The 288358-nt window shown below is 43.1% G+C and overlaps 1 protein-coding gene across 2 annotated transcripts; it reads left to right on the top strand.

Moving 5' to 3' along the window:
• Nucleotides 1-66124: 66124 nt before the first annotated feature.
• BNC1 (basonuclin 1) lies at nt 66125-287510 on the top strand. 2 transcript variants are annotated; one of them, XM_030189620.1, is made up of 5 exons: nt 66125-66268; nt 272723-272825; nt 272925-273160; nt 274272-276190; nt 286467-287510. In XM_030189620.1, the coding sequence occupies exons 1-5, from the start codon at nt 66263-66265 to the stop codon at nt 287137-287139; spliced, it is 2937 nt and encodes a 978-aa protein (XP_030045480.1). In that variant the 5' UTR covers nt 66125-66262; the 3' UTR covers nt 287140-287510. The 2 variants fall into 2 exon arrangements, with proteins under 2 accessions (XP_030045480.1, XP_030045479.1); XM_030189619.1 differs by lacking the exon at nt 66125-66268 and adding an exon at nt 229399-229679.
• Nucleotides 287511-288358: the final 848 nt, after the last annotated feature.

Genomic DNA, 288358 nt, shown 5'->3' with positions numbered 1-288358 from the left:
AATACACTTTGATTTCCTTGTGGAAATTAAGGCACGATATATAGAATCTGGCAGCTAATGTGCGAGCACAAAAACGTTAAAGCGTTTTGTGGAATTTTCCCTGTTTACATGTGCTAAACCATGTGGTATATAATTTTTAGGAATGCTTCTGTGAGGGGATATGGCATGGGTGGAGAATAGGTGTAGAAGTGTTCGTGTTATACCATGTCCTAACTGACTAATGCACTGACTGCAAGCAGTGCAGCCGCACAGGGCCCTTTTACTAAGTGGCATTAAGCCCAACACGGACATACTTGTCGCTATTCCGGAACTACTGCTGGGCTATTGCAGAAGCCCGATGGTAGTTCCCACCCCCTGTGAGTGCCATTTCCAGCGCTACAAAAATATGGTAATCAGCATTGCCTGCTTACTTGCCGGGTTAGCATGGGAGCCCTTAGCGCCACCTCGATGGGTGGCGTTAAGAGCTTCCCTCCCCTCCCCTGAAACGGCCAAGCCATTTCTTTTCAACAAAAAAAGACAACCTTTTATGTGCTGTGGTAAAAGGGGACCTCAGCACGTACCAAAAACACACGCTGATGCTAACGCAGACCCCCTTTTACCGCAGCTTAGTAAAAGGACCTCTTAATGCATCACTGCCCCCAAAAGGTGCCATGCTAAATTTGGGCTTAGCACGTGTGTGAGGGAGTCTATAAGGCACTACTGTTCCCCTTGAATGTAGTCCTTCACAGTTGCGGAACCACCTTAAATCTCACAGGGGGGAGGTAGCACAGGGAAGGTGGAGCTGGGAGGGTCTATTACTAAAGATTAGCTTGAGTTATCTGCAAAAGGGTCCATTTTATTCCTATGGGCCCTGCTGCAGATAACTCGAGCTAATCTTTAGTAAAAGACCCCCTTAGAGTACAGCTAGGCCTAAGAAGCCCTACCGCCTATACCTCCACCTCCTATGTGCGACTTCCAGATGTTTACAGGTGCTATTTCTAGGCAGGCCAAGTTTGTCTTGGCACTTTGCAGAACTGTGCATGAAAACATGACCAGTGGCCAGCTGGTGATTGGCACCTGATGAGAGACAGAATATCTCTGGGTCCCAGGGCCCGAGACAAGCTGAATATACTGATTTTTGAGAGACAGTAGTGCACACCATGGCCCTGTTCACAGGAGGACACTTCATGAGTTTAAGAACTGGGTGTTAGTGTTTATTTTCTTCCTACCTGTGAAGTGAACAGGATTCTCCCCAACCCCCCGGCACGTTAATAAATTAATTTATGTTCATCTCCAATGACCTATTACTGGCTAAATCCAGAGGTCAATATTCCATCCTCATTTTTCTTGATCTTTCCGCTGCTTTTGACACTGTCAATCACAGCATACTTCTCGATACCCTGTCCTCACTTGGATTCCAGGGCTCTGTCCTTTCCTGGTTCTCTTCCTACCTCTCCCTCCGCACCTTTAGTGTTCACTCTGGTGGATCCTCTTCTACTTCTATCCCTCTGCCTGTCGGCGTACCTCAGGGTTCTGTTCTTGGTCCCCTCCTCTTTTCTATCTAGACTTCTTCCCTTGGTTCATTAATCTCATCCCATGGCTTTTCCTACCGTCTCTATTCTGATGACTCCCAAATCTACCTTTCTACCCCTGATATCTCACCTTGCATCCAAACCAAAGTTTCAGCGTGCTTGTCTGACATTGCTGTCTGGATGTCTCAACGCCACCTGAAATTAAATATGACCAAAACCGAGCTTCTCATTTTCCCCCCCAAACCCACCTCCCCGCTCCCCCCGTTTTCTATTTCTGTTGATGGCTCTCATTCTCCCTGTCTCCTCAGCTCGAAACCTTGGGGTCATCTTTGACTCTTCTCTCTCCTCCTCTGCTCATATCCAGCAGATTGCAAAGACCTGTTGTTTCTTTCTTTACAACATCCGTAAAATACGCCCCTTTCTTTCCGAGCACTCTACCAAAACCCTCATCCACACCCTTGTCACCTCTCGTTTAGACTACTGCAATCTGCTTCTTGCTGGCCTCCCACTTAGTCACCTCTCCCCTCTCCAGTCGGTTCAAAACTCTGCTGCCCGTCTCATCTTCCGCCAGGGTCGCTTTACTCATACTACCCCTCTCCTCAAGACCCTTCACTGGCTCCCTATCCGTTTTCGCATCCTGTTCAAACTTCTTCTACTAACCTATAAATGTACTCACTCTGCTGCTCCCCAGTATCTCTCCACACTCGTCCTTCCCTACACCCCTTCCCCTCCGCTCCATGGATAAATCCTTCTTATCTGTTCCCTTCTCCACTACTGCCAACTCCAGACTTCGCGCCTTCTGTCTCGCTGCACCCTACGCCTGGAATAAACTTCCTGAGCCCCTACGTCTTGCCCCATCCTTGGCCACCTTTAAATCTAGACTGAAAGCCCACCTCTTTAACATTGCTTTTGACTCGTAACCACTCGCCTCCACCTACCCTCCTCTCTTCCTTCCCATTCACATTAATTGATTTGATTTGCTTACTTTATTTTTTGTCTATTAGATTGTAAGCTCTTTGAGCAGGGACTGTCTTTCTTCTATGTTTGTGCAGCGCTGCGTATGCCTTGTAGCGCTATAGAAATGCTAAATAGTAGTAGTAGTAACCTGCTGTCCATGTTCCCCTAGCGCAGTAAAATCCTGCGTTAAAATGCCTTAAGCCCAGATTCTAGTAAAAGGGCTTCATGGCCTCATTGTTTAAGAAAGACCTGTGCTAAAGTGGTATGAGTTGTTGTAAAAAAAAATCCGTTTTGTGGTAGCTCATGTTGATAATTTCCCCCCTCTAAGTGCTGATTTATGTATGTCAAAAACCGCTCTAAAATAAGCACCATAGTATTTTTGAAGATTTATATTTTACTCTTTGGTTTAGTGTTATTTTATGGTGGGGTTAGCTTTTCGATTAGCACGGATTATTTTTAGCATCATTGGGATCATTTTACATTGTTGTTTGTAACAACATTTTTAAGGCTATTGGAAGGGTGTTTTCGGATTTGTAATTTGATGTTATATTTACTGTATTTTTTTTCTGTCACCTATGTTTAGAACGGTAGGCTATATTTATAAACAAGTAAATAAATGAATTCCAATTTCATTTTTCCCATCATATAAAGTTTCTCTTACAGGCTAATGACTACACTGAAAGGAATTGAATTTGGCTGAAATGTGAGGTATGAACTTAGGGAAGAAACACACGGGAGCTTCAAAGTGCCATATTTTTTCCATTATTATAGAGCACTGTATTTAAAGAAGTATGTTCTGCTGGAATAGCGTGTGTATGTGTGTGAAATAGGTAGGGATAAAGAAGAGAGAGACGGAATTGTTCCAAGATAATTCTGTACAAAGTGTATAAAACTAACGTTCTGATTTTGCAGTGGTCATATTAATCCAGAAATAAGCTGTATTTAGAACAAAATTAATTTGAATGTCACCCTTAGAACTTTAACTTTAGTGGATCCTGCTGTGAAATTGTAAGATCCAGATGTACTGAGCCCAGTATGGATATGAAATCACTGAAATACAAGACTATGCATTCATTATTTGATTATTAATGAATGGAATCACAATTACTTAATGTTCCCATATCTTTGATAGGTACGAAGTAAAATGATTCCATTGGAGACTACCTATTCATCATCAAAAATGTATGGGACAAAATTAGGTTTCGTGGAGGGGCATAATCAAACGCTAACGCCTATGTCCATGGGCGTCTATGTCTGAAAACGGGTACATGAAGAGGCGGGACAGACCGTATTTTTGAAAAAATTGACGTTTTTCAGCTGGGCGTTTGTTTTTTTTAGCGATAATGGAAACTAAAAACACCCAGCTCAAAAACATCCTAATCCGAGCCATTTGGTCATGGGAGGGGCCAGGATTCATAGTACCCTGGCCCCCCCTGATATGCCAGGACACCAACTGGGCACCCTAGAGGTCAGTATGGTGGACTTCAGAAACAGCTCCCACATGCATAGCTCCCTTACCACGGGTGCTGAGCACCCAACCCCCCTCCCCCAAAACCCACTACCCACAAATGTACAACACTACCATAGCTCTTAGAGGTGAAGGGGGCACCTACATGTGGGTACAGTGGGTTTTGGAGGCCTCCCATTTACCAGCACAAATGTTACAGGTGTGGGGGGGGGGTGGGCCTGGGTCCACCTGGCTGAAGTGCACTGTGGTACCCACTAAAAGTGCTCCAGGGACCTGCATACACGCAGGCCTCTAGGACTTGTTGCTGCTATATAACATTGGCACACCAGTTGACACCTGAAGACAATCTCTCCGAAAACGTCCTTTATTGGAATAAGCATGCTTACTCACAGTTAACTGCAGATCAGAAGTTGTGCCCCACTGGCAAAGAGTCTCCCTGGTACTGAGATGAGCAGTAGGTCAGAGCTGGCAGAATGCTGTACAATGCCCACTTTCAGCCACATTCAAGGTAAGAACTAAGTTCTGTAACGTGGCTAACACGTGAAAGGGAGCTAAAACTGGCTTACAAAAATGGCCACTACCTCATGGACTACCGGAAACAAAACAGGGCACACTCTGACCCAGTAGGCAGAGGGAAAAGCACCATGGGTGTAGAGCCTACCAACTACCAACATCGTGAGCATTTCACACAAGCTAGTGGAATCACGGAGCCCAATACCCTACACCCACAACACTGCATTGCTGATGTGACTCTGCAGTGCACATAACAGAAAAGGTGTCACACTCACCCGAGAGCCACATCAGAACCAGGGAAAGGCTGTTACAGGATAGAACACATTCTGCTGTCATGGAGGTGGATACGGCATTTGAGGCTGGCATACAGGCTGGGAAAAAAGTTTTTAAAGTGGGGTTTTTTTTGGTGGGAGGGGGTTAGTGACCACTGGGGGAGTCCAGGGAGGTCATCCCCAATTCCCTCCAGTGGTCATCTGGGCAGTTGGGGCACTTTTTTGGGACTTGATCGTGAAAAAAAAGGGTCCAAAAAAAGTGACCCAAAATCGCGGTAAAACGCCTTTTTTTTTCGATTATCAGCTAAAGACACCCATCTCTCCTTGGCCGATAACCACGCCCCAGTTCCGCCTTCACCACGCCTCCGACACGCCCCCATCAACTTTACCCATTTCCGTGAAGGATTGCAGTTGGAAACGCCCAAAATCGACTTTCAATTATACCGATTTGGGCGCCCACGGGAGAAAGACGCCCATCTCCCGATTTGGGTTGGAATATAGGCATTTTTCTCTTTCGATTATAAGCAGGATAGTATTCAAACCCACTTTACATCTGGTCTCTCACAGACTCAAAATTCTTTTTCTGTGCCAGTTTTATACTGAATTTTATACACATTTACCTTTTTTCTATTGATGAATGAATGATGCTCTGTTATGGACATTTCGTTCAACTGACTTAAAGAAAAAGCTGGCCTAGGCCCATCCTCTGCTCCCTGGATTCCAGTGCTGTGCACAGAATAGACAGGAAATCAGAAGTAGGGAATGACTGTGGGGACACTTTTACTAAGCCATGTAAGGCTCTACGTGCACCCAACGCACGCCAAAATGGAGTTACCTCCTGGCTACTGCGTGGGTCTTGCTGTAATTTCATTTTTGGTGCACATCCGATATGTGCAGCCGCAAAATAATTTTGATTTTTGGACCCGTGTATTGGCCACGCGCCAAGTGGCATTTGGCGCATGTAGGTCATTACCGCCCGGTTACCACATGAGAATTTACCACTAGGTCAATGGCTGGCAGTAAGGTCGCAGACCCAAAATGGATGCGTGGCAATTTTGATTTTGCCACACGTCCATTTTCAGCAAAAATTTAAAAAGGGCTTTTTTTTACAGGCGCGCAGAAAAATGGATTGTCGTGCGCCCAAAACCCACGCCTACAGTACCGCAAGCCATTTTCCAGTGCACCTTAGTAAAAGGACCCCTGAGCCTTTTATTATTGCCGATTCAGAAGAGAAGGCACTTTCAGCACTGGGAAAGTCAGTGCAGGGATGAAAGGGAAGCTTTCTTAATCTAAAAAGAAAAACTGTGAACCTTAAGGAGTTTTCTAACCAAAGCAATTTAACGTAAATCTGACTCTCTTGGGCATTCTATCCTTGGAATCTCTGGTTTGTATCAAAGGCAATAGAGAGTAAAAATGATTTGCCCAGTTTCCCTGGTTGTCAGCCTACTGCTGTTGAGCAGCCAAGTTACACAGCTCCAGGAGGCAGATTTTTTGGCCAGTTCTGTTTTTGAACTTATATCACGTCAGTGTTCTATTTGTAGTCTCTGATACCACCAATTGAAATCAGCACCTCGGGTCCCATAATGAACCAGGATAGGGTTGCAGAAAATTCAGGACTGGCTCAGAATTTCCCTCCTGGAATTGGGTAACTTGGCAGCTCTCCATTCTGTACCCATTCCGCCCCTCCGTTCAAAACATGTGCATGCATACGCCCCATGCTTACCACTATCATATCCACAGCTAGGCTCTGCACTTTTCTCTGCTACTTCTGGTGAAATGATGGCGGGGATGGGGCCCCTGGTTAGGGGAGGGGGCCACAAATATATGTTTGCCCAGGGCCCAATATAGTGTTAATCCGGCCCTGAGGATTAGCACGTGAGCCCTTAGGTGGAAATAATTGCTCATGTGCTAGTATTTTTTAATGGTCGTGTGCTAATGGCAAAATTAATACATGGCCATTTATTCAAAAAAATAAAATATCGGTCATTTTCTGGATGCAGTAAAAATGGCCTTAGGACGCAAGAAAGACCCATGTAAGGGTGCATTAAGACTGCTTTTTCTCCTCAGTAAAAGGACTACCAAGAGTTCTACAAAGATTCCAGTTTCCTGTGAGGTCAAACAGCTACTGGAACTTTCGCTAACCCCTTTTAGCCAAATATTAACTTTTATTCTTTAAAATCCGATGGTGCTGGGTCTGAGTAGTCATACGGTTGTATCCCCTGGCTTGTCATTACACAAAAGAATTCTATTTTTTTTTCCAAATAGAGGGAAGGGGATGTGCTGCTGTTTCAGAATGACAGGGCGATAACTAGGGTTTTATTTGAGGTCATTTCCTATCTGACTCCAAAAAAATCAATAAAATGTCATTTCTTTTTGTTTCTGTTGTAGACGGTACTAAAGCACGTGTTGAAATGATTTAAATATGGAGGAAGATTACTTCAGGGGGGAAAAAAGCCATTGCGATTATCAGCCTATTTAGGAAATTCTATTAAAGCACGGAGGGGCCCTTTTACTAAGCCGCGTAAGAGTCTACGTGCGCCCAACACGCGCCAAAATGGAGTTACCGCCCGGCTACCACGTGACTCTTGCGGTAATTTCATTTTTGGCATGCTTCCAAAAATTAATTTTTATTTTTGGACGTGTGTAATGGATGCATGCCAAGTGGCATTTGATGCGCGTAGGTCATTACCGCCCGGTTACCGTGTGAGACTTTACCGCTAGGTCAACGGCTGGCGGTAAGGTCTCAGACCCAAAATGGACTTGCGGCAATTTTCATTTTGCCGAACGTCAATTTTCGTCAAAATTTTTAAAAAGGCATTTTTTTGCAGGTGCCCTGAAAAATGATTCTGTGTGCACCCAAAACACTACCGCAGGCCATTTTTCAGTGCACCTTAGTTAAAGGACCTCCAAGTTCTGCCCACCATTGCTACATTTAGGGAGTTGGTAGTTCATTTCAAACCAAAACTATATTAGGTTATAGAAGCAGTTATGTAAGATACAGTATTCCTGATCCGTAGCTGAATAGATCCAGTTCCTGATGCACTTTACTCAAGAGGAAATCCTGCTGATCTCCTCTCTTACCAGTACATGGGAAGACTGAACATTCCTGTGCTATGTAAAGTTCCATCTGCTTTTTCAACTCCTCTTTCTTGAAGAGCAATTCCCTCTCCTCTACTACTACGACTAATCATTTCTATAGCACTACTAGCTGTACACATTATATGCAGGTACTTTCTCTGTCCCTGGAGGGTTCACAATCTAAGTTTTTGTAGGGCAATGGAGGGTTAAGTGACTTGCCCAAGGTTACGAGGCTGCAGTGGGAACTGAACCCAGGTTGCCACGATCAAAGCCCACTGTACTATTAGGCTACTCCTCCAGACTACTCCTCCACTACTTAAGGCTTAATTTCTCTTCTGAACCAGGGGGAAAGAGGGTAGGACTCTATTTGTTCTTGTGATCTCAAACTCTGACCTCTATTACTGTAGAAGAACTTTTTCTTTTCCAAGAAAGATATAGTGGAATTGGAAAAGGTGCAGCGAAGGGCGACTAAAATGATAGCGGGGATGGGACGACTTCCCTATGAAGAAAGACTAAGGAGGCTAGGACTTTTCAGCTTGGAGAAGAGACGGCTGAGGGGAGACATGATAGAGGTATATAAAATAATGAGTGGAGTGGAACAGGTGGATGTGAAGCGTCTGTTCACGCTTTCCAAAAATACTAGGACTAGGGGGCATGCGATGAAACTACAGTGTAGTAAATTTAAAACAAATTGGAGAAAATATTTCTTCACCCAACACGTAATTAAACTCTGGAATTCATTGCCAGAGAACGTGGTGAAGGCGGTTAGCTTGGCAGAGTTTAAAAAGGGGTTAGACGGTTTCCTAAAGGACAAGTCCATAAACCGCTACTAAATGGACTTGGGAAAAATCCACAATTCCAGGAATAACATGTATAGAATGTTTGTACGTTTGGGAAGCTTGCCAGGTGCCCTTGGCCTGGATTGGCTGCTGTCGTGGACAGGATGCTGGGCTCGATGGACCCTTGGTCTCTTCCCAGAGTGGCATTACTTATGTACTTATGTACTTCCTCTGCATGGGTTGTCACCCTTCTGTTCTCACTCAGAGAAAGAGCAGAACCCTTTTCCTGGATCTGTTCGAGCCCAACGTTTGATGTAAGTTAACCGGCTGGGAATAGCTAGTTAACTCGCGTCTCAGTGGCTAACCAATCATTTTCACTGGCATTTAACTGGTTATCGCTGCTGAAAATGCCTGGTTAGTGCGGAAAATAAAATCGGCGATATTGGGGGGGGCATTCCAGGGGCGTGATCGGTTAAGTCCTAATATTCCAATCTTAACCGGCCAGGCTTAGTGGTCAAATAAGGCCACATAAAAAGCAGGCCTATCTTTGCCTGCTAAGCCATGGCTGGTTAAGTCTGAATATCGACTTAACTGGTCATGAGCTAGCCTACATTGAAAAACCCAGATATTTAATGTCGGTCACCGGAAATGGCCCGGCATTGAATATCTGGGTTGAATGCTCAAAAATGGCACCCCCAAAAAATTGATGTTCAATGTTGTTCTATAACGGGCACTCAAGAATAAGAGCCCATTACAGAATTAGCTTTGAGCGCCGATTTTGGCGTCTAAATTTGGTCACCAGGACTTACGCCCGTTGAAACCAAGTGTAATTCCCGGTGGCCAATTTGGGCGCCCATCCTTGGTAGTTATAACACTGCGTGCAAATTGTAGGAATGCCCCTGACCCACCCGTGCACCTCCCATGACCACGCCCATTTTGAGTTGCACGCTATGGGATTTGCATGCGTAGCAAGATGTACACGCAAATTCAAATTGGCGCCAATTAGCACCCAATTATTGGCCGGACAAACTTCTACAGTTTCTCCTATGCTCTCCTGCTCAGAGCCACTTATAAGTGCACTGTGGGTCATTCAGGAGATTCAGGATATGGGCTTCATGTGCTCAGCACTAGCAGTGCACTTGCCTGTATGTGCATCAGGTGACTTTTCTGCCTCTTCGAAGTCACCACGGTAAGTTTTACATTGTACGGTAATATCAAGTGACAATCTGATAAAGCATTTTTTACAGTCTGTAGACAGAGTGATGAATCTACCTTGAGAGTATAGAGACATTTTTTGGCTTACTTTAAACTGGTTCTATGTTACAGCTGCTAAATGTGCCCCTTACCCAAGGGATATATTAATGCAGTGTGCCAGTGACAGCCACATCTTGTCACCACTGAGCTGTAACATTATGTTAGGTTTACACCCTGTCCAAGGGAAATGACAGGTAGACAGGACTCTAATCTTACCTGGTGCTCTGTAATGCTGATTCACGCTAGCCAAACATGCACACAAGACCTATTCTTTGTGTTTGCTTCAACACTCTAGCATCAAAATGTATCTTTTTCTTCTATAAAGCCTCCCAGCATCGTCGTGACATGTGAAACAAGCTAGTTATACAGCAGTTTGTGCTTCAGATATTTCTGGGCTATTGAGCCACACATGCAAAAAGGAAAATACCAAATAGGCAAGGATCCCCAAGCCCCACCAGCCGAAAACTCCCAACAACTGTTACTCCTGCATACCTTGTAAATAGCAGATCTTCGCCTGCAGTGAGTAGCGACTGATACATACTGCTCAAACCAGCCCCACAGCCTTCCCTCTGATATACTTCCACCTATGCAGAAACAGGAAGTTGCATCAGACGGAAGGCTGTGGGGTCAACTTGAGCAGTGTGTATTAGTTGCTGCTCGCTGCCGGTGAAAAACTGCTATTTAAAAGGTATGCAGGGGATGGGGGGATGTTTGAGAGACCATATGGCATGCAGGCGAGTGAGGGAGAGATCACTTGTGGGACAAGGCGGAGTTCTTCTGCCCACCCATCTTGGGCCCAGGCCCACCCAAAATTGGGTGTCTGGCTACGCCCCTGGTTCTAATCATTAGGCCACTCCTTTACACCATTTTTTTTGTTTCTTTTGCTTCTGTTGTCCTTTTATTTTTATTCAAATAGAATAACACGGCAACCACTTTATTCAATAGAAATGAGACGTTAGTAAAATGGCTGTCAGGACCTATTGTTTTGCTTTGACTGCAGCCTGCTTATTACTACCCCCAAGAAGTTGCTGCCTTAGACAATTTCCTAGTCTTGCCTAATGGATGGGCTGGCTATTACTATATGCACCTATTAAGCCATTGGGGAAGGGAAACGGCATGAGTGCCTTTGATTTTCAAATGCCCATGTACCTCTCTCAGGGGTCCTTTTACTAAAATGCACCGAAAAATGGCCTGCGCTGTTGTAGGCACGTGTATTGGATGCGTGCAGGTCCATTTTTCAGCACGCATGCAAAAAAGGCCTTTTTATTTTTTGTAAAAAAATGGATGTGTGGCGAAATAAAAATTGGCGCACCTCCATTTTGGGCCACAGACCTTACCGCCACCCATTGACATAGCGGTAAGGTCTCACACGTTAACTGGGCAGTAATCATCCAATTACCGCCCGGTTAGCACCATACGGAAGAAAATAAAAAATATTTTCGGACGTGCGTAAAAAATGGATTTACTGCCCAAGGTTTGTGCTAGCCAGGTGGTAGTTCCAAATTGACGCATGTAGGTGCCTACTTGCCTTAGTAAAAGGGCCCTTCAGTTACCTGCACACCTATGAGATTCATTGTACCCGGGTACTTTTTGTGCAGGCAAGTACTTTGAAAATTGCTTGCAGTCTACATGGAGGGGCATAATCGAAAGGGGCCGCCCATCTCTAAGGGCGCCCATTTCCAGGAATGGCTACGAGAAGGGGCGGTCCCAACCGTATTATCGAAAAAGATGGGCGGCCATCTTTTCTTTTGATAATATGGTTGTGGCCGGCCAAATGCCTAGGATTTGGGCGGATTTGAGATGGCCGGGCTCGGTTTTCGGTGATAATGGAAACCGAAGGCGGCCATCTCAAAAATAAACACATCCAAGGCATTTGGTCGTGGGAGGGGCCAGGATTCGTAGTGCACTGGTCCCCCTCACATGCCAGAACACCAACCTGGCACCCTAGGGGGCACTTTTAAAAATAAAAACAAAACATTAAAATACCTCCCAGGTGCATAGCTCCCTTACCTTGGGTGCTGAGCCCCCCAAATCATCCCCAAAACCCACTCCCCACAACTCTACACCATTACCATAGCACTTATGGGTGAAGGGGGGCACCTAGATGTGGGTACAGTGGGTTTTGGGGGGATTTGAAGGGCTCCCATTTACCACCACAAGTGTAACAGGTGGGGGGGGGGGGTTGGGCCTGGGTCCACCTGCCTGAAGTGCACTGCACCCACTAAAAACTGCTCCAGGGACCTGCATACTGCTGTGATAGAGCTGGGTATGACATTTGAGGCTGGCATACAGGCTGGCAAAAAAGTTTTAAAGTTGTTTTTTTTTTGGTGGGAGGGGGTTGGTGACCACTGGGGGAGTCAGGGGAGGTCATCCCCGATTCCCTCTGGTGGTTATCTGGGCAGTTCGGGCACTTTTTTGGGACTTGGTCATGAAAAAAAAGGGTCCAAAAAAAGCGGACCAAATTTTCGCTATGGCCGCCCTTCTTTTTTCGATTATCGGCCAAGGGCAGCCATCTCTTAAGCACGCCCCGGCATGCCCCTGTCCTGCCTTCGCTACCCTTCTGACACGCCCCAGGGGAACTTTGTTCATCTCCGCGTGACGGACTGCAGTTGGGGGCGCCCAAAATCGGCTTTCGATTATACTGATTTGGGCGCCCACGGGAGAAGGGCGGCCATCTCCCGATTTGGGTCGGAATATGGCTGCCCTTCTCTTTTGAAAATAAGCCTGATGGTCTCACAGTGCCTGCTTTCTGCAATAAGTTTTTTTTTTTTGGTACATCACTCTATCTTTCCACCCCCCCCCCCCCCAAGCATTTTCTGCGGTATCAGTGAGCATGATGCGTAAGAATCCCATGGGTCCTGCAAATAATTTGATGCCCTAAAAAAAAAAAAAAAAGCTCTTAACCTACAGCACAATTTTTATTTCTGACTTTTACTAGAACACAATAAAATGTGCTATCAGACCTAACATTCTGTTTATGTAAAACTTGCCTTAAGAAACTTCTACCTAAGGTAATATAGACAGTTCTCTATGTGCTCACATATCATATAACGATAAAGCTCAATATAAACAGCTGAAGTGAGTCAAATTTGTCTTTTGGTTAGACAGATAGTGGTGCAGTCTGGAAGATACTGTACAGCTAGGAGACCACGATGACAGCATCATGTCTGTTTAGGTACAGAAAAAGGATCAAGTATCCTGCTGTGTAAAATGAACCAAGCTCCACAGACTGCAAAAGAAAAGATTTAATAACCTCTCCAGGCATGAGTAATTACTGGTGATGCATCTTTGGGTCTTATTTTGGCCACGCAGCTTCTTCCTGCTCCTTTGGGTTTCCCGGGGATTGCCTCCCAGTTCATTAGCCTGAAATTTCTCCTTGTCTAGCTCTGTTATTGCAGCAACACTCCTTGGCCAGGGGCTACATTGTGGGAGTAATTGTATATATAAGGCACTGGAGAGAAGAAGAAAACCAAAAGGAATCCCACGTAGAACGTAGTAAAAGAAACAACAGTGGGAAGGTGGAGATGGCTTGAGGAAAAACCAGGTACCCAGGATGATCTTTAACTGCTAAAACGCTTTATTTCTACGTAGGGCCGCTGAGAGAGGAGGCAGGGTGGCAAAATTCCCAGGGCCCGAGCCTCCAAGGGGGGCCCAGGGCCGGGATTTTTCTCTCCTGCCCCTGAAAGGATCTGCGTGATCGCGTCCCAACAGGAGTAGGAGAAAAAACTCCGGCGCCGGCCCCTCCCCTGGAAGCTGGGGAGGACCCGGAGGAGCAGACACTGCAGATCTTCCTCCAGCGCTGCTCTTCGCTCTACTAAGCAGCTGCTTTTCCTCTGAGGTGCGCATGCTCAGTTTTGAAACCGAGCATGCCCTGAGAGAAAAAGCAGCCACAGGGGCAGGCAATCTGCAGAGCGAAGAGTCAGCGCTTGAGGAAGACTTCTTCTGCTGGTGGGGCCTGGGGATCCCTGCTAGCCAAGGTAGTTGAATTGCAGCAGCGGCGATGATCTTGGTGGTGGTGGTGGTGGGGGGGGGGGGGGCAGCAGTGGACAACGATTGTGGGGGGGGGGCAGTGACAACAAGCATGGGGGGGGGGCAACCCTGCCCCAGGCCCAGTTCAGTCTCTCCACAGCCTTGTTTCTGTGATAACATGCAACACCCGACACCACATGTTTCAGCATGGAGTGCCTGCCTCAGGGGTCATAAAATCTTTAGAAAGACCTTTGTGACAGCGATGTGTCATCACAAAGGTCTTTCTAAAGACTGATTACACTTTCATTGAAGCGATATCGTATTGCTATACATAAGCATTGTTCTGGACACATCGATACCTTATGACCCCTGAGGCAGGCACTTGGTGCCGAAACACAATGCTGTCTTGGGTGTTGCATGTTATTGCAGAAATAAAGTATTTTAGCAGTTAAAGATCATCCTGTGTACCTGGTTTTTCTTAAGCCATCTCCACCTTCCCACTGTCATTTTTTTAAATATATATAAGGCGCACATTAATGATTAGAATTCCAATATATGTGCACATATGTGTATGAATGCTGAAAATCCTCTTAAGCGCTATCCTGTGCAAATACACATATCATATATAGTGCATATTTGACAGGTGGAGATGCGCATGGATGGGATTCGCAATTTTGCATATAAGGCTAGATTCTATATACAGCGCCTGAAAAATCTGTGTGGTAAAATATATGCCTAGGCATATTCTCTAAAGTACGCCTAAATTTTATAGAATAGGCTTACATTTCTGCATGGTATATAGACTACGCTGAGCACCTCTCCATGCAATTAAATTTGGTCACTTTCATTTAGGCTCTGTTTTACTTGGCGTAAATCCTGATACCTATATTAGGCGCAGAGCGGGTGTGTTCTATAATAATGCGCATAGATTTTAGAAATGTCCATTCCATGGCCATAACCATGCCCCCTTTTCAACTGTGCGACTTGGAATTTACACACACCACATTACAGAATATGTTTAGTGAGTTGTTCATGTAAATCGTAATTAATGCCAATTAGTGCTGATAATTGCTTCTTAGCATCCAATTGACAGTGCTGATTAGCTAGTTAACCAGTTAAGTTACGTGCATTGTTATAGAATACACTTCGATTTCCGCACATAAATTAAGGCATGATATATAAAATTTGGGGGATAACTTATAGAGTACCTACCTTACGGGAAAATTCTATAAATCATGCTCAAAAATGAGCATGCCCTTTATAGAATAGCGCTTAGCATCGATTTCCACTCCCAGACTTTTGGGCCCTTTTACTAAAGGTTTGGTGCGTGGCTACAGGCTTGTCGTGTGCCAATCTGAAACTACCACCGGGCTACAGCAGTTTCCACCCCCAGCGTGCACCATTTCTGGTGCTACAAAAATATTTTCTATTTTTGTGATGTGGGTGCTTGCCCAGAGGTAATCGGTTACCGTCAGGTTAGTACGGGAGCCCTTACCGCCACCTCAGTGGGTGGCGGTAAGTGCTCCTCTCCGAAATAGCCGTGCGGTAAGTGGTACACTTACTGCGCTGCCAGTTCAGGGGAAAAAAAGACAGCCTTTTACCCACTATGGTAAAAGGAGGCCTCAGCATGCATCGAAAAGCATACATTGATATACTAGTGCAGGCTCCCTTTTACTGCAGCGTAGTAAAAGGACCCCTGTGGGCACCAGACTTATGCCTGCTGAAACCTGGTATAAATGCTGGTGACCAAGTTGGGCGTGCTGACCCCATATTCTGTAAGTATGCATGCAACTTTTTGGAATGCCACTGACACACCTATACCCCTCCCATGACCGCGCCTCCTCTTCAGGTACACACTATAGGAGTTTGGTGACCTGCCTTATCGAATAACATGCAGACAAATGCATGTGCAAATTATAATGGGTGCCAATTAACTTCAATAATTAGCACCCAATTATTGATGGTTCAGAGTTCATTACTCAATTAATTTGCACGTGGAACTTGGGAGCGTGCTCAAATGTGGGTATGCAAATCTGGGTGCAATATAAGGAATCAGGGGGTATATTCATATCTCTGGTGTTTATTTTATTATTTACTAGTAAAAAAAGCCCCGTTTCTGATTCAAATGAAACGGGGGCTAGCAAGGTTTTCTTCAGAGTGTGCATGTGGGATTGTGTGTGTTCCTGCCCCTCTGCCCTTTCTCCCTTCCCCTGTGCTGTCTGTCCCCTCTGCTCTCTGTCCCCTCCCCCCTCTGAGTCCTTCAGTGTTAAGTTTCCTGCTGTTTGTTTGTGTTACAGAGAGAGTGAGGGGCATCTGCCCTCTCTCCCCTCCCTCCTCCGAGTCCTTCACTATTACAGAAAGCGCGATTTCATGCTATGCTGTGTTTTCCTTTACTGTTTGTGTTACAGAGAGAGCGAGGGCGGGGCAGACACTCATGGGGAAACCGGATATCTCTACCGCTTCACACTTCCGGCTGGAGGCTTCATTTAGAATATTGGTGGTGCCTTTTATATATAGAGATGTTTATTTTAAAACTTTATAGTCCGCTTATTTATTTATTTATTGCATTTGTATCCCACATTCCCCCACCTATTTGCAGGCTCAATGTGGCTTACATAGATTTGTTGACATTGTCATAACAGGATATCAGATCATTATATCCTTCCTCCCCTACTCAGATCTATCCACTTGTATGCTGTTCCTAAGTTAACATCCTTTACACAGTAAGAAATGCTTGGACAAAACATATGTGTCTTTAACAACAGTGGAAGAACACAGTCACAGAACTGCAAGTAATGAATTCCATAATGGACCTGCCACAGAGGAAGCAGCACCCCTGGTTTCAGCATAATGAACATCAATGAACTACTGTATAGATAAGCGCATGGCAGTTTCTGAACACAAACATTGATGTGGTTGATAAAGATACATAGAGAGGCATAATCGAACGGAAACGCCTATCTTCATGGGCGTTTATCTCTGAGAACGGGTCCGTGAAGGGGCGGGCCGAACCGTATTTTCGAAAAAATGGACGTTTTTGAGCTGGGCGTTTGTTTTTTTTTAGCGATAATGGAAACTAAAAACGTCCAGCTCAAAAACGTCCTAATCCGAGCCATTTGGTCGTGGGAGGGGCCAGGATTGGTAGCACACTGGCCCCCCTGGTATGCCAGGACACCAACTGGGCACCCTAGAGATCAGTGCGGTGGACTTCAGAAAAAGCTCCCACATGCATAACTCCCTTACCATGGGTGCTGAGCTCCCAACCCCCCTCCCCCAAAACCCACAAATGTACAACACTACCATAGCTCTTAGGGGTGAAGGGGGCACTTACATGTGGGTACACTGGGTTTTGGAGGCCTCCCATTTACCAGCACAAGTGTTACAGGTGGGGGGGGGGATGGGCCTGGGGCCACCTGGCTGAAGTGCACTGCGGTACCCACTAAAAGTGCTCCAGGGACCTGCATTCACGCAGGCCTCTAGGACTTGTTACTGCTGTATAACATTGGCACACCAGTTGACACCTGAAGACTAATCTCCCCGAAAACGTCCTTTATTGGAATAACCGCGTTTACTCACAGTTAACTGCAGATCAGAGGTTCTGCCCCACCACTGGCAACGAGTCTCCCTGGTAGTGAGATTAGCAGGTCAGAGCTGGCAGAATGCTGTACAATGCCCTCTTTCAGCCACATTCAAGGTAAAAACTAAGTTCTCTAACGTGGCTAACACATGGAAGGGATCTAAAACTGGCTTACAAAAATGGCCACTACCTCATGGACTACCGGAAACACAACAGGGCACACTCTGACCCAGTAGGCAGGGGGAAAAGCACCATGGGAGAAGAGCCTACCAACTACCAACATCGTGAGACTGTAACACAAGCTAATGAAATCACGGAGCCCAATACCCTACACCCACCACAATGCAATGCTGATGTGACCCTATAGTGCACTCGAGAGCCACATCTGACCCAGGGAAATGCTGTGAGAGGATCAAACATATTCTGCTGTCATGGAGGTGGGTACGGAATTTGAGGCTGGCATAGAGGCTGGGAAAAAAGTTTTTAAAGTGTTTTTTTTTTTGTGGGAGGGGGTTAGTGACCACTGGGGGAGTCCGGGGAGGTCATCCTCGATTCCCTCCAGTGGTCATCTGGTCAGTTGGGGCACTTTTTTGGGACTTGTTCGTGAAAAAATTGGGTCCAAAAAAAGTGACCCAAAATCACAGTAAAAACACCTTTTTTTTCCGACTATCAACTAAAGACGCCCATCTCTCCTCAGCTGCTAACCACGCCCCAGTCCTGCCTCCGACACGCCCCCGTCAACTTTATTCGTTTCCGCGACGGAGTGCAGTTGGAAACGCCCAAAATCGGCTTTCGATTATACCGATTTGGGCGCCTTTGCCAGAAAAATGCCCATCTCCCGATTTGGGTCGAAATATAGGCGTTTTTCTCTTTCGATTATAAGCAGGACATTCTACCTGTTACACTAGTATTCTATAGGCTCCTACTTTTCTTTTATAGAATAGGCACCAAACAGGCATCTCAATACAGGCACAGTATTATAGAATTGCCCTCTTTGTGACTCATCCAGGTATCCCATATATGGGCAATCAATCTCAGCCTGGCTAGTAGGTGTCACCGTTGAGTCACAGTTGGTATCCCTTTTCCTGGGAAATCTAAAAGCTTCCTCTGCATTCGCAATTTCTTCCTGCCCATGCTGGCCTGAGGAGTAAGAGCTGTGAAATGTTGTTTTAACTTTTTTATTTATGTGGTTTATTATAATTTACAACATTCTTCTTGTTCAAGGAAATACAGAAAGAAAAAAGGAAAAATTTTAAAACTGAAAAATTTTCAACTTTCCTTAGACCACAACAAAAGAAAAAGGGGTGGGGGTGGGGGGAGAGCCAAAGCAAAATAGGAGCTCCACAGAAGAAATAACAATAAAGGAAAGGCTTCACAGGTATATCCTTGTGTCATAATTACATGCAAAACCTAAGATTGAACAATGTTCTTTAGATCGAGGAAGACTCACAATTGTTCAGGTGCACAAAAAATAGTCAGGGTTTTTTTTTATTAAGCTGCGGCAAAAGGGGGCCTACGCTGACGTTGGCACATGTTTTTGATGTGCGCCAAGGCCCTCTTTTACCACAGTGGGTAAAAGGCAAGTCTTTGTTTTTTTCAAGAAATGGCTGTGTGGCAAGTGAAGCATTTGCCGAGTGGCCATTTTTTTTTAATTTTTAGAAGTCTTTATTTAATGGAAACGGACAATATAAATGTTAAAAATTTACAGATTCAATACAATACTCGAGTAGCAAGTAAACCCAAGTCCCAACAAAATCCGCCCACCCACTACCTCACAATTCCATCAATACTTCAATACTTTTTGAAAATATTTTATTATATACACCCCCCTTTTCCCCCTAATACCTCCAAGACAGCTTAAGAAAAGAACCCCCCCATGCCCCTCAACCAAAATCAAGCCCTTTCCACTACCACCCTCCTCAACATGAACAGTGAAAAACAAAAGGCTCCCATATTGCCTCCATTTAGCCAGAGTTTTGTGCCGTAATGCCCACAGCCTCTCCATCTCATAGATATACCACAACTTGTTCACCCATTTTATCAAAGAAGGAACATGAGAGGACTTCCAATTTGCGGCCAACGTAACCCTGGCAGCTGACATTGCGTGACAAACAAGGCCAGGAGGACTCCTAGGAAAAAGAAAAAATTCAGGGGCCCACTTAAGGGGCCGACCAATCCATCATTGAAGATGATGTTGAATCGCCTTCTAAAATGGCCGGACTTTAACACAGGACCATCAAATGTGCCCCACAGTACCCTTCTGCCCACAGTTCCTCCAACACAAGGGGGATGTCGTAGGAAACGTGATTCAAGCGAACTGGTGTCAAATACCATCTATATAAAACTTTTACTGCATTTTCCTTGAAAGGAATGGAAATTGAAACCCTCGCTAAGGCTTTTTCCATAGATGTCCACTCCTCATCAAGCAAACTCAAACCCAAGTCCCTACTCCATCTAACTCTATGCTCCACCGATCCCCTCGCCAGCCTGCATTGATACGAATATAGACAAGTGATAAGACCCTTCATACCCTTAGAATCCTCACACAAATCCTCCAAAAGGGAGTCTTCTCGAACCACCTTGGACCGTATTCCAACCGAAGTCAGAAAATGCCTCACTTGAATATACGCAAAAAGGTCCTTAGGAGAAACAGCATAGGTCTCTACAAGAGTGTTAAAGGAAAGGAATGCACCTTCATCAAAAAATTGTCCCCACATCTCCAGTCCAGCACTAAACCAAGACCTAAATGTCCCCGATTGAAGACCAGGCGAGAAAAGGGGATTATAAATCACCAGAGTAAATTTAGAGAGAACTATGTCAGGCTTGGCACATATACTATCCCAATAGTGGATTGTAGTCTGAATCGACGGACACACCTCCCGTCCCAATGAGCGATATCGCCTAGGAAGCATTTATAGCCTCCCATTGATGAGGCAGTGCAGTAAGGACTCGCCTGCTAACACAGTGGTAACCAGGCAGCACGTGGCACTGCTCAATTACTTCTGGGTAAACACCAACGCTATAAAAATTGAAATATTTTTGCAGCATCGAAAATGGTGCATGCTAGGGGAGGGAACTAGCAATTTGGACATTTTTGTGAAAAAAGTCCATCTGCCACTTTCTGCTGTTTTTTTCTGTTTTGAAAATGAGCCCCTTTCAGGGGCATTTTCGAAAGAGAAGGGCGCCCATCTTCCGACACAAATCGAGAGATGGGCATCCTCTCAGGGTCGCCCAAATCGGCATAATCGAAAGCCGATTTTGGGTGTCAACTGCAGTCCGTTGCGGGGATGACCAAAGTTCATGGGGGCGTGTCAGAGGCGCAGCAAAGGCGGGACTGGGGCGTGCTTAAGAGATGGGAGTCCTTGGCCGATAATGGAAAAAAGAAGGGCGTCCCTGACGAGCATTTGGTTGACTTTACTTGGTCCATTTCTTTTCACGACCAAGTCTCAAAATGATGCCCAAACTGACCAGGTGACCACCAGAGGGAATCGGGGATGACCTCCCCTTACTCCCCCAGTGGTCACCAACCCCCTCCCACCCTAAAAAAAAACTTAACATTTTTTTTGCCAGCCTCTAATGTCATACCCAGCTCCATGACAACAGTATGCAGGTCCCTGGAGCAGTTTTAGTAGGTACTGCAGTGCACTTCAGGCATGCGGACCCAGGCCCACCCCCCCCCCCCACCTGTTACACTTGTGCTGGTAAATGTGAGCCCTTCAAAACCCACCCGAAACCCACTGTACCCACATGTAGGTGCCCCCCCTTTACCCCTTAGGGCTATGGTAGTGGTGTACAGTTGTGGGGAGTGGGGGTTTTTTTTGGGGGGGGGGTTGGGGGGCTCAGCACCGAAGGTAAGGGAGCTATGCACCTGGGAGCAATTTCTGAAGTTCACTACAGTGCCCCCTAGGGTGCCTGGTTGGTGTCCTGGCATGTAAGGGGGACCAGTGCACTACGAATGCTGGCTCCTCCCACGACCAAATGCCTTGGATTTGGTCATTTTTGAGATGGGCGTCCTCGGTTTCCATTATGGCCGAAAACCGGGGACGACCATCTCTAAGGTCGACCACCTCAACATTTAGGTCAACCATCTCTAAGGTCGACCTAAATGTTGAGATTTGGGCGTCCCCGTCCATATTATCGTAACAAAAAATGGACGCCCATCTTGTTTCGATAATACGGATTTCCTCGCCCCTTCACCAGGACATCCTTAGAGATAGGCGGCCTTAGAGATGGTCATCCCTGTTCGATTATGCCCTTCCATGTGTCCTAAATGACTATGAACACCAGTTGAGCTGATTATTGCATTTCAATACACAGAACGGAAATATTTGCTCTGCATGCGTTACCTGTTGCAGCATATAGTACATTATGAGGCCGATATTCAGACTGTGGTAGTTAGTCCAGCTATCTCCTGTGATCATCTCTAAATCTGGATAGTCAACGTCAGGCCATTTCGGGTGACTGGCATTGAATATCCAGTTTATTTTTGGGTGGTTAGTAGATAAATGGCTATATTGATATTCAGACTTAGCTGGTTGTTTTCTAACTAACCAAAGATATCCCACATATTCATGAGGCCAAATATTAGAGTGGGGCTGAAAATCGACGGATAGTCGGTTATGGGGCATTTTACCGGCCAGTTGCCGATCCTGGCCAAATAAATGCTTTTGAATATCAGGGGTATGCCTTTGGAAGCCAAGGGGGTTCTTTTACTAAGCTGCAGTAAGTACTAGTATGCGCTTACCGCAACTTAAAAGGGCTTACCTGTGATAATTCCATGATCTGTATGTGCAAACTGTACGCTAAAAAATATTTTTTACTTTATCACGTCAGGGGCATGTCTGGGGCAATGAGTGGGTGTTTCTGCACTATTCAGTGCAGCTACATTCCTGCACACTAAGGGGCCCTTTTACTAATCCGCGTAGGCACGTACGCGTGTCCTATGCATGTCAATTCTGAACTAACACCTGCTACTGCATGCCCCGGGTGGTGATTTCATTTTTTATGCGCGTCCACTAAGCGTGCCGGAAATTTCCTGGTGTGCGGCGCTAACCGGGCAGTAAATGGCATTGTACGCGTGTAGACCATTACCGCCTGGTTAACACATGAGACTTTACCACTAGGTCAATGGGTGGCGGTAAGGTCTCAGACCCAAAATGGATGTGTGCCAATTTTTATTTTGCCGCACATCCATTTTCGGCCAAAAAAAAATACTTTTTGCAGCTGCGGTGAAAAATAGACATGCGCACGTCCATTACATACATCTACACCAGCACAGGCCATTTTTTGGCGCACCTTAGTAAAAAGACCCCTAACTGATTAGCCGAGGATTAGTACGTCAGCCCTTACCACCTACAAAATAGGTGTTGGTAAATGCTCATGTGCTAATATTTTTTAATGGCCATTAATAGGAGAACTAGAAAATCAGCCATTTTACTGCTGTGGTAAAAATAACCTTAGCATGTGGGGAAAACCCTTGTAAGTGTGCACTAAGGTCACCTTTTATCACAGCTTATTAAAAGGACACCAAACTGTTTTCTTAAAATTCTCTTCCTATATCTCTGTCAGAAGCTGATATTCAAAGTCTCACCTGCTGCTTAAATCACCTTTCACCGCCCAACTGCCGCTATTCGATGGCACTAAAGTGGGCAGCACCACTATTGCCTCTGACTGACCTCAAAGAAAGTGGGCCAGTCAGGGGCGGGGCAAGAGGCGGCACTGGGGAGGAGCCAGTGCTTAAGCTGGCATCCATTTTCAAAAAATTGCCACCCTGCTGGACACCCAGGAAGGTCAGGTAGGCCACAGGGGAGGTTCCTATCCTAACCAGGTAGAGGGTGTGGGATGGGGCTGCTGCCAGGGAGGGATGTTGTTGGGGGGCTCAGGAGTGGAAATGTAAAGCTTTTTTAATGTGGGTCCTGGCCCGATATTCAGCTGAGGCCCGCATAACTTTCTTATGCAGGCTTGGCTGAACATAGGCTGGGTCTGCATAAGCCCCAGCAGCCTGCCCGCTGTGCATAGGAGCCAGCTTTTCAAAATTATTGGGGGTGCTAAGCCCAATGGAAATGACCCCTCCCTGGACACATACAAGGAATTCTCTCAATATTGGGGGTGCTCAAGCACCTACAGCACCCACAGAGTAGGCTCCAATGCGCTGTGGGGTATTTTCCTGCTATCTCACCTTTGCTGGGTTTGGGGCCTATACAAGCCTGAACCATTCTTTTATAACCAATATGGATTCTACAGCCTGTGCCCGGAATACATCTGAAACCATCAGAAACCAGCTTGTCACAAAGGAAAAAGTATGACTTCATCCAAGGACTCGTTGTTTACTGCAAACTAGCCTCCAGTTATCTCCTGGGAAGAGCGTAGGAGCATACCTCACAGGGACAGATGGCACCAGGAGTAAATGAGAATTAAGAGAGAGGTTTGCTGCTGTCTGATAAGAGTTTCTTTGCTAATAATAATGTGAGTGGAGGAGTGGCCTAGTGGTTAGGGTGGTGGACTTTGGTCCTGGGGAACTGTGGAACTGAGTTTGATTCCCACTTCAGGCACAGGCAGCTCCTTGTGACTCTGGGCAAGTCACTTAACCCTCCATTGCCCCATGAAAGCCGCATTGAGCCTGCCATGAGTGAGAAAGCGCGGGGTACAAATGTAACAAAAATAAAAAATAAATAACAAAGCCTCTCTTCATGACCAGGAATTCTGCTGGACAGAATTGCACCATTTGTAATTGGTCCATAGTACCATCTGACCCAGAAAGATGCCATTGTTGGACTGAAGGAAGAAGAGAAAAGAGAAGAACTGAAGACCTGTTGGTGGATAGATGGCTCTGAGAGACACAGAGAGAGAGAGAGAGAGACTGATTCCTAAACACCAGTGAACTGAATTCCTTGTAATAAGCTAACAAAGTCAGTTCCGCAGCAACATCAAGGCCTTATCGAAAGACTGTGAGTAGTATACAGAGTCAAGACCTTGGACTTTATTCCTGGACTGAAAAAAGACTTTCAGGGAAACTCTGCTAGAGTCTCAATGGTGGAATCTGATTCTTCATTCACCGAAAGTCTGCAATACGGTCTGCAGGGTAAGATAACAGGATTTTCTACCTACAGTCAGGTTTACTTAGTCTAGGTTTTTATCTGTAAAAGACTGGTCCATCTCTGGATTTGTGGTCCGTAGTGAATTATTAGCCGCTAAGTGTCTATTTTGCACAATATATGTATATATTTGTTGTAATTTCTCATGCAGAGTTATTTAATCTAGTTTTGGTAGTACAAGCTTATTTTTGTAATTTGCTTTGCATTTGCCATATTATTTTTATACCTAATAAATAGTTTATTTCATCTGTGGCATTGTTCCTTTCATTGGTACAGCTAGCTAGTCAGAATCTAGGGTCAATTAGGTACTGTCATATCCCTGAGCAAACGAGTCCAGAATAATTGCTTTTGTGTGTTATTATCTGACATAAAAGTACCTACACCACCCCAAATTATCTCCCCACTATTCAGTGCCAGTGCCCAGACATGGCCCTGCATTGAATATTGGGGGATAATTTAGCCAACAAAGGTCAAAACGCTGACATCTGCTGGCTGAATATTGGGGGGTTAGGATATCTGTGTCTTTATAATTAACTAAGGGGCCCTTTTACTAAGCTGCACTATGACTAGTGTGTGGGTTTTCCCGCATGTAGAGGTCAGCTTTAGCGCATCTGTAAAGTGGCCATTTTCATTCCCTCAATGGCCACGTGCTAATTTCACAATTACCACATGGCCATTAGTGTGTTAGCCCTTACTGACACCTATGTAGTAGGTGGAAAGGGCTCATGCGCTAACCATGCACTAATCAGTAGGCACGTGGCAATGTAGCTGCCTTAACTGATTAGCACTGGGCATACCTACTCCCCCCCCCCCCCCCCACAAACATGCCCCCAGCACCGGGGAAGCCTGCGCAGGTGCCAGAACTACTGCAGGATGCCTGAGCGGTAGTGCATTTTAGCGCATGGGAAGTACGCGTTAGTGCTTACTGCCACTTAGTAAAAGAACTCCTTAGATTGCTAATTGGTTAAGTACAAATAAGTTGAAGACAAATGTCTCAAAAATGGTTGCAGTATTTTTTCCTCTGGTTGGTTCTCCTTCTCTCCCGTGTCCTCCTTTGCTTGCAGGTTTGCCTATCCCACAAAAAGATACTGTTAAGTTCCTTGAGGTTATAACTGATAATCATATTATGTCTGTTGTACGAGTCATTTTTTAAATTATGAGACAAATTCCCTGGGATTCTATATACCGTGCCTTAATTTCTACATAGACATTACAATGCGCGTAACTTAATTGGTGAACTAGCTAATCAGTGCTGTTAATTGGATGTTAATAAGCACTTACCAGCAGTAATGGTATTAAGCTTTACACACACAACTCGCTAAGCGTATTCTGTAACATGGTGTGTGTAAATTATAAGTTGCATAGTTGAAAAGGAGGAATGGCCATGGGCGGGGTGTGGGTGTTTCTAAAATCTATGAATGTTGTTATAGGATATACCCACTCTGCGCCTAATTTACACGTCAAGATTTATACCAAGTAAAGCATGGCGTTAATTTCCACAACTAAATTTGGTTGCGTGGAGATTGCATCATTGGTGGTCATGGGTCTAAATTCATACCAAATCTAAAAAAAAAAAAAAATCTGAAATTGCAATTGCTTTATAAACATATAGCTGAATGGGAGAAAAAGACCTCAGAAGCCATAGCAGAGATTAGCATTGTCTTTCATTGGTCATAAAACACTGCCAGAGCCATCTTTCATGTGCTTTAATTCCTGCAGGACAAGACGAAGAGTGGGAACTGGATCAGGCTCTTCAAAACAGACCCAAGACGCTCAATATGAATTATAAACTTTATTGAGGATGACTCAACACGGTACCATGTTTCTCCTTCAGGAGTCTTGATGAATGTATAAAACAACTGTTACTGTTTTGTCTTCAATGATGAATCTTTAGAGTATGAATAGTTGTGGTCTTTAAAAAGACTGTTGGTAAGTATTGCGAGTAGTATTGCTACTGGACGCTCTAATTCCTGCACACACACAGCTCCAGATTCTATATAGGGGCACCCAACATTGGCTGTTGATATTTGGGCACTGGTCCAAGATGTGCACCCAACTAAATTGGCTAACGAGCCAATTAGTGCCAACAATTGGGTGCTAATTCGCACCAATTTTGATTTGCACAAATATCTTGCTCCACTACTTTATAACAATGTGCACCCAAATTCCATCGCACGCAACCCAAAAGGAGGCAGGGCCATGGGAGGTGCATGGGTGGGTCAGGGGAGTTCACCAACAGCATTGTTACTTATTTGTGTGGGATAGTAACATTCTTTTGGGACTGTTCTTTATTTACTATCATTACACAGATAAGTACTTTAACAATATTATTGGTGAACTGGTATTGCTCACAGTTTTTTAAGTATTTCTGAACACAGTAGATGACGGCAGAAAAAGACCTGCACGGTCCATCCAGTCTGCCCAAGAAGATAAATTCATATGTGCTACTTTTTTTATTTGTACTGTCCTCTTCAGTGCACAGACCGTATAAGTCTGGCCAGCCCTATCCCCGCCTCCCAACCACCAGCTCTGGCACAGACCATATAAGTCTGCCCAGCACTATCCCTGCCACCCACCACCGGCTCTGGCACAGACCGTATAAGTCTGCCCAGCACTATCCCTGCCACCCACCACTGGCTCTGGCACAGACCGTATAAGTCTGCCCAGCACTATCCCCGCCTCCCAACCACCAACCCCGCCTCCCAACCACCAGCTCTGGCACAGACCGTATAAGTCTGCCCATCACTATCCCTGCCACCCACCACTGGCTCTGGCACAGACCGTATAAGTCTGCCCAGCACTATCCCCTGAAAGAATAGGTTTCAGTTATTTTTTATGATTTTGTGCAATGATTACATTGAAACAGTTGGCTACCATAACCTCAATGTTTGAGCTGGTGCCACTGGATGATATTTATTTGTTACATTTGTACCCCACATTTTCCCACCTATTTGCAGGCTCAATGTGGCTTACATAGGACCGTTATGGCGTTCGCCAGTTCCGGTATGAACAAGTACAAGGTGTTAGTATGATAGAATAAGGTTCAAGTATGAACACAACATAATTTTTGTAAAAAAAGTTTTGACTATGTACCAGTGTCAACTGATTCAGAATATTGCAGCACGACTGATAGAAGGTTATAAGTGATGTGATTATATCACACAATTTCTGCAAAATCTGCAATGGTTACCAGGCCCTTAAAGATAATGAGCCAGAGTTATTGAAGAAAAGCTCACCCTCCAAGGTCCTACCAAGGAATACTCTTAACCACACCCTCTCCAATGGGATATCCATATGAGGTGGCATCTGCCAGTGGGCATTATCTGGAGTAACCCTCGCATTCTGGAATGCACTCCCAGAAAGGCATCGCTGAATGCAAGACAATCTCTATTTCAGGAAGCAGATGAAAGCTTGGCTCCTCATCCAAGCCTTCTGTACAGTTGGCCCAGATGCAAAAAGGTCCCCGTTAAAGAATCTGTCTGTATTTCCAAATTGGTAAAAATTACTGATTTGGAAATACAGAGGGATTACCAATGAGAATCGCATGCAAATGAGCTGCTTGTTGCTTTTGCGACCCAGCTCATTTGCATGCAATATGGAGGAAGCCAGTTGGCGAGCTGAACATGCGCAGAACAGCCAATCGCTAAGTGTGGCTGTTCCGTGCATGCTACAGACGGCTCTCATACACGCAGACAAGCCGGGGGGGGGGGGGGGGGCCGCAGGCCACTGATGCTGGGAGCCTGCACTCTCCTGCCTGGGTGGAAGGGGGGCAGCAGATCCCAAAACTCCACAGAGCAAACAAAGAAAACTTTTGTTTCTCTCAAAACTGGAGCCCCCCACCCCTGGGTTCTCGCTCATGTTCCAGGGTTCTCTTCTCTCCTCTGCTGCCCCTGCTTCCCTGCCAGAGGGCAGGACAGGGCAGCGGCAGCACAAGAACTCCTCCTGCAGCTCTCCCTTCCTCTGGAATTCATATTACTGCTAGAGCTGCTGGCGAGGGGAACCTCAGTCCAGCTACTAGAGAGCATTGCCTAAGCAGGAGCTCTGCAGCAGGTCCTTCTCCTCTTGCAGGAGTGGCAGAGGAGGTGGCTGTGGAGTATCTGCTATGAAGAACTATCAAGACCGACAGCTCCAGACCTCCCATTAAAATTTCCATAGTAAAGGTAGGGGCTGCTTGTGTGTATCGTTCGGAAAACGGCTGTGCATTGCTTTGAACGCACATTTGCACGGCAATTCTCTTATTATAATACTTTTGCATTCTGTTTTTGTTAGCTGCTACCATGACAAGAAAAGAACTCTGAGAACCCTTTTGTGCATGTCTGGCTGTACACCTTGCTTGCTAAACCAGCTAGAACCAGTTTAAAAACCATGTTGCTGGCTCATTAGGTTTTGTGCATCTGGGCCTAAGTGCCAATTCTATAACGGGATGTTAGCACCAAAAATATAACACTCCATCAGTTACGCCTGCCATAGGCATGATGTAACTGTTGGCAAATAAGTGTGGCAACGGCATGCGTAACTTACAGGATTCCATAAGGTGCGTGTGTCAATTGATGCCCCTGCCCGTGCTCCACCTATTAACATCCCCCCTAGCATTTATGCACCAAACCAGTGTTACACATCTTTACAGAATGGCGCTTAGCACACTTACGTGCATAACTGCCAATTTTCTGGACAGTGACATGTGTAAGTGGCTCGTAAATGTAAGCAAAACCAAAGGAAAGTAGGGTAGGACCAATAGACTTCATAAAAGGAGATCAAGCCAGATGTTGTAGAAGGTGAATATCAAATTTATTATCTAATAAAATTGTCAGATAGCACCAATTTATAGCATTGCATTGGCTCCTTAATGTCTTTTGTGTTGACATTGTAACTAGCATGCTATGCCATACTATGTAGTTATTAGATTATTTTCACTGCTGTAATTGCCTATTGCCTTTTCTTTGCTGTATACCCCACCTTGAGTGACTTTCTTCCAAAAGGTAGTAAATAAGTCTTAATAAATAAAGGGCTCTTTTTTCTAAAGTGCAGTAAGCAGTTAATGTGTGAAATAGCACATGTTAACCATTAATGTGAGGTTGTCATTCTTAGCGCATGCTAATTCTCACATTGATTGGTTAATGCAGAATGGGATGGGAACCAGGTGTGCCAGGGGTGGGTTGGAGAAATGGCCAGCTGTGACAGCTAAAGTGTAGGTAATTACGGTGTGCTCGCTCTCATGACTGCCAATAGAATGGCTGTACTTACCACCACCTCAAGAGGAGGCGGAAAGTGCAGGTGTGCTACCAGCAGTCCAGTAGTGCAGCCAGGTCCTCGCTCCCTCCTTGACACCCCTGATCACATCTCCTGAACACCTGGTAATATTCCCTAATCCCATAACACCTCCAATCACATCTCCTGAACCCCCTGACACACACAATGTCATCCCCCCTCTCCTGACACCCCAATGTAATCCTATAAACCCCTGAATATGAAGTCATCCCCTGAATGCCCTGCCATCTCTGATCATATATTCTGAACCCACTGGATCTCATAGAGTGACAGATAGGCCCCTTTCACAATCCCGGACCCCTCTCCCCCCCCCCCCCCCCCCCCCCCCCCCAATGAAATTGTCCAGAGGTTCTCCCTAATGGTGTAGTGGGCTGGAACATGAACAGTCACCCTCTAGTCTCACTCCCAATAAGAAAGAAAACACAAAAGTTTTCCTTCATCTTGTTTCTTTTTATTCCATGCCCTTATATTTGATGCAGGCAGAGGGCTACTCCAGGTCAAAGTCATATTCTTAGCTTTTCTTGGCTCCACTGCCGTAGACACTAGACAGGTATGCACATGAGCTTTTGAAGTATGGCACGAAAAGAACACGAAGGTACTGAGTTTATGCCATGTGAGATATATCAACATGCAGAGGCATTGTCCAATGTCACCAAAGTAGCATTTTGTGCCTTTGCTATTGACTCACATCCCTTTAGGACAGAATACAAGCAGTAACAGCACACTAAACCAATGCTTCTCAACCCAGTCCTCGGGGCATACCCAGCTAGTCAGGTTTTCTGGATATCCACAATGAATATGCATTGAATAGATCTGCATAGCAAGGAGGCAGTGCATGCCAATCTATCTCTTGCACATGCATTGTAGATATCCTGAAAACCCAACTGGCTGTGTGTGCCCTAAGGAATGGATTGGAAAGCAGTGCTCTAAGCAATGTTTGCTTGGTATCTTCTTCCCTGTATTCTGAAGTACCAAAATGTCCAATGCTCTAGCACAAAGACAAATGGATTAGCAAAGCTGGTGTTAGGGTGGCAAGTAGAGTAATTTTCCAGGCCTCATTGTCAAGAAGGCGGCCCCAAAAATCTGAGTCATGTCATATATTTATGTAACCGTTAACCTGTGGCTGATAGGGGACAGGATCAAGCTAACAGGTAAGGAAGCAATGGTATACTTGCTCCATAATCTGATATAGTCTGTGGCCACTGTTTGAGATTGGATGGGATCAGACATGGTCAGGGAAACGCATAAGGGTGGTGTCACAAAATGCCTAGCCGTCCACCTGGGGTTACCCCGTGGCCACTTAGAGGGTCTATTCCCAGCACAGCACAGGTCCGCCTGCACTAGATGCTTGTGCTCTATACTAGCACCCTCCTCCCACCGACTGGGTCACAACCGCATCTGGGCGAGTCTCCCGCTCCCAAATTATCCCCAGTGATTTTTAGGTTACTGGAGCCACACTCCCAATGGTTCCACAGTTCCCAGAAAGCACTCACAGACCCAACACACAATCCACCAGGATTCTTTATCAGTTCAGACAAACAGAGCGAACAAACAATTGTGTTCATTCTCAGAACTTGGAACAGTGGAAAAAAATTTGTGCAAATAGCAAACAATAACAGGTAACTAAAATATGATTCAATTAGAAAATTAACTAAAACATTTGCATACTGTCTAAACAGTACCTGGGAAGATCAGGACATATAACTGCTCACAAAGCAAAAACATCTTTCTTCTTCCAGGCTAAGACTGAAGCAACAGCCAGCACTTCTGGGTAATTTTTCAAACTCCAGGCAAATCAGTCAACAAGTTTTAAACATAAACAGCTATTTACTTCCTGCTTGTGTTAAAGAAAAAGAACACTCAGTTCCCTATAACAACTTTAAGCATAAACATGCACCATCTGCTGGCCAAATAGGAGAAATACACTTCAGACATAATTAAAACGGAAATACCCCATACACTTTACAGACTTAAAAACACCTGTTTTTTTTCACACCTTCCCCCTTAAGAGAGAGGCCCCGGACTGTAGCCTCCATAGGCTGCTGATCGGGTCTCGATAGTCCAGTGTCAGGGCAGTTCTGGCTTTTCCTTCCTGGAGAGGCCATCAGCTTTCCCATTTTCCTTGCCCTTCTGGTGCTTATAACAGACGTTTTTACCACACTCAGTACATGTTAACAGTTTTAATCCTGTATGCTTCAATTTGTGAATAGTGATTATCAGAGAAAGATGATGCAGGTTCGACAGCTACAGTCTTCCAACCAGCAGAGAATGACTGGAGAAGGGGGGGGAGGGGTCTAGGAAAAAGGAGATGAAATGGAGACCCACTCCTTTGGTTCTGCGATAAGAGTCTGGTGTATCTAAGGGCAGCCATGTGGCCCTAGTTACTTTCAGGAAAGCTGTCATAGTCAGCAAGCATAAGTAGCAATGAAATTCCCTTTGCTTTGGGTTCCTTTTACCAAGCTGTGGTAAAAAGAGCCCAGCACTAGCGGCGGGTGCCATTTTTGCCATGTGCTGTGGCCCTTTTCTACCACAGTGGGTAAAAAAGGCTGAAAATAGCCATGGCCATGTAGTAATATTGCTCATACCACGTGGTCATTGGGGTGGCAATAAGGGCTTCTATGCAATTACAGCTAGGTTAGTGCTGCACTAAAAATTACAGCCCTATTTTCCCTAGCATGGGAAACGGTGCATGCTGGGACTGGAACTACTGCCGGCACCCGCATTGGGCTGGCAGTAGATCCAGATAAGTGTGAGGTAAGCCTGAGTTAGGCTTACCACCGCTTTGTAAAAGGGTCCCTGTGTGCCCTAAAAAAAATGCATAACTACTCTAGGCACTAAACTTTTCTCACCTTTTAAGCTTTTGGGTCAGAGACTCCATGCGTGGTTTGACAGTGTACAGTGTTTGCCACTGAATCATCAGGCCAACCCAAGCAATACTCTAATAACAAGCTGGGTACAAAACAAAAACATCAAGAGCTATAAGTTGGACATTTTGGTCTAGAGCTGTTTCTTTCATGAATACGCCACAAAAAAGTGCCCTAAATGATCAGAGGACCACTGGAGGGAATTGGGGAATAATCTCTCATTACTCCTCCAGTGGTCACTAACCCCCTCCCACATTTCTTATGCCAGCCTCAGATGTTATACTCAGGTCCATTAGTGGTGGGTGCAGTGCACTTCAGACAGGTGGACCCAGGCCCATACCTCCTCCTACCCGTTACACTTGTGGTGGAAACTGTGAGCCCTACAAAACTCACCAGAAACCCACTGCACCCGCATATAGGTGCCCCCTTCACCCATAAGGGCTATTGTAGTGGTGTATAGTTGGGGGTAGTGGGTTTTGGGGGGCTCAGCAGACAAGAAAAGTGAGCAGCAGTGAGATGTGTACCTAGATGCATTTATTTGAAGTCCACTGCAGTGCCCTAGGGTGCCCCATTGCTGTCCTGGGATGGCTGCGTGAGCCCCCATCGTAATAGAAATACCCTTTTAAAACTCCCATACTTGGGGCCCTATGTGGATCAGAATGTACAGGAAAACCAACAGAGGAGGAACCAGCAGGTAAGAAGCATCACTTACTGATGCGTCAGGATGACTGAAGGACAATGCACAGGTAGATTGATGCAGAAATCTACCATGAGTCTACCTGTGCAGTTACCATGTTATCCAGCTTATTTTCGAAAGAGAAAGACGCCCATATTTCGACCCAAATTGGGAGATGGGCATCTTTCTCCCGTGGGCGTCCTCGGCCGATAATCGAAAAAAGAAAGGCGTTTTTAGCGCGAATTTGGGTCACTTTTTTTGGACCCTTTTTTTTCACAAACAAGTCCCAAAAAAGTGCCCTAAATGACCAGATGACCACCAGAGGGAATCAGGGATGACCACCCCTGACTCCCCCCGTGGTCACTAACCCCCTCCCACCCAAAAAAAACTTTAAAAACTTTTTTTTTCCAGCCTGTATGCCAGCCTCAAATGTCATACCCAGCTCCATCACAGCAGTATGCAGGTCCCTGGTGTAGTTGTTAGTGGGTGCAGTGGACTTCAGCCAGGTGGACCCAGGCCCATCCCCCCTACCTGTCACACTTGTGGTGGTAAATGGGAGCGCTCCAAACCGCCCCCAAAACCCACTGTACCCACATCTAGGTGCCCCCCTTCAGCCATAAGTGCTATGGTAATGGTGTAGAGTTGTGAGGAGTGGGTTTTGTGGGAATTGGGGGGCTCAGCACCCAAGGGAAGGGAGCTATGGACTTCTGAGGTAGTTTGCTTTGGTTTTTTAATTGTTACAAGTGACCCCTAGGGTGCCCGGTTGGTGTCCTGGCATGTCAGGGGGACCAGTGCACTAGGAATCCTGGCCCCTCCCACAACCCAATGCCTTGGATTTGGTCGTTTTTCAGCTGGGCGCCTTTGGTTTCCATTATTGCTGAAAAACTAAACCGCCCAGCTCAAATCCGCACAAATCCGATGCATTTGGCTGGCACAAACCGTATTATCGGAAAAAAGATGGACGCCCATTTTTTTCGAAAATACGGTTTGTCCCGCCCCTTCACATACCCGTTCTCGGAGATAGACGCCCATGGAGATGGGCGTTCGCGTTCGATTATGCCCCTCCACGTGTGCACGTTACTGGCTGGGCAATGCAGAGAGAGGTTGAGCATGGTTGTTAATTTGCATGGAAGACATGGCCGCACATTGCATTAAAATGTATGGGAAGGAGGCCATTAAGCATTCCTGGAAAAGGCACAGAAGGAAACATTAGCTTTTGATGTGCACATAATGCAAGACGTTTATCGACAGGTCCAGGGCAGCGTAGAAGGGTTGCTCAACAGGATCTCATACCCTTTTTGCAATATAAATGCCTTGTTTCTTTTTTTTTTTAACAGCCATATCAGCAGCCCCAACTTTAAAACACATGCAGGAGGTAAGAGCAAAAGTATGTGCATGTCCACACCATCTGTGGTTGCTATTTGTGCATAAATATCAGCCCTTTAAAAAATGTACATGAAAGAAATGTGTGCAAGGCTAATATTTATGTGCATAACAACAGCCGCAGATGTACACTAGAAACTTTTCTTTAGACATGTACACAAGAAGTCATGCTTACACTGAACCTCTGAACTTGTGCATTAAGCAGGCACCCCGATTACCACTCAGATTCTGCGCATAGAAAATTTGCATTTACGGTTTTCAGCTTGTGGTAAAACTGCACACTCAGTCATCTGTGTGCGGTTCTACCACAATCCTTTCTGCATGGACCTCAGGGTATGGGGAGAATAGACAGAGATCAGTGAGCAGATGGTGACTCTGGTCCCCCTCCCCTTCTTTCCGCCAAGGGCTAACTTAGCAGGGCAAAGCTCTGCATTAAGAGTCATTGAATCGGCACCCTGAAAGGGCCCCTCATAAATATTGCAGCCCTAAGCATGTGCCTAGTTTGCCTATGCCTTAATCCTGCCCTGCTTTTTTCATTGAACATTTTTAAGGACCTGGTTACACTGCAGCAATATTTGCACCTTCCTTTCAACAAGTGCAAATGGGGGAGCTCAAAATGGAATCTCACTGTCCCCAGACTGATCCCTTTTAACTATATGTACAGGAAGAGAACCTTTTTCAAATGAAGGAGAGCTCTGGAATGAGGGGGCATATGACAAAGTTAAGAGGGAATAGGCTTAGGAGTAACCTAAGGAAGTACTATTTCACAGAAAGGGTGGTGGAGGCGTGGAATGGCCTCCTGGTGGAGGTGGTGGAGTCTAGGACTGTTCCAGAATTTTAAAAGGCATGGGATAAGCATGTGGGATCGCTTAGGAACAGGAAGAATTAGGGGTTACAGAGGATGGGCAGACTGAATGGGTCATTTGGCCTTTATCTGCCGTCATGTTTCTATGTTTCTATATGTGAAAATACCTGTTTGAGGTGGAGGTATGTTTACCTGCAAAGGGAGAGGGCAATTTTCAGCAGCCCCTTTTTCCATGAAGCAGATGTTATTTTAGCTATAATTGCCTCCTTCGTCTCACCTTTAAACTATATCGGCTGTTGTTTGGCCTTCTCTCCACTTTTTTTTTTTTTAATATGTGGAATACATATGGTCTGGGCTTCCAAAGATGGAATTTTTAAACAGACCATGTCTAATTAAAAAAAAAATGTCTCTTAACCTTTGCAGCTGCTTTTTTTAGGGCTTAATCTGGTCCGCATTCGAACCACCCAAAATGAGCACAGTAAAGGCACTACTGACTACATGATGAAAAGCCCACCAGAATGGTTTATCGAATGCATCACCAAACATATCACATACATTTTTGCAGAAGGACAATGCCAAAGGCAAAATCATTCTCGCTCCAATCCCCAAGAACACAACCAACAAGATCAGCGATCTCACAAATTACAAACCAGTGGCCTCAATACCACTATTGACCAAAATGATGGAGGGATTGGTAACACAACAACTAATGGAATACTTAACAAAATTCTCAATCCTACACAAATCCCAATCAGGTTTTAGACCACAACACAGCACTGATACAGTCCTAACCACTCTGATAACAAAGTTCAGAAGCTTAATAAGCCAAGGTCAGAATATTCTATTAATGCAATTTGGCATGTCCAGTGCGTTCGATCTAGTAGATCACACAACACTGATTACCCTGCTAGATTACATTGGAGTCAGCGGTACAGTGGCTGCATGGTTCAATGGCTTCATAAAGACCAGATCCTACATTGTAAAGATGTCCAACCAGCTATCAATATCTTGGATCTCTGAGTGTGGGGTACCACAGGGCTCACCAATATTGCCAACACTATTCAACGTAGTCCACTCGGAAAAAAACCTGGAGATAATGGGCTTTAACTACTATTACTACTTATCATTTCTATAGTGCTACTAGACGTATGCAGCACTGTACACTGGAGTGCGCATTCATTACGCAGATGATGTCACCATTTACGTACCTTTCAACAAAAATATCACAGAAATAACGGACAAAGTTAAAACAGGTCTGGACCTTATGGAAAACTGGGCAAAAACTTTCAAACTCAAATTAAATAGAGACAAAACCAAATTCCTGGTACTGTCAAGTACATAAGTACATAAGTATTGCCATACAGGGAAAGACCAAAGGTCCATTGAGCCCAGCATCCTGTTTCCAACAATGGCCAATCCAGGTCACAAATACCCGGCAAGATCCCAAAAATGTACAAAACATTTTATACCGCTTATCCCAGAAATAGTGGATTTTCCCCAAGTCCATTTAATAACGGTCTATGGACTTTAGGAAGCCGCCCAAACCTTTTTTAAACGCCACTAAGCTAACCGCCTTTACCACATTCTCTGGCAACGAATTCCAGAGTTTAATTACATGTTGAGTGAAGAAAAACTTTCTCCAATTCGTTTTAAATTTACTACATTGTAGCTTCATCGCATGCCCCCTAGTCCTAGTATTTTTGGAAAGTGTGAACAGACGCTTCACATCTACCTGTTCAACTCCACTCATTATTTTATAGACCTCTATCATATCTCCCCTCAGCCGCCTTTTCTCCAAGCTGAAGAGCCCTAGCTGCTTTAGCCTTTCTTCAAGCCCACACAACCCCACAGCCCACCAAAATTTCACAATCAATCACCAAACATACCCAATTGAAACACAGTTAAAAATACTGGGAATCATCCTTGACAAACACCTAACACTAGATAGTCAAATATCAGCAATAACAACAAAATGCTTCAGAACACTAGGGAAACCGAGAAGGATTAGAGACTGTTTTCCTAGACAATCATTCCGGATAATAGTACAATCGATGATACTATCACAACTAGATTACTGCAATGCAGCATACGTTGGCTGCAAGGAAAGCGCACTGAAATCGCTACAAACCATCCAAAACACAGCAGCAAGGCTAAATTTCAAGAAGTTGAAATATGAAAGAGCTACTCCACTACTCGAAACAAAGGCAAGACTGATCTTCAAAGCAAGCACCATCCTCTACAAAATATTATTTGGTTTGTCTCCAGAATACATGCTAGACTTGGTAAAACTATCCCCAAGAAATGCAAGCCTGGAAACCAGAAGCTATATAAGAACATAACATAAGAGTAATCATACTAGGTCAGACAAATGGTCCAGGTCCATCTAGCCCAGTATCCTGTTTTCCAAACAGTGGCCAGGTCACAAGTACCTGGCAGAAACAAATCGTGACAACACTCTATACTACAAATCCCAGGGCAAGCAGTTGCTTCCAATGTCTGTCTCAACAGCAGACTATGGACTTTTCCTCCAGGAATTTGTCCAAACCTTTTTTAAACCCAGATAAGCTAACCACTGTTACCACATCCTCTGGCAAAGAGCTCCAGAGCTTAACTATTCGTTGAGTGAAAAAATATTTCCTCCTGTTTGTTTTAAAAGTATTTCCATGTAACTTCCTTGAGTGTCCCCTAGTCATTGTACTTTTGGAACGAGTAAAAATTCGATTTACTTCTACTTATTCTACACCACTCAGGATTTTGTAGACCTCAATCATATCTCCCCTCATCCATCACTTTTCCAGGCTGAAGAGCCCTAACCTCTTTAACCTTTCCTCATACGAGAGGTGTTCCATCCCCTTAATCATTTTGGTCGCTCTTCTTTGAACCTTTTCTAATTCTGCTATATCTTTGTTGAGATATTGTGACCAGAATTACACACACTACTCTAGGTGAAGGCACACCATGGAGCGATACAAAAGCATTATAATATTCTTGGTCATATTTATTACCATCCATTCTTTAATAATTCCTAGCATCCTGTTTGCTTTTTTGGCTGCCACCACACACTGGACAGAAGATTTCAGTATGTTATCTACAATGACACCTAGATCTTTTTCTTGGGTTCTGATCCCCAAGGTGGGGGATAGCTATGATTTGGATTGTTCTTCCCAATGTGCATCACTTTACATTTGCCCACATTATATTTCATCTGCCATTTGGATACCCAGGCTTCCATTTTCTTAAGGTCAGCTTGCAATTTTTCACAGTCCTCATGTGTTTTAACAACCTTGAATAGTTTTCTGTCATCTGCAAATTCAATCACCTCACTTGTTGTTCTGATTTCAAGATTATTTATAAATATGTTAAATAGCACCAGTCCCGGTACTGATCCCTGTAGCAGTCCACTATTCACCCTCCTCCATTGAGAGAAATGGCCATTTAACCCTACCCTCTGTTTTATTTCCAATAACCAATTCCTAATCCACAGCAGAACATTGCCTCCTATCCCATGATTTTTTTAAATTTTCTAAGGAGTGTCTCATGAGGAACTTGTCAAAAGCTTTCTGAAAATCTAAATACACAAGTGTCAACCAGCTCACCTTTATCGACATGTTTATTCACGCCTTCAAAGAAATGAAGCAAATTGGTGAGACAAGACTTTCCTTGGCTGAAACTATGCTGACTCTGACCCATTAAACCATGTTTCATCTATGTGTTCTGAAATGTTATTCTTTATAATAGTTTCCACTATTTTACCTGGCACTGATGTCAGATTTACTGGTCTGTAATTTCTCAGATCACCTCTGGAACCCTTTTTAAAAATCAGCATTACATTGGACACCCTCCAATCTATAGGTACTATAGCCAATTTTAAGGACATTTTACAGATTTCTAACAGCAGAGCAACAATTTCATGTTTGAGTTTTTCAGTATCCTTGGATGCATGCCACCTGGTCCAGGTGATTTACTACTCTTTAATTTGTCGATTTGGCTCAGGTTTACCAAGATTTAAAGTATTGAAAAGGGCAGGTTAGGATACAGAAAGAGAGTGGTAATAGTAGTGCAGCTCAGTTAACTGAAAACTGTGGTGAATGACAGAGAACAAAGGATGATCCTAGAATAGTTAAATACATTCACACGGGTAGTAAGCCATGAATCCATTCACAGGCAGCAGAATGTGGTGGGCAGTATTTTGCCCAACACAGCATCAGTACAAGACAGTTTTGAGATGAGGCTAGAGAATGGTTTATTTGGCCCCTCCAATTAAAAAATGTTCCACTGCTCTTGAATCCATTTTCCCTATTCAGGCTTAGGGTGATGATGCCTTTGACTTACCTTACAAAGTCAGAAACTGACTTAGGTGTGAGGTTCATGGAAAAGAGACAGCTGAGGGGGGATATGATTGAGGTCTACAAAATCATGAGTGGTGTGGAGCAGGTGGAAGTGAATTAATTTTTCACTCATTCAAAAAGTACAAAGATCAGGGGACACTCAATGAAATTACATGGAAATACTTTTAAAACAAAAAGGAGGAAATATTTTTTCACTCAAAGAATAGTTAAGCTCTGGAACTCATTGCGGTTAGCATATCTGGGTTTAAAAAAAGGTTTGGACAAGTTCCTGGAGGAAAAGTCCATAGTTATTGAGATGGACATGGGGGAAGCCACTGCTTGCCCTGGGATTGGTAGCATGGAATGTTGCTACTATTTGGGTTTCCGCTAGGTACTCGTGACCTGGATTGGCCACTGCTGTAAGCAAGATACTGGGCTAGTTGGACCATTGGTCTGACCCAGTATGGCTATTCTTATGTTTTTTATATTCTTATGAGAGATTTCCCCCAGAAACTTTCTGTGCTTTAGCGAACCTTACTCTAGTCTCAAGAGAAAATGGGATAAAGCCCATTCAAAATAAATGAGCTTTGTCGGCATTGCCACACCGGGAATTGCTAGCACGGTTTGGTAAAAGAGGTTAACCGGCTATAGGTTACCACATAAAGATAGGATCAAATATCAGCACTTAACCAGCCAAGTGTCGATTCTTCCCCCAACATCCCCAGTATAGCTGGTTTTGAGTTTGGCACTAATCGGTTAAATTAGTGGTTAGCCCCATTCAGGAGATTTTACTAGCCAGGAGCCATTTCTAGCTGGTTAAATTGCTTTGAATATTGACCTTCATGTTTTTAAGATGGATAGGTTCTACTCTGGGGGTCTTTCATTACGGTGCGCTAGCATTTTTAGCTCATGCTAAAAATCAGCTGGCGCCAACTGCTGAGATGCCGAAAGGAATATAATCGGCATCTCAGATTTTAGCGCCAGCTGATTTTTAATGTGAGCTAAAAACGTTAGTGCACCTTAGTAAAAGACCCCCTTTGTTTTTAAGATGATGTCTGAGTAAAATTGGACTTCAGTCAATCAGATTTAGTCAACTTATATATAATCAGTTGGACTTAGCCACACTATTAGATATAAATGAAATTTCAATTTAAACAAATGGCTGTCTATTACGTGGCTGTTATAACGTGCGTTTGTGGAGGAAAAAGCCTCTGAGTTCCCGGTTCAGAATATATAGATCTGAATACACGGGGCGGAATCTTCATCGGCTAAAAAACCTCCCTAATCCCATTGAAGGTGTAACTTGTTGTTCTGTGTGTAGGTATTCAAAGCAGACTCAATTCAACACTTATCTTAAAGTTGTAAATTTGCAGTTAGGGCTCCCTCTGTTGTGCTCCGACGGGGTCCTGTTTCACTGTCTTCGGCTTTCTCAAGGAAAAATCGACCTTCAAAGGGATTAGGGAGGTTTTTTAGCTGATGAAGATTCCGCCCTGTGTATTCAGATCTATATATTCTGAACCGGGAACTCAGAGGCTTTTTCCTCCACAAACACACGTTATAACAGCCACGTAATAGACAGCCATTTGTTTAAATCAGATTTAGTCAGCATTTTGCTCTCAGTGTTTGCAACCAGACAACAGCTTGAACTTAGTTCTTTATATAAATAAATTGAGACTCAGCATATCCCTAAGTTATGACACTAACAAAATTACTTTTACAAAAGCATAATTTTTGTTCCGGAATATTTATAAGTACAAAACTTATAGTTCTCTTCAAAATTAATTTGTAGCTATAGGGAGGAGGCAGGTTAGGTGAAAAATAAATAAATAAAACTATACTCATTTCTAAGTATTTATTTGTTTACACTTTTAAAGTTTCTCCCCAAACATGTTCATGCTTTTCTTTATTACCAGAAAACCACCAGTTTCGAATAAATGGCTGTAGGAAATTTCCCTAAGCCAACTCTCTATTTTCTGTCATTCTAGATAATGTGACAGGGCTCCAATAAAATATCTAATTAAGTCAAAACACAGACCATAGTAGCCAGCTCTGTGGATGCTTGAGCACCCCCAATATTGAGAAAATTCCTTGTATGTATCAGGGGAGGGTTTATTTCCATTGGGCTTAGCACCCCCCATCATTTTAAATAGTTGGCTCCTATGACACAGACCACCCTATATTATACTAGAAATCAAATTCAGATCTTCAAAACATGGGCCCCTCAAGCAGGGGCTTCACACTCATCAGAACACTACTTTTCAAGAGAAAAGTATTTGAAAAAGAGAGAGTCTGTGAGAATAGCTCACTACTCCAATGGAAGCTTACAGGAACTTTTTTAACACGTCAACTCCATTTCAATCTAAGACCTCAGTGTCTGAAATGGTCAGTCAGTTTTATTTTTGGAAGACTTCCTTTTTCTGTGAGCTGGGAGTATGAGGGCAACTGTGCAATCTGATGATGTTGGTCATCCTACATAGTCACTTTCTCAGTGGCAGCAGGGTTAAAGAGTGGCAATGTTTGGAGGCCTATTGTGAGAACTACAGAAACGTCATTTGACTTCAACTGAGCTCAGGATGATTAGGAAGGTGGTAATAAAATATAAGTGGAAAGGTCTTGAGGAATTCTTTTTAATCATATCAACTGATGGCCAACACACAGTTTGTTTTGAATAATGATGCAAGAACATCATAAAATGTTATCAGAGGTCAGACAAGACACAGTGCTGTATCCTTTAACCTCGGCTGTTGCCAATCCAAGCTGCTCCTTTGAAATATTAATTGTATGGGAGTAGGGCAGGATTAATCCTTTGGTGGGCCCTAGGCAAACAATTAATTTGGGTCATCCTTTGTAATATATGTAACTTTTTAAAACTCCCATAAACGTGGACCTTCATGGTACCGATTGTTGAGTAAAAACAAGAAAGGAGAAAGCAGTACGTAAGAATCACTGCTGAGGACGCTTGTCACTTGAGGACAATAAGCATGGGGTGGGGAAAAGAGTCAGTCTTCTTCTGGCAACTACTTCTTGCTCTTCTTTCAGTGAGTAGCTGCCTTTAGAGCCAGTGAATTAATACATCAGAGGATACCTCTCAAACATTGTCATGTATCTAGTTTGCCTATGTCTTAATCCTGCCCTGTGTGGGAGTCAAGTGTTGTAGCACAAATCCAAGTAGGTAGTATAGCTGTGAAAGTGGGTGTGGCTACAGATATGGGCGTTCCTAGCGGGGTGTGTTTTAAAAATATTTGATTGTTAACCACCGTGATCTGAAGAAGCCAGGCGGTATATAAAATTTTAATAAACATAAATGTCTGAGAGAGCACCTACACTTTTCAATTTGTGACTTCTGGGTCTATTCTAGCTTCTTTTGGGCCATCACCAAGACTTGTGATCTGTCTCATGGTGACTCCCATTTTCCCTGGGCAAGTCTGCCATCAACAAGTTTGTCACTTTCTCCAGTTCCATGATGCTTTTGAATCCCTGCCTTTCAAATGTCACTACCATTATCATAGTATTCTCTCCCGGGATGTTAGCCTCTGTCTTCTGCCTCTGTTTCTCCGTTTGTGGGCCCAGTCAACAGAGCATGGCTGGTTTAGGTGGAGCTCAATCTCTCTTGTCTGAGCTTTACACTGGGGAAGTCCTTTTCCTCCTCTGTTTTTTCATGGTGCATCTTTCTTCTCTGGTTCCTGTCTTTTTCTTTCAGGCATTATGGAAGCATCTCTTCCCATTTATATAGACACTTTAGTACATTTACTTCACAATTGTGCTTGATGTCATACACAGGATGGTGACTAAGCCAAACAGAAATGATCAGTGAATATTAACTCATTCCCTCCCCCTTTGTCTTTTCATCTCTTAGACACTGTTTCTCTGTGTAGTCGTTTGAAGCCCAGGTGGCTCTGATCAGGCAGGCCATGAACTTGTCATGGAAGCAGGCTGGGAAAACGTTCTGTCTGATCTCAACCAGTGTTGTGCAGTGCCGTAACCTCTTGAGAGAGCTGAGGAAACAATTGTGGTTATTATCACATCGGAGAAAATGAGCTGAATTAAGGAAGAAACATCTCAGAACAGAGTCAGAGGGCAGAAGCCCTGGATTATAATCCACTTGAAGGAAAAGTGAAGTGGATGTATTTTTTTGAGGGAAGGCAAATTAACCATACAACTTAGAAACAACTGCTCCTCATTATCCCCCTGATTAAAAGCAAACTAATTTCCTAATCTGAAACATCCACCTACTAGAACAGCTGGAATAATTCCAGTATGATTTTAGCTAAATTACTGCCAAATGTTTTGAGCTATATCATGTCATTCCTTTTCTAAACAAACACTCAATTTACATCTTGTCCATGTTTGATTATTTTGAGAGCAATAATTTACGCTTGGGGGCAAGACACAGTTTGAAAGAGCATGTCTCTGGTGCATGCTCTGTAGAATGGCTTTAGAATTATTTCTACGATCCTAAACTGACCACCATGCCGCTCAAATCCTGAGAGCACTTAGGAGCACTTTTCCAAATTATGACTCGTTATGCTGACTAAGCCGCCTCTTCATGCAACTCCGTTTAGCAGTCCATGTGCTCTTTGGTTTGCTTGTCACCTGAAATTTAAGCCGCTTACTGAACAACGTTTGATATACTTTTTAAAAAATGAAACAAATCTTTAATTAGAAAGATGAGAATTCCAGTGTGTGCCAATGTTGGAAGGCAAGAAAAGGCATGAAACAAGTGTGGCAATCCTAAATCTTGTACACATTAAAAATAAATACTCAACTACAGTCTTCACTGAAGCAACCCTCAATCTTTAATAGAAACAGAATCCATATAGAAACCTGCTCTTGTGTTGCTTGCTGCCGCCTGCGGGTCAGCTTTCTCTTTGGGAGCCTCCTCCAGTGGTTCCAGCAACACCAGGTTAGGCCCAGGACAGTGCTGACTCTGCCCCTCAAATTTGAGGGAAGTATATAGAGTTCTGGGTAGAGTGAGAATGAGTCCTGCTATTGATGGGGAAGGGGAGATATGGGTCATTAAGAACAATACCAGGTTGTAGAAGGTTGAGCCCAGGGGTTACAGCTGATTTGAAACATGTGCCAATTGTTAAAGGAAATGTGTTGAAAAAGGAATGTTAATGATAGGGTTGGTGAATTCTAGATCGGAGAAAAATAAGATGGCACTGATCTTTGATATTATATAAGAGGAGGGTTATGATATTTTATGTGTAACAGAATCCTGGTTGTTGAAGTCAGACTTAGAGGTGGAGAAGCAATGTTGTCCAATAGGTTTTAAATGGGAATGGGCATGTAGGAAATACAAAAGGCAAGGTGGGTTAGTGATTTCTTTTTTTTTTTTTTTAGAGAAGGGTTGGAATTTAAGATGATATGTTCAGAGGTCAGGGAGTTTGGAGAGGTAGTAACACTATGCTATCTGTATGGGTCCCGCGCAGCACCAACTAAACTAAAATTGCTCTGGTTCGAATCCCCCTATTACTATTGTTTTAATTTGGACGTCCCTGACTGCACTTGCATGGTTTATTTTTTTTTGGACGTCCCTGACTGCACTTGCATGTTTTTTTTTCTTCCAATTTTTGCTCTCTGCATGGGTCCCGTGCAGCACCAACTAAACTAAAATTGCTCGGGGGACCTGCATACTACTGTCATGGAGCTAGGTATGGTATTTGAGGCTGACATAGAGGCTGGAAAAAATATTTAAACAGTTTGTTTTTTAGGGTGGGAGGGGGTTAGTGACCACTGGGGGAGACAGGGGAGATCATCCCCGATTCCCTCCGGTGGTCATCTGGTCAGTTTGGGCACTTTTTGGAAGCTTGGTCGTGAAAAATACAGGACCAACTTTGTGTGGACTAAATACTCGTCGGGGACGTCTTGCTTCTTTCCATTATCAGGCGCGGAGGTCCATCTGTTAACCACGCCCCGGAACGCCCCTGTCCCGCCTTCGCTACCGTTCGGCCACACCCCCGAGAATTTCGCCCGTCCCCGTGATGGACAGCAGTTGGGGCCGTCCAAATTCAGCTTTCGATTATACCTGTTTTTGAGACGGACGCCCATCTCCCGATTTGTGTCGGAAGATGGGCGTCCGTCTCTTTCTAAAATAAACTGGATAGTATTGAGGGAAAGCTATAAGCCATGCCCTTGGAGAACACCACCAATTATTCAATTAAGAACAGAATTTCAGAAATGTGAGAGAATATGGAGGAAATCTAGAGATAGTGATGACCATGATAGTTATAAAATTAAATTGTGGATCTGTAATGAGGAGAGAAATACCAGTACTTCAACAATAGGATATGGCTTGCAAACCAAGAGAGTTATTTCACACAGTGAAATTCTTGGCGCAGGGGCATGAGCTTGAGAAGGAAAAAGTAGGGCCAAATATCATGGACTATGCTAACTTTTTTAACAGAGAAGATGGAGAAGTTGGATTGATTATTTGATCAAACTGTGAGGTGGAGTGAGATTGAGGTGAGGTGAGGTGTGAAAGTGAGACTGGATGATCTGAAATTTGCATGGTTAAGAAGGAAGTGAAATCTATAGTTTACTCACTAACTCCAACAAAATCGTTACTAGACCCATGTTCTTCTATCATTGTGAAACAGTTGGCAGAGGAGGTTGCCCCTGCGTTGACAGCAATTGTCAATAAATCTATGAGTTTAGAGGAGGTGCCTGAGAAATGTAAAATAGCAACAGTAAAGCCTATTTTGAAACAGCATACGTTAGATCCAGAAAGTTTAGGGAATTATAGACCCATTTCAGTGATGCCAACAATAGCGAAGGTAATTGAGAGAGCAGTGCTGAAATAATTAGTGGAATCTGTAGATTGAGTTGGGTGCTTAGATGATTACCAGTACGGATTTCGAGTAGCCCATGTGGTAGGGTCCTTCTTATTGTCACTTATGGATGTTATCCGTAAGGGGGTAGATGAAGGTCAAACCTTTTGTTTAGTCTCTTTAGATGTCTCTTTGGCATTTGATACTGTGGATATGGATGTGTTGTTACTTCAATTGCATGAGTATGGTATGAGTGGCACTGGTTGGCATCATTATTAAAAGTTCATAGTATGCAAGTTCATAACAGGGCAGAAAAAAAGCTGTCCTAAGTTACTCAGATTCATATCCAGGTAATGACGCTGAATATCACCATGATCCAGATATTTGCAACAGTTGGCATCATACCTGGATATGGAGTACTGATACTTGGATATTGTCTGGCATTGAATTTCTGGGTATTACTGTAAATGCCACGGTTGGCATTTAAAAGAAATGCCAACTGCAGAGTTTGAATATTGTCCTCAGAATTTAGGGTTCTTTGAGGGTACTGCAAAATTGGTGTTTGCATTGGCTGCCAGTTGAAATATGGGTTAAATTCAAACTATGTTGTTGTTGTATGACAGCTTAGAGTGACCACTTGGGACAAGATGTTCTCTTTAATTAGTTTTGCCTCTGTTTAATTTCTCTTTCTTGAATCGTTTCCTCAATAGTATTGTGGACGATAGAAATGAAACCTTAGATCTGAATTTATCTTTTATTCTTTATTGTATTACCTATTTGTGTAAACACTCATAAGAGTTTATTATGATTGTTAAAAATTTAATAAAGAGAAATATTAAAAAAAAAATTCAAACTATGTTGTTTAGTATTTAAAATGATATGTGGTGATATTCCTGATAATTTTCCTTCTTTGGTTAGGTGGGCAATCCACAACCCGTAGTTATGAGAATTTGATGTTAGATATAAAAACATTTAGTTAGGGTCTTACTATTATTCTGTGGTCGAGTTTTGGAACTTATTACCCTTCTATATTCGTCAAAGTTCATCAAATAGTATTTTTAGGAAGAGACTGAAAACATGGTTTTTTTTAACGCACTTTTGATTAGGTTATACTATGTATTATGAAGAACTCTGTGGGCCATGTTTACTAAAGCACATTGGCGCTTTCAACGTGCCAACAATTAGCATGTGCGCTGTGTAGGCGCCTATAGGGATATTGTAGGCGCATACATGGTTAACGTGCATTAAAAACGCTAACACACCTATAATGCGACTTAGTAAACTGGGCCCTGTTAGGTTTTCTGATGTATTTAGTGTCTGATGTTACCTGCTCTGAACTTGTAATTTCTAGGAATTTTGCGGGATATAAGACCCTAATAGCATAGCATCAGTATTTATACAGAGCAGGTGCTTCTGCTGAGTATCTGTTCTCACTGAGTCAAATACATTCTTTTGTGGAACTGAAGAGGGGATGGTATGTAAAAGGCACAAAAACAGAAGGGAGGAGCCAAAGTACAAAAGTGGAAGGGTGAGAAAGTACTGGGCAAATGGTGCTTTTCCAGTATTTAGCCACTAGGGGCACTGGTTATGGCATTTTTTTTTTTATAAAGAAAAGTTAGGGTCCCTTTCACTAAGCTGCATAGGGCCTACGTGCACTCAACGTGCGCCAAATTGGAGTTACCGCCCGGTTACCATGTGGCCCTCGCAGTAATTTCAATTTTGGCACGCATCCAAAAAATATTTTTTAATTTCTGGTGTGTGTCAGCTATGCGCGTGAAGTGTCTGTTCTGCGTGTAAAAGAAGCAAATTGCCTCGTCGGGCCTTCCCTCATTGTGTCCCGCCCTCCTCTGATGTAACTTCCTATTTCTGCCTGAACCTCACATAGGGCCCCTTTTACCAAACTGCGGTAAAAGGGGCCCTACGGTAGTGTCGGCGCATGGATTTGCTGTGTGCCGAGGCCCCTATTACCATTGCGGGTAAAAGGCAAAAAATAAAGGAAATTGTTGTTCAGCAAGCAGTGCATTTTTTTCTAGCAAAAAAGGTGCCAGTACTTAAATGCTAGGCCACCCTTCAGGAGTGGGGTGGTGTCAGGCCTGTGCCCCGTTACGTGAGCCTCTGTGCCAAACAACGCCTGGCAGCCAGACAGTTCTGATCTTACCTGAAGAGTCAGGATAGGAGAAATCAAAGAGGAGCAGAGCGGACCCCAGCTAGCAAGCAGACAGATGGCCAAAGACCAGGTCCTGGTCCTCCCAAAGGGACGCAGCCAGAAGTCTCAAAGTCCAGGTCCAACCCAAGGTTCAGGACAGGCAGAAGACAAATGCAAAGTCCAGGTACAATCCAAGGTTCAGGACAGGCAGAAGGCAAATGCAAAGTCCAGGTACAATCCAAGGTTCAGGGCAGGCGGAAGGCAAATGCAAAGTCCAGGTACAATCCAAGGTTCAGGGCTGGCGGAAGGCAAATGCAAAGTCCAGGTACAAACCAAGGTTCAGGGCAGGCAGAAGGCAAAAGCAAAGTCCAGGTACAATCCAAGGTTCAGGGCAGGCGGAAGGCAAATGCAAAGTCCAGGTACAAACCAAGGTTCAGGGCAGGCAGAAGACAAAAGCAAAGTCCAGGTACAATCCAAGGTTCAGGGCAGGCGGAAGGCAAATGCAAAGTCCAGGTACAAACCAAGGTTCAAAGCGGGAAATCCAAAAATACAGAACTCAGGAAACCACATAAGCAGAAGCCGAAGCAACGAGTTCAGCCAGTGTTATCCTTAAATAGCCCCCTACATCAGGAAACTACCATCAGCTGTCCGGGAGGTGGAGCCTCCAACCGAACCCCAGAGCTCCGGATAGGCTGGTCGCCGAGAGAGGGCGGAGTCCAGCCGCGACCAGCCAATCCGGACCCAGAGGGGGCGTTCTCCATGCTCCTGGGCCCCGCGCCCGGAAGAGACTCTCCAGCTTGCGAGCGCCGGCCATCTTGGCAGCACCGGCGCTCTCCAACCGCCACCGCGCAAAAGCGGCGAACCGGCCCCGTCCAGCAGGCAGACAAGCCTTTCAGAACATGCCGCCTGTGGCCCGCGATACCCCGCTCTCCCTTGCTCGTGGAGCGAGGCATCACCGCGGGCAAGGCGGCACAGGTAAGAGGCTTGACAGGTGGGTGGAGTGATCACTGAGGGACCCACCCCACAATAGCCAGGCCCCCTGCAACCAGTCACAGAATCTACGACAAGGCAGAATTGGTGTGTAGAGCCTGAGCTCTTTCATTAAAACTTGGGGACCATGGGTCAATTTTAGCAGACAATGGAAAAGGTGCCAGTACTCAGTACCCCCAAGTACCCCCTCAAAAAAAGCCCTGGCAGTAAGTGCACACTTGCCTTGTGGCCATTTCCAAGCAGAACCCTTACTGCCACCTATTTAGGGAATCATTAAGGGCTCTCACGCTAATCCGGCAGGAACCGGGCAGCGATTACCACCAGGAAAGCCCCCGGAGCTAATAATTTTCGTGGCACCGGAAATGGTACGTGCTGGGGGCAGCACTACTGTCAGCCCCCATGGTGGGCTGGTGGTGGTGCCAGATTGGTGTGTGCCAACACTGTGGTAGCTCTACTGTGACGTTGCAAAAGGGCCCCTTAGAAACCATCACAGTATCTCACGGAGTTTGCCTAAAATGATCTAGTTTGGGCCATGGCTAATTAGAAAAGTCAAGAAAGATTTTACTATCTGGTCAGGGGAAAGAAATTATGGATGCAAGTGGTTCTCAAGTGTGAGGATTCTGTGCTGCCTTAGCTGGAATTGCAAGATGGGATGAGTGGAATTGCCCTCTATTTGCTCCCAAAAGCAATCCTCACATTTCATGGGACAATCTTAGCTAGTTCACAGATGAGTCATTACCACCTTCTTGCTGTGCTGTGGGTATACTAATTTGTTTTTTTGTTTTTCTTTAAGAAATTGCCCTTGCATTAGACTACAAAAAATTTAGGTGAGCTTGGTTGGAAAAAATGAAGACATCAGTTCAATTGAGCCTACAAATAGGTGGGAAAATGTGGGATACAAATACAACAAATAAATAAATAAATAAATTTGTTCAGTCACTCACTCATTTGCTAAATTTATGCGATTACCAGTCATTTTTAACTTAAAAATGTGAAATATTGTTTGGGATAGGCAGCTATCTGCAGTGAAATAGATAACTTATGATACAAGGGCCAAAGCGATCAGGCTTTTCATACATTTATATCAGCTCTCCATACAGGTTATAAAAGAAAGTGGAAAATACATGCAAAAATCACTTTTTGCCAGTCTCATATATACATTACAGAATTCTTTCTGTATATAGTGCCAAGACTGCAATGAGGGGCATTTTCAATATGACGTCTAAGTCCAACTTTGCACATTTTGCTAAAAATGTCCAAAATTCAAATGGGGAATATAGCCATTTTCAAAACAGAAAAATGTCTTTTTTTCCCCAAAAATGGCTACTTTATAGATGCTTTTGTGCTCTGTGTATTTATCTTTTTGGTCCATTTTCGAAAAAAAAAAAAAAAAAAGTCCAAGTGAAAAACGCACAAAATCAAGCCATTGGGATATAGGAGGAGCCAGCATTCTTAGTAGACTGGACACGCAGATCAGGGCCGGTCTTAGGCAGAGGCGACCAAGGCGGCCGCATAGGGCCCCGCGCCTAAGGGGGCCCCGCTCAGTGTGCCTCAACTCTGCCTCGTGCCTCCGCTCCGACCCGGACTGGGACCGCATCGAGTCACTCAACCTCTCTCCAGCCATAGGCAGATAAAGCATTCCTGGCATACCTTGTACACTGTAGCACTGTGCTGGATCTTTTCTTAATATTTTTCCTTATTTTCTCCTTTGTTATGAGAATTGGAACTACTAATTGTAGTGGACTTGAACTGAATAATTTCTGGGGAGGGGAGGTTTCATGATGATAGCATTGTGCTTATTATTTCAATCAGTTTTTTTGTACAAGTTTAGCTTCATTTGTCTTTATTTGAAATTTTATAAATAAAAAAAATTTCTAAAAATGGAATAATCTTATCAATGGGGTGGAGCTAGGGTGGGGCGGAGCTAGGGTGGGGGCGGGGCTAGGATGGGACCCCATCAAATTGGTCTGCACAGGGCCCCGCACTTGCTAAGACCGGCCCTGACGCAGATATCCCAGGAGAGCAATAGGGCACCCTTGGGGGCATTGCAGTGAACTTCAAATAAATGCTCTCAGGTAAACATTTCACTGTTGCTTCCTTATTTTGTCTGCTGAGCCCCCCAATACCTACCCAGAACCCACTACCCCCTACTATATACCACTACAATAGCTCTTATGGGTGAGGGGGGCACATATATATATGGGTACAGTGGGTTTCTGGTGAGTTTTGTAGGGCTCTCAGTTTCCACCACAAGTTTAACACGTAGGGGTAGGTATAGGTCTGGGTCCACCTGTCTGCAGTGCACTGCACCCATCATTAAACTACTCCAGGGACCTGCATGTTGCTCTAATAGACCTGCGTATAACAACTGAGGCTGGCCTGGTAAGTGATGTTTTTAATCACATTTTTGCAGAAGGGGAGGGGGTTGGTGACCACAGAGGGAGTAATTGGAGGTCATCAGGTCATTTAGGTTACTTTTTTGTGGCTTATTCATTAATAAAACAGGTCTAGACCAAAACGTCCAACTTATAGCCCTGGATGTTCTTGTTTTGTTCCATTATAGCAGAAAAACGTCCAAGTGTTAGGAATGCCCAGATTCCACCCTTAATACAGCCGTGACACACCTCCTTGTGATTTGAATGCACTTCTGGCAGACTTCATAGAAAAACATCTAAAAATTGGTTTCAAAATTACCAATTTGAACGTTTTTGTGAGATAAACATCTAAATGCAGATTTATATCACTTTTGGGCACTTTTCTCTTTTGAAAATGAGCCCCTAAGGCATACAGAGGGGTGCTATTTGGGAAAGGGAAGGGGAAAAAAAAAAGAGATTTTAGTAGATGAGAAACTTGAGGAGGTAGGCTGAAGACACTGAGAGAAAGACACTGGTTTGAACACCATTTAAAGGGAAGTTCCAAAACAGGGTGCTTACAGCTACACAAACATAAATGTACAGAAAACCAGCACTTATGCATCAGGCAGCATATCGATTGAGTATTATTCTGTAATAGCTCATATAAATGGCATTAGACTAGATTCTAAATATCATGCCTAAAAAAACAGCACTGAAATGAAATACGGTCACGGTCAGTTACGCCAGTAAAACTTGGTGTAAATGCAGACGCTTAAATTACGCGTGGATCAGGTGTATTCTATAATAATGCACATAGATTATAGAAACACCCACAACGCACCCATGGCCATGCCCCCTTTTCAGCTATGTGACTTAGAATGTATGCATAGACAGTGGAATTAGAAAAGGTGCAGAGAAGGGCGATGAAAATGGTAAAGGGGATGGGACGACTTCCCTATGAGGAAAGGCTAAAGCGGCTAGGGCTCTTCAGCTTGGAGAAAAGGCAGCTGAGGGGAGATATGATACAGGTCTATAAAATAATGAGTGGAGTTGAACGGGTAGATGTGAAGCGTATGTTCACGCTTTCCAAAAATACTAGGACTAGGGGGCATGCGATGAAGCTACAATGTAGTAAATTTAAAACGAATCGGAGAAAGTTTTTTTTCACTCAACGTGTAATTAAACTCTGGAATTCGTTGCCAGAGAATGTGGTAAAGGCGGTTAGCTTAGCAGAGTTTTAAAAAGGTTTGGATGGTTTCCTAAAGGAAAAGTCCATAGACCGTTATTAAATGGACTTGGGGAAAATCCACTATTTCTGGGATAAGCAGTATAAAATGTTTTGTACATTTTTGGGATCTTGCTGGGTATATTGTGACCTGGATTGGCCACTGTTGGAAACAGGATGCTGGGCTCGATGGACCTTTGGTCTTTCCTAGTATGGCAATACTTATGTACTTATGTAATGCCAATTTGTGTCAATAATTGCTTGGTGACAATTATCGGTACTGATGTCTTGTTAAGTAATTAAGTTGCTTGCGGAAATCCAGAATAAGAGTGGATTTGCATGCAGAACTTAAGTCACCCTATATAGAACCCGGGGATAGTGCCTAAATGCAAGGAGGCATTCATATGGGCAGAGCATGGGAGAGGCTTGGGTAGGGCTGCTGCTTGAGTGTGCAACTTACAGAATACAGTAAGCTACTAATGCCCTTGCTGGATTTAGGTGCCTGCAGTTACAACAGCTCTATGTCTGGGGTAACTGTGGGTATGTAAATATAAGGCATGCCGATACCAGGTTATACTAGTATTTCATAACAGAATCTGGGTGCCCAGATGCCACTGCACAGCACCTAAAAGGAGGCTCCCAATAATAGAATTGGCCCTTTGTGGATTTTTGTATTCTAGAGGCTCAGTTTGTGCATTCTTTTACTCTGGAGGGCCAGTACTTTGTTCCTGGTCCTTTAGACTTCTAGCTTAATCTGAACAAACGCTTGGATCTGACTTTATGAGCCTTTAGAAGGAGTAGCCTAACGGTTAGCACAGTGGCCTGAGAACCAGGGCAACTGGATTCAACTTCCACTGCAGCTCCTTGTGAGTCTGGGCAAGTCACTTAATCCTCCATTTCCCCAGGTACAAAATAAGTACTTGTATATATAATGTAAACCACTATGATTGTAACCACAGAAAAAGCAGTATATCAAGTCCCATCCCTTTTCCCTTTCCCACTATGCAGAAATGCCCAGGGGATTGTTCCCTAGTAAAACCAGTGCTGGGCAGACTTCTACGGTCTGTGCCCTGATCATGACTGAATAGATATGGCTGGGCTAGAGTGTAAATTTTAAGGGGCTTCGATGTTAACTTCAGAAATCTTAGTACGAATTTTAGTACAAGAACGGTGCTGAGCAGACTTCTACAGTCTGAGCACTGAAAATGGCAAGAACAAATGAAACTACACCCCAAAATCCTATATAATACTGGATTAACTGAAGTGAAAATGTAGCTTAATGCATTACAAGTTCTACATATATTGTACTCGTGGAGGAAAAATCCTCAACAGACTCCCCCCTATAGTAGGTTCACAAGTCCATAAATTCACAGAGTACTTGCTGTCATCATCGGCTCAAAAGACCTCCACCAATTGTAAAACTTTTTTTGATTTTTCTAAAGTTTTAAAGTTCACCAAACAAAAAACTTATCTTTTGTAAGTGCACAGCATCTTCACTCCAGTGGCGTAGCCACAGGTGGGCCTGGGTGGGCCAAGGCCCATCCACTTAGGGCGCAGGCCCACCCAACAGCAGCACATATCTAGTGCTAGCTAGTGGGGATCCCAAGCTCCGCCAGCTGAAGACCTCCTCCTGATGGTGCTGAAAACACTGCTCTCCACTTCAGCAGTCTAAGCTTCCTAATCTGCTGATACTGGCCTCATCACATTGGGGGGGGGGGGGGGGAGGGAAGAACACTTGGTGCCCACCCACTTCTTGACTAGGCCCACCCAAAACCTGCTGTCTGGCTACGCCCCTGCTTCACTCTCTCCACGGATGACAATGGACAAAGTTTCATCCACTACATCAGGGTCTGTGCAACTGTCAATCAAAAGATACATTATAACTTCCCGTGAACATATCTCATTATCACCACACCAAAAACACAAATCCAATTTAAACACTTCACTTCCGAGGCTTGCCTCTGCATACGGTACTACACCAAGATGGCACTCAAAAATATAGGGTGACTTTAGATGCCACTAGTTACTACTACTACTACTATTTAGCATTTCTATAGCGCTACAAGGCGCAGCGCTGCACAAACATAGAAAAAAGACAGTCCCTGCTCAAAGAGCTTACAATCTAATAGACAAAAAATAAATAAAGTAAGCAAATCAAATCAATTAATGTGAACGGGAAGGAAGAGAGGAGGGTAGGTGGAGGCGAGTGGTTACAAGTGGTTATGAGTCAAAAGCAATGTTAAAGAGGTGGGCTTTCAGTCTAGATTTAAAGGTGGCCAAGGATGGGGCAAGACATAGGGGCTCAGGAAGTTTATTCCAGGCATAGGGTGCAGCGAGACAGAAGGCGCGAAGTCTGGAGTTGGCAGTAGTGGAGAAGGGAACAGATAAGAAGGATTTATCCATGGAGCAGAGTGCACGGGAAGGGGTGTAGGGAAGGACGAGTGTGGAGAGATACTGGGGAGCAGCAGAGTGAGTACATGTATAGGTTAGTAGAAGAAGTTTGAACAGGATGCGAAAACTAGTTGGACTGTCCAATCAATATTGAGTGGAAAATTAAAGCGCCCAAGTGGCACCACTCTATTTTACAGTTTAAACCCATAGGTTATAACGTCTGTAGATGAAATATCTACTTTTGTTCTTGTTGTAAAAGTACGTGCCTTTTATCACCACCCCTGATCTTAAAATCCACTTGTTGCAAAATAACACATCTTAGAGACAAAAGACAAAGAACAAATCAAACTCAGGTATACATATAAACTATTACATGCCATATATAATGAGTTTATCTTGTTGGGCAGACTGGACTGTACAGGTCTTTATCTGCCGTCAAGGTCTTTATCTGCCGTCATAGACTATGTTACTAACCAGCTCATTTTCGAAAGAGAAGGGCGCCCATCTTTCGACGCAAAACGGGAGATGGGCCTACTTCTATCAGGGGCGCCCAAATCGGCATAATCGAAAGCCGAGTTTGGGCGTCCCCAACTGCTTTCCGTCGCTGGGACGGCCAGAGTTCCCGGGGGCATGTCTGAAGGGTAGCGAAGGCGGGAAAGGGGCGTGCTTAAGAGATGGGCGCCCTCGGCCGATAATAGAAAAAAAAGGGCGTCCCTGGCGAGAATTTGGTCCACTTTATTTGGTCCCTTTTTTTCAGGTCCAAGTCCCAAAAAAGTGCCTGAACTGACCAGATGACCACCGGAGGGAATCGGGAATCACCTCCCCTGACTCCCCCCCAGTGGTCACTAACCCCCTCCCACCCTCAAACAACTTTAAAAACTTTTTATGCCAGCCTCAAATGTCATACTCAGGTCCATTGCAGCAGTATACAGGTTCCTGGAGCGGTTTTAGTGGGTGCAGTGGACTTCAGGCAGACAGACCCAGGCCCATCCCCCCCCTACCTGTTACACTTGTGGTGGAAAATGGGAGCCCTTCAAAACCCAACCGAAACCCACTGTACCCACATGTAGGTGCCCCCCTTCACCCCTTAGGGCTATGGTAGTGGTATATAGTTGTGGGGAGTGGGTTTCGGGGGGCTCAGCACCCAAGATAAGAGAGCTATGCACCTCGGACCAATTTGCGAAGTCCACTGTAGTGCCCCCTAGGGTGCCCGGTTGGTGCCCTGGCATGTGAGGGGGACCAGTGCACTACGAATCCTGGCCCCTCCCACGACCAAATGCCTTGGATTTGTTCGTTTTTGAGATGGGCGCCATTGGTTTCCATTATCGGTGAAAACCGAGGGCGCCCATCTCTAAATCCGGTGATCTCAGCATTTAGGTCGACCATCTTTGGTGTTTGGTAACACTGTATCTATTGATGGATGTAATAATGTACAGTTTTGAGAAGCAACAGACTCTGCTCTTTCAAGGGTCCTTTTACTAAGGTGCGCTGAAAAATGGCCTGCGGTAGTGTAGATGTGTGTTTTGGGCACGCGCAGAATTATTTTTCAGCGCACCTACAAAAAATGCCTTTTTAAAAATCTCTGTCTGGGACCTTACCAGCAGCCATTGACTTAGCGGTAAGGTCTCAAGCGGTAACCGGGCGGTAATGATCTACACGCATGAAAGGCCACTTAAAAATATTTTTTCGGACGTGCATAGCGGAAGCGCCCCAAAATTGAAATTACCGCGAAGGCCACGCGGTAACTGGGCAGTAACTCCAATTTGGCACGCGTAGGCACCTACGCGGCTTAAAAGGGCCCCTGAGAACTTTTGCCTTAGACCACTTCTTAGTCTTCTTTTCCACTGGCTTTTGAATTGATGGAGTTCTTTTCTGTTTCACTTGGATTGTAAACCACTTTGTTCACTGAAAGACGGTATATAAATAATGCAATAAACACATAGATAAACAAACACATAGACTGAAACATGTTTGGTAACAGTATAACACAGTAGCATACCAGATGACAGTAAAACATGAGCAACAAAATGATATTATTAAAGTACAGTGCTTTTCAACCCTCTCTTGGAGGCAGGCATACCTAGCTAGTGGGGTTTTCAGGATTACCACAATGAATAGGCATAAAATAGATTTGCATACAATTGTTCCCCAATACTTGCACTTAGGCATATTCATTGAGGCAATCCTGAAAAACTGACTAGCAAGTATTCCTCCAGGAATATGTGCCTGTCTGATCTCAAAACTTCAAGGATTATATTCTATTTTATTGATCCTTTTAAGAGATAAAGGCTTCTGTTTCTTAACAAACCCATCAATGTTGAAAATTCTACTAATGGAACTAATGCACTGATAAAGAATTTAAATTTTTTTTTGGGGGGGGGGTGGAAGGGGAAAGCCTCAGAAATCTGTGGCTGTTACTCAGGCTTTGTTCTCACAGCCACCAGACGACAGATTAATCATTGGCCAAAACCCCTCTATGATTCATACAAATTTCCCAAGTGCAAAAAATGTACATGTTCTTGATAACAAACAATACTTAATTGGAAATCAAAAGTACTTAACTTAAAGCATTGTTTCCAAATACATTAATCACCATGATCCCAACTGGGACTTGTTTATTACCAGTCATATCTATTTTACAATGCAGCAGATTTGAATGAAGATGAGTGCACTATTTAACTCTGTAATGTGAGATCAACTAATCTGGCAATTAGGGCGGCCCAAGACAATCTGCTGCCTGAGGCGAGGAATGAGCTGCCGCCCCAGCTCCTCCTCCAAAACCCCTGCCACCATCTGACATCTTCCTCCTTTCTTCCCCAACCCCCTTCCCCGACTTTACCTTTTCTTTTCTTGTTTTTCAAAAGGCGGAGGCAGTGGCAGCGATTCCCATAAGCTGCCCTGCCACTGGTCCCAGCCCTTTCTCTCTACTATGGCCCGCCTTCAAGGAAACAGGAAGTTATGTCAGAGAGGCGGGCTGCAGTAGTGAGAAGGGGCCGGGACCGGTGGCAGGGCAGCCTATGGGAATCGCTGCTGCCACTGTCACCACCACCTTCTAAAAAACAAGAAAAGAAAAGGTAAGTTCGAGAAAGGGGGTTGGGGAATAAAGGGCAGGGAGTGATGCTGCCTCAGAAGAGTGTTGCCAGAGGCCCCCCACTTCAGGTGGCCTAATGGTAGGGCTGCCACAGCTTGCAACTATTTAATCATGCAATAAGAGAGAGACCTAACGATTGCTATGAGCAGCTGCAATCTTAAACCTCACAGGTGGGAGGCGGGGATAGTGCTGGGCAGACTTGCATGGTCTGTGCCCTGAAAAAGACAGGTACAAATAAAAAAAGTGGCACAGTGGGAGGCGGGGCTGGTGGTTGGGAGGCGGGGATAGTGCTGGGCAGACTTGTACGGTCTGTGCCCTAAAAAAGACAGGTACAAATCAAGGTAAGGTATACACAAAAAAGTGGCATTTTCTTGGGCAGACTGGATGGACCGTGTAGGACTTTTTCTGCCGTCATCTACTATGTTACTAAGAGGCATATTTTCAAAGCACTTTGGGAGGCTAAGTTCCATAGGTTTCTATGGAACTTTGGGAGGCTAAGTGCTTTGAAAATGAGCCTGTATGTATGTTACTATGCTATTGTATCAAGATTGTGCCCGTTCTATAAATTACTGTGTCTAAATCTAGGCACTCTTTATAGAATTGACCTTTAACGACCTAATTTTACATGTCACCTAAAAAATCGGTGCTGAAGCAAAACACATTTAGGTGTTTTATGTAAACCACACCTAAATTTAGGCAGTTTACAGAATACACCTAAATCTGTCCACATGACTAGAATTTAAGTGCAGCCGTTTACGACAATGAAAACCTGGAGTAAATACCCACGCCAAACTTTAGGCATGGAGTGGGTTATTCTGCAACACTGCATGTACATTTTTGGAATGCCCATGACCCACTCATGCTCCTCCTATAGGCACACCCACTTTTGGGATCCACACAATAGAATTTACATGGACTTCGCTATAGAATACGCTTACTGAGTAGTACGTGTAAATTCTAATTATTTCCAATTAGTGCTGATATTTGCTTGTTAGCATCCAATTATCAGCGCTGATTGGCTCATTATCAAATTAAGTTATGGACGCAAACCAAAGTACCATATATACAATCCGGGGGTAAGTGGATATCTGAGGTAATGGAAAATGGAGTGGCATTTTAGGAAGGGCACATAAGACAGAACTGAGACATCCAGTTTGGGACATCTCAAGTTCCGTTAGTATTTCAGAGCAAAATCTGCCAACTTGTTCTAAAATACAAGGAGAAATGGATGCAAGTGTACCAGCTACGTGCAACAGGAATATCCACTTTAAAGAAAAAAAAAAGTAAAAAATATGAATAGGGGGAAAAGATATATAAACATAAATGTCCGTATTGTTAAATAGCAACATAGATGTTCATATGCCTATAAATAAACATTGTCAGTCATTATAGACATAAATGTTCATCTTGGCCTAAGCTGTCACGGAACCTGGTGTGACTGTGAGGGTTGTTATCATGGACTAGCTGTCACAACAGCCCATAGCACTGCTGCACTTACTGCCACCACAAGAGGATACAGTAGGTACACGGCAGCACAAGCTCAATCCCCTCTCCTAACTCCCCCCCAAGAGGTGTTATTCCCCTTCCTGACCACCCCAAAATACAAAAGCTATGCCCCCTGCCATAGCCTTCCTTCTCCCCCCAATCCTCCCTGGGACCTTCCTGGGGTCTGCATTGGAGGGGTCCCCCTCCATTGCTGCTCAGGATGGCACTAGGATCAAATATGGTACCTCTACTTCCTAGCAGTAGTACTGTAAGACTACCACTAGGGGGCAGAGCAGCATCATTTTAGATCCTGGTGCCATTCCAGGCAGCAGCAGAGGGGAACCTGCCACCTGAGAACACTGAACTACCGATGCAGACCCTGAGTAGTTCCTGGGGGGGGGGGGGGAGGGTTCTAGGGGGGCTGTGACCTTTGTATCTGGAGGGTGAGATTTTGTGTTGTGGGGGTTCAGAACTCTTGGAAGTGTTGGGAGGACAGGAACCCTTGGAGGTGTTTTGGAGGGGAAACTGGGCCTGTTGGGGGGGGGTCTGGAGGGGGAATGTGTTTGGGGGTACATCACCATGGCTTTTTAATTTATTTATTCTCTGGGTGGGCTGAGTGCGGTAATTACCCTCTGCAGTACACGCAGGGCAAATGCTGGGCATGCTCCATTTACTGCCCAGGCTTTCCACTTACCCTGTGTTATGTTTTGCAGTTAACATAGCATAAGTACAAACAGGACTGCCGAGAGACAAGAGCTGTGTTTGAGCTGTAAGAAAACGTGTCAGAAAACACATCAAATAAAAAAAATTAATAAAGGATCGGGAGGGGGCAAGGGCGCTCATCAGGAGCGTCCTGTATGGACGGCCATGTCCCCCCCCCCCCCCGCTGCTCCCCACTGTCCGCCACTTCCCCCCCTCCCACACGAGAAAGTGAACTTCTAGCAGCCCCGGTCCCCCTCCCTTCCTGTTCTTCTGTTTTGCAAACGCTAACTCCACCTCCTGTCATTCTTCCGCCCCGTGCCCCGCCCCCGCTGCCCCCCCTGAGGTTGACTACACCGCTCCTCCCCTCCACCGAGACCCCCCTCCCTATTACTGACCCGAGCAGCGCCTCTCACCTCTTTCTGAAGCGCTGCACGGGCAGGAAGATCTGTTGTGTTGGTCGCAAAGTCTCCATGACGTCTCTTCTTCCCTGGCCTAGGCCCGCCTCCTTCTGACGTAGGTTACTTAGGAGGCGGGGCCTAGGCCAGGGAAGAAGAGACGTCATGGAGACTCTGCGACCAACACAACAGATCTTCCTGCCCGTGCAGCGCTTCAGAAAGAGGTGAGAGGCGCTGCTCGGGTCGGTAATAGGGAGGGGGTCTCGGTGGAGGGGGGAGCAGCGTAGTCAACCTCAGGGGGGGCAGCGGGGGCGGGGCACGGGGAAGAATGACGGGAGGCGGAGTTAGCTTTTGCAAAACAGAAGAACAGGAAGGGAGGGGGACTGGGGCTGCTAGAATTTTGCTTTTTCGTGGGGGGGGGGGGGAAGCGGCGGAAAGTGGGGAGCAGCGGGGGGGGGGGGGGGGGGCAAGGCCGTCCATACAGGATGCTCCGGACGAGCGCCCTTGCCCCCTCCTGATCCTTTATTTTTGTATTTTGCTGACCGGGTAGCCACGTGTATGTGTTGTGGTTTTTTTGTTTGTTTGTTTTGACGTTTGCAGCATGCGCAGAGCAGCCAGCAAAACGCTTGGCTGCTCTGCGCATGATTTAGGGGCCGATTACCGACGTGTATTGTGATTCTTTGATACATTGTACGTTTCAATACCGATCTGAGCATGTGTGACTTTTTTTTTTGGTGCATTCTTCGTTTTTTAAAAATCGTTAGGGACTTTAACGATTTAGATTTTTTAACGTTTGGTTGATGCATCTGCCTCAAAGCCAGAACCGAGGCAAACAATCTTAAGAGACAACCCCCCCCCCCCCAACCACCCCACATCATGATGACCCGGTCCCTACCTACCTCAGTGTCTGCAGACTACTAGTGCTCCCCAGTCCTCCTTGGAGCCGGACCGGTTGTGTCTGTCTCCTGCTATGTGCCGGTCGTGACCGGGTTATCCATCGCATTAACACGTTAACCATGGCCTGAGACTTCTCTCTTCCACCGCAGTGCACAGATCCACAGGAAGTAGTCACAGAGTCAGGAGGAGCCAGAGGTGGGATGAGAACAAGGCAGGAAGAAGGACAAGGACCTGCAGTGGCATGCAGAGAAGATGATGCATTACGCATTAACTCGATAACCCTGAGACCAATGAATTGCAGCCTTCCTTCTGCCTGCTCCTTAGTGCCTTGCGACCAGCCCTGAAGAAGACATTTTGAATGGGATATTTATTTATTTACTTATTTGTTACATTTGTATCCCACATTTTCCCACCTATTTGCAGGCTCAATGTGGCTTACATAGTACCGGAGAGGTGTTCGCCGACTCCGGTATGAACAAATACAAAGTGATGTTGTGGTAAAATAAGGTTGATGTGGAACAGACACATTAGAGAATCGTAGAGCGGAAGGGTTATGTTATGTCCATTACGTGCTTCGGTTTCGTTGTGTTGCAGAGTTCAGACATTTAAGTTGGATCAGTAGGGTATGCCTTTTTAAACAGGTTAGTTTTTAGAGATTTCTGGAAGTTTAGGTGGTCATACGTTGTTTTTGCGGCTTTTGGTAGTGCGTTCCACAGTTGTGTGCTTATGTAGGAAAAACTGGATGCATATGTTGATTTATATTAAGTTCTTTGCAGCTTGGGCAGTGGAGATTTAGATATGTTCGTGTTGATCCGGATATGTTTCTTGTTGGTAGGTATGTAAGCATTACAGCACTGGCAGCTGCTAGCGCAGCATTGTACGAGGGAGGGGGGGTGAAGTTACATGGTTAGGCTCATTTTCAAAGCACATAGACTTGCAAAGCTACATGGGTGACTGGGTGCCTCTTTTACTAAACACTGCTGATTCCCAAATTGTCATGTGGGAATCACTAGCCCGGTTTGGTAAAAGAGGTCCTATGCAACTTTGTAAGTCTATGTGCTTTGAAAATGTAATTTAGTTTGACATTTAAAACGTGCTTCACCGCCAAGTTCTAAATGGTATACAACAAACATAATTACACTAAAGTAGAACTAGCTAACATTGTTAAAATGAGCCCCTTAGCCTCATATCTTCTTTTGTACAATCTCTTTATTTATTTTGATGTATTACCTGCTTTGATGACGAGATTCACAGCAGGAGGTGTACAGCAGGTACAGTTTAACATAAAATTTACAGTTTTAACAGCACAACAATAGTAAAAATGACCAAATATGAACATAAATACAATCAATGAGGTAAACTTGGAAATGCATTGGACAAACATGAAACAGCATCAGAAATATACACATTTAACAGCTCTGCAGAACAATCACATAACAGAAATATGACAAATAACATAGATATAATAGGATGTCAGCATGATATTAATGAAACACCTAATAAGCACACATTGAATATTTGATTAACATAGATATAATGCTAATGCTCTTCCTGAGACATCTTACTGAATAGCCAAGGGGCCACGTGCAGATATACAGATGGGGGACACGACGAGTAGCACAGAGCCATTTGGGAGAAATAGATGGGTTGCAAAACTCAAGGCAAGTTGCACGTACAGTTAAACAAAATACGAGGAACTGGGCTAAGTTGTGCCGCAAAGTAATCCATTCCCACTACTGAAGGAGGCAAGCGAAGCGAATGCAGAGCAGCCGGACATAACATGGCGGCTGCCGCATGCTTACCCCCTGCTTCCGGCTTCCCCGCCATCCCAGGTGACGTAGCGGGTGACCCGCTGCGTCATTGGCGGAGAGGCCGGAAGGGGGCGGGGGTCACAGCGGGTGGGCTCCAGACACAGGAGAAAAGACTGCCGAGCTGGTCTGAGCGGTCTTTTTGAAGCGGGCGGTACACGAGTTTCCCTCCACACCCTCCCCATGCATGTTTTGTAGTCAAGACGGGCAGAGGGGGGCCACTAGGAGAATTTTACTGTTATGTTAGAATAAGCAATGTGAGGTGGGAATAGTAGTGTGTTATGTTATACCAATAGGGTACGGATTGTTAGCGAGTTGTACCATGTTAGGTTTGGGTTTTCATTGTGAATATGATTTGTCACTTATATGCATTAATACATGTACCCATGTTACACATTACGACTGTCCTGACCAGTTAGGTGGTAATAAACAATGCGGGGTGGGAACGGTTAGTTTGTTATGTTATAGCAATAGGATATGGATTGTTAACAAGTTTACCATGTTAAGTTTCAGTGTCCATTGTGAAGATGATTTGTCAATTACCGTATTTTTCGGACTATAAGACGCACTTTTTTCTCCCCAAATTTGGGAGGAAAATGGGGGGTGCGTCTTATAGTCCGAAGGTAGCGATTTCCCTCCCTTCCGCCCTCCCCCCGAGTTCGGGATCGCCCGCCTCCCCCCGAGTTCGGGATCGCCCTCCCACCACTTCTCCCTACTCACGTCACGCGATCTTCCCTGGTGGTCTAGTGACGTCGGGGCAGGAAAGAGCCCCCTCTTTCCTGCCCAGCGCGCTGCTCTCCGTCCTCCTGTATGCAGCCTGACGGTCTCGGCGAGATTCAAAATGGCCGCCGAGACTTCAATTCTCGGTGGCCATTTTGAATCTCGCCGAGACTGTCAGGCAGCATACAGGAGGATGGAGAGCAGCGCGCTGGGCAGTAAAGAGGGGGCTCTTTCTTGTCCCAACGTCACTAGACCACCAGGGAAGATCGCATGACGTGAGTAGGGAGAAGTGGTGACAGGGCCGGGCGGAGGGCGATCCCGAACTCGGACAAGACGCACCGGAGCACCTAGGTTTTAGAGGAGGGAAAAAGGAAAAAAATTTTTTCCTATTTCCCTCCTCTAAAACCTAGGTGCGTCTTACGGTCCGGTGCGTCTTATAGTCTGAAAAATACGGTATATGCCTTAATACACTTACCTTTGTTACCCATTATGAATGGCTTTGCCAATTATGTATGTTGTCACAGCAGCGGAGGCACCCGAGCCTGGGAATACTGGGAGGTGCCTGAACAACGGACAGAAGGAAGATCGGAGCTTCTAGCAAGAGACTGGGGCACTCACCGCTGGCAGACTATTCACCTCGCTGGTTTACATGGCAGTGGAACACTGGTCTGGAGCACCGTGCCAAAATCCGATGAAGGTGCGGCCACGCTGGAGGCGGAGACATGGCTGGCCGCAATGCTGAATGGAGACATGGGCCCTCTAGCTGGAGAGCATGGCGGAGGGCCGGAGCATCTACAGCATCATGCCTAAGGCTCGGGTGCTTCCTAGAAGTGTTGTTGTTAATGTGTTTGCAATAAAGCTGTGGCCAAATTTTCCCAAAGATAAAACCTATCTCATGCATCGTCTGTGGGGCGAGGGGATAATGATGAGGGAGGGGGGCTGCCCGCCCATGTTATAAAACTACCTGAAATTGATAGTCAGGCATATGTCAATGGTCTGCCTCTTGCTTTCTTGCAATACTAGTACCAAAACTTGCAGAGCATTGCATATACACCAGTGTTTCTCGGAACAATGCACGTTGCAGTCGTTACTTTTGAGTAGAAACCTCACACACATAGACGTTCCCCTCTTGGAGGCCCTGCACAGCCCGAGTCATTTCATCTGTCCGTCCAGTATCCAGGGCTGTGCGGCGCTGGTGTCCTGTGTGAGCCACGGAGTTACCCGGTCGCTGCTGAAAAACAACTCCCAAGCCCAGGTGTTCGGGGATTTTCCTCGCCGGAGGGCGGAGTTCTGCAGTTCAGCCGGAATGAAGGGAAGCAGGGGGGAGGGGGGGGGGCCAAAGAGGTGACAATCAGCTCGGCACGTCACACACCTAGTCGCTTTGCTTCACTGCTTAGCCCCCTCCACAGCTACGAGGCTTGGAAACATGAGCCCCACGCAGCTGTGACTGTTCTGCTCGTTGGGAAGAAGCCGCTCCTACCGTTAACAAGAGATGTCGGTAAGCACTGAGATGATTCCTCTATCTATATGCACTAAATAAATATCCCCCCCCCCCCCCCCGCAGGGACTCCTGTCGCAGCCTTGGCACGCGCTGCAGAAAACTTCTAGTGGAAAGGGAGTTACTTTCGCAAGTGTTAGTTCGGGACGGGTCATTTCCACAGCGGAGCCGCTGCTGTAAGGCGCAGAGAAGCCTAACGCGCGCTAACTTGGGAAGAGAGAGAGACCGGTTTTGTGCTGTCGCGCTGCCTGTGAACGCTCACCTGGCTGTACCGGCCCCGCAGAGGCGGGAACCACGAATTCCCTCCTCCCCATCCTCGCACGCGCGATCCGGGCCGCCTGAATTCACACATCAAGGGCTCTTAAAAACCCCAGAGATATTACACACTGTTTAGAGAAACTCGGTTGTACAATTCACTCACATCAATTCTTTCCCTATGTATATTCTTTTTTTTTTTTTTTTACTCTTAATATTTGTATTGGGATTTTGTAATAAAGAGAGAGCATTAATAACAATTGTACTACAATATCATATTTAAATGGAGTTAAAATAAAAAAAAGACACCTTAAATATGTAAGCAGTATAAAGTTAATGCATGTGACACAGATGGAAATAATATACATGAAGAAAAAAAGATGGCTATACTTTTATCATATGTGTTATAGATTGAATTTATGATAAAACGTTCGCGATGATCTAATGGGACAGGTACAGCGCTGCGTAACCCTAGTAGCGCTTTAGAAATGTCAAGTAGTAGTAATCGTGTCTAGTACACTCATTTAAGTTTGGCGGTCTGACGATGCCGCCTGCTGCTTTGCTGCTCTCGCAATTGGTAGTGGGACGTCCGCGAGCCATTCCCGCGCGACGACGAGGGAGAATAAGAGGTTAGAGAGAGCTGCGACTTAACCCAGCAAACTTCTCTCCTGACTCCTCCTCCTGCTCCAACGTGGGTTATTCTGGAATATGCTTGACGTGGGTGAGATGCGAGTAATAACTCGTCCTCTCTCGGTGGTTTATCTTTACTTTTGTGAAAAGTGAATGTGTGAAATCCGGTGCTTTTCCCCGAAATGCGTTTAAAGGAAAGAGAAAACAACATAACGTGCATTAGATTCTGGGGAGAGATGTTTCCATTTTAGGCAGAGAAAGCTTAGAAATCTTTTCCCGATCTGGGGAAAACAAGTATTTTTTTTTTAATCCACAGGGAGGAAGTTGGCTGTTGTTGGGAGTAGAATAACTGGGTGTCTGTGACAATGACCTACAATGACAAACAAATCAAAATGGAACCTTGGAATTACAACACATAATAGGTGATGCCTAGTACCCCATAGGATTCAGTGCAATTTCTCATTCACAAACTGTTTATTGTAACTTAAAATTGGAAATATTGTACACTAGTGTTTCAATGGCAGTGTCTGCAGAGGGCAAACATTATTGAAGGAATGACCCGAGTTGTGTCATGATGTGTCTCAAGGGTAATTATAACACTCCAACACTCCACCCTTATTCGGAAAGTCTTCTTTCTTTCTACAACTGTTGCTTAGTTCTTTATGTCAGACTTAATCTTTTTTGTAACACCAAGGAGCCAACTTTTCAAAATTATTGGTGGTGCTAAACCCAATGAAAATAATCCCTCCCTGGACACATACAAGGAACTTTCTTAATATTGGGGGTGCTCAAGCACCCACAGAGTCGGCTCCTATCTGTTACCCTGGAATGGCATTGCCATAACAGGTCTTTGTAAGCCACATTGAGCCTGCAAATAGGTGGGAAAATGTGGGATACAAGTGCAATAAATAAATTTAAAAAAAAATAAGAAATTCCCGTATAAGTCATTTTCATCCACAGTGAGAAATCAGTTCAGGACAAACTGATGATGTCGAGGATTGGTGTACAATGGAGGTCAGTAGTAATGTCCTACAAGGATAAATAAAGTTATAAATCTGGAGTCACGTCCAGGCCCTGGATGTGACATAGGCAGCTACCTAGGTCAACGATTCCCAAACCTGTCCTGGGGGAACCCCAGCCAGGCAGGTTTTCAGGATATCCACAATGAACATGCATGAGAGAGGTTTACATACACTGCCTCCTTGGCATGTAAATGTATCTCATGCATGTTCATTGTGGATATCCTGAAAACCTACCTGGCTGGGATTCCCCCAGGACAGGTTTGGGAATCGCTGACCTAGGGTATAGCATTTTGGAGGTGCCAAATATCTGGGCAAAAGAGGAGCCTACTCTCACTTACTTTGGGGTCATATGCCTATGCTGCTTCAGAGAGGTGCTTCTGTGGAACTAGGGCTGCCTTCTCCTCTTCTGCTTCTCCATTGTTTGGTATCCCTAACCCCTGAAGTCTGATCTTGCATATAGGTGTCTGAGTGCTAAATCTCGGTCAAACGGGCCCTTTTAATAAGCTGCAGTAAAAGGGGCCCTGTGCTAGCGGCAGTGCGTGTTTTTGCCATGCGCTGAGCAGGGGCATAGCCAGACTTCGGCGGGAGGGGGGTCCAGACCCTGAGGTGAGGGGGCACATTTTAGCCCCCCCCCCCTAGAGCTACCGACCCCCCCCCCCCGCCACTTTTAACTGCACGCCAACCCTTTAGTAAAAGGGCCCCAAAATGTGCAGGGAGATTTGTGAAGCCCTCAATAGGACTCAATACAACTTCCATCTGAGGGAGTACTACTACTACTATTTATCATTTCTATAGCGCTACAAGGCATACGCAGCGCTGTACACCATACACAAAAAGACAGTCCCTGCTCAAAGAGCTTACAATCTAGATAATGTCCAAAAATAAAACCAGAGAAGAGTAAAGTGGAAACAAAATATAGATAGAAGGTTGACCCCACACTAGATTTGAGGGAGCTAATTTTGGGATTAATTTTTGTTTAACTGGTTTACAATCTAGATAAGACAGGTAAACAGACAGAACGATTAAGGGTAAGGGAATAAATAGGTGAGGATAAAGGACAGGACAAGTGAGTAGTGGTTAGGAGTCAAAAGCAGTGGTAAAGAGGTGGGCTTTAAGTTTGGACTTGAAAACGGCTAAGGACGGGGCTAGACGCACATGCCATACACATCCAGAAAGAAGCTAAACCTGAGCTAAATATCATTATGGAGTAGACATTACTGGCATAGGTAAAGGTGATTAGAATCAACTACAAAATAATCCAAAATGATGTGGAGTCAATCAATTCAAAACACTACACACAGCAAGACATACAGTGAATTTATTTTGAACACTGGAAAGGTTTTTTAGCCAGTGATGAGGAACAGATCATTGTGATCGCCTTTAGCTCTATAGATCTATGGATCTGGAGCTCTTTGGGGCTTTTTCCTTCCTTTGTACACATCTTGTCTATTCACACTTATTTTTGTTATTTCAGTGGGTCATTTTTGTTTTTTTGTTTATAGGTAAAGGTGAAGCAGAAGATGTAGCAGTTAAGTCCAATGTAAACATACTTAGTGGAATTTAACTTAAGTACACAATTACATAGACATTTCAACCAAAATAACCAGTGGATATGATTCCTCTGGTACTTTTAATATTTCAGAGGGGTAACATTTGAATGTAGCACGTTGAGAAAGTTAATAAGTCACAAATCACAAAGTATTTTCGCCTTAAGGCATTTTCCAAATTTTCAATTTTTGTATTCTGTAAATCATTCCCTTTTAGTCAAATTTGATAATGCAGTTTTTCATTCATAGACAGAAAACTACATATTATGATTGACTGACTGAAATTTGACAATATTGTACATTAGGGTGTCAGTAATTTTTGAAAAGGACAACATTACAGAACAACTTTGGGAGATTTTGCATGAAATATGCAACAGGGTATAAATTTGTCTGCTCTAGGATAACTTATCACAATAGCTTTTTGACTACCAACTGGTTGTTACTGGCCGAATATTTGAAAAATTCTGTATGGGGTTACCTGTGAAAATGTTATATCAAAACTTTAGAAAGTAGGGTAATTAATTGCTCCCAAGGTTTTATATAAGTGTAAATATTTTATTCCACCTTTATCAGAGACCAGCTCCTTAAAAAAATGTTTTATTTATCGATACTTTCAACATTTTACAAGAGAACTCTTGCAATAGGAAATCGGTCTTCATACAAAACATCCATAATGAATAAACAAAGAAAAATAAAAAGGAAATAAAGAAAATTGTTGCATAGAGTCCAAAGCCCACTATAAAAGGGGGCAGAAACTGGGAAACTTCAGGGAGTTTATCAAAACAAAAAAGAAAACTTTATAATGTCACTCATGAGACTGTAAACAGGACATTAATTTACAAATCAAAAATAGCTCAGAGGTATAGCTCCTGGTCCCCCATTTCCAAATTCTCTTAGGGGCCCTTGTACTAAGGTGCAGTAGGCCTAACGTGGGCCTACCACACGGTAAAAGGGCACTACCGAGGGATGCGCTGAGGTGTCCCACGGTAATTAGGGCAGCAGCTGCATTCATTACTCCGTAGAATGTGTTGTCTAGTGTTCTGCGCTAATCGGGTAACACGGGCATATTACTGTGTGCTAACCAATTAGTGCAGGAGTAGCATGGAAGTACATAAGTATTGCCACACTGGGACAGACCAAAGACCCATCAGGCCCTGCATCCTGTTTCCAACAGTGGCCAATCCAAGTCACAAATACCTGGCAAGATCCTGAAAAAGTTCAATACATTTTATTTATTTATTGCATTTGTATCCCACATTTTCCCACCTATTTGCAGGCTCAATGTGGCTTACATAGTACCGAGATGGCGATCGCCAATTCCGGTATGGCAGATACAGAGTGGCAGTGTGTTAAAGTTCACGAGTGGAAGACATTAGGTAATCAAGGAAGAAGAGAGAAGTTTTGTCCAGTTCTAGTATTAGTTTCATTATGTAGCAGGGCGTTTAGGTTGGATCATTAGGGTATGGAGAAATAAGCAGTGGATTTAATAATGGCGGTAAGGGCTCCCAATGGTAATGGCCATGCGCTAATGGGGAAATTAGCATGTAGCCCAGCGCTTCCCAAACTGTGTGCCGCGGCACCCTGGTGTACCGCAGCAAACTCTCAGGGGGTGCTGCGGAAAATCTTGACCTCCCGTCGACCACAATCCAGCATCGCTCCCTAGTTTCTCTTCCTGCAGGTTTGGAGTTTGCCGCTTCTTACTTCTTCCCCTGCTGCAGTGTTTGCAGCTTACATTTTCGGACCGTCCGGTTCACACAGCCCTCTGCCGCATCAGGCAGAGGGGGTCAGACATGGCAGACTGGGAAGGCCCTGGAGTGCTTGCCTGTGTGAATCGTGGACAGCCCAAAAATGTAAGCTGCAAGCATTGTAGCAGCAGCGGGGAAAGGAGAAGGAAACGGCAGTGATCCTGGACCTGCAGGAAAGAAGGAAGGTAGCGAGCGATACTGGATTTGGGGAGGGTAAGGCAGAGGTGTGCTGGATTTATGGGAGGAGAGAGGCTGCAGGGAATGGTTGTGCTGGACTTTGGGGAAAAAAGAGGCTGCAGGGAAAGGGGAGACCCATGTGGCTGGAGGGGGGGTGGGGGTTGTGCTGCGAAAAATTGCTCAGATACTAAGGGTGCCACGAACCAAAAAAGTTTTGGAACCTCTTAACAACCATTAAAAAAAAAAAAAATTTCAGCTGTGCTATAAAGTGGCTGGAGTGTGTGGAAAATCCATGCAGTAATCGCAGTGCCAGCCACTTTCTATCATTCCTTAGTAAAAGGACCCTCTAATATCTAAGAGACCTAAATTGTGGGTGAGCAAAAATCACACATTTTTCATTAGCAAATATCACTATACATTTACAGGACAATTGCAAATGAACTATAGCACCATGCATAACCACCTCTTGGTGTATCTCAACAAAATAACTACTTCCTCTCCTGAGTGGACCTAGAAAGATCAGGAAAAATCCAAATGTTTTGTCCTTCAAAATCTTAATAGTCTTGTGAAAGTGAAGTCTCGTCAAAGAGTTCTAATCCTGTTCAAACACCAGAGAAATCAAAAGGGTAGGCTTGTTCCACCACTGCGGTAGCAGATCTTAATACACCAGAAGGATCCAAATTATCAAAGGAGCATGTAGAGGTATTGTTCCCTTCCTGGGTAGGTTTCCTTTTGCAGAACGTATGCTCTACTAGTTGGATGTATAGCCTCAGCTAACTCCAGAAGATAACTTTTGCATGTTTCAAGAGACAATATTCCTTCAGTCCTAGGGAAATTCAGTACCCATAAATTCAAATGCCTAGTGTAATTCTCCAAACACGCCATCCTCCTATTGAGGGCCTCTTTATTTTTAATTAAAGCAGTTTGAACGTCTTTAAATTTATTGGTCTCTCTTTTCAACATCTCTATCTGTTCTTTAAACTCTTTTTCATATTTCCCTCATGTCAGGGGCGTAGCCAGACACCCAAGTTTGGGTGGGCCTGGACCCAAGGAGGGTGGGCAGAACTCCACCTTGTCCTACAAGTGATTTGGTTTCTCTCTCTCTTGCCTGCATGCCATATAGTCTTTCAAACATCCCCTCTCCCCCCCGTATATCTTTTAAATAGCAGATTTTCACCGGCAGCAAACAGTTGTTGGGAGTTTTTGGCTGGTGGGGCTTGGGGTCCCTGCCAGCCACATTATAGGTGTGCTGCTACTAGGTGGGCCTGAACCTACAGTGGGTGGGCCTGGGCCCACCCCAGCCCACCCTTGGCTACGCCACTGCCTCATGTGTTTTGAGCTATGGTATGAACTTGACTGTACAAGGGAAGAAAGTTCAGTCGAACAAGTCTGAATAGAAGTTTCTAAACAAACCAACACTTTTCTCTCAAAACATGCAGAGGGAGGCACTGATGGAACTGATAAAATAGTCAGCTTCTTACTGGTTCTTACTGGGTACAGCAACCAAAACCTGGATGAAACAATATCATCTTCAGCCACACAGGAGGAGGTTTTCTCAACTCCCGGGATAACTTCGCCTGTTACCTTTGTTTATTTATTTGCTGCATTTGTACCCCACATTTTCCCACCTATTTGCAGGCTCAATGTTGCAAAAGGTATAATCATAAACAGAGTAAGAGGTATGGTCTAATTTAACATATTACTGTGTAAGAAATTAGGTACATAGGTCAGTAGATTTATTTACATAACACAAAATAAAACAGGTAAGATATAATGACCAATAGTGATAATGTGATTAACGTAATCAAATTAGAAGGGATCAGTATTAGTTGGATTAGATATAGAATGCAATCAAGTCATTAAGGAGGATTTTTTATTGTAAGTCTCTTCGAACAGGTGCGTCTTCAATAACTTCCGGAAGGTTGTCAAGTCATGCGTTTTTATAGCATTCGGTAGTTTATTCCATGATTTTGTGCAGAGGTATGTGAAGGTAGATGCATGTAGTGATTTGTATTTGAGTCCTCTACAATTGGGGTAGTGGAGGTTTAAGAAGGTACGTGATGAACTTTTGATGATTCGTGCAGGTTAGTCAATTAGGTCTGACATGTATGATGGAGCTTCTTGTTGCATTTCCAGCTGCTGAATTTGGGTCCTTAGTGTCTCACTCAACAGCAATGGGGACTGCCCCACACCTCCTGTTTTGTGACAGCAGTCAGGATGGGGTGCAGTCTGTCAGCGCCAGTGCCTTCAGTGGGTGGAGCTCGTTTAGAGCCGCATATTGGTGCCAGCAGTCGGAGCAGGTTGGAGGCTGTCTGGAGCTTGTGTCACAACACTGCCTTGTAAGTGGCCTGAGCATTGGTCTGTGTAACCAGCACTGACCATCCTGGAGCATATTGCAGGAGAGGCTGACCGAATTTCAGTTTTTCATCAAAACCAGCCCGAAATCCGGGTTCACGTTTTGTTGAAACCACAACTCCCCCACTCTCTACTTCTGCAGCTGCTGCCACTGCTACACACATCCTCTGTTCCCCCTAACATCATGTCACTGCCACACACAGCCTTCCCCTTCCCTTGGGTATAACTTGGGCACCCTGGTGGTCTAGTGGCCTAACCGTGGCAAGAGCCATTCAGTCACTCGCTCTGTGTGTTTTAGCCTGGCAGCTGCCCTTTGCTTGAATAAGCTATCATCCTTTTCAACCTTAATTTGTGGCCACCTATAATTTTTGTTTATATTTTCAGTTTCTCACTTTTGGCTTTGCCATTTTTAGTGAATATTTTCCAACTGAAAGCCATGGATCATGACTTTTCTAGAACCTGGTATATATGTCCTAAATATTTCTGGCATTTCTCTCTCTTTTTTTTGGGGGGGGGGGGGGGGTTATGAATATTGCCTGTTTTGCATCCTGAATATCTGCAGACTTGAGGAGCAGGAACTGAACACTGGACCTTTGGGTCAACCCAGTCTTGGTGATAACACCTATGGGTTTTTTCTTTTCAAACATTTAGAAGGTGATTGAAAGACACGTATATTCGGCTCAAAGTGACACTTGATTGCAGACAGCTAAGGTGCAGACCCCTCTATTTGGGCTTTCAGCAGGCATCGTTTATTCCTTAATAGCACTGGCAGAGAGATTATGTGCTACTGCCAGTGGTGTGCTGGAGCAGGCTCTCACAGGCTCTCGAGAGCCGTTTGTTAAGTTTTTAAGAATTTTGGGAGCCGGTTCTCCATGGCTACTTTAACAAATGGATCCCAAAATGTGGGCTTGGGCCCCTCCTGAATTCTCTTTTACTTTGCTGGCGAGAGAGAGCTCCCTGTTAACAATTTACCAGCACACCCCTGGCTACTGCCGTGGGAATTCTTCAGTTCCTGGTGCAGGCCTAGATTTAGACATAAGACAACTGCCTAGGGTGCCAAGTATCCAGGCTATAAAAGAGCCTTCTCCTATTTACTTGAGGGCTGTCTATCACTGTACACTCTGACCCAATACCACTCCTGCTTTCCAGTATCCAGCTCCCCCCCCCCCCTTTGCATTTTTGAGCTATGGGTTTTGATATTTTAAATCTAGCCCTGTCGGTGAATCGACTTTGTGGAATATGGAAGTAAAATCAATTTTACCTCAAGGGGATAATGAGCTACAAAGCAAGCATTTGTGGGTTTGGGGAGGGGGGCAATTATGCACTTTCAGCACAACAAATGCAAATATCAACTTTTACTGTGTGATTATGGCCTTGTAGGGAAGTGTACCGCTTCGCATCCTGGGGTCTGTAGGAATGCAGCAGTTTAGTGGTGTTTTACATTGTTTTATATTTTCTGCTACTTCTATTAGATTGTAACCTTTTTTTTTTCCCCATTTAATATTATTGTATGCAATCCGCTTTGATGGTCTGACGTGAAGTGGACAATCAAACGTACCCTTGAAACTACCAACTTGTTTAAAGCCCTGTTGTCATTTAGGACCCCTTTTGCCAAGCTGCGGTAAAAGGGGCCCTCCAGTAGCATCAGTGCATGAATTTGCCACGTGCCGAGGCCCCTTTTACCACAGCGAATAAAAGACACACAAAAAAAGGAAATGGCTGTGTGGTAAGTGCACACATGCCACGTGGCCATTTCTTGGGGGTAGCCCTTAACCGCCACCTATTTAGGAGGCGGTAAGGGCTCCCATGCTAACCCGGTGGTAACCAGGTAGCGCTTACCGCTGTGTAAACCCCGGTGCAAAAAAATAATTTGTCACGCTGGAAATGGTACATGGCAGGGGTTGCACTGCCGCTGGCTTCATGGTGGGCTGGCAGTAGTGCCAGATTGGCACACACGCCCAACGCCACAGTAGCTCTACCGAGCATTGTAAAAGGGCCCCTTAGATAGTATCTGGACAAATTTTAGCCTTTTAATCTACTGTACAAAACAAATGAGTGGGGAGAAATTTTAGAAGTCTGAAGGTGAAACGGAATATCCATAAATTTGAGAAACTGTTTTCTGAGTCACAGGTAAAGAACGGCATAGCTCAGAAAGCAAGAAGACAGTTTGCTTTCTTTCTGCTTGGACGCTGGGGATGAGTCAAGCAAAGCAGACTAGCAAAGGAACCTGCTTACCATTGCAGGCCTCCTTTATGCAGTAACCTCAGAGGGACATTTCTGTTTCTCTGATTCCAGCTACAGCATCCTTCTGCAGGTGTAGCCTGACTCGTGTTTTATGTGGATTCCAGTTTTTTCCATATTTTGGTGTACGTGTGGTAAAACTTGACAAAAATCTGGCAAATTTATAGAGAGTATTGCCTTACTATGTCCATTGAAACTGGCAGTGGTGGGAAAGGAGGCACAGAATTACACTTTTAGCCTTGTAGTTTTGTTCTGAATTCTGTTAATCTTTGCAGTTTAGTTCTAACAAACTGCCTTAATGGATCCTTCTAAATATGTAAATTTAGTTCAGAAGTGTTAACAGTGAACAACTTCTGAATTCATACCAGACTATCTGAACCCCCCCCCCCCCACCCCCCGTGTCTGGAATCTTGGAAACATTAATATTAGAATTTTTCTCTTATCTTTTTTCATCTGGATATTTATATAATGGTACTTCTTGGCCATTCCCGTAGTCATATTACACAGTAAGAAGAAAATACCTAAGCTTAAACTGAATCCAGGGATAGAAAGGACAAAATGTAAGCCTAGATGTCTTAGGATTCATCAGTTCCTTGACTTGGAAAGTGTATATATGTGGGTTGTTGTTGTTTTTTTTTTTTGTGATGATATTCCTTTATAAAAGGTATTATGCCATTCTACCCATTCATAATTTGTTGTGATCCACTCTGGCTGGATATTATTGAAAAGTCAAAGTAAGAAATCTTTTATTGTAGTTTTAAAGTATTTTTTAAGTAATTGTTAGCTATTGAGATAATCAGGAAACATACACTGAGTAATCTTTATGGAGAGAAGTTCTGTGTTTGAAGGGAAAGAGCATATTGGTGAGGGTATACTACACCAAACTATGGACTGGGTAAATGTCATGTCAGGACACAATAGGGAAACCACATTCCTAGATGAAATACGTGATTGCTTCATGGAGCAACCGATTCAAGAACTAATGAGGGGGAGCTATTTTAATTCTCGTTCTTAGTAGAATGTGAGAAGTAATGATATTACTACTACTACTTAACATTTCTAGAGCGCTACTAGGGTTACGCAGCGCTGTACAATTTAACAAAGAGAGACAGTCCCTGCTCAAAGAGCTTACAATCTAATAGACAAGTGAACGGTCGGTCCGATAGGGGCAGTCAAATTGGGGCATTCTGGATTCACTGAACGGTAAGGGTTAGGTGCCGAACGCAGCATTGAAGAGGTGGGCTTTAAGCAAAGACTTGAAGACGGGCAGGGAGGGGGCTTGGCGTAAGGGTTCAGGAAGGTTGTTCCAAGCATAGGGTGAGGCGAGGCAGAATGAGCGGAGCCTGGAGTTGGCGGTGGTGGAGAAGGGTACTGAGAGGAGGGATTTATCCTGTGAACGGAGGTTACGGGCGGGAACGTAAGGGGAGATGAGGGTAGAGAGGTAGTGAGGGGCAGCAGACTGAGTGCATTTGTAGGTAAGAAGGAGAAGCTTGAATTGAATGCGGTATCTGATCGGAAGCCAGTGAAGTGACCTGAGGAGAGGGGTGATATGAGTATATCGGTTCTGGCGGAATATGAGACGTGCAGCAGAGTTCTGAACAGACTGAAGGGGGGATAGATGGCTAAGTGGGAGGCCGGTGAGGAGTAAGTTGCAGTAGTCTAGGCGAGAGGTAATGAGAGCGTGGACGAGAGTTCGGGTGGTGTGTTCAGAGAGGAAAGGGCGAATTTTGCTGATGTTAAAGAGGAAGAAGCGACAGGTCTTGGCTATCTGCTGGATATGCGCAGAGAAGGAGAGAGAGGAGTCAAAGATGACTCCGAGGTTGCGGGCAGATGAGACGGGGAGGATGAGGGTGTTATCAATATTGGGGCCAGTTGATAATAGTATATGTCGGCACATATGGTTAAGGCGCATTGTTGAGCACTCCTGTGCTGATCTTGCTCTCCCAGTTACCGTGCTGCAAATGTGGTGTTTCAGGCTCTGCGCCCGTAAAGCAGCATCAGTATTGTAACATTTATACCCCGCGCTTTCCCACTTATTAGCAGGCTCAATGTGGCTTACATAATATATAATAGGTTTACAAGAAAATGCAAAAAGGATAAAACAGCTAAATATAGTAAATAGGTGAACAATAAAAGTGGGTAAGTAAGATGGGTAAGAGAGGAAGGTGGTAGAGGAGGAAGTGGGAAGAGTGTACTCCTTCCAGTCCTTGTCTTCCGTTCGCTCTTCCTGATGCTATGTTGCCTCCTGATGTGATTTCGGTGCGTTGGGGCCACATGCCAGCTTCTTCTCTTACAAGTCCTGTACCTCTCTCCTTCCCGGTAAGGCAACTGATATTAATTCCTTCGCTTACCACCACTTCTGTCTCAACGCTTCGACAGACGGCTCTGGATTCTCTTTCTATAGGCCTCAGTTAGGGGCAAAAAAACATCCGATACAGGACCTTTTACTTGACTTAAAATTTGACATGTTATGCTTGACTGAAACCTGACTAACTGACCTTGAGATTTCTTACTTGCAACACCTCCTACTTGCAACAGTCTACTCTTACAGGATTTTCATTCTTTTATAACAACCGCTCCCATAAAAAAAGGGGCACCTTGGCTGTACTCTGAACGTAAGAGTAGCCATACTGGGTGAGACCAATGGTTCATCTAGCCCAGTATCCTGTTTCCAAACAGTGGCCAGGTCACAAGTACCTGGCAGAAATCCAATTAGTAGCAACATTCCATACTACCAATCCTGGGGAAAGCAGTTGCTTCCCCATATCTGTCTCAATAGCAAACTGCCAGTTTCTATATATCGCACATAGCTTTCTGCGCTGAAATCCTAAGTGTATTCTATAACGTTTATAACTTAATTGGCTTAACAAGCCAATCAGCATTTGTAACAGCCAAGCAATAATGAGCAATTGGCAATAGTTAGAATTTACGCGCATAAGTCGCTAAGCGTGTTCTGTATGAACTGTGCCTAAGTTCTAAAGCATGCAGTTCAAAAGGGGCATGGCCATGGGTGTGGAAGTGGGTGTTTCATTGGCATTCCTAAATTTACACCCATTGTTATAGAATATGGCCCAGTCCATGTAAATCTACGTTCAGGGATTTATGCCACATTTTCATTGTTGTAAACGGAGGTGCGTAGTTTTAGCCGTTGGATTATCAACTATGCGTATTCTGTATACCATGCCTAAATCTTATAGAATACACTTAGGCATAAATGTTTACTGCGTGGATTTTTTAAGCGCCATATATCTGACCCTATATTCCTATGACTGTTTTGTCATTTAGTTCTCGCAAATGGTTAGCTCCTTTCTATATTTTATTTTGTACATCGCGGTGACCTTTTACTGAGCCAAGCGGAGGTAGCAAGTTTCCTATTGTAAGACAGTTTTCCTTTGCTGCACCCTCTCACTCTGGAATAATCTTCCTCCAGATCTAAGGTCCATCTCTTCTCAGCCTAAATTTAAAACTGCCCTGAAGACGTGGCTTTTTAGGCAGGCATTGGAATGCTTTATTACTTGAAGTTAAATGTGTTTTAATTTTTTTTCACCCTTGCCCATATGTGTTCAGCTACTTGTTTCACCTACAATTATAGAAACAAATATAATGTACAAACAAATCTTTTCCAGAGAAGGGAAAACAGTAAAACTAGAGGACAAGAATTGAGGTTGTGAGGTGGTAGAGTTAGGAGTAAGATCAGGAAATTCTTTTTCGAGGAGAGGGTGGTTGATGCCTGAAATGCCCTCCCGAGGGAGGTGGTGAAGACAAAAACGATGGCAGAATTTAAAAAATGTGTGGGATAAACACAGAGGATCTCTAATTAGAAAATGAATGGTATTAAAAAATAAAACTTAAATGGCTGCATGTATATTGATGTGTTGAATGGTGCTTAGATGGTGACTGGCTGTGAAGAACTAAAGCTTTTGCAGGGCAGATTTGTGTGGTCTGTGTCCTGTATATGGCAATCCAGTTTAAGATGGGCTTGGGAGGTCTTCAGTGGCAACCCTAGTCATTGGACCATGAGGACAGTGCCAGGCAGACTTTGACAGTCTGTGTCCTGCAAATGACAAGATGGATTCAGATAGGCTGGAGTGGGCTTTGACGGCAGCTCCTATAGTTGGAACCTAAGGAAAGTGCCGGGTGGACTTCTACGGGGTCTATATCTCAGAAATGCCAAAGAAAAACAGTTATCAAGTAATATCACGTTCATTGTTGGTTTAATCATGAATTGATGAGTATGACTATTGGGCAAACTGGATGGACCGTTCAGGTCGATATCAGCCATCATTTACTATGTTACTATTGGACTGATTTTCGAAAGAGAAGGATGTCCATCTTTCCACATAAATCGGAAGATGGATGTCCTTCTCCCAGAGACGTCCAAGTTGGTATAATCGAAACCTGATTTTGGACGTCTCCAACTGCAGTCCGTTGCAAGTACGTCCAAAGTTCAAGGGGAGGCGTAGCGAAGGCGGGACTTGGGTGTGCCGAACACTTGGACATTTTCACCCGGACGTGTTTTGTTAATGAATAAGGCACAAAAAGGTGCCAGAAATGACCAGATGACCACCAGAGAGAATCGGGGATGACCTCCCGTTACTCCCCCAGTGGTCACTAACATGTTTAAAAATATGTCGTGCCATCCTCAGATGTCGTACTCAGGTCCATGACAGTGCATGCAGGTCCCAGGAGCAGTTTTAGTGGGTACTGCAGTGCATTTCAGACAGGTGGACCCAGGCCCATACCCCCCCCCCCACCTGTTACATTTGTGGAGGAAACAGTGAACTCTCCAAAACCCACCACAAACCCACTGTACCCACATATAGGTGCCCCCCTTCACCCGTAAGGGCTATGGTAATGGTGTACGGTTGGGGGTAGTGGGTTTTTGGGGGCTGAGCACACAAGGTAAGGGAGCTATGTTCCTGGGAGCATTTTATGAAGTCCACTGCAATGCCCCCTAGGGTGCCTGGTTGGTGTCCTGACGTGTCAGGGGGACCAGTGCACTACAAATATTGGCTCCTTCCACGCCCAAATGGCTTGCATTTGAACGTTTTTGACATGGACGTCTTTGGTTTCGAAAATCGCCGAAAGAAACTTCCATGTCTACAGACGTCCAAATTTAAGGATTTGGACATCTTTGACGGTATTTTCGAAACGAAAGATGGATGTCCATCTTATTTCAAAAATACAGGTTTCCCCGCCCCTGGATATTGCCGTTTTGCAAGTACGTCCAAATCGCAACTTGGACGTTTCGAAAATGCCACCCTATGTGTTATATCACAGAGATCAGCATGTGTAACTGTATAATTCAACATGTGTAACTGTATAGTCTTAAAACTTTAAGACTGTCTTATAATGTGTTATAATGTCTTTCTGCTGTAACGCCCTCATCTATCTTACTACCAAGTAACACAAAACCCTCTGTAAACCAAATGTATATTCAATGCTATTTCCAGTATCCATGATGAAATGTAAGCCACATTGAGCCTGCAAAGAGGTGGGATAATGTGGGATACAAATGCCATAAAATAAATAAATAAATAAACTATTTTATGGGCCTTCGGTCTGTCCCATTATGGCAATACTTATGTATTTATTCTCTTATGATGCCTTTTTTGACACACAAACAACCTCCTTTCTACATCTTTATGTACTAGTGTGACTTATTGGCTGATGTCCCTGTACTGCCATTCACTGGCTAACAATTTTCCATTGTCAACTAGACTGGAATATCTTTGACTCCTGATGCAGGCATTTGCTGTGCCGAAGTGCAGGACTTCATTGAGTCCATTCAGTCTTCTTGATATTTAGGATTTTAGCCTTCATATCTTACATATTTTTAGTTTTATCAAATTGTTTGTGCTCATCCACTATTGTGACTGCTACTAGTTTAGAGTGAGAATTTGTTTTTTTTCACGAATTGCCTTTAGATGTCCTAACTACTATGAGTAAATGGAGGTAGATGTTGAGTTTTGAATTATTATTAAGGAGCTAAAAAAGTAATTTAAGGCTGAAAACTCATGCTTTATTAAACATTCTGAGGGTCTGTTTTATTACTTTTGTGTTAACAGCCAATGTGGTGTCTGTAGTTGGTGTATGCTAATTTTACTGGGGTGGAGAATGGATGCGGCAGTGGCGTAGCAAGGGCGGGGCAGTGGGGGCGGTCTGCCCCGGGTGTCAACAGGTGGGGGGGTGCTCCGTCCATCCCCCCCCGGCGCAGCGCCTCTCACTCCCCCCGACAGTCCCCACCTGCCTACCAGCTGAGCTGCGGCCGGCACCTCCAATCTGCAGCGCTGCTGACTTTAAATGAAGAAAACCATCTCGTCGTTGGCCCTTCACTCACTGAGTCCCGCCCTCTGATATAACTTCCTATTTCCTCGAGGGCGGGACTCAGTGAGTGAAGGGCCAACAACGAGACGGTTTTCTTCATTTAAAGTCAGCAGCGCTGCAGATTGGAGGTGCCGGCCAGAGCTCAGCTGGTAGGCAGGTGGGGACTGTCGGGGGAGTGAGAGGCGCTGCGCCGGGGGGTTAGGGTCCACACCAGGGGGGGTGCCGACGCCAGGGGGGGTGCTGTGTTGCACTGCACCTGGGGGGTGCGCGCAGCGGCGATCCGCCCTGGGTGTCAGCCAAGCACAGAACGCCACTGGGATGCAGACTTGGCAGATGGAAGGTATAGACTGTGTCTTGCAGTTTATATTGAAGTAGTTCCTGTGTGGTCACTGCCACTCCTTATTTACATTCTTAGCCCTCGATCTCTGGAACACTGTACCGCTGTATTTAAGGCAGGAGTATTCCTTGCTGAGCGTTTAAAAGGGGTTAACCATATTCTTCAGTCAGGTCTTCCCTAACTTTACTGGAGTGTGAGCTGCGGATTTCTCTGCAGATTGAGCACTAAGGGGTCCTTTTACAAAAGCACACAGAAAAATGGCCTGCGGTAGTGTAGACGTGTGTTTTGGGTGCACGCAGAATCATATTTCAGCGCACCTCTAAAAAAAGGCCTTTTTAAAATTTTTACCGAAAATGGACGTGCGGCAAAATGAAAATTGCTGTGCATCCATTTTGGGTCTGAGACCTTACGGCCAGCCATTGACCTAGTGGTAAAGACTCGCACGGTAACTGGGCGGTAATGACCTACGTGCGTCAAATGCCTCTTGGCGCGCGTCCGAAATAATTTTCCGGACGCACATCAAAAATGAAATTACCGCAAGAGCCAAGTGGTAGCCGGGCAGTAACTCCATTTCGGTGCATGTTGGGCACACGTAGACGCTTAACGCAGCTTAGTAAAAGGGCCCCTGAGGCATTTGCTGCTTCTATGTTAACATGATTTAACAGTTCAACACTTATATTTTATGTTCTTCTGTTACTCTGATTTATGTATGATTGTTGTCTGAGCTAGCATTATTAGAATTGCTAACTTCATTATTTACTGAAAGGCAATCAAGCAAATCCTAATAGGTGACTAAAATAAATTAAAATAGATGTAGCAGAGAGGGTCCCTTTTATTAAAGGTTGACATGCAGCAAAAGGCTTGTTGTGCACCAGTCTGGAACTTGCAGGAGCCTGGTGGTAGTTCCTACCCCCAGGGCGTGCCATTTCCGACGCTACAGAAATATTTTCTATTTTTTTAGCACCGGTGCTTACCCGGCAGTAATTGGGCACCGCCGTGCACTGCTCGGCTACTACCAGGTTAGCATGGGGAGCCCTTACCAGCACCTCAGTGGGTAGTGGTAAGTGCTCCCCCCCAAAATGACCATGCGACCAGTGGTTCACTTGCCGCACGGCCACTTGTTTTTGAGAAAAAAGGACGGCCTTTTTACCTGCTGCGGTAAAAGGGGGCCAAAGCGCACATCAAAAACACGCACTGACGCTACCGCAGGCTCCCTTTTACCGCAGCTTAGTAAAAGGACCCCATAATGCGATGCCGTTAGCTACACTTCTGGAAGTGACTAACTGAATCATGTTATCTGCAATGTAGTGAGTTAATGTGTGGCAAGGAAATTCCATGGGAAGATGCTGGGAATGCCCCCAGCAGCTGACACAGAGGCTTAGCAAATCCTTACTGTACTTCAGGGAATTAAGCCCTTTATTGCTTAGGAAAAACTATTAGTGTTGGTCAGTCATAAAATGCATTTAACTCCAAGTCAAAAGGTTGGTAGTTTTTAAACTCACTGTTTGATTATATTTAGTGTGTTAAAGTGTCTCAGCATAATAACATGACTGATGAATTCGGAATTTAAAAAAAAATGGAAACCTTTCCAGAAATTCCATTTACAAACATTTATAATCCTTCGTGAAGGGGTTAATACCAGCAACCTCATAAAGACATCTGGCAGACGCTGTGGGTGTTGGCTGTGGCAGATCCCAGGTCCGTACCAGTCTCTACAAGGGAGCTGTCATGCTTGTTGATTTATCATTCCCTAATGTCATAGGATATGGGATGTTGAAACTGTGGCTAGAATGTGAAATACCAAAAACATGAAGATTATGATTTAGTGTCTGGGGAGGATCATTTTTGGCCCCTGTTCATAACTAGCAAAACTTGGAGCATTGCAAACAATTCTGGGTGATTTGCAAAATCTGCTTTATGTTGTAGCTCACACGTCCTGCAGTATTTTTGGCATTTGGAGTGTGCCGCATTGAAAGCTGGTAGCAGTTTAATCAAAGCAGATCATAATGTATGGATTTAAGTGATTTGTACCTGGCAGACACAATTCATTGTGGTCAGTGGCATCAAAAATAGAATGAGAGCCATTATACTGTTTAATTGTGTTTCAGAAACTTGCTCAACCTCCTTAAAAACTGAGGGGCCCTTTTACTCAGCTGCATAAGCATCTACACGCACCAAATTGGAGTTGCCACATGGCTACTGCGTGGCTCTTGTGGTAATTTCATTTTTGCTGTGCGTCTGATTTTCGGCCATGCGTATCAGACGCGCGCCAAGTAGCATTTAGCGCGCATAGGTCATTACCGCCCAGTTACCGTGTGAGAATTTACCACTAGGTCAATGGCTGGCGGTAAGGTCTCAGACCCAAAATGGACATGTGGCAATTTTCATTTTGCCGCACATCCATTTTCGGCAAACGTTTTAAAAAGGCTGCGCTGAAAAATGATTCTGCGTGCATGGGCCCAAAACCCGCACCTACACTACCACAGGCCATTGTTCTGCGCACCTTGGTAAAAGGACCCCTTATATACTAAACTGCAACTTTTTTGGCAGATGGGGGATCTACACATGTCAAACTGCACATTACATCACTATTTCTGTCTTGTTTTGCACATAAGGCCTGTGTGCAAAAATGTCACCAAAGAAATAAGGCCGCTCACAAATAAGTACTTGCATGTAGTTGCTAAGCATGAAAGTTTACTAAAATTCTTGGTTAATGAGCCATTATGTCATATTAATGCAAAATATCTCAATTCAGAATTTGGCAAAAAGTGGCACACAAAGATAAAATTTTTTCTTACAAAAGCTAACCTGCAAAAAATGTATGCCTCTAAGGGTTTTCTTTTTTTTTTTTCAGTAGGTCCCTGTTCAGATTTTCTCACAAAACTTTGCTATGGTGGCTCAGTTTCCTTCCATTGCAAACTTTCACATAAGTACATAAGTATTGCCATACTAGGACAGACTGAAGGGCCATCATGCCCAGCATCCTGTTTCCAACAGTGCCCATTCCAGGTTACAAGTACAGTACCTGGCAAGATCCCAAAACAGTACAATACATTGTATGCTCCTTATGCTAGAAATAAGCAGTGGAGTTTCCCCAAGTTTATTTTAATAATGGCTTATAGACTTTTGAATGTATTTTATTTTACATTTATATATTTACATAAATGTTTAAGCAATATCACAACTTAATTAACAAGAAAAAAACCAATAAATTGCAATAATAATTATTTCCACTTTGTCCACAATTTTAGATCCAAGTACTAAGAAATAAAGAAATACAAAAAAATTATTATATCAATAGAGCAGTAGAGAGCCAAATGTTCGCAGCCGATATACAGCGAGTTCAATTATTAGATGCAACTAAGGTATCTATAACTCCCTCCTTAGAATTAATATACTCCAGCAGTTTTTTGGATTAAAAAAAACATAATTGAGTTAAACAAAATTAAACACCTGCAAGGGAATTTTACAATAAATGTACCACCTAAATTAAGAACTCTAGGTTTTAAAACCAAGAATCCTGTCCTTCTTTTTTGTGTTTCCCTGGCTAGGTCAGGAAAAATTTTAATTTTTGCTCCCAAAAACTCTGCATTCATATGGCGAAAATAAATTTGAAAAATATTTTTGTCTGGTTCTAATGCAAATGTCACTAGAAGGGTAGTTCATTCTGTTATCACTTCCAAAGAAGTTTCTAGAAATTCGGTCAAGTTCATATCAGATTGAAGTCCTATAATAGGTCTGGAAGTGCCCGTAATGTATTGGGCTCTATGGGTGGACAACCCTCAGTTGGTATTCCCAATACCTCCCCAAAATATTTCTTTAGCAAATGAAGCGCTGAGATGAGTGGTGACAGGGAAATTTAAGAACCTCAAATTGTTTTTCCTTCCTTGGTTCTCCAAGTACTCCAACTTACGAGCTTGTGCATCTCTGTCCGTAATAGCCAATGAGGAAAAACTTTGTAGACGGGCTACCTCCCCTTCTAATGATACAGTTCTCTGAGAGTAGTTATCAACATTATCAGACAAAGTTTGAAAAGATTGTTTCATTTCCACAATTTCTCATTTAAAGGTGTTAGATACCTGAAGGAGAGAAGAATTTAGTCCCTGGATTGCATCCCATAAAAGTTCTAATGTTACCACAGCTGGTCTCTTCACTTCTCCGTTGCTTCTGGGAGGGGAAGCAAGTTGAAACGCCTGGTTCTCCTCTGAAGTATCTGCTCTCAGGGTTTGCGCAGCCACAGGTCCTCCTCTATCAGTGGCGGAAGCCGAACCCCTGATGGACACCCCTGCACACTGTGTCCCTGTCAGCATAGGTCCACTACTTGGCATTGGAGGTGCTGTGCAAGAGGGAGGACTAAGGGAAACTCCATCGACGCTGCGGTCCACTTCCGAAGTTGCGGATTCCGTTGAAGCAGACACCGGCTCTCCTAGCCTCCAAATTCCCAAATTTTCCAGGGTAGTTTGATGGATGGTTGGGGTCTCCACAGGGCTCGAGGAGGTTAGTATCCTTGGTTTCCCTTTCCTTTTCCCCATGTTAACACCGGGAAAATTCCAATCAAACCACTAAGGTATTCAGGATAGACTTTTCTTTAAGGAAGATAGCCAAACCTTTTTTTAAACCCCGCTAAGCTAACTGCTTTTACTACATTCTCTGGCAACGAACTCCGGAGTTTAATTACATGTTGAGTGAAGAAATATTTTCTCTGATTTATTTTAAATTTACTACTTTGTAGCTTCATTGCGTGCCTCCCTAGTCCTAATATTTAAACAAGCGATTCACGTCTACCCATTTCACTCCACTCATTATTTTATAGACCTCTATCATATCTCCTCTCAGCCGTCTTTTCTCCAAGCTGAAAAGCCCTAGTTGCTTTAGTCTTTCCTCATAGGGAAGTCAACCCATCCCCTTAATCATTTTTGTCACCCTTCTCTGTACCTTTTCTAATTCCACTATATCTTTTTTGAGATGCGGTGACCAGAATTGCACACAATAATTGAGATGTGATCACAGTGGTAACTAAAAGAAGTTGCTGCAGAGGGTTCTTCATCTGTTCTTTCAACTCCACAAACTCTTGTAATTTCTTAGGTTCAACAAATAAGTAATTATTAAAATTCAAAGAAATAGAACACTTACAAAGGAATCGCACTAGGAAGGTCCCACTTAAGGCAATGAGCTTTGGCTTAAAAGCCAAGAGTTCACACCTCCTAGTCTGCGATTCCCCTGATAAGTCAGGAAATATATTTATCTTTGAACCCAAAAAACTATCAACCATGTGTCGGAAATACAATTTCAAAACATCATTCCTATCTAAATCAAAGACGGAAGTCACTAGTAATATAGCTTTTCCAAAATATCAGTTAAGTTCCCATCTCTTTTCTCTGATAAAGAAGATTATTTAGGGGAAATATAAATCGCTTTAGACACTGGAGGGTGGCTATCAGAAAATGTTTGCAAATTATCAGAGAAATATTTCTTCAACAGTTCAATAAAAGAAAAAATTCCATAGTCAAAGTCTCTATTTTTATATCTTGGACTTCCACTTTGTTAGATAAGTATTGATATAAATTCTTTAATTCACATGTTTATTCCTGAAAATTTTTAAACATCTGAAGAAGAAAGTTATTCACACTCTGCAGCGCTTCTCATAATGCGTCCATTGTGACATTTTTTGGCTTCACCAAGTCCAATTTCTCCACAGAAACTGCTCCAGATATCTTCGGGGAGGAGAACTCACCCTCCAATCCTCCAGTTGGTTTATTATCCGGAGTTGATGCTGCGCCAGGACCTCCTCGGGTCGCGTGAAAATCCTGACCCACTTCGTGCGTTTCCACTGTCAACCTCCATAGCGAAGCGTTACTGTTTCCGGGTCTTGGAGGGGTCGTGCCAACAGGGGGACTCAAAGTCACTCCCTCTCCACTGAGATTCGGCAATAAAGCCTTGCTGTTCCCCGAAGCAGGAACCGATATCCCCGACGTTATGACCCCGAATCTCTCCAAAGTAGGCTGAGAAGTGGTGGGAACCCTAGCCGTGTTCGAGGAGGACAACACCACGGCTTTACCTTTTTCTCTTCCCCATTCTCTGGGGAGCACGCCTACTTTTTCAGGTATTCTGGCGTAAAACGGGAACTCAACTAACGTACGTCCTTCCTCAACGCCATCTTGGATCCTCCAGTTTGGGACACTCTTTGTCTGGTTTCTCCTCAGAGGCCTGTCTGATATGGGTAACCCTACAGCATAGCCCTCTGAGTCATTGAAACACTGAAGCCCTTCCACCACGACACGGTGGTGTCCCTTCGGAGGGGACCACACTTGATTTTAAAGATAAATTACATATTACTAACAGTAGTTCTGCAAGTTCATTTTTCAATTCTATCAGTACTCTGGGATTAATACTATCCAGTCCTGGCGATTTGCTATTCTTCCATTTGTCAAATTGCACCATTACATTCTCCAGGTTTAGAGATTTCATTCAGCTTCTCTAATTCATGAAAACCGAAGCAAAGAATTCACTTAATCTCTCTGCTATGGCTTTGTCATCCCTGAGTGCCCCTTTTACCCCTTGGTCATCTAGTGGTCCAACCGATTCTTTTGCTGGCTTCTTGCTTTTAATATACTTTAAACAATTTTTACTATGTGTTTTTGCCTCCAATGCAATCAGTCTCTCTTTGCCTTCCTTATCAGCGCTTTGCTTTGACTTGCCATTCCTTATGCTGTTTCTTATTATTTTCAGTTGGATCCATCTTTCATTTTCTGAAGGATTTTCTTTTAACTGTAATAGCTTCCTTCACCTCACTTTTTAACTATGCCAACTGTTGTTTGGTCTTCCTTCCTCTTTTTTTTAATACACGGAATATATTTGGCCTGGGCCTCCAGGATAGTATTTTTGAACAGCATTCAAGCCTGATGTAAATTTTTGACCTTTGCAGCTTCTCCTCTAGGTTTTTTTTTTTCATCATTCTTATTTTATCTTAGTCTCCTTTTTGAAAGTTAAATGCTAATGTATTGGATTTCCCATGTATACTTACTGCAAAGTCAATATCAAATCTGATCATATTATGATCACTTATCAAGCGGCCTCGGCACCATTACCTCCTGCACCAGATCATACGCTCCACTAAGGACTAGGTCTAGAATTTTTCCTCCTCTTGTTGGGTACTGTACCAGCTGCTTCATAAAGCAGTCCTTGATTTCGTCAAGGAATTTTACCTCCCTAGCATGCCCTGAATTTATATTTACCATGTCAGTATCTGGGTAATTGAAATCACCCTTTATTCTTGTTCTGCCCAGTTTTGTTAGCTTCCCTAATTTCTGATAACATTTCTACATCTGTCTGTTAATTCTGGCCAGGTGGACGGTAGTACAGTCCTATCACTATCCATTTTTCCCTTTACACATGGAATTTCAATCCATAGTGATTCCAAGCTGTGTTTTGTTTCCTGCAGAATTTTTAATCTGTTTGATTCAAGGCCCTCCTTAACACACAATGCTACCCCTCCACCAATTCGATCCGCCCTATCACTATGATATAATTTGTACCCCAGTATGACAGGGCCCCACTGATTATCCTCTTTCCACCAGGTCTCAGAGATGCCTGTTATATCTAATATTTCGTTTAGTGCAATATATTCTATCTCTCCCATCTTATTTCTTAAGCTTCTGGCATTCACATGTAGACCTTTCAAACTATGTATGTTTCTATTTACATCTTGCTTAGCAATTGACAGTGTTAATTTGCAATCTTTTGTCTGATTTTTATTTAAAGACACCTGATCTACTACAGCCTCTATTGCAACCTCACTATCGAGATACCCTATCTTCCCTATTTTGCTGATATCTTTGAAAGATACCTTGTTCCGAACCATGTGTTTTTGAACGACTGTCGGCCTTCCCCCAGTTTCTAGTTTAAAAGCTGCTCTATTTCCTTTCTAAATGCCAGCAGCCTTGTCCCACCCTGGTTAAGGCTCCCCCTTCTCCAGAATGTTGCCCCAGTTCCTTACAAATCTAAAACCCTCCTCCCTGTACCATCGTCTCATCCACACATTGAGACTCCGGAGCTCTGCCTGTCTCTTGGGCCCTGCGCATGGAGTGGGGAGCACTTCAGAAGATGCTACCCTAGAGGTTCTGGATTTGAGCTTTCTACCTAAAAGCCTAAATTTGTTTTTGGAACATCGCACATTTTTCTATGTCATTGGTATCCACATGTACCAACACAGCTGGCTCCTTCCCGGTACTATCTAAAGTCCTATCTAGTTGATGCATCAGGCAGGCAAGTGACCAGGCAATCCTCACATCCACCAGCAACCCAGCTATATATATGCCTAATAATCTAATCACCTACTACAACAGCTATCCTAACCCTTCCCTCCTGGGCAGTAGCCCCTGGAGACACATCCTCGGTGCGAGAGGATTTTGCATCCACTGGTGTGCTGGTCCTGGCTACAGGATTACTTCCAGCTGCAGCAGGGTGATGCTCTCCTTTTAGAAGACCTCCCTCGTCCAAGGCAGCACAGGTGCTGCCAGACTGGAGGGAGATTTCTTTACAACGTCCCTATAGGTCTCCTTTATGTACCTCTCTGTCTCCCTCAGCTCCTCCAAGTCCGCTACTCTGGCCTCAAGAGAATGGACTCTTTCTCTGAGAGCTAGGAGTTCTTTGCATTGAGAGCACACATATGACCTCTCACCAACTGGGAGATAATCATACATATGACACTCAGTGCAAAAGACTGGATAGCATCCCTCTTGCTGCTCAACTGCTGTCTGCATCTTAGTATTATAGAGTTGTTTAATTAAAATTTCTTAAGGTACTAGAGATATCAGATGAATATAAGGAGCCTTAAGATTATATGATGTAAAATGTAATTTATTTAGTGTTTGCTTATCAGAAACTAATTAAATATAATTAGAACTCTAATAAAAACTCTCTTCTTGATTAGAATAATTGACTCTAAATGAAGAGTTGAGCTAGGGGTGGGTGGGAGTTGGGAAGGGTGGGTGGGAATGATTACTGAACTAGGCCCTACTGTGCCTTCTAGAGACTATCTATGTTAATGCTGTGGCAGAAAATTCATTTTAAAACTACAGAGAAAGGGTATGGAGACTAGCTAATAACGTTTGCTGCTTTTTTTTTTAATTCTGTGTTTATCAATATCCTACAATTCCTGTTTTAAACCCTATCTTTAAGTTACCAAGCACAGAGCAAAATAATGTCACTTACCAGAGAAATGCCCTCTTCTCTCAGAACATCTTAGAAAGAAAGTTAAGTGGGACCTTTCCTCTCTCTATAGTTTGGATTCTAAGGAGACTGATCCAAACAAACCATTTGAAGCTAGCCCAGTAATCAGATTGCCCTTAGTAACCTTTTACAAATATTCTACTTCCTCACACCTTAATTAACACCTAATTCAGGTCAGTAGCAGTGCTACCTCTCCTGCAGGAAAAGAACAGAAAGTAACTCTTTTAGGACAGTTTGAGCCTTCCTACTAGCCTTTTTAATACTCTTGACTGTTTTCTAACTGTAGAGAAAGTTTGTTTTAAACTATGGGGAAAAGGATTGTACACTATGGAAACTAGTTAATAGTGCTTGCTTCTCTCTCTTTGGGAAATCCCATGCATTAGAGATCATTCACGGTTTGTAAAATAATTAGTCAATTTTGTAACATCTTAGTTGACATTTTTCTGTTTAGTTAAAATGACTTGTTTTAAACTGAACTTCTTTGAATAAAATGTATTGTTCCATTGTTTCGATAGTCCAGATTTGCTTTTTAGCACACCACATAAATAATTCCATTATAATGAGATAATTTTAACCACATGAAATGTGGGTTACAATTCAGTCTGGCCACAACTAAACTGTTGTGGATTTATCTAGGCTGATAAGACTCATTATAGCATGCCAAAGCAATCACACACACAGAGGCATTTTTGAAAAGACATCCAAGTCAGACTTGAGACATCCTCATAACGTCCAAAAAAATGTCCATCTCATTTTCGAACAAGAAATGCATCGGGATCTCTTGTTCAATAATAATATGTTGGAAGGTCCAAAATGAATAGCCATTTTATAAATTGAAACATCCAAATTATGAATGCCAAAAATCTAGGGACAAGTAAGTCTTTCTGGCAGCATTTTTACAGAGATGGCTACACAAATTTCCTTGCAGAGCATATGGGGCAGCCTAGTGGTCAATGCAGTGGACTGTAAACCAGGGCACCCAAGATCATATCCCCTTACCAGGGCCGTGCCAACCCGGTAAGTGGGATAAGCCCTGCAGGAGGGCGCCTGCCTTCAAGGGCGCCGCGCCATCCGGTCCAGTTGTATTAAAAAAAAAAAAGTACCGTGTCAGCGCATCGGCGCTTATGTGCATGTGCTGCTGCTGTCTTCCCGCGCGCAGCGGTCGGCTCTTTGGCCCCACCCAGCTCTCCTCATGCGCTCGCGGCCCTGTGTACGTGACACGCACACGTCTGTCCGAGTTATTTGGACCGCCGGTGTTGCCATTCCGTTGGAGTGCTGAGAGGCAGTGAGAGAGCCGCTGCTTGGATCCTCTGGGGAGGTCAGCTGCCTGCGGGTGTAGCGACGGAGGGGTGAGTCACACCATTTTTTTATATCTATGTTTCCCTTCAAAAAAGCACACTAGTCATGTATTTCTTCCCTTTTTGCAAGGATAAGGCCAGGGTCCGCAGTCTTTTTCAGGCTTGCATGAAGAATATGGGTTTAAAAAAAAAAGACAGAGCTGAGGGGAGTATGCTGAACAAAGAGTACAGTGCTGGATTGTTGGCTGATGGATACTGGCCACTGGTCAGATTGCATTCATATACAACCATGTGTATGCTGGAATGCCATTCTGTGTACAATTATTGGTATTTTATGCACAGAACATCACTCCTTCATGTTTGTGCAAGACATTGTTACCACTTGGGTAGACCCATGTGTGCATGCATCTGGTGTGTTATCCCATGTTAGCCCACTTTTCTTTTGCACTCCTTTTATTTGCATGTTATTTGCTCATATTATTGGGGAGCTTTTTGCATTATGTGTGTATTAGGAAACCGTCCACTGAGTTTTAGCACATAGCTCTAACACAAGATAACCACATCAGCCCCTCAGTTTATACCTGTGGCAATGGATGGTTAAGTGACTTGCCACGGTGACAAGCAGTGGTAGTGGGATTTGCACCAGACTTTGCTACTCACTGATCTAACTTTATATCATATTTATTTATTTATTGCATTTGTATCCCACATTTTCCCACCTATTTGCGGGCTCAGTGTGGCTTACAATACATTGTGAATGATGGAAATACAATTTGTTACAATTCGATTATGGGTTACATTGTGAGGGTTATGGGAAGACAAAGTCAAAATATCATTAGGGGAATAGAACAATGGAATGTAACAATGGGAAAATGATAGGGCGATAGAACAATAGTAAGAAACATTCGGGTATAACAATTTTATCTGTGGGTAGTGTTTTAAATGTGGTGAGAGTACGGGGGAAGAGAATTCAGAAGAGAGTGTATTGATGCATTTCTATTAGTGTGCATGGACTTCATGTGTTTTGATCCTTGCTATAAGTTTTATCAAAGAGATGAGTCTTCAATAGTTTGCAGAAGTCGGTTAATTCGTAGGTCGTTTTCAGGTTGCGTGGTAGTGTATTCCAGAATTGCGTGCTCATATAAGAGAAGGTTGATGCGTGCAGTACTTTGTATTTTATGCCTTTGCACTTCGGGAAGTGGAGATTGAGGAGAGTTCAGGATGATCTTTTAGCGTTTCTGGGTGGCAGGTCTATTAAATCAGACATGTATGCAGAGGCTTCCCCGTGAATGATTTTATGAACTAGGGTGCATACTTTAAAAGTGATACGTTCCTTGAGTGGGAGCCAGTGTAGTTTCTCACGTAAGGGTTTTGCACTTTCGTATTTTGGTTTTGCGAAGATGAGTCTGGCTGCTGTGTTCTGGGCTGTTTGAAGTTTCCTCAGTATTTGCTCTTTGCAGCCTGCGTATAGTGAGTTACAGTAGTCCAGATGACTGAGTACGAGTGATTGCACTAGGCTGCAGAAGACAGATCTTGGAAAGAATGGTCTTATTCTTTTCAGTTTCCACATGGAGTAGAACATCTTTTTGGTTGTGTTGTTCGCGTGAGTCTCAAGTGTTAGGTGGCGGTCAATAGTGACTCTCAGGATTTTTAAAGTTTCTGAGATCGGCAGATTTAGTTTAGGTGTGTTAATAGCGATAAATTTTTTCGTGTTGTAACAGGAGGTAAGTATGAGGCATTGAGTTTTTTCTGCGTTTAGTTTCAATCGAAATGCATCTGCCCAAGTGTTCATGATGTGTAGACTTTGGTTGATTTCATTGGAGATTTCTTTAATGTCTTGTTTGAAAGGAATATATATCGTTACATCATCGGTGTATATGTATGGGTTAAGGTTATGGTTTGATAGAAGTTTTGCCAAGGGGATCATCATTAGGTTGAAAATAGTTGGTGAGAGGGGGGATCCTTGCGGTACTCCACATTCAGGTGGCCATGCAGCAGACGTAGTTGAATTTGATGTGACCTGATATGAGCGTAAGGTTAGGAACCCCTTGAACCAGTTTAGTGTTGGATTATTTATAGTAAATAATTAGCAGATCTTAGTACACACAGCTTCAGCTTTAGAAATGTTAATTTCTTTCTTCATCTCTCTCTCATTCACCCCTGAATAATTCACTGCTGAGTCACTTTAAAGTTGAAGTAACAAAACATCTGTTTACTCACAGTTTGCAGTTAGATTATAATCAGACAGGCTTATATATACATATTACTATACATTTGTATTATCAGCTCCTTCCATGTGCTTAGATGGTAATGGATGCTCACACCACCATAGATCCTCTCAGGTTAGGAGAGATCACGAGCTCCATGTGCTGCATGTGCTGTGTCTAACTGTGTCTGACCCCACAGGAAGTTGCATAGCACTGTGACCTCTCTAAGTAATTCACATCAGAGGTCACAGAGTAATCACAGAGAAATAATAGGTGACAGGCAATGCATGTAAAATACAATTACATTCCAACAAACCCCTTCTCATGCATAACTGTCATGCAATTATTTATTCATACAAAGTCCAAGCTTTATACGCAGATTCACAAAATGTTCTCTGGGTAACGGTTTGGTCATGATGTCAGCTGTCATCTCACTGGTGTGACAATAGTGTAGACTGATGACCCCTTCTTTTGCCAACTCTCGCACGTTGTGGTATTTCGTTGCGATGTGCTTGGTGCGTGACTGAACCTTGTCATTCTGTGACAGTCGGATGCAGCTCTGATTATCTTCCATTATCTGGATTGGTCTCTTTTCAGCTATTCCAAAATCCAGCAAAAGTTTTTCAATCCACATCAGTTCTCTGCACGCTTCCGATACGGCCACGTATTCAGCTTCTGTAGAAGACAAACTCACAATACTTTGTTTATGACTGGCCCATGAAATGTGTACATTTCCATACATAAACACATATCCACTTGTGGATTTATAATCAGAATGATCCCCTGCCCAATCTGAATCACAGTAACATATTAGTTTTGGATTACTATTGGCTGAAATCTTTAATTTACAATCAATGGTACCCTTTAAATACCTTACCATCCTTTTAACTGCAGTCCAATCTGATTTGGTAGGTGAGCTGACCCTTCTGCTCAAAATTCCTACTGCATTTGCTATATCAGCCCTGTATGTGGTAGCTAGATATAAAAGCTTACCTATGGCTGATCTATATTGGATGTTATCTGGTAAAGGTTCTCTTACTGTTTCATCCTTCAGAAAATCAGTGATCATGGGAGTGCTTACAACTTGGGCATCTTGCATACCTAAACTTTCAATAAGCTCATTTATTTTCTGCTTCTGGCTTAGAAGATAAGAACCATCATTTTGTTTCTCAATTTCTATACCAAGATAGTATGACACATTACCAAGTTCTTTTATCTCAACATTCTGGTTTAAACACTTTACAATGTCCTTGTACTCTTGCTCACTTTTGCTTGCAATGAGCAGATCATCAACAAAAGCTAAAATGTATGCATATTGTCCATTTGTGCACCTAGTGTACAAGCATTTATCTGCTTCACCTTGCTTAAATCCTAAATTTGTCAATATTTCATGCAATTTTTCATTCCAACATTTTGCACTTTGCTTTAATCCATAAAGACCTTTGTTTAATTTACACACTAGCTGTCTTTGTTTTGTATTTATGAAACCTGTTGGCTGTTCCATGTACAAGTCTTCAGTTATATCTCCGTGAAGAAATGCTGTTTTCACATCAATGTGTTTGACTTGCATGCCTTTTGAGACTGCAATGCTCAGAAGTGTTCTGATTGTCGTGTGTTTCACTACAGGTGCAAACACTTCATCAAAATCTTCTCCATATTTTTGAAGATATCCCTTTGCGACTAATCTGGCTTTATACCTTTCCACTTTTCCTTGTGCATTCCTTTTTAACTTGAATACCCATTTGCATCCTATAGCTTTCTTGCCAGGAGGTAATTTTGTAAGAATCCAAGTATTATTTTTATCCAATGCATCAATTTCTTCTTGTGCAGCTTTATGCCATTCAGCAGCTTCTTCTGCTGGCATTTTCTCAATCTCATCCCATGTTAAGGGCTCTTGAGCTTCTGCTGACTTTGTTAGGTAAGACAGTCTTGGGGGTGGAACACCTTTGTTTTCCCTGGATGAGCGTCTGACAACAGGTTGGTCTGACCTTTCCGCATCCTCTATATCTGAGAGTCCTTCTCCAATTGATTCCCCTTCTCCAACTGTACTGTCTTCTTCAATGATCCTTTCTGTGTCTGCTTCCTCTGCCTGTTCCTCGTTAGATACAGATGAGTTGCTTTCAGACATCTGCCTTGGTATGGCATTTATAAACACTGGCATGTCTATTATGGTTCTAGTTTCATATTCTGGATGATAAGGCTCATCTGGGATGATCCAGCCTTTATCAACCCTTTTGTTTTCATCAAAATATGTAACATGTCTTATGCCAACAATGCCAGTTTTCAGATTCAAAATTCTATATCCTTTGTGTCCTGGAGCATAGCCAACTAAAATGCCCCTTTCTGTTGTGGAATCCAGCTTATGCCTTCTTTGCTTTGGTACATGAGCATATGCTGTACTTCCAAATGTTCTTATGTGTGACAGGTTTGGCTTCCTACCATGCCATGTCTCATGTGGTGTGCGCTCAGCGCCTTTAGTTGGCATTCTGTTTTGTAGGTACACTGCTGTGAGAATGGCTTCCCCCCATAGTCTTTTAGGGAGATTGCTATCTGACAGCATACATCTGGTCATTTCCACAATTGACCTAAATTTTCTCTCTGCAACAGAATTTTGCTCTGGTGTATAAGCTACTGTTGTGATATGTTGAATGCCTTCTTGTTCTAGAAATGTGCGCATGCTTTGTGAAATGAACTCACCACCATTGTCGGTCTGAAGAACCTTTGGTTTTCTTTCAAATTTATTGCTCACCATGGCTACGTATTTCTTCAGCATGTCTGTGACTTGACTTTTTTCTTTCAGCAAATAGGCCACACAATATCTAGAGAAATCATCCAAGAATATCAGCACAAATCTGTTATTTCCCAATGATGGGATATTAAACGGTCCACATAAGTCACTGTGTATTAAGTCCAGCACTTTATTACTCCTATTTCCTGTGTATGCAGGAAATGAGGGTCTCACACCTTTTTGAGTAACACAGTCTATGCATTTCTCCATTTTACCAGCATCTGCACTTATCTGAATGCCGGTGGCCAGTTGCTTACTGTAAAGATCCTGGATCACCTTAGAATCACGATGTCCCAGGCGGCGGTGCCAGATTTCCAGACTACATTTACCATCATTCTTCCTTACTTGCGCCATATGTGAGGCTTCACCTGAAATGTTCAGCTTATAAACATCATTATGCATAAAAGCTTCAGCATACACTTCATCATTTTTAGAGATTGTGCACTTACTGTTTTCAAAATGAATCACAAATCCCTTCTTATCTAATGTAGATACACTAAGCATATTGCAAACTGCTTGGGGAATATACAAGACATCACTTACAGGAATTTCTTTAACTTCATTAGACACTTTGCATTTTAAGAATCCAATACCTTTTGCTTGGATCTTAGCAGTCCCTGCGTTTGCAGTTTTAAGAATACCTTCCTCTGGACACATTTCCTGAAAGAAATTCTTACAATTGGTTAAATGGCATGTGCTCCCTGAATCCAAAATCCAAGTACTTTCATTTGAATTATTATTTACCATAGTCAAAGATTTTTCTGCCATTAGAAAGCCCTTGTGTTTATCTTTGTCCTTCATACATTTCCTGGTTTGAAAATTCTTTAGTTCCATTGGCTTAGGTGAGCTAGAGGGAGTGTTTTGTGTTTCCTTACACCATTTAGATACATGTCCCTCCTTTCCACATGAGTAGCAAATCAGCTTGCCCTTGGGTGGAGTTTTCCCATAGCTCCGCCTTCCTCTGTTCTTTGCCAAGAAATTTGTTTCATTTCTCTCTGACTTGCTTTGAGAACACATCTCCTCAGAATCATTTATTATGCATTCCTGCCTTAGTTTTGATGTTGCCTGTTCAAAGATTGCCCTTCAATGGCCTCATTTACAGACCTAAAAACATCAAACTTCTTGATAGTGAGGTAAAAAGAAATGCTCTTTTCAATGCATCACACATGGGAATTCCAGAAAGTTCTAGCTTTTGAAATGAAGACATAAGATGCATAATGTGATCATTACATTTACTTTTATCCCTTAATTTGGTTTCATTCAACTCTGCCAACCAAATTGGTTGCTGCTTTGCATATGTAGTTGCATACATAGTTCTCAGTTTATATAAAATGTCCTTTGGTGTATCTTTTCCCTCCACTAATATGGCTTGTTTCTCTGAGAGAGCTTCCAAAAGCATGCACTTCACATAATAGTTTGCATTGTCCCATTCAGCCATATTTTCAGCTGTTCTGTCTTGGTCTAAGCATATATCTAATCTTTTTGCTCGAAGGAGACATATGAATCTTAATTCCCACTGCTGATAATTAAACTCAGTTAATTTAGGCACCTTGAGAGAATAGAACAATGGTGAATTTCTTCCCTCAGCCATTTTCTTAGCCTTCTGTCTGCTGTGTGGGGGGAGAGAGAGACAGACTGAATCTTTCCTTTAAAACTTAAGAGAAAAATGTGGCTTTTTTTTTACTGCCTGGTAATATTTCTCTTCTTTTTCAATTCCTGGACCCTGGGCCCATAACCCTTTTGTTGGATTATTTATAGTAAATAATTAGCAGATCTTAGTACACACAGCTTCAGCTTTAGAAATGTTAATTTCTTTCTTCATCTCTCTCTCATTCACCCCTGAATAATTCACTGCTGAGTCACTTTAAAGTTGAAGTAACAAAACATCTGTTTACTCACAGTTTGCAGTTAGATTATAATCAGACAGGCTTATATATACATATTACTATACATTTGTATTATCAGCTCCTTCCATGTGCTTAGATGGTAATGGATGCTCACACCACCATAGATCCTCTCAGGTTAGGAGAGATCACGAGCTCCATGTGCTTCATGTGCTGCATGTGCTGTGTCTAACTGTGTCTGACCCCACAGGAAGTTGCATAGCACTGTGACCTCTCTAAGTAATTCACATCAGAGGTCACAGAGTAATCACAGAGAAATAATAGGTGACAGGCAATGCATGTAAAATACAATTACATTCCAACATTTAGGACATTGCCTCCGATGCCGAAATATTCAAGTATGTGTAATAGGATTCCGTGGTCAACCATATCAAAGGCACTTGACATGTCAAATTGTAAGAGGAGTATATTGGTGCCGGTTGCAATCATTTGTTTAAATTTGGTCATTAGGGTAATTAATACTGTTTCTGTGCTGTGATTTGACCGGAATCCTGATTGGGCATCATGCAGTATTGAGAATTTGTCGAGATAGTTTGTGAGTTGTTTGGTTACCATCCCTTCAGCTATTTTGGTTATTAGTGGTATAGATGCTACTGATCTGTAGTTAGTTATTTCGCTTGCGCTTTTCTTTGTGTCTTTGGGTATAGGGGTGAGTAAAATTTTTCCTTTTTCCTTTGGGAAAAGTCCGTTTTGTAGCATGAAGTTCACGTGGTTCGTTAGGTCTATTATGAATTGTTGAGGAGCTGATTTCATGACCCACCCAGAGCATATACTTAGTGGGCAGACTATAAATTCACTAAGCAAGAATAAATATGCAAAACAAATAGCCTTTTGGAGGAAGCCCAAGAACGTGAAATATATAAATATAGATATAGTTATAGATATATCTATCTAAGCTATCTTTATTTCTATTTGTTTATACAGTGGGGGAAATAAGTATTTGATCCCTTGCTGATTTTGTAAGTTTGCCCACTGACAAAGACATGAGCAGCCCATAATTGAAGGGTAGGTTATTGGTAACAGTGAGAGATAGCACATCACAAATTAAATCCGGAAAATCACATTGTGGAAAGTATATGAATTTATTTGCATTCTGCAGAGGGAAATAAGTATTTAATCCCTCTGGCAAACAAGACCTAATACTTGGTGGCAAAACCCTTGTTGGCAAGCACAGCGGTCAGACGTCTTCTGTAGTTGATGATGAGGTTTGCACACATGTCAGGAGGAATTTTGGTCCACTCCTCTTTGCAGATCATCTCTAAATCATTAAGAGTTCTGGGCTGTCGCTTGGCAACTCGCAGCTTCAGCTCCCTCCATAAGTTTTCAATGGGATTAAGGTCTGGTGACTGGCTAGGCCACTCCATGACCCTAATGTGCTTCTTCCTGAGCCACTCCTTTGTTGCCTTGGCTGTATGTTTTGGGTCATTGTCGTGCTGGAAGACCCAGCCACGACCCATTTTTAAGGCCCTGGCGGAGGGAAGGAGGTTGTCACTCAGAATTGTACGGTACATGGCCCCATCCATTCTCCCATTGATGCGGTGAAGTAGTCCTGTGCCCTTAGCAGAGAAACACCCCCAAAACATAACATTTCCACCTCCATGCTTGACAGAGGGGACGGTGTTCTTTGGGTCATAGGCAGCATTTCTCTTCCTCCAAACACGGCGAGTTGAGTTCATGCCAAAGAGCTCAATTTTTGTCTCATCTGACCACAGCACCTTCTCCCAATCACTCTCGGCATCATCCAGGTGTTGACTGGCAAACTTCAGACGGGCCGTCACATGTGCCTTCCGGAGCAGGGGGACCTTGCGGGCACTGCAGGATTGCAATCCGTTATGTCGTAATGTGTTACCAATGGTTTTCGTGGTGACAGTGGTCCCAGCTGCCTTGAGATCATTGACAAGTTCCCCCCTTGTAGTTGTAGGCTGATTTCTAACCTTCCTCATGATCAAGGATACCCCACGAGGTGAGATTTTGCGTGGAGCCCCAGATCTTTGTCGATTGACAGTCATTTTGTACTTCTTCCATTTTCTTACTATGGCACCAACAGTTGTCTCCTTCTCGCCCAGCGTCTTACTGATGGTTTTGTAGCCCATTCCAGCCTTGTGCAGGTGTATGATCTTGTCCCTGACATCCTTAGACAGCTCCTTGCTCTTGGCCATTTTGTAGAGGTTAGAGTCTGACTGATTCACTGAGTCTGTGGACAGGTGTCTTTCATACAGGTGACCATTGCCGACAGCTGTCTGTCATGCAGGTAACGAGTTGATTTGGAGCATCTACCTGGTCTGTAGGGGCCAGATCTCTTACTGGTTGGTGGGGGATCAAATACTTATTTCCCTCTGCAGAATGCAAATAAATTCATATACTTTCCACAATGTGATTTTCCGGATTTAATTTGTGATGTGCTATCTCTCACTGTTACCAATAACCTACCCTTCAATTATGGGCTGCTCATGTCTTTGTCAGTGGGCAAACTTACAAAATCAGCAAGGGATCAAATACTTATTTCCCCCACTGTATATCTAATAGAAGATGAGATTTAATGTTGGCAAGTGCAAAGTGATACACATTGGGAAGACTGCCAATCCCACCAACAGCTCCTATTTCCTTTGCATCTTATGCCACGGGGGGGGGGGGGGGGGGGCGCCAACTGATAGTCTGCAGGGGGGCACCAGAGACCCTAGGCATGGCCCTGCCCCTTACAACTCTTTTATTTTAAATGCTGAGCCCTCCAGGAACAGGAAAATACCTACTGTACCAGACTATAGAATATCTCAATAGCTTCAGGCTTGCAGGCATCATAAATATTTAGGTATGTCCACTACACTGACTACTAGGCTACTCCTCAGACCTGCTTTCTTCATTGTTCAGAATGTCCATAATAGCTGATGCTGTCATAGAGCCTGATACTCCTTTTCGGTTTCACAGGAGAGGGAGGAGGGGGAAGGTGGGGAAATGGAATGTGACTTGATACACTGCCCACATATCTTCTGGGTCTTCCTCCATGGACCGTCATGGCATTAACTGGACAATGTACATAAAGAATATGTGTAAATTTTTACTAAAGAAAGTAGACTAGAGGGAGCTGTACTCTGCAAACAAATCTCTCTTATTCGTTTCTTTCTCCTCTACCGCTAATTCAAGACTCCATTCCTTTTATCTTGCTGCACCTCACGCCTGGAATAGACTTCCCGACTCTGTACGTCTAGCCCCGTCTTTAGCCATTTTCAAGTCCAAACTCAAAACCCACCTCTTTACCACTGCTTTTGACTCCTAACTCACTTACCTTGTCCTTTATCCTCACCTCTTTATTCCCTCACCCTTAATTGTTCTGTCTGTTTACCTGACTTATCTAGATTGTAAGCTCTTTGAGCAGGGACTGTCTTCTGTGCATGGTGAGTAGAGAATCCACGAATGTGGAGAACTCAACGAAGACCCACGGATAATCACAATACAACAAGGCAGTGGGTAAAAAACCAGGAGTCCCAGAGTGGAGATGAACTCGACACATTATGAGATGACTCGACACATTATGTATATTCATATACATAATGTGAATGTATTTTGCTGTTTTAGTGACCATTATAATGTGAATGTATTTGCTGTTTTGGTCTTCATTTTACATTCTAAACTATATATGTATTTTTTGTTCTGTTTTATTTTTAAGTATTATTTTTTCATATACATTATGATTACATTATGTTCACATATTGTTTTTATTTTTAGACTCCTGATGTAGGCCTTTTGGCCGAAACACAACGTTGTGTTGAGTCAATATATTAATAAAATTTTGTTCATCTCCACTCTGGGACTCCTGGTTTTTTACCCACTGCCTTGTTGTTCTGTGTATGGTGTACAGCGCTGCGTATGCCTTTTAGCGCTATAGAAATAAGTAGATAGATAAAGGCTAAAATTGAAAATAGACCTCAAATCTCATTTGCAAAGTACAGCTCCCTCTAGTCTGCTTTATTTAGCAAACATCTATTTATATTTTTTGTGTACATTTGGATATTTTTGCTACCTTGTTGTTGTTGGTTTTTTTTTTCTTAATACTAATTGGGTAACTTCAAACTCCAAGCTTAAAACACATTGTTCTGTCACTCCTCCCTCCTCAAGAGAGAGACCCAGGACTGCGGCCTCTACAGGCCGCTGATCGGGTCTTGATAGTCCAGTGTCAGGGTGGCTTTGGCTTTTCCTTCCTGGAGAGGCCATCAGCTTTGCCGTGTTCATTGCCCTTCCTGTGCTTAAAACAGAAGTTTTTTTTACCACACTTAGTACATGCTAACAATTTTAATCCTGTATGCTTCATTTTGTGAATAGTGAGTATCCTCTGACAGAAGCTTTTACCACACTCAGCACATGTGTATGGTTTTACTCGTTTGTGGATTCTTTGGTGCTTTGTTAGCTGTGATTTATGAATAAAGCTTTTTCTACATTCAGTGCATGTAAACAGTTTCTTCCCTGAATGGAATCTATGCTGCTTTGCAATAATTAACGGCAACTGAAACTTCTCTTATACTCCATACTTGAAACTGGTCTCGCGGATGAAATTTTGCATTTCTTGTGAAGCTTTCTTCTTTCGATTATCAGTGTTTTTCTGATATTCTGTAATGTTTGCTTTATTGATACAGCTTTTCCCATATTCTATGCTTGTACATATTCCAGTTTCTTTATTATTTTTCAGGTGCTGTGTTAGCTCCTTTTTCATACTGAAATCTTTCTCAGAGTATGTAAAATGTGTCTCTTTTATATATGTTTCCTGTTCTTCTAGTTCCCCCTTTTGACTGAAAGTTTTTTTTTTTCACTGTACATTTAGATGGTCTCTCTTCAGTGTCAGATCCCTCTGCTAATGTTTCTGCTAGGAGCTCAGGTATGGGCTCACTATCCTGACTCTCTTCTGGTAGGCTGCACACAGCTAGTACCATGACTGTGCGATTTGCATAGGACTTTAGCATATTTACCTGAAAGGTACGCTGCTTTCTGTCTTGAGAGTCCATAGATATAACATAGTTTGTATTATTCAGTCTCCTTATGATCTTGTAAGGTCCCGCCGAATTAGCTTGAAGTTTATTCTGACGAACTGGGACTAAAACAGGTACCTGCTGGCCCACATAAAACTCTCTGTTTTGGACCTTATGATCATACCAGGTCTTTTACATAGTTTGGGCTGCTTGCAAGTTATCTCTGACAAAGCCCACATGTTCTTCTAATCTCTGCCGCATGCTAACTACATATTCAATTACAGGGGTGTCAGAGGTATCAACTTCCCCTCCCAATGTTCTCTTATTAGGTCAAGGGGCCCTCTCACCCAGTGACGATCCTAGGTCGGCTGCCACCCGGGGCGGATCGCCAATGCACCCCCCCCCCCCGGGTGCATCTTTAGCTGCGGGGAGCAGCCGCGCGGCTCTCGGCTCCGCTGGCTCCCTGCTCCGGAAGTAACCTGTTCCGGGGCAGAGGGAGCAGGGAACCAGCGGAGCCGACAGGTGCGTGGCACTCCCCCCCCCCCCCCAGTAGTGTGCACCCGGGGCGGACCGCCCCCACCGCCCCACCCTTGGTACGCCGCTGCTCTCACCCTCCGGCCATAAAGCAACTCAAATGGGGAGAACCCTGTAGACTCCTGAGGTACTTCTCTGTATGCAAACAGTAGATAGGGGTAAGTATTTTTCCAGTCATGGTCTCCTGTTTCTATGAAAGTCTTTAACACGTGCTTTAATGTACCAGCATTAAAGTGATTTTACTGCAGCTGGATAATGCACATGCATCACCGGTGGCATTAAATACACACATGTGCTTACAGCAGTAATCACTACATTGGTTGTCGGTAGAGGTGTAGTCGGTAGAGGCCTGAAGTTTATTACTCTGCCAGACTTTAAAATTGTTTTGTAGAAATTGGATCCTCAGTAAGAGAATCAAGTATATTGGACAACCTAATATTATTTCGACTTGCTCAATACATTTAAGTTTGATACTTCTATTAATGCTGTATTCACCAAAGGCAGTACTCCTTTTGCTGAACACTGTACTAATGCATGTTTTAAATGTGCTCTATAGAAAGTAATGGGAGCTGTGTGACTACAGTACTTCAGCCTGAAGCAGCAGTAAATATTTTTGGTTCTGAGGGCTATCAAGAGAATGAAAGGGATAAATAGGTATTGACTTGTTTTGTGGGTGAAGTGGAGTGTATATTTCGGTACATCTGCTGTAGCTGCTTATTCTCATAAAGACCATAACAAATAATTTCTGTTTTCTTGCCAAGATCCCCTAATGATCAATTTTTAATTGCTGTCAACTTTATTCAGTTTTTTATCTGGATAGTGGTTTGAATATTGCCGCTATCTGGATAGTGCTACTGCTTACTATTCTAGCCACACATTCATTGCCAGCTGCGATCTGGATACTGGCACTGAATTTTTTTTTTTTTTTTTGACAGTTGTAGCCAATGTTAAAAAAAAAATGCAGACCACAGCAGCTGAATATGGACCTGATAGATTTGTAATATCATCCCAAAGCACTTAATTAGCTTAAAAATAAACACCTACATTTACAATATGTAAATCTCTAGAATAAGATGCCTTATGTATAAGGTAGGAGGTGTATGCAAATGACTTCCCCATTTGGAAGGCCATGGGGGAAAGAAAGTGATAGAGGCTACAGGAACCCAAGTTTAGCAGGGAAAATGTTGGGGTTTTTTGCCTTCTCTCTAGCAGATGTTCAGTAGGGCTCCTGAGACCTGGGTACTTGCCTAGTCCCTAGACAAAGGGAAAAGAGTTGGCGTTCTGTCATCCTAAAACAGAGACATCAGAGAATCCAGAGCTTCAGGCTTTCAGGGATTGAACTCTTGCTGATTTCTTACACTTTAAGTTCATGCTGACCTCCTTCCAATCTGCTCTTTTACGTGCCAAACAGGATTATTATAACCAACTGACCAACTCTCTTGGCTCTAATCCTCGACTTCTCTTCACCACATTGAACTCTCTCCTCAAGGTGCCCCCTCCCCCAACTCCCCCTTCATTATCTCCTCAGACCCTTGCTGAATTCTTTCACAACAAGGTTCAAAAGATAAACCTTGCTTTCTCTACCTCACCAGCTCTCCCTCCACTAGTCCGTTCCCCTCTCTCTCCTTCCCCTCATTCCCTTTCCTCCTTTCCTGAAGTTACTGTTGAGGAAACTACACTTCTCCTTTCTTCCTCAAAATGTACCACCTGTTCCTCTGATCCCATTCCCACCCACCTTCTTAATGCCATCTCTCCTACTCTTATTCCTTTTATCTGTCACATTCTCAACCTCTCACTTTCCACTGCGACTGTCCCTGCTGCCTTTAAACATGCTGTGGTCACACCCTCTCCTTAAGAAGCCTTCACTTGTCCCTACTTGTCCCTCTAATTACCGACCCATCTCCCTCCTTCCTTTTCTCTCCAAATTACTTGAGCGTGCTGTTCACCGCTGCTGCCTTGATTTTCTCTCCTCACATGCTATTCTTGACCCATTACAATCTGGTTTTCGCCCTCTCCACTCAACCGAAACTGCGCTTACTAAAGTCTCCAATGACCTATTACTGGCTAAATCCAGAGGTCAATATTCCATCCTCATTCTTCTTGATCTTTCCGCTGCTTTTGACACTGTCGATCACAACATACTTCTCGATACCCTGTCCTCACTTGGATTCCAGGGCTCTGTCCTTTCCTGGTTCTCTTCCTACCTCTCCTCCGCACCTTTAGTGTTCACTCTGGTGGATCCTCTTCTACTTCTATCCCTCTGCCTGTCGGCGTACCTCAGGGTTCTGTTCTTGGTCCCCTCCTCTTTTCTATCTACACTTCTTCCCTTGGTTCATTAATCTCATCCCATGGCTTTTCCTACCATCTCTATGCTGATGACTCCCAAATCTACCTTTCTACCCCTGATATCTCACCTTGCATCCAAACCAAAGTTTCAACGTGCTTGTCTGACATTGCTGCCTGGATGTCTCAACGCCACCTGAAATTAAATATGAGCAAAACCGAGCTTCTCATTTTCCCCCCCAAACCCACCTCCCCGCTCCCCCCGTTTTCTATTTCTGTTGATGGCTCTCTCATTCTCCCTGTCTCCTCAGCTCGAAACCTTGGGGTCATCTTTGACTCTTCTCTCTCCTTCTCTGCTCATATCCAGCAGACCGCCAAGACCTGTCGTTTCTTTCTTTACAACATCCGTAAAATCCGCCCCTTTCTTTCCGAGCACTCTACCAAAACCCTCATCCACACCCTTGTCACATCTCGTTTAGACTACTGCAATCTGCTTCTTGCTGGCCTCCCACTTAGTCACCTCTCCCCTCTCCAGTCGGTTCAAAACTCTGCTGCCCGTCTCATCTTCCGCCAGGGTCGCTTTACTCATACTACCCCTCTCCTCAAGACCCTTCACTGGCTCCCTATCCGTTTTCGCATCCTGTTCAAACTTCTTCTACTAACCTATAAATGTATTCACTCTGCTGCTCCCCAGTATCTCTCCACACTCGTCCTTCCCTACACCCCTTCCCGTGCACTCCGCTCCATGGATAAATCCTTCTTATCTGTTCCCTTCTCCACTACTGCCAACTCCAGACTTCGCGCCTTCTGTCTCGCTGCACCCTACGCCTGGAATAAACTTCCTGAGCCCCCACGTCTTGCCCCATCCTTGGCCACCTTTAAATCTAGACTGAAAACCCACCTCTTTAACATTGCTTTTGACTCGTAACCACTTGTAACCACTCGCCTCCACCTACCCTCCTCTCTTCCTTCCCGTTCACATTAATTGATTTGATTTGCTTACTTTATTTATTTTTTGTCTATTAGATTGTAAGCTCTTTGAGCAGGGACTGTCTTTCTTCTATGTTTGTGCAGCGCTGCGTATGCCTTGTAGCGCTATAGAAATGCTAAATAGTAGTAGTAGTAGTAGTAGTTGGGGTAGAGGAGAAGATTCCTTCATTTGTGGTGGTGAGACTCCAAAGAGAGAATCCCCAGTTCCTTGTCATCAAGCAGATGAAGCCATTACGTATGGGTTATGTCCATCAACCAGCAGGGGAGATAGAGAGCACTCAAACTCTCACAGTGCCCTCTTGGCCAGCTAGCTCCACTGCCTCTTCAGTATTCTCTATCTCCCCTAGCAGGGTGGCTGCAGCTTGTTCGAGCTCCAGAAAAATCTGCCGGGAGGTGGTTCCTGGCTTGCCAGTTGTTAACCGGGGTGTTGGAGGCTATAGCAGCCTCACTTTAAAGGCACATAGGTTAGCCCTTTCCCTGCCTTACCCATACCTCTGTGGATGTGGACATATTGCCTTGCTTTCCCTGTCCTTACCCACCAACAGTGGATGCAGGCATATAGGTTCGCCCTTTCCCTGCCTTTCCCACTCATCTGAGCCTCCGGAGTCTTCAATACCTCTGCTTTCCTCACAGCTTAAAAAAAAAAAAAAGTCGCGTCGCGTTTTTAAACGCAGAGACGCTGGAACAGAGGTTTTTTGACCTGATTTTCAGTAGGATCGTAGTTGTACACTAGATCCTTTGAGGTAAGAGTGTTTTCCAACTCCTCCGGGGTGGGCCCGCGATCGGGGCGATTTTGGCGCGAAATCGCCATCTTGGATTTTACCGCCATTTTTCGGCGATGGCTGCGGACAATGTTAAGCGCTGTTCCACTTGTGGCAAGCACAAATCAGCAGCAGGGCTCTGTAAATCGTGCTGTACTGGCGTAGGAGCCGGCCCGAGCATGGCGAGCGATGTTTCTTCCCGCTCTGAGCTGGCAGCGGGCGCCATTTTGCTTACACCACATGGCGCGGCCTCCGTGGACACGGAGAGACCTGAGCCGGGTGGGGCACCTCGAGATGAGGTTATTTCAGGAGTGGCTAGCACCGGAGGATTTGGGTGCCCAGGTTGAGATTTTCTCCCCGGATTTTGTGCTTTTGCTGCATAAAGCATACATGATGAAAAGAGCCCTTCCTCAAGGGTCGCCTGAGGCTCCTCTGATTGCCCCCCCCCCCCCCCCCCCCCCCCCCCGATGGATTCTGGCCTGGGACTGCCCAGTGAGAGTTTTTTCCCGGATGCTTGGCCTAAAGATAAGCGCAGAAGGGTTAATTCCCCTTCAGATTGTGGTGCACCTTTTTTTTCCCCCCCGTGGTCGGGGTGTGAGGATTCGGAGAACTCTGACAGACGTTCTTGGTCTGAGGAACCAGAGTCAGGTGCGGATTTACCACAGGATCTGGATGATCCCTCCGCGGTGAGGATTTTCCACCGTGATGAGCTGCCAGCGCTTATTTCAGATACCCTGCAGGCCCTCTCGATTGAAGATCCTGACAGTGGCATGGCCTCCTCGGGTAATCCCAGGATGGCTAGTACCAAGAAAGCTGCTCGGGCCTTCCCTTTGCATGACTCCATCCTAGAGCTTGTTTCGGCTCAGTGGGCTGACCCCGAGGGACCTTTGAGAGTTTCCAGGGCTTTGGGGCAGTTATACCCTCTGCGTGAGGGACATATGACTCGTTTTCAAATGCCTACAGTGGATGCCCTAGTCACTGCGGTGACAAAGAGAACTACCCTCCCTGTTGAAGGAGGTGTTGCCCTGAAGGATGCTCAAGACCGTAGGCTGGAACAGCATTGAAACGGTCCTTTGAAATTGCAGGTCTCACTGTTCGGGCGTCTGCATGCAGCTGTTATGCTGTTAGAGCCTGCCTAGCTTGGCTGCAACAGGCAGTGGCTCAGCCCGGAGATGAGCGGAGCCCTTCTTGGATGTGGCTCCGCGGATGGCGGTGGCCTTGTCCCTTTCTGGCTGATGCCCTTTTATGACCTTGTCAGAGCTTCGGCTAAACAAATGGCAGTAGCAGTGGAGGCTCGCCGTCGTCTGTGGCTACGACACTGGGCACGCGGACATGGCCTCTAAGCAAAGGTTGGTGAAGTTGCCTTTTCAAGGACTTCTCCTATTTGGTGAGGAGTTGGAGAAAATTGTGAAAGGCCTGGGTGATCCAAACCCCCAGCGCTTGCCCGAAGATAGGCAGAGGCCTTCCTCTAAGGGCCAGGCGGTCCACTCCTCGTACAGACCTCGCTTCCGTGAAGCTAGAAGGTACCGCCCGGGGCGTTCTGCTGGGGTTCACTTCACGTGTCCGTGGTCAGCAGAGGAACTCCTTTCGCTCGGACAAGCGTTCCGCAGCCGTGGCTCAAGACCAGGAGTTCAGGGGCGACACCTCTCAATGATGGTGCGCCGGCCCTCTCCTCGATGCCCTGTCATCGGAGGACGGCTTTCCCTCTTTGTCGAGGAGTGGGTCCAAGATTTCCTCAGATCAGTGGGTTCTGGACCTGATCAGAGATGGATACAGAATTAGAATTCAACGCCCCAGTAAGAGACGTGTTTGTGGAGTCCCGATGCGGTTCTGCCATCAAACAGGCGGCGGTGTGGAGGAGACCTTTACAAGGTCTGATTCAGTTAGGGGCAGTGACCCCGGTGCCTCCCGCCGAGCAAGGCTGCGGCCGATACTCCATCTACTTTGTGGTGCCGCGAAAGGTGGGTCCTTTCGCCCTATTCTGGAACTTAAAAGAAGTGAACAAGTCCCTGAGAGTGCGGCATTTCCACATGGAATCCCTGCGCTCCGTCATTGCGGCGGTACAGCCAGGAGAGTTTCTCACGGCTCTAGACCTGAAAGAAGCATACTTGCACATACCGATTTGGCCCCCGCACCAGAAGTTTCTGAGATTTGACGGTGTTGGGAAAACATTTCCAGTCAGGGCCTTGCCTTGTGCCTCGCCACAGCTCCCCGAACCTTTGTGAAGGTAATGGTGTGTAGTAGCTGCTTTTCTCAGGCGAGAAGGTAATCGGGTTCACCCGTACCTAGACGACTGGCTCATCAGAGCAGACTCTGCAACAGAGAGCTTACAAGCTACAGCCAGAGTGGTCTCAGTACTGCAATCTCTAGGCTGGGTCGTCAATATGGCCAAAAGTCACCTGTCCCCTTCACAATCTCTAGAGTTTTTGGGGGCCAGGTTCGACACAGTCTCGGGCTATGTGTTCCTACCCGAGCTAAGGTGGTGCAAGCTTCAGAATCAGGTCCGTCTGCTCCTGAGGATGCCCCGCCCGCGAGCTTGGGACATTGTCCAGCTGCTGGGATCGATGACAGCCACGATGGAAGTGGTATCCTGGGCGAGAGTGCACCTGAGACCTCTACAGTATTCCCTACTCCGGAGATGGTCTCCTTTTTCTCAGGATTACCAATGCAGACTTACTTGGCTCCCTGCAGCCCGACTCAGCATGGAGTGGTGGCTCTCGGACAGCATGCTGCGGCGAGGAATGCCGCTGACGCTCCCCGTTTGGTGCCTGTGGTAACAGATGCCAGCCTGAAGGGCTGGGGCGCACACTGCCAGGGGAAGCATGCTCAGGTCTATGGACACCCGAGGAGTCGGAGTGGTCCATCAACCGCCTAGAGTTGAAAGCGGTGTTTCAGGCGCTTCTGGCCTTTCAAGTGACCCTGGAAGGATTGGCTGTCAGAGTGATGTCGGACAACACGACAACGGTGGCCTATATAAATCGACAAGGCGGAACAAGGTGCAGAGCACTAGCCGCGCAGGCCGAACTGATTTGCCACTGGGCCGAGCTGCATCTTCAGTGTCTGTCGGCAGCTCATATTGCAGGTCAGAGCAATGTGCAGGCCGATTATCTGAGCAGGCATCAGATCGATCCAGTAGAATGGAATCTGGCAGACGAAGTTTTCCTGCAGATCTGTGCCAAATGGGGCAAGCCCATGATGGATCGAATGGCGACAAGTGCCAATACCAAAGTCCCGTGCTTCTTCAGCAGACGGAGAGATCCTCGCTCAGGCGGGGGTTGGATGCCTTGGCTCAACCCTGGCCTCCGGGTATACTTTATGTGTTTCCCCCATGGCCCTTGATAGGGCGCCTGCTCTTGCGGATTCCGCTGCACCCAGGAGAAGTGGTCCTCATCGCCCCGGATTGGCCAAGGAGACCTTGGTATGCAGACCTCCGACAGATGCTCCTGGAGGTCCTCTGCCGTTACCTCTGGTACCGAAACCTGTTGTCTCAGGGACCGTCAACATGGAGGACGCCAGCCGCTTTGGTCTTACGGCATGGCTATTGAGAGGGCGCAATTGAGGGATAAAGGTTATTCAATAAAGTTATTTCCACTCTCCTGCAAGCCTGCAAGCGGTCCACTTCCGTGGCTTATGCCAGGATTTGGTGCCTGTTTGAGTCTTGGTGTGCTTCCAGAGCCATTGCTCCAATGCGGGCTCCTGTCTCGCCGATTCTGGACTTTTTGCAGGAAGGTGTGCAAAAAGGGCTTGGCCTATAATTCCCCTGCGGGTGCAGGTGGCAGCGTTGGGCCTCCCTTCGTGGTAAGGTGAAGGCGTGTCTTGGCTGCTCACCCAGATGTGGCACGGTTTCTTAGAGGGGTGCTTCGGTTCCGACCTCCAGTGCGAGCACCCTGTCCAGCTTGGAACCTGGGGCTAGTTTTGAAAAACCCTGCAGGCATCTCCTTTGAGCCGCTTCGGCGAGCCATCGAAGAAAGATTTGACACTGAAGGCCGTTTTTCTGGTGGACCATTACCTCGGCGAGACAGGTGTCAGAGCTCCAGGCGCTGTCCTGTAGAGACCCATTTCTGCAATTTTCAGAGTCGGAGTCACGGTTCGGACCGTGCCTTCCTTTATGCCTAAGGTGGTGTCAGCCTTTCACCTAAACCAGCCTATTTTCTTGCCCTCTTTTTCAGAGGAAGAGTTTCCAGAATCTTTTGGGCAGCTGCACCTTTTGGATGTGCGCAGGACTCTGCTGCAGTATCTGCGAGTTACTAACTCTTTCAGGACTTCTGATCATCTGTTTGTTTTGCTATCCGGTTCTCGCAGAGGGTCCTCCAGCGTCTAAAGCCACTATTGCCCGCTGGCTCAAAGAAACTATCCTTTCCAGCGTATCTGCTGGCCGGCAGGGTTCCGCCTGTAGCCTTTAAGGCACATTCTACTAGAGCGATTTCTTCCTCTTGGGCTGAAACTGGAGCACTCTCTCTTCAAGAGATATGCAGTGCAGCAACATGGGCTTCTAAGCTCTCCTTTGCCCGAATTACAGGCTGGATGTGGCTGCCAGGAGGATGCGCGTTTTGGTGCACAAGTGCTAGCGCGTGGTGTGGCTTGTTCCCACCCTATCTAGGGATTGCTTTGTTACATCCCATACGTAATGGCTTCATCTGCTTGATGACAAGGAAGGGAAAATTAGGTTCTTACCTTGGTAATTTTCTTTCCTTTAGTCATAGCAGATGAAGCCATGAGCCCTCCCTGTATGATTGTCTGTATGCTGTGAATCTGTTTTCAGGTTCTGTTCTAATTTCCTGAAGTTCCTTCCTTGGAGAAAGTTGGAAAACAATCTTCAGGATTCATGTTCAGTTTAAATTTAGGAGGATGTGTTCATTCCCTCCAGCATGTTTTTTTGGAGGATGTGTTGATTCTCTCCAGGAGGCGCGTGTGTTCCCCTCCAGTTCTATAAATAGGAGGATGAGTTCATTCCCTCCAGTGTGTTGGGAGGATGTGTGATTCCCTCCAGGAGGCGCGGGTGTTCCTCTCCACTTATACAATAAGGAGGATGAGTTTATTCCCTCCAGGAGGATGTGCATTCCCTCCTTTATGAGTTCATGCCCTTGTGATGGGCCATCGTTCGCTGTGAGGAAAGCTCTTGTGATTCCCATTGCGGTTTGCCATACTGCTTTGGAAGCTTCAAATACTGAAGAGGCAGTGGAGCTAGCTGGCCAAGAGGGCACTGTGAGAGTTTGAGTGCTCTCTATCTCCCCTGCTGGTTGATGGGCATAACCCATACGTAATGGCTTCATCTGCTATGACTAAAGGAAAGATAATTACCAAGGTAAGAACCTAATTTTTCCATTTCGAGAGGTGAGAATTCGTAGTTCTGAAAATTTTCCCAAAGTAATGCCTGCATTAAAGGTCAAAGGGGCTGGACTATGCAGCTCAGGGTCCTGCTAGATAAGGAAGCTAAAGGAAGAGACCCATAGGAGCTGCAGCCCTGTTACTGGAGGCTTGAGGAGCCACAGCCGTAAAAGGAGATGGCATGAGTGTGGTAGAGTGCCTATTCAGGTGTCTTCCTTTAGGTTCAAGGAACCCTGTGAGGAAGGTGTTTCACAGGCCAGCTGAATGAAGACTGAGTATGGAGAGTGCATTTGCCATCTGTCATGTAAAGTGTCCTCTCTATGATGGGCCTTGAAGTAAGTTTTCGCTCCTCCACCCTCATGACCCAGAAGGTAAGAAAGTGATCGTCTGCTTCATGCACAACTCTAGCCCTTGGATATGTCCAAAACAGGTGCCTGAGTGGTCCTTCTACATGTATTTTTATTAAAAATATTATTTATGAAGAGAATTGAGGATTCAGTGTAGGAATATAATTTGTATATTGATTTGGGGTAATGTTTGGACTGCACCTCTCTGCAGTTTTGGTCATTTTGGGATTTTTATGGGTTGCAATCCTCTCCCCTCACCTCATCACTCATAGTATATGTGTCACCCAACATAACATGCACATCTGGAAAACAGGTGAAGAGTTGCTACTGGATGTAATCCACTTGCTGTTACTAAGAAATGCATTTGTGAAGCCCAAATGTTTTTTCCATACCTATCCTTGTCTGATATGTCCATGGTACCCTCTCTTAAATGGTATCTCTTCTTTGTTTTTATACACTTCTCTCGCAAATGAAAGTAGAGAGAGCTTCTATATTATTACCAACCATACATTTTAAAAATTGATCCCAAAACACAAAGTATACAAAACTAACACCTCTTCCATCTGCCACACAAACTCAGGGCTCTATTTACAAAATGCATTTACCAGTTTATACATTAATGCATGTTAATTTGAGATATTTTATTTTTATTTTTTATTTTTGTTACATTTGTACCCCGCGCTTTCCCACTCATGGCAGGCTCAATGCGGCGGGCAATGGAGGATTAAGTGACTTGCCCAGAGTCACAAGGAGCTGCCTGTGCCGGGAATTGAACTCAGTTCCTCAGTTCCCCAGGACCAACGTCCACCACCAGGCCTCTCCTCCCACACCCAGCTATGGGCTGGATTCTATAAATTGTGCTCAAAAATGGGCGCCAGAAAAGATCAGTGCTAAGTGCGATTTTATAAAGGCCTTTTATAGAATCGTGCTTAGCACCAATTTTCATGCCCAAATTTTATGCAACGGATTATGCCTTCTGAAATTGGGTGCAAATGATGCTGGTGCCTAAGTTGGGTTCTCCGAGCCAGTATTCTATAACTATGTGTGCAACTTTTTGTAACGTCCCTAACACGCCCATGGCCATGCCTCCTTATGAGGGCACGCTCTATGGGATAGGCACACTGCCATATAGCGTGGCACACAGCCATATAGCATAGCGTACAGCCAGATGTGTGTGCAGATTCTAATGGGAACCAGTTTAACTTCAATAATTGGTTGTTAGCAGCTTATTAGCCAATTCATTTGCATGCACATCGCAGGTGCACAACCCTGGGCACCATGTATGCAATCTGGAGGTAAGTGCATGGTTAGTAAATAAGCTCCATTGAGAATAATGGGACTTGCATTATTTAACATGGGTTAAATCACAGTGTGCATTAGCACATTTTTGTAAAGAGGGTAAAGAGAGCTCAAAGCGCTGAAAATCAGTCTTTATGGGCCTCTTGATTTTCATTGGACTGTGGTCTTTAATTTGGCACAACTAGTGCAGATCTCCTTTCTGCCCTTTTATGGGGGGTAATTTCTAAAGACTAGAAACACTGAAGTCAAACCTGCAACTCTGGAAGAAATTGAATGGAAATTTTGGGATAATTTTCAAAAGAGAAAAACATTCAAAAAGTGTCATAAAGCAGCACTTGGACAAATTTCTGCTCAAAAAGTCCAAATTGTTATTTTGCAGATTTTATTTATGCAAGTCATCTGCAGTGCGTCCAAATCACAAGGAGGTGTGTGGGATGTTTTGGGGGCAGGATTAGGGTGGGCTTAGGGCGTTCCTAACACTTGGATGTTTTACAGCCATAATGGAACACAACAAAAAAAAAAAGGCTAGGGCTGAAACTTCAATGTTTTGTTCTAGACCTGTTTTTAAAATGAACAATAAATCAATTAGCAGGGACCAATCAACCTTCAAACATGCAGGGACAATTTATATAACCAATATACACTGACAGTGAGTGTCAGGCACAAGATATTTTTCAAAAAAGTAGAACAACAGCAAAGGCAAACTTCTGGTGAATAAGAGTGATGCTCTTCTATTAAATATTGTTAAGCTTTTTTTTTTTTCTAGAACATAAACTCTGTTGTTAAGGCTACTGGGATTAACAGAATTTAATACAACAGTGCTGCTTGTTGAACTTCATTAGGCAGCAAAGTGTAATTCCTCATGTATCCACAGTGTTTTGTTTTTTTAAATATATATTAAATTCCTTGTGTTAAGTTTTTTTTTCTTTTTTTTTGTTATTTAAGTGGGAAAGTCACAAAAAAGTTTGTTTCTTCAATGCACTACCTTCAAATGCAAACTGTTCGTTAGAGCATAATTGTTTCAAATCCTTATATAAATGCTTTAGCGTAATATCACTTAACTGGCAAGCAGGAATGCTGAAAGAAGAGCCCTTGGGAGGCAGGCCTGGCGAACCAGGACGTGGGTGACCCTGAAAGAGCCCTTGGTGGGCCAGACCTGGTGAACCAAGACCTGGGTAGAGCCAGAGGTAGGACACAGAGCTGATCTGGGCTGGAGACAAGAAACTGAGCAGGACTGGAGCCACATGTTGCGAAGGCCTGGCAAAGAGGGCCCAACCTCCTTAAATGCACCTGACTAGGTGTTGTCATCATGGGGTGCCCGGGACTACCTTCGGATGCTAATCCTTAAAAAGTTCTCTTCGGCGCATGCACCTAGAAAGGCCGGCTTTCGCCATCACATCAGACTGGACCTGACGCCAAGCTGAGAGAGTGCCCTGAGTGTTGACAACGATCATGTAAGTAGCCCCCCAGAATGAGGAGGCCACTGAGGGGCTGGCATTGGTCCCACAGAGGGGCAAGGTGAGTCAGGGGAGGGTCTGAGTACAGCCATGGCTGTGACAGAAGATAAGTACTTTTTTAATGTCTTTGAATGGATTTATAGGCTTGAATAGTTACATGAAAATAATTTAGTGGAGTTTTTCTGGGACCAAGGGTGTCCCCTTTCCCCAGTCTTTCTAAGGGAATTTTGTGTATTCACTGAGGTCCCCTTTCATCAGTGAGTATTGTTGGTTGAAAGGGGATAGCAGTGTTTCTCATCTTTAATAAACTTAATTATTACTCTGTGATTTTGGTCTGGTAGTTTTCTAGACATTGTTGCATGTATATGCCTGTTTATAAAAATGAAGAGTGGCTGAGAAGGCTAGGGCTTTTTAGCTAGGGCTTTTTAGCTTGGAGAAGAGACGGCTGAGGGGAGATATGATAGAAGTGTATAAAATAATGAGTGGAATGGATCGGGTGGATGTGAAGCGACTGTTCACGCTATCCAAAAATACTAGGACTAGAGGGCATGAGTTGAAGCTACAGTGTGGTAAATTTAAAACGAATCGGAGAAAATTTTTCTTCACCCAACGTGTAATTAGACTCTGGAATTCGTTGCCGGAGAACGTGGTACGGGCGGTTAGCTTGACGGAGTTTAAAAGGGGTTAGATAGATTCCTAAGGACAAGTCCATAGACCGCTATTAAATGGACTTGTGAAAAATTCCGCATTTTTAGGTATAACTTGTCTGGAATGTTTTTACGTTTGGGGAGCGTGCCAGGTGGCCCTTGACCTGGATTGGCCACTGTCGGTGACAGGATGCTGGGCTAGATGGACCTTTGGTCTTTCCCAGTATGGCACTACTTATGTACTTATGTAGTGGCAAGAATGCATGTACTTTGTATGTGCATTTGGTGTAGGGGTGCTCTGGGGTAGAGTTTGGGCAGAGTCCGTGGTCGCCATGCTACTTCAGCAATAGTGTATATTGTATGTGCATACATTTACAAATGCGCTTAATCTGGTGTAAACATACACAGATTCATTTTACTTGCAATTTCTGCACTATTTCTGCTAATATTTTTATAAAGACATAGACCTGCTTATAATCGAACGAGAAAAACGCCCAGGGAGATGGACGTTTATCTCACAAAAACGAATAAAGCGGTATAATCGAAAGCCGATTTTTGGACGTTTCAACTGCACTCCGTCGTGGATGCGGACAAAGTTGATGGGGGCGTGTCAGAGGTTGTGGCGAAGGCGGAACTGGGGCGTGGTTATCTGCCGAACAAAGATGGGCGCATTTCACTGATAATGGGAAAAAAGTATGCGTTTTTAGCTAGAATTTAGGACACTTTTCCTGGACCCTGTTTTTTTCACGAATAAGGCCCCAAAAAGTGCCCTAAATGACCAGTATGACCACTGGAGGGATCGGGGATGACCTCCCCTGACTCCCCCAGTGGTCACTAACCCCCTCCCACCACAAAAAAATGATGTTTCACAAATATTTATTTTCACCCTCAAATGGCATACCCAGCTCCCTGGCAGCAGTATGCAGGTCACTGGAGGAGTTGTTAGGGGGTGCAGTGGACTTCAGGCAGGTGGACCCAGGCCCATCCCCCCTACCTGTTACAATTGTGCTGCTTAATGCTTATAGTCGTTCCAACCCCCCCAAACCCACTGTACCCACATGTAGGTGCCCCCCTTCACCCCTTAGGGCTATAGTAATGGTGTGTAGACTTGTGGGCAGTGGGTTTTGAGGGGAATTTGGGGGGCTCAACACACAAGGGAAGGGTGCTATGCACCTGGGAGCTCTTTACCTTTTTGTTTGGTTTTGTAAAAGTGCCCCCTAGGGTGCCGGTTGAGTCCTGGCATGTGAGGGGGACCAGTGCACTACGAATCCTGGCCCCTCCCACGAACAAATGCCTTGGATTTATTCGTTTTTTGAGCCGGGCGCTTTCATTTCCATTATCGCTGAAAAACAAAACGCCCAGCTCACACATTGTTGAATAAAACATGGGCGTCTATTTTTTCCCCAAATACGGTTCGGTCCGCCCCTTCACGGACCCGTTCTCGGAGATAAACGCCCATGGAGATAGGCGTTTTCGTTCAATTATGCCCCTCATAGGCACCTATGTGCATTTATAAAACAGACTTGCCAATAGGTGCCTTTTTACCCTCTTAATCTGGGCAACCAGTTGTAAATTACCCCTTCTAAGTCTGGGCTCTGTCTCTTCTCAAAAAGCAAAAAAAAGAAAGAACAAATTCACCGGGGATTGGAGGTAGGAAAGATGCAGCAGAGATGACCAAAGAATAAATGAACAAGGAGACCTGGTTCCAAGTAGAAACCTTTATTCTGTATCCAACAGACCAGTTCATCCCTGCTGCATCTTCTCTACATTCACCCCCCCCCACCCCCCCCCAGCTTGATCCTCGGTTTTTGCATTCTTCATTGATGTTTCTTTTTTTTTAAAAAAATTTAACGTTTGTTTTTATTTATATAATGTTAAATGTTACAACATTCAAGCATTGCACTTGTAAAGAAAATATAGTGCAATATGCAATACCATAAAACAAAAATAGGAAATATTGATTATAGATATTAGGTAATTTAAGAGAGAATATCACACTAAAACTCCTCAAGCAGGAGACAGAATAGCTATAGGAGAAATTCAGAAAAATACCAAGTGTAGGGTTCTTTACAAAGAATCAGTAAAAGGACCCTGTGGTGGTGTCGGTGCACCCGGTGAAGGGAATTCTGGGTGTAGCACAGAAGTGGCCATTCAGTATCTCAAGAAAGATATAGTAGAATGGAAAAGCAGCAAAGGGCGACTAAAATGATAATGGGGATGACTTCCCTATGAAGAAAGACTAAGGAGGCTACGGATTTTCAGCTTGGAGAAGAGATGGCTGAGGGGAGACATGATAGAGGTATATAAAATAATGAGTGGAGTGGAACAGGTGGATGTGAAGCGTCTGTTCACGCTTTCCAAAAATACTAGGACTAGGGGGCATGCGATGAAACTACAGTGTAAAAATTTTAAAACAAATCGGAGAAAATGTTTCTTCACCCAACGCATAATTAAACTCTGGAATTCGTTGCCGGAGAACGTGGTGAAGGCGGTTAGCTTGGCAGAGTTTAAAAAGGGGTTAGACGGTTTCCTAAAGGACAAGTCCATAAACCACTACTAAATGGACTTGGGAAAAATCCACAATTCCAGGAATAACATGTATAGAATGTTTGTACATTTGGAAAGCTTGCCAGGTGCCCTTGGCCTGGATTGGCCGCTATCGTGGACAGGATGCTGGGCTCGATGGACCTTTGGTCTTTTCCCAGTGTGGCATTACTTATGTACTTATGTAGGTGAAACACTTGCTGTCCAGCCATTTCCTGGTGGAGCCCGGCACTAGCGCTGGAATTGGCACATGGCAGGAGTCAGAACTACTGCCCTTTTGTAAACGGGCCAATAATGCCTATACTAGAAAAATAAAAAGATAACAAGAATGGAACTGCTGAACCATTTCTCCCACCAATCTATACGCATAACTTTATGGCAATGGTCTTTTGAGTTCAGGGCCTGGACACCATTATATATTTGTCTTACTATAGCATATAACACTTTTAATAAATCCTAATAAATAAATACAATAAAATTTAAGATGGAATTTGCACCCTAATCTGGTGAACCTTTAGCCTAAGCAGTCAGAACTGATGACATCAGACCTACCTGGCCACATCAGGAAAAACCCAAATGTTTAAATTTTAGCACAGCTTATGTCTAGCCTTGAAAAATCTTTTCAAAATCATATCTTTATCAGAAAGTTCAGAAAAAAGTACAGTTAGGGTGGCAGGTGTTATCTTTCCCCTTTGATAGCCCAAAACGGTATTAGGGCTTTTAAAACTGGTCACAGACACAGATAAGTCTGCAGTAAATGGAACATAATACACTCGAAGTACTTTTTGGAAGAATAGAAAGTTCCAGAATTTCTCTCATATAATTATTATGCATATTCTTCTGGAAATTTATAAATCTCAAATTCTTTGATCTAGTTGTATTTTCTACTAATCCGCAAACAAACCTTTTCCGGAGATACGAAGGCGGTAGAACGAGAGGACATGAAATGAGATTGAAGGGGGGCAGACTCAAGAAAAATATCAGGAAGTATTTCTTCACAGAGAGAGTGGTGGATGCTTGCAATGCCCTCCCACGGGAGGTGGTGGAGAGGAAAACGGTAACGGAATTCAAACATGCGTGGGATAAACATAAAGGAATCCTGTTCAGAAGGAAAGGATCCTCAGGAGCTTAACCGAGATTGGATAGCAGAGCCGGTAGTGGGAGGCGGGGCTGGAGGTTGGGAGGCAGGGATAGCGCTGGGTAGACTTATACGGTCTGTGCCAGAGCCGGTGGTTGGGAGGCGGGGCTGGTGGTTGGGAGGCGGGGCTACTGCTGGGCAGACTTACACGGTCTGTGCCCTGAAGAGCACAGGTACAAATCAAGTAGGGTATACACAAAAGTAGCACACATAAGTTGTCTTGTTGGCAGACTGGATGGACCGTGCAGGTCTTTTTCTGCCGTTATCTACTATGTTACTAGCTCTACCTGGCCACGCGTTGCTGTGGCTCAGTCTGGTTAAATGGAAAAGAAAGAAAGAGGAAGCGCACATTTCTATATGTTTAATTTCACTATGCTTGTGGGTATACAATATTTTTTGTTGTTCCATTATGTAGCAAAGATAGAGATTGTCTGGTTTGCCGACTGTAGAACACGCAACATATAATTGTCGATGTGAGAAGCAATCCGTGTGTAGATGTAAACAGGTGAATTCTAAAGATTGGCCCTGAGCTTTGTTGATGGTGATTGCAAACACCAATCGAATTGGGAATTGCAATCTGTTAAATTGAAATGGCATATCTGTTGGAATAATAGGAATGCGAGGAATGAGGACATGTTCACCTTTGAAAGGTCCTGTCAAGATTGTTGCTTGTACGACATTGCTCATTAATTTTTTTTTTACTGCAAGCTGTGTGCGGTTTGCAAAGCTTTGGCGGTTGAGATTTCGCACATGATAATTGGCACGCCAATTTTCAATTGCAGTACGTGCAGTGGCATCCCTGGCAGATCGAGTTAATTGATAAAGTCTGTTGGATAATTAAGCTCTTTATCTGCTTCCAGAACAGTGTTGACGGACTTGTATGTGAGTGGCTTGCTTTGAATGTTAGACTGAATAATATTGTTCAGTTCGTAGACGTCTTTGTTCTTGGCCGCAAGAATAGCTTGTTCACTCAGCGAATCGTGATTCTTATAATTGGTTTGAATATTGGGAAATACTTTTTCAACCAATTGTTCTTTTGAGGTCACTAAATTGCAGAAGTTATGAGGCAATGAAATTGTCCTGAGGTCAGATCAACAGGCACCTTTCCGGTCCCAATTTTCAGCAATTGATGTGAGAATATCTGAGCTGATTGATCGTTTTGCAGCTGGACACGCATATTTGTAGTTAAGTTTAACGTCTTTACGTGTTGCCACAAAGTAGAGTATTTTAGGCAAGCATTTATTTTGTCCGCTGGTGTCGATCGAGGAACTACAGGTAATGTTTGCCTGAAATCTCCTGCAAGCAATATTAATGTGTTCCCAAATGGTCTGATGTTTCCACGCAAATCTTGCAATGATCGATCAAGAGCCTCGAGCGATGTTTTTCGCTGTGCTGTTTCCCCCGGCACGTATTGAGCCATTCTTTGTCTGTTTCGTTCGTTCACTGATGCCTGTTCTTCCTCAGTTTGATTTGGCAATTGTAGGTATATAAAAACCGCGCGTATTCGAATGCAACATTGTGTCGAAATTTCAAAGCAATCGGTTGAAGAACTTTCTGAGATTTAAGCCACCTCTCAGCCTGTTGCGTTGATTCTGTTGGGAACAAAGCAGATCTGAAGCTGCAGAATGCGATCGCCGTGCTCGCAAACCGTGCATCGTCAAGTCTGGCTGCACGTCGCTATGCTGCTTCCTCGGCACGTATTTGAGCCATTCTTTGTTGTGTTTTCGCTCATTCGCTGATGGCCGTTCTTCCTCAGTTGATTTGCAATTACTCGTCGCACTGCTTCCGGTCCGCGAGTACGACAGCTGTGACATCTATATAAAAGTAGGTATATAAAAACATGCACGTATTCAAATGCAACGTTGTTTCCAAATTTGAAAGCAATCGGTGAAGAACTTTCGGAGATTTAAGATTTTGAACAAACGAACATTTACATTTTTATTTATATAGATTATTTCCAATTTCCTGTGAATGATTGTATTATCTTTCATTATTGCTGTATTAGTCATTTCTAGTTTAGAAAGTTTTTAAAACCAGTTCTTCTACTGTCTTTTCATGTATCTCAATTTTGTCTATGTGCATTTAACTGAGCAGAATGAGGTTTAAATTATAGTCAGAACTCTTTTCAAATAATCTATAGCAAACCAGACTCCAATGTTTTCCAGGGAGCGAAGCAAGCTGTAAAGAGATATCTTGTAGATGCAAAAATCTTTGAGTTGCTCCATCTGCCGCCACTGCCCAAAAGTTAATGGCGTCTCTGGTCACCACCATGCCCAGACCGTCTCTCACTGTAGAAGCTTGGGCACTGCTCCTAGATAATGCCATCTGTTTCATCCCTTGGTCTCTCCGTCATACAACATCCAAGGGGCAAGGGGGAGCTCTGCACTTCTGTGGGCTGGATGACTCTTTCTAGGTTAAGAGAATCAATAAAACTCAAACAAAATTAAAACATGGAAAAGAAAATAAGATGATTGCTTATTTCTGATCTGACGAAGAAGGGCAACTTTCAAAAGCTAATCAAGAAATGTACTAAGTTATGTCCAATAAAAAAGGTATCATCTTATTTTCTTTTCCATGTTTTAATTTTGTTTGATTTCTATTGATTACCTTTAAGAGTGGACTAACACGGCTACCACACCTCTCTACTTAGGTCAAGAGAGAATCCAACTCCTCCACTTTCAGAAAGAGCTCTCAGCGGATTAACAGTTGGAGTTTGCAGTGGAGTGAAGCTTCCGATGACAAAATTGTCAATTAGTCCAGATATGTGAACCAGCCTGGGAACCTCAACAGTCCCTCTATGTTGTCTGTCTGTCTCTCTCTTTCTCCATCTTACAAAGGTAAGAAATTACCAGCAGGTTAGCAGCTCCGCCATCTTACTTTTGCTTCACTTCTCATCTCATCATTGGTGTCTAGTACTGTTTTAGTTTTTCTCTTCTATCCTAGTTCTCTGTCTCTCAACCATCCCTTTTCCTATGATCAAAGCTGTTCAGTGATGTGTGCAGATTTAGTGGGATCGCTAGGACTTTTAAAGTGGGTCATGCCCTTGGTTTTCTAGGTCCCATTTTCCGTGGGGCAGTCACAAGGAAGCAGAGGGGTTACTTTCAATATATGTTCTTTTCCTAAATGTTAAAAAGGTTGAAAAGAGCAGGTAGTTTCTGTATTCTACAGTGTTCTCATAAATTGTTTTTAGTTCTCAAATAACAGTTCATCATCCATTCTGAATGACTTCAACTCTTTATACCTTTTCATTATAAAACAGCACAGAAAATTAACAGCATCTACAACTATTAACACACATGTTTCAGGTTAACATTAGCTAATGCATCCATCCCCCTCCCTGAAGCACGGCACACCATATTGCTTTTATTGAACCCCCAACTTCCCATTCATCCTGTTTCCCCACTGTCTCCTGGTATGATTCAAACAAAAATATACCTCGTTGATATAACCAATACAAGGCTTGTACTATTTTACAGTACACAATTTGTTGCTGGCTTTTTATGACATGAGCAGTATTCTGCTGTCCTTTTTATTTCACATCTTTTTAGGTATGTGTTGGGTGCTAAGTATAAACATATGTTTATTCAGCCCGTGGAGATAAAAAGAACTAGCCCTGGGTATTTGAACTTGCATCATTTTGTAGCAGTGGTGAATTCTATTGCTGTAATTCTCTGTCTAGCTTATGGTCATCATTGTGCAGTAGAATGTGTAATCTGCTGTTAGCACGCTGTCCATCACCAGTGTTTACTTTACAATGACAGCCAACACATCTGGACTACATATAGCGTTTGATCTGAAATAACAGATGCAGGCCACTAGTATCGATGAGAAACCATGCTCAGGGTGAGGAGTTCAAAGCACCAAGTCTGGAAAAAATTCTGGTGCCTATGAATTTTTTTTTTTTTTTTTTGTGGGAGTGGAATGGAAGAAGGAAAAGGGGAGACAAGTGTGTGTGTGTGGGGGGGGGGGGGGGGATAACGAGGAACAAGGAGACTTTTGTTAGTAAAATATGGAATTCCAGATCTGTATGGCTGTAGACTGACGAGTATGATGATCTTCTGTTCATGGTCATCTAGGTTTGTATATTTAGGGTTTCTGTTCTCCAGGGTTTATATGTTGCAAATTGAGATATTTATTTGCATCACAGGTACTATGGCTGGGTATCTTTTCTGGTGGAATCAAATATGTACATTTGTGTCTTTTAAAAGTTGTTACACAGAAGAGGCACAAAAACTGAGTGTAGGATACAAAACAAGTCAGGGAAGGGATGAGAGGGTACTGGGAGAAGAGGAGTTTCAGGTGTTTAATTTTTTTTACATTGGGGATATTTATTGGCATTCTATCAGTGAAATTTAATACATTGGGAAAAATAGCCCAAATTATAGCTACACAATGCTAGGTTCCACATTAGGACAAGAAGTTGAAATCTGCCTAGTGTGTAGCAGTGGCCATAAAAGCAGTGTATTTGGAATTATTTGGAAAGGAATAGAGAATAAGTTAAAGAATATCATAATGCATGAATTGAGGTTGCGGTGTGGTAGGATTAGGAGTAATGACAGGAAATCCTTTTTCACGGAGATGGTGGTTGATTCCTGGAGTACCCGCCTGAAGTAGGTAGTAGAGACAAAAATGGTGACGGAATTCAAAATGGTGTGGGATAAACGTAGAGGATCTCTAATTAGAAAATGAATGATTAAAAAAAATAATTAAATGGCTGCATGTGTGTTGACGTGTTGAGTGGTGTTTAGGTGATGACTCATGAAGAACTGGGGCCGGTGCAAGCAGACTAGTATGGTCTGTGTCCCGTATATGGAAATCCGGTTTAGGATGGGCTGGAGAGGGCTTTGACGGCAACTCCAGTAACAGGAATATCAGGACAGTGCCGGGCAAACTTTGACGGTCTGTGTCCTGCAAATGACGAGATGGATTCGGATAGGCTGGAGTAGGCTTCGACAGCAACTCCAGTAGTTGGAACTTAAAGACAGTGCTGGACAGACTCAGAAATGCCAAAGAAAGACCATGATCAAGTATTTTATATCGCATTCATTGTTTGACTTAATCATGAATTGATAATGAGTGCGACTGTTGAGCAGACTGGATAGACTGTTCAGGTCTTATCTGCCGTCACTATGTTACTATGTAATTATGTCTTAGGTCTGATGTGCTGTGCATACCTTCCATATTGTTTTCATCAATCTTTGTCCTATATATTTGTGATTTTTATGGCCTATCTATTGTACACTTCGATATCTCAGGATCAGTTGGCAGTATAACAGAATAACTAAAACAAAAATGCCTCAGTTTCGTTACATGGTGAGATTGCATATCGGGTATTGTTACCATATCTCAAAAAAGATAAAGCACAATTAAAAAGGTACAAAGAAGGAAAATAGAAATGATAAGGGGATGGAACTCCTCTTATTTGAGGAAAAGCTAAATAAGTTAGAGCTCGGCAACTTGGAGAAGAAATTGCTGAGGGAAAATTATAATACAGTTCTATAAAATCCTGAATGGAGTGGAATGGGTACATGGGAATTCTTTATTTACTCTTTCAAAAATGATCACGCTATGAAATTATATAGTAGCACATTTAAAACAAATAGGAGTAAATATATATAAATTTTTTTCTCAACCTATAGTTAAGTGGTAGAACTCCATTGCTAAAGTATGTGGTAAAAGTAATTAATGTAGCTCTATTAGAAAAGGTCAGGACAAATTCCTGGAGGTGACGTCCATAAACCATTGTAAAGGACTGGGGAAAGCCACTGCGTATCCCTGGGGAGGTAGCATGGAATCTTGCTACTCTTTAGGTTTATGCCAGGTACTTGTAGCCTGGATTGGCTACTGTTTAAAACAGGATACTGGGCATACTTTTTCAACCTAGTATGACAACTCTTATGCTTTTTCCATGTGTAAAGGTTGTTCTGTTGCAGTGGACATACTTACAAGAAGGTGAACCGACAAGATGGCGTGTACTAATGTTCATCGTGTGTAGGCAGTGGGGTGGAGTTGCAGTGTACCTGAATATTTTATAAAATATGTAAGTACACACATGGTGGTACATAAGGGGAAACTATATTTATTTATTTATTTGCTGCATTTGTATCCCACATTTTCCCACCTCTTTGCAGGCTCAATGTGGCTTACATTATGCCGCAATGGCAATCACCATTAACGGAATGAGGAGAACAGAGTATTATTACAAATAAGGTGCATAAGATATCAAGAAAATTGGAAGTAAAGAAATAATTAATACATATTAGATATGTAAAATGTAGGATAAAGTATAACATTAAATAATAATAGTGAAATTAAAGTAGGCAAATTAAGGAGTTCGATGTTGATTAGTTCTAATACAGATTTGATGGTAATTCTTTTATGAAGGATTCTTTTTATAAGTCTCGTTAAATAAGTTAGTTTTCAGCGACTTCCAGAAAGTTGTCAGATCATATGTTAATTTTAAGGCAATCGGTAGTGCATTCCAACGTTGCATGCAAATGTATGAGAAGCTGGATGCATATAGTGATTTGTATTTTAGTCTCTTACAGTTGGAGTAATGGAGGTTCAAGAAAGTGCGTGAAGAACTTTTTGTATTTCTTGCTGGTAGGTCTATAAGGTCTGTATATCGGGGCCTCTCCGTGGATGATTTTATGAGCCAGGGTGCAGATTTTGAATATATAAAAAGCTAGTGTTCATTAAGAATGCATGTAATTGTTGATAAGTGGGCACTTTATAAAATAGTGTGCCTGTAAGTCTCATGGAATGTACGTTCACTGTAGGCATGCACAGGGGCGGAGTTTGGGAGGAGTCTGCACTTATGTGCATAGAATCCTTTTTTTTTTTTTTCTTAATTTTTTTATTTATAGTGTTTTCATAACTATCAACATTAAACAATTATACTTCCACAGAGTAAATAACTTTTGAAATGATTGCTTTTTACAATGCTTTGTCACTTCCGCTTTTAACATCATTAAACTAATCCCCAATTCCCATCCTCCCCTCCCCTCCCCTCTTTTCCCCCCCCTTCCCTTATTAGCAGTCTTTATGTCCTTGTATGTTCACTGATGATGCTGACCAAGTGAGATATGCTTCCCAAATCTTTTGGTGTTGGGCCATTCGTCCTTTATTCATAGCTGTGAGCTTAGACATCAATTGTATATATTTCAGTTTTTCCTGTACCCTTGAAATGTCAGGCAAGCTAGGTTTTTTCCATGCCGCCGCCAGTACTAGCTTACCTGCCACAAACACTTGCGTGGCAAACTGATGCACATGTGACTGGATTGCTGGTGGTTTAAAATGAAGTAGGCAATATTCTGCCTTTAGCTGAAAGTGTGTGGCAGTCACTAGATTTATATAGTCCACAATTGTCTTCCAGTATCTCTGTGCGTGTACACATGACCACCATACATGATACATATCACCCTCACTTCCACATTCCCGCCAGCATTGGGAGGAGCCCGACCCAAACATCTTAACTAAGCGACTCGGGGTATGGTACCAACCATACAAAATTTTATGCCCATTCTCTACCATGGTGCTAGAGATTGATACTCTAAGTAAGGATTTAAGCGCCCTTTTCCATTGTGCTGGCTCAAATATAGTACCTATTGCCATCTCCCACTTATGTGTATATCGTTCTACCGGGTTTTCTCGGGCCATAAGTGCCTTATATATTCTAGATATACCTCCCTTATTTCCCCCGCTTGTCATTCCTTTTTCAAGTTGTGTCTCAGTCAACTCAAGTTCTTCTCTCGCTTTACATTTAATAAAGTTCTGCACCTGATGATAATGAAAGGCCTGTATGGGAGAAAGTCCATGTTCCTGGCATAAGTGCGAATAGGAGGGGATCTCCCCCTCCTCGCACATCTGTCCTAATGCATACAATCCCATATCTTCCCAATCTTTATATACACTGTTTGCAGTTCCTGGGCCAAATTGGGGTGCATATCTGAGATATGTATGTTTGAAGTATTTGCGTTCGGGGAAAAATTGTTCTCTAACCTTATACCAGATTTTCAAGGGCCCCTGCAAAAGAGGGGGACTTCTCTTAATCAGGCCTCGCAAAGTATGTTTTGGTAACCATGGTATAGCTTTAAGTGGGTACGGCTCTAGCCAGCTTTGTTCTATATCTGTCCAGATTTTCCCTGTGTTCTGGGACCAAATTGCTAGGATTCGTAAGTGGGCTGCCATATGGTAGTCTTGAAAAGATGGAACCCCCATGCCCCCCCCTGTCTCGAAATTGGTACATCATTTCACGCCTTACCCGGGGTGGTCTTTTTTTCCAAATAAACGAGAATATTCTACCTTGCAAGCCCCGGAAAAAGGCGTCCGGTATCTCGACTGGGAGGGCCGTGAATAAGTATAACAATTTCGGGAGTATTATCATCTTTATTGCATTCACTCTGCCCACCCAAGATATAGTCAGCCCCTCCCATCGTTCTAATTCCCGGAATAGTTCCCGCACCTTACTCGGAAAGTTATATTCAAATATTTCTTCCACCTGACGTAGTATGTTGACCCCAAGGTATCTAATATACTTAGCTGCCCATCTATATGGAAATTGTTTTCTTAATATGTCTAAAGAAGTTTTAGGTAGATTTATATCAAGCGCCTCAGACTTTTCGAAATTAATCTTAAAGCCCGATAGCGCTCCATATGTCTGAATTTCATCTTCTAGCGCTGGGAAAGCAGTCAGGGGATCCCTCAAAAGAAGTAAAATGTCGTCTGCAAAGAGTAGTATCTTTGTTTCAATGCCCCCTCCCACAAGGCCCCGTATTCCTTGGTGTGCTCGTATCCTAATTGCCAATGGCTCCATTACTAGAGCAAATAGCAGGGGCGACAATGCGCACCCCTGTCTAGTGCCTCTATATAGAGGAAAAGGGCTGGTCAATGTGCCATTAACCCGCACTGCTGCACTGGGGGTCTTATATATTAGATGTAGCCATTCCGCAAAGCGTCCTCCCACCCCTGCCTCTTTTAATACTGCAAAAAGAAATGGCCAACTGACCCGGTCAAAGGCCTTCTCCGCATCTAAAGATAATATACATAGAGGTGATTGGAGTGTTCGGGCCCCCTGGATGACCTGCAGGGTCCTTCTAATATTATCAAATGTTTGTCGTTCTTGCACAAAACCTGCCTGGTCTTCATGTATAAGTTGTGGGAGATATCTTTGCAGCCTAATGGCCATAATTTTGGAGAATATTTTATAATCTACTCCAAGCAATGAGATGGGTCTGTAGGAGCTGCACTGCTGTGGGTCTTTGCCTTGTTTATGAAGAACCGTGATCGTAGCCAGGTTCCATGTCGGTGGGAGGCCTGTATTCTCATCCAATGAGTTAAACACCCGCACCAATAGAGGGGCCAAATATTTTCCAAACGTTTTATAAAATTTATTTGTGAACCCATCTGGCCCCGGAGCTTTATGAATGGATAGCCCCTTGATCGTTAGTTCTACCTCTTCTTGTGTTATGGGTTCCCCTAATATTTGATTTGCCGCTTCTGGGAGTCGTGGGAGGTCTACACTCGTTAGGTAGGCCCTAATTTCTTCTGTTTCGCTGCTCCCCTCAGCGCTGTATAAGTGCTGGTAATATCTGCTAAAAGCTGTTTCTATAAATTCTGATTCAGTGTGTATCCTTCCCTCTGCATCTCTAAGGCCACTTATCATATTTCTGCTAGTGTGTTGGGCTAGTTTATGAGCCAGTAATCTGCTGGGTTTATTCCCAAATTCAAAATATAATTGACGCACCCGTTGCAATTTTTCTGCCACATCTGCTAGCTCTAGGTCCTGTATCTGTGTGCGGATGTTATGTGCCTGTCCCCTGAGTTCCAGTTGGTTCTGCTCTTTCCCCTCTTGAATTAACTGCTCAGTCTGAGTAAGTAATTGGCGTAATTCAGTTTCTCTAGCACATCTTTCCTTCCATCTCTTTGACCGTAGGGCTATCAAATGTCCTCTTATTACCGCTTTAAATCCCTCCCAGAGCACTATTGGGGAGACCTCCCCATTATCATTAAACTGGATATATTCCTGAATTTTCGTTTCTATCTGGGATATGTTAGATGGATCCGCCAGTAGGGCGTCATCAAGGCGCCACTGCCGTTTCTTCTTACTAGGGACTGGGTCCTTGATTGTTAGCGTCACCGGTGAGTGATCCGACCAGGTATGTGGAAATATAGATTGCTCACCTATTGAGCCCAGCAAGGAGGCATCCCCCAGCCACATATCTATTCTAGAAGACGATTGATGTACTATAGAGTTGTATGTGTATGCTCGCTGAGCAGGGTTATCTTTTCGCCAGTAATCTATAAGCTGCCAACGTGTTATGAACTCATGTAGTTTTCGCCTATCTTGTTTGGCATAACTCGCCTTGCTTGCTGTATTGTCTAACAAAGGGTTTAAAGTAAGATTAAAGTCACCTCCCACCAGTAAAGATCCCTCAACATGCCTGGCTAGAATCTGGTCCACCTTTTGGAGAAAGTCCCCCTGATTTGTGTTGGGACAGTATATATTCACTAGTGTATATGTTCTCTCCCCCAGTGCAAATACTATCAACAGGTATCTCCCCTCTTTATCTTTTATGACCTTTTTTATTTCCCAGGGCTTACCACTGCGAAATGCCACCAGTACCCCTTTGCTTTTTGTATTGTCTGTACTCGAGGCAAAATGGATGATAGGATATTTCTTATTGGTGCATAAGTATTCGTATCTAGGTTTAAAATGAGTCTCTTGTACCAATCCTATGTCTACCCCAAGTCGCTTTAGTTCACGAAACAGTAGTTGTCGTTTTCTGGGTATATTCAGCCCCCTGACATTTAGCAGCATACACTTAATATCCCCCATTAATACTTATCATGTAATCTTACGCTCTTCCACCATGTTTTTAATTTGGCCAGCAGCATCTTCCATACCCATTACTTGCGCCACACATAGTCTGCTTTTGTTCCCTTCTATCCCCCCCACAACCTCCCCTCTCCCCCCTCCCAGCCTCCCCCCGTGCATTCTAGGCATCACTTTACAACCTACTCGTGTGCCTACTCAGAGGAAGGAACAGCTGGCGCTTCCTCGGGGCCTCACCGCAACAACATTTTTGAAACTACCTCATGTCCAACGCTGGAGTGGTATTTCACATAGTCAACTTCAACTTCAACAACAACTTTAGAGTTATTAGCATTCCCTGTAGCATGCCCTTTTCCTCCTTATGTGATCTGCGATGCGGAGTGCTGGCCTTGTAGTCTTTTTGGGCCCTTCCCTACTCTCTGCCATTTCGGCGGGAGAGTTCGAGTATTGGATCTTACTCCCGGGCCTGCCTCTCGCCTCTCCTCCAACTCAGCCGTTTCCGGGCAGATTACTCTAGCTTCTGCGATTGACAGGATTTGGTGCATTTTTCCATCTTTGTAAAATACCAGGGCAAAGGGGTGCCTCCATCTGTATTGTATTTTAAGTTCTCTAAGGTGTCTCGTGAAGGGTCTCAAATCTCCTCTCCGTCGCAGCGTCGCCGCTGCCAGGTCTTGGTATATTTCAATGTTGTAAGAGTCCCATTTAAAATCCTGAGTTTGTCGCGCCAGTTTTAGTATTTGTTCTTTTAGTTTGTAGCTTGTGAAGCAGGCTATAATATCTTTGGGTTTATTGCCTCTTATCGGTCCCAACGCCCGGTGTGCTCTTTCCAGCTGCACTGTCACATTTTCCTTCGTAGCTCCGCTCTTAGTGAACAATTCTTGCACAATTTGTTGAACTACTTGCTCACTATCTTGATAAAGTGGTGTTTCAGGCAAGCCTCGAAACCTCAGATTGCTACGGCGGCCTCGATTCTCCAAGTCCTCTATTTTGTCTAATAACAGTTGTTGATCGCCCCGCAGTTCAGCGATGTTCTGATCCAGCGAGCTCAGGGCCTCGCTGTGGACCTCTATTTGCGTCTCCGTTTCCTCCAGCCGTACTCCCAGCTCTCTAATCTCGCTTCTTAGATCAGTGCCCAGCTTTGCCACCTCTGTGCGCAGCGCTTTAAGTTCTGCGCTAATGTTTTGCAGCCATACTTGCAAGCCAGGTTGCTCTTCCTCTGCGGGGTCTGTCATCACTTGTTGTTCCACTTGCAGCTCCTGTATTTTGAGCTTTTCTGTGTTCGCCGAATCTCTCACTTTTCGTGCGTCCGCCATTTTGTTTTTCGGCGTTGTCGCGCTTCCCGCGAATGCGAATCGTGAAAGATCAGCTGTTGTCCGACAGTAAGTCATATGCTATCGAAGCACCGTTACACCGGGTAGTGCTGCTGGTATTTTTAACACTCCAGCGTTGTCTTAAATTGCAATTATAGTCGTTTTCGCCGTGAGGCCACCGGAGCTATCAATTCAAGCGTCCATGCTGTTTGGTGACGTCACTTCCTCCCTGCATAGAATCCTTTGACTTAATCACATATGTGTTTGAATGTACCTTGAGTTGATGTATTTGCAAATGCCAACATATGCATGTGTGTTCTATTGTTCCTGTGCTAGTATTTTATAAAGTCTAAGCGCATACTTGACTTAATTAAATAGGTGCATGAAAGCATGTTTATTGTTTGCTTATTAAGAACTTACTGTACAGCATATTCCAAGCAAGTGTTGGTTCACAGCTTAAAATGCAACAAAATAATAGAAAGGAACGCCATTATAGATAGGATAGGTAGACAAACAGCCAAACAGACTTATTGAAAGCAATTCATTAAATTAAGTTGAAGCCAACTGGGGGCGTCCCAGGACGACTTCAGACATGTGACTCACTGAAAGCTATTTTGAAAAGCCAGCGAGAAGTAGTGTGCTTTGAGAACTGACTTAAAGAGAGAAAAAGACGGTTCTGAGCGAATATGCACAGGAAGAGAATTCCGGGGGGGGGGGGTGGGGGCCTGGAACTTCATAAAATTACCTTCATAGAGTGCATACACACATTTACAGCTGCTTTGGAACAGGTACTAAGGTGCGTTGAAAAATGGCTTGCAGTAGTGTAGACCCGTGTTTTGGGCGCACACAGAATTATTTTTCAGTGCACCTACAAAAAATGCCTTTTTTTGACAAAAATGGATGTGTGGCAAAATGAAAATTGCCGCACATCCATTTTGGGTCTGAGACCTTACTGCCAGCCATTGACCTAGCAGTAAACAATCCAGGCGGTAATGACCTATGCACACCAGATGCCACTTGGCACACGTCCGTTTTGTGTGCACAAAAATAAAAAATATTTTTCAGACACGCTTATCGGACACGCTCCAAAAATGAAATTACCGCAAAAGCCATGTGGTAGTCGTGCGGTAACTCCATTTTGGCGCGCGTAGCCGCTTACACGTCTTAGTAAAAGGGCCCCTAAGTGACTTTAGTTGTGCTATATAGAATCTGGGGGAATATCCATAACTTCTAGTGGTGGGGTTGTGGAGGTGGTTGCATTTATGCATGTACATGTCTGTCTACATTTTATACTTAACCAAGGCAATTTGTGTATATTGAGGACCTGGGTAAATATATGCACATAAATCCATTGGAGTAATTTTTATAATGGAAGGATACTCATACTTGGATTTTGAAGATTCACTGGCACCCACAAAGGGAATACTATGTGGGTACTATTTACACATGTATTTGGCCATTAACCCCTTTCTGCCCCTTGTGTCCCTTAGGTTATTGGTTGAGAAGAGATGCAAGATAAATTATCCATTGATCCAGATAGTTTTAAAAAGGTGCATTTTTATTTAATGCATGATGAAAATTTTGTGTGTTGAGGCTTTTTGGCAGAGGTGGAACAGGTGTGCATCTGCCACAGAATGTAGCGCAGTCGAAGTTATATTGTAGCATTTTGAGGCATTCCCTTGTGATCTTGGGCAAGTCACTTAACTCTCCATTGTCTCAGGTACCAACTTAGATTGTGAGCCCTCCAGGGACAGGGAAATACCCAGTGTCTGTAAGGACAGTCTGTTCAAACTGTTATAGACCCAATATTCAGCAATGGGCTAGCTCTATGCTTTTAAATGGATCCTTTTAAAGTTGTGTATTCACTCACTGTAAACTTATCCATTTAACGTTATACCTGCTATTTTGCTGCTTAGATGTATATTATATGGAGAGTGGCTGAATTTTGCTGTGCTACATATAACTTTAAATCTAACTTCTGGCCTGCCTCACCTTGTCTTAACTGACATGCTTGAATTCTGGCCATGTAGCAACTTGCAACAGCCAGAATTTGTGTTCCTTGGTCTTATAAATTAAAATAAAAAGATAGTACTTATGATGTTGGCAGTGGATTCTGACCACATAAGTGATTTTAAATATAAGCCCCTACATATTTTATAGCATTTCTGAAGCTGAGATTAAATATTGCAGCCATAAAGCGGAGTTCCAGCATTTCAGTTCATGAAATATGGTCCTAAATGTTTCTTAAAAGGAAAAGCAACAATGAAGTCTTCAGGCACTGCTAGGTGAGGCAATTCATGCCAATAAGTCTGTTGCTGTCATCTTTGGATTTTATTCACATCATACACAAAGTGGGTGAGAGCGCCATCAGATCAAGAAATTATTAAGGAATCGTCAAGATTGGAATCCATTTATTTCTTCAGGACATCTGACACAAGTCCTATAGTAACATAGTAAATGACGGCACCTGTATGGTCCATCCAGTCTGCCCAACAAGATAAACTCATTTTACATGGTATGTGATACTTTTTATGTATACCCGAGTTTGATTTGTCTTTGCCTTTCTCAGGGCACAGAACATAGAAGTCTGCCCAGCACTATTCTTGTACTAAATTCTGAAGCTAACATCGAAGCCCCTTAAAATTTACACTCCAGCCCATCCCTATCTATTCAGTCACGATCAGGGCGTAGACTGTAGAAGTCCGCCCAGCTCCCGTTTTGTTTCCCAATTGCCGCCGGCGTCGCCAACCAATATCCGCTAAGATTCCGAGGAACCATTCCTATACTAAGATAAGTTGAAGATATAGTACTTTCTACATAAATATTGAGATCATTTTGAGTAATTATATTATATATGGACTTGTGCAATGATGGGATGGATGGTGGCTTTATTTCACACATGGTGATTTGAGCACTGAGTCTGAGCACAAATATATTATTTTTAAAAAAATTAAGAGCACATTACAACTTGTAATAAAAAAATAGGATAATTTCTGACATCGGTATTTACTATCGGATTAATGCCAGGATGGTCTGGGGGCAGAGTCGGGGCGGAGCTGGGACTTACCTAGGGTGGTGGGTATGTGGAATGCCCTCCTGCGGGAGGTGGTGGAGATGAAAACGGTAATGGAATTCAAACATGCGTGGGATAAACACAAAGGAATCCTGTTTAGAAGGAGTGGTTCTGTGGAATCTTACTGGAGATTGGGTGGTGACGCCAGTAATTGGGAAACAAAATGGGAGCTGGGCAGACTTCTGTGGTCTACGCCCTGATCGTGACTGAATAGCTAGGGATGGGCTGGAGTGTAAATTTTAAGGGGCTTCGATGTTGGCTTCAGAACTTAATACAAGAACAGTACTGGGCAGACTTCTACGGTCTGTGCCCTAAGAAAGGCAAGGACAAATCAAACTCGGGTATACTTATAAAGTATCACATACCATGTAAAATGAGTTTATCTTGTTGGGCAGACTGGATGGACCGTACAGGTCTTTATCTGCAGTTATTTACTATGTTAGTATCCAGCTTATTTTCGAAGGAGAAGGGCGCCCATCTTCCAACACAAATCTGGAGATGGGCGCCCTTCTCCTAAGGCCGCCAAATCGGCATATTCGAAAGCCGATTTTGGCTGCCCTCAACTGCTTTCCATCGCAGGGATGGCCAAAGTTCAAGGGGGCATGTCGGTAGTGTACCAAAGGTGGGACAGGGGCATGGTTAAGAGATGGCCGTCCTCGGCCGATAATGGAAAAAAGAAGGGCGTCCCTGACGAGCATTTGGCCGACTTGGTCCCTTTTTGTTCACGACCAAGCCTTTAAACGGTGCCTGAACTGACCAGATGACCACCGGAGAGGGAATCAGGGATGACCTCCCCTTACTCCTCCAGTGGTCACCAACCACCTCCCACCCCCCCCAAAATTTTTAAACAATTCTTTGTCAGCCTCAAATGTCATACCCAGCTCCATCACAGCACTATGCAGGTCCCTGGAGCAGTTTTTAGTGGGTACTGCAGTGCACTTCAGGCAGGCGGACAAAGGTCCATCCCCCCACCTGTTACACTTGTGGTGGTAAATGGGAGCCCTCCAAAACCCACCCGAAACTCACTGTACCCACATCTAGGTGCCCCCCGTTACCCTTTAAGGGCTATGGTAGTGTTGTATAGTTGTGGGTCGTGGGTTTTGGGGGGGATTTGGGGGGGCTCAGCACCCAAGGTAAGGGAGCTATGCACCTGGGAGCAATTTGTGAAGTCCACTGCAGTGCCCCCTAGGGTGCCCGGTTGGTGTTCTGGCATGTGAGTGGGACCAGTGCACTAGAAATGCTGGCTCCTCCTATGACCAAATGGCTTGGATTTGGCCGGTTTTGAGATGGCTGTCCTTAGTTTCTATTATTGGCGAAAACCAATGGCGGCCATCTCTAAGGTCGACCCAAATGTTGAGATTTGGCCGTCCCCGACCGTGTTATCGAAACGAAAAATGCTGCCCATCTTGTTTCGATAATACGGTCGGGGACACCGCTTTACAGGGGTGTCCTTAGAGATGGGCGCCCCCGTTCGATTATGCTCCTCCACATTACCTGGTTTGCGCCGATTTTCAGTCCACTAACCAAGGAAGTCCCTGGATAAAGTTAAGCCAGCACTTTTGCTTTCCTAACTTTATCCAGGGTACCTGGGTACCATCTGAATATTGGTTGGCACCCGGACAATTTCCAGTGGCCACCAAAGTCTAGGATATACAATGCTGGTGCTCAGCATTGAATATCTGGGTCTTATTCTGTCAGCTGTGGTCAGCTGTAAAAATTGGTTACAGCTGTGGGCCTAATATCATGCTCATTGACTACTATGTATATTTCACTGGCTATTTGTGTGCAGTGCTACTAAACAGCAAATACCATAGTTTGATCCAAGTGGCTATACAGGTGTGGCCCTGTCTACAGTGGTTAGGGGCTTCTTCCTGTTTTCCAACAGAAAATGTCCGTGAGAGTCATAAGGTGCTGCAGGAGCTCAGGAGAATGTACCAGAAGTACAGTCTACATTCCCCCTAACTCTATAACTGGCTACTCGCATTCATGTACTGCTTGAGTACATAGGTATTCAGAATACTGTCACTTTTGTGGATAAGTGTACACTTACATAGCAACATAGTCAGTGATGGCAGATAAATGCCTAAATCCAGTGTGCCCAACCGTCACTTTCATTCTCAATTCTAGATTAAATCAACAGTGAATGTGATATTATATACTTCATCATGGTCTTTCCATGTTGTTTCTGGGACATAGACCATAGAACCCCGTTTGTCCTTATGTTCCAACTACTGGAATTGTCATCAGAGCCTATCCGAATCTGTCATGTCATTTGCAGGACACAGAGTGTAAAAGTCTGCCTGGCACTGTCCTCGTGTTCCAGATTACTGGAGTTTTCGTCGAACCTCTGGACATATGCGAAACTCAGACCGTACAAGCTAGCCCAGCACTGGCCTTAGTTGATATTGCCAGAGTTGCCATCTAAGCACCACTTGACATGCAAACACACATATTCAACCCTTTAAGTTTTGTTTTTTTTATATCATTCATTTTCTAATTAGAGAACCTCCATGTTCATCCCATGCCATTTTCAATTCTGCCACTTACTTGCATAATTAGCAGCAAAACACATAAGTGCTGCTTTGTAATGGTGCATGTAAGTGATATAGGGAGTAAAAGCAGTACGGACGTGAGCATGGGTGGAGCATGGGCAGGGCTGCCACTTACTACTTCTACTACTACTAATATCTATAACGCTAATAGACATACACAGAGCTGTACACACTATCCCCCAGATCCTATAAAGGTCACCAAAATTTATGCATGCAAATTTAGGCATGTTCCTGATGTGTGTGTGTCTCAAGGTTTTCAAAGAGCTGCAGTGGGAATCAAACCCAATTGTCCTGGATCAAAGCCTGCTGCACTAACCATTAGGCTACTCCTCCTCTCCATGCAACTTATATAATACAGTAATATTACATGCACTCAGATCCAGCTAGACTCAGTATTTTGGATGGGCCCAGAGGTAAATTGGATGGGCCCTTCCACGTGCACGTGCTGCCACCCCCCACACCATACCACACCACAAATATCTTCCCAGAGATATTTTTTAAGAACATAGATCTTTTTATTTTTTTCACCTACCCCACTTCTCATCCCTCTCCTCCATGGCATTCTGGCATCTGCGCTCCTATCTCTGAACCCTGTCCCTCCCTGATGTACCGTACAGACATCCTCAGCACCTGCAACAATTCATTCGCACTGCTTGCACCGGATCCACAGGCTTCCATCTGCCACTTGGGACCCAGAGGAGGTGAAGCAAACAGGAGCTGTACCCCAGGGCCCCAGATGAGGAAATTGTCAGAACTGGTTTATCAAAAGAATACCATTTCGTGTCTAAGGCTTGAATGAGAGATTTTTTTTATTGTTGTTCGGATTCTGAGTGAATTTTGCTCTTGATTTCTTCTTGTTTTTGCTCAGTTTTGTCCTGTTCAGAGATATTTTTGGGGATCATCCAACAAAAGTGCTTTATCTAAAGATACCTTTGGTATTCACATGTGTTTTCACAGTGTTGAGTAATTATTTTATATATGTACATTACTCCAGCTTAGGGCAGCCATTAAGATGTGTTATTTTACTGTGACCTCAGTTATTAGTAACTAGTCTCATTGCATAAATGGGAGAATTCTATACATAGTGCTTAACATTAGATTGCACTACTTGTGCACGGAAAAGCATTCTAATGGATGGCAGATCTGTGCAAGAACACACGCACCAATTTATAGAATAGCTCCTGTTTCCACATGGATCTGCAAAGGGGGTGTAACGATGGGAGGGACATGGGTCATAAGTACATAAGTGTTGCCATACTGGGACAAACTGAATGTCCATCAAGCCCAGTATCCTGTTTCCAACAGTGGCCAAACCAGATTACAAGTACCTGGCAAGATCCAAAAACAGTACAATACATTTCAGTGGCGTACCACGGTGGGGGCGGTCCGCCCCGGGTGCACACCGCTGGGGGGATGCCGAGCGCCTGTTGGCTCCGAGTCTGCTCGTTCCCTCCCTGTTGTTCCCTGTGCGCGGAACAGGTTACTTCCTGTTCTGGGGCAGAAGGAGCAGCAGGGAGGGAACGAGCGGACTCTGAGCTAACAGGTGCGCGGCACCCCCCCAGCAGGTAAAAATGCACCCGGAGGGGGGTCGCGCTGCACCCGGGGGGGGGGAGGCGCATCGGCGATCCGCCCCAGGTGTCAGCCAGGCAAGGAACACCACTGATACATTTAATGCTGCTTATCCCAGAAATAAGCAGTGGATTTTCCCAAGTCCGTTTTAATAATGGCTTATGGACTTTTCTTTTAGGAAGTGTTCTAAGCCTTTTTTTTTTTTTTTTAAACCTAAGCTAACTGCTTTTACTACATTCTAGGCAATGAATTAATTACACGTCGAGTGAAGAAATATTTTCTCCAATTTGTTTTAAATTTACTACTTTGTAGTTTCATTGCATGCCCCCTAGTCAGGGGTGTAGAATAGTGTGGATCCATATCCATCTTGTACACCAGGACTTACACCTCGTTTCATTTGGTGTAAATCTTCACACCCATAGTTAGACATCCTGGCACTACACGTTATTGTATAAAGCATGCCCATCCTGGAGAATCCCTTGTAGATCACCGTTCAGTGCCGAATTTTGAGTGCCATTTACTAAATCCAGCCCAAAGTAGGACATGTGCTAAAATAGCATGAATTAGTAGTAAAATAATGCTTCTTAGTTGCAGGGCCACCGAGAAGGAAGGGGAGGGGGGCAAGATTTCCCAGGCCCGGCCTCCAAAGGGGCCCAGAGCCAGAGTCTCTCTCTCTCTCTCTCTCTCAGGCCAGGTAACCATAGATGGGCCCAGGCCCATCTGTTTTGGCTCAGGCCCACCCGCAGTCGGTGCTCTGTAGGCGTGGCTAGCAGGGATCCACAAGCCCCACCAGCCAAAGATCTCCTTTCAGCAGAAAGAACACTTTTACACCCTGTCCAGCCAGCAGGCTGCCCTACCCCTCGCGCATGCGCAGAAGCTGGCCATGTCAGTGATTCCGGGACACTTGCATTACCATCAGCTGCGCAGGGTGTAAGGGTTCTTGCTGCCGGGAGGAGGTCTTTGGCAGGTGGGGCTTTCGGATCCCGACCAGCTCAGGTATTTCTTTTGGTTTCATTGGGGGTGGGGAGGAGGGAAGAGCAACGAAGGAGGTGAAGGAGAGCGGGGAGAGCACTGAAGGGGGGCTGAGGAAGGTGGGGAACAGATGAGTTTTAGGGTCAACCCTGTTTGGGCCCACCCGGTGGGTGGTGGCTGCCCAGCCTGAGTGGGAGGGGACAGCAGGGGCAGCTCTGTTGTGGGCCTGGCTCTGGCTGATGGAGGGCCTGCTTAATGGTAACTCATTGTTGACAGTTATACCCTTTAGGCCTTATGGTATTTGCCTCCCCTGTCCTACCTGGACCTGTGCATTTGTTGAAAGCACTGCCATTGGTTGTAAGTTTCCCCCCCCCCAACTTATTGTTAAGACCCAATGTTTTTTCTCTTTATTTTTTTTCCTTTTATGTAGTTTATCTGGACTCCCTTCCCCCCCCCCCCCCCCCCCCCCCCCCCTTTGAGAGTGAGGCAAGCTAGCTTAGTCTGGGAGTTTTGTACTTTTTTTTTGTTTTTTTGCAGTCTTATAAATGCAGCTAGTTTTGGAATCCAGTCTATGTAAAAGCTCACAGAGTGACAGCAGTATGGCTTTTATTGTAACGTTTGAATGTCTGGATTAGGTCACTTAGCTCCTTTAACCAGCCTCGGCTTGTACTGTGGTGACACACATCTGCTGACTCGATGGATAAGCGCATTAAGCTTCGGGCTGACTGGTGGGCCATGCTTGAAAGACTTTTGGCATGTGCTGGTGCCTGCATTTTTCACTCTTGACTGAAAGCATATGCTTCATACAATTGAGACAGTGTTAGCTTGTGGGTCCCAGGCAGCTTCCTACACATCGGGCAGAGCCTGGCCCTTCCAGGTGATTCATCTCTCCTGGGAGGGTGGCTTGCAGTGCTGTGGCATCTGTGGAGTGGCAGGAAGTGTCTGAATTCATCAGAGAGTGATTTTTATCTCCGCATGCTTTTCCAATTTCATCAGCCCCCCCCCCCCCCCCCTTGTGCTACATTCCGAGTGACATGATTAAATCTGACAAAGAGAAAAGTAAGGCTGACTGATTTTAAACAGATTTTTATAAAGTATCTGTCTTTAAGACTGGTGTTTTGTGCATGTAAGTAGATTTTGCTATTTTATTTTTGAAATGGGAGCCTTAAAAGTTCCAAAGTTACATGTTATTTATTTTTACATGCTTTTGAAATATATGAAAACCCCATACTCTCTGCTGTAATCTTGCCAGAATATAAATTTGCCAGATGACTTTACTTAAAAGGTTCATCCTAACAGTATGATGATGGCTCTTCATGGGGTCTGTGAATTTTTGGCTTTTTACCAAGTTTTAGGAGGTATCTCTTTTTGGTGAGGGCAGCAATGGATTTGGAGTTAATCTGTTGAAATGCTCTATATTTATCAGTTCCTTCTAGATTTTTTTTTTTTTTTTTTGGTTTTACACATAATAGGAGGAAATTTTATAGATTATTTTTGTGCAGAGAAGGCTCTTATAAAATTAGTTCGCTCCTACAAGCATGCTTGCTAGAAGCCGAGGCGTACTTCTACAGTAGGGCATGCTCAGAGTGGAACATGTGCGTATCGTATACAGGCAGGACTTAATTTCTGGGAGATCATCCTGGAACACAGCTCCACTACTACGTTTTAGAGTCCAGAGGAGCACCAGTGTTGGCTCCAGCCTCTCTCTTCCTGGCAGCCTGCAGAGAAGAGGATGGGAGGGGTGAGCTTGAAGTACAGCCCTCATTCTGTTCCCTAAACCAGCCCTCTTCCCCTGTTTCTTCTATCCCCTTCCCTGGTTCGAGTTCCACATCCTTTTTATCTACAAATTAAATATACTAGGGGCATAGCCAGACCTCGATGGGAGGGGAGCCAGAGGCCAAGTTGGGGGGCACATTTTGGCCCACCTCCTGCTGCCGTTTCAGCTCCCCCCCCCCCACCGCTGTTCCCCCCACCACCACCACTGCAAAGGTACCTTGCAAAGGTACCCTAACCCCCACCAGATAAAGTGTTTGTCCCGTGCTGGTATCATATTGCCTGGCACCCTATTCTGTTTTCAGTCACTGTGTACGCTTGGGGCTGAATGGCTGCTGGACTTAGCTGTTATCAGAAATGCCGTTGCTATAGGCCAGCTGAACTTAATCGTGAGGTGCAAGTGCTCATGTTTAAAACTTCAGTATTGAATCTTCATCGCTATTCTTCATAACTCATTATTGTATATCTTTTCCACTCGTACTCAGGTCCATTCCCATTCAACTCTCTCGTTCTCAACACTGCGAGTGTTTCGCCATTTTGAGCGTCTTCAGGAGAACTTAAACCGCTCGGAGCTTTGCTCCCACCGGACAAACTAACTCTGCAATGTTCAATCAATAAATTATCATCATTCTTTAATCAGTTCATATTCTCTTCTTCTAAACATATCTGTATTTCCTTATATAACTATCATGTAACAAAACCAAGGCTCATCTGAAAAGGAAGGGAGACCCAAGCTAAGTATTGATCTACTCCTTCTACTTATAATTTTGATTAAATATTATGAGAGCATATTATTGAATGAAAGTAGGGGATGGTAGGTAGGGCTGAGTGCAATGATGGCGTGACGTTGTCCGTTGCTATTTTCTAGACCAACCGTAGCAATCGACACTTTACTGAGCACTCACATATATGATTTAGATACATTCTGTATATTTTGATACACTAAGACTGCATAGGAAAAAATCAAAAAAATAGTTTATGTTGCACGTCAAAACGGTTTCTGTTTGATGAGGTTTATGCAAATTTGGGCGCCATAGATTCTATAAAGGTTCCCAAATTTGGGTGCACAGGGCAAATGCGTGCACAAATTAATTAGTTAATGAGCTGTTAATAGTTATTGGCATTATTTGGCACTAATTTTGGACTTATGCGTGCATCTGCCTATGCACTGTTCTATAAGGCTGCACACCCAAAGTGTCTCGTGTGCAACTGAAAATGAGGTGTGGCCATGGGTGGGTCAGGGGCATTCCAAAAATTTCCGTGCATTGGTACAGAATTCCAGGGTTTTGCACCCAACTTCCATGCTGGGATTTACACTAGGTTTCAGCAGGTATAAGTCCTCGTGCCCAAAATTGGGTGCTGGAATTGGCACTAAGTGCTGTTCTTATTTATTTATTTCCCACCTATCCAAACATCTAGGTGAGGTACAATAAAACATTTTTTTTAAACCCCCCACAAACTATACACAATCTTACAAATCACAAACTCAAAAAACTCAGAACCCCCAAGAAAATAGCCAGGTTTTTAGCAATTTCTTGAACTGGGGAACAAATGCCGACTGGCGTACAACAAATGGTAATGAATTCCACAAACGAGGACCAGGAATTTAAAAAAAAACCGAACTAGAATTTCCTCCAAACATACCAGATGAAAAGATGGAGCAACCAATAAATTCTCATTTTAAGACCATAACGCCCGAGAAGGACCATAAGACCACAAACTGTGCGCTAAGGCCTCAGGAGCAATACTCTGCTGTGCTTGAAACACCAATAACAAAAGTTTAAATTCAGTATGCTGGGCCACAGGCAACCAATGGAACAACCTCAACTGGGGTGCTTGGCACGGAGCACCCTTTATAGGACGAGTTCAGCGGGAATCTTTCCGATGCCTAAGTGTGGGCACCGTTTATGAATCTGACCCTTAATACAGGAATTTAGTGCATGCTAACAGCACAATGACTTGACAGTGTGCACTAATTCTCACATTAATATCCTAAAATAAAATGGGGTGAATGGGTGAGGACTACACATTATTAGATTATAGCATGCAATAAGTTTAACATGCATTAACTACTAATGCAGTAGATAACACTGAGCCATAGGATGTAGCTAACTGCAGCACATTATCTGCAACGTAGCTAATGTGCATTCAAGACAGTTCCTTTATGTTAACTGTATGGGAAGATATTGGTGATGCCACAAACAGTTAACACACAAGTTATGCAATTGCTGCATAATGCATTGCACTTTAGTAAATACATCCCATATTTTCTTTACAAATTTTAAACAAATGCAGTGGAAGTGTCCAAGATAACTGGTGTTCAATGAGCAGCAGAGTTAACATGAGTTATTTTTTGATCAGCAGTTTTAAGAGCGTCTAGACCTGCCTTTGATGTTACATGCACTTTTGGGAGACAACAGGATTTATCATTTAAGAAGTTTGTATTTACAGTGGGGGAAATAAGTATTTGATCCCTTGCTGATTTTGTAAGTTTGCCCACTGACAAAGACATGAGCAGCCCATAATTGAAGGGTAGGTTATTGGTAACAGTGAGAGATAGCACATCACAAATTAAATCCGGAAAATCACATTGTGGAAAGTATATGAATTTATTTGCATTCTGCAGAGGGAAATAAGTATTTAATCCCTCTGGCAAACAAGACCTAATACTTGGTGGCAAAACCCTTGTTGGCAAGCACAGCGGTCAGACGTCTTCTGTAGTTGATGATGAGGTTTGCACACATGTCAGGAGGAATTTTGGTCCACTCCTCTTTGCAGATCATCTCTAAATCATTAAGAGTTCTGGACTGTCGCTTGGCAACTCGCAGCTTCAGCTCCCTCCATAAGTTTTCAATGGGATTAAGGTCTGGTGACTGGCTAGGCCACTCCATGACCCTAATGTGCTTCTTCCTGAGCCACTCCTTTGTTGCCTTGGCTGTATGTTTTGGGTCATTGTCGTGCTGGAAGACCCAGCCACGACCCATTTTTAAGGCCCTGGCGGAGGGAAGGAGGTTGTCACTCAGAATTGTACGGTACATGGCCCCATCCATTCTCCCATTGATGCGGTGAAGTAGTCCTGTGCCCTTAGCAGAGAAACACCCCCAAAACATAACATTTCCACCTCCATGCTTGACAGTGGGGACGGTGTTCTTTGGGTCATAGGCAGCATTTCTCTTCCTCCAAACACGGCGAGTTGAGTTCATGCCAAAGAGCTCAATTTTTGTCTCATCTGACCACAGCACCTTCTCCCAATCACTCTCGGCATCATCCAGGTGTTCACTGGCAAACTTCAGACGGGCCGTCACATGTGCCTTCCGGAGCAGGGGGACCTTGCGGGCACTGCAGGATTGCAATCCGTTATGTCGTAATGTGTTACCAATGGTTTTCGTGTTGACAGTGGTCCCAGCTGCCTTGAGATCATTGACAAGTTCCCCCCTTGTAGTTGTAGGCTGATTTCTAACCTTCCTCATGATCAAGGATACCCCACGAGGTGAGATTTTGCGTGGAGCCCCAGATCTTTGTCGATTGACAGTCATTTTGTACTTCTTCCATTTTCTTACTATGGCACCAACAGTTGTCTCCTTCTCGCCCAGCGTCTTACTGATGGTTTTGTAGCCCATTCCAGCCTTTTGCAGGTGTATGATCTTGTCCCTGACATCCTTAGACAGCTCCTTGCTCTTGGCCATTTTGTAGAGGTTAGAGTCTGACTGATTCACTGAGTCTGTGGACAGGTGTCTTTCAAACAGGTGACCATTGCCGACAGCTGTCTGTCATGCAGGTAACAAGTTGATTTGGAGCATCTACCTGGTCTGTAGGGGCCAGATCTCTTACTGGTTGGTGGGGGATCAAATACTTATTTCCCTCTGCAGAATGCAAATAAATTCATATACTTTCCACAATGTGATTTTCCGGATTTAATTTGTGATGTGCTATCTCTCACTGTTACCAATAACCTACCCTTCAATTATGGGCTGCTCATGTCTTTGTCAGTGGGCAAACTTACAAAATCAGCAAGGGATCAAATACTTATTTCCCCCACTGTATAACATAGTAACATAGTAGATGACAGCAGATAAAGACCTGAATGGTCCATCCAGTCTGCCCAACAGTCATACTCATTATCAATTTGTTTTATTGTATGGATTTGTTTTCATGAATGGAAGGTTTAATTTTATTTTTATTAATGTTTCAAGTTTATCAGCAATTGTTATGTGTTCAATGAGCAGCAGAGTTAACATGAGTTATTTTTTGATCAGCAGTTTTAAGAGCGTCTAGACCTGCCTTTGATGTTACATGTTACATGTACTTTTGGGAGACAACAGGATTTATCATTTAAGAAGTTTGTATTTATAACATAGTAACATAGTAGATGACAGCAGATAAAGACCTGAATGGTCCATCCAGTCTGCCCAACAGTCATACTCATTATCAATTTGTTTTATTGTATGGATTTGTTTTCATGAATGGAAGGTTTAATTTTATTTTTATTAATGTTTCAAGTTTATCAGCAATTGTTATGTATGCCATTTAAGTGGATATTTGTAAGTTTTTAAAAAAGTTTCTGTTATGTTTTTAATATGCTTTTGTGATTTTTTTTTTGTTATATGTTATTTATGTTGTATGTCCACAGACCCGTGTCTCAGGCAACATACACTGAAACATGGTCGTTTTGGATCAGTTTTACAGCAGATGATATTTGATGACTCCAAATAAAATCTTGGTTTCAAAGCATTTTGTCTCCTTGGCTACTTTCCCCCTCCATCATGTCCTTGGCTACTTTCCCTCCATCATGGTTGGTCACCGCTGTTTCCCACACTGGTATTCAATGAGCAGCAGAGTTATATGACAACCCACTGTATTTTTTTTGTTACCTTAAGCTATGATTTAGCTAGCTAGATTTAAGCCTGCCTGCAATAACCTTTCCTAGCACTGAAAATTAACAGTTGGAATTGTCTTACCTAGCTGACTGACTTCATGAGTTAACCGACTAAGCTGCTTTGAACAGTCACCCAAGTTATCACTAAGGCATTTTCCATGTGCAAAGCATGTTTTGACACATGGAGAAGCCAAATGCTGCTTATGTTGCTCCGATCTGTGCATACCACCTACTTCTATTTCACAAGCAATAGTAAAACAGCCTCTTCACAGAGACACTTCACCAACTGAGGTGAAGGAAAATATTTCAAAGAACAAGTGAACACCTATAGTGTATCAGTGCTGCCATCTGTTGATGAATTATGGAAGTGAAGGCATTACTTTTCATTTAACCCTCATACCAAAACATCACCAGTGGACTTTGATCATGGGGAGCTGAGTTTGATTCCCACTGCAGCTCCTTGTGACTCAGGGCAAGTCACTTTACCCTCTATTGCCCCTGGTACAAAATAAGTACCTGAATATATGTAAACCACTGAATGTAGTTGCAAAAACCTCAGAAAGGTGGTATATCAAGTCCTATTTCCCTTTCCTTATGAAGGTACTAAAGTCTTACTCCTTGAAGTTGGTTTTGAAGGAATTGGAGCCATGCTGACTGTTGGTGGCCAGGCCACATGCTAAATTAGGAGCTCAACCTCTTCAGCTCCTTAGACTGAGGATACACCCAAGAGTTGAAATACATCTTACTCCCCTTGCTCAGGTTAGTATTGGGGCTTTAATTGCTCAAGCACGAAGTTGGAAAGAGTTTGCTAACCATCAAATGGAGGCTGTAAAGCATCACCACTCCATTATTCCAAGAGCCAGGAAGTGTTGCATCATTCAAAACAACTGAATACAGAAGCTCTGCCTCCCATGCACAGGCACTCAAAATCTCCACAGGTCCAATTTGAGGTCTTCAAAAGCAATTTCCAAAGAATAATAGTGGATGTCCAGTCTCCTATAGGACTGAACCCAACGTTGCAATTTTCAAGGCAGATTGGGATAAGAGAATTGGCGTGTCAACCATGCTGAGGTCTGTACACCAAACACTTTGACTCTCTTAAGTGTACTAAGGACCAATGAAAAAAAGCTACCACGAGCAGAAGTATGCGGTTACTCTGAGGTTCAAATGTACGTTACCGGGTGTGCAATGCAGAAAGAGATTCGCTGAAGAAGTTACATATGATACGTGTGAGTGTGCAGTATATTAAAATGGATGGTAATGTGTCTATTAGGTATTCTGCTACGATGTACACAACATCAGAAAGGGTTAATGGAGGAATTCAGCAACCTGCAGGATCTCGGTATCGCAGGTTGCTGAATCCCATTTTAAAAGAATAACTCCGTTTGCGAACCACCTTGTTAGGCAGCGTTATTCCCCTGGCCCAAGAGCATTAGACCATCAGAGCAGGGTGCTCCCCCCTGTGTAGTAGAACTCCTAGGCTCAAGACCCCTCTCCCCCCACAGGGACAACCTGCTAAAACCAATTGTGGTCTGGGGGTGTCTTCGGGCAGGAGCAAGGGCCAGTCATTTCAGCCCTGTTCAGCGCCTTTTGAAAAATGTTTTGTATACTGCTAGGGATTATGTTTTCTAATAAGGAAACATGACTCCCTAGCAGTAATCACCATATTTCTGAAGGCGCCAGACTGGGTAAGAGTGATTAGGCCTCGCTCCTGCCCAAAGAGCCCCTCCCCAGACCACCACTGCTTTTATATTTAAACGGTTTTTATTGATGATCATATATTAATAAACAATGTTGTAGAAAACAAACATATGAAAGTCATAACAATACAGCATATTTACTTATACACTTCGTACTTGTTCCATCAGTGACCATCAATTTTATTTAACGATAACTCCCCTGCCATCATGTCCCTCCCCCTCCCTCCCTCCCTCCCCCTTCATCGCCTCTACTCTTAGCTCCTTACTTCATGGAGTCCTCTTTCAACATCCATCGTGAATCTGCTCCTAATTATGCAAGGAGTGTATTTCGACCACGTGTTTCTCAAATTAGGGTTTACCCAATTTATTTAGCACTGCACTTCTTGCTTTATGAGAAATATTTTGTAAGTATGGGTTCCATATTGTTATAAAATGCTTCCTTCTCTTTGGACTGTTTAATGCCGATCTGGCCTCCCAAAGCATTAGCTCATGTAATCTATTCCTCCAGAGCCACACTGAGGGTGGCTCCGCCTGAGTCCAGTGCTTGAGTATACATTTCTTCCCCACTGCGTATGCCTTACAGAAGAGTGACTCCAAATTTTTATCTGAAATTCCATATGCATTATTTTTATTCAAAAGTACCCCTCTCCAGGAGGGGAACATCCTTTGCCCCGATATTTTTTCAAGATAATTTTGTATTGCTTTCCAATAGGATTTAATTTTATTACATCTCCAAAATGTGTGCATAAAAGTGCTCTTCTCTTTACTACACTTTGGACATTGGGCATCGGATAACCATCCGGCCTTTGCTGCTTGTGATTGCGTTATGTAGCCTCGAAGTATAATCCTATATTGACTCTCCTGCAACTCCGCCCCACTCACTTGTTTGGGTATGTCCTTAATCAGTTTACCAAAATTTATGCCTTTCAGCTCATACCCTAAGTCTTTACCCCATGAGTCCTTAAGCTTGTCATATACTCGAGGTGGATTGAGCCTCATTAAAGCTCTATGCATACTTGATATTGAGACCTGTCCATTTGCATCTCCCCTCAGAAATTCACGCAGCCTTTGTCCCACCCTCACATCCAAAGCTGCTGGGTCCAAACTAAACCAATAATGGTGTAATTGTCTATATGTATAGTAATCTTTATTAGTAATTGAAAACCTCTGCTGCATGTCCTGAAATCCATATAATCCCCCTTCCTCATTCCTCAAATGCTCAAGCAGTGTAATTCCTGATGCCTGCCATCTTTCAAATAACCCTTTCTCTAATCCCGGGGGGAAATCCCTGTTCCCTTTTAACGGAAGTTGATCACTTATATTGGGGTCTTGTTTCCAGGATCGCATGAGATGTTGCCAAATACGTCGCAATGGTTGCAGTAATACACTTTTCCTGCACTCAGACGGCAAACTCTTTGTCCTCGCCTGAAGAAGAAAATTCAAGTGCCAAGGCTTAAATAATGCGCATTCCCAACTAAGTGGCGTATGTTGATTCATATTAAGTGCCCAATCCCTGAGGTGTCTCAAAAGACACGCCTGGTTATATCTTCTTATACAAGGGAATCCTAATCCTCCTTGCTCCCATCCATCATACAGATGTTCAAATCGGATTTTGGACTTCCTTCCCCCCCACAGAAATTTCCGACACATCCTATTTAGCTTGTTTAAATCTTTCCCAAGGATATATATTGGCAGCACCTGTAAAATATAAAGCCATCTCGGGAATATAACCATTTTAAATAAATTTATTCTTCCCATTAACGAGATGGGCAGATGGTTCCATTTCTCAAGAGTGCCTCTGGTATCTTGTAATAATTTGTCTATATTAAGTTTATAAAGCGCATCAGTGTCCATTGCTAGTTGTATTCCTAGATATCTAAAGGATTCCTCCGCCCATTTCAGTGGCGTTTGTTCATGCCATTCTCCTAGTTGGACTCCCTCCCTCTGTAACACTTCAGACTTCTCCAGATTAAGCTTAAAGCCAGAGAAGTCCCCATATTCTGTCATACATTCTAAAAGGGCCTTCATTGATGTTTCAGGGTGGATGACGTGTGCTAGTAAATCATCAGCAAAAGCTGCTATTTTAAATGTTCCTGTTCCAATCCGTACCCCTTGCACGTCCGGTGTCTGTTGAATATCTCTAATCAGTGGGTCTAATGTTAATACAAACAGTAGAGGTGACAAAGGACATCCCTGCCTCGTTCCCCTGTGTATGGCAAAGGGAGGTGACAGGATTCCATTTACCCATACTTGGGCTTGTGGGAGATAGTACAATGCCCCAATCGCTTCCTGAAAGAATCCCCGTATGCCGTAAGCATCTAGAGTTTTGAATAAAAAATCCCAAACCACTCTGTCGAATGCCTTTTCGGCGTCAAAACTGACTAATATCGATGGGGTGGCCTGCTTAGACACCGCCTCCAAGGTGACCAATATCTTCCTCATGTTTTTAGTGATCGTCCTACCCTGTACAAATCCCACCTGTGATTCCTCAATGAGATCTGGAAGTATTCGAGAAAGGCGGTTTGCCAACACTTTGGCGAGTAGTTTGGCTTCATAATTTAATAATGATATTGGTCTATAAGATTCAGGCTTCTGTGTATCCCGTCCTGGTTTGGGGAGTACTATTATCTGCGCTGTTCTCAGTGAGAGAGGCAATTGCCTCTCCTGCACTATGACATTAAACATTGAAGTCAGGGGAAGTACGACTTCATCTTTCAGTATTTTGTAAAATTCCCCTCTATAGCCGTCCGGCCCTGGGGCCTTCCCCAATGGCCCTTGCTGTATGGCCCATGACACCTCATCTGTCATTATGGGTGCGTTCAACATCTCCAGATTGTTTGTATCTATCTGCGGAAGCTCTTGCCCCGCCAAATAGATCTCACCATCCATCGGGGGTGGGTCCGGAGGAGCATACAACTTCTGATAATATTCCTGCATAATTTTATTAATAAGAACATCGTTATTTTCTAAAGTTCCTTTTGAGGAATACAAGGTGTTTATTTTATAATTGCCTTGTCTAGGATTTGCTAATCTAACCACCACTGCTTTTAAAGGTAGCCCCTGTGTGTGAAGGGGGCCTATTACTTCTGGGGGGGGTTGAGTGAGGGGATGCCTACTGCCAGGGATGGTCTGTTGGGGGGGGGGGGGGGATCCTACACTACTGGCCCAGGAGCATCAGGCCATAGTTTTGCTGCCCGATTCTCCTGGGTGTGAAATAACCCCAGCTTTTTGCTGGGGTTATCTTACTATGATTGTAGAGCCCTATTGCGACTTGCAGTGTATCACCACAAGTCGTGTTAGGGTATTTGCATCTCATTATTGCTTAACCCAATGTGACTTAAATATTGTTGTGGTAATTGTAGTCGGGCAGCATTAAGGCCATTTAAGTCGCCTTAAGGCCCAAACGCTGCTTGCTAACTGCCCCCCTTAATGTCAGGTTTGTGGGATTTATTGCCAGTTTGTGGCAAGTACCTGCAAATTTAAACGACAGAATGGGTGGTGATAGCTCTATGTGCATGTCCAAAGAAAATGAAAGTACCAGCACACATCTGTGCATGAACTTGAATGTTCTGTGTGTATTAGCCTTGTAAAAAATGTATATGCGATAAATTTTTGTGAGGCTAACATTTAATTACAGATGAACATTTGGTTCATGCACAGAAGTGTGTTGGCACTTTTTCTTCAGATATGTGCAAAGTGAAGCCACTTTTACTGCAGAATGTGTGCGTGTGGCTGGCAGGCTTTCTCTGATTAGTGAGCAAGTTTCTTTGCGCTTCGAGTTCTCATTGGCTTACTGCATCACTGTGGAATATTTATATATACTGCAAGTGTGTTTTTTTTAATCCAGTCTTGTTTTTTCACTAGCTGGAGTTTCATAAGTTTTATCACCTTGTACCTTTTTTTTTTTTTACTTTTTGATAGAAAATGTAACGAAGAATACATGCTCTGTAAATATCCTAGCAGATAAAGCAACCTCTTAAATAACTCAGTCCGATGATGTGGAATTATGGCTAATTATTTACCATGGTCCTTTTTTTTTTTTTTTTAAAGACATCCTTCAGTGGGGAGAAAGTATAAACTGGTGCCATTTGATCCTCTTCCCTGCTACCCTCCTTCATTAGGGAGTTGCTGATAGGAGCTGTCATTCAACAGCTGGAGAGTCCACAGCTCATACACAGGCCACCTGGAACAACTGCAGGCTGAGCTGAAGTTGAAGTGAACCCATATCGCTTGAGAAAGGGGGGGAAGGGAGGAGGCCTCCATATGGTTTTAGAACACGGCAGACAAATGAGTAATATGTGAGGATGAGCCAGGAAGAGAATATGACATGACTTGTCTAGAACAGTTCAGTCCACACCCAGCATAACTCAACATTTACTGGTCATTAAAAAACCTTTACAGCATCTGCAAGGTAATAGCTGATGGCAGATAAAGGCCAAAATGGCCCATTCCGTTTTCCCGTTAAGAAGCTTAGGGTTGTAGCTGCTACTTCATTCAAGTCACAGCCCCTCCCACTCCCAAATCCATGAAAAAAATGTTTCATGATGTTGCTCCTGGGTCCGTCCGTCCTCCTTGCACCGTCATATAATGTCCCCTAGTTCTACAGCTTCCTTTCATTTGCAAAACGTTTTCCTTGTGCATTGGTAACCTTTTCAAATATTTAAATCTGATCTTCTTCTCTCTTCTAGGGTTTACATGTTTACATGTTTCATCTCAAAAATGGCTTCTGATTCAACTTCCACGCCATTTTGCATGTTTGCCTCTAACCATCACCTAGCCTTTACTGAGAGAGAGCCTCTAAAACTAAACATAATATTCCAGGTGGGGCTTCACCAAAGACCTGTACTGGGACATCAACCCCACCCCCCTTTTTCTCTCTCTATTCGGCCAAGTATGCCTGTGGCTCTAGCTACTGCTTTATCATAGTATTTTGTTACCTTGAGATCATTAGATACTATCATCCTGAGGTTTGTCTCCTGGTCTATGCTAGAGACTTGCACGGGAATGGGATTCATGGGAATCCCACGGAACCTGTGGGGTTCCCACGGGTACGGAAGCAGTTCTGCGAGGTTCCCATGGGGACAGAAGCTGTTCCTGTGGGATTCCTGCGGGAACGGAAACAAGCATCAGATGTCACATGACCTACTGGCGCGTGCATGTGGGCGACCTCTCAGCATAGTGCCAGTGAATGGGAGACAAGTCTTACATGTGCACAGCAGAGTGTTCCAAGTTCCAACTTCTGGTCCTTCCTTGCCTGCAGTGCTGCAGCTCAAACCCAGAGAGCCGACTGGAATTTTTTTTATGTACCATTAAATTCATGCGGGGATGAATGGGGATGGGTTAAATTCTTGCGGGGACAGGTGGGGATGGGTAAGATTCCAGCGGGGATGGGTGAGGATGGGTAAGATTCCAGCAGGGACGGGTAAGATTTCTGTCCCCCTGCAACTCTCTAGTCTATGCACATCAGCCTGTCCCAGCTCCTTTGGATTCTTGCACCTTAAATGCATCACTCTGCACTTCTTCACATTAAAGGTTAGCTGCTAAGCATTAGAACAGTCTTCTAGTTCCTTAGATCTCTTCTCCTGTTGTCTACTCTTTCAGATGTTCATCGCCATCCTCAAACATGTAAACCTTTCCTTCCAACCCCAAGGCAATATCGCTCACAAAAATACTGAAGAGAACAGAGGCACTCCACTATTCATCTTTAACTTGAATTCCTTTTACCACTACCCTCTGTCATAATATTTTATATAGCAAGTTTAATTATTCTGCTTATAAATTATTTATTTATATCTGGGTTTTCTGGGTAGATCAAAAGAGTGAACAGCATATAATAAAACAGGGATTAAAAAGCATCAGGAAATCTTGGGAGCATGCTTTAAAAAAAGGTTTTGACAGCTGTGTAGGAGGTAATTTTATAAACCTATTTCTACACGTAAAGTCGGTAAATTGTGCTTTTATAAAATTGCATAACTGCATACACTCGTATAAAGTACATACATGGAAAGTGTACACCTATGCAGTCTATGCATACGCATTGGGGGGGGGGGGGGAGAATTGGGGCAGTGGTGGAGTTGTGAGGTATCCAGATAAATGTGTGAGTGTACTCTATACATGCAATAGTCATTTTTAAGCAGGTGTAAATCTCTGCATCTGTGTTTTGCATGATATTGGAACTGGCTGCAGTAGCCTATTATAAAAGGCAAACAGGTACCTCTGCTGCCTTTATAGGGTACCACTATAAATTCTGGACCTCAAATCCACCCAAAATCTTACACCATACAAAATTTATTTATATATATTTTTGTGGACCTCAGTAGCATCACATGGAGTCAATATACAGCACCCTCTGTGCCTTTTTTTTGTTGTTACATTTGTACCCCACGCTTTACCACTCATGGCAGGCTCAATGCGGCTTACATATTGTATACAGGTACTTATTTGTACCTGGGACAATGGAGGGTTAAGTGACTTGCCCAGAGTCACAAGGAGCTGCCTGTGCCTGAAATGGGAATCAAACTCAGTTCCCCAGGACCAAAGTCCACCACCCTAACCACTAGGCCACTCCTCCACTCCATGCTCACTTCATCAGTTCTTTTTTTAATCCCTTAAATGTATCTCTTATATATATATTTTCTTCATTGAAGATTCATCTTTACAAATGATAACATTTACCCATCTTAATAATGTTGGCTATGGGGTTTCTCATCCGTGTTTTGCCTCCAGCTTTATCAAGGATATCCCCCTGCAATGAGGTCATTAAAACCTCAATAAATAGAGAACATAATGTTTCCAAACTATTATGAAAAATAGTTATTAATAATCGCCGCTACCTTTCAATACCTCCGACACATCTTGCCATCTTGTATTCTGTTAGTTGTTGTGCTGCTAGACCCTCCATTGTTTTGGTCAGTAGTTATAACGAAGCCACAGGTCTGTAGCTTATGATGTCATTGATCTTGTTCGTCCACCAACGGAATACGAAATGAACAATATCCTTGTCTCTGGTAACATAAAGTGAAACTACTACAAAACCAGGACTGCAGCCACCAAAAATTGATCTTGTTCGTGGCATTTTTTGGGGGGGGATTGGGGTATGTATGCCTCCTGGAAGAATAATCATCTGCATTTATTTATTTTAAAAACATATATCCCGCCTGCTGATTGTTTTTAAGTCTTATTTGCATGGGGCACTTGGCATTCCAGAAGGACTTATTGAACAGGGTGCCTGTTAGAATTCCAAAAAGATACCTGTTTTAAGCCTATTTTATAAAGCCTGTATTAGGACCATCGGTGATGAATCAGTAAGCTCTCATGGATGGTCCTAATACTTATGAATAGGGTTTTGATTTTATTTTATTGTGGAAGAGCCTATTCTTAGTGGGTGGAACTGGAGGTGCCTATCAGGCTTATTTTTGAAAGAGAAGGGCGCCCATCTTTCGACACAAATCGGGAGATGGGCGTCCTTCTCCCAGGGTCGCCCAAATCAGCATAATCGAAAGCCGATTTTGGGCGTCTTCAGCTGCTTTCTATCGCGGAGACGACCAAAGGTTCCAGGGGCGTGTCAGAAGCATAGCAAAGGCGGGACTTGGGCGTACTTAACAGATGGGCGTCCTCGGCCGATAATGGAAAAAAGAAGGGCATCCCTGATGAGCACTTGGCAGACTTTACTTGGTCCATTTTTTCTTGCGACCAAGCCTCAAAAAGGTCACCGAAGGAAATCGGGGATGACCTCCCTTACTCCCCCAGTGGTCACTAACCCCCTCCCACCCTAAAAAAACTTTTTACATATTTTTTGCCAGCCTCAAGTGTCATACCCAGCTCCCTGACAGCAGCTGTATATGCCTTGTAGTGCTATAGAAATGATAAGTAGTAGTAGTAGTATGCAGGTCCCTGGAACAGTTTTAGTGAGTACTGCAGTGCACTTCAGACAGGCGACCCAGGCCCATATCCCTCCTACCTGTTACGTTTGTGGAAGAAACAGCGAGCCCTTCAAAACCCACTGTACCCACATGTAGGTGCCCCCTTCACCCCTTAGGGCTATGGTAGTGGTGTACAGTTGTGGGGAGTGGGTTTTGGGGGGCTCAGCACCCAAGGTAGGGGAGTTATGCACCTGGGAGCAATTTCTGAAGTCCACTGCAGTGTCCCCTAGGGTGCCCAGTTGGTGTCCTGGCATGTGAGGGGGGACCAGTGCACTACGAATGCTGGCTCCTCCCACGACCAAATGGCTTTGATTTGGTCGTTTCTAAGATGGGCATCCTTGGTTTCCATTATCGCTGAAAACCGGGGATGACCATCTCTAAGGTCGACCTAAATGCTGAGATTTGGGCGTCCCCGACCGTATTGTCGAAACAAAAGATGGACGCCCATCTTGTTTCGATAATATGGGTTTCCCTGCCCCTTCGCGGGATGTCCTGCGAGGACGTCCTCAGCAAAACTTGGGCGCCCCGTTCGATTATGCCCCTCCACGTGTCTTTTTTAAAATAAAGCTCCCAGATATAGCCCCAATAATGTACAAATGCTGTTGCTCAAATGTACACCTGTTCTGATGTTGGTGTTAATGTGTGTATGTACTCTACCCTTGTACACACATATTTTATGAAATGTGTGTGTACATCATAACAACAAAAAAAGGATGGGATTACCAACACTCAAAGCTATGACTCAAAAATAATCCACAAATAGCGCTATAAAACACTCAGTTATTACTGATAATAAAAAGAAAAGGAAGGAAAAGCCTCAAAGTCACTTAAAACCAACAAGGTTTAAAGAGTTATAACGATCTAAATAGATCTTTACTTCATTATAGCCAAAAACCTTCCGGAGATGATGGCAAGAAAGCATGTCAAAATAACAGCTATTATCACAGTGCTCAAAAAGTTTTTTAAAATATATTTACAGGCAACAGAAAAACAGCTTCTGGTGAACATCAACAACTGATGCCTTGGCCATCTGTATACTTTATATAGAGGCTGATCAAAACTGCTTTATTTGGTTTCAGCTGCAACCAAAACTGCAGCCGAAACTCGTCTGGTTTCAGCCGAAGCTAAAATTGAAACCGAAAACTCAAGCATAGTCATGTGAATGTGAACCATTGAGGGCCACTGGGGATTGTAGGAGCCCTTGAAAACCCACCAAACACCTATTGTACCCAACTGTACAGCACTACAATAGTGTAGGTACAGTAGTGTTGGGATTTAGAGGGCTCGCACTTTCCATCACAAGTGTACCAGTTAGTGTGGGATATGGGCCTGGGTCCCCTTCTATACAGTACACTGCACTGACCACTAGGCCATTCCAGGGACCTGCTTGCTGTTCTAATAGGACTGGCCATAGCATCTGAAGCCGTCATAGAGGCTGGTATGTACTGTTTCTTTCACATCTTTGGGGGATGGGGGGGGTCAGTGACCACTGAGAGACTAAGGGGGGTATGCCTTAATCCCTCTAGTGATCATCTTGTCATTTAGGGAACATTTTTGCGACTTAATCGTGATTGAAACATGTCTAGACCAAAACATCTTAACTTTTTAGCCCTGGATGTTTTTGCTTTATTCCATTATGGCAGAAAAATGTCCATGTTTTGGGAACGCCCAGATCCCACCCTCAACCTGCACCCATCTGATTTAGATGCACTGCAGAGAAAAACGTCTCAAATCCGAGTTTCGAAAATTGCAATTTGGATGTCTTTCTCTGAAAAATGCCTAAATGTCACTTTATGATGTTTGTGTTCAGTTTGGAGGCCGTATCTTGCTAAAGATGTAAAAAAGACTGGAAGCAAAGAAAAGCTATGAAAATGGTATGGGATTTGCGTTGCAAACCGTACGAGGAGAGACTTGCTGACCTGAACATGTATACCTTGGAGGAAAGGAGAAACAGGGGTGATATGATACAGACGTTCAAATATTTGAAAGGTATTAATATGCAAATGAATCTTTTCCGGAGACGGGAAGGAGGTAGAACTAGAGGACATGAATTGAGGTTGAAGGGGGGGGGGGCAGACTCAGGGCTAATGTCAGGAAGTATTTTTTCATGGTGGTAGATATGTGGAATGCTCTCCCGCGGGAGGTGGTGGAGATGAAAACGGTAATGGAATTCAAACATGCGTGGGATAAACACAAAAGGAATCCTGTTTAAAAGGAATGGTTCCGTGGAATCTTAGTGGAGATTGGGTGGTGACGCCGGTAATTGGAAACAACGGGAGCTGGGCAGACGTCTACGGTCTACGCCCTGATCGTGACTGAATAGATAGGGATGGGCTAGACTAGAGTGTAATTCTTTTTAAAACATTTTATTTATAGCCATTTAAATTTTTACAAGCGATAAAACAACTTGTTGGAAATACAGAGAAAGTAATATATAGGAATTATTTCAGTCAGGTAATTCTATTCTCTTCCTTAGACCACTAAATAGGGAGAGTGAAACAAGACAAGGAGATCAATTAAACAATAAACATAAAAAAACGTGGTATTAACCTGATTATCCCCAGATATTACTCGTCTAATTCATTATTCTACATTGATCATCTGGGTTGGCTTCTTCAAGGCCAATATGGTGTAAAGTCAAATCATTTCATTGAAAACATACTTATTGTCCAATATTAGTTAGAAATAATACATCTGATTACATTCTTTCTCTTTCAAAAACCAGAATCTATTTATGTTTAAATGTGTTTATTAAAAGACAAAATAGTACAGTTTGTATGGCTATAATCAAAATACATTTTAAGAGTATTAACTACAAAACATACAATTAATAGCCTCCAACAGTTTCGCCAGTTTTCTCTTTACTTTGAATCTCCCTTTTTCCCCCCATCCTCCCCCCTCTCCTCCCTCCCATCCCTCCCGTTCCTAAAGAGCAATTATGGATACGGAGGCAAAGAGTCACTATCTAGCTTAGCCTCTTATGGAGCTATCACGCACAAAACTTATGTCTGAGTTACAAAACCTGCCCATGCTGCCAAATCAGGCCATGTCGGTTAGCTTCCAGAGGTCATTTCCTTTTAAAATTCTTAATCTTTAGGGCTTCGAGGATTTTAGACAAGCACCTCATTAATTTTTACTTTTTCTCTTACATCATTTCCCTCTGTTACCACGCCATGGAAACCACCTCCATTCAACCTTTAAGAATTCAAAATCCTACTTCTAGCCACCTCTGTTAATGAGTCCCAAAAAGGGGCCCATGTGTGGCAGAAAGACTCTCCTCTGGGTGAGGCCAGATCGCCCACCGCTCTTCGTTCCAAAGAGCACAAAAAAATCATTCTCGCTCGCCATTGAGACAGGGTTGGTGAGTCTGGCGTTATCCATAATTGCAAGATAACCTTCTTACCCAATAAAACCGTTTTTTTGAGAAACGGGCGTAACCCTATAGGTGGTCTTTGTACCAAGTGAAATTTATGGAATAGTAGCTGAGGCTTTTTCCGCCATGTAACCCTCCACATTTCTGACACATGACAACACACTTGCGTCCAAAATCTGGCTATTCGGGGACAAGCCCAGAACATGTGGCCCAGCCCCGCTGGAGAGTGACCACACTTCTTACATCTATCTTCCTGACCTACATGCGCCCTCCATGCTCTATGTGGAGAAAAAAACATTCGAGACAGGAATTTGTAGGCCATTTCTTGCAGCGCCACGCTTTCAGAAATTTTGGTTAAGTCCAGAAAGCATGCCTTCAAGTGATCGGGTTTAACGTTCACTGGTAGGTCTTTATTCCATTGCATTGCCAATTGTTCGTAATCAATCTCACCTAATTGCTCACGTAGTTCCGAATGGTAATATTTTAAAGGGACAGACCCTTGAGCATCCAAAGCTAATAGAGACATCAGTCGGCTCCATATTTGGGGACTCAAGTGTGCGGGTGGAATAGATCGTAAATAATGTCTTAGTTGGAAGGAGGCAAAAAAATCTTTTCTAAGTATACCAAATTCTCTGTCTAATTCTTCAGTCGTTTTTAAAATACCCTCTTCTGAGTATAAGTGATGTATATAGCTAATCCCCCGTGTTTCCCATTCTAGGAAAAGTTTAGCCGAGTTCCCCGGGCGGAACTGGTTGTTGCCTCTTATCGGCAATAGTGGAGTGCAAGTTGTAGAAAAAACAAATTTACGGCCCAGCCAACGCCAGGTTTGTCTTAATGGAGACACCACTGATGTGAAATACCGGGGTGTATTTACTGCCCCCGGCTTAGCATGTAGCCATGCACTAAAATGTCGGGGGGAGAACACCATGGTCTCTATACTAGTACACGAAAAGAAACTAGTGCCACGAAACCAATCAGAAAGGTGGCGCATGACATAGAGAAAAAATTCAAGATGGCCGCTACACCGGGTGGACATGAAAACGCTCCATGAAAGCTGTGCCGAACAACTTCTATTTTTCCTGCTTTACAATGCCCCATAAGCGCAAGGGTGTTTTGCGGGTAGTGCCTCCACCTACCTCAACTCCCGTATCGGGTCAAACTTCATTGGAGCGTTTTTTCCCCGGTACCTCCAGAACACGGGGAGAGGATCCCGTTGTGGGGAAATCCGGAGAAGCGGTAGCCCCACTGGGAGAGGAAATCTCCCTATCACCGCCATCGCCCTCACAGATCCCACCTAGTCCGATGTCGAAGGTGCCCCTGGCGGGAAACCCCGACGACTCGGAAGTCGGGCCGAAAGGAGTTTCCAGTGGGGACCCAGGAGCACAACTGTCGACTCGAGGAGCCATGGGGAATTCAAACCCTATGGCACAAACTTCGGAGGTGACTCTACAAACATTGAAGGTGATTTTGGACCAAATCACCACAACAACTCAGCAGACTGCAGGTGATGTACTAACTTTAAATATTAAGTTTGTGGAACTAAAACAGACTGTAGACTCTGTCAAAGAAGACATAACTATACAAGTAAAATCGTTACAGAAAGAGGTTGAAGTATTGAATGCCTTTAAAAATACAACGGTGAAAGATTCAACAAATATGAGGCAAAAAATTGAGCAAATTGAAAATTTTAATCGGCGCCTTAATCTCCGACTCTTAAATTTCCCACTGCTAGCGGGGATAACCCTACTTGATACCTTTAAGAAATACCTAATAGAAATTCTTCATTTCTCTCCTGAGGGTATACCCCCGCTAAACAAAATATATTATATTCCTAAGAACAGAGAAGGAATGCAAGGTCCTGAAGAAGGTAACTTGAACTTACAAAATATTTCTGATATATTGGAACAATCTACAGAAATTATAACCAACAGAGTCACAGTGATTATATCCCTGGTATTTGAGCAAGATTACAACGCCATTTTAAAGTTTTACTTCAGAAATATGAATGCTCATTTTCATGGTTCCAAAATATGGATTTACCCAGATATCACCAAAGCTACACAACAAAAAAGGAAATTATTTCTGACGTTAAAACAAAAGACTATAGATATAGGAGCTTCCTTTTTCCTTGCTTACCCATGCAAATGTGTGGTGAAATTGGGACAAACTAAATACATCTTTTTTACACCGGAACAACTGAAATTGTTTGTAGAGATGAAACAAGTGAAATGAAAATAACTGGAGGATATGTAGCCTGAATTCCTATATTTTTATTTCGTAAATTGCTTATATAATCTTCTCTAATTCTTTTTTTTTCTCCCCCTTTTGCCTTAATTGAGGTCTAAGAAAGGTTATAATTTTCATAATTCTACATTTTATAATTTTCTTAATTATTCCATTTCTGTTAAATATTCTTAATGAAAATTAGGATAATGTGAAATTTTCTGGGATAATATGATATTGATTTCTACCTGAATTTCTGTACAAGGTTTATCCTTGAATGTATAAAAATTTAAAATTATAAATAAAGAAATAAAAAAAAAGAAAGGTGGCGCATATTACTAGCCACAGAGAATAACTTTAGATTTAAGAGTCCCAATCCCCCCTTAGCTCTAGAGAGATATAATTTAGAAACTGGTAACCTTGGTCTCTTCCCCTGCCATAAATATTTGGTCATTACCCTCGTCAACGTCTGATCGTCCTTATGTTTAAGAAACAAAGGAAGCACTTGCAACACATAAACCCATTTTGGGACCAGAATCATGTTATAGAGGGCTACCCGCCCCATCAAGGATAGGGGTAAAGTCGTCCATGTTTGCAAAGTCTGTCTAGTTTTCAGTTTAAGGGGTTCTATGTTTTGGCTATAAAGGGTGTTCAGATCGGCTGTCAGCCATATGCCAAGATATTTCAATTTATCCTCTGCCCATGTTAATGGAAATGCCCCCTCCCAGGTCGAACGTATCCGTGTCTGGACTGGCAGAGCCATAGACTTACTCCTATTCAGGGCAAGGCCCGAGTAGAAGCCAAACTCCTCCAGAATTCCAAATAAGTACAGGAGAGAGGATTGGGGCTTTGTTATAGTTACTAATATATCATCTGCAAAAGCTAAAGTTTTGAGCTCTCGCAAGTGTAATTTAATCCCCTGTATATCTGGGTCCCTTTGAATAGTGCATAACAATGGTTCAAGGTATAGCAAAAATAAGAGTGGTGAGAGGGGGCAACCCTGTCTCGTGCCACATGCTATTGTAAAGGGGTTTGATTTCATACCATTAATCAATATTGACGCTTTTGGATTAGTGTATAGCGTCACAATAGCATTAAATATCCACCCTCGGATGCCAATATAATCAAGGACAGAAAAAAGGTAATCCCATCTCACCTTGTCAAAAGCCTTTTCGGCATCTAAGCTAACTAGCAGCAAAGGTTCGTTCTTGGTAAGACTCTGTGCAATGGCTAAACAGGCCTTCCTGACATTGTGACAAGGGTGTCTACCCCGCACAAACCCTACTTGACCCTCTCCCACCAGTTTTGGTATTAGAGGAGATAAGCGTTCTGAGATGATCTTCGCTAAGATCTTTAAATCGACATTTATAAGAGATATAGGTCTATATGAACCTGGATTTTCTGGTGGTTTGCCCTCTTTTGGAATTAGGGTTATCAAGGCTTCATTAGACTCTCGCCTAAATCCCCCACATTCAATGGACTCCTCAAAAAAATCAAGAAGCGGGCCACCCACTTGTGGAAAAAGCAATTGATAGTACTCAGCACCAAATCCATCCGGACCCGGAGCTGACCCACGTTTTAATGATTTCACTACTCTTTGCAGCTCCTTGGCCCTGATAGGCATATTTAATTGTTCTAGCACTTCAGGGTTCAGACGTGGCATTCCAGAGTCTGCCAAGTAATCTGTTATGGACGGGCCGAGTGGCGCCTCCGGGGCTTTGTATAGGTTTGCATAATAGTGTTCCAATAATCTGACTACTTCCTCTGGGTTGTTTATTTGTCTACCCTCTGCATCTCGAAGTGTTGGTATAAACCTATTTCCCCCCCAGGTCTTATTAAGGCGGGCCAACAATTTCCCAGATTTATTACCATGTTTGTGGAAAGAAAAAGATCTATAGAAAAATTGTTTCTTTGTTCTCTCATGGATCATTGTATTAAGGGCTGCCAGAGAGGCCAGCATAACCTCCCTGGACTCTTTCGAGGGGCGTGCTATGTGTGCCCGTTTCGCTGCTTGATACGCTACTTCCAATTGTTTCACTCCCTTTGCCAATCTCTTTGAACGAGCACACATATAAGCGATTATATCCCCACGAATCACTGCTTTGGAGGTCTCCCAGAACAGTCTAGCTTCCCCCGCATGGCTCCCATTCGTGTCAAGGAAATAAGACCATCTTTGTTTCAAGTACTCCTGGAAGTCTGCGTCCTCTGTCAGATATCCGGGAAACCTCCAAACTTGATGACGTAAACTAGTTGCTCCCACTTCCAGTTCAATCCAAATCATTGCATGATCTGAGATTTCCATTACTCCTATCTCTGCACGTGGTACTTGAGGAAACAAAACTGAAGATATTAATATATAGTCTATTCTCGACCATGAGCTATGTGCTCTAGATAAATGCGTATAGTCTCTAGATGTGGGGTGGGTTAACCTCCATGGGTCTATAAGATCTAAAGCGGTACTCAAATACCCCAATCCTTTACCCCTCCCAGACATTGAGCTTGTTTGCGGGCCAGAGCGGTCTTGGAGCCCATCCATAACTTGATTAAAGTCTCCTGCCACTATCCATGGGGTATGACTATATTGGATTCCTAGCCGAACCAGGTGTTGGAAAAAGGAATGGTCATATACATTTGGGCCATAAACATTAAGTAGGAAAACTTCTTGTCCCATTATGTTTAGCTGTAAAAGTATATATCTGCCCTCTCTATCTTTGCAGATTAACTTTGATGTGCATTGCATATTTTTATGAATTAAAATTGCTACCCCTCCTTTTTTGCTGCCCGAAGATGCAAAATAACGTTCTCCCACCCAACGTTGTCTAAGCTTTTGGTGCTCAACGTCCGTTAATTTAGTTTCCTGAAGGCATGCTATCCCAGCTTTGTGGCGCTGCAACGCTGTCAAAATCTTTGTGCGTTTTATTGGGGAGGAGATACCCGATACATTCCATGAAATCAATCGGGGGGTTGGTGTCCTAGCCATCCTTTAAGTAAGCTTGGTAACATAAATTAGACAATTTCCATATTCTTAGAGCTCCCGGGTGCCCAGCCCCCACCCAGCAGCCTAGTTTGTGTAACAGAGGTGGCCTACAGTTATTTCCCAGTAACTTTCCATTCCTATCCGCCTCAGCATTGCAGCAGGTTTCACCCAAGCTTTGTACTGTTCCAGGTCCTTGCTGTAAAGATAACATTTGCTCCAATCGACAGGACTCCATAATCCAACATAAACAGTATCTAGTTTTGTACTTCTCCCTTCCCCCCTCCCCCCCCCCACCATGCAAATCTTATCTCAATTCTACCCTGCTCTCCCATATCGTCCCTACCCTCCCCCCTTAGACCTACCCTCTTCCCTACTCTATTCCCCATTTAGTTGCACCTGGGCCTACGTCACCAGACGCAACCTAAATTAGCCGCGTCCGGTGAGGGGTCAATAGGTGCCAGCAAAGCCCCGTTCTCCGTCATTTTTATTAATATCAACAATTTTCTGAACTTCCCTCCACCCTCTCCAAACCCCCAAACAACCGGGTTATACATCTCTCATAAAGCTTAGAACACGTGCGAGCCAAATGACTCTAGTTCACTTATCATCGTTCCAGTCTTAGGATTGGCTCTCCAGCATCCGGGTACCGCCAGTTTTACATCTTGCGTCCATTTTCCTTAACAACTGGGCCACACGAACCCACAAAACAAGTGATCAACAAAATTCCAAACAGCCAACCTGTCAATCTCGATAATTGTAATCCAACAGGTGTTTTAATCACCTCCAGCCTTTCATGATGATCTCTCCGTGAAGCTGTTTTAATCAGTCTGCTGGCCCTGCTACTTGCTTATTCAGCCATTCCACGGCTACTTCTGGTTTGTTAAAGGCTTTCCAGACACCGTTATCCATAATTTTTAAAGTCGCTGGGTATTGTAACATAAATCTGTGTTTCTTCTCCACCAGACTCGTGCAAACTGCCGAAAACGCCCGCCGCTGCATTGACAAGGCCGCGGAGTAATCCTGGAAAACACGGATGACTGCGCCATCATACTTAGTGGAGTCTCTGCATCCTTTATATGCCCGCAAAACGGCCGCTTTTTGTGAATAGTCGTGAAACTTTGCTATGATCACCCTAGGGCGCTGTTCTCTTGCTGGTCTAGGTCCCACGCGGTGGGCCCGCTCAAGACGTATTTGCCTCCCCTCTCCTGCTTCGGGAAAGCTCGCTTGCAACCAAGTTTCAAGAGTAGTTTTCAAATTGGCTTCTGATAGGGATTCCGCAAAGCCCACAAAGCGGAGGTTGTCTCGTCTAGATCTATTCTCCAAGTCCTCGATTCTCTCTGTATAATCTTGTATCAGGCGGGACAATCGTTCTAGCTCACCCGAACTTTCCTGGTGCCCCTCCTCCACCTCTGCCACCCGGGCTTCCAGCTCACCCGTGCGCCGCGAGAGTTCCGAGGTCACCGCCGTTATGCCTGCTATTTGTGTCGATAACTGATCAAATTGTGGGGCTAATGCCCGCACAACTGCCTCCGTAAGCTCCGGTATGAGCGTCTCACCATTCTGGCTGGAAGGAGAATGTGCCGGCGAAACCGGCGCCATGTTGGATTCGACAGCTCTTGTTTTGTCTTCCTTTTTCTTTCCACTTTTCGCCGTTTGAGCCATCAGAGATCTCGTAATATACTTGTCCATATATTAAGAAAGCTGTTTTGCGCAGTTGGGGAGATTTTCAAGGGCGGGGATCGCCAGTTAAGTTGCTTTTTGAACGAGGCTTTGAGCAGCTAGAGTAGAACACGTCTTCTGCCGCTCACTGCATCACGTGACCCCCACCAGAATCTATTTAACAATACATTAAGTCTCCAATTCAAATCCCACTGATTAAAGTAATCCCAGTTTTCACAGGCTTCACTCCTTTAAAAGTAATAATTGAGGAAATATTTCTGAGGAAAACTTTAGGAGTCAAACCCGGAACTCTGGGAAAAACAATAATCTCGCTATTAATCATCTATAATAATATTTTATTATTCAAAGTTTCTGGTCTATTATCATTTTCAAAATCATAACCACTTCTTGCTCGTGTAGAATCATTTTGTTTTATCAATTTTTCACTCTCAAAGGGTTCAGTTAAATTATCCATGTAACTCTCTAATAAAATTTATATCTGAAACAAAATTATTTACTGCCACCGTTAGGTCCCGAAGTGCCTTCCAGATGGTATTCAATGTAATCTCCATGGAAGCCAAAAACTCCAAGTTGATTTCTCTTAGGTGTTTAGGAGTGGTTCCGCCGATAGAGTGTAAGTTTTAAGGGGCTTCGATGTTAGCTTCAGAACTTAGTACAAGAACAGTACTGGGCAGACTTCTACGGTTTGTGCCCTGAGAAAGGCATGCATATAAAGTATCACATACCATGTAAAATGAGTTTATCTTGTTGGGCAGACTAGATGGACCGTACAGGTCTTTATGTGCCGTCATTTACTACGTTACTATGAAAATGAGCCCCTTTATGTCTCTTTGTGACAATGCAGTTCATGTCAGCCATTCATGAGAGGATAAGTTTATAGCTGTCTTTTGGAATTTAAGTCATGCAGTAACTTTTGTCCTCTGTGGAGATAATTTTGTAAAGAATCCGCCCTTGTGTAAAGCATGTTTTATATATGAAAAATGGTGTTCTAAAATTCTATACGTATGTACAAGTACATGTGTCAACAAGAGCACACACTTTTACATGGACCTCACCTAGATATTCTCATGGGCAAAGTTTGGGTGGAGTTGTGAGGTACACATGTACTTTGTTTGATTTGCTGTTTTACTTTGGATTGTGAACCACTGTGAGTGACCTATCAGAAAGGTTCAAGATTCAATTTTATTTGAAATACTGCATATTCTAATTAAATCATAGAAGGTACAAAGTTAAAATTAAAAACAGGGAAGCACAAACAAAAACAGTCAAGACAGAAACAGGAACATGTTAGTGATGATGATTATATTATGTATGTTTTATGCTTGTAACCTGCCTAGGTATTTAACAAAATAAATAAATAGTGGGTAAGACACAATAACATGTTTCAATCTAAATTTTTAAAAAAATATTAAGGAAAGCAGAAACACAAGGAAAGGAAATCAGAACGATGTGCCAATACCATCCGGTAGTGAAAAACTTACAGAATGAAGGAGGATAGCCTTTGAGTGCTGTTATGTTAGTTAATTGTTTTAGAAATATATTCAGTGGAAATAGCTTGCTAATGTAGTCAGAATGATGTAAATGAGGTCATTTCCTATTCCCTCCGATGCTCAAAGAACAGTGCTCTGCTGAAAACCCTATGCCAGTTTGGAGCTGGCATTAGGGTGTCTACACAGTCTCTGTGACTTGGGCCCTCTGTGTTTTTCAATTCTTTTATTTATTCAATCTAAAGGAGGCGTAGGCTGAAGGCCAACTTTGGGGCCCCTTCCCCGGTTTCCGCTCTGGGCCCCTGAATGTCTAACACCAACCCTGTAGAGGGTAAAAGAGAAGAACACAATTAGCATTGTTGTTAAGGGAATTATCATTGCTAAGGCCCCGATGATCAGAAGTGGCCTAGTGGTTAGAGGAGTGGCCTAGTGGTTAGGGTGGTTGACTTTGGTCCTGGGGAACTGAGGAACTGAGTTCGATTCCCACTTCAGGCACAGGCAGCTCCTTGTGACTCTGGGCAAGTCACTTAACCCTCCATTGCCCCAGGTAAGCTGCATTGAGCCTGCCATGAGTGGGAAAGCGCAGGGTACAAATGTAACAAAAATAAAATAGATACTATTGGCAATTCTATATGGAATGTTGCTACTATTGGAGATTCTACATGGAATGTTGCTAGTGGAATAGCAACATTCCATGTAGAATCTCCAATAGTAGCAACAGTGGAGGAGTGGCCTAGTGGTTAGGGTGGTGGACTTTGGTCCTGGGGAACTGAGTTTGATTCCCACTTCAGGCACAGGCAGCTCCTTGTGACTCTGGGCAAGTCACTTAACCCTCCATTGCCCCATGTAAGCCGCATTGAGCCTGCCATGAGTGGGAAAGAGCGGGGTACAAATGTAACAAAAATAAATAAAATGCAGGAGCAAGAGGCTATTAGCACCAGACTAGCACCCGTGTTTGCCTGTGCCTCAGGTTCAGAGCCGGCGAGCGTGTGAAACAACTCACTTGCCAGCTCTGATCACTAATTGCATGCAAATGCATGCAAGCAAGGGTCTCCCACATTCCTCCCTTATGATTAGCAGGCAGCGTACCAAACAAGGGCACTGCTCCCACTACAAAACCCCTATGCCAGCTCAGAGCTGGTATTAGGGTTTGCCAGCAAGAGAGGAATGGGAGAGACCAACAGATGAGGTTTGACAGGTCCTGGATTTTCTCCTGGACCTGTTAAACCTAAGCCCACTTTCCCAAACACAAGGCCTGGAGTCTGGTGAACCTTAAGGCTCTTCCCCACGCCCCAAACACTAAAAAGATGTCCTGGCATATTTTCAAAGCACTTAGCCTTCCAAAGTTCCATAGAAACCTATGGAACTTTGGAAGGCTAAGTGCTTTGAAAATGAGCCCCAGCCTGGTCCAGTGGGACCACTAGCCACTACCCCCAACGCAAACAAGACCCTGGTGGTCCAGTGGGACTGCTAGCCCTCCACACCCCCCCCCCCCCCACCTCCCTCCCTCTTCTGCAGGCGCCTCCTCAAAATGGTGACGCCCTGCCTTGCTCGGTACATCCTGGGATGCGCTGGGTGGGGCTTGGAGGGAAGAAGTGCTAGTCCCTCCCTCCTCCAACTTTGAGGTAGGCTGCAGGAGAGGGTGCCAGAGTGGGTGTGGAGGGCTAGCAGTTCTACTGGATCACCAGGGTCTTGTCAATGGTGATGGTGGGGGCTAGCGGTCCCACTGGACCACCAAAGTCTTATTAGTGTTTGGGGGGGGGGCCTGGAGGCCTTGTATTTGGTGGGGCGGGCTTAGGTTTGACAGGTCCGGGAGAAAATCCCGGACCTGTCATACCTCTTCTGCTGTTTGACAGGTCCAGGCTTTTTTTTTTTTTTATAGCCTGGACCTGTCAACTTTTGTGGGAGGATTGTGCATTGGGCATAAGCCCAGGCACAATTCTCCTGCAGAAGTACCCCTATGATCAGAGATAATAGCACGCCTAAATTTGCATGCTATTAGCTCTGCTCATTGGGGCACTAATTTTAGAGCGCTGTTTAGAACTGCGCGGAGCTTCTGATCATCATCTGCTGCACCTAAAGTGACCATTCTGTATCAAGTATGTAGAGACAGGAGATACTCAAGTACAGGGGCATAGCTACGTGGGGCCACGGGGGCATGGGCCCCCACAGATTACGCCCTGGCCCCCTCTACATTTGACCCACCACTGTCGCTGCCCACCCCCCCACCCCGCCGCCACATCAGGTACCTTGTTTGCTGGCAGGGGTCCCCAATCCCCACCAGCCGAAGAGTTTTCTTCAGCGCCGGTCGACTCTGGCGCCTTCGTTGTGGGATCATCTGTTTCTGACGCCTTACGTCCTGCACCATGCATGTAGCCCCGTGCAGGATGTAAGGCATCAGAAACAGATGATCCCACAACGAAGGCGCTGGAGTCAACCGGCGCTGAAGAAGACTCTTCAGCTGGCAGGGATTGGGGACCCCTGCCAGCAAACAAGGTACCTGATGCGGTGGCGGCGGGGGGTTTTGTGGTTAAAGGCAGTCCAAAGTGGTGGGGGGGGGGTTGCGGTTGTGGCGGGGGGGTCGGCGGCGGGGGAGGCAGCTAAACAGTGCCCCCCCAACCTCGGGCTCTGGCCCCCCTCCTGCCGAGGTCTGGCTACACCCTTGCTCAAGTACCAAGAAAATGTGAGAGAAGGCATCAGAAATAGTTCCATTTGGACTGGGCATCTCCAGTCTGATTAAAACAAAATGTATTTATACTTCATGAACTCCAGAAGGAAATTCTCTCTCTGGCACAAAACAAATGCTGGCACTAGCAGTAAATTTGATAGACTGTAGCTTAAGCGTGAGTTGTCATGATTCTTAAAGACTGCATAATTTGGTTAAGAAAAAGAAGAGAATAGTTAGTATTTGTGAAATCCGTGACTACTGCCCAGCCTTCTCCCTTTCATTTTCAACATCTAATATCTTGACTAAAAAAAAATCTCCCGTACCATGGAAATAATGCTTATGTACTGTTTCCCAAACGCAGATGGGACACTATAAAGTCTGGCAATCTTGCTTGGCTGTGTAAATGTAATTCTTGGGTATACTACGCAGGATTTAGCACACAATCTGGATTAAAGGATTTTGATCTCCTTTTCCTCAGGAGCCATATGAGAATGTGTGTGGGGGGGTGAGGGGGGGGGGGTGGCAGAAGATCACTTCAGGTCCCTACATATCATACACTATCAAGCTCAACTTATAATGTTATGAGTGGCCTAGTGGTTAGGGTGGTGGACTTTGGTCCTGAGGAGCTGAGTTCGATTCCCACTTCAGGCCCAGGCAGCTCCTTGTGACTCTGGGCAAGTCACTTAACCCTCCATTGCCCCATGTAAGCTGCATTGAGCCTGCCATGAGTGGGAAAGCGCGGGGTACAAATGTAACAAAAATAAAATAGATACTATTGGAGATTCTACATGGAATGTTGCTACTATTGGAGATTCTACATGGAATGTTGCTATTCCACTAGCAACATTCCATGTAGAAGGCTGCGCAGGCTTCTGTTTCTGTGAGTCTGACGTCCTGCACGTACGTGCAGGACGTCAGACTCACAGAAGCAGAAGCCTGCGCAGCCACATTGGTGATCTGCAAGGGCCGACTTCTACATGGAATGTTGCTAGTGGAATCTCAAATAGTAGCAACAGTGGAGGAGTGGCCTAGTGGTTAGGGTGGTGGACTTTGGTCCTGGGGAACTGAGGAACTGAGTTCAATTCCCACTTCAGACACAGGCAGCTCCTTGTGACTGGGCAAGTCACTTAACCCTCCATTGCCCCATGTAAGCCGCATTGAGCCTGCATTGTGTGGGAAAGCGCGGGATACAAATGTAATAAATAAATAAATACATCTGTGGACTCTCACTTCCGTGGTGTCTCAGCAAACTCTTTTGCCCATGTTCAAGTACAGCTAGGCTGAAAAAAAAAGTTGTAGAGTGTTAGGCAGAAGAAATGCAGAAGTATCTATCTATCTATCTATCTATCTATCTATCTATCTATCTATCTATCTATCATCTCTCTCTCTCTCTTTCTCTTGTCGGGGGCAGAGAGTGGGTATATGCTAAACAGAGCATCTATATTAATGTGTGCTAACCTGCTAGTGGAAGAATACCACATGAGCATACTGCTGGTGCAAAATCAAACAGCTTGCCAACGTTTTGATTACAATTTGTGTGCATTAGGATTTTTATTGCTTTTTGAAGTTAAGAATACAAGCAGTAGTCAGAGATGCATGTCAAACCATTGCACTGAAAAAGAAGCAAGCTAAACTCAAATGATTTGTTTTACGCTACGATGTGTGCAGGCTTCTTTAACGCAGATTTCTCTCTTGAAATTTACTTTTTTTGTTCTTCCTTATTCTGTGATTGCAAGTCTCCTATTTGCAGGCTTTTTTTTTTTCTTTTCTGTGTTCTGAGTGCAAGTCCTGTTGCCCAACATACTGTCTTCAGATGTCCTCTAATACACTCGTATGTACAGTTATTCTGAATGTTTTAGTTTTGTCATTGTCGCTATGTAGATTTGAAATGTGTCGCAGTAAATCTTCTAAAAAATCAATGTTGGTGCATGTTTAGAGCTTTTAGAGTTCAAAAGCACTGCTTCCCAGAGAAATATGAACTTTCAGCCCTTCTCCCTGTGACAGATTCCAGAGCCTTGCTACCTTTAGGCATGTTTGGTCATCATTTTGTCTTGGTGACCTCTGCTAACCTGTGCCGGTCAGCAGGCTAGCACTAATGTCAGTATTGTTTACTTGGGTGAGACTGATGGCATCCAGGTGGATTTTTCAGTAAGTGTATGTGTATATGTGTGTGCTATACATATATTTTTTAATTAATTTATTTTTTTAATGTAGCATTGGAATGCATTTCTCAACTACTTTGAGCTAAGCACCATAGATCTCAATATACCAGCTACAGTGAACTTTCTATTTTCCATCCATTCCGGTTGTGGTATGGCACCAATTCATCAGATAAGCACAATCTCCCTTATTCTATCAAAAAATTATGTGTCATTCGGGCCACCTAAAAGCTGGAATCATGGCCAGCGGTATTCTATAAGGTCAAAACAAACACTTGTGTGTGCAGTGTGTTGCATACATGGATGTGCCTTAAAAGGGGGGGGGGTGTTTAGGGTGGAGAGTGGGTGTACGCTGGGCAGGACCATCATCCAATGTGCAGGACTTATTCTGTGCAGATGGTGCATAAAAGAAGTGCTCAACTGTAGCACCTAAATGGTAGTGAAGATGTCTTTTTTTTTTTTTTTTTACCTGAAGCATTGCTTGAAGCATTGTGCTGCTGGGGGTTTTGTTTTTGTTATTTTTGTACCCCGCGCTTTCCCACTCATGGCAGGCTCAATGCGGCTTACATGGGGCAATGGAGGGTTAAGTGACTTGCCCAGGTTTCTGTCTCAGTGCATGGTCAGGCTTCACCCTTCCTCTAAAGTGTTACCTTTCTGCTCTCACCTAACCCTCTACATCCCCTGTAATTCTGACTCTACTCATTTTTTTGCCTCTTTCAAACAAATACCCTCTCCGACTATAAAACCTGAGGGAGCAGAACAGTATAGAGGACAGGGGCTTAGCTACCATTGAGTAAGTCCAGCAAAAAAACTTGGGGCTGCACAAACCACCCCCTCACACATAAGTCCAGCATTTATCTCTATCTGTCCCTCCCCTGTCTTCTAAACTCCACAGCAGGTCGCCCACAGAGGCAGTGATGAAAACAGGCTGCCTCCAAATGGCTCTATCTGGTCCTTTACTCTGCCACATCTCGCCTTCTCTGATGCAATTTCTTGGTGGGCAGGACATGGCAGAGGAAAGGCCCCGGTGGGGCCAGCTCAATGTTTGAGAATGACAGAGGGGGATAGAGAGATGTCGGACCTGGGGTTAGGGAGGAGATGGAGAGATGATGGACCAACAGAGGGGGGAGGGGACAATGGATCAGGTGAGAGAGAGAGAGAGAGATTATGGCCCCAGAGTGGGGGTGAGGAGAAAGGGAAAAGAGAGGAAGAAGCTGGACATAGGTGGCCAATACTTCCATCTTGATGGAAGTGAGGGATATGGTTTATGGTTAATTTTACTTAATATACTGCTCTTCCTCTGTATAGTAGCAAAGCAGTGTACATTAAAACAAATTAAAAGTAAGAGCTTAGAAAGGAATGCCAACAACAATAAAGAACAAGCATAAAGCCGCATTGAGCCTGCCATGAGTGGGAAAGCGCGGGGTACAAATGTAACAAAAATAAAATAAATAAAGAATGCAGAGATAGCTAGAACAGGGAGAAAAAAACAACAACAAAAGAAATCCTTTATAAAGGAAAAATGAAGCAGAGTGACCTGCAGATTCAGTGGATCTGAGGAGGGGCTAATCCATCTTTGAGAATGTTAAAGACTTTCTCAAGTAAGTAAGCCTTAAAGGATAGAAATCTCAGATGATGGCTCAACTTGTAAATAAGAAGGGAGCGAATTCCATAAAGAGAGAGCAGTATTTAAAAAAATGGCCCTAGATCTGATGATTTGATAGTGTGCTTGTTGCAAGCTTGTGTTGAGAACCAAGCGGGAACGGAGGCAATGGGAGAAGCAAGCAATAGCGGAAGAGAATTGAGCTGCACGGGAAAAGGGTCACGAATTCAACATTGCACAACTTGACGTAGTTACTCCGGAGCAACAACCACATCATCATTAGTGCAAGAGAAAACCCAGCCCTAAGATAAGTGCATTTATCGTTACATTGATAAAACGGGACAGAGTGCTGAATATAAATACACAAAAACAAGATATGGAGGTTTGAGTAAATAAGGAGGAGAGGAGGGCCATGGTGCAATGATGTGGGTTATGACATATTACTAAGAGAAATTTGACCGGAAATATGTAACACCTGAGCACTGTCATCAGTATTTTAAAATAACTAAATTAGACACAGTAGAAAATTCACAGCAAAATAAAAAAAATAGGCATAGCGGTTTCTTTGTATTAAGTACAAAAAGTTAAAATTTAATGCCAAGAAGTGCAGAGTGATGCATTTGGGGTGTAGAAACCCAAAAGAGAGATACTGAATAGGAGGGGCGAGATTAGCAAGCTCGACTCAGGAGAGAGACCTTGGGGTGTTAGTGTCAGAGGATATGAAGGTGAAGAAACAATGTGACAAGGCGACGGCCGTGGCTAGAAGGATGCTAGGCTGCATAGAGAGGGGTATAACCAGCAGAAGAAAGGATGTGTTGATGCCCCTCTACAAGTCGTTGGTGAGGCCCCACTTGGGAGTATTGTGTTCAGTTTTGGAGGCCGTATCTGGCTAAAGATGTAAAAAGACTGGAAGCGGTGCAAAGAAAAGCTATGAAAATGGTATGGGATTTGCGTTGCAAACCGTACGAGGAGAGACTTGCCGACCTGAACATTGGAGGAAAGGAGAAACGGGTGACATGATACAGACGTTCAAATATTTGAAAGGTATTAATCCGCATTCAAACCTTTTCCATAGACGGGAAGGTGATAGAACTAGAGGACATGAATTGAGGATGCAGTGGGGCAGACTCAGAAGTAATGTCAGGAAGTATTTTTTCACGGAGAGGGTGGTGGATACATGGAATGCCCTCCCGCGGGAGGTGGTGGAGATGAAAACGGTAATGGAATTCAAACATGCATGGGATAAACACAAAGGAATCCTGTTCAGAAGGAATGGATCTATGGACTCTTAGCGGACATTGAGTGGCGACGCCGGTGTTTGGAGAATAAAACCGGTGCAGGGCGGACTTCTATGGTCTGTGCCCTGAGAAAGGCAGGGACAAATCAAACTCGTATATAGATAAACTCATTTTGCATGGTATGTAATACTTTATATCTTGTTGGGCAGACTGGATGGACCGTTCAGGTCTTTATCTGCCGTCATTTACTATGTTACTATGATGGTTTGAGTAAGAGGGCCTGAGATGAAATGAATTGGGACACAAGGTTTCTGTCAGGATATGGGCGCACACAGCTTCAGAGACAGCAGTGCACTGGGGAGAGGCAGACATAGGATATGAAGCCATAACATAAGAACATTAAGCGTTGCCATACTGGGACAGACCAAAGTTCCATCAAGCCCAGTATCCTATTTCCAACAGTGGACAATCCAGATCACAAGTACCTGGCAAGATCCCAGGACAGAAAAACAAATTTTATGCTGCTTAACCTAGAAACAAGCAGTGGGTTTTCCCAAGTCTATCATAATCGGCAATCTCTCTGCCCCTGAGAATGATGAGGGAAACTGCGATGAGCGAACCCAAGAGGGACTGTGGAGTGAGATAGCATAGCGAGGTGTGTTGTACCTGCTGTGCATGTCTGCTTTCAAGTAATATACGTTACTAGTAAAACATGCCCGTTTCTGGCGCAAATTAAACGGGCGCTAGCGCGGTTTTCCTCCCGAACCCCCTCCTCCCCCCCCTACTCAATGACGTTGCTTGTGTTGCGGCTGCGGGGCCCGGGAACTGTTGTCATGCCTCTGATGCCCCGGATTCGCCACTTGCGTCCTGGCTCCACCCCCTCATGATCCGTTCGTTCCCTACGTCAGTTCGGTCATGATGTTGGTCGTGACATCATCACGGTGGATGCGAGGGCGTAACAGACAGGTATGGGCAGTGGAGAGGCTTCACCACCATGAATCCACGAACCCTTCACGAAAGTGGGTGGAGCTTGAGTGGCTTCATTCGAACATTGAGGTTGCGAATTATGTCCAGATGGGGCGTGGCTGAGGGCGGGTGTATGAATGAGAGTGAGAATGAGTGGTGTGAGAGGCTGCAACAGTACAGGGCTTCAGTGTTTCCCTGCCACACAGTGAGCTTCAGAATTGGAGGTGAGAATTATTTATATAGATCTGTGGGTTTTCACTATGGGAAGTCACTGGTCAATGTAGCAGTCACAGGTAACACAAAGGCTGGCTTTACTGTTGTGAGAGCACTTCCTGGAATTCGTTGCCAGAGAATGTGGTAAAGGCGGTTAGCTTAGCGGGGTTTAAAAAGTGTCTGGATGGCTTCCTAAAGGAAAAGTCCATAGACTATTATTAAATTGACTTGAGGAAAATCCACTGCTTATTTCTGGGATAAGCAGCATAAAATGTGTTGTGTTTTCTGGGATCTTGCCAGGTATTTGTGACCTGGATTGGCCAGTGTTGGAAACAGGATGCTGGGCTTGATGGACCTTTGGTCTGTCCAAGTGGCAATACTTATGTACTTCTGCATCTGTGAATAGACTCTCTGGAGCTATTCAGGGTTTCTGTGGTGGAGTACCTGGCCCTCCAGTTTTTCAATCTGTGTGGTGGTGGTTGATAGGGGGAGGGAGGGAGAGACTAAAGAGAGAGCTGGGGCAATGCTGGATGGTGGGGTGAGGGGAAGAGAGATGAAGTAATGTTGAATAGGATAGGAGGAAAGAAAGCTAGGACAGTGGTGTGAGGGGGTAGATACCAAGGAGTGATGCTGGATGTGAGGGGAGGAAAGAAAAAATGGGGCAATGCTGAGAGGAAAGAACTGGATGGTGGCAGGAGAGAAACACGGGGACAGTGTTGGATGAGGGAGAAAGAGAAGGCTGATTTTGGACGGTGGGGAGTGGGGAGACAGAGATGCTGCATGGTGAGGGCGGGGGGAGACAGAGAGGAGTTCCTGGATGGCTTGAGGTGCGTGAGTGAGATGTATACAGAGAGGAGAGACTGCGTGGCTGGGAGATGATGAGGCACACAGACAGAGGAGATTCTGCATGGGTGGAGAGAGAGAGGGAGGAGATGCTACATGGCTGGGAGGGAGACACAGAGAGAGAGGGAGATATTGGGAATGGGCAAAGATAAGAGAAGAAATGCCAAATGGACAGAAGACCCTGGCAAGAAAGTTAAGGGAAGATAGAGGAAAGCATAAACTAGATACTTGGACCAACATGATTAGAAAACTAAAATGACCAGACAACAAAGGTAAAAAAAAGTACTTTCATTGTCTATTTTGTGATTAGACTATGTTGGTTTTTGGAATGTTCATCTGCCAGAGCTTGGGGGTACATGGATGAAATTTCTTTGACTTAGGGGATACTTGGGCTAGAGCAGTGTTTCCCAGCTTCTTCAAGCCAACACCCTTACACCTGCTTTCCAGTTTCCAGGGGATCCTTGGCTGTCCAAGGGAGGAGTCCTGCCTGTGGATATTGAAATTTTAAATTTGGCCCTACACCTTTACCATGTCCTGTTATGTATTAAAATGAATGCCTCAGAAATGTGTACGCAGCCATCTCTGGGGTGAACACCTGGTGTTAATTAGACTACCTATTTGACATAACAGAATCCATATGGGAGAGGGGAGGAGAGCCATACTGCTCTTGATAACACTGAATAAATGGAGGTAAAGTGGTTTAACCCAGATTTCATTATTGAAAATGTTAACTTAAGAATGTGAAAAGCAAATATATTTTGCAAGTTTCAAGATTTCTCCCACGTTTCCAGATGGTAGAAAGATGTGGTAGCTGTGTTAGTCCACTTTTAAAGGTAATCAATAAAAATAAAATAAAACATATAGAAAAGAAAATAAGATACCTTTTTTATTGGACTAACTTAATACATTTTTGATTAGCTTTCTATGGTAGCCCTTCTTCGTCAGATCGGAAATAAGCAAAGGTTGATAAATAACAATATATATAAGTGAAACGCCAAAGCTTTCCAATGAAAGTCTCACTGGAAGAAGGTGGGGTGGGATAGGTGAGAGACAGGGAGAGCTGGGTGGATGAGGGACAGGGAGATATGCATGGTGACAAACCAGTAGAATTTTATGGGTTATAATGGGCTAGAAAATCCAGATCTTTAAGTCCTGTCTGGTGGTGTCAAAATATATAATCATTCTGACTTCAAAGGACTTACATTTCTGTATTGTCTTAAAGTTTCCTTTTAGTATTCTAACCATAAAATCATTGATACAGTGTTTTGGTTTTGTAAAGTGCTGTCCTACAGAGGTGACATCCTGGTTGGCACTGGCATTTTTTATATGATGTCTATGTGCATTCACACTTTTTACATTGAATGATATATATCACATTGGAAGATGAGCATGTGAAGAATTCCTTTATGTTGAATATTTTTCCGTTGTGAATGACGTGTGGGATCCTGTGAAATTCTTTGACATAGTTTGAAGGTAGATATATTGCAAGGACATGTTCCACTCTTTTCTTTTTGAGTCTCTCTTGGGAGTTTGCTTCTCACTAGCTTGTGTTTTAAGTTGGGTGGCAGTCGGAAGGCCAGCACTGGTGGGGATGGTAGAACACATCTTTACCTTATCAGTCTGTAAATTCTACAGTTAGGGGGTAATTTTTATAAATTTGTTTCCATGTGTAAAGCATGTTTTACACATGGAAATAGGCTCTTATTTAAAATTATGTACAGTACGATGCCGATTATCCAGACTATCCTCTGCAAGGGGGGTGGTCCGGACAATCATAAATCCGATGACTGGACATATATAGAGCACACAATAGAACATTATATATTGTGTGCTTGGAAAAGGGAGACAGGGAGGTGATGCACTGCTACTGTTCCCACTCTGGCAAACCCATATGTACAGTACTCCGGTGAGTGCCAGTCCGGATAATTGGACATTGGTTTAATCAGCATTTGGATAATCGGTGTCGTACTGTACAGGTATACATGTGTAAAAGCAAGTACATTGTAAACTAGCACCTAGTTTTGTGTGATCTGCACATAGGCAGTCTTGGAGCAGAATTTGGGCAGAGCAGGGACAGAGTTGCAACGTATGCACATCAATTTTATGAAATGCACATGTACACACAGACATTTGCACAAATGTATATCTTCTTCAAAGGTAGGTCAAAAGCATTTGCAGCTTAGCAGTTAGTGACAGCCTAAGAATCGGGGGGGGGGGGGGGGGGAGCCGAAACCCCACTGAGGCTCCTTCTGACTGTAAGTCACTTAACCCTCTGTTGCCTCAGGTACAAATTTACATTGTATGTCCTCTGGGGGCAGGGAAATATCTACTGTTTTACCATGTGCTATTACTGAAAAGGTATGAGCCAGACGTATATTAACATAGTAAGTGACGGCAGATAAAGACCTGAATGGTCCATCCAGTCTGCCCAACAGTCATATTCATTATCAATTCAAGATAAAATCAACAATGAACTTGATATTAGATACTTGATCATGATCTATCTTTGGTGTTTCTGGGACATATACCATTGAACTTTGCCCGGCTCTGTCCTTTTGTTCCAACTACTGGGGTTGCCCTACTTCAGCCTATCCAAATCTGTCTTGTTTTTTTTTTTTTTGTTACATTTGTACCCCGCGCTTTCCCACTCATGGCAGGCTCAATGCGGCTTACATGGGGCAATGGAGGGTTAAGTGACTTGCCCAGAGTCACAAGGAGCTGCCTGTGCCTGAAGTGGGAATGGAACTCAGTTCCTCAGTTCCCCAGGACCAAAGTCCACCACCCTAACCACTAGGCCGCTCCTCCTCCTTCAGCCTATCCAAATCTGTCTTGTTACTGGCTCCTATTTTATAAAAAATCAACAAAAACCAAAGATTCCTGCTGTTATATAGTCATAGATACAGGCTACCGCTGACATGTACTTAACAACTCTCAGTATATACTTATGCCTCACCACTATTTCTTGACATTTTTTGAGGAATGCCCTCAGAAATGTCCACTCATAAGGCAATATCATTTGTTTTCCCGAGTGGCATAGCACATCTTTCATAGGGCCACTCCTAGTTTTTGTGTGTGAGTGCTATAGCCTGAATCAAACAGCATATTTATTTATTAGGGTTTATTTACCGCCTTTTTAAAGGAATTCACTTAGTGTAAGCTGAGGGTTTCCCCCCAAACGCTGTTTGCAAAAGAGCAAACTGAAGCCACAAGACATCGCATGCCAAAATGCATGCTGAAACTACCATCCACCGCTTACCAAAGTGTAAGCTGAAATCCAGAGCGCTATTTGCCAAACACGAATCCACTGCTTATCGAAGTGTAAGCTGAAATCCAGAGCACTGTTTGCCGAACTGCAAACCAAATCCATCATCCACTGCTTACTGAAGTGTAAACTGAAATCCAGACCTAAGAAGAGATTAGACTCAATTTCCTAGGTCTCCTGGATCCTCTTAGCAGACCCTTTTTCTTCTCAGGGTGAAATGGGTCCAGTTCTAAAACCCTCCTCTGGGTCACCCTGTGAGTAAAGAGCATCTCAGCTCTCCCCAATCCTGGCCCTGAGAGCTATGGACTCCAATTTTGCTTCTCCTGGGCTTTAAAATAGTCCCAACTTTTTGCCAGTCCAAATATACAAATAGGTATGTAGATCAGTGTTCAGATCAACATTAGATATCCACAGTTTTCTCCCACAATAGGTATTCTGCTCCTTGCCTTTCAGGACTGGGTTAGTCTGTCCCTGCCACCTCCCACGTGGTCTCTACCCTGGACTACAACCATCCCAGCAGGGTCCCAGGAGTCTACCCTCAGTAGAATTGGAATGGACTATACCCAGGTGGCCTTCCTATATTTGGCTGGGGAGTCTATTTCCCAGTGATGGTATATACACCCTGTCACAAATATGAAGTATGACATAGTATATTACTTACAGTATCTATACCAGTGGTTCCCAAATCTGTTTCTGGAGGCACCCCAGCCAGTTAGGTTTTCAGGATACCCACAGTGAATATTCATGAGAGAGATTTGCATGCAGTGGAGGCAGTGCATGCAAATCTCTTATGAGTATTCATTCTGGGTATTCTGAAAACCTGACTGGCTAGGATGCCTCCAGGACCAGGTTTGGGAATCACTGTACACAATAGAACATTTTAACAGACAGCATAGTATATAAGCAAAGATGGAAAATATAAATAGGTAAGATAAATTAATCCTCTTCTTACTCCTTTTGCTCTAAGAAAGCTGCACATAAGGTGTGTGTGTGTGTGTGTGTGTGTGTGTGTGTGTGTGCGTGCGTGCGTGCGTGTGTGCGTGTGCGTGCGTGCGTGCGTGTGTGCGTGTGCGTGTGTGTGTGTGTGTGTGTGTTCCATTACAGGCCTGGCGGACGATTAAGTAGGGATAGTCTTGTGTTAAACAAAGCCTTTCAGGGAGTGCATTCCAGAGTATGGGGGCTACTCTGGAGAAGGCTCACTGGCGGGTATCGCATCGTGTCATATCCTTTGGAGAAGATGTTGTTCTGCCCCCATATTCATGGAGACAGGGTGCATTGTTATGAATATTATTTATATTTAATTGCATGGTTTATGTAATGGCACTGTGTACTGGGGCTTCCCCCACTTGCTGTCTGTTAAAATGTTCTATTGTGTATAGTGATTCCCAAACCTGGTCCTGGAGGCATCCTAGCCAGTCAGGTTTTCAGAATACCCAGAATGAATACTCATAACAGATTTGCATGCACTGCCTCCACTGCATGCAAATCTATTTCATAAGATTGAAGGGGGGCAGACTCAAGAAAAATGTCAGCAACTATTTTTTCACGGAGAGAGTAGTGGATGCTTGGAATGCCCTCCCGCGGGAGGTGGTGGAAACTAAAACGGTAACGGAATTCAAACATGTGTGGGATAAACATAAAGGAATCCTGTTCAGAAGGAATGGATCCTAAGGAGCTTAGCCGAGATTGGGTGTCAGAGCCGGTGGCAGGAGGCGGAGATGGTTCTGGGCAGACTTATACGGTCTGTGCCAGAGCCAGTAGTGGGAGGCGGGACTGGTGGTTGGAAGGTGGGGATAGTGCTGGGCAGACTTTTACGGTCTATGCCAGAACCGGTGGTGGGAGGCGGGGCTGGTGGTTGGAAGGCGGGGATAGTGCTGGGCAGACTTATACAGTCTGTGCCCTGAAAAGGACAGGTACAAATCAAGGTAAGGTATACACAAAAGTAGCACATGTGAGTTTATCTTGTTGGGCAGACTGGATGGACCGTGCAGGTCTTTTTCTGCTGTCATCTACTATGTTACTATGTTACTTTATAGTTTGCAGTATCCTGTGATTGACTCCTTGTGAGCTTACCCTATTGGCTGTTAGCTTTGAGCTAGGAGTCAGCCCTCCCTCTCTGCCCCTGCGGCTATGAGAGAGAGAGCCCAATCTTGCTAGCATGCTTTGTGATCAGTAGCTGTTTTAGGGGCTGATCCCTCCTTAATTTACTATAATTCTATCAAGATTTTTCACCATTTCCCCAAGTCATTCCCCATTATTTTCCACTGTGTTTCTCCCCCTTATTCTCCTTTGAGTGTTAACAGTGTTTCCTCTCAGCTGGGCTGAGGTTCTGGCCATCACCTTGCCTCTGAGGTAGCTAGATACAGATTCTCTGTGAGAAGGCAACAATTCTCTTCTAAGCTACTGAACTATAAGTTGAATGTTCTTTATTATGAGTGCTATAATAAAGAAGATTTGCTAAAGAATTGAGAGTCTATTGGTAATGTTTCTACTTGGGATGGTTTAAACTAGCTGTTGAAGCTATTCTATACTTTGCCTAGAACAGTGCAGGTGTAGTTAGAGATACTTCTTGGGAGGACCTTAGTGTCCTTGGAGGTGTATAGGGTGATCCTGTTCTTCAAGTATTCTGGGCCGTTTCCTTTAAGGGCCTTGAAGATCAAACAGAGTTTTAAATTTAGCCCTATATTGTACTGGTAGCCAGTGAAGTTTTTGCAAAAATGGTGTGATGTGCTCATGTCACTTACAACCTTCTATTAGTCTTGCTGCAGCATTCTGAATCAATTGGAGCTGGTACAGACCCTTCCTAAAAATGGGATATTAGTTACTGGCCAGTAACTTTAGTTTGCCCTGGTCAAGATTGTTCTTCATTTGCAAAGGACTTGCCACTGCTCTTTTTTAATACTGTTGGTAGTTGCCCATTAGAAAGAGAAGAGTTCACAATTTTTGTGGCACCTTCTATGAGACCCCTACTTTCCTGCTGCTCTATCTTTGATGGGCAGGGGTCAAGAGAGCAGGTAGTTGGTTGAAGGTCTCTTAGGATTTTGTCAAAGCCCTCCTCTGTTATTGGGTTAAGAGTCCCATATGTCTGTGTTAGGAATGGACAAGTTTCTGCACTTGTGGTTAGCTGAGTTGGACTGCCTGTAAATCCTGGTGAAGATTTTGTTGGCAAAGTATGCAGCAAAATCACTGGAGTTCAGTTTTGACTGGGCAGGCTGGTTCTGTTGTGAGGGTTACAGTAGGCTATTAACTGTGCTGAACTGGTGCTTGGTTGAATCGACAGCCTGTTCAATGCATTGAGAGAAATATTAGGGGTTTTGGTTGCTGTAAGGTTTGACGATATTGTCGTGTACTTCCTACAGTTTAGGCTGTCCTCATCCAGGTGAGATTTATGCCATCTCCTTTCTAGTTTCCATCCTTTGTGCTTAAAGGTCCGAAGTTCTGGAGAAAACCAAGGTGAGTGTGAGTGAGGCATAAGATCTTTTTTAGTGGTGCTGTTTCCTTTAAGGTCTTAGCCAAGCGTGTATTCACGATATCAACCTGTTCTGACACTGTAGTTGTCTTATGGTCACCTAAACAAAACAAACTTGAAGTGTTCCAAAGTAAGCAGAAGACTTGGTGCTTCAGTACCCTCTAAAATGCTTTGTATAAAGGCACTACTTTGGTCTTTACAGCATAATAAGAGATACCATCAGAAAAGCTCCTTTGACCAGTTCAGTGATGCTTTTGCCCATTAGCTTTTAATCATATGTCCCTCCTATAAAGTATACTGCATGCTAATTAATAATGATTAAATATATAGCTTTAACTGTTTTAAAGAACAATTGTGTGATTATTAATTGAGCAGGTTTTTTTGGAATTACTCAAAGTCCTCTGTGCTATTAAAATGCTGTATCTATCCTTAATACTGTGCAACAGTCCAGTTGTATTTATTTCCAAACTCTGGTCGCAGAATTGTTCCTTAGCATCCCCGTAGATCCAAATCTGTGCCAAATTTCATAAGATTATTTTATGAGGGGTCTGGGTAGAAAATTTGGAGTCTTCATCCAAAGAATCAGTTATTGTTTTATGACGCAACCATAGTTAGTTTAGGGTTATAGGTTTGATATACCGCCTTTCTGTGGTACAGCCATAGCGTTTTACATTTTTTTTTAAATTATATGCAGGCTGTAGAGTCTTTCTTCCAATTGTCAGACACACTGTACTGTGTTCATGCTTCCTCCAGTTGCAGTGACATCAAAAATCAAAACATCTTTATTAATGTGAAGAAAGCAAACCTGTTTCATATGTTCAAGAATATAACAATGCTTGTGTAGGTGACTATCAGGCTTATTTTCGAAAGAGAAGGGCGCCTATCTTCGACACAAATCGGGAAATGGGCGTCCTTCTCTCAGGGGCGCCCAAATCGGCATAATCAAAAGCTGATTTTGGGCATCCTCAACTGCTTCCTGTCACGGGGACGACCAAAGTTCACGGGGGCGTGTCAACACCGTGGCGAAGGCGGAATTGGGGCATGATTAAGAGATGGATGTCCTCGGCTGATAATGGAAAAAAGAAGGGCGTCCCTGACAAGCACTTGGCCAACTTTACTTGGTCCATTTTTTCTTGCGACCAAGCCGTGAAAAGGTGCCCAAACTGACCAGATGACCACCGGAGGGTATTGGGGATGACCTCCCCTTACTTCCCCAGTGGTCACCAACCCCCTCCCACCCTAAAAAAGGAACTTAAAAAATTTTTTGCCAGCCTCAGATGTCATACCCAGCTCCATGACAGCAGTATGCAGGTCCCTGGAGCAGTTTTAGTGGGTGCAGTGCACTTCAGGCAGGCGGACCAAGGCCCATCCCCCCCATCTGTTACACAAGTGGTGGTAAATGTGAGCCCTCCAAAACCCACCCGAAATTCACTGTACCCACATGTAGGTGCCCTCCTTCACCCCTTAGGGCTATGGTAGTGGTGTACAGTTGTGGGAAGTGGGTTTTGGGGGATTTGGGGGGCTCAGCACCAAAGGTAAGGGAGCTAGCTATGCACCTGGGAGCAATTTGTGAAGTCCACTGCAGTGCCCCCTAGGGTGCCCGGTTGGTGTCCTGGCATGTGAGGGGGACCAGTGCAGTACGAAATCTGGCTCCTCCCATGACCCAAAGGGCTTGGATTTGGTTGTTTTTGAGATGGGCGTCCTCGGTTTCCATTATGGCTGAAAACCGGGGACGACCATCTCTAAGGTCGACCATCTCAACATTTAGGTTGACCATCTCTAAGGTCAACCTAAGTGTTGAGATTTGGGCATCCCCGACCGTATTATCGAAACAAAAGATGGACGCCCATCTTGTTTCAATAATACGGTTTTCCCGCCCCTTCGCGGGGCCGTCCTGCGAGGATGCCCTCATGAAAACTTGGGTGCCCCGTTCAATTATGCCCCTCCATGTGGCAGCAAAAATATTTATGCAGAACGACTTATCTTATGTCGCAAAGGATAAAGTATTGTCTTTATATGGAACATTTTTGAACTTTTTTTTTCCAGAGGCACCCTATTATAAAATTAACCAATTAGGGATAATTCTATAAAGAGGGGCCGACATTTTGGACACAATATTCAGCCCATGGTGAAAAGCCACTTGTAAGCAGCTCACTGTCACAGGCTGAATTAGCCCCAGATATTCAGTGCCATGTCCGGCCTCCGGCACTGAATATCTAGGTAGCAACTCAGAAGTTAATTGGGCACCGGCCGATATTCAAACCTGTGCCTGGTTAACTTGGTGGATAACGATAGGACAGCAAAAATGCTGACCTAATTTAATCCACTTAGTTAATTGGTTAGCAGACTGAACATCGCCGCTAACCGGCTGTGCCCAAACTCCACCCTGAGACCACCTTTACTTAGCCGGTTAGGGACCAGTGGCGTACCTAGGTTGGCTGCCACCTGGGGCGGGTCGCTACTACGCGCCCCCCCCCCCCGGCGCATCACCTCCCCTTCATCCAAAGCGCATCATCCTCACTAACTGGGGGTGCACGGAGCAGTTGCACAGCCGTCGGCTCCTCCGGTCCCCTTCCCTGGAACAGGAAGTAATGTCTGAAAGGACAAGGAACAGCGGATCCAACGACAGCCATGTGACAGCTCCGCGTACCCCCTTGCTTGCCTACACCTGGGGCAGATCCACCCCCCACCGCCCCACCCTTGGTACGCTACTGTTAGGGACTAGCTGGTTAGAGATGATATTCAACGACACTACCCAGTTAAATGCTGCAGAATGTCCAGCTCTCCTACCTGGTTAAATTCTTTTGAATATTGACCTCTTAGTTGCCAAAAATGCATGTAAATGACCATAGAAGCAGCGTTTGGTGTACACATGGGTGGAGCCTGGGTGAAGCGGGGGTGGGGTGCATAGTTATGCATGTAAATCATAGAATACTGTACTTGCTTTGTTTTTAGGAATTTAGGCATGCATGTTTACACCAGCTCTATGGCTGCTGTAAGTAGTCAGTACTGTATTATATGTGCATATTAGTGCTGCTACTCTACTATCCTGTAAAGGAAAGTAGGTACCTTCTTTCCTTTATAGAATAGGCTCCACAAAAAAGTGCCTTCTTGGTCCCTAAAATTAGGGACCTCTTTATAGAATTGCCCACTCAGTGGCGTAGGAAGGGGGGGCGGTCTGCCCCGGGTGCACGCCGCTGGGGGGGTGTCGGCTCCGCTGGTTCACTGTTCTCTCTGCCCCGGAACAGGTTACTTCCTGTTCCGGGGCAGAGAGAGCAGGGAATCAGCGGAGCCGACGCAGCTCCCAGCGACGTGCACTCGGGGCGGAGCGGCCCTCCTGCCCGTCCCCTTTGGTAAGAATGCGCTTGTGGGGGAGTGCGCGCTCCGAGGGGGGGTGCGCCATGCTGCACCCGTGGAGGGGGTGCGCAGCAGCGAACCGCCCCTGGTGTCAGCCGCCCTCGCTACGGCACTGTGCCCACTATCCCCCGGGTTCTATATAGTGTGCCTAGAAATCCTTGCCGAAATCCAAGCTTATTCTGTAATAGCACACGTAAGTTAATTGGCTTAACAAGCCAATCAGTGTTGTTAACAGCACTTAAGCAATAATGAGCACTAATTGGCAATAATTAGAATTTACACGCACAACTCCCTAAGCGTATTCTGGAATGCACTGTGCCTAAATTTTAATGCACGCAGGGAAAAAGGGGCATGGTTAGGGCCTGAGAAATGGGTGTTTCGTAGGTATTCTGAAATTTACATGTGTAGATTGTACGCCATGTTTTCATTGGTGTAAATGGAGGCGCTAGTTTTAGGCACTGTAATATCAACTAAGCATATTTTATATAGGGGGAAAGGGACTTGATATACTGCCTTTCTGTGTTGTTGTTGTTGTTGTTTTGGATTTGTTTGTTTGTTTGTTTGCAACTACATTCAGGTACTTATTTGTACCTGGGGCAATGGAGGGTTAAGTGACTTGCCCAGAGTCACAAGGAGCTGCAGTGGGAACCCAGTTCCCCAGGATCAAATTCCATGCACTAAACACTAGGCTATTCCTCCACTCCACTAAATCTAGGTGCTGCTTATAGAATACGCTTAGTCAGCATTGTTTTCCATCTGGATTTTTTAGGTGCCATATATAGAATCTACCCCCATATGGGGCTGGTTCTGGTTTCTATTTTAAGCCTCTTCTACAAAGAAAACTGGACACCTACTTTTCTTCTCTGAGTTCCATTGACTTCACCAGGGGCGTAGCCACGGGTGGGCCTGGACGGGCCCAGGCCCACCCATTTTCCCTCCAGGCCCGCCCATCCGCATCTTTTGCGCTCTGTCTCTATCCCCTTTGTCCCACGGAGGCAGCGCTTCCTTCCTGCCCTGTCTTCTCCCGAAGCTCCGCTGCATCGGTCCCTCCCTGCAAGTGGAATCCTCCTTCGACGGTTGCGCTGCGCTGCCATGCAATTGCACACGCAGCTACGCTCCTCCCGCTGCCGCGTCTATCTGGCCCTCTGTGATGCACTTCCTGTTTAGGGCCGGATGAACGCGGCAGGGGGAGGAGCGAAGCTGCGTGTGCATGGCAGTGCAGTGCGACCGGCGAAGGAGGATTCCACTTGCAGGGAGGGACCGATGCAGCGGAGCTTGGGGAGAAGACAGGGCAGGAAGGAAGCGCTGCCTCCGTGGGACAAAAGGGATAGAGACAGCGTGCGAAGGATGCGGATGGGCGGACCTGGAGAAAAAATGGCTGAGCTGCTGGGACATGGGAGGGAGAGGAGGAAGGGGCTGGAGGGAAGGGAGAGAGTTGCTGGATATGGGAGGGAGAGGAAGAAGGGACTGGAGGGAAGGGAGAGAGCTACTGGATATGGGAGGGAGAGGAAGAAGGGACTGGAGGGAAGGGAGAGCTACTGGGACATGGGAGGGAGAGGAAGAAGGGACTGGAGGGAAGGGAGAGAGGCGCTGGGACATGGGAGGGAGAGGAGGAAGGGGCTGGAAGGTAGGGAGAGAGCTACTGGATATGGGAGGGAGAGGAAGAAGGGATTGGAGGGAAAGGAGAGCCGCTGGGACATGGGAGGGAGAGGAAGAAGGGACTGGAGGGAAGGGAGAGAGCCGCTGGGACATGGGAGGGAGAGGAAGAAGGGACTGGAGGGAAGGGAGAGAGCCGCTGGGACATGGGAGGGAGAGGAAGAAGGGACTGGAGGGAAGGGAGAGCTGCTGGACATGGGAGGATAGGGAGAGAAAGAGGGGAGATGGATGGAAGGATGCAGAGAGAAAGGGGAGAGACTGGAAGGATGTGGAGAGAGAGAGAGGGGAGACTGAACAGAAAAGGGTAGAGAGATAGAGACACTAGATGGAAGGATCAGGAGAGAGGGTAGATGGGTGGAAGGATGAGGAGAGAAAGAGGGAAGACACTGGATGGAAGGGTAGGGAGAAAAAGGAGACGCTGGATGCAAAAGAAAGAGGGGAGCTGCTGGATGGAAAGAGGGAGAGGACAGAGTAGGGAAAGACTGGAGAATAAGAGGAAGGGGCATGTGGAGAACAAGGGTGAGGAAAAGATGAAAAGCCATAGGTGGTGAATGGACAGGAAACCCTGGCAAGAGAAAGACGAAGGAAAGTAGAATCTAGAGACTGGGAGCAACACAATGAGAAAAAGTAAATGGCCATACAACAAAGGTAAAGAAAATAATTTTATTTTCATTTAGGATAAAGTAATATGGTACCTGTGTTAATAAAGTTTCAGAGACCAATACTTCCTTCCTTAGGTCAGGAGAGGATACCATAACAGCGTTATGCTGACCTGAGGCAGGAGGTTTTGGCCTCTGAAAGCTCATTGAAAAGGGTGTTAGGCTTTTAAATAAATTTTCTGAAACCTGATGCACTGAAAAGCAGCACTTTACCCCTATGTGACAAATGCATCTGATTAGTGTGACTAAATTTTGCTGGGGAAGGGGGAATAGAGAGAAAAATTTGTGCCCACCCACTTTAGGTTCAGGCCCATCCAAAATTGGCAGTCTGGCTACGCCACTGGACTTGACAAAGGTAGTGGCCAACAACAACAAAAAAAACAAACCAAGACCCTGTTGAGCCTGTTCTGCAAAATTATTTGCCCCTTAATGTTGCTACACAGTACCACCGTCAAAATATTTTATTTAAATATATGCTTCTCCCTTTTCAAAAAGATAACTGTAGGCCTCCATTCTGTTAAGAAAGTTCAAGATACACCTAAATGCAGGCTGCTAAGTCATACTGCATATAGGATCTGGAGTTCTAGAAACAAAATCTGCAAATGGCTGTTTTTCAGTCTATGAATTTTGCTGACTTCCCCTTTCCCACGCCTGTTGGTCAACATTTTACAGGACCAGGACACTGTACCAGTGATTTCACAGTGAGAATCCTGAAAGGTAACTTTAAAACCATACAAGAACATAAGACCTTTGAAGTCAGAATGATTGAATATTTTAACACCCAACAGAAAGGACTTAACAAGGATCTGGGGTTCCTAGCCCATTATAAACCATAAAGCTGTATGTCTCTGTTGATCACCCCACCCCTCACCTATCCACACCCATCCTGTTAGAATATCAATGATATGCTTTGATGTCCCCATGCATACCTCCTACCCACCCCCATCCTCCCACCCTGTTAGACTGTCATAGTAATGCTTGAATGTTTTCACTTATATACACTGTCAGCTAGCACATTTGCTTATTTCCGATCTGAGGAAGAAGGGCAACCTTTGAAAGCTAATCAAGAAATGTAATAAAAAAGGTATCATCTTATTTTCTTTTCCATGTTTTATTTTGTTTGATTTCTATTGATAACCTTAAGAGTGGACTAACACGGCTACCACACTCCTCTACTTTCTAGACCGAATGAGATAACTGATCTTCTTTCTGACATCTGTTACTATTGCTCTGTCGAGCAGGGACTCTCTCTTCATGTTCAAGTGTACAGCGCTACATACGTCTAGTAGCACTATAGAAATGATAAGTAGTAGTATTAAGCTGATGCGCTAACCCTTGGAACTTCCTATAGGTTAATGGCCTCATTCGCATCAAGTTTATCTACCCATGCACATGAATTTGGTAGGCAAAATGTTTGCATGAACTTGAGCTCTAGGGACAGCCAGGGCTGGCTTATTGATAGGCAGGTGAGGTGGTTGCACAATAGCTTGTTGGATGGGGAGTGGGGGTAATGGTAAAGAAGAGTTGTGGTCAGGACTTGTTTTGCTTTCACAGCTCACAATCTCAAAGAATTATCAGCATGTGCTTTTACTTGCAGGGAAAATAAACAATTATTAAATCACCCATTTACCCAGGTAAGTGGATTTTGGGAAATTGCTCTCATCGTTGTAAATATCAAGCATACTTTAAGTGGAATATTTAAAGCTTGATGTTCATTTATGCATTTTTACAAGTTTATTCTGGGAGAGGAAGTATTGACTATTATTATAAAGGTTCTCTATAAAGTGTGGCTGTTATCAAGTAAACGAACAAGCTCCTAACAAGAAAAAATTATCAGGACTCCCAACTAAGCTAAGTGTGTTTAAGGTTACTTGATAGCTTGTTGAAAATTGACTGAAGAGGTTTTTCTGGCCAATAATGAAGGAATCCAACCCCAAGTGACCTTCATATTCTGGAGGATCACGGGGTTTCTCGAGGCCTTTTCCTCAAAACAGCCCTGATAATTTTTCTTGTTGGGAGTTTGTTCATTTGCTTGATAACAGCCACACTTTATAGAGAACCTTTATAATAATAGTATCTAACGTAATCCGAATGCTCAAAGGTCCTCATCCCAATTGATTATTAATAGACGAAGTATTGAGTCAATTATGATCAGTTAAATTAACAAATTCTCAGGGTAAGCGGTAGTGGGGGGTGGGGGGGTGGGGGGAGAAGCTAGTGGGTGAAAGATAATTGAGGGGAGAAGGGAAAGCTGAAGGTCTGCCTAAGGCAGTGCTTCTCAAGCCCAGTCCTAAAGTACCCCTTGCCAGTCAGGTTTTCAGGATATCCGCAATGAATATGTTTGAAAAAGGTTTGCATATAATGGAGGCAGTGTATGCAAATCAAGTTCATGCATATTCATTGTGGATGTTCTGAAAACCTGACTGGCAAGGGGTACTCCAGGACTGGACTTGTGACACCTAATACCTATGCACCAGCCCTGGGAACAATAAAAACAAAACATGATGACACCTTTTGGAAATGTGTTTTTTGTTTGTAGAAAGAAAGGGCATTGTGCATTCTTTTTCGTGTGCCCATTTCACAAAATGTATTTTTCCATAATTTTTGGATTGCAGCAGCCCTTTAATAATTGGAATAAGCTTTCACAAACAGTGCATGTGTGTGCTAACCCGGAACTTATAGGCTGATGCTCAAAATTCTGGCGCTGTGTGAAACTATCAAAAAACAGTGTCACAACAGCACCGAAAAATTACTTCCTAATGCTCGACACTAATAGTATGCAAATGGATAAGCACGCTATTCGCTTCGAGCATTGGGAATTAAAGGGGGAGGATGGTGCCTGTCACGTGCGCTCCTCCCCTGCCAAATCCTTTTAGCAATGGCAATAGCCTAGTGGAGAAGCATGCATATTTTACTGCTTCCACAGACAACAGACCCATTTCTGGTGCAACTGCCCGCTACAGCCGCAAAGGCAGGAGGTAATTTTTCTTCTGGGGGAGACTTTCTGAGCCAGCCTGAGCAAACCACATCCCCGCCGCCGCTACAGCTGCAACCACCACTCCTCTGTCCCAAGTCCTAGAGCCTCTTCCTGAGCCCCAGAGCAATATGTTTGTCCATTCGGAGCTCTCTTCAGGTTAGGTTTTCTGCCAAACAGCAGGAAAGAGGAACGATGGTACAGTGTTTATTGGAAGTGACCCGATACGGGCTGTGTTTCAGTGCTCACCAGCGCCTGCCTCAAGGGTCAAGATGAATATGTCTTATAATTATAACAGTTCCAAATATATTGTTCTTTTTTGGGATCTTGGCCAAGTATTTGTGACCTGGATTGACCACTGTTGGAAACAGGATGCTGGGCTTGATGGACCTTTGGTCTGTCCCAGTATGGCAATAGTTATGTACTTAAACTGATTGCACCAGGTGATCCTTGTTAAGGTTTCAAATGAACCGGTTCTATAATCCTGAGTGAATCGTACTGGACGCTCCTAGAAAAGCGCAATGGGGTTCTGTGAAAACATCCAGTACGATTCACTCAGGATTATAGAACGGTTCATTTGGAACCTCAACAAGGATCATCTGGTACAATCAGTTTGGAACTGTTAGAATCATAAGAGATGTTCATCTTGACCCCTGAGGCAGGTGCTGGTGAGCGCCGAAACACAGCACATGTCGGGTCACTTCCAATAAAGACTGTACCATCGTTCCAGCTCTGGAGGCCCTTTTGTGCTTTTTCTGTATTGTTAGGTTTTCTGCAGTATGGGTGCCCTTCTTCAGGGCGCTGTTCGCTGAACATTGCAGGGAGTACATAAGTAAAGACCAAGGGTCCATCGAGCCCAGCATCCTGTTCACAACAGCGGCCAATCCAGGCCAAGGGCACCTGGCAAACTTCCCAAACGAGGGCACCTGGCAAGCTTCCCAGGTGCCCTCGTTTGGGATTTAAATTGCATGAGCATGCTATTTGTGCTGGTCTGGGGTGAGCTCGGTATTTCCGGCTCCCTGTGCATTGTGCACTGGCAAACACGGGTGACAGTCCGGCGCTAATGGCCTCTAGGGCCCGCGTTTGTTTCTGAGCATTGGGCCTCACTGCAGGACACTCCGTTGTAAGCCCTTTTAAGCTGCGGTAAAAATACCCCTTAGTAAGGTGGTTTATTTTATTAGTTCAAGATTCATTTTCAGATGCCTTTCAAGTAGATAGCTGAATATACAAATGTGGTAAACAGAGGAGAATGGTATAATTTTGATTATTTTAACTGTGTAAGCAGTTGCTCACAATTACAGGGGACTGCAGTGTACAGCTCCTTCACAAACCCGTTATTTGCAATGCTGCTTGCTTACTGCTGATGTAATCCTGAATGTTTATTTATGCTAAACTATTGCACTTAAACTTATGTTTACCTATGTGCACTGGTACATTTATTCTAATTGTTGTTGGCTAGTCATGATGTAATATATAATTGGTAAGTAAAACCAGCAGCACGTTTTGTTGAACTGCTAATGGTGGTAGTGAACAGTTTTCTTTTAGAGTAGAGTACCGTATACTATCATTTACAGAGTGTGAACTTGCAAGATACAGTAGTTATTGCGGTCGTCTTGTACAGCAAAAAATCTTTGGAAACTATAGCCAGATCCCTCCCTTTTTACTTGCAGTCATAAGGAGATCACATTTGATATTTGTTTGTAGCTGTGCCTGCTTCTAAGCAAATTTTCAGTGACAGCAGTGATCATATATTTTTTTTAAACGCTGGCTGTGACGTTTAAAAAAACAAAACATAAGTGCAACATTGCTAGATGGCTAGGCAGCAGCACTGAATATACATAGAATGCAGTCCCTGCCAATGCTGTATATATCAACCAAACTAAATTGAGGGGTGTACTGCATTAATCACCGGGGGAAACGGTCACATAACTTCAAGAAAGAGGGAGAGTACAGCATTTTCAGAGAGTTCAAAGTGATTCCGCCTGAACCGGTACACTCATATCACCCCTCTCCTCAAGTCACTTCACTGGCTTCCGATCAGGTACTGCATACAGTTTGAGCTTCTCCTTTTAACCTACAAATGCACTCGATCTACAGCCCCTCTCTACCCTCATCTCCCCTTACATTCCTACCCGTAACCTCCGTTCTCAAGACAAATCCCTCCTGTCAGTACCCTTCTCCACCACCGCCAACTCCAGGCTCCGCCCTTTCTGCCTCGCCTCACCCCATGCCTGGAATAAACTCCCTGAGCCCATACGCCAGGCCCCCTCCCTGCCCATCTTCAAAGCCTTGCTCAAAGCCCACCTCTTCAATGTTGCCTTCGGCACCTAACCATCATACCTCTATTCAGGAAACCTGGACTGCCCCTTCTTGACATTTCGCCCTTTAGATTGTAAGCTCCTTGGAGCAGGGACTGTCCTTTATATCAATTTATGTTAATCTGTACAGCGCTGCATAACCCTAGTAGCGCTCTAGAAATGTTAAGTAGTAGAAGTAGTAGTTTAAAGTGATTGAAAGTTTGAGATTACTGAGCTTGTCACTTTTTTTTCCTTTTTAATTTGAATTTTTGGTCTCCTGAATCAGCTAGTAGGCGAAACATGGTCCATGTTGGCATAGGCGGTCGGTGGCCCAACTGTTTGGGGAGGCTAAAGGGGGCAGGGTTAGGGGTGGTACCAGCGGTGGGGCTTAACATCCATAATTGTCTGACAACACACCTAGCTCCGCCCCACCTAGCCCGGCCCCTTGTTGACAAGATGTGTTTTAAAATTCAAGCAAAACTTGTACAGAAAAACTAATTCAAATAAGCACAATGCTATCATAGGAAACCTATCTAGCCCATTATATGGGCTGAAGCCAGTAGGCAGAGCTTGCCACCATTTTCACTCACCCAAAACAATAGCAAATGCTATTGAAAACAATAGCAAAATATTATTAGAAATGAGGAACTGCCTATGCATGGTCCATGTGTAAAAAGTCAAAAGCTATTCCAGTTGGATAGGATGTGCCTTAAAAGATGGAGGACTATGTATATACTAGTAAAAGTGGCCCGTTTTGTAGAGCAATGAAACGGGTGCTAGCGAGGTTTTGTTGTTTGAGCGATGTTCGGGAGGAGGGTGAGTGACATACCGACACCGTGTGGTCCCGTATCCTTGCATTACTGCAGCTCCTCGATCGGTGCTTCGTGCGTGTAAGGTATCGGTGTGTGTCGTTCGTTAGCGTAGCATTGTGGGTGCTGTTTGATTGCTCCTCCGTGGCTCTGCCCTCGACGTCATGATGTTGTACGCGAGGGTGGGGCAGACAGTCATGGTTCCACTGCGATCTACACCATGACGGAAGTTGAAGATGAGAAATGTTGCTTCAGTAGAACGTTGGGGTTGCGAATTATGTCCTGAAGGGGCGTGGCTAAGGGCATGTCTATCAGTGAGGGTGAGTGGTCCTGACAGCCTACCCTAGGAACAGCAGATTCAGTGCCTCACTGAACGTTGGAGGTGAGAATTATTTATATAGATATATATTTATATCTATCCATCTATCTATCTATATATATATATACGGTATATATATATACACACGTACACACATCTGTGAAGATATGATTTCATGTGCCCTAATGAAAGGTGAATTTAATTTTACTTCCATTTAATTTCAATATAGTCCATCTTATTTTATAACACCAGGCTTCCTAAGACACATTACAACAGCTGCTAAGATGAACCCATCAGGAAAAAGGATATCCTCACTGAATTTGGCCATCTCTATTGTATAGAACAGTGTAGAAAAATGAGCACAAAATAGAGAGTTTATAACTGCTGTCTCTACCAGCTACAATATTTTTAAAGCTGTTTTAGTGGTATTCCATTTTTATTTCATGATATTTATATCTATATATGGAATGTTTTCAAATAGATGAAATGATATAAATATCATGAAATAAAAATGGAATACCACTAAAAGAGCTTAAAATATATTGTAGCTGGTAGAGACAGCAGTTATTAACTCTCTATTTTGTGCTCATTTTTCTACACTGTTCTATACAATATAGATGGCCAAATTCAGTGAGGATATCTTTTTTCCTGATGGGTTCATCTTAGCAGCTGTTGTAATGTCCATGACCCCTCCTTCCGTCCGAGGTGCAGGACCCCCTTCCCTTGTGTTTTGATTTTCATTTTCCTTTTTTTTTTTCTAAAGACTGTGTGTGTGAGTGTGAAAGAGAGAGAGAGTTTGTCTGTGTGGTAGAGTATGTGTGTGTGTTTCTGCATGACCCCCTCCTTCTGTCCAAGGTGCATGTTCCCCCGCCCTCTCAGTTCCAAGTTCCTACCCCCTCCTGTGTGAGTGGCAATGTAAGGTTGTTCTGCATGAAGTCCCCCCCCCCTTTCCAGGTGAACTGCATTCCCCTCCCCCCCCCCCCCCCCCCCCCCTTATGACACCCAGAACAGTTTCAGGCTTCGGAGTAGTATTTAAATCTTTTTCATTTTGTTTTTTGAGTTGTGTCTCATGAGTTGTCTGTTCCATCATTGCTGGGTGTTGAGGGCATTCTGACAGCCCTGGAGCTTTTGGAGGGTGTTTTGTGAGGCAGCTTCTTGAGGGTGTCAGTCTTCTCATCTTTTTTTTTTTTGGACTGCGGTAGTTTTGGGAGGGCGGTTCGTGCTGGCGGGAGTAAGTCAGCTGTTTTTTTTTTTTTTTTGAGGGCGGCAGGTTCGGGAGGGTGACTCATCAGTCTGATCAGTTGTTTTGTTCTTTTTCAGTACGGCAGGTTCGGGACGGTGGTTCGTGAGGGTGGCAGTCTCGTCAGCTGCTTGGTTTTTTTGAGGGCGGTTAGTGTGCGTGGGAGGTTCAGGAGGTTGGCAGCCAGCCTCGAGCCTTTTATTTTCACGTGCCACTTCATTGGATTTGATCACCAGTGTGGGATGTATGACGTCAGTGTTATCTACTGCACTTAGCAGACCACCTCCGAGGGACCCACGGTTCCAGGCAGCGTTAGAATGTTGGAGGTGAGAATTATTATATAGGATTCCAAACATTCACAGACACTATTGAAAGCAATAGCAAACTTGTGAGGTTTATGACTGCCTATGTGTGTTTGGGTTTTTTTTTGTTTGTTTGTTTTTAAATTTGACAGCCTTTTTTTATTTGAAAGCTTCCCATATGTAATATGAGGGTTTCTTTTTTTTTACTTCTTGGGGGGGGGGGGGTCCCCACAACTAGGCCCTGAGGGTGAGGCAGAGCCGGGACATTTCTTAAAGCTGCCCCCTACAAAAAGCGAGCCTCCTGCAGCTCCAAAAACAAGTCTGCTGCTCAGGAGCGCCCACGGACTGTGGCTCACGTCCCAGGACCCTCCCAGAGGTGTTTAAAAAAAAAAATAACTTCAGGTTACATATGAGAAGCTTTAAAAAAAAATTAGGCAGTCATAAACCTGACTAGTTTACTGTTGTTTTCAATTGCGAATGTTTGGGTCACACAATATGGCGGCAAGCCCTGCCCATTGGCTACAGCCCACAGAGTGGGCTAGATAGACTCATGCCATCTCCTGCCATAAAACCTCCTTGTATTTAGTGCTATTGCCCAAATAAGTAACCGGGTATGTAGGACTGCATCTAGTACCGCCCTAGCTATTCCCAGTTAGTTAGCACCAAATATTCGCTGGACCCAGATAACCTCCAGCGGCCTGCAAAGAACTGAATATTCAGGGGCTTAACATGAAACTGTAAGATAAATACATAAAAGGCCATCAGATAATATGATATATTAAAAAAAAACCTACAACTTAATACACTTGCTGTTGCTTGTAGTTTTACACATTTAAGGTATATTAAGTCCAGGACAGGTCTGAAAACCACTGCTTGCTATGCCCAACAGTACGCCAAGGTTTTAATAATATATAGCAAATATTTTTTTGTCTGCTCCAACTTGAACAGAGAGACTGTCCAAGAAATCTTTACAAGGCACAATCTAATATCAGAGCTGTGTTTACTGGTGTGTCATCACTTTTTAACATGTCCCACATTCTTGTCTGCGTCTTTGAAACGCGAGTGCCTGGCTGTTAGGAATGCTGCTCCAGTGTTCTGTTTCTGGCCTATAGGCTGCTTTAATTGGATATCCTAGAAGGGATCACCAAGCTTATTTCTCTCTTGATTGCGATTTGCTTTACTGGTACTTTTATAAACCATTAGTGTTAGATATTTTTTTGTTGTTAATGACTAAATTCCTGGTGACAGACACAACTTGCCTGTGTGAACTTGTTTTGTAATTTGTGGATTAAATGCCGCACCTCTGGGGAACAACAGCAGCAAAAGCTGTCTCCTTGTAGAAGGCAGGCTTTTTAGGCTGATGCCAAAATTTGACAAAGTAGCCTGTTTGCAGTTCCAAGTTACTCAATCAATTTCACATCTATGCTAGAAGTTCAGTTTTCATTGAAATCATTATACTATTCGGCAGTGAGCCCTGTATGTACAAAACATTTTTTTGCTGGGGAGGGGGGGGGGGAGGAGGAGAGAACAGGGTGTATAGGGTAAGCTGCAGGAAGTACCTGCTGTCACATTTTAACTCCCATGCAGTACTGGCAGCAGGAAGCTGAGATGCAGGCTGAGTAATGGAAGCAAAGAAACAAGCTATTACCGCTTTGCAAAGAATCCCTGCACTTAGCAGATAGGTCCTTAAGTACCCTCCCCCCCCCCCCCCCTTGGATATTACTTTTGCATGCTCCAATGATGCCATCCAGCAGCACTGGTAGCTGTCAGGTGATGTCAGAGTGACCTAGGAAGGACCTTTTGAGGGGGGAAGGGGTCATAACCAGAACCCCCAAATTCTCCATTTTTTTTTGGGGGGGGGGGTTCTGGTTGCAATCGAAGATCAGAAAATGTACTCGTACTATAGTATAGAGACAGTGGAACAGTTTTTGCTAGAGGGATCAAACTATTTTGGGCCCTGATTACTAAGCCGCGCTGTAGGCGCGCAAACCTTTTAGCGCGTGCTAACGCTAGAGACACCCATAGGAATATAACTGGTGTCTGTAGCATTAGCGCGCGCTAAAAGGTTTGCATGCCTACAATTCAGCTTAGTAAACGGGGCCCTCAATGTGTTTAATAGGATTTATAACACAGTGTACAGCAAAAATAAGCCAAACATAAGCAATAGACATTTGCAGCAATAAATATATTCAAATAACAGTACACATTTTGAAATAGTATGCTACTTACAATGTCAATCTCCAGCCATACCTCAAAGATCTCCAGTTGCTGATACTGTGTTGGGCAAAACATTGGTCATGCCAGGGCACCGGTAGCCTATTCTACAGAACGTATTAATTTCCATTGGGCCTGAATCCAGGGTAAACATTCAGTTTTGCTAAGTTACTCGCTTTAACGTCGTCCTTTAATCTCCAACTATGCTCCACCTCCCCCACTCATCAAAATGGTCACTGTCTTGATCTCATCTTCTCCTCCAACTGTTCACCCTCTAGTTTCCTTGCCTCCGATCTTCCCCTCTCTGATCACCATCTTATAACTTTCACACTTAAATCTCCTCCCTCCCAGTCCCGTCCTATCCTATCTAATTTATCTAGGAATCTTCACGACATTGACCCTTCATCTCTATCCTCCCATGTTTCAAACCTCCTCTCTACTGTGGCACCATCCACGTCTGTCAACGAGGCTGTTTCTTCTTACAACAATACTCTATCCTCTGCCTTAGACACTCTTGCACCTTTGATGACCCGCCCTGTAAGGCGTACAAAACCCCAACCTTGGCTGACTTCTAATATCCGCTACCTACGTTCCTGTACCCGCTCCGCCGAATGCCTCTGGCGGAAATCTCGGGCCCTTGCTGATTTCTTACACTTTAAGTTCATGCTGACCTCCTTCCAATCTGCTCTTTACATGCCAAACAGGATTATTATATCCAACTGACCAACTCTCTTGGCTCTAATCCTCGACTTCTCTTCACCACATTGAACTCTCTCCTCAAGGTGCCCCCTCCCCCAACTCCCCCTTCATTATCTCCTCAGACCCTTGCTGAATTCTTTCACAACAAGGTTCAAAAGATAAACCTTGCTTTCTCTACCTCACCAACCTCTCCCTCCACTAGTCCGTTCCCCTCTCCCTCCTTCCCCTCATTCCCTTTCCTCCTTCCTGAAGTTACTATTGAGGAAACTACACTTCTCCTTTCTTCCTCAAAATGTACCACCTGTTCCTCTGATCCCATTCCCACCCACCTTCTTAATGCCATCTCTCCTGCTCTTATTCCTTTTATCTGTCACATTCTCAACCTCTCACTTTCCACTGCGACTGTCCCTGCTGCCTTTAAACATGCTGTGGTCACACCTCTCCTTAAGAAACCTTCACTCGACCCTACTTGTCCCTCTAATTACCGACCCATCTCCCTCCTTCCTTTTCTCCCAAATTACTTGAGCGTGCTGTTCACCGCCGCTGCCTTGATTTTCTCTCCTCACATGCTATTCTTGACCCATTACAATCTGGTTTTCGCCCTCTCCACTCAACCGAAACTGCGCTTACTAAAGTCTCCAATGACCTATTACTGGCTAAATCCAGAGGTCAATATTCCATCCTCATTCTTCTTGATCTTTCCGCTGCTTTTGACACTGTCGATCACAGCATACTTCTCGATACCCTGTCCTCACTTGGATTCCAGGGCTCTGTCCTTTCCTGGTTCTCTTCCTACCTCTCCCTCCGCACCTTTAGTGTTCACTCTGGTGGATCCTCTTCTACTTCTATCCCTCTGCCTGTCGGCGTACCTCAGGGTTCTGTGTCTTGGTCCCCTCCTCTTTTCTATCTACACTTCTTCCCTTGGTTCATTAATCTCATCCCATGGCTTTTCCTACCACCTCTATGCTGATGACTCCCAAATCTACCTTTCTACCCCTGATATCTCACCTTGCATCCAACCAAAGTTTAAGTGTGCTTGTCTGACATTGCTGCCTGGATGTCTCAACGCCACCTGAAATTAAATATGACCAAAACCGAGCTTCTCATTTTCCCCCCCAAACCCACCTCCCCGCTCCCCCCGTTTTTCTATTTCTGTTGATGGCTCTCTCATTTTCCCTGTCTCCTCAGCTCGAAACCTTGGGGTCATCTTGGACTCTTCTCTCTCCTTCTCTGATCATATCCAGCAGACTGCCAAGACCTGTCGTTCTTTCTTTACAACATCCGTAAATCCGCCCCTTTCTTTCCGAGCACTCTACCAAAACCCTCATCCACACCCTTGTCACCTCTCGTTTAGACTACTGCCAATCTGCTTCTTGCTGGCCTCCCACTTAGTCACCTCTCCCCTCTCCAGTCGGTTCAAAACTCTGCTGCCCGTCTCATCTTCCGCCAGGGTCGCTTTACTCATACTACCCCTCTCCTCAAGACCCTTCACTGGCTCCCTATCCGTTTTCGCATCCTGTTCAAACTTCTTCTACTAACCTATAAATGTATTCATTCTGCTGCTCCCCAGTATCTCTCCACACTCGTCCTTCCCTACACCCCTTCCCGTGCACTCCGCTCCATGGATAAATCCTTCTTATCTGTTCCTTTCTCCACTACTGCCAACTCCAGACCGCGCCTTCTGTCTCGCTGCACCCTACGCCTGGAATAAACTTCCTGAGCCCCTACGTCTTGCCCCATCCTTGGCCACCTTTAAATCTAGACTGAAAACCCACCTCTTTAACATTGCTTTTGACTCGTAACCACTTGTAACCACTCGCCTCCACCTACCCTCCTCTCTTCCTTCCCGTTCTCATTAATTGATTTGATTTGCTTACTTTATTTATTTTTTGTCTATTAGATTGTAAGCTCTTTGAGCAGGGACTGTCTTTCTTCTATGTTTGTACAGCGCTGCGTATGCCTTGTAGCGCTATAGAAATGCTAAATAGTAGTAGTAGTAGTAGTAGTAGTAGTTTTTGGCTGTTTCATAACCTTTGGTGGCTTGCATCTGGTTTTTTTTTTCCTATTCAGTAACATTGTATTCTTTTCCTGAAACTAGAACTATCAATACTTCATTGCACTGACTCCCTATTAGGTAGAATAAAAGAAAAACAAAATAGCCCTTGGCCTCATGAGCTCCTGAACTATAGCTTAGAAAGGAGGTGAGGTTGGAAGGCAACTAAAATCTAGCAAATCATCTTTTTGAAAAAAAAAAAAAAAAAAAGTTTTGTTTATTAAGTTAATTCCTCCTCCAAAAAATAGTCTTATAAGTTTGAAAACTACAAAGTATCCTTGAAGATTTCAGAATATCAGTTTCAATCGACAAGAAAATTGATGTAATTTGCTACCTTGTAGGTAGAGCAGAAAATAGGATATTGGAGTCTCCTAACAGAAGCTCAAGATTTTTACTAAGTTGGAAAGACTAATTGGAAAAGTGCTCCTATAGCCAACCTACCCTAGGGACCTCTCAGTCATTTTTTTAAATAATGTTCATAATAAATACGCATGAGAGCATAATGCATGTAAATATATATAGTGCAATCCACTTAAGTGCAAGGGTCTGGGACCAAAGAAATGCATGCAGTTAACCGGAGCGTGCACTTAACCGTTGTGACCCAAAGAAGCTTGACATCTGATAAACATATGTACAGTACTGTTTATTATTATACGTACAGTATACAGTCTCCGTTAACTGACGTTAGGCTTACTTGAAGTAATCAGTTATAGTCCTCTTTACACTATTGGGTCTGTGAGTTCCATAGACTAAGGCTGCCAGACGGTAAAAACTGTCATAGCACTGACATCCAGTGGCCTCCAGATAGGCCTGCATGGTGTTGAGACTCTCCAGCGCTCTTCCAAAAGTGACAGGAGGAGGTTGTTGACTTTTGTCAGCATGTGCCTCACTGCTCATTTCATCATCAGTTCCATCATCAGCCATTGTTGCCTGCGTGTTGGCGCATATCTCGACATCAGTGCTGTCTTTGGCTGTTTGTAGATCATAATCAACAACTACGTAGCGATGGAACTCCTCTTCAGTAACACCAGCTGGGATGTCAATAACCTGTTCATCTGACGCGTTTGCAACAGCTGCATCTGTTTCGTCCCTCTCCACATCCTTAACAAAGCTTGCCCGCTTGTAGCAGTTCACAATGGTTGCCTGTGTAACATGATTCCAGGCTTCTTTCTGCATATGTAGGGAATCCAACAGTGATAGATTACAAGCCAGTTCTACAGCATGTTTATCCTTGCCAGTCTGGTCATCCATAACGCTCATCAGACAACGTAGCACAAGAGCCCGATAATATTGTTTGAAATTGGCTATTATGCCCTGATCCATAGGTTGGATCAGAGAGGTAGTTTTTGGTGGCTGGAAGACCACCTTGACGTTAGGCAGCCTGACATCAACCCTATGTGCAGCACAATTATCAGAAAGCAACAAAATCTGACGCTTTTGTGCCCGCATTCTAGTGTCTCTTTAGCTACTGCTTCCAAATTTCCCCAGTCATCCATGAATTTGCGTAGCCTCATATGACACAGGAAGTCGCTAACTTTCTTGAAGCAAACGGGGCTCTTTTGCTCTTTCCATTGACAAGGAGTTCCAACTTCTTACTCCCATCCATATTGCAGTAAAGGAGGATCATCAGTCGGTCCTTCGACATTTTACCTCCAGTAGTTTCAGCATGTTTGAATGCAAGTGTTCCATCAGGAATCGCTCGCCAGTAGAGACCATTTTCATAAGCATTGAAAATGTCATGAGGTGCAAACTCGTTCAAGATGGTAGGAAGAACTGAAACAACCCAATTTTCAGCACCAAAGTCATCAGTGTCTTGTTTCTCACCATGCTGTTTCTTGAATTTTATGTTGTTCCTCTCCTTCCATCTTTCCAACCATCCAACAGTGGCTTTGAATTCAGTTAGTCCAAGATGTTCACCTAGCTGGTTAGTTTTCTCCATAAGCAGTGGACCACTGACAGGAAACTGTCTGCTCCTGACTTGAGAAAGCCACTGAAGAAGAGCATCTTCTACCTCCTCAGCTTTTCCCACCCGTTTTCGTTTCCGTTGTGGATTTGTATTGTTTTGCCAGTCTTCCAAAAGCTGGTCTTTCTGCTTCAAGACACGTGAAATTTGACTGGGATTGACACCATATTCTTTAGCAATAGATGCTTGACTGTTTGTTTTCTAATTTTTTAAGAACTTCTATTCATTCAGCCAGTGTTAAAGTCTTACAGTTCCACCGCAATGACGATGACCCAAGTGTACACTCTAACAACATTCTTTCACTTATTCTGCGTGTGGCAGCTAAAGGGGTGGTAAATTTGAAATCTTTTGGTTGTCACGCATCAATCGTCTTCCACATTCCATGCGCACGCTTATGCGGAGTCTTCCTTGCAGAGGAGAGGTCTTAAACCATGCATATAAGCGAATCTTGCACTAAACCGAAGATTGTCCCCATAGAAATTGATGGCACCAAAAACAGGACCGAAGTACGGCATGCAGTTAAACAGAGCATACGTTTATCCGACGTGCACTTAAATGGAGTGCACTGTATGTATATGTGTATATATATATATATATATATATATATATATATATTTATATCCCACATTTTCCCAACTCTTTGCAGGCTCAATGTGGCTTACAAATATCGGATCCTTTTGATAAGTCTCTTTAAACAGTTTAGTCTTTATTAGTTTCCAGAAGGCTACCAAATCGTGTGTTGTTTTTATGGCATTCGGCAGTGCATTCCAAAGTTCCGTGCAGATGTAGGAGATGCTAGATGCATATATTGATTTATATTTAAGTCCCCTACAATTGGGATAATGGAGGTTCAAGAATGTACGTGATCATTTTATCATTTTGGGAACAAACCAGGAAAGTACTTAGCACACCTTACAAAAGTAGTGCAGGGCTCGCGCGTTATTGCGGCGTTGGAAGCCCCGGATGGGGTTTTCACCACAAGAACAGTGGAAATAGTATATCTATTATATATATATTTACATGCATTACGCTGAATATTCTGTCCACCTTGTCCATTCACTTTAGGTATCTAGACTGAAAGCCCACCTCTTTAACATTGCTTTTGACTCGTAACCACTCGCCTCCACCTACCCTCCTCTCTTCCTTCCCGTCCACATTAATTGATTTGATTTGCTTACTTTATTTATTTTTTGTCTATTAGATTGTAAGCTCTTTGAGCAGGGACTGTCTTTCTTCTATGTTTGTGCAGCGCTGCGTATGCCTTGTAGCGCTATAGAAATGCTAAATAGTAATAGTAGTAGTAGTAGGTAATATGAAGAGCTGACTGACTGGTAGTCCCTGAGGACGGGTATGGAACTACTGCTCTATATGCTCCATGGTCCAATTTCAGAAAGCTGCTTTTAATTGTCAGTTACAGGATACCGATCTGCAAGCTTATTAACCTACAAAATAATGTTTCTTTTGTTCGGAATATTCCAGGTTTTTACTTTTTCTGGTCAGTTCTGCAGGAGTCCATATCATGTCAACAGGCTTATCTTATCTTTTCTCTTTGACCTATAGGAAAACATATTCCACGATACAAAAGCCACAATTACAATTTGAAATATCAGAGGTGTTTATGAATAGCCATCTTAGTTAGTCACTCAAAAAAATATTTCTTTAAAGTTTATTAAAAACTTGCCTCTGGAAAAAAAACTAGTATTCTTAGTCGGAGGGATAAAAGATCACCAATAACCTCTCAAAAATTTAATTAGACAAAATGTGTGGATTTTGATTTGTATCTCATTGACAATTCTGTATCCTGCCATGTGGAGGATCCCTGGTTTTGTCACCATGAGGTCTTTTATACACCGAGTTGACTGGGAATGCTGCAAAGCCAGTATTTGCAGTGCCTAGTGGGAAGGAAGGCATGATCAACAAAGATGACACCTAGTGGTTGAAGTTAGAGCCTACGATACAAAGTTCCAGGAGTAGTCTGGTGCCCTGGCCTATGGAATATACATTATAATGGGACGTAGTTCTTAGCTTACAGATAGTCACTTAACTTATTTTTGAACATAAGTAGACTTACTTCCTTCTGCCATTGTAGGGCAGTATTGTTGCAATCACTAAACTAGAAACAGTAAGACTGAGGGTTTATTAAAATTGGGACAAAAATCCCCAAATAGTTGTGAATCAAGCCTCGTAACATAGTAAATGACGGCAGATAAAGACCTGTATGGTCCATCCAGTCTGACCTACAAGATAAACTAATTTTACATGGTATGAGATACTTTATATGTATACCCAAGTTTGATTTGTCCTTGCCATTCTTGGGGCACAGACCGTAGACGTCTGCCCAGCACTCTTGTACTAAAAGATCTGAAGTTAACATCGAAGCCCCTTAAAATTTACACTCAAGTCCACCCCTATCTATTCAGTCACAATAAGGGCACAGACCGTAGAAGTCTGCCCAGCACTGGTTTTGCTTCCCAATTAGCAGTGTTGCCACCCAATCTCCGCTAAGATTCCTTAGATCCATTCCTTCTATACAGAATTCCTTTGTGCTTATCCAACTGTAAACACTTCCCACGCCGCTTGGCTGTGCTTCGACTTTCCCAGACCTGGGCCCAACTCCACACCAGGTTTACTAGGTAACTCTGGATACTTGGCAGTTCAAACAATATCAAACCAGTCAAATTTCCTGTATTTAATTAGGAATAGTCTCTTCCCTGGGGCTACATGCCTCCCTGGGCTTAGTACATAGCTCCAGCACTCTTATAGCTTCAACTCAGCAACAAAAAGGAAAACAAAAAAACAAGCTCTTTTTCAACAGGTATTAACCCAGCCCTGACTCCCGCAGTCCAAATCCTTTCTTCCCCGAGTTCATCAAGTCCACTAATCCTTGGGCAAAAGTTCCAGCACTTTCCCCAGCAAAAAGGTTACCAAAGTCCATTCAGCAAAAAGCCCCAACCCTCACCTCAGAGCAACCTGATGAAAGGGGACCCCCTCCCATTCATACCAGCCACTAACTCCTGGTATCCTCCCCAAGGGCCATGCTTGAGCCCAGGGCCAGGTGGAAGCTACTTCCCCAGGGAACCCGCTCAGATACTTCTCTGGGCTTTTCTCTCAATGAATTGAATTAACCGGTTCATCAAGGTTGCTAGCAGGCCCTGAGATTGCCCCTTTCCCACCTGGGCTAAGGCAGAAATATCCATGGGTTCTACCTGCATTCCTTCACCAACCTCTTTGGCCTCGGTAATCACCTCCTCAGGCATCCATTCCATAGGCTCTATCTGTCTCTCCCCTCTCCTCAGCTGCTCCCAATCTTTATCATGAGCCTGCTCAAAAGCCTCCTCCTCCCCCCCTGGGAACCTGTGAGTTGTAGTCTGGTTCACCTCAAAGGGAGTCTAGCGGCCTCCTCTGGGAGTCAGGGGCATTGCAGTGCTGGTTAGCCTTTCTAAGGGTTCAGGTGATCCTTCCTGAGGATGCTGGGATCGGTAGTCCCTCCATTGTTCCCACCCACGCTGGCCTTTCCACTGCCCCAGTCCTGAGTTCCGGCTCCTGGATCTACCTAACCCCTCACAAGTGTCACACCTCGCATGTTTGAATTCGCCAGGATCCAAATAATGGAAGCAGAAAGGAGGAGCTGCTGAATAAAAACAAAGAATTCAGCAAATATTTTATTTGCACATGTAGGCCATAGCTATACACCACACTTGTTGCAGCTTAGGACAGTGCAGTAAACTACAGTAAAATTTAAATAAAACAAGGGATTAGTTTTATTTCAGTATTGCCTACCACAAAGACAATGTTACCATCAGAAAGTAGAAGCAGGTTAAAGGCCATTTCCTATGTGGAAATTGTTCTGTTGCCTTTAGGTGCTTTCTGTAAAAGGATTTGTACATTCTTCAAAGATGATGCAGTCTGACCTATGGTTCTTAACAGTGTAATTCTACATATGTTATCTGCATAATAATATGCCTTTGTGTCATGTCGTACATTTTGCAAGATTAAAAACAATACAAATTGTGGCAACTGAACATCGAAGCTGTCTTTCCACCTTGAACATTGAGGCCCCTGTAGTTCAGTACTGTCTGACTTTTTAATCATTCTTATGAGACTTTTAAACATTTTGTATTGGACTAGATGCATGGTGCAAACAGGGATGTTCCATGATCAGCTGGAGCAATGATGCGATTAGATTGGACACTGCGGACCCAAAGGGGTAGAATAGTGACATTGAACAGAATGTGTTTCTTTGATTTTGTGAGTTACTTCTGCTGTAACATATTTCTGGCATATCCACTTCTTCTTTCGTGTGTCTTGTTCCATTATAATTTAGTTTTATTCTGTCCACACTAGCTGCAATAACAAAAATGTATGCCCTTTCCCTTAACCTCTTTGCATGGGTTTGGTTTGAAGCCAGTGAAGCAGTGTACATATGCATTAATTCAATCAATACATTTTTTTTTCCAATTTATAATTTTTATTGATAAATCTATACATCCCGCAACAATACAAGATGCCAAGCACCAAACAGTAAACCTAATAACATGGTCACTAACCTTGGTCATTCTACCCTCTTTTGACACATATTATCTTTTTAAATCCTCCCAACTCCCCCCCCCCCCCCTCAATCAATAAATTTTCTTCTTATGCAGGGAGGTGACATCTATACTGGAATGACATAATCTGATGCAACGTAACTCTCTTCAGGAGCATCTCTGCCAATGATATTGATCTTATTTTAACGAGCGGCATGAGCATGGTGTGGTGGAGTAGCCTAGTGGTAAGAGCAGCTGATTGAGAACCAGGGAAGTCAAGGTTCAAATAGCACGGACATTTTTTGTGACCTTGGGCAAGTTATTCAACCTTGATTGCCTTAGGTTCATACCTGGGCTAGTTTTACTAACCTGCATTTCATGCACGTTGTTAACCACAGGTCCCATTTTATGTAATGATGCCATTTTATTAATGTGCTTAATGGCAACAGCACAGGTTAGTAAATCTAGCCCTTAGATTTTAAGCCCTCCTAGGGACAGGAAGGTAGCTACTGCAGTATTTCCCAAGTTGGCCCTGGAGTACCCCCTTGCCAGTGAGGTTTTCAGGATATCCGCAGTGAATATGCATGAGATCGATTTGCATACACTGTCTCTATTATATTCAAGTATCTCTTTCATGCATATTCATTGTGGATATCCTGAAAACCTGACTGGCAAGGAGGCATATTTTCAAAGCACTTAGCCTTCCAAAGTTCCATAGGTTTCTATGGAACTTTGGAAGGCTAAGTGCTTTGAAAATATGCCTCAAGGGGTACTCCAGGATTGACTTGGGAAACACTGAGCTACTGAACATAAATATAACTCACTTTCAGCTACCAATGAAACAGTGGGAGCTAATAACAAATGTATAACTTCTAGAAGGAAGATAGTCATCAGGAACATGTGTATTGTATTAATGGATCTCCAGTTACATGTGTACTAATTTTGAGACTGCACTTGAATAAAATTATATATTGAGTAGAATTATATATTGTCACAGGTAGGGGATTTGCACCCAGATGTGTGGCATGATCAAGGAGTATGCTGTTCTACAAGGGTCAGTTTTTCTAAACCTTGGGTCCTTCCTGTAGCAAAATCACTTGGCTATTGCCCAGCTCAGAAGGTCAAAAAAGAAAATTAGTTTTTCCCAGGTAACAGAATAAAGCCTTAGTTTTCACTCCCAGTCCTTGAGGACCACCAATGCACCATGTTTTCAGGCTATCCCTAATGAATATGCATGGCAGAGATTTGCATACATGCTTAGATAAATACAATCAAAATGACTCTTTTTGGACAACAAAGCCCTAAAGATCCTGAATCATCTAGACTATTGTAAATCACAGCTGGCAGACTATCCCCTTTATTCCATTCATTGACTACAATTAATACATAATACTGTGGTAACAGATTTATGGGTTAAGAAAATATGTTATGTGACCCCCCCCCCCCCCCCCCATTCTTTCTTGAGGCACAGCATTGGCTACTGATGCAGAATTTAATTAAAAATCCCGTTACCCACAAAGCCTGCAACACTTCTCAACGCTGTTAGGTCTCATTGATTCTAGCTCGTTCCTTTTGTTCTTTGAATACCAATCTCTTGGTCATTTCTTCTGCTGCTGTAATAAGACTAATTCCTCTTGCTCCCTGGCTTTTTGCTGTTCAGCCCCCTCTCTCTGGAATCAAATCACTATTGCTCTGCATTGTGACATGATTTTTACAAGGTTTCTACATAGTTTAACCCCACTATTCCTTAGTGGGGTTAGTCCAATTGTCCTCTCTTCCCTCTCTGTAAATTCCTGTTGTGTATAGTTAACTAATATGGTTATTTTAGAAGCTCAGTTCTTGTTTTAGATGTCTGAAAACTGGCATTTATACATCTATATTGCATGGATGTCCAAATCCCAAGTTTACAAAGGTAGGATATGAACGTCTAACACTGCAGTATGTCTATATGGCAAGGGGGGATGGTCTGATGTATTTTGGGTGGGACTAGGGAGGGCCCACAATATGAACATCCAACTCCAATCACAGGAAGAGAAGGGAGGTCCAAATCTAAAAAGATGGCCATCCGTATTTAGACCTGGTACTTATCACACCCAGGTTAAAGAAAGGTACTCAGACTAAGCAGTTAGTTCTCCACTGAATGGAGATAAAGGAAGTCACAGTAGGTATTATTCTGTCCCTGGGGTGCTCACAAGTAATAAAATAAAAAACAAAATAATAATTACAAAAAGTTGCAATGGGACGTGAACTTACAATTAGAGAACAGCACGGGATTGGGAATTGCGGGAATCCCGCAGAACTCACGGGTATGGAAGAAGTTGCTATGGGATTCCCACAGGAGTGTAGTCAAAATTGGTGACTCCAGAATGAGGCTTGGAATGCCCAAGGAGGCAGCTGGAATATCAGACTGAGACTTGGAACACTCATTGGTTAAATAGAGAATACTATCCAAACACCCACATGAGGCTGCGAGTAAAGTAAATAATAGCATCGACTCTTGAGGGGATGGAATGGATCTTAGTGGGTTCAGGTGGATAGGAGTAAGATTCCATTGGGAATGGGTGAAATTTCTGTCCTCGTGCAACTCTCTACTTACAACTTCTGAATTTCTGCTCTGACTCTCAGCTTGTGGCTTTAACCATTAGGCTATTACTCCACATGGATATCTATGTGACCATTTTATAATATGTATATACAATATATACTTCTATAAATATATCCAATCTATTATATGTAAATTTATGGACCTTCAGAGGTGAATTTCCAGAGTTAAAACCTTACATTAATTTTCCTTAAAAAAAATGTGTCCCCTGTAATTGTCATTAGGTCAAAAAATATAAATTCCAACAGTCTTCACAGTTTTTTTTAATATTTTATTATTTATCTTCAGCGATCTTTTGCCTTCTGACATTAATCCATGTTTCACACTAAACTGCATCATAGGAAGGTCTCCTGAAAGTTCAAATCCACATTCAGATATATATCCACTTAAAACTAGCAAGCTATAATGTTTCTAATGCTCCCAGTCCACATACCATTTTGTTCAACTTCTCACTGCATTCATGTGGCACTCTTCAAAAATGGTTGTGGTGGGGTTTTTTTTTCAAACAAATTATATAACCACTCCTCTCTCCTTCCTCAACCAATCAAAAACCTTGTTAAACCAACATCATCCATTCAACATCCTTGTTCAATCCATTTGGCATCACTGACTTTAACCAATAAATCCATTGTTGTTCTTTGTAATTCAACAGTTTCTAAAAATTGTCATCCTCTCACCCTACCTGGTGGTTGGGAGGCGGGAAATACTGCTGGGCAGACTTGTATGGTCTGTGCCCTGAAAAGGACAGGTACAAATTCAAGGTAAGGTATACACATATGAGTTTGTCTTGGGCAGACTGGATGACCGTGCAGGTCTTTTTCTGCCGTCATCTACTATGTTACTATGTATGTTACCTGTATTGTATCAATCACTCTCCAGTGAAGATCCATCACTTGTTGTTTATAGTCCATCCAATTCTGAACCAGAGATGCCTGAATGTTGCCAATTAATATTCGAGATTTATGTTTATTTAGCCAAATCCAAATCATATGGGAGTTTCTTCCTACACAAACCAATTTACATGGGCAAAGAATTATATACCACAACTCCTTTCGAGGCCCAACTAGTGCAACTTCTAGATCAAATCATGAACTTCATCTGCAGATCTTCCCATAATGGACCACAATGAGAGAGAGCACCATTGACAACCATTACAAATACAAAGTTTCATCTCATCTTCTGGACATACATTGTTACTCTGATTTAGATTTTATTATTTATAACCCACCCTTAGCCAGAGTGAGGTACAAAATACACTAATAAAATCCACATAGAAAAAAAAAGGTACAAGAAAAAATAATAAACCAACAAAAAAATCCAGTCAGAAAGTTAAAAAAAAAAAATACCAGCAAGCTATTTACACAGCAGGAGCAAAAAATACTCTGATAAATGTGATCCAAATTTTTATATGTCAAGTACTGTCTAATATACTTGTCTCTTTGATATGCTATAATTGGTAGATATGTAAAAATCGAATATAATTGCAAAAAATGCCAAATGTCATCGAATTATTGAAGCAACAGATTGAGACAGTGGGAAAAAGGTAATAAGCACGCAAATAAGCTTTACAAACCACAGCTGCTGAATACCCCCATCCAAAAATTGAAGTTGCAGCAGCTAAGCTTGACTTCTGAAATCCTGCGAAGAACAAATGCGAAATAATCTGAAAAATTGACTGACAAACTGCTCTTCAATTTTTATAAGGATAAAAGCTATCAAAATGTAGAAAAGTGTTAGGATCAACTGATTTCCTGCCTTCTTTCATAATCTTCACATCCAAAAAATTTATAGTATATTCATGACTAGACATCACAAACTTCAGGTGTGGTTTCAAAGAATTCAACCAAACTTCAAAAGAACATAAATCATCTTCTGCACCTCATCATAAACAAAACATATCATCCAGAAATCTTCTCCACAAAATGACTGGGTGGAATTGTTCTGCTAGATACAATAATCATTTTCAAAATCCTCCACATAAATGCTACCGAATGGGTAAAGTTACACCCATTGCACACCACTAATCTGTTCATAAAAATCACCAGCATACCAAAAATAATTATGTTTGATAACCAATTCAGCCATAAGTAATAAAAGCACAATAGAAATTCTGGTAGGGTGTGGTCGCTGATTTAAAACCTTACATGCAAGGCACCACTGTGTGGTATACATGTGTACAAAGATGCCACATCAAAGAAACTGACTCTAGAAGACAATCCAGTTCTGAAAAATACAAATGGCTTGTGTCTTGCACAAAAGACACAAGTTTAGGTACTTCCATTTTCAAAAAAACAATCCAAAAACTTTGATAATGGCTCCAAAACAGAATTCTTACTAGAGACAATAGGGCAACCTGGAGGCTTTAATACATCCTTATGGATTGTCGGCAGAAAATAAATACAAGGTGTCACAGGCTATGTCTTCTTCAGAAGAACATCTCTTTTGAAGTTAATATGCCTCTTTTTTTTATAAGCTGGATCCACAATATCTGTAATTTATATTCTGCAACTCTGGTAAAAGATCTTTTTGCAATAGTTTATAACAAGATATCTCTGGTAACTGGCGCAAAGCCTCATTTGAATATTGCTGCTAAGATTGAAGCACTATCGCACTACCCTTATTGCTCTCAAAATTATACAGTCTTAATCTTTCTTCAGTTGATTCAAACTGCTCATTCAGTCTCAGAAAGACTGAATCTCCTTTTCACTGAGGAGGAATCTTCCAGTTTCTGCAAATCCTTCAACACCCAACTCTTTAAAAGTTGTAAAACAGAATCCATGACTCCAGGTGGATACCATTTTGAAGGAGGTTTCTAAATAGTAATATCAGGCTGACTTGGATTAATAGCAATATATTGTTTCAACTACAAAAGTATCTCTAAAGAGTTCATGGTGTTCAATAACTCTTAATGTTGCTTATTATATTCATTTTCTGGATATACTGATGAACAGGTCAATCAACTTTTATCTAGAAGGACTGGTAGCATGGAATGTTGCTACTAATTGGGTTTCTGCCAGGTACTTGTGACCTGCATTGGCCACTGTTGGAAGCAGGACACTGGGCAAGATAGACCATTGGTCTGACCCAGTATGGCTGTTCTTATGTTCTTATTATTGGAAGAAGATTTAGAGAATATCATGCAAAACTCCTTGTCTGACCTACTAATCTCCTAAAACGTTTAGTTTGAGCAGAATTTCATGGCAGCACTCTTATTCAGTATTTGAAGAGATCAATGATTCCTAGAGGTCTTTGAATAATGAACCTAGATTGTTTTCATTGGATAAAGCTTTTTTTGGACAAATGGATTGGTATATTGAATAAATTTAGTGGGACCTTATGGTGCTTATTGTACAGACAACAATGGTTTCAGTGACTGAATAGAAAGTTCAGGTGCTGGAACTGGAAGATCAATTAAAACAGCACTGCTCAACTGATGAATATTATAAGCAACATGAGGAGTTATTGAACACTACCACCTCTTTTAGAGATTTTTTTGTCAGCTTAAGATTGTCAGCAGAATGTGATTATATTCCTGGTTGCAGACCAACCAATTATATCATATCAAAGAGACAAAAATATTGGAGAGTACTAGACATATAAAAATTTGGATGTTTATCAGAGTAACAATATATGTCCAGAAGATGAGATGGAACATCATATTTGTAATGGTTGTCAGTGGTGCTTTTTATCATTACGTGGTCCATCCTGGGAAGATCTGAAGACAAAGTTCACGATTCAGTCTAGAAGTTGCACTAGTTGTACCTCAAAAGGAGTTGTATATAATTTTTTGCCCATGTAAATTGGTTTATGTGGGAAGAAGCTCCCTTATGATTTGGATTTGGCTAAATGAGCATAAATCTCAAATATTAACTGCCAACATTCAGGCACCGCTGGTTCAGCATTGAATTGACTATAAACAGCAAGTGATGGATCTTCACTGGAGAGTGATTGATACAATACAGGTAGGGTGGGAGGATGACAATTTTTAGAAACTGTTGAATTACAAAGAACAACAATGGATTTATTGCTTGAAGACAGTGATGTCAAATGGATTGAACAAGGAAGTTGAATGGATGACATTGATTTAACTGGGGTTTCTGATTGGTTGAGAAAGGGGAGAGGAGAGGTTATATAAGTTTTTTGAAAAAAACAGCTCAGCCATTTTTGAAGAGTGCCACATGAATTCAGTGAGAAGTTCAACAAAATGGTATGTGGACTGGGGGCATTAGAAACATTATAGCTTGCTAGTTTTTTATGGATATATATCTGAATGTGGATTTTAACTTTCAGGAGGCCTTCCCATAATGCAGTTTACTGTGAAACATGTATTCATGTCTGAAGGCATTGTCTCCATTGGTTTTTCAAAAGACTGCTTGCTGCTGAAGATAAGTAAATGAGAATTTTAAAATTGTAAATGATAAAATATAAAAATCTGTGAAGACTGTCGGAATTTATATTTTGATGATGATTACAGGTGATGCGTTTTTTTTGGGTTGTTTTTTTTAGGAGACGTGGAGGGGCATTTTCGATAGAACGTCTAAATCAGAATTCTGAACGGGAAAGAAGGTCATTTTCGAAAAAGATAGACATCTATCTTTTATGTTCGAAAATGTTATAGATGTCTTGTGATTTGGACGTCCTGTTTTTTTGGTCCATTTTCAAATAAAAGACGGCCAAATGCAAGACGTCCAAAACAAAGGAGGAGTGACTTAATGGTTAGTGCAGCGGGCTTTGATCCTGGCAACATGGGTTCAATTCCCACTGCTGATCCTTGTGACTTTGGGCAAGTCAAATGCACAAGGGGCATTTTTGGATATGACATCTAAGTCTGAATTTGGACATTTTTTGTAAAATGTCCAAAATCAGAACAGGAAGGTCATTTCCTACAAAAAAGTCTCTCTTTTCCTTTTGAAAATGCTGTTTGGAAAAATGTTTTTTTGTGATTTGGATGTTTTATTATTTGGTCCATTTTCAAACAAATACATCCAAATGCAAAATGTACAAAATGCACAAGAAAATCCAAAATAAAGTGAAACCATTCACATGTTCTAAGTGTGGTAAAAGGTTTGGTTGTAATGTAAATCTCAAAGTGCATCAGAAAGACCACAAGGGATAGAAAACATTTGCATGTACAGAGTTTGGTAAAAGCTTTGGTCAGAAGGTAAACCTCACAATGCACCAGAGAATACACACATGAGTGAAACTAGTTAAATGTCCTGAGTGTGGTAAAAGCTTTCGTTGGAAAGAAAACCTCACATGGCATCAGAGAATCCACATAGGGATGAAACCATTTACATGCACTGTGGAGGTAAAAGCTTCAGTTGCATTGGGACAGATAATTAGGGAATGTACACTCTTGCTATGAAGTATGGAAAAATAGCACTCTGGTATTTAGATATATGTAATGAGACCTCCTTTTCATCTATAGATCTGAATTCAAAGCCCAAATCTAATGATAAACAATATGCACAAGGCTTAGATGTTATAGAAAGCTTGGCATCAGGTAGAATAGTGGAAAAGTGACATCCCAGGAACGCAATAGGGCATCCTTGGGGGCACTGCAGTGGACTTTATAAAATGCTCCCTGGTACACATCTCACCATTGCTCCCTTACCTTGTCTGCTGAATCCCCCAAAACCCACCACCCCCAACTGTACACCATTACCATAGCCCTTACAGGTGAGGGGTGGGTTTTGGAGGGCTTACAGTTTCCTTCACAAGTGTAACAAGTAGGGGGAGGTAGAAGCCTGGGTCCACCTGTCTGCAGTGCACTGCACCACTACTAGACTACTCCAGGGACCTGTATGCTATTCTAATGGACCTGAGTATAACATCTGAGGCTGGCATGTAATGTTTTTAATCACATTTTCTTGGGGTGGGAGGGGGATAGTGATTGCTGAGGGAATAAGGGGAGGTGATCCACAATTCCCTCCAGTGGTCATTTGGGGCACCTCGTGTGGAGTAGAGGAGTAGCCTAGTGGTATGTGCAGCAGACCTTGATCCTGGGGGTTCAATTTCCACAGCAGCTATTTTTTATAAAAATAGGTCTAGCTCAAAATGTCTAAGTTTTAGTCTTGGACGTCTTTGTTTTGTTCCATTATTGCTGAAAGATGTCCAAGTCTTAGGAACGCCCAAGTCCCGCCTTGAACACGCCCCTGACATGCCTCCTTGAGATTTAGACGTCCTTCTGACAGACTTCAGAGAAAAACGTCTAAAAAGAGGTTTTGAAAATACTCGTTTGGACGTTTTTGTGAGATAAACGTCCAAATGCAGACTTATGTCACTTTTTGGACGTTTTTCTCTTTGGAAAATGAGCCTGAATGTAAGGTTTTAGCTCTGGAAATTCACCTCTGAAGGTCCATAAATTTACATAATAGATTGGATATATTTATAGAGGTATGTATTGTATATGTATAGTGATTTGAATACCTCTTTTATTGAGTATTTTTGACACAGGTGCCTAAAGGGTTGTCTGTTCAACACATTTTATAATATGGACATTCCTCTGCTGCCATGGAGATGTCCATGTCCCTCATTTTCCTCCATTCATAATTTGGAAATTTCAGTTTGTAAGGTGGATGTTCATAGTGGACATTTCTAGCACATGGACATCCATCTCACACGTTGAATTCTGTTCTAAAATATATGTGAGATGGACATCCATTTGTGACATAACGAGTGGGACATCCACATTCTGAGTGGAATGCCCCTCCACATGTAGAAAGGAAATCTTTTTAGTGGTGCACTATTCTTCTCATATCTTTGCTAGCAACTGCTCTGCTTTTGTTAAATTTCTGATGTGTTGTTGTTATATTACAAACCTTTTCGAGAGAACAAACATTTTCCAGGAGACAGGTAGTATAGCTAGAGGACGTGAATTGAGCTGACTCAAGAATAATATCAGGAAGTATTTCTTCACGGAGAGGGTGGTAGATAACCTGGAATGCCCTCCCAGAGGAGGTGGTAGAGATGACAACGGTAACGATGAAACAGGTGGGAAATCAGGAGACGAAAGGCAAATTGGTTCCAAAACAATACAGCTTTTATTGCTAGCAAGTGAACAGCACCGAGTAGTCTCAGGACACTGTCTGTCGTAAATCACCTGACACTTACATTTATACTTCCCTACTGGGCCTGCGCATTAGACCCATTACACGTCATAACTGTCATGCGCAGTAAACAATTGTAGTTCTTACAGTACATAATTGTAGTTCCCAGTACGTACACACGTCATAACACTGAAATGATACTGGCAGGAGAAACGAAACTTAGCAGCTTATTCTTCACACACACACAATGCTCCTCTCTAGTACAGGAGATAAGGTTTGTTCGGCTCAGGAATGCAGGGCGGGGTGTCAGCACCCACCAAGGTCATCTATCCAAATGGTATTGCTACATGCAAGCTGATCTCGTATAGGCCTTGCTACTACAGTTACAAGCTATATGTCTAATAGCCCTGCATTCTGTCTTACATTAGTAAACAGCAAGACTGGATAAGGCACGAATGTCCAGTGCATTCATGAGTGTGGCTAAAAGCCAAAAGCAGAGGTAGAATGCATAAGTATAAGTCCATCAGTAAGAACAAAACATGAGGTCGTCCTGTTGTTCAGTAGTATTCGGGTGGTAATCGGCGTTCCACTCCTTCAACGAGATTCAAAAATGCATGGAACCCTGTATCGAAGGCATGGAACCAAACGAGTTTAGTGGTAATTAGATGGCAACACCAGTAATTGAGACACAAAGCCATTGCAGGGCAGAATTCTATGATCTGTGCCCCGAAAATGGCAAGGACAAATCAAGATCAACTATAGGTAGTATCGCATCATACCTTACAGTCTAAGTTTATATTGTGGGAAGACTGGATGGGCCATACAGGTCTTTATCTGCCATCATCTACTATGTTACTGATTATGACCTGGTTTCTGTACACATCCTGATGCATCTGTGAATGGTGGTATTTCAAATATCAGTAAGTAAATAAATCTCCTTCATGCGTATTCATTAGGAATATCCTGAAAACTTCATCTGTTAGCAGCCATCAAGGATTGGAAGTGAAAATTAAGATAATAAAGTCTCAAAAGAAGCTGAAGTTCAGCAATTTTGGGTGTATTTCAATTATATCCCTTTTGTTTTATCCAACACTTCTGCCAAATGTGTGTAGCCAACAGGTAGAAACAATCCATTCTCTTTAATGTCTGATCTGGCTGTTCCAGGGTCAGTACCTGTTTGTAGGGTTCTAAGCCCAGCAAGTGGCATTTGTACACTTCCTCAGTCCATAAACCTACTGCTTACTTCAAAAGAAACGTTAGTCTTCAGCTTTAAAAGGCTCAGGTGGCGTAAAACTTGGCCCTTTTCCAAAGTTTTCCAGAAAATGAAAAACACTACCTTTTTCTCTGAGCGGGGCTGTCTCCTGGGCTTTAACCTCTGTGAATAGTTTCTGCTTTTCTGCTTATCCTCTCCCATAGGAAAGTTATTCTGCCAGACCTGAGCTGGACCTGCCCTCTCAAGGCAGAAGAGGTTACTCCTTCCCCCTCCCCCCTCAACTGCTGCTCAGCTTCTAATGCAGAATTTATAGAGCAAGAAAAAAGCACAGCTTTCAGTTTCATTTACATGTGCTGACCCCAAATCAAAACATTATCTTGTTCTTTAAAACGAGCCACCCTTCCTTTTTGGAGGAGTTAAAAGAAAAAGTAAGGAACAAGGTGGAGATGCACCCAAACACACCAGCTTTCTTCACAAACACAACCTGCTCCAGTATATTCCATCCTGGGTCATCTTTAAGTTCCAGGGCATCTCCTCTCATCGGTCTACTTCCTTTTCCTCTGGTAGTGCAGCAGGGCAGGTTGTCTAGGCAGGGAAGATGTTGCATCCACAGGTGGCTACTTCTGCCCCCTTCTAGGTTCCAGTACAGACTGCTGGTCTTCCCAGAGAAATTCATTAGCCACACCCTTTGGTGGAACTGCTGAGTCCTCTTCTCTTCTCCATTGGTCTGAAGGGTACCCTTCCTATAGGGATCATCTCCCATTACTTAACCTTGTACCATAAGGAGGGATTCTTGCATTAATGGTTCTTTCTCAATCCTCCTTCCAGGGAACATAGAATCTTTTAACCTTGGGAACAGACTCTGCTTTTTCCCTTCCACGTTTGGGAGGTGGCTGCTGGGGACTGTGCCTTAAGGTTGACTCTTTCTGATTAGGCTCCCAGGAGACATGCCTGCCACAATATTATTTAGGATTTATTTACTGCCTTTTTGAAGAAATTCACTCAAGGCGATGTACAGTAAGAATAAGTCAAACATAAGCAATTATGGCAGTAAAATATGTACAGGGCCATGCCTAGGGTCTCTGGCGCCCCCTGCAGACTATCAGTTGGCGCCCCAAATGAAAATGATCGCTCACCACTTGCCACACTGACAGGAATTGTCAGCAGTATTCTTAGAAACAAATTGCTATACATTGCAAAATAAGATAGCAGATGTAAATTCTCAAAGTGGACATATTCCAAACACTAAAATGAAAATAAAATTATTTTTTTCTACCTTTGTTGTCTGGTGACTTTCTTTTTCTGATCATGCTGGCCCAGTATCTGATTCTGCTGCTATCTGTCCTCTTAACTCCATTTCCAGAGCTTCCTTTCCATTTATTTCTTTACTTTCCTCCTTTCTTCTTCATTTCTTGCTCTATATCCACTGCCCCCTCCATTCATCCCTATCCAGCAATTCCCCTCTCTCCCTGACAGGGGCATAGCCAGACAGCAGATTTTGGGTGGGCCTAGTCAAGAAGTGGGTGGGCACCAAGTATTCTCCTCCCCCCCCCCTCCAATGCAATGAGGCCAGTATCAGCAGCTTAGGAATCTTAGACTGCTGAAGTGGAAAGCAGTGTTTTCAGCACCATCAGGGGGAGGTCTTCAGCTGGCAAAACTTGGGATCCCCACTAGCTAGCACTAAATATGTGCTGCTGTTGGGTGGGCCTGAGCCCTAAGTGGATGGGCCCCGGCCCACCCAGGCCCACCTGTGGCTACGCCACTGCTCCCTGAGCCCTGCAATCCATATCCATCCATGCCCATCTGTCCCCTGCCCCTTCCATTCATCTCTATCCAGCAGTTCCCCTCTCTCCCTGAGCCCTGCAATTCATATCCATCCATGCCCATCTGTCCCCTGCCCCCTCCATTCATCTCTATCCAGCAATTCCCCTCTCTCCCATCCATGCTCCTCTCTCCCCTCCCATCCATGCTCCTCTCTCTCCCCTGCCCTCCCGCTCCCATGTCCCAATTGCCCGCCGGCGCCCTCTTCTCCCCCCCCCCCCCCAAGATCCCTTTCCTTTTTTTTCTTTTAAATTTACCTCCGTCAGAAGAAGGCGGGACACTGAGCGAAGGGAAGGCTGGCTAGAGACGTCGGGAATGCCGCCTCCTTCACTGACGCTGCGCTATCCGCCGCTTTCGACACTGTCAATCATGACTTACTTCTTGCCACACTGACCTCATTTGGATTCCAGGGCTCTGTCCTCTCCTGGTTCTCACCCTATCTCTCCCACCGCACCTTCAAAGTACACTCTCATGGATCCTCCTCCACCCCCATCCCGCTCTCTGTTGGAGTTCCCCAGGGATCTGTCCTTGGACCCCTTCTTTTCTCAATCTACACCTCTTCCCTGGGCTCACTGATCTCATCCCATGGGTTCCAGTATCACCTTTATACTGATGACACCCAGCTGTATCTCTCCACACCAGACATCACCGTGGAGACCCAGGCCAAGGTGACGGCCTGCTTATCCGACATAGCTGCTTGGATGTCCATCCGCCACCTGAAACTGAACATGGCCAAGACCGAGCTTATCGTCTTTCCACCAAAACCCACTTCTCCTCTTCCTCCGCTCTCGATCTCAGTTGATAACCCTCATCCTCCCCGTCTCATCTGCCCGCAACCTCGGAGTCATCTTCGACTCCTCCCTCTCCTTCTCTGCACATATCCAACAAACAGCCAAGACCTGTCACTTCTTCCTCTTTAACATCAGCAAGATTTGCCCTTTCCTCTCTGAGCACACCACCCGAACTCTCATCCACGCTCTCATCACCTCTCGCCTTGACTATTGCAACCTACTCCTCACTGGCCTCCCTCTTAACCATCTATCCCCCCTTCAATCAGTTCAGAACTCCGCTGCACGCCTTATATTCTGCTCGAACCAATATACTCATATCACCCCTCTCCTCAAGTCACTTCACTGGCTTCCAATCAGATACCGCATACAGTTCAAGCTCCTCCTTCTTACCTACAAATGAACTCAGTCTGCAGCACCTCATTACCTCTCTAGCCTCATCTCCCCTTATGTTCCCACCCATAACCTCCGCTCACAGGACAAATCCCTCCTCTCAACACCCTTCTGCACCACCGCCAATTCCAGGCTCCACCCATTCTGCCTCGCATCACCTTACGCATGGAATAAACTTCCTGAACCCCTACGCCAAGCCCCCTCCTTACCCATCTTCAAATCTTTGCTCAAAGCCCACCTCTTCAATATTGCTTTCGGCACCTAACCTTTATACCTTTGTACCTTTCATGTAATCGTGAATGCCCCAAATTGACTACCCCTACTTGACTGACTCTACACTTGTCCATTAGATTGTAAGCTCTTTGAGCAGGGATTGTCCTTCTGTGTTAAAATTGTACAGCGCTGCGTAACCCTGGCAGCGCTTTAGAAATGTTAAGTAGTAGTAGCAGGTAAATTTAAAAGAAAAAAAAAGGAAAGGGATCTTGGGGGGGGGGGAGAAGAGGGCGGGCAGTGGGACTTGGGAGCGGGAGGGCGAGGTAAGCACGGTGCGGCGGTGCCCCCCAGAGGACGGCGCCCCCCCTGCCATGCTTACCTCACTTACCGTGTCGGCACGGCCCTGAATATTTACTTTTTAACAACTGTATCGATGGGATTTTGTTTGACCATGAACAGGCAGTAGTGTTTAACATGTATGCTAAATTATCTTTACTGAAAGAAATTGCACAGGAAAGCATTATTACAGCCCTCATGTACATTATCGAGTACAGCATGCCAGCAAGGTTGGAGCTTATACATGGACGTGTGGTTTATCGGGTAACAAATATTGTCATCCACAATCTCCTCGGCGCCCCCCCCCCCCCCTTCCAGTATTCAGCAGTGAGTATAATGTACTGATGATTTTTAGACTTTATGAATGAAAGGCAACACATTGGGTATGTGATCACAGCATGTTGCTTATCAGTTATTTTTAGAGAGGGTGCAGTAGGATTGTGCCCAGGGCATGCATTTCATACATGGAAGACCTATTGGGTTTTTTTCTCTTTGATAGTATGTTTAGCCCTTCTGACCAGTAGCATGACACAAACTGGATTTTAATTGTTATCCAGCGCTTAAAGTTGGTTGCATCTATTACAGTACTAAGTGTGGTTGGTGTATGTGCAGTTATGTAGTCTTTCAGTAATCAGTACCATTAGGGGTGTGATAAGTGTCCAGCATTAAAATTTTCCCATAGCATTTTTTGCTTCATAAGAGTTTAGGGGTATGGGTTGCCCACAGAAGAAACGAACAGTATTTCTGAAGCATTGTCATGTGGAAAGGATTTCTCCCTAAATCCAGCACATTGTGCTAAAACTTTGACCTTGTTAGGATGATAGTAGAACAGAAGGCATACATTCTGCTGTAAAAAGTATTGTACAATTTGCCCATTTGTACGAACATCACTTGAGTTCTTTTCAAATTGAAATATTGCTTCCATAAAACAAATATTGGAATCTGATTATCAAACATATAAACGGCGAGTGACCGTACTCACTCGCAAATGCACAGTAGAGACTTCCCTGTCTGTCCCGCCCCCGTGTCAATACATGATGACGGAGGGGCGGGACAGAGAGGGAAACTGCGCGAAGTGGAGGGAACCACCGAGGTCGCCACCACTACCCCCCCCCCCCCCGAGGTCGCTACCACTGGTACCCCCCCGGAGTCGCCACTGCTGCCACCCCTCCACCCGGCCGTCTCTTCGCTAGTCAACTTACATCTCCGCAGCAGGCAGATCAGCTGAGCTGCCGTTGGCCTTCCTTCCCTGCCTGTGTCCCGCCCTCACTGACGTTACATCACACGAGGGCGGGACACAGGCAGAGAAGGAAGGCCGACGGGAGCTCAGCTGATCTCTGCCTGCTGTGGAGATGTAAGTTGAATAGCGAAGAGACGGGCCGGGTGGAGGGGCGACCCACCAGCCCGTTTTAACAGGCTCAATGGCTAGTAGTTTTAGATTTGAGCCTGTTTTTTTTTAATGAACCTGGAGTTCTTTCTTGTTTATTTAGAAATTCTTTAAATGTGGATATTTGTGTGATATGAGACACTACTAGAACTGTATGAGTTTATGCCTTATTTAAGAATTTCTTACCGTTTCTTACCACCCGATTTTATTTAGTCAAATTTGACTTAGGCCTATTTGTGAAAACAGCAATTCCAATGAACTAGACTGTATTTTGACTCCTAAGAAGGGTTTATAGCATCTAAGGGGCCCTTTTACTAAGCCGCGTAAGCGTGAACACGCGCCAGAATGGAATTACCACACAGCTACCGCATGGCTCTTGCGGTATTTTCATTTTTGCCGCACATCCAATATGCGCGGCCTGGCCACGCGTATCGGACACACACCAAGTGGCATTTGGCGTGTGTAGGTAATTACCGCCCAGTTACCGCTTGAGACTTTACCGCTAAGTCAATGGCTGGCGGTAAGATCACAGACCCAAAATTGACACATGGCAATTTTCATTTTGCCGCACGTCCATTTTCGGCAAAACATTTTTTTTAAAGGCCTTTTTACAGGCGCACTGAAAAATGAATTGGCGCGTGCCCAAAACCCATGCCTACGGTATCACAAGCCATTTTTCAGTGCACCATAGTAAAAGAACCCCTAAATGACAGTGGTGCTAATTGAAAGAAACTGCACTATTAAAATCAGTTTTAACTCATTTCTTACCACTTTCATTGATGTATAAAGTGCAATTACCTATTCTGATTAAAAGAAATATTAATTTATGAACTGGTAAAGTTTTGCTGTTTTTGACTTTGAAAGACAATAAGCTGTTTAGAACTTAGATACACCTCTTGGTACCTCCATCTACAGATAATTCTGTGTGTTTAGAGAGGGGGGGGGGAATGTAGAAGGCCCTTAGGTCAGCTGCATTGATTTAATGCATTTCTTAGGTTGCCAGAACAGAGTTAGAATCTCCTCTGACTGCATCAGGAGTGCCTCAAGCCTCTGCTATTCCTTTTGATCAAATCTCTGTGAAAGATGAGTGTCATGCCCTCTGCAAGCCAGCTGTGAGGGGACTGGCCCTGTGACATGCAGGGCATGCTGGAACACACCAGACTGGGGCACCGAGGTGAGAGCTTGCAGCAGGAGAGGCGAACACCACTCAGTACAGGCATGTGGGAGGATCTCCTTCCACTCCCCTGTGCACAGCCGTGAGTGCACATCAGACCTGGAGGTGCCCAGATTCAGACGGATGAGAAAAAGGCGTGTGACGGGTCTGTGGCTTAGTCCGTGTGCAGACAGAAGTGTTTCACGCCTTTCTGGAGAGAACTCATTTGAGGGAATGGGAAACTGGTTTGAACTGTGTAAAAATCTGGCAACGTGTGTTGTGTAAGAATGTCTGAGGTAAGAAACGTGCTTATTTCTTTAAAGTAAGATAAGGTTTTTTTTCTTGTTGTTTTTTTAAACAAACGTTCCAGGTATATATGCTAGCAAACCAGTTTTGCGCTGTCTGATCCTCAAGAGCTGCTTCATTAGAAAGAAAAAAATGTTACAGGTAGTGTTTCATTGAAAAGTTGTTTCTACACCTGGGTATTCTGTTGTGGGAGAAAAAGGCAAAATGTTAACTTTGCTGTAGGAAGCGCAGTTAGCTCTTTTTCCCCCCCACTTAGCAGAGCAGTCGTACCCCTTAAAGTGATAACACGCTCGTCACTATTAATTTACCAGTCCAGAATAGGGACGGTGTAAAAACCGGATACAGCGGGATCCTCGGGATCTTCCCGAACCACTCTTAAGGTAGTACTTAGATCCGGAGGATCCCGCAGATCTGGGTTTTACACCGTCCCGTCCAGAATATACACTAATAGCAACGGAGCTTGTGTTGAGTGAGTGAAAGAAAGAAAGTGAGTACATTATCAGTATTGTCAGGTATAAAGTGTTCTTTTCAGTGTCAACAGTGAACAGCTTTTCTTACTCATTCCAAGAGGCTGATGGTTATGTTTTCTCGATTTCCTAATTCTTTCTCCCCCACCCCTTATTGTTTATATATGGAAACAACAGGAAGAGTATATAGAAACTACTGTTTGAGTGGGTTTTGTTTTGTTTTTTTTAAGATTTTCAGCACTTGCAAGGCCACCCTTTGGTTATTTGTGCTACTGCGTGTGAGTTTGTGTGTGTGTGTGCGCGTCTGAAGATGAAAATGACATTCACTGGCCATTTTCATCCCAAAGTGTAAGATTAAAAATCGAGCAGAATTTTTTTCTAATTCTATTGCATACTGTCCACACGTTGTTTACTATAAAGGGCAGGGAGGGCAATTGTTAAATTGATTTATTTATGTATTGCATTTGTATCCCACATTTTCCCACCTTATTTATTTATATATTTATTGCATTTGATCGCTTTATGGCGCCTTTTACTACTGATGTACATACGTGAAGTTATGAAAGGTAGTGTTTAAAATAGCCTAACGTTGCTTTGTTTGAAGCATTCTTCTGTACTTTTCACTTTTTTTCTGGCCTCTTGAGCATATAGGTTTAGGGTACGTGTCCGGTCAATTTAACACAAAGTAGGTTTTTTTTTTTCCTTGCACATCTTAGGAGTTTAAAATTAGTTTAATGTTTACTTAAGGTTTCTCTCCGAATACTTTATTTTTCCGGATTCATGTAGCTGCTTGGCTCCTTTTATGATGCTTGTTGTTTACCTTGGGTTTCGTGAACTAACTCTGTTATATTTAAAAGTCCTTTGAGGCAAGTTGTGTTTCTTGCTGTTCCCTGCCATCGTATAGTCAGCTTAACTTCATGATACCTCTTAGGTGCATAGTTGTGTGTGTGTGTTTTTTTCTACTTCCTTCCCGTGAATCCTGTTCCTGATCTGCACTGCCTGAGTTTGAATAAGCTTGTAAGGATTTGTCAGCCAGATGTGACAAGTTTGTCAAGAGACATGTAAAGGAGGAGATCTATTAATCAGCACATAGCTGGGAGCCAGACTTTCTCAAATGCAGTGTAGTAACATGTTCTTTTCATTTACTGCTTCTCTGCCAGTCTGTATCCAAACTGCATGCTGAAAGGGCTGCCGACCCAGATGCATTAAACGCCCCCCCCCCCCCCCCCCCATTCATGTAAAATGGGAAAATCTACCCTTTAGTGTTTGCTTGTAGGAAGAAAGTTTTCTGTGTGTGCATGCAAGAAAGACGGGTTTTACTTTGCAATACTGGAAGCATTCAGGCCTGTAACTCAGACGCTTGATATCTGTGAAGTATGTGAATGCAGAGAAGAACAGATTTCTGAAACAGTTTGCTGGTCTTGAAACACTGAACTGTGAAGGTAGTGTGACCCCAGGTCACTGTGAAAGGCATGTTTTGGTGATGGTGGTGGATATTGTTCAACTTCACCTCTAAGCACAGCATTTATTTTTGAAGTGAGATTTAATACTTTTTTTCCTCAGTTGTAGTACGAGTAGGCTTTAGATCTTTGCCTAGAATTTTAGGCACTGTTTTTCATAAATGAGCAGTTTACAGTGTGTCCAGTTTAAATTGATTATAAAATACCAAGTCATAAATCCTATTTTTTTTTTTTTTTGTTCCTACTAATGTTTTGACATGGATTTTGCAGCTGTATTGACATGCATTTACCACAGATTTTGAATTATATTACCACTTGATGCCTCACCTCACCCCATGCTTGGAATAAACTCCCTGAGCCCATTCGCCAGGCCCCCTCCCTGCCCATCTTCAAATCCTTGCTCAAAGCCCTCCTCTTCAATGTCGCCTTCGGCACCTAACCACCATACTTCTATTCAGGAAATCTAGACTGCCCCAACTTGACATTTCGTCCTTTAGATTGTAAGCTCCTTTGAGCAGGGACTGGCCTTCTTTGTTAAACTATACAGCGCTGCGTAACCCTAGTAGCGCTCTAGAAACGTTTAGTAGTAGCAGCAGTTTTTAAAGATATCCTAAATGCAACAGGCAGTGGTCAGTTCAAACAAGAGGATTACTTTCACACCTATTATACATACTGGACTTGTTCTTTTAGAAAGAAGAGTTGTCAAGCAGGTTGTGGGTGATACCTTTCCTCTGGACAGATAATCACAGATGTATTGAGTTAGTTTTCTATTGGACTATGTCACCTGCGAGCTGTTTGCCCCTGATTTCTCTGCATTCTAGTGGCCTTTGCTTTACCATCTGCAAATCACACAGACAATGCCTAGTCTATCTTGCAGGTTTAAAAAAAAAAATCTGGAACCGTTCATTTGGGTTTTGAAACCAGCTGCATGACCGCAATACATTTGGTTAATAATGGCATTTTTTTCCTCTAATGTATGACAACTGTAAAACTGCAAGTTGTCTCTTGTCCTGAAAAGCTCATTCTTCAAACGGTTAATGTATAAGGTGCCCCAGCCTCTTTGTTCTTACTTGTAGAATCTGTCTTGCTAATAAAGTCAGAGGGTTCTTTTTTAAAAGCATTTCTGCATGCAAAAGAGCATTGGACTCGATTCTATATTTGGTGCCTACAACATTGATGCAGAACATATTTCCACCTAGGCGTATTGTGTAAACTGAGCCTAGATTTAGGTGTGGTTTATAGAATAGGGCTAGCCGGTTTATAGAATATGCCTAGTGGCCATGCCTGCGCTTAACTCTAGGCGTGTCCATTTGCACCAAGTAAAACTGGGTGTAAAAATGGATGGCTAAGTTAGGCACAGAGCAGGTGTATTCTATAACCATCCGTGTAGATTTCAGAATGCCCACAGTCTAGCCATTCCATTCCCATGGCCATTTCTTTCATACAGATCTTAGCGGGTAAAATTGAATTCAATTCTATCATCTTCTTGGAAAGCAGCTTGCGGAGTCCCCCAAGGTTCGCCACTCTCTCCACACTCTTCAACATAATGATGATTCCATTGGCTAATGCCCTATACAACCTAGGTCTAAATCCATTTATTTATGCTGATGATGTTACAATCTATATACCTTTCAGACAAGACCTGGCTGAAATCACCAATTTAATTAGGATAGGCCTGAGTACAATGGACGCATGGACTAACTCATTTCAACTGAAACTGAATACGGAGAAGACTCACTGCCTCATCCTATCTTCTCAAATATCCAAAGAACCAGAGAGTCATAGAAACGGAGTAAAATATAGATGGAAAAGAGGATCAACCCATCATTCTCACAATTTATAGCAAAAGAAAAAAATTTTTGTGTGAATGGAGAGTTCTCAGAGTGTAAACTCACCCAAACGAGACCACACCAAAGTGATTTATGTCTCTAAGGGTGGACAAGCTTCTCTATTATAGAACTTCTCCGTGGTTTAATTTTTTGTGTATAAACAAAACCACATAACTGTGCTCTCTTCAACCAAAAAGTGAATAACTTAATTTGAAAAGTTTTTTTAAAGTTATCCAAAAGTGTCTAAGTTGATCAATTCCATCTATAACTCCATTTCTCCTCCTCTATATTTTTCAAAAATTTGAGGCCACCTTTAAGCCTTCAATATTTATAATGGTGTGGTCTCGTTTGGGTGAGTTTACACTCTGAGAACTCTCCATTCACACAAAAAAATTTTCTTTTGTTATAAATTGTGAGAGTGACGAGTTGATCCTCTTTTCCATCTATATTTTACTCCGTTTCTATGACTCTCTGGTTCTTTGGATATTTGATATTGCGATTTTTACCAGAGATTGACTGTGGGATCGTAATTTTTGTTCATCCTATCTTCTCAGCATAATAAATATAAACCTACCACTTTAGATATCCCCAACTACTCCCTCCCCATTTTGGACAGCTTAAAATTACTCGGAGTCACACTTGACCAGAATCTGACCCTGGAAACCCAAGTAAATTGCACCACAAAGAAAATGTTCTACTCGATGTGGAAACTTAAACGTATAAAACCTTTCTTTCCTCGAGATGTTTTTCGTAAATTAATACAATCTATGGTATTAAGCCATTTAGATTACTGCAATGGAATCTATGCAGGATGCAAAGAACATCTAATCAAGAAACTTCAGACTGCCCAGAACACAGCAGTGAGGTTGATCTTTGGAAAATCAAAATTCGAATCTGCCAAGCCCCTTCGTGAAAAATTACACTGGCTTCCCATTAAGGAACGCATTGCCTTTAAGGTCTGTACCTTGATTCATAGGATTATTTATGGAGAGGTTCCTGAATAAATGCTAGATCTGGTTGATTTGCCACCCAGAAACAGTTCCAGTTTCTCCCGATCCTACCTAAATTTACATTATCCAGACTGCAGCGGCCTAAAATACAAATCTACCTACGCATCCAACTTCTCCTTCATAGGCACACAACTTTGGAATGCACTACCCAAAATCTTAAAATCAACTCAGAATCATCTAAATTTCAGAAAATTATTGAAGACCACCTTGTTCAAGAAGGCTTACCTTCCAGACTCAACCTAAATTACCACCTCTTGGTTTCAACAAAATTTATTGACCCTTTTATCTTGTATTATCTTATTATCTTTGCTGTTTTATATGATACCTATTTGATTACTATCTTACTATTACATTGTTTAATTGTACTTTGCTGAACTGTAGCCTACCTACGGTTATGTGTAAACCACATTGAGCCTACAACTAGTGGGAAGATGTGGGGTATAAAATGTGTTAAATAAAAATAAAATGTCTCCATTTTGGCAGCACACATTAGAATTTACGCACACCACTTTACAGAATATGCCTAGCAAGTTGTGTGCATAAATTCTATTTTACACCGATTAGTGTCAGTAATTGCTTGTTAAATGGAAATTATCAGCTCTGCTTGCCTAGTTAAGTAATTATGTTGAATGTGCAACTCCAGAATATGACCAGATTTGCACATGCAATTTTGGTCATACTATTTAGAATCCAGGGGATTGTGGGGGACAATTCTACAAGAGGGTGCATCTACATAGGCACCTCAGTAACATGGTGTGAGTGCTTATTTGTTTGGAAACTTAAGGGGCCCTTTTGATAAGGTGCGTAGGTGCCTATGCACATCCAACGTGTGTCAGATTAGAACTACTGCCTGGCTACCACGAGCCCCAAGCGGTAATTCTATTTTTTTTACACATGTAATTTCTATTTTCTACCATGTGGCGCTAATCGGGCAGTAATAGGCAGTGTATGCGTGCTGATGATTACTGCCCGGTTAACGCGTGAGACCTTACTGCTAAGCCAGTGGGTTACGGTAAGGTCTCAGGCCGAAAATGGACGTGCATTGGTTTTAATTTTTGCCGCACATCCATTTTCAGCCACAAAAAAGGTCTTTTTTTCCAGGCGTGCTGAAAAATGGACCTACACATATCCGATACACTCGCCTACACCAGCACAGGCCATTTTTCAGCGAATCTTAGTAAAGGACCTCTAAGTGTCCTTTCTCGAATGCTAGTGCAACATGTAGGTGCCCCCCATTTACACCTGCCATAGAGCTGGCATAAATGGAGGTGCCTAAAGGTACCAGTTATGTGAGCAGCATTGTTCTGTAAATTTATCTATTTTATTTATTTATTTGTTGGGTTTTATTAACTGCCTTTATGAACAGATCCACCCAAGGTGGTGTGTAGCAGGTACAGTTTAACATAAAACTTACAATTTTGTTAATAGCATAGCAATAGCGGTGGTGTAGCCACAGGTGGGCCTGGGTGGGCCAGGGCCCATCCACTTAGGGCTCAGGCCCACCCAACAGCAGCACATATTTAGTGCTAGCTAGTGGGGATCCCAAGCTTCGCCAGCTGAACACCTCCCCCTGATGGTGCTGAAAACACTGCTTTCCACTTCAGCAGTGTAAGCTTCCTAAGCTGCTGATACTGGCCTCATCGCGGTTGGGGGGGGGGGGGGGGGAGAACACTTGGTGCCCACCCACTTCTTGACTAGGCCCACCCAAAATCTGCTGTCTGGCTACGCCCCTGAATAGTAAAATGACCAAGGATAAACATAAATATAATGAATGAGGTAAATTGAAAACATTAAATTGAAACCTAACGAACTACCATGAAACAGGATCAAAAATATATACATTTGACAGCACTGAAATTCAAATAATGCAATGTTGGCATAATACTAATAAAACATCTAATAAGCACACATTAGAACATTCAAATAACATAGCTATGATACTAATGCTTTTGTACAATACAGCTTACCATATAAGTGAGGGGTCAAGTGCAGATATATAGATGAGGACAAGATGTGTGGTACAGAGTCAGTCTGAATAAATAGATAAGTGGCTAAACTCAAGGCAAGTTCTTTGTACAGTTAAAACAAGATATAAAGAACTGATCTAAGTTACAGTGTGTGTTGCAGGCTAGTCCAGGTGCAGAATGAGTGTATAGTCAGTCACCCTATGTATTAAAAGCTTGGGAGAAGAGCCAGGCTGTCACCTGCTTCCTGAAGTAGAGGTAGTCTTGAGTTACACGTAGCTCCTCTGGGAGTAAATTCCAGAGCGTGGGGGCTACTCCTGAGAAGGCTTGCTGGCAGGTATTACATTGTGTAATTTATTTTGATCAAGGGACAGATAGTGATGATCCTTGGGAGGACCTTAGAGGTCTCAAAGGTGTGTAAAGGGCTAACGTTCTTTAAGTGTTCTGACCCATTTTTCTGAGGGCCTTGATAATCAAAAATAAGTCCCTGTTTTGCTAAGGTGCGCTGGCGTTGTCAGTGTGTGCTAAATGCTAGAGTTACCCAGATGTTCCCATGGGCGAGTGTTTAGTGCATGCTAATCAGTGAGCGCTAAAAATGCTAGCATGCCTTTAGCACGGCTGTAGTAAACAGGGCCCTTAGTTTTTTAAATTTAGCCCTGTAGGGTACTGACAGTGTAGTTTTTTGCAGGAAGGGTATGATGTGGTCATGCCACTTGCAGCCTTCTGTCAGTCGTGCTGCAGCATTCTGAATTGGTTGGAGCTGATGCAAACTCTTTTTGGTTTGACAAGTGTGCAGGGCATTACAGTAGTCTAGTCATGATGTTATGATGGCATGGACTACCGCGGTCAGACTCGTATTTTCAATATATGGAGAGAGATTTTGTAGCTGCCGTAGCTGATAGAGACAGTGTTTAAAAGTTGTTTGAATTTGTGGGATCGCAGTAAGTGATGAGTCTAGCAGTATCCCAGATTCCTGACTTGTGATTTTAGGGGGAGTTCATACTTCTCAAAAGGTATTTTGAAGTCGGGTATTTGTCCAGCTGTGTTGGGAACCCAAAGAATCCATGTTTTGCTGGGGTTGAGGCAGAGGTTGTTGTCGTTGGCCCAAAGGCAGCGTGGCCATGGGAGCCCTAAATGTCAGCCCTGCCCATGTGAACCTCCACTTTTACAAATATGTGCTGTGCCATTTGAGCCTGTATTTGTACAGTAGAAAAAAATTAGTTACCCTACTGACATTTCTGTGGAAAGAGTACAAATAAGCATGGAAATGACAAAATATTTAACATTGAGGTGTGCAATTGGTGGATAAATATAAGTGACTGGTTATAGAATTGCCCTTTGTATATGCAGAAATCACTTTTTTTAAACATTAAATTTTTATTGAAGAAAAAAATGGGGTATGGTTTCAATATTTCCAATGCAGATTACAATAGTATAACCTTCAAACTCACAGAAGGTGCATATAGAATCATAACAAAGGTACACCTTGAAATGCTAAATACCCCAGCCCCGAACAATACCCTCCCTGCCCCACACCCTTATCCCATCCCCACAGAACCTTTTAAGAGTTCTGAGTTAAGGTATTAAAGTCAGCCCATAGATCTGAAGCGGGGTCATAATGGCCCAGCCTCCTGTCCGTAAGTTGTTCCGTTTCTCCAATCAAAGATCATTTCAAAATCCAGTCAAACTCAGTAGGTCCCACTGATTTTTTTTCCCAGTGACCTGCAATAACGCTTTTAGAAGCCGTCAAACACATCCTCTTAAGGCGGCGTTGCCACTTGAGACCACACCTGTTGCCCAATCCCAAAAGACACCACTTTGGGTCGCAAGAGAAATGGCTGCCCCTGTGAGCAGCAATCTTAGAAACAACCTTCTCCCAAAAGGGTTTTATCTGCTCACAGGACCACCAAATATGCAGGAATGTTCCAACACCATCAATTTTGTGGGGGACCGTGGGGGCAGAGATCACCTTTTATAAAATAATCTGGGGTGTAGATTCTTAAACTTACGCACATATAGGAGGGAATTCTATAAATGGTGCTCAGAATTTGACACTGGAAAAAAATCATCACTAAGCACAGTTTTATAAAGGGCGTGCACCCTTTTTACAAACACGCTTAGCACCAGACTACGCCTGCTGAATCGCGGTGGAAATGGTGGGGTTCAAGTTAGACGCGCTTGCCTGGTATTCTTTAACTACGCGTGTAACTTTTCTGAACACCCATGCCCCTAGCATGGCCTCCGTACCTTTTGAGATACACACGATGCCAGTTAGGCACCTGCCTTATAGAATATCGAGCAGCCAAATGCATACACAAATTTTAATGAGTGCCAATTAACATCAATAATTGGTTGTTGGCACCCAGATATTGATGCTTTACAGTTCAGTAACCAATTAATTTGCCCCCACATCTCAGCAGTTTGCCATATATAGAATATGGAGGATAGTCTGTATATAAATACATAGTAACATAGTAGATGACGGCAGAAAAAGACCTGCACGGTCCATCCAGTCTGCCCAACAAGATAATTTCACGTGTGCTACTTTTTGTGTATACCTTACCTTGATTTGTATCTGCCATTGTCAGGGCACAGACCGTATAAGTCTGCCCAGCACTAGCCTCGCCTCCCAACCACCAGCCCCGCCTCCCCTCACCGGCACTTTGTCCAACCAGGTAGAAAGCATACCTGAGGGTGGGGTTTGCACCGACACCCACATTTTAAAAAATGCAGGCATAAGTGCATAAAATAAGCCAGTATATTTATGTGTGCACCTGAAAGCAGGTATTAGGTGGCATAACCACCTTAGTGGAGACCCAAGGTGGAGTACCCCCTCCGAGCGAGAGGGTGTGCTAAGGAGGCACACGGCTGTCAGCTCTACCAGTCCCCTGCCCCAAAACAGGAAGTTGACGTCAGAGGGTGCAGGGGACTTTCAGAGCCTCCTCGGTGCACTCCCTTGCTGTCTATACCCGGAGATGACCGCCCCTACCGCTCTGCCATTGGTACACTAGAGGCTATTAAGGCCAGCTGAATCATAAGGCAGTTGAGGTGGTTGCCTAGGGTGGCAGCTTCTGGGAGAGAGAGGAGTAACAAAGAGCAACTGTAGATCAAAGCAGGATAGCCACACAGACTTGAACCATTAGCACATACTTCAGCTGACAAGGAGGGTGAGCAAAATTGTACAGCGCTGCGTAACCCTAGTAGCGTTTTAGAAATGTCAAGTAGTAGTAGTAGTAACCCATTTAACCAGGAATTGTATTTAAAAGTATGATGCTCAGTTATCCGTTTTTACATTCTTGTTCTGGGAGGGATAATGGGGATCATGACTGTTGAATTGAGGGGAGAGAGGGGTGCCCAAGGAACGGAAAGTTGATTGAGAAGGGTGTACTGGCCCTGGCAGGTGAAAGTGTGTGGGGTACTTTGCAAGAAGGGAAATTGTGTGCTAGCTCTCATTTTTGGAATTGGTTTAACTTATGCACATTCCTGCTATGCAAATTAGGCAATGTATTATAAAATTACCTACGCTATGTTTTACTTTGTATGCCTAAAATGTAGCATTTTAAAAGAAGAAAATAGATTGCCATAGCAATGTGAAAATATGCTTCTTCAGAATATCTTTCATAACCTTGTGTGTATGTGTCTTTTGATATTACTACTACTCCTACTTATCATTTCTATAGCGCTACTAGACATACTCAGCGCTGTACACTGAAAATCTAAGAGACAGTCAATATACTTGTTATGTGATATGTAATATTAATTACCATATCATTTTTGGGTTAGTTTTTTTGTTTGTTTGCCTTTCACTATAAAATGAGGAGTGTGGTAGCCGTGTTAGTCCACTCTTAAGGTTATCAATAGAAATCAAACAAAATAAAACATGGAAAAGAAAATAAGCTTTGATGTCTGCATGCATACCTCCGACCCACCCCCATCCTCCCACCCTGTCAGACTGTCATAGTAATGCTTGAATGTTTTCACTTATATACACTGTCAGCTAGCACATTTGCTTATTTCCAATCTGACGAAGAAGGGCAACCTTCGAAAGCTAATCAAGAAATGTATTAAGTTATGTCCAATAAAAAAGGTATCATCTTAATTTTCTTTTCCATGTTTTATTTTGTTTGATTTCTATTGATAACTATAAAATGAGAATTCACAGATGCTGCTTTATTCCTTCTAAGCTGTATCCCATCAGTTCAAAAAGCCATTTTCTTTCATCATGTCATCGCTATGTAAATATACCATATGCAGCTATTCTAGGTACTCCTAAGGGTTGTTTGTGAACGTATTGACAAGATGAAGAAAAGAAGTTCACGGCAATACTTTTTATTTATTTATTTATTTATTACATTTGTACCCCGCGCTTTCCCACATATTGCAGGCTCAATGCGGCTTACATAGTAAATACAATTACAGAGTCTGGAGAATAATTACAATTGTAGTAAACGAGTAGTTGTATGGTTTGATATAAGTGCAACCAAAGATGGGTAACAAACGGAAGAGAGAGACAGGGAAGGTTATGGAGTAGTAAGAGAATTGTCTATTATGGAGAGCAAATAAAATAGACCAATAGGAAGGAGGAGCTAACTGAGACAGCAGGTCTGAACAGTCATCAAATGATATCACCTTCTGTGCAACTGATTCATCCAGCTTGTCCATGGATAAACTTCAAACAAACAAACCAACCAACCCTATTTGCTACCCTCATCTGTTTTAATTACTTTAATATGGAACCAGAGATGTTTGCTTTTCTTTTCTGGCGCTTACTCCCACCCAAAAAGAAAACTAAAAGAACAGCCCTACACAAGTACTTGAATTGCCTTGACCTAAAAGTTTGTAGCCTCAGAACATGCTCAAAACCTTTACACCTGTAAGAACACTGGAAAATGAATGTTTCCAAAGAGCATTTAATCATGCAAATTCAATTAAGAAAGAATGCACGGACCATATCTGAGAATGCATGCAAATCTCTGTTCCATGTGGTGCACACCACATTTCCTTTTCACAGTTCCTGGGATGAACTTATTCAGAATAGAGTTTCTTATCGGTTTGATTGTAGAATGGTGTGGATCCAGGATGTGTACCTTGCTTATTTGAGATTTGTCTGTTTAGTGGTTTCCTGTTTTATTTGCCATTTTTGATAGAGGTGATTAATAGAAGTCATCCTAAAGGGCGTTATGGAGTGAATGAATTGTCTGAGGAGTGATTTTGATCCCAGAAATGTGCAGTTGGTGAGCATGGTGTATTGGCCTGTTCTTTCTTTCAGGCTGATACTGTTCCTCACAGAGTGATAACTGATCGATATGGGCAGTATCTGCCATTCATAACATCAGTTTGTCTGGAAATACAGTAGCACTCTGATTGTTCCACTAATTTCACCAGGATGCATAGAAAAACAAGGAAGAGTGAAATCTTTCGACTTCTAAGTATCTGACTATACAAACAAAATGCTTAGCATAGAAAACACATGCATGTGCTTTCTATGTATGTTGAAGGGATTTTTTTTGTGGGTTTTTTTTTTTAATATAACACCAGTAACAAATTCAGGGGGGAAGTTATCAACGTGGGCTAACATTAAGATGTTATTTTCCTGTTAAAACGCCAGTTAGTAGTAACTAGGTCTTAATGCATAAAATGGGAACTATTCTAAAATAGCATGAGTTAGTGGTAAAATAACAGTAGCCCGTATTATTTATTTATTTATTTATTTATTGCACTTGCATCCCACATTTTCCCACCTATTTGCAGGCTCAATGTGGCTTACAGACACCTGTTATGGCATGGCCATTCCAGGGTAGAAGATACAAGGAGTGGCCTAGTGGTTAGGGTGGTGGACTTTGGTCCTGAGGAACTGAGTTCAATTCCCTCTTCAGGCACAGGCAGCTCCTTGTGACTCTGGGCAAGTCACTTAACCCTCCATTGCCCCATGTAAGCCGCATTGAGCCTGCCATGAGTGGGAAAGCGCGGGGTACAAATGTAACAAAAATAAAATAGATACTATTGGAGATTCTACATAGAATGTTGCTACTATTGGAGATTCTACATGGAATGTTGCTATTCCACTAGCAACATTCCACGTAGAAGGCTGCGCAGGCTTCTGTTTCTGTGAGTCTGACGTCCTGCACGTACGTGCAGGACGTCAGACTCACAGAAGCAGAAGCCTGTGCGGCCACATTGGTGATCTGCAAGACTGACTTCTACATGGAATGTTGCTAGTGGAATAGCAACATTCCATGTAGAATCTCCAATAGTAGCAACAGTGGAGGAGTAGCCTAGTGGTTAGGGTGGTGGACTTTGGTCCTGAGGAACTGAGTTCAATTCCCACTTCAGGCACAGGAGGCTCCTTGTGACTCTGGGCAAGTCACTTAACCCTTCATTGCCCCATGTAAGCTGCATTGAGCCTGCCATGAGTGGGAAAGCGCAGGGTACAAATGTAACAAAAATAAAATAGATACTATTGGAGATTCTACATGGAATGTTGCTACTATTGGAGATTCTACATGGAATGTTGCTATTCCACTAGCAACATTCCATGTAGAAGGCTGCGCAGCAGCGCAGGCTTCTGTTTCTGTGAGTCTGACATCCTGCAGGACGTCAGACTCACAGAAGCAGAAGCCTGCGCGGCCACATTGGTGATTTGAAAGGGCCGACTTCTACATGGAATGTTGCTAGTGGAATAGCAACATTCCATGTAGAATCTCCAATAGTAGCAACAGTGGAGGAGTGGCCTAGTGGTTAGGGTGGTGGACTTTGGTCCTGAGGAACTGAGTTCAATTCCCACTTCAGGCACAGGCAGCTCCTTGTGACTCTGGGCAAGTCACTTAACCCTCCATTGCCCCATGTAAGCTGCATTGAGCCTGCCATGAGTGGGAAAGCGCAGGGTACAAGTGTAACAAAAAAAAAAATTGGTGTTAAAAATAAGATCAAGGAGAACTAATCAAACAGTTCAAGAAAGAAGAATATCAGGGAGGTTGGAGTGGTGCATTTTTATGATTAAGCTATGGATTCTCTGGGTGGGCTTTGTTGAAGAGGTTTGTCTTCAGAGATTTGCGAAAGTTAGTAATTTCGTTAATTGTTTTCAGTCTAGTTGGTAGTGCATTCCACAGCTGCGTGCTGGTGTAGGAAAAGCTGGACGCATGTGTTAGTTTGTATTTTACTCCTTTGCAGCTGGGGAAGTGTAGGTTAAGAAATGTGCGGGCAAATTTTTTGATAACTGCACTGCACCCATCAGTGTTACTTTTAATTTCCCACTACAGTGCAAATGCAAAAAGGAAACCTTTAAGTGATTATTAAAAAGCGGTTTACAACTCAGCTCACAAAAGCACACCATTTTAAAGAAAACTTTTTTTTCTTAAAAGATCAATGTGGATGTTTGTACACTGTTCCGGTGAAAGTTCAGAAATGTTTTCATCAGGTGAGGGGCATAGTTATCAATGTGGACTACCGTTAAGATGTGCTGCTTTATCGGTCCCATTAAGTACTATGAAACCTAGTTACGAATAACTGAGGTTAACAGTAAAATAGCACATCTTAAACGTTATCAGCACATTGATAACGTCACTCTCGATATCTGTATGACTTGGTTAATTAGAATAAAACAAAAAAAAGAATTTAAGGTGATACCCTTTTATTGGGCTGGCTTAATAGATTTTTTGATTAGCTTTCAGAGGCCAACTCTCCTTCCTTAAGAGGGTCTTTTACTAAGCCGCAATAATGTTTTTAGCTCGTGGTATAAATCAGCTGGCGGTAAACACAGGGACACCCATAGGAATATAATAGATGTCTCGACATTTACTGCCAGCTGATTTCTACCGTTAGCTAAAAACGCTTCCGTGGCTTCGTAAAAGACCCCCTCAGTCAGGACAGTATGAGCTGAACATTACAATATCAGATTAAATAGGTGAATCAGAGTATTCCAGTGACTGTCCAAAGGGGGGAAGGTAGCGTTGGATGGGGGAGGAAACAGTGGGCGAGATGGTTGGGTAATCAGAATGTGACAAAGCAATAAAATGTGGGATAGGACTTAAAGATCTGTTAGTTCTTAAAGATCTGTTCTTGTTAGTTTCAAAGTATCTTTTTTTTTTTTTTTAAATTGAAAAGTCTTATGTTGCTGGATTCTGCTGGTTTCGTTTTAGTATTCTGACCATGAGTTCATTGATGCAGCATTGTGGCCCATACATAAAAAAAAAAGAATAACTTTAATTTGCAAAATAATATTCATGTAAGATAACATTTATTTTTACGGTCAGGCCACCCTCTAAAGAGGATAGGGAAAAAATTACCATGTTCCATTGTGAGTATATATCTGAGACTTGAGAAAGGGAAATCATCTCTGCCAAGATTACAGATAATCATTTGCCAAAGTGTTTGCTAAATCGTCTCCCCTTTCTCCAGCTGTCCATTAGACGACTTCACCTTTCTTCTTGAATGCTGAGCATATTTTCTCTTTAAATTGAAATTTTGATCTTGGAACAATTTTTTTTTTCAGAAGATGTAGTGTTGAAGTTGCAAAAAAAGAACAAATTTGAGATGCTCTGTGTTCCCTATAAAACGCTGTGGGGAGGGTGAAAGTGGAATGCGGAGAATTTTTTGGTGAGAGCAGCTGTGAGAAGTGTACCAGGATGTGCTGGTTTTCTTGTTTTATGTAACAGAGAACACTGAAACACTAGCACTTGAAGAATGACGATAAACATGTGCCCCATGTGAACCTTTCACCTTAATTATTAAGGAGCCCTTTTACTAAGCTGCATTAAGGTACTAACACACACACCTAACACAGCACGAATGGCCTGGAGCACTTCTGTGTTAGTTTTGTAATCTGTGCACATAAGAATTACTAAATACCCCCAATAACAGGAGAGGTACAAATAATACAATGAATAGTAAAAACCCACCCAGAAGATAGTGAACTGATCAAAGTAACAATGTCAAAAATGTTTGTGAAATAGTGGAAATTCATCAGTCAAGACCTGCCCAAAAGCGTGCGTTTATTTCTTTATTTCTTTATTTATTGCATTTGTATCCCACATTTTCCCACCTTTTTGCGGGTTCAGTGTGGCTTACAATACGTTATGAAAGCTGGAAATACAGTTTGTTACAACTCAGTTATGGATTACATTGTGAGGAGTTATGCGAGACAAAGTCAAGTATCATTAAGGAATATAACAATGGAAAAGATCATTGAAACATTGGGAAGGAACCAACGGGAAAATAAAAGGGGCAATACATAGGAAGGAACCAACGGGAAAATAAAAGGGGCAATATATAATGACAGGAAAGCATTTGGTATACATTTTCTGTGAGTAAAGGTATGAGTGTGGTGAGATTACGGGGGATGAGAAATTCAGAGTGGCTGTAATGATGCATTATTGAACAGTGAGTGTGGGCTTTTATGTGTTTTGGTTCTTTCCGTAAATTTTCTCGAAAAGATGGGTCTTCAGTAGTTTGCGGAAGGTGGTTTGCTCGTAGATCGTTTTCAGGTTGCGCGGCAGTGAATTCCAGAACTGCGTGCTCATGTAGGAAAAAGTTGACGCGTGCAGCGCCTTGTATTTCAAGCCCTTGCAATTAGGGAAGTGGAGGTTGAGGAAAGTTCGGGATGATCTTTTGGCGTTTCTGGGTGGTAAGTCTATTAAATCAGACATGTAGGCTGGGGCTTCACCGTGAATGATTTTGTGGACTAATGTGCATACTTTAAAAGTATTGCGTTCCTTGAGTGGGAGCCAGTGTTGCTTCTCTCGTAAGGGTTTTGCACTTTCATATTTTGGTTTTCTGAAGATGAGTCTGGCTGCTGTATTCTGGGCTGTTTGGAGTTTTCTCAGTATTTGCTCTTTGCGTTCAATTCGCTCTCTACATTACAGAAATTTCCATGTGCTTTAAATTGTCAGTGAAATGTGTTCATAAATTTAAAAAAAAAAATCCAAAATCAATCCAATTGGCAACCCTCTCTCTCTCTCTCTCTCTCTCTGTATATATATATATATATATATATATATATATATATATATATATAGTCAGACGGTATTTCTTTTTTTTTTTTGACGGGGGGGGGGGGGGGGGTGCTTGCCAGGAACAGGGTATGGGCATGGATGGACTAATCAGCTAGTGTGTCCAAACCCTGGTCCTGGAGGTCCCCCAGCCAGTCGGGTTTTCAGAATATCCACGAGAGAGATTTGCATGCACTGCAAGTTAACACAAAGTGACTGGATGGATTTTGTAGTACATCAAGTCCAGGAAAATAAATAAATAAAATAAAACTTAGCACATCCATAGTATGTGCTAATTCTGTTAGCAGGCACTAAGCTCTAGTAAACGGGCCCCTAAATATTTTATTGCAGGAACAAATCATGTCCTGTTCCCCATTGTTTGGAGAATATTAACCTAATACATTTTTCTGGCCATTTATTTACTCTGTTTCAAGATAACTCTCTTCAATTAAATCTGATAAATTTGTATAGTTTGGTTCCTCTGAAAATCAGACCTCATTTAGGGCTTTTGAGGACCAGATTTGTAGAACCACCAAAGAACACAAGCTTTAAGGCCAGTGTTCCCACAACATGAAATTACTGGCAGTACTGATGAAATCTAGGTTTTTGCATAGAATAAATATACAAAATGTTGCTTTTCAGCAAACTCTAATCCTTCAGGGCACTTTGACCTAATCTGGTTTTTCAGATCTCAGCACCAAGCATACTAGAATTTGGGGTCCAGTGTTTGTCACAGGCAAAACAGACTGAGAAATCCAGACTGAGTGAAGTTGTTGAAAAATAGAGCTGATTGAAAGTGTCACTAATCTACTGAAGCTGGTTTGAGAGCAACACTGTAGTTTGCTTGCTTACTTTGGGAGGGGCAGAGGATAAGGACATCACATTGGCAGTGAGGACAGGGGGACCAATTCAGCATTAGCTCCTGCAACATTTGGAAGGGGTGCCATGCCCACCCCAAACGTCACCTGTGTTTGAGAGGTATACGTTAGAAATGCATTGGAATGAAAAAAAATTAATGACCTCACCTGAAATGATCACTTCGCCTGCAGGTAAGTAATCTAATTCAACACACTTTCCCTTTGCTGCTTCGCATACTCAGGGAGGGTCCGTTACTCATCTGGTGGTAGACAGTGATTTTTTAAAGCATTGACCACTTTGGATGTTCAATGCTGATCCTAATCAGACATCAGCACTAAATATCCAGGTCTTCCAACAAAATAAAATGTAATTAATGAGTAAGAAACTACATATACACAACCAATACCATAATCTACAAAACAAAGCAAATATGCATAAATGGAGGTAGATAAGGGTCTAGGTTTACTAACCTATAAATCTTTGGTTAACTTGATTTACTAACAAATAGGCCTCATTGACAATAATGGGGCCTACATTAAATAATATGTGTTAGAACACAATAACGTGCATTAAACATGTTAGTAAATATAGCTGTTAGGACCTTACTTGGGGAGGGGGTGCAGTAATGCAATAGTTTTTTTAAACCTGCAGGGTCTTATGGGATCCACGGTCTGAAAGGAGGTGGGGCTTATAACTAGATAGTCATGCTGTTCAGATAAACTGTTGCTTATTTACAGTCCTGCATAAGTAAATAAGCATCACCATACTGGTTCAGACCAAAGGTCCATAAAGCCCAGTATCCTGTTTCCAACAGTTGCCAATCCAGGTCACGTGTACATGGCAAGATCCCAAAAGAGTAAAACAGATTTTTTGCTATTATTCCAGGAATAAGCAGTGAATTTTCCCAAGTCCACCTTAATGATTTATTAACTTTTCTTTTAGGAATTTTTCCAAACCGGTTTTTTAAACCCTGCTAAGCTGACTTCTTTTACCACATTCTTTTGAGATAGCACAGGAGTCAGATTGGTTCATTTTCTTTGTGTACATTTCTAACTCATTTGAATGGAAAAGAAGAGTACAAGCTTGTCAGAACCATACAAAAATTCTAAAGCTATTTATTTATTCATTTCATGCAGTAATCAAGTCTGGATTTACACATAGCATAGGCAACTGCCTAGGGCACCAGAGTTTGAAGACACCAAACACCTGGCTAAACAGGAGCTTGATTCTGCTTTTTTAGGACTGTGCTCTATTTTCTTAGGGGGAGAACACTCCTCCCCACTGCTCTTAGGCCCTGCCTGTGGTTGCCAACATTCTAAATACGTCCCTGGTAGTGATGTAAAAGTTGTATAACTTCTGGTACAACTGATGGGATTGTATGTTTAAATTTTAATAAATACCTATATAGCAGCTCAACATTTTAGTGTTTCTGCCCCTCCTTGAACATGTATAAATTGCTATGCTGAGTCAGACCAATGATCTGTCAAGCCCAGCATCCAATCTCTATCTGATTGCTTGGATTGTTTAAATGGTCCCTGCCCTCTAGTTCATTCTCCTTATGTGTGCTAGCATTTGTTAATGAAACTGTCTTCCAGAAACTCGTCCAAACTTTTTTCAAGTGTAGCTGTACTGTTAACCTTGACCACATCTTAACTGTGCATTGACCAAAACAAATTCTTGCTCCAATGTGTTTTTAATCTGGTAACATTTTAGTTTTCATAGTGTGTCCTCTAGTCCTAGTACTATTTGAAAAGGTGAATAAGCTTTCTCGAAGTACACGTATCTGTTCCACACCACCTATCCTATATAATAAAACGCACCTCCAACATTCTGAAGCTGAATGCATGGCTGAGGCATTCCTGCTCTCTGTATCCATCTCCTGAATTGACATCACGTACTTCCGGGTTCATCACAAGCAGAAGTGACCAACCACACGAGGTTTCTCGGCTTCAGAATGTTGGAGGTGCATTCTCTTTAATAGGATTGGTCAGTTCCTTGAAGCATAGCCAGAGCTCAGTGTCCTGCACAGTAAAGCTCAGACACCAGAGAGAGGGGGGGCTGACACCAGAGAAAGGGAGGGAGTGGGAGCCTGACACCAGAGAGGGCGGGGGAGGTATCTCTGTCACACACACTCTCTCTCACAGTCAATGTCTTTCTCTCTCTCACTCTCACATACTGTCTCTCTCACACTGTATCACATTCACTCTCTATGTGTCACACAGTCACTCACACACTCTCTTGGTCTCATACACTCAGTCTCACAGAGAGTCTGTGTCTCACACACACTCTCTCTCTCTCACACTGTGTCTCACATACGCACTTGCACACACTCTCATTCTCACACACACACACACACACACTGTCTCTCACAGACACACTCACACCCAGACTCTCTCTCTCTCTCTCTCACACACACACACACACACTCGCACATTCACTCTCTCTGTCACACACAGTCACTCTCACATACACTCTCTCAAACATACACACTCCGAGGAAAACGTTGCTAGCACCCGTTTCATTTGTGTCAGAAACCTCCTTATCCTTCCCTCTATAGGGAAGCCAGTCCTGTTTATCATTTTGGTTGCAGTCTGTTCCTCTTCTAGTTTAGGGTATGGTCACACCATAGATAGATAGAAAGGCATTATGTTTTCAGTTTTTATTATCTATTCCTTGATGCATAATTCCTAACATCCTGCTTTATTTTGTGATTTTTGCTGCACACTGAGCTGAGGATTTCAGTACACCATTTGTTTGAAGCCTGGACATGTACGTTTTCATTTGTAGGTGTTAAGTTTGTTCTGGCATTATGGTAGAAACATGATCAGATGACCAATACTATGGTGTTCCTTCACAGAATTTCTTTGAGTCCTTATTTAAAAAAGAAAGCAGAGGTCTTTTTCTTTCTTAAAGAATCCTGTGGACTGTCATGCATACATTAATTTTTGATTTTAACCTATTTTTCTATTTTCTTTCCTGTTTTATTTGACAGCAGTTCTCCCTTTCTCCTTATTCTCTCCAGATTAGGATCTGATATCTTGAGCCTCCATGCACACTATTCAGGGGCTTCCCCTCCTCTTTTTTTTTATATCTTCCCCCCCACCCCCCATACTTATTTGTGTCATTGCAACGACCATCCTGGACCAGAGGTTCACATAGCCTGGTGCCCATCGGAACCACACTACCATAGGCCCTGATTCTAACCATCCAGGTACAAGTTCTATGCAAAGACTACAACTCCCACCCACTCCTAGGAGGCTGTGAATGTTGCCTTTGCAGCATCCCAGCCCTGGGCAATCTGGGCAGTGGAAGTCTCGACCCAGGAATCAACCACGGGACTTTCTACCTGGCATAGCACTTACTGTCTGAGCCAACGGGCTCCCCTTTTTTCCATTTCTGCTTCATTCTTCAGGATGTATACATATTTGAGACATTTATTTGCTGCATTTGTATCCCACATTTTCCCACCTCTTTGCAGGCTTAATGTGGCTTACATTATGCCGCAATGGCGATCGCCATTACCGGAATGAGAAATACAGAGTATTATTGCATTTAAAGTACAGAAAATATAATATAAATTTGAAATTAATAGATATACAATTCATTTCAGGTATTTGAGAACAAGGATAATGTATAACATTCAATAATGTCAGTGAGATTAAAGTAAGCAAATTTTTAAAAAAGAGTTCAATGTTGACTTATTCTGGTTAAGTTGTGATGTCAGTTCATTTAAGAAGGGTCCAAATGATAAGTCTCTTTGAACAGGTTAGTCTTTAATAATGGGATTCTATATATCTGGCTGAGATTTCTGTGCAGAAATTGAAACGTATTCCATAACAATGCACATAACTTAATTAGTTAACAAGCTAATAAGCACTGATGATTGGATGTTAAGCAATTATCAACACTAATTGGCATTAATTAGAATGTAGGCACACTACTTGCTGAGCGTATACTGTAAAACGGTATGCGTAAATTCTAATGCATGCTGCTGAAAGGGGGCGTGGGTATGGGCATGGAATGGGCGAGTCATGAGCATTCCAGAAAACCATGCGCAGGGTTATACAATACACTTGCTCTGCACCTAACTTAGGCGCTGGTATTTTATACCAGGTTTTACTTGGCATAAATGACAGTGCCAGGAGTTAAGCGCTGTCATGGCCGCTCGGCGTATGCTATATTTTGTGTGGAATTTAGGCTTATTCTATAAAGTACGCCTAAATTAAGGCATACTTTTTTTATTTGTTGCATTGGTATCCCACATTTTCCCACCAATTTGCAGGCTCAATGTGGCTTACATTATGCCGTAATGGCGATTGCCATTTCCGGACAGAGAAATACAAGTGGTATTGCATTAAGGTGCATAAATGGTAAAGAAGAATACATAGTGGTATTGCTTTGAAGTTCCTAAATGATAGAGTGAATTATAGAATAAGTTAGACAATCAACAATATAGAAAGTTCGTTTTCGGTATGTGAAATACAGAATACGTTTCGACAAATTTCATTTTGGTGCCAAACGTTTGGGTGTGATATATAGAATCTATTCCACAGGGGTCAATTCTATAAAGACTGCCAAAATGTGGGTGCTATGCAAGGTACTGAGTGCAAATTCTATAACAGCATCTGGGTGCCCAGATACCATACCTCATACATACCATTTAACAAGAATTTGGATGAAATTACCAACCAAGTCACTATTGGACTGTCCACAATGGACAATTGGGCTAACTCTTTCCACCTGAAATTAAATGCTGAAAAGACCTATTGTTTAATTCTGTCATCACACTATAACAAATATAATCCCACCACTTTAAATACCCCCAACCTTCCTTTACCAATTTCAGATAATTTGAAACTTCTAGGGATCACAATTGATCAACATTTAACATTGGAGACTCAACCGATTTGACTGCCCCTATCGGACCGACCGTTCACTTTTCTATTAGATTGTAAGCTCTTTGAGCAGGGACTGTCTCTATTTGTTAAATTGTACAGCGCTGCGTGACCCTAGTAGCGCTCTAGAAATGTTAAGTAGTAGTAGTAAGTGACCAACACCATAAAGAAAATGTTTTATTCAATGTGGAGACTCAAACGAATAAAACCATTTTTTCCTCGTGATGTCTTCCGCAATCTGATACAATCTATGGTTTTAAGTCAGATGGACTACTGCAACGCTATATATGCAGGATGCAGGGAACAGCTACTAAAGAAATTACAAGCAGCTCAAAATACTGCGTCCAGACTGATCTTTGGAAAACCCAAATTTGAATCTGCAAAACCACTCCGAGAAATTTGGCACTGGCTCCCCATTAGAGAACGAGTAGCCTTTAAAATATGCTCACTAATTCACAGGATAATCTTCGGTGAAGTCCCAGAATATATGCTCAAATTAATTGACTTACCACCCAGAAACAGAATCAGTACCTCAAGATCATAACTGAACTTACACTACCCAGACTGTAGTGGCCTTAAGTACAAATCAATTTACGCCACCAACTTTAAATATATAGACACTCAATTATGGAATGCTCTACCTAAACAAGTAAAATCTACCCAGAACTACCTAAATTTCCAAAAATTATTGAAATCAGTATTGTTTAAGAAGGCATATTCCCCAGGTTTAACCTAACTTGAATTAACTATTACTATAAATTCAGATCCAAGGACAATAATTACCTGTTGTTATTTTTTTTGTTACATTTGTACCCTGCGCTTTCCCACTCATGGCAGGCTCAATGCGGCTTATATGGGGCAATGGAGGGTTAAGTGACTTGCCCAGAGTCACAAGTAGCTGCCTGTGCCTGAAGTGGGAATCAAACTCAGTTCCTCAGTTCCCCAGGACCAAAGTCCACCACCCTAACCACTAGGCCATTCCTCCACTTGCATTTGATGTTTAATTGTTATTTATATCTTATTCTCAATTTGTATAATTGTTTTTCTTGTACTGTAGCTTGCACTACAGACTTTGTAAGCCACTTCGAGCCTGCGATCAGTGGGAAAATGTGGGATATAAATGTAATAATAAATAAATAAATATCGAATAGACAATAAGTTGGCATTTGCATGCCAACATTTAGGTGTTACCACTTACACCATGTAAAAGGCAGATGTAAATGTTAGTGCGTAAGTATTCTGTAAGTTACATGCAAATGTGGAACCCACCCATCCTCCACCCACTTGTATGCCCCCGTTTTGCAGTTGCACACTATGCAGGTTGCACACCAAGCTTGTGGTATATGGCTTAATGGACAATCAGCACTTATGTGTGAATGTTACATTCATGCTAGTATTCTTGTACAAATAGGGCTTAAAAATCGGTGTTGAGAAAAATCAGCACTCAATGCTGTTCTATAAAGGGCACTCAAAGATGAGCGCTCATTATAGAACTGCATTGAGTGCTGATTTTGGCGCCCAGTTGGGCTAAAACTAGGTGTAATTCCTGGCGCCCAATTTGGGCGCGCATCGCTGGTATTCTATAGCATTGTGCACAAATTTTAGGAAAGCCCCTGACCTGTCTGTGCATCTCCAGTGGCCACGCCCCCTTTTGGGTTACGCTTTATGGGATTTGGGCACATGTTATAGAATAGCCCATAGCAAGAAGTGCTTGCAAATTCAATTGTTGCCAATTAGCACCCAATTATTGGTACTAATGGGCTCATTAGCCAATTTAGTTGGGCACACATCTTGGATCGATGCCCATTTTGGGCGCCGTATATAGAATCCAGTTTATAGTGCTTACATATACATAAGCACATAAGTACTACCATACTGGGACAGACCGAAGGTCCATCAAGCCCAACATCCTGTTTCCAACAGTGGCTAATCCAGGTCACAAGTACCTGGCAAGATCCCAAAACAGTACAATACATTTTATTCTGCTTATCCTAGAAATAAACAGTTGATTTTCCCCAAGTCCATTTTAATAATGGCTTGTGGACTTTTCTTTTAGGAAGCTATCCAAACCTTTTTTAAACCTTGCTAAGCTAACTGCTTTTACCATATTTTCTGAGTTCGAGTTTAATTACACTTTGAGTGAAGAAATATTTTCTCCCATTCATTTTAAATTTACTACTTTGTAGCTTCACTGAATGCCCCCAGTCCTAGTATTTTTGGAAAAAGTAAACAAGCGATTCACATCTACCCATTCCACTCCACTTACTATTTTATAGACCTCTGTAGTATCTCCCCTCAGCTGTCTTTTCTCCAAGCTGAAGAGCCCTAGCCACTTTAGCCTTTCATCATAGGGAGGTTTTCCCATCCCCTTTATCATTTTTGTCACCCTTCTCTGTACCTTACCTGATCCCACTATATCTTTTTTGAGATGTGGCGGCCAGAATTGCACACAATATTTTAGGTACAGTCTCACCATGGAGCGATACAAAAGCGTTATAACATCCTCATTTTTATTTTCCATTCCTTTCCTGCAACTAAGTGTGAAAATGTGGGATATAAATGTGTATTAAATAAATAAATAATACCTAATATTCTATTTGCTTTCTTAGCCACTGCCGCACACTGAGCAGAGGGTTTCAACGTGTCATCAGTGATGACATTTAGATCTCTTTAGGTGCTAAGACTATAGAATGAAGGGGATAGGGGGAAATTCTAAGTGCCTCAATTTAAGCCCAGAAGAAAGCAAGAAAGACGCAAAAATGGCCGCAGCAAATTTGTAAGCCCAGCAAAGAAGCAGCCAATAGATATAGCCAGTAGCCATCAGAGTGCAATTTATTAATAAAGTAACTTTATATAATACTGCTTAATAGTGTGTCTGCATTGTCATGTTATTCAAACATTCAGTCGCTGCCTGACATGTTTCAGTGGCAGGTGCCTGTGTCAGGGCAAAAACAAGTGTTTTTGAGCAAGTTTTAAAGCAGTGTATATTGGTCTCTTGGGGTCCAGTATAGGCAACCTTGACACTTTTGAATGCCCTCTTATAAGATGTAACAGTTGTACTTATGACAGAAACTGATTTTGCCCCTGACGCAGGATAATGATAAAGCTGTTTGAAAGTCTTCTATAAAGCAATACAAAACCAGTTTGATCAGTGCAAAAAGATTATATCTTTCTGACCAATTTGTCTTGGTTCAGACTGATCAGAAAAGGCTCTTAATTTTTTTAATCAACTGACTTCACTCTTAATGGATGCTTCCTTCTGTCCCTATGCTAATGATTTAGGGGCCCCTTTACTAAGTCGCGTAGGCACCTATGCGTGCCCAACGTGCGTCAATTTTAAGTTACCGCCCGGCTACTGCGTGGCCCTTGTGGTAATTTCATTTTTGATGTGCGTCCGCTACGCACGCTGGAAAATAGTTTTGCTTTCTGTTCTGGCATGCGGGTGGTGATTGGCATTTTATGCGCGTAGACCATTACCGCCTGGTTACCACGTGAGACCTTGCCGCTAGGTCAATGGCTAGTGGTAAGATTTCAGACCCAAAATTGATACACGGCAATTTTCATTTTGCTGCATGTCCATTTTCAGCAAAAATTTTAAAAAGGCATTTTTTTACAGGTGCGCTGAAAAATGATTCTTCATGTGCCCAAAACACACGTCTACACTACCACAGGCCATTTTTCAGAGTGCCTTTGTAAAAGAGCCCCAAGCTACTTACTTTTCAGATAAAATAGAGAACATTTAAAAATCAGTAGCTCATTAACGCAAAGCAAGATTTTTGAAGCTCTGGAGCTTGAACTTAGACTCATTTTCCCCTCGGAGCAGAAGTCTTTAATTGCCTTGCCTTGTACATTTGATAGCCTAGCTTTTTTGACTGGCTGACAACAAGGGAGAGGGAAGGAGATAAGGGAATTAGGGACTTTCTGTTGATGTTTTCTCTCTGCTTTCCTGGGGGCTGGGGGGTCATAAGAACACAGGCCCCTTGGAGGAGTGGATGGAACAGATGTGCTTTCTAGGATTATATGTGGGATAGGAGGGGGGAACGAGGGATGAAATTAGTATTGGATGTACTTTTGTATTTGCTTAGGAGGGATGGGATAGTAGGAAGGGGGAAGGAATAAAAGTTGGGTTTGGTTTTCCAGATGTTATGCTTTCTGAAAATGTATTGCATGCATCTTGTTTGGATTTTGATTTCTCAATAAAAAAAGATTTCACATAAAAGTCAGTATCTCCATGTATTTGACTCTTTAGTTGTTCACCATCTACTGAGACATTCTAATCTGATATACCTGCAGATAGACACTGGAATACTTTCTCACTAGTTGGAGAAGAGCAGATACCACCTTTTACTTATTATTATTATTATTATTATTATTACATTTGTACCCCGCGCTTTCCCACAAATAGCAGGTTCAATGCGACTTACATAGTAAATAGAATTACATAGTCTTGAAGGAGGATATAACAAGTTGAGTAAAACATAGTAATAGTAGGGTTATGAAGATATGTGGATTGAACATGGAGAGGTAAGCGAACATAGGATGAGCAAAAGGAAAAGAGGTTGGAAGGGGTAAGGAGTAAGAAGGATGTAGAAGAAAAGATTGAGGGATAAGCGAAGGAGATTGGTAGAAACTGGTCTGAGGTATGATTATCGTCATGACAGAATCATATGGGTGGGCTGAAAGTTGTTGGGTCATTAGAGTAAGCTTTCTTGAGGAGATGGGTCTTCAACATTTTTCTGAAGGTTAGATGGTCGTTGGTTGATTGTTTGGATGGATCGTGGCAAAGCATTCCAAAGCTGGCTGCCCAAAAAGGAGAAACTTGATGCATAGGAGGTCTTGTATTTAATACCTTTGCATTTGGGAAGATGTAAATTAAGGTAAGTACGAAAAGATGATGAACTTACTTACTAGTCTATCTACATTTTTTTGCCTCTTGGACAGCTTCCCTGCCTATCCGATGGCAAATCCACCTTCTTTTGTAATCACATGGCTTACATTACTGATTAATAATCTCTTTAAATTTGGGAATTTCTCTTCAAGCTCAGGTAACACCATTTTGAGTCAGATCTTTAAAAAAATAATCAAGCTTAGATTCTAGTCAACCCTCCAATTTTGATCTAGTTCCTAGTATCTCTTTAATATCTAAATGTATAGAATCTTTAGTAGCTAAACAACTTACTAACTTGATTTATCAGCATAATTACATTAGTAAGACTCAATTTGCTTTGTGCAGATTGAAAACCACAGAATTTATTTTGCTATCTTTAACAATCAGATGCGATGAACTTTCTATCAAAGGGCCTAAATGCAGTCTGTCTTCAATTTCACCTAGCAGCTGCATTTAACACTGTCGTTCATGGTGTGCTACTTTAAAAATTAAGCTGCCTGGGCATCTCAGGGGTTGTTTTAAGATGGTATAGAGAGCTTATTTAATCAGTCCTATCAAGTCAAAATGAATGACTCTTGGTCATCAGCTTGGAATCCATTATGTGGGGTCCCACAGTGTTCCCCATTATCTCTGATTTTATTCAATATTCATATGTCATTGTTTGGCGAGAGTTTAATTTAGATGTTTTACACTATTAATATGCTGAGACCATACTTATACTTTCCCATTTACAAATTTGGGCAATGAGATTCTCTGTAAATTAACTGGCTGTATAGAAGCCATAGAAAGTTGGTCTGAAACTGAATAAAGACGAGAGTAACAAGATTATACTTTTGGCATTTTTTATGTTGCTGTCTTTGATGTTACATATGATTATTGTTATCCACTTTATAGATTAGATTTGTAGAATAGCATTTACACTTAATACCTCTGATATGCGTAATGCTAGCATCCTGTAAACTACATGTGGGCTTGGTACCTAATGGTGATTGCCCAGTTACAGAAGGAGGGGATGAGCAAACTAAAGTGATGCTATGCTTTTTGTCATTAAATAGGGCCACAGGCATGATCCAACCTGAAATGGTTAAAAATATTACTGATTAGATGGCTAAATATTGCTTAATGGGAAAAGTCAGCATGGATTTTGCAAAGCCAAATCATGCTGTAGTAATCTATTAGAATACTTCGAGGCATAAACAAGCATATGGAACAGGGTTAACCCTTTGACATACATAGTAACATAGTAGATGACGGCAGAAAAAGACCTGCACGGTCCAAAATTATCTGTAATGTAAGAATATTTGATATACTACCTTTCTGTGGTACTTCCCTCACCCGTAACTGTCTTGTCTGTCTGTATTATTTAGATTGTAAGCTCTTTTGAGCAGAGACTGTCTCTTTGTGTCAGGTGTTCAGCGCTGTGTGCGTCTGGTAGCGCTATACAAACGCTAATAATAATAATAATAATCAAAACGGTTTACATTTCCTATATAATAATTCTCACCTCCAACATTCTATCTTGCTGCCCGTGTCCGTGGCTTTCTTTGGAGTTGGTCTGCTAGGCTCCGTAGATCAGGCTGACGTCACATAGAATGCCAGAGCCAGAGGAGGAGGGGCAAAAGGGGCAGGGCACGGGGCGGAGGCGGCACTTCAAAGAGAAACAGAAGCGTTGAGGGGCAGAGTAGCCGAGAGCGTCGCGACCAATGGCAGGGAAAGAAAGGTCGGAGTCCTCCTTGGGCGTAAGCGGAGGGGGGAGAGCCACAGAGAGCATGCTGCTGTGCTGAGCCGGTGAGCGGGTGCACTTGCGCGTTCCTGTGCTGGGGGAGGGGGGACCTCAGGAGTCGGAGCGGCATGACAGAGGAGGAAAGCAGGCGACTGCTGCGGCTGCCCCTCTGGGCATGGGAGGGTGTGTGGGCAGCCGCCACGACTCCGAGGGAGGGAGGGAGGGGGGGACCTTGAAAGTCGGAGGGAGGGAGGGGACGACCCTGAAAGTCAGAGGAAGGGAGGGAGGGAACCCTGGAACTGGGAGGGAGGGGGGAAAGAAGGGAGGGGGGGCCCTGGCACACACTTTCATTCTCACACATACACACTCTCTCTCACAGACACACTCGCACCCAGTCTTACTCTGTCTCTCACAGACACACTCGCACCCAGTCTCACTCTATGTCACACACACACACACACACACTTGCACATTCACTCTCTCTCTCTCTCTCTCTCTCTCTCTCTCTCACAGTCACTCTCACACATACTCTCTCAAACATACACACTCCGAGGAAACCCTTCCTAGCGCCCGTTTCATTTGTGGCAGAAACGGGCCTTTTTTACTAGTATTATATAAAGGTGCTTTCTCTGTCCCTAGTGGGCTCACAATCTAGGTATTGTACGTGAGGCAATGAAGGATTAGGTGACTTGCTCAAAGTCAGAAGGCGTTGCAGTGGGAATGAACCCAGTTCCCCAGTTCCTCAACCCACTGCACTAACCACTAGGCTACTCCTACACACAAAAGCAACATCTTTTATGAGTTCTACCCGAGATATGTGGAAAGTCTCTTTTTTTCTTTATTGCAGGATATAACAAGTTACATAAGAACATAAGTTTAGCCATGCTGGTTCAGACTAATCTAGCCCAGTATCCTGTTTCTAACAGTGGCCAATCCAGGTCACACGTACCTGGTAGAAACCCAAATAGTAGCAACATTCCATGCCACCAATCCTCTAAGTGCTTTGAAAATACGCCTCCATGTCTCTGGAGGGATCCTAAGGGGCATGTGGATGGGAAGGTCAGTGTAGTGAGCCTATGTTTTGTATGTGTGGTGAAGGTAGCATTTATGGACTGCAAGTGTCAGGGGAAGTGTTTATTTTTATATGGCAGGGTATATATTGTATCTGTCTTGTGTATTATCCTGAGGGCTCATGTCCCTTTCCTCTCTCTCTCATTCTGATCTTAATGTTGGCTTGGTATGTCGCAGGAATGTATTTTTGTGATTTATTTCCTTTTTTTGTGTATTGAATAATGTATGCAATTGGTTTTCCTTATCAGTTTTTTGTAAAAATGATTTAAATGTGAAATTTAAAAAAAAATTCATTAAGAGCAGGTTTGAAATAAAGGAAATCCCATAGAAAGTCCAGTGCAGATGACAATTCAATCCTATTTCAATACTGTACCTGTGTTGGGGGAAATGAAATAATTGCACTGGCTTCCACTTAAAGAACGTATTACGTTCAAAGTATGCACCCTTGTTCATAAAATTATTCATGGAGACGCACCAACCTATATGTCAGACCTGATAGACCTACCACCCGGGAATGCTAGGAAATCATCCCGCACATTCCTCAATCTCCATTTCCCAAATTGCAAAGGTATCAAATACAAACTAATGTATGCGTCAACCTTTTCCTACCTGAACACACAAAGTTGGAATGCGTTACCACGCAAATTAAAAACGATCAATGAATTAGCTAACTTCCGAATTCTACTGAAGAATCATCTCTTCAATAAGGCATACAACAATGATCAACAAATATAAACTCCTATACGCATATCAAAAACTACCTCTACTATATCATACTGCCAAAACGTCACCATGTTTTTTACCATTATGATACCCAAGATCTTGTAATTACTACTAATCTATACTTTACTATACAATTCTTATATATTTCTTAATATGTTTAACTTGTTGAAACACCGTTATGTTCTATCATTATCATACCACCCAAAATCCTACAGTTATCATTACATGTATACTTTTTCATGTATTTCTGTTACTCATGATGTATTGTAAGCCACATTGAGCCTGCAAAGAGGTGGGAAAACGTGGGATTCAAATGCAACAAATAAAATAATAATAATTCTCCTTACTTTAGAAAAATTTTCACCACCTACAAAAGGGAGACAGACATAGATCAAAAACTTAGCCAACAATAAGGAGAAAAAAAGGATCAAAAAGACAAACCTGAAAACAAAAACAGAAGAGGAGAGGAAAGGGAATATCAATAGAAGTCTAAAAACTTTAAAACATAAAATAAAAATAAAGCAGAAAAGAGGAGAAAAAAGGAAGTGCAAAAAATAGACTAGTAAAGTGAACCACAAGCCAAAGGTGCTTATATTACCTTAAAGGACACTCATGAGCCCATGGAAATGCCCTTATATTGTGCACACTGCTTGCTGTTCCCTTCCACGATGCTCTTTATTACATGACTGATCTGGGCAGGATAGCAGTGACTGGCCGAGTCCATTTCTTGATTCGGGGACTGAGGCTCCCCTCCACCCCTAAGCATCTAGTACCTACATGGAGGCCACTGTATCACCCTGAGAAACTGTTCTGGAGTGCCATCCTGCCTACCAATGTAAGTTCTTCTCTTTGTAAGTCTCTGATATAGCTTTGGAAGCTTTAAATTATCTGTAAAGGTGTGTAGAGAAAGTAGGAAATGAGTGGTTGATGTCTGCTATCCTTTGCATGCCTTTTTTTTTTGTCAATGTTAGCTGTAAATAGTAAACTTTGGGATGTTAGTAACTTTTTTTTTAAATGGCCAGTTTTTTCCTTTGGTTTTAGAAACCAACTGTATAAAACTGGCAACCACCCTGCTCTTGATGAGAGGAAATAATTAGGACACCCTTCTCCTTCCATTTCTTCCCCGGTTTCAGATGGAGAAAACAGTGGTCCCTGATACCAGGAAGGTATCGTGCACTGGGAGGGGGTAATACAAGGTGACAGATATTGAAAAAGCCAGTGCTTGCCCTGGGATTGGTAGTATGGAATGTATCTACTATTTGGGGTTCCAGAATCTTGTTATTGTTTGGGATTCCTGAATATTGCTACTATTTGAGTTTCTGCCAGGTACCTGTGATCTGGATTGGCCACTGTTGGAGGCAGGATACAGGGCTAGATGGACCATTGGTCTTACCCAGTATGGCTGTTCTTATGTTTGGTAGAATATAGATGTTTCAGCTTCTAATATTGCAAAACATGCATCTGCAAGTGTGAACTCATATACTGTCTGTCTATAATTGTGTTTGGACTAGGTTCTATATATCGCGCCTCAATGACTGTGCAAAAATCAAAGCATATTCTATAAAGTATACTTTAATTTAGGTATACGTTATAGAATACGCCAAGTGCTGCTCCATGCAACTAAATTTAGTCATGGTCAATGACGCCAACTAAAACCTGGTGCCTAAATTAGGCGCAGAGCAGGTATGTTCTATAGCACGCATAGATTTTAGAAACACCCATGACCTGCCCATTTCACAACCATGCCCACTTTTCAACTATGCGACTTAGAATTTACTCGCACCATGATATAGAAAACGCTTACCACATAGTGCGCATAAATTCTAATTAATACCAGTTAGTGCTGATAATTGCTTAACACCTAATTTTCAGTGCTGATTAGTTTGTTAACTAATTAAGCTATGCAAATTGTTTTGGAGTACAGTTTGATTTCCGCGTGGAAATCAAGGCACAATATATAGAATCCCAGGGTTTCTACGTGTGTGTTGTCAGGTGTGTTTACGCAAATTTTGCATCTTCATGCATGTAGTGATGGGTCTCAGTTCAGTATTGTTTGTTACTAAGGGGGGCACGGGAGGGGGGCATATTCAGCCATTCAGTTCTGCATTGGTTCTCATATTCTTTGCAGTGTTAACTATTTGGTTCCCTTATTGTGTGAATATCTGCTTTCTTAGCCATGTGGCCATTCATTAAGGAAAGTTACAATGTTTTTTTTTTTATTTTCATTAATATTCTGTTTCTAGTATGCTTCTATTTTAACTTTTCCTCTGTTACTGTTTCATGATTGGTTCATTACCTTTTGTCTGCTTTCCTATCTTGTGTACATGTGTGTGGGAGGGGGATGCAGTTGTGTTGAAAATAGGTTTTATGTGAGGTTTCATAGTGTTCAAGAAAAGGTTTCAGTTTTTGCCTGCTTATACATTATTTTTCTTGTTTGCAGGTATACCAATACATTGTTCTGGCAGCAGTCCTAGTATGGACAGGAAAGGGGGACCTTGGGCAGAGTGTCGCAAACTGTGGGTCAAGACTCAAAACCCACATTTGGGGTCATGACCTGGTGGTCCTCCATAGCTGTTTGTCACCAGGAGGTCACACAATTTTATTTGGCTGCTATCATGGCATCATGGCCACAAAAAGATTGATAAGCACTGACCTAGGGCCATGCCCACAGCTGTTTCCACAGCCTGACTGTATACGCTTTTCAGTATGCACACAATTTGCACAAGAGATTTCTTCATAAACCGGAGGACCAGTGCATTGTCATGACCTCAGTATTCCTGCCCCCGGGAGTGCTTATAAATGTATCATATAAAAGTACATGCTATACATAAGCAGTACAGATTTTTATGGTCTTGGGCAACTGTTTAAGCACCTATTTCTGCATTTAAAATGCTTTATCTGCAGAAAATGACTTTTAAAATTAGCTTATTAGCAATATAGTGCTAGTCCATCCCATATAAAAATGTTTTCAGGCAGGATGCTTTTCTTCACTATATGTCTAGGCGCCTAATAATGCCCTTTTTTCCCATTGTCTCTTTCTAATGTTTCTATGTTTAGTCCCATTGTTATACTACCAACGATATTCGAATGCCTCGCACAACTCTGTTCAATGTAATCCATAACTTAGTTGTAACAAATGTATTTCTATTATTCAAGTCTTATTGTAAGCCACACTGAGCCCGCAAATAGGTGGGAAAATGTCGGATACAAATGCAACAAATAAATAAATAAATAAATCTCAAGAATTTCATTACAAAGCAAAAGAGTTTGTCTATTAATTATTACAACTATAACCTTTAATCATTAACTTGTTTTAAACCCACAAACAATAAGCATTTATTTGTGTCATCCATCAAACGTTTTCTTTAAGTTGGAGTGAACATCGCTTTTCATTATATGCTGGACATGAAGACCAAAGTAATGAAGAAGTAGTTTCCATGATGTATGTCTCCCGAACAGATAGCCAATCTTATTCCAAAGCAAGTAGTGACTATGATGTGGGACGGGGGTTAGAACTGGCAGCTATTTATAAAATTTCCATAGGCCTGTTTCACGCAACTAGTGTCGCTCGTATCTGCTGGTTGGAGGGTTTTTCCAGTGAGAAATTTTACCAAATAAATCCCCTCTACAAGATGGTGCTTGCAAATTTAGGGATACATACCTATTTTTATTTTAGCCAGTTAACCAGCTGAACCCTGGTTTCACAGATTGCCATTATCCAATATCTAATAACTGCTTAACCAGCTTTACTGATTTTTTTTATTTTTGTTACATTTGTACCCCGCGCTTTCCCACTCATGGCAGGCTCAATGCGGCTTACGTGGGGCAATGGAGGGTTAAGTGACTTGCCCAGAGTCACAAGGAGCTGCCTGTGCCTGAAGTTGGAATTGAACTGAGTTCCTCAGTTCCCCAGGACCAAAGTCCAACACCCTAACCACTAGGCCACTCCTCCACTGTTGCTAATAGTTGAGATTCTACATGGAATGTTGCTGCTATTCCATTAGCAACATTCCATGTAGAAGGCTGCGCAGGCTTCTGTTTCTGTGAGTCTGACGTCCTGCACATACGTGCAGGACGTCAGACTCACAGAAACAGAAGCCTGCACAGCCTTCTACATGGAATGTTGCTAGTGGAATAGCAACATTCCATGTAGAATCTCCAATAGTATCTATTTTATTTTTGTTACATTTGTACCCCGCGCTTTCCCACTCATGGCAGGCTCAATGCAGCTTACATGGGGCAATGGAGGGTTAAGTGACTTGCCCAGAGTCACAAGGAGCTGCCTGTGCCTGAAGTGGGAATTGAACTCAGTTCCTCCATTCCCCAGGACCAAAGTCCACCACCCTAACCACTAGGCCACTCCTCCACTGATAGCCTGCTCAGCATAATATCACATGAAGGATGAATATTTGGAAGAAAAAAATGCATTGTGTACTACAACAGGTAAATTAGTGCATCAAATACATCATGACCCTTTTCGTTCATTCATTCTTTTAGTTGGGACGATACAGTATGAGTGCAGTGAATTAATATCTGCACGTTCATGGTATCAGCTGATTATCTGGGAAAGTTACATGCTTTAGTGGTCAAGTGGCACGTGCATGATGGTGTCTCTTATCAAGCTGTGACTTTTCATGCATCCAGGAACTGCTGCCTAATCTCTTCTGCAACTTCTGTCATTCTTTTGCTTGTAAAATTCTTATTGAGAGTCTTGAAAGCAATAGAAATATACAGTAAGTCCAGTATCCACAGAGCAAGAAAATGAACCTGTAGTAATCTCCATTCATGCACCGAGAGTCCAAAGTTTTATATGAACCAACATTGTATAATTACAGCGAAATTTTGCCATCCTTTTTATCATGCTGAACATGCACAATACAGTGTACATTGTTGATGTTTTATATATAATAGTCAAGGTCAGCTGAAGTTGTAGCACCCTTACACAACTTTTGCTTTTGTTCCCCCATCTTGGGACCAATGTTGTAGTTTGAACTACTGCATAGATGTCAGGGCTCATACCATGTAGGAAAGTACCTGTGTTTGCTGACTATTTTATTTTTCTGATTGTGTTGATCCTGGTCTTTCTTTACCACTTCCTCCTGTTGGTTTTCTCATATGTCCAAGATCTCATTTATTTTCTATTTCTGCCTGCTCCCTGTTTTCTTCTCTTCCACCACCTTTGATGGTGATCCATCTTTTTTCTCCATTTGTTTCAGTTACCTATAACTACATTTCATTCCTGTTTCTCCCCCCTCCAGTCTTCATCTTCAGTTTTCCTCTTTTCTCCCTTACAGTCACTTAGAGCTTTCCGTTTTCTTTCCTTCTTCTCTAGTCCTACCCCAGTCTCCTCTCCCCCCATCTTTTACCTACTTTTTAGTCCCCCATTTCCTCCTGTATTTATCCTCTCCCCAACCTCATTTACCTTCCTCTGTTTCCCTTATCATCCCCAACTATGATTGAGGTATACAAAATCCTGAGAGGTGTAGAATGAGTACAGGTGAATTGATTTTTTACTCTTTCTAAAAAGTAGAAAGACTAGGGGACACTCAATGAAATTACATGGAAATACTTTTAAAACAAACAGGAGGAAATATTTTTTCACTGAATGAATAGTTAAGCTGTGGAACTCTTTGCTGGAGGATGTAGTAACAGCAGTTGGCGTATCTGAATTAAAAAAAAAAATTGGACAAGTCCCTGGAGGAGAAGTCCATAGTCTCCTATTCAGACAGACATTCTGGTCACTCTTCTTTGAACCTTTTCTAATTCCGCTGTATCTTTTTTGAGATGGCAACCAGACCTGAATGCAATACTCAAGGTAAGGTCACACCATGGAGTATAGTATTCTCAATCTTATTTACCATCCCTTTCCCAATCATTTCTTGCATGCTGTTTGCTTTTTGGGTGCCACCACACATTGGGCAGAAGATTTCAGCATATTGTCTACAATGACACTTAGATCTTCTTTTTCTTGGGTGCTGACCCCCAAGGTGGACCCTAGCATCAGGTAACAGTGATTTGAATTATACTTTCCAATGTGCATCACTTTGCATTTGTCCACATTAAATTACATCTACCATTTGGATACCCAGCCTTCCAGTTTCCTAAGGTCTTCCTGGAGTTTTTCACAGTCCACATGTTTTAACAGCCTTGAATAGTTTTGCATCATCTGCATATTTAATAATTCCAATTTCCATATAATTTATAAATATGTTAAATAACAACAGTCCCAGTACAGATCCCTGTGGCACTCCAATATTCACTTTCCACTATTGAGAGAAATGGCCATTTAACCCTACCCTCCGTTTTCTGTCCAGTAACCAGTTCCTAATCCATAACAGAACATTGCCTCCTATCCCATGACTCAGATTTTCTCAGGAGTATCTCACGAGGAACTTTGTCAAAAGCTTTCTGAAAATCTAGATATGCTACATCAATCAGCTCATCTTTATCCACATATTTATTAACACCTTCAAAGAAATGAAGCAAATTGGTGAGGCAAAATGTCCTTTGGCTGAAACCATGCTGACTCTATTCCATTAAACCATGTTTACGTGTTCTGCAGTTTTATTCTTTATAATAGTTTCTACTATTTTACCCAGCACCGACGTCGAGCTTAGCTGTCTGTAATTTCCTGGATTACCCCTGGAACTCTTTTTTTTTTTTTTTTTTTTTTTTAATCGGCATCACATTGCCCAACATCCAATCTTCAGGTACTATAGGCGATTTTAATGACAAGTTACAGATTAATTACACTGATTAGCAATTTCATGTTTGAGGTTTTTCAGCACCCTTTGATTTATGCCATCCGGTCCAGGTGATTTACTACTCTGTAATTTGTTGGTTTGGCTCAGTACATCTTCCAGGTTCACAAAGATTTCTTTTAGTTTCTCCGCATCATTACCCTTGAAAACCATTTCTGGTACAGGTAGATCTCTTACATCTTCTTCAGTAAAGACCAGCGCAAAGAATTCATTCAGCTTCTGCACTATGGCCTTGTCCTCCCTAAGTGCCCCTTTTACTTCTTCATAATAGTCCCACGGATTCCCTTGTAGGCTTTCTGCTTCTGATGTACCTGCAAAAGTTGTTACTGTGAGTTTTTGTCTTTGTGGCAAATATTCTATTTTAGCCTTCTTGATGCTTTGCAACTAATTTGTCAGTGTTTATGTTGCTTCTTATTTTCTTCATTTGGGTCCTTTTTTCATTCTTCAAGGACATTCTTTTGACTCTAATAGCCTCTTACACTTCACCTTTTAACCTTTTTAAATACGTGGAATTCATCTGGTCTGGGCTTCTAAGGTGGTATTTTTAAATAATAGCCTCTTTTTAATCATGCTGGCTGTCGTTTTTCTTCTTCCACTTTTATAAATACATGGAGTGCATCTGTTCTGGGCTTGCAAGATTGGTATTTTTAAACAATGTCCATGCCTGATTTAATGTCCTAACCTTTGCAGCCAATCCTTTTAGCTTCTTTTTAACCATTTTCCTCATTTTATCTTAGTCACCTTTTTGAAAATTAGATGCTGCTACACTAGACTTCCTTTTTGGCTTCATTCCAGATAGTAGGTCATACTTGATCATGTTATGATTACTGTTTCCCAAAGGACTCGACACCGTTACCTCTCTTATGAAGGACTAGACCTAAAATGGCTCCCCCTTTTGTTGGTTCCTAGTCCAGTTGCTCCAAGAAGCAGTTATTTATTACATCTAGGAATTTTATCTTCCTGGCGCTCTCTGATGTAACATTTATCCAGTCAATATTGGGATAATTAAAATTGCCCATTATTATTATACTGTTGCACAAATTTGCCAGCTTTCCTAATTTCTGTAAACATTTCTTCATCTGTCTGTTCATTCTGTCCTGGCAGCTGGTAGTAAAGCCCTACAAGAATACTCCTTCCCTTCACACATGGAATTTCTATCCATAATAATTCCACGCTGCTATGTAGAATGTTTATTTTGTTTGACTCAATTCTCTCTTTAACATATAGCGCAACCCCCTCCCCCTATAATTTGTTCCCCTCTTATCATTGCGATATAATTTTGTACCCATTGATTGTTCTCCTTCCACCAAGTCTCTTTGATGCCTAGTATATCTACTTCATCATTTAGTGCTATATAGTCTTAACTCTCCCATCATATTTTTTAGGCTTCTAGCATTTGTATACAGGCACTTCAAATTGTGTTTTTTCCTTGCATCCACAAGCTGCTTAGAAGTTGACGGGGATTCGATGTGATCATGCATTGAAATTTAATTGGAAGTATTGTTAAATCTTGCTTTCTCATCTTCGGTTGATACGTCAATTGAAACCGGTTTTGACTGAAAGCTGTTTTGTAAAGATGGTGCATGTCTTAGTCACTAACAAGCTTGACTATTATAATTGTCCTTTGTCTGGGGTGAGTGAATCCAGTTTACATTGCCTGCAGTCTGGTGATGTGATGCAAGAGATCTGATCGTATAACTCCAGTGCATCAGGTGCATTGGCTGCCTGTGGTTCCACGCATCACTTTCAAGTTCTTATGTTTAGTCTATAAATTGTTTCATGAAGGTCTTCTGATCTATCTTTTCAAAAAAAAAAACTTGATGAAATATATTCCTCGGTGAGAGCAATGCTCGTCGCAGAAAAGTCTTCTCCAGCTTCCTGGCCTGGATGTCCTTAAGGGCCCTCTTTGCTAAGCCGTGCTGTAGGCATGCTAACTTTTTAGCGTGTGCTAAAAATTAGTGTGTACTAACGATAAGACACCCATTATTTTCCTATGGGTGTGTCTAGCGTTAGCATGCGCTAATTTTTAGCGCACGTTAAAAAGCTTGCGCGTCTACAGTTTGGCTTAGTAAACAGGGCCCTAAGTTTGCTACGACCAGAAAAAAATGTTCTCATATGTGGGACCTTCTTTATGGAACTCTTTGCCTGATGACGATCATAATGCTTCTTTTTATTTTAGTTTTCGTAAACTTTATAAAAAATTGGCTGTTTCAACAGTGTTTTAATTAATGTGGTTTGTGTTACGCTTTGGAATAAGCTTTGCACCAGTCCTCAAAGGGAAAGTACCTGCAGAGATCTGCTTTTTCTCTGGGCCCCTTTTCCCTGAAAAGCAGGGTATGAAAATACAAAATGACATGGTTTTGTTTTCCCTGACCTAACCTCGCCTCTGAGCCTGCCTACATTTCACCGTGTATAAAAGTGCATATGTTAATCCTCAGGCATACTTTTTTACTCATATACAGGGCTGGGAATTTTGCAGACAACCTAGTTGACAATGTAAATGGTTTATGAAATTGTCCTCAAAATGAGACTATGCCACTCTATGTAGGTGTTCTCATAATATGGGTTATGCTAGCTGAACCTTTAACAGGGAGTTAATGGAATATCACTTCAGAAGGACCCTTGTAGAAATAGTCTAGTTCATAGCAGTTACAGAGCAAAACCGTTAGCTATGAAGTAAACTAATTGAACCGTAAGTATCTTTTGCTGTCTTTCTATCTGAGTGAGTCATCAGTTCTGCATTTTATGTCGGTTACCTTTACGAAGGAGATTTATGGGTATCTCGTGTCCTATTAAAAGATTTCAATAACTGGGCTCAAATAGATCTGGACCATTACAGTTAGCAATTAAAATTTCCCATTCATCGCTGTGTGCTTTGACTTTCCGGTAAGCTCAGTTCTCTTCTTATGAATTATATAATCATTGAACAACCACTTTAGAAAAGGGGTTTTTTTTTTTAGAAGAGGGTGTTTAATACTTTGAACCATAACAAAAATGTACAGGATAAGGCAAGAAAAAGTAACCCTCTACAGTGTGTTTTTGCAGTTTTGTCAGCAACTACTTTTGAATTTCAATGAGAAGTTTTATGTACTTATATAGTCATTTATACTTATGTATTAAACAACATTTGATTATCTTGAGCTATGTTGATGTTACTGACATTTTAACATTACTTCCTAGCGATTTTTGTGTGTTAAAAATGTTCAAGCTAAACAATTTCTGGTTTTAAAAGGGAAAAAACATGACAGGTGTATTACTTTCATTAATATTGGACAATAAGTATGTTTCCAATGAAATTGATGGACTATGCACCGTTATGGTCGTGAAGAAACCAACCAGATGATCAATGTGGAATAATGATTTAGATTAATAATAACTGGGGATAATCGGGTTAATACCACGTTTTCTTTGTTTGCTGTTGTTTAAATTGATCTCCTTGTCTTGTTTCACTCTCCCTATTTATTTTGTGGTCTAAGAAAGAGAAAGATTGTATAAAATCAATTTATCTTGTTGAGATTGTTTTCTTCTAATATTGTTTTAATGTACAATCATCTCTATATTACTGTTTTGCAAGTGACCCTTGTAAAATGAAAAAATTATAAATAAATGATTAAAAAAAAATGTTCAAGCTAAAACACAGTAAAATAACATCATTCAGATGATACAATTAACAATATGTTAGAGTTTTGTAGTCACCCTGACAAATTTTCTTCACAGTGCTGAGCTTCCAGTTCGTGAGAAGATAAACAGCCACAAGTGCCTTTGCTGTGAAACCTTGTTCACGCAGTGTCTAGATTCTCATTTTGGGCCCTATTTACTAAGGTGCTCTAGTGTTTTTAGAATACCCTAAAAATGATCACACGTTAATGCTAGAGAAACCCATATGGGTGTCTCTGGCGTTACTCCGTGCTAATTTTTAGCATGCGCTAAAAACGTTAGCATGCCTACAGCGTGGCTTAGTAAACAGGGCCCTTTGTCCGCTACCAACACCTTGCCCATGAATGCGGTTGTGATCCGAAATGCTTTTAAAGAAATTATCTGTAAATTATCATATCAAATACAATTTTTTTGCAAAAGTCTATTCCACTATTACATAATTAACAGTAAGCTAATATCCTAGGGTTTTTTTTTCCAAATAATGGTAGTTTTACAGTGCAAACATTTTTGAATGCATGAAAATTGCAGGGGGTGGTCTTGCTAAAAAATCTGTTACTTTACCGTATTTAAAGATAATATTATTCCACTTGGCACATTAAAATAATATTATTCCACTTGGCACATAAACGTAGACAATAACAACAAAGAAAGCTGTAAAATTTCCCATTGAAATTTCAAGTGGTTGCAGAGAAAACAGTAAGAAAAACTCTGGGATTTGTTTTTGTTTTTTGCCTCACCCTATATGTTCTGTAAACTCTCAGCACTTGACTCTTCCAGAAGAATGGCAGTCCTAATCACAAGTCATGGAAATAAGAACACCAAAGCTAGTTTCTTGATTGATAACAGATTCCTATATCAGCCTGTGAAGATTTGGCTTTATGAACTACCATATTTTAGGAAGAAAAAGAGGAGTACACCCTCCTCAATAACGTAGAAAACAGCCAACACTAGCAGAAGTGGTCCAGGGAAGGAGAAGCAGCCAAGTAGTCACACATCCAAGTTTATTGAAAAGAGATCTGACTTGGCCAAGTTCTGGCTACAGTCTACATAAGGGTCATCAGGTTCTCAAAAGCTAGTAAATAAATAACCATGCAACAATAATCACTCCTTACTTATATTCAGAGAAGATCAGCATGTGCTTCTGTTTTTTTAGAACCTGATGGCCCCTGATGCAGGCAGTAACTGAAACTTGGCCAAGTCTGGTCTCGTTCAATAAATTTGGGTGTGTAGCTACTCTGGATGCTTTTCCTTCCCTGGACCACCTCTGCTCTTGTTAGTTGTTCTACCATATTTTAGATCACGGGTGGGTAACCACAGTCCTTGAAGGCCACAACCCAGTCAGGTTTTCAAGATTTCCACAATGACTATGTATGAGATATATTTGCCTACAATGGAAGAGTCCATGCAAATAAATCTCATGCATAATTGTGGAAGTCTTGTAAAGCTGACTGGGTTGTGGCCTTCGAGGACCATGGTTACCCACCCCTGTTTTACATGGTACCTGGATTGTTCACATGATTAGGGGGCTCATTTTCAAAGCGCTTAGACTTGCAAGTTCCATCGGTTACTGTGTAACTTTGTAAGTCTAAGTGCTTTGAAAATACACTTAGATTTCTTTACAGTTTAATGCTCTTATTTTAAAAAACTTCTTTTATGTAAAAAAAAATTAAAAATATTTTGAGGTGATTGCTTTTGTTAATCCCTTTCACATGTTACATCTGTATTGTACCTTTAATTTCAGACTATTCGGTGCACTCTGGTGAACTGCAGCTGTCCAGGTTTCAAACCAGGCAAGATAAACCATCGACAGTGTGATCTGTGCAGACATGGATGGGTAACTCATGGTAACTTCATTCTTTCAAACTCCTGTCATTTCAGACTTCTTATTTAGTTCTTTCTATCTGTGATTAATCCTTCCCTTTTGGTCACTTCTTTCATTGCAGCCCTCAGCAAATTAAGGATGCCACACCTGTACCCAAGCAGCCAAGTTGAGATTGTTCAGTCCAATGTAGTTTTTGATATTAGTAGCCTCATGTTATATGGAACTCAAGCCATTCCAATCCGTTTGAAAATTCTACTAGATAGACTTTTCAGTGTGCTGAAACAGGAAGAAGTGCTACAAATTCTCCATGCCCTGGACTGGACGCTTCAGGATTACATTCGTGGATACGTTCTTCAGGTACTGTAACAGCAAAGTCTTTGCACACTGGACAAGGAGTGCAATGGTTGCATGTACTTTTTTTTTTGTTTAAATTTGTCTTAAACCTACCTATAGAATGTACAGGATAAGTATTTTTGTGATTTCACCTGAAATAATTAAATGCCACGTGCCTCTCAGATCTTAGTTCTGCTAGTGGCTGGAAATTACTTTCTTATGTAAAGTAGCGTCATGATCTTACATTATGACACAAATCAATATTTAATGATCTTGATAATTTTGCTCTTTAGTGTTAGGATTAAAAATATGGAATCAATTACCTGGAACCTCTATCACATGAAATATTCATGATGATACATTCTTTTATCATCTTAGAAACTCTTACGTGCTCTGTGAAAAATCTCAGTAGACCATCAAATACATGTTCTGTGATAAAATATTTATTGTAGTTATTGGGAAAAGTTAGGCATAGCTAGAGTTTGAAAGAACTCCAACACTCTAGTGTAATTACAACTGCGCTCTGTGAACACTAGCAATAGATCAATACAGGTTCATTTGTTCTCTGATGTTGGCTGCTTGCAAGATTATTAAACCTGCAATGAAAAAAATGCTGGACTTAAGAAAGAACTGAATCTAAGTACTAGATTGCTCTGTTTCTGCAGTTGTTACATACAAGTGTCTTACTTTTAATCCATTTTTCTAGTTCTTGCTAAATTATGTAATGATGTGCCAAAGATGAGATGCCATATTGACTCAATGTCATTCTCTTGTACTTAATATAAATATGGTGTGTGTGTGTGTCTATAAATGTATGCACGCACACACATGTACACACACAAACCCTCTGAAGATGTGACACATAGGAGCCACCTCTGTGGGTGCCAGGGATTGCTGAGCACCCCAAATATTGGGCGGACTCTTTCATTATGCCTAGGGAAGGATGATTGGTATTATGTTTGGCATTTCCAATCATTTTGAAATGTTAGTGCCTATGATGTAACATATGTGCTCTTAAAAACTCATGTACATTGTCACCTTAGGATAAATATTATCTTGGTCTACGCATAGCTTTTATGAATTCATATTGTTTAAAAGTTAGTGAATCTTTGCTTTAAATCTTTTCTCATTACAGGATGCTGCAGGAAAAGTCCTGGATCACTGGACTATAATGACCAGTGAAGAGGAGCTGGCTGCTTTACAGCAGTTCCTTCGTTTTGGTGAGACTAAATCTATCGTAGAACTCATGGCAATTCAAGAAAATGAAGACCAGTCAGTGGTAATATCTTCTGCGAGGTCTAGTTCAGACATTCGGACATTTATAGAAGGCAGCAATCCAAGAATTAGTCCTAACCTTCCTGCACCTTTGGAGAAAGTGACTCCAACCAACATACACCCCTTTGAAAATATTGTCAATAATATGGCGTTCCTGCTGCCTTTTCAGTTCTTCAGTCCAGTACCTCCACCTTTGATAGGCTCAACCCCAGAGAGACATGTCATTGATCAGAGTCAAGACCGAGAAAATGAAAGCAAACAAGATCTTCGAATGGTGTTTTCTGAAAACAACCTCTTAACATCCAGCTCTGCATCATTTAAATTAGAAAATGCAAACAGCTTAAGTGCTCCAAATTTGGTCAGTAAAATAGAAAATGATGACCACAGAAGCGATACAAATTCACATAATACTGTAAAACAGCTCGAAATGTCTTTGGCATCCCCAGAGCACACAACGAAATCTTCTGAGAGAAATGGCAGTGTACTAAAGAAAGGACGTGTCTTTTGCAGTGCATGTGAAAAAACGTTTTATGACAAAGGAACTCTCAAAATACACTACAATGCTGTCCACTTGAAGATAAAACACAGGTGCACAATTGAAGGATGCAATATGGTATTCAGTTCTCTCCGTAGCCGCAATCGTCACAGTTCAAATCCCAATCCAAGACTTCACATGCCCATGAACAGGAATAACAGAGACAAAGATCTGAGAAACGGCTTGAGCATATCTGTACAGGAAGATAAGAGAACAGACTTCACCGTTGTACCTACAGACAGTAGACCGATTCCCAGTTACATTAGCTCCTGTACAGACTCAAAGCTACCATCTAGCTTTTCCAGTGTTGGACAAAATGGTGTGCTTTTCCCTAATTTGAAGACAGTTCAGCCAGTTCTTCCTTTTTATCATAGTCCAGCCACACCAGCTGAACTTGCAAATACCCCTGGAACGCTTCCATCTCTGCCTCTAGTGTCGTCATCAGTACCAGAGCAGCCAGTTTTCAACAAATTGTCATTTGATACTCTGCCAAAGAAGAAATCGCGTAAATCGAGCATGCCTATTAAAATAGAGAAGGAATCTGTGGAAACGGGCAATGAAATGCTCGATCACCTCCCTTCCGAGGATGATATGCCACTGCAAGTGACTTGTGAGGTGAGCTCTGACCCTTGTGAGCAGAAGGCGGAAAACCAAATAGCCAGCAGCCCTGATGGCAACATATGCTTAACCAGGTCATTTAAATCCGTTTCTGAGGCTGAGGTCCAGAATAATTCTGAAGCATATAGAGAAGCAAACAATCATAAAGATGATACAGGCTCAGGTAATGAATTATTTCCTTCAGACACAGAGGAGGAAGATGGGCAAGACCAAGCTTTAAAAACTGCCTTTGCTGAAAATACAGAGGATGATCCAAAATATCTTCATGTCTTGAAGACAATGACTGAACTGCCTATGTCTATAAGAGAGCCTTCAAAAACCAAAGTTTCCAATGATAGCACCGACCTGCCACAGCACTTGATGGGTGGGGGTCTCTTTAGTGCTTTATTAAATGTGGGGGCTAGCTTTGCTTCTTTTGAAGACTCAAAGTCCATGGTTCATGGTGATCAACATGTGCTAAGGATGCCAAAGGAAGAAAGTTGCTTTCACTGTGAGATCTGTAAGAAGACATTTAAAAATCCTTACAGTGTAAAAATGCATTGTAAAAATGTACATCTTAAAGAAATGCATATTTGCACAGTTGAGGGTTGTAATGCTGCTTTCCCATCTCGGAGAAGTAGAGACAGGTAAGAGGCATAAAAATTTAATTCCACAGTACATAGCAAATCAGGTCTAATCCTGTACAAAGACCTTTCTGTCACTCTATGTCTAATTGGGGGGGGGACATGTGAAAGGCAAACAATAAGCTGGTACCTAAATTTAGATATCAATAGTACATATATGAAGCTGTGGCAAAAGGGGGCCTGTGCTGGTGTTGGCATGTGTTGTTGATGTGCACCGAGACCCCCTTTTACCACAGCGGGTAAAAGACAGGTTTTTTGTTTTTTTAAGAAATGGACGTGTGGCAGGTGAAGCACTTGTGCGGCCATTTTGGGTGGGAGTACTTACTGCCACCCATTGAGGTGGCGGTAACCGGGCAGCGTGCTAGAAAGGCCTGCTCAGGTGGTGGGAACTACCGCCGGGCTGCTGTGATAGCCCAGCGGTACTTCCCTTTTAGGGAGTGGTAAGCTCGCTTGGGCTTACTGCCGCTTTGTAAAAGGGCCCCTGTATGTGTAAGTGTTAGGTGTCAGTCTATAACCATTATTCATAAGTCACTTATGACTAAATTGTATAAATGGTGCCCAAATTTTTGGATCCAAACAAAATGAGCTCTGATTCTATAAGTGGCGCTCATAGTTGGGTGCCACTTACATAAGAGCGCTTAGCACCAAGATCCATGACCAATTTTAAACCAACTGAAACCTGGAGTATATCCTAAATTAAGCGTAGATCTGCCTTTATTCTGTAACACTGGGTGCAAATTCTAGGAATGCCCCAGACCCGCCCATGGCCACACCCATTTTTGGATGTACGCATAAAACTTTACGCACACATCTTTATAGAATCCCGACTTCAAAGATAAGCACGTAAATTCTAATTATTGCCAATTATTTCAAATTGATAGTGCCCATTTATTGGCACTGATTGGCTCGTTCAATTAAATTGTACATGCAAATTCAGTGATATTGGATGGTGTGGCTACACGCTATCATTTACTGGAAGGTGGTTTTGTCCTTGACATTGCCTATATGTTGGTTTTTTGCCTGCAACTGCATGTTAGTTTTTTTTTATTTGTCCATTTATTACATATTGGTGGCAACTACAATATATAATTTCCCATTGTTGTGTTTGTACACACTCTTATAGAGCCCCTGACGCAGCCCTTTTGGGCGAAACACAGCCTGTGTTGGGCACTTTTTATTGAGGTGTTTAGCTTATCAATAAAGTTTGTTTATTTGATCTGCTCCGTTTAGTTTCCATGCTACCAGGGGATATACATGTGGGCAGAACATGGGCATGTCACCAAACACATGCAACTTAAAATCAGTTGTGCGCTTTGCATGGCACACACAAGCACGCCAACTAACATAATCCATTGACGTGATATACGTTCTCGCCAAACTTTTCAGCTTTGTATTAGTAATCTATAACGGTTTAGAAACACCCAGAAACCATTGCAGAATTGGTGCTAAATAGACCCATTCTGGCGCCTATATCTTGGTGTCAGTTTATATAATTGCTCCATTAGAGAGCGGCTCATTGGAGAAACTGAAGTAAATTATAAATGTGGGGAAATTATAACCTAGATTCTGTGAAATGGAGTGTATAAAAACTAAGGTAGAGGAGGAAATCTCTGCAAGAGCTACATTTTTTTCCAGGGCCACTCCTAAGATTGTTTTTATTTATTTATTTATGTATTTAATTTTGCGGTCTAAAGGGAAAATGCCACAGCAAAACATCTCCAGACATTCGCAGTTCACAAATTTTGCAGAAATGAGGTGGGAATTCATCAAGCAGTGTTAGGGCCTTCACATGGGAATTAACACGCTAAGGGGGAGATTCTATATATATTATGGCACCTAAAAAATTGGCGCTGAAATAAGTGCAGACTAAGTGTATTCTGTAATCGGCACCTAGATTTAGTTGCCGATTATAGAATACGCTTAGTTGATATTTCAGCGCCTAAAATAACATGCATCCATTTACACCAATGAAAATGTGGCATAAATCCTGGCATGTAGGTTTAAGCACACTGGGCCATATTCTATAACTATGCCTGTAAATTTTGGAATGCTCATGAAACACCCATAACCATACACCCCTTCTGCCTGCACGCATTAGTTTGACGCACTTCATTACAGAATACACTTAGCAAGTTGTGCACCTGAATTCTAATCAGTGCCTATTAGTGCTCATTATTGCTTGTTAAGTGCTGTTATCAGTGCTCTTTAGCTTAAGCATGTTACGTTACCTGCGTTGTTATAGAATCTGCTTGGATTTTGGCGCAGATCTCTAGGCATGCTATATAGAATCCCCAGGTAAATGCTAAGAAGCCCATTTTATACCTATGTGCTTCTTAGCACATGTTAAGGCCCTAACGCTGCCTGATGAATCCCCCCCCCCCCCCTCCCCAAGTCCCAATTGAATCATGAAACTGCTCATTTTTTTCTACAATACAATTTGTGCTCTAACCTGTCAGGACCTTTATAAAATCCATTAATTGAAACATGCCTTTATTAATAGACTGCAAGTTACTCAGGAATAACGAGAGTTGGCACCTCACCCAAGTCAACCCAAACAGGCTGCTCCAGCCCTTGTGCTGCCCAACTGCATGCATGATACTGTACTGCTGATTTTACTATAAAAGTTGGACTATATTTTCTTGGATGTAATGGGGAAAATCTAAGCATGGATCAGCCTGTTTGGACTGACTTGAATATGGTGCCCACTTTATATGTAACTGGTACATGCATCCTCCTCCATCTAATACACTACTTTAAAATTTTCTAGAATATTTATTTAAAACATTTTTGAATCCACCTATTTTCCTAGGTGGAGAACAAGCAAACATTCACAGCAGTTAAATGACAAACAAACAAAACAAAAAAAGAATAACAAAATTATATAACCTGCATCTTCAGTAAATCACTAATACTTTGCGTTACACAGTGCCAAAGGCCTGTCTAAACAGAAATGTCTTCAACATAAGCATATGTTTATTGTGCAACACCTAAAATGTGTTTGTGCACCTCTAAAATAATTGTTTAATTGCTATAATTAATTGATTTTTATAATGCAGGTAGATCTAATGTGCCATAGTTAAAGCTGAATTCTTCTGCTTCTTATAATGGAACAAATCGTTGAGAAAGTGTTTTTGCAAAGCTGTTATGACGGTATAATTTGCTGTTGAAATAATAGTGTTTAGAAAATAGGGCAGGAAGGGGCTCTGTCATAACATAGTGGTGAGCACTTTGGTCCTGAAAGGCAAGGTTTTCCAGATAACAAATGAATATGCATGAGAGAGATGTGCATGCACTGCCTATGATGTTGCTAGCAGTCGGTTCAAAACTCTGCTGCCCGTCTCGTCTTCCGCCAGGGTCGCTTTACTATACTACCCCTCTCCTCAAGTCGCTTCACTGGCTCCCTATCCGTTTTTGCATCCTGTTCAAACTTCTTCTACTAACCTATAAATGTACTCACTCTGCTGCTCCCCAGTATCTCTCCACACTCGTCCTTCCTTACACCCCTTCCCGTGCACTCCGCTCCATGGATAAATCCTTCTTATCTGTCCCCTTCTCCACTACTGCCAACTCCAGACTTTGCGCCTTCTGTCTCGCTGCACCCTATGCCTGGAATAAACTTCCTGAGCCCCTACGTCTTGCCCCATCCTTGGCCACCTTTAAATCTAGACTGAAAGCCCACCTCTTTAACATTGCTTTTGACTCGTAACCACTTGTAACCACTCGCCTCCACCTACCCTTCTCTCCTCCTTCCTGTACACATTGATTTGATTGGCTTACTTTATTTTTTGTCTATTAGATTGTAAGCTCTTTGAGCAGGGACTGTCTTTCTTCTATGTTTGTGCAGCGCTGCGTATGCCTTGTAGTGCTATAGAAATGCTAAATAGTAGTAGTAGTAGTAATAGTAGCAGTCTAGGACTGGAGTACCACGCTTACTCTAATTCATGACCCCACTACAATGACTGCTCTAGGTCAGTTGGGAGAGGATATAAAACACCCTCCATTAGTATTGGATCACCTTCTTAATAATGGACTTGAGCTGATGACTTTTTTTTAGATTTACCTTTTGGTGGGGAATAGTGTATATTACACTGTCTCAACTTTTTCTTTCTTCTTTTTAAATTTGTGCTTTACCTTTAAATTGTTGACTTTCTTTACAAGTATTTTACTTGATTTTTAATTATTTGAAAAGGAAGTCTTAAGGTTCTTGAAACCACAAGACCAGTCTGAACCTCCTGCACCAAGCGGCTCAAGCTTACATAGAGAGCCGAACCACAGTAGGGGAATGGGATGCATGCTGTTTCTTCTCCAAATGCAGTCAGTAAGATGAGGGGAATGCAGTGTCAGAGAGAGCAAGACTTGGGTGATTCAATCCAGACTGGTGGGGATTCAATCCCTGGTGATAAGTGAAACAGAGGGAAAGGTGGTATGAAGCACAGACGGGTGGGGACCCAATCCCTGGTGATAAGTGAAACAGAGGGAATTGCCTGTTTGCTTCACCTGTTAAGGAGGTGCTGTCATACAGTTGGCAGCATGCTTCGGGAAGGGAGAGTGCTGGATTCTGCCAGGGACTGATTTTCTAGTTTCTTTGCCCACAGGCACAGAATAGGAAAAGAGCCTTGGAAAATCAGTTTTTTTAAAGAGTTACCGCTGATCTGGGAGTGGATCCAGCCCCCCTCCCCCAAACTTCAAGGGGATATGTTGGAGAAGTGGGGACGAGGAAGCGAGAGAGGTCTTTGCCATTGGGCTCCTAGATCTAATGAAAATGTATTGAGGCCTGTTTAAGGACTCACTAAGTACATGCAATACCAAGCTCATTTTCAGTGCCAACCAACTAAGTTTAAAAGGGGAGACAAACTGAAGTAAATGTACAGGGTGGGTCCAGCTCAGTATTCTCCTAAAAGAGCAAAGAGGACCCTCAGGTCAGCTGGCATGATTTTGATAGCACCAGTGGAATAGGAATGTGGCTGAGGTTTACCCTGCCCCTTTACTAGTGAGAGAGGAAATTGGGGAAGGGTCTTTTTGTAGTATGGTGGACGAGGGTCATTAAAGGGACAGAGCTTACAGATTTACACTTTAGAAAGGGGTTTTTTTTTTTTTTCAAAAAAAGAGAATTTGATGTGAAAAATACGAAGTCCCCTTTAAACAATGGGGGAAGAGCAAAGGACACACAGATGCTACCATCACTAGCAGTGTCCACATATTCTGCTCACTGGAATGCTGCAGTGTTTGCTAAACTGTCGTACTCATTGCAGAGTAGTGAATAGCATGGGTAGAAATCCATATTTAAACCATCTTAACACAGCCCTGTATATTATTTGCAACATGTGCATTACCATTTATGCACTGTTTAGCTGAGATGCGTAATTATGCAATTGTTAGAAGTGTGCGTGCACAGGGGGGAGGGGGTTAATTTAATATTTTTATTTTATTACAGCAAAAAAACATATAGATCTATATACTGTGTATTTTAACCAGGTAAGAGAATATCGGCATAGATCGCCATTGCATTCTTCAGTTGGTACTGAGGAAGCAATCCTGGGGTGCAGCAAAGACAGAGCCACAAGTTATCTGGGCATCGCTAATATTCAGTGCCCGGATAACTGTCCAGGCACGAAGGGCCACATAAATAGCTGTGCTAACGTTCCAGGACAGCTATCCCAGTACCTGCACTGTTCTGCAACCACAGTTGTGTGTGTGCGTGTCCTGCATTTGTTTTTGACATCTGTAGTTCTAATATGTGTTCAGTACTGCTGTCGCTTCATGATTGTCCTTAAATTTTATTTTTTGTTACATTTGTACCCTGTGCTTTCCCACTCATGGCAGGCTCAATGCAGCTTACATGGGGCAATGGAGGGTTAAGTGAGTTGCCCAGAGTCACAAGGAGCTGCCTGTGCCTGAAGTGGGAATCAAACTCAGTTCCCCCGGACCAAAGTCCACCACCCTAACCACTAGGCCACTCCTCCATTACCACTAGGCCACTCCTCCACTGTTGCTACTATTTGAGATTCTACATGGAATGTTGCTATTCCACTAGCAACATTCCATGTAGACGTCGGCCCTTGCAGATCACCAATGTGGCTGCGCAGGCTTCTGCTTCTGTGAGTCTGACGTCCTGCACGTGCGGGCAGGACGTCAGACTCACAGAAACAGAAGCCTGCACAGCCTTCTACATGGAATGTTGCTAGTGGAATAGCAACATTCCATGTAGAATTTCCAATAGTAGCAACATTCCATGTAGAACCTCCAATAGTAGCAACATTCCATGTAGAATCTCCAATTGTAGCAACATTCTATGTAGAATCTCCAATAGTATCTATTTTATTTTTGTTACATTTGTACCCCGCGCTTTCCCACTCATGGCAGGCTCAATGCGGCTTACTTGAGGCAATGGAGGGTTAAGTGACTTGCCCAGAGTCACAAGGAGCTGCCTATGCCTGAAGTGGGAGTCGAACTCAGTTCCTTAGTTCCCCAGGACCAAAGTCTACCACCCTAACCACTAGGCCACTCCTCCTCACTGAACTCTGATAGGTCAGCCTCTGCATATGACCCTCTCTCTCTAGTCACTGAAGTCCTAGCAGATGCTTGCATCATGCTCTTAGTAACATGCGCTGTACCTTAGTCTCAGGCACTAGTCCTATCCAGAGCGGTAGCGAGGGGAGCTGACACCCGGGGCGGGTCGCCGCTGCACACACCCCCCCCCCCCCCGGGTGCAGCACGGCGCACCCTCCTCCCGCTGGAGCGCATACCTCCCCCCCCCCCCCCCCCCCCCCCCCCGGAGCACATACCTGCGACGAGGGACGGTCGAGAGGGCCGATCCAGCCCGACTGCACGTTGCTGGGGTGTGTCGGCTCCGCACTGGTTCACTGCTCTCTCTGTCCCGGAACAGGAAGTAACCTGTTCCGGGGCAGAGAGGACAGTGCACCAGCGCGGAGCCGACACCCCCCAGCGGCGTGCACCCGGGGCGGACCGCCCCCCCCTTCCTATGCCACTGGTCCTATCAGCCATCTCCTTGCCCTTTAGCCTTATGGGTTTTCTTCTTCCTCCCACCTCCCTACATTTTGGTTCAGGACATGCACTACTTCTCCTTCCTTGGAAAGTGGATTCTGTTTTCTCTGTCTCCTTTTTTTAAAGCCAACCTCTCAATCATCTTTTGCCCAACTCCTTTACACCAGCTTCCTCAGTTTATTCCCCCACATAGTTCCACCTCTACAATAAACTCATTCTTCAGAAATTCCATATTCATCTCTCTGCAATACTGTCCGGCCTATCAGCAGCTGTGAATATCCAGTTCAAATACTCTTGCCCCAGGGCAGAAAGACTTCTGGTTGCAGTTTCTATATGCAATACGTTCTTACTTATCTCTCTATATAAAAGGCAAAACCAACCTTCTATGAAGCCTCCAGCCGGAAGTGTGAAGGGGGCGAGATATCCGGTTTCCCTATGAGTGTCTGCCCCGCCCTCTCTGTAACACAGTCAGTGAAGGAAAACAGCAGAGCACGAAATCAAATCGCTGGCTCTGTAACAGTGAAGGACTCAGAGGGGGGAGGGGAGAGAGGCCAGAGGGCAGGGACACACACACTCCCACATGCACACAGAACAAAACATTGCTAGCCCCCGTTTCATTTGCATCAGAAACGGGGCTTTTTTACTAGTTTTACAATAAACAGTTGAAATTCAGGAAAAGCAGTCTTTTTTTTTTTTTTGTGGATGTTGGGCTGCTGATTAAACTCGCTGTGTAGTAATGCATATGTATCCTTTTTGAAACCAGAATATTAGCAGTACCTGAATAACTTCTAGGGCCCACTGAAGACCAGATATTTAGCACTTAGCACTGGTAGCCGGATATGGTCCAGCACTGAATATCAGGGCCTGAATCTGCCCACTGGTATGCATTTCCAGAAAAAAACTGTCATCACAGGTTGAATGTCAACTCAATGAAATTTTAGAGAAGAAACAATAAACACACATTTTTAAACATTTCAGATCTGATATTCAGCCGGCGATGATCAGCGTTTTGCTGACTCTGGTGGCACTGTCCCTGGAAATCCAATGCCAACTATGGTGAACCGCATAAAACTAGGACTGACTTTTACGCAGTCCTGTTTAAGCGGTTACCATGGCAGATAAGTGCTGAATATTGGCACTTAACTGGCCAAGTGCTGCCCCCAGAACACCCCCAAAATAGCCAGTCTTGAGTTGGGTGCTAACCAGACATTTTCAGCGGCCCTTTTCAGTTTAGTGGAGTGGAGGAGTAGCCGAGTGGTTAGTGCAGCGGGCTTTGGTTGTGATGAACTGGGTTTGATTCCCACTGTAGCTCCGTGTGACTGGGCAAGTCATGAAAGGGTCCTTTTACTAATGTGCACTAAAAAATGGCCTGCGGTAGTGTAGACGTGTGTTTTGTGCGCGTGCAGAATTATTTCTTAGCACACCTGTAAAAAAAAATGCCTTTTAAAAATTTTTGCCGAAAATGGTTGCCGCTCATCCATTTTGGGTCTGAGACCTTACCACCAGCCATTGACCTAGCAGTAAAGTCTCACGCGGTAACCGGGCGGTAATGACCTACATGCGTAGCTGACGTGCACCAGAAAATATTTTTCGGACACACGTAGCTGATGCACGCCAAAAATGAAATTACCGCAAGGGCCACGCGGTAGCCGGGCGGTAACTCAGAATTGGCACACGTTGGTCATGCGTAGGTGCTTATACGTGGTTTAGTAAAAGGGCCCCTTAACCCTCCATTGCTCCAGGTACAAAATAAGTACCTATATATAACATGTAAACCCCTTTAATTGTAATCACAAAAAGGTGGTATATCGAGTCCCATTCCCTTAATATAACTGGTTAGTCCTGAAAAGCGATTTAAGTGGCCGGGGTGTTAAATCACTTTGAGTCCCATTCCCTTAATATAACTGGTTAGTCCTGAAAAGCGATTTAAGTGGCCAGGGTGTTAAATCACTTTGAATATCAACCCCTTAAGTCCTCCTGGGCCCTTTGCTCAGTTGCTCCTGACCACCAGTTTAATATTACAAAATGATTCTGACCTTGGGGTGCTGCTGTACAAAATATTGCATGAAACTCAAAATAGATCTCGATTCACATGAACATCGTTGTGAAACAAAAACAGATAGTGAATCTTATTAGTACACAAAATAACCTCCATGTAATGCTCATATTTTGTGAAAGAGAGGAAAAAAAACTCATTCTACTGTCACCCCACACGGATATTTTAACCCGGAATAATGTAAGTGGCGCACAGTTAAAAAGTAATCATAGGTGAAAAAACCTCTCTCTGGTTCTAACGAGAGCGTGGTACAATGATATTAAGGAATGGAAAAAGCCACTTATCTCAGTTAGACTGTGTGTTGGTCTGTGCTTCACTGCTCCTTAATCAACTTCCAAGAGTGAGGTCCCTTCGCTGTTGCTAGCTCACAGCACAAATCCTGGGAGCTATTCGTCTCAAAATCCTCACGAAGGGACTTCACTCTTGGAAGTTGATTAAGGAGCAGTGAAGCACAGACCAACACATAGTCTAGCTGAGATAAGTGGCTTTTTCCATTCCTTAATATCATTGTACCACGCTTTCGTTAGAACCAAAGAGAGGTTTTTTTCACCTATGATTACTTTTTAACTGTGCGCCACTTACATTATTCCGGGCTAAAATATCCGTGTAGGGCGACAGTAGTATGAGGTTTTTTCCTCTCTTTCACAAAATATGAGCATTACATGGTGGTTATTTGCGTACTAATAAGATTCACTATGGGGCTCATTTTCAAAGCATTTAGCCTTCCAAAGTTCCATAGGTTTCTATGGAACTTTGGAAGGCTAAGTGCTTTGAAAATGTGCCTCTATCTGTTTTTATTTCAAAATATTGCATGGCCAAAGGAATTACATTTTTTTTTTTAATTTTGTTATAAAAACAAAAGGAAATGTAACAGGAAATTTCATGTGTTTGTTTGCCATTTGTGCCAGTGTGAGAGGATTGCTTCTTCTGTATTGCTATCTATCCACAGGAAATTCCGTTACCATTTTCTGTTTCATTTCCAATAAAATCACTCACCTTTACCAAAACCAAAAAGATGTGTACAAAATTCAGTACATTGCTTGAGAATTTGGTTGGGTCATTTGTCAAAACTGAGCCTTTTGGTGGTAACATAACAATGAAAACTGGATGGGAAGATCTGAATCTGCTTCAGTCCTGCCCATGTCAACAATTAAAGCAACATCTTGTAGTTAAAGTGCATTCTGATAAGCTTGTCTTTCTGTTTCATACATTCTTTAGGCATAGCTCCAACATGAATCTTCATCAGAAACTTCTGATGAAAGACACTTCGGAATTCCAAGCCAGTCATTTCAGTGCACTTCATCTTTTGAAAGACATGACTAAAGAGGTTTATCCGGATATACCCTTTCCGCACCATGCAGGACAGACATCTGTGATCTTCAAGGGGATGAACAAAACAGGTAGCTTGGTTTATCCTATGAACAAGTTCAGAGATCCCTGTGTGGAAAGGATGGAGTGCGATCCTGTGAATGACAGTGCTGTGCTGGATTTAAGCACCACCTCCAGCATTAAGTCTGGGAGCAGTGTTCATTCATCTTGGGATTCAGATGGAGGAAGCGAAGATGGTAACGTTCCTTTGGATGACAGTGACGAGAGCTCCGAAGGACCAAGGGACGAGATGTACCAAAATTGCAGTCTGATGGAGAGAGCCAGTCCAAGCTTTTCCAGCTTGCCTCCTGGCTTTCCAATAACTTGTCACATTTGCCAAAAACATTACAGTAACAAAGGAACTTTCCGGGCCCATTATAAAACTGTGCACCTCCATCAGCTCCACAGATGTAAGGTTCCAGGCTGTAGCACCATGTTCTCATCTGTTCGCAGTCGAAACAGGCATAGTCAGAATCCCAACTTGCACAAAAGTTTGACCATCTCACCTAATAACTTGCAGTAATATAATGCTGAGCAGTTGTGAACATTAATAAAACTGTACTTTGATGCCAATAAGGACAAAAAAAGTCATTTTTTTTAATGGACTATTAGATTTAATCTACAACCTATTTCAAACCACTTAACAAAAATAAAATTAAGAATTTAAAATTTACTAGATACACAAAAAAATTGTTACAAAAGTTCCTGGCATGCCCTCGAATTGAAATTGAATTGTGTTTATATGTTGAACAGAAATCAAGCTGGAGTTGGAGATCAGGAGAGGAAACTTTGTAAAGTGTCTGTCATTTCACCTCTTGACACATAGGGCCCTGTTTACTAAAGTGCGCTAGCGTTTTTACCGTGCACTAGAAATGATTGCACGCTAACCATGTATATGCCCATAGGAATATTATGGGCATCTACACGGTTAGCACATGCTAAAAACACTAACGTTTCTCTAGTGCAGCTTTAGTAAACAGGACCCGTAGTCTGAGGCATATCTGCAGTATTAAGGGTAACAAATGCCGTAAGCTAATGCATACAAATCCAGGACTATGTATCCAAAGTGAAATGTTCTAAAAGTGAACCCCGAACTTGATTTCTAAAGCTGCTGCATTGGTAATTTAACAAATTGTATTCATCGAAGATCACATCCGGTGATGGATAAGAGAAGGGAGGGCAGTTCAGGGGTCTTTCAGGATCAGAGTAAGGGTAAGAATAAAGTTGGTAGAGGAAGCTGAGTATACTGTTTGGGTCACAACATTATCCTTTCTTTTGCCTCAGTCACAGCCTAAGCGTGTGGGTGAGATTTAGAATAAAAGGGAAACAAAATAGGGGGGGAGGAGATTTTTTAATAAACAAAAACATCTTCACCCTGCATTTTTTATGCACTTTTTTTTGTAACCATATTTTGTAACTATTTGAATATTTCTGGTATAGCATTTCAAATTTGCATTTTGAAGCATATTACAAGGTGCGCAGACAGTTCTTTTAATAAATATGGTTTGCACCTAGTAGTAACATTTTACAAATGTATATCTTTAAAAAAAAAAGGTTTCTTTTTCCAGTTTTTGTAATTTTGTCCTATCTGTTACAATCTTTGTTGAAAGGAAAGAAACATGATAGATTAAAGGGTTTTTGTTTTGTTTTAATACGAAATCTTTGTTCCTTTATGATAATTAGATGGATGTACCCGTTCACATTAGCAGTATTAGAAAAAAAAACGTACTATTTCAATTGTA

The sequence above is a fragment of the Microcaecilia unicolor genome, chromosome 1 (genome assembly GCF_901765095.1).
Source record: "Microcaecilia unicolor chromosome 1, aMicUni1.1, whole genome shotgun sequence".
In the NCBI taxonomy this organism is placed as follows: domain Eukaryota; kingdom Metazoa; phylum Chordata; class Amphibia; order Gymnophiona; family Siphonopidae; genus Microcaecilia; species Microcaecilia unicolor.
The sequence above is the reverse complement of the archived record's forward strand: the minus strand, read 5'-3'. Positions and strand labels throughout refer to the sequence as shown.

Bases quoted from the DNA above. Each gene is read 5' to 3' on its own strand.
- BNC1 (XM_030189619.1), top strand. The intron at 272,826-272,924 runs GTAACTTCATTC...CTTTCATTGCAG, and splicing joins ACATGGATGGGTAACTCATG to CCCTCAGCAAATTAAGGATG. The intron at 273,161-274,271 runs GTACTGTAACAG...TTCTCATTACAG, and splicing joins TTCGTGGATACGTTCTTCAG to GATGCTGCAGGAAAAGTCCT.